General features: G+C 38.8%; 9 protein-coding genes across 27 annotated transcripts in view; 2 read left to right on the forward strand and 7 right to left on the reverse strand.

Moving 5' to 3' along the window:
• Positions 1–13,503: 13,503 nt before the first annotated feature.
• Positions 13,504–89,967, forward strand: LOC117432482 (nucleolar protein 4-like). 2 transcript variants are annotated; one of them, XM_058991045.1, is made up of 11 exons: positions 13,504–14,241; positions 26,584–26,739; positions 28,673–28,784; positions 32,170–32,279; positions 50,276–50,417; positions 77,946–78,247; positions 80,515–80,706; positions 81,042–81,230; positions 81,918–82,040; positions 82,438–82,630; positions 83,239–89,967. In XM_058991045.1, exons 1-11 carry the CDS (start codon positions 13,957–13,959, stop codon positions 83,439–83,441), a joined length of 2,007 nt encoding a protein of 668 aa, XP_058847028.1. In that variant the 5' UTR covers positions 13,504–13,956; the 3' UTR covers positions 83,442–89,967. The 2 variants fall into 2 exon arrangements, with proteins under 2 accessions (XP_058847028.1, XP_058847029.1); XM_058991046.1 differs by lacking the exons at positions 13,504–14,241; positions 26,584–26,739; positions 28,673–28,784; positions 32,170–32,279 and adding an exon at positions 36,491–36,673.
• A 3,012-nt stretch (positions 89,968–92,979) lies between these two features.
• LOC117420148 (polycomb group protein ASXL1-like) lies at positions 92,980–107,883 on the reverse strand. Of its 7 annotated transcripts, XM_058991043.1 has the most exons (13): positions 107,513–107,882; positions 102,975–103,057; positions 102,292–102,400; positions 101,217–101,337; positions 100,780–100,913; positions 100,297–100,381; positions 99,346–99,492; positions 98,962–99,125; positions 98,693–98,789; positions 98,406–98,511; positions 98,038–98,279; positions 97,613–97,926; positions 92,980–96,589 (listed from the first exon to the last, which is right to left on the reverse strand). In XM_058991043.1, the coding sequence occupies exons 1-13, from the start codon at positions 107,567–107,569 to the stop codon at positions 93,851–93,853; spliced, it is 4,398 nt and encodes a 1,465-aa protein (XP_058847026.1). In that variant the 5' UTR covers positions 107,570–107,882; the 3' UTR covers positions 92,980–93,850. The 7 variants fall into 7 exon arrangements, with proteins under 7 accessions (XP_058847026.1, XP_058847025.1, XP_058847023.1 ...); XM_058991042.1 differs by having other exon boundaries at positions 97,613–98,279; positions 100,780–100,871; positions 101,232–101,337; positions 107,513–107,883; XM_058991040.1 differs by having other exon boundaries at positions 97,613–98,279; positions 101,232–101,337; positions 107,513–107,883.
• Positions 107,884–109,077: 1,194 nt separating this feature from the next.
• Positions 109,078–117,610, reverse strand: LOC117420177 (kinesin-like protein KIF3B). 2 transcript variants are annotated; one of them, XM_034033752.2, is made up of 9 exons: positions 117,404–117,610; positions 114,095–115,548; positions 113,176–113,277; positions 112,647–112,769; positions 112,417–112,535; positions 112,080–112,196; positions 111,674–111,779; positions 111,242–111,420; positions 109,078–111,031 (listed from the first exon to the last, which is right to left on the reverse strand). In XM_034033752.2, the coding sequence occupies exons 2-9, from the start codon at positions 115,487–115,489 to the stop codon at positions 110,929–110,931; spliced, it is 2,244 nt and encodes a 747-aa protein (XP_033889643.1). In that variant the 5' UTR covers positions 115,490–115,548; positions 117,404–117,610; the 3' UTR covers positions 109,078–110,928. The 2 variants fall into 2 exon arrangements, with proteins under 2 accessions (XP_033889643.1, XP_033889644.1); XM_034033753.2 differs by lacking the exon at positions 117,404–117,610 and adding an exon at positions 117,218–117,371.
• A 2,853-nt stretch (positions 117,611–120,463) lies between these two features.
• On the reverse strand, positions 120,464–125,930 carry LOC131698600 (GDP-fucose protein O-fucosyltransferase 1-like). Of its 2 annotated transcripts, none has more exons than XM_058991047.1 (7): positions 125,740–125,928; positions 125,227–125,348; positions 124,664–124,846; positions 124,067–124,179; positions 123,587–123,779; positions 122,270–122,512; positions 120,464–121,600 (listed from the first exon to the last, which is right to left on the reverse strand). In XM_058991047.1, exons 1-7 carry the CDS (start codon positions 125,876–125,878, stop codon positions 121,412–121,414), a joined length of 1,182 nt encoding a protein of 393 aa, XP_058847030.1. In that variant the 5' UTR covers positions 125,879–125,928; the 3' UTR covers positions 120,464–121,411. The 2 variants fall into 2 exon arrangements, with proteins under 2 accessions (XP_058847030.1, XP_058847031.1); XM_058991048.1 differs by lacking the exon at positions 120,464–121,600 and adding an exon at positions 121,608–121,813 and having other exon boundaries at positions 125,740–125,930.
• A 10,444-nt stretch (positions 125,931–136,374) lies between these two features.
• LOC131696502 (zinc finger protein PLAGL2-like) lies at positions 136,375–172,411 on the forward strand. Its single transcript, XM_058991050.1, has 4 exons — positions 136,375–136,559; positions 164,122–164,227; positions 164,421–164,852; positions 165,235–172,411. The coding sequence occupies exons 3-4, from the start codon at positions 164,590–164,592 to the stop codon at positions 166,496–166,498; spliced, it is 1,527 nt and encodes a 508-aa protein (XP_058847033.1). The 5' UTR covers positions 136,375–136,559; positions 164,122–164,227; positions 164,421–164,589; the 3' UTR covers positions 166,499–172,411.
• Positions 172,412–172,698: 287 nt separating this feature from the next.
• On the reverse strand, positions 172,699–186,140 carry LOC131698601 (transmembrane 9 superfamily member 4-like). The gene is made up of 18 exons (XM_058991049.1): positions 186,042–186,140; positions 184,332–184,439; positions 183,716–183,815; positions 183,048–183,210; positions 181,860–181,998; positions 181,439–181,562; positions 180,888–181,006; positions 180,614–180,725; positions 180,339–180,409; positions 179,818–179,950; positions 179,064–179,145; positions 178,827–178,902; positions 178,465–178,548; positions 178,081–178,256; positions 177,909–177,972; positions 177,460–177,579; positions 175,893–175,982; positions 172,699–175,164 (listed from the first exon to the last, which is right to left on the reverse strand). The coding sequence occupies exons 1-18, from the start codon at positions 186,078–186,080 to the stop codon at positions 175,015–175,017; spliced, it is 1,950 nt and encodes a 649-aa protein (XP_058847032.1). The 5' UTR covers positions 186,081–186,140; the 3' UTR covers positions 172,699–175,014.
• Positions 186,141–186,871: 731 nt separating this feature from the next.
• LOC117963906 (tyrosine-protein kinase HCK-like) lies at positions 186,872–214,638 on the reverse strand. Of its 2 annotated transcripts, none has more exons than XM_034905583.2 (13): positions 214,473–214,638; positions 209,652–209,721; positions 207,795–207,834; positions 205,981–206,077; positions 204,341–204,439; positions 201,763–201,866; positions 201,088–201,237; positions 199,325–199,477; positions 198,902–199,084; positions 196,958–197,034; positions 192,647–192,800; positions 192,074–192,205; positions 186,872–190,441 (listed from the first exon to the last, which is right to left on the reverse strand). In XM_034905583.2, the coding sequence occupies exons 2-13, from the start codon at positions 209,715–209,717 to the stop codon at positions 190,239–190,241; spliced, it is 1,458 nt and encodes a 485-aa protein (XP_034761474.1). In that variant the 5' UTR covers positions 209,718–209,721; positions 214,473–214,638; the 3' UTR covers positions 186,872–190,238. The 2 variants fall into 2 exon arrangements, with proteins under 2 accessions (XP_034761474.1, XP_034761473.1); XM_034905582.2 differs by having other exon boundaries at positions 209,595–209,721.
• A 6,337-nt stretch (positions 214,639–220,975) lies between these two features.
• On the reverse strand, positions 220,976–243,581 carry rbbp8l (retinoblastoma binding protein 8-like). Of its 5 annotated transcripts, none has more exons than XM_058991056.1 (15): positions 243,367–243,581; positions 232,507–232,626; positions 232,192–232,234; positions 231,930–232,025; positions 231,616–231,728; positions 231,150–231,225; positions 230,012–230,157; positions 229,719–229,777; positions 229,256–229,291; positions 228,689–228,807; positions 227,720–228,467; positions 227,247–227,340; positions 226,988–227,046; positions 226,348–226,444; positions 220,976–222,918 (listed from the first exon to the last, which is right to left on the reverse strand). In XM_058991056.1, the coding sequence occupies exons 2-15, from the start codon at positions 232,571–232,573 to the stop codon at positions 222,908–222,910; spliced, it is 1,764 nt and encodes a 587-aa protein (XP_058847039.1). In that variant the 5' UTR covers positions 232,574–232,626; positions 243,367–243,581; the 3' UTR covers positions 220,976–222,907. The 5 variants fall into 5 exon arrangements, with proteins under 5 accessions (XP_058847039.1, XP_058847038.1, XP_058847040.1 ...); XM_058991055.1 differs by having other exon boundaries at positions 220,978–222,918; positions 226,352–226,444; positions 230,012–230,142; positions 243,367–243,579; XM_058991051.1 differs by having other exon boundaries at positions 220,979–222,918; positions 226,352–226,444; positions 243,367–243,578.
• A 30,124-nt stretch (positions 243,582–273,705) lies between these two features.
• The window catches only part of LOC117433823 (transcription factor GATA-5-like), a 10,538-nt gene continuing 244 nt past the window's right edge, over positions 273,706–283,999 (reverse strand). The window contains exons 1-7 of one of the 5 annotated variants that reach the window (XM_058991059.1): positions 282,007–282,073; positions 279,431–280,140; positions 276,543–276,712; positions 275,279–275,407; positions 275,051–275,138; positions 274,693–274,820; positions 273,706–274,483 (exon numbers count right to left, since the gene is read on the reverse strand). In XM_058991059.1, the coding sequence (XP_058847042.1) occupies positions 274,346–274,483; positions 274,693–274,820; positions 275,051–275,138; positions 275,279–275,407; positions 276,543–276,712; positions 279,431–279,932 (1,155 nt within the window). In that variant the 5' untranslated portion in view covers positions 279,933–280,140; positions 282,007–282,073 and the 3' untranslated portion in view covers positions 273,706–274,345. Of the gene's footprint in view, positions 274,518–274,692; positions 274,821–275,050; positions 275,139–275,278; positions 275,408–276,542; positions 276,713–279,430; positions 280,141–280,936; positions 281,165–282,006; positions 282,074–283,999 lie in introns of those variants that run through there. The other 4 variants (XM_034056254.3, XM_034056246.3, XM_058991060.1 and 1 more) reach the window with 4 other exon arrangements.

Raw genomic sequence — 283,999 nt, forward strand, 5'->3', positions numbered from 1 at the left:
CAGGGGTCTGTTTTAAGAATCTAAACAGTTGGGATGGGACTAAGACTCCCAGTGCATAGCAGTGTCACCCATTTCGGGTTTTAATACATGCTTGATTAGCCCCAGTGTATAGGTCACAAGCTCAGATGAGTCACATTCAACTCCTAGTAAAACTGTGAATGGATCAACTACTATATGTGGGTGTCACATTAACCTTTTAATTCTATATTAATCCTGCTTCCCCCAGGGTGATTTAATGACTCACTTAGTAACTCTATACAGTATATTATATATACCATGCATATTGTAAAGCACCCTGGATGCTCCACATGATGAGGTCTATATAAAAGTCATCTGAATGGTATTGTAATAAAAATGAAATCGAGACTTTTGGGGTGGGGGGGTTCAACAAAAACCTGGCTTGTTCATTGTCCCTGAGAACTTTAGGAACTGGAATTAGGAACCAGCAGCTCAGACACAGGTGTCTGATAAATGCACTTCTGGAAAGAAGTTTGTGTCAGTTGGCTTGTGACTAGAAGCAGGCAGGTTAAAACCTCCAGGTGTTTCATGAAGGCAGGTCAAGGAAAGCACTTGTTTCTGTAGGTGTTTTTACAAGGGTTATTGAACTGCATAATGCTGTGTTTTACTCATAAGGTTTTGGTGCCAGCTTTGCTTTCTATGTATTTTAAAGTATTGTTATCTTAAATGCTTAAGCTCCTCGAGTAATTGAATTTCCACTGAGCTTTTTGATGTATAATAATAATAATAATAACTGTTCATGTTATGTGTATTTTATAAATCATGTCACCAGCATCCCCTTAACAACCATAAACACAAATGTGCTCCAGTGATTGAACTGGTTTTATCTACTGTATATAACGCTGACAAAGGCGTCTGGCATGACGTTTGCCTGCGCTTTCCATGCTTTGGCCAGTTGCTATGGTGGCTGTCAGTGTTTTAGGTTTTTTAATAACCGCAATGCAGTTTAACAACATGAATCGCAAAGAAAACAGATCAGGTGGCAGACATTTTAATGAATTGCCATGTTCACTGTCTAAGATCAAAGCTTTGGCAGAACTGCTAAATAGTTTGGCTTTTTTTCAAAATGGGGCCTTACAGTATGTATCTAATGTGACCTCACTGCATCTGAAACACAGGATATATATATATATATATATATGGTAAAACGTGATGTGGGAAAGCCTGACTTCCCTAATGGTGTCTGTGATAAGACAGAACTGCTAGCCAGGGTACTCTATCCCAGCTATGTGGTTAGCAGCCCCTGCTCTCACTGTCAGGGTTATGTATGCTTTCCTGCCCCGTTCTGAGAACGTCTCACCCCGTATGCCTGGGTCGGCAGCGTAGACAGGAGGCCGGTGCTTCCTGTAGTATTTCAAATAGCGCAGGCCCCTGCCTAATCTTGGTGGGACAGGCGCCAACGGGAGGGGTAAGGCCTGAGTGGGGAAACAACTGTTAGGCCTTGTGGTTTGAAGCTGTGGAACAAGCCCTTGTCCTGAGCAGTGTTCAATTTGAGCTTCTCTCTCTCTCTCTCTCTCTCTCTCTCTCTCTCTCTCTCTCTCTCTCTCTCTCTCTCTCTCTCTCTCTCTCTCTCTCTCTCGTGTGTTTTTAAAAACCTAAATAACAGGACTTCAAAATAATTATCTATGTGAATGTTCTAGTTATACAAGTAATACTGGCCATAAATGTGTAAAGAATTCTTACAGAATACCATGCAATAAATCATTTTGGATATCATCATGTGGATTTTCAGCCAATATATATTTTAAGTGTAACCAAAATGTATAACAATGAACAGGCAAAATACTTGAATGTATAAAAAAATAATGTTAATATTAGAAAATGAAAAACAAAACACATTATGTGTCCTCAGGAGAACTTAGAATATATAACTTTGTTTTTTTTTTTGGTTCTATTTTTATAAAAGTACCTCATTCAAAAAAAATGAGTCAATTAAAGACTGCAGAAAATGCTTTGAAAGTATGGCCCACTGGGTTTTTCAAATGTTTTTCAAATCTTTTATAACCAGAAGCACCATTTTATAATTCAACTTTTATATCTAATTTACTTTCTGCAATTTGAAAAGTATTTGAACCCTTTCAGGTACAAGGGACATATATGTCCCACAAATAAAATGATGCAAACTTTTTTATATTTGCAACGAGGTGCACGAAACAGGGTTTCAAATTTACTGACAGGTTGGTTCTGGTCATCCAAATACAGCAGTCAGTTTGCTTGTGATACTCGTGTCACTCTCAAATGTATTTTAAGAAGAAACCATTTAAACAACCACTCAATTCCTTGTTACTTTAAAGGGTTAAGGTACAACATTATCTAGCGTGGTATCCATCTGATCCATGTTGCTTCTCTGAAACACTGCAATCTGTTTAACTGACCTCTCTCCTGACCTGTGCTACCTGTGAAGGAGCCTGCTCGCCCACACAGCATCACCAGGATCTCTCACTGGAAACAAACACCTCTTCTACATGCTATTAATAACTATCTGTCCTTGAAGCCACTGACACACAATCAAACCCTTCAATCAAATCACTGAAACTGCAATGGAATATGCACAAGAAAGGCAGACTGTATGTTCAGAATGCTGCATTATTGTAAAAGACTCTGCATTGATTGATTTATTTTTTTATCATGCTGTTGTGAATGTGGAATAGGGGGAAAAGTGCACTAAAAATCACCTAGAACTGTATAATCATTGAAATGTCATTAATACCAGTGCCCTACTGTTATCTATTCACATACCCCCTCAGCATTACCAGCAATGGCAACCAATATTGCACAGCAGCACAATGGTGTGGATATGGTACCATGGTACTGCAATGGATTTCCAGTTTGTATTGGTTCATACCTCTGTGTTACCATAGGTATATCAAAATATGAAAATGTTGTACTGTTAGCATTCCCATTTCCCTTTAGGACAAAGCCATGGCATTGTCATTGAAGATCATTTAGTTGCTACCTTAAAGGGTACATAAGGACCTTTTTATTTTATTGTGTTGCATGTTCCCATGTGTTGCTACAACTGTTTACGTAAGGTGTGTGTATTGTTTTAAATAATTTTTGTTATAATTTGACCACTTTTTTAAACTTTTAAATTGCTTTCCCTGCCTCAAGATGGCTTCCCATGTACCTGCATGGACCTCTCAGAACTACATTTCCCATCATCCTCCTGCTCACATATGTAACTGACCAGTGAGCAGGAGGATGATGGGAAATGTAGTTCTGTTGTGCTCCCCTTTGGGGTATAATTCATTACATTGGATTCTAATGGAGTGTTAATTTAAAGCACATGGAAATATGTCATCTGTAAAGTGGAATTCATATTTTCACTATCACCATAACACCTTGGATGTCGGGATCTGGTGTTTTTAGAACATTTCTAGATGATCTTTTTTATATATAATAGTTCCTAAATACGTTACTATATTAAGAAAGACTAACCATTAACAAAAAAATATTTTAACAGGTGGTGCAAAACAGGTTGTGGGCAAAATGAGATCCAGACAAAAGTTTGTGGGCAAAAATATAAATGTAGATTTTTGCTTTAATACAAACATTCAATGTAAAATTTAAACAGTTAGCAAACCTAAATGCAAGGTTTCCATCCAGAAGGTGTTAAGAAACACCCTCTTACATCAGTGGTTGACCACATGCCTTTGGGTTGCATGCTCCTTTCTGGCACAGAAACTGTTACCACCATAAATTGTCCCAGCTCAGTGTATACATTCATGGTGTACATTATTGGACCTGAGGTTCAGTCACCAAACACTGTGACCGCAAGCTTCTTATCTCTGCGTCCATACAGGGAGGGAGCCCTTACCATGGAAGTGGGGATGGGGGGTGCCTAGTACAGCCTGGCTTCCCTTGAGTATTTATGATTTAACAACACGTAGAGGGCTGCAGGAATTCCTCCATTTGTTCTTCAGTAAAGCTGGCTCTCATTTTAAAATAATCGCTTACTTTTAAAGACACAGTTTTATTCAAAGCTGTATACCCATGTTTTAAGTGTGTGTGTGTGTGTGTGTGTGTGTGTGTGTGGTCATATCATTAATCTGACCATAGATTTTATTTCCATACTGTTTTAGCAATGAGTCATAAACCATACACATAGTACTGAAATGGAAGACTTCTGAATTCATTACAGAACTCAGGAGCAGATTCAATGAAACAGCACACAGGCACCCGATGCTACTTTCTGGTGCTGTTCACCCAGCCCCCCTGGTATAGCACCTCTCTGAACTCATCATTGCAGCAGCAAGAATGTCAACAATGCTGTGAATGTTGCCAGACAAGGAATAAACATGGGTGGCGTACCCACCTGACCATTTGGATTTGGTTGGTCTTTAATTACATGCTGAACACACGAGAGAAGAAGACTATTCATCTTTCCTTTGGGAACGACCAGCACACAACCCAAAACCTTATGACAGCGCCCCCTACTGTACATTCATTCCACTGTGTAAGGCATCACTTTCCTCGGTGATAAAATCACACCTCTTACACTGCCTGGTAACACCAGCCGTCTGTTTATTCAGACCACATTACCGAATACTGGTTGTCATGATTGCATCGTTGAACACATCACATTGGTGGCAGGTTTCACTTATAAATACGTCGTTTCTTTTTGGTCCAGCTTTTCACAATTTTCCAAATGCAGGGGTTTATTAAGTATTTCAATGGCACTTTTTTGTATTTTGATCTCCTACAATGGTGTTCAATGTACATTCAAATTGAATTCCTTGCTTTATCCCTCCATTCTATGTTATTAGACTGCAACTCCGATACATTCTCCAAACAGCCAGCCACTTGCATCAGTAGGAGGTTATAGATTACAACGCTTAGGAAGAAAAACCTTAAGAGAATTGCTTCTAAAAGATTATCAGGGTAAACACATATCAGAGTTCTGTATTTAAAGCATAGTAACGCATAAACAATGTTGATAAAACACACAAAAAAACAAACACTTTTCTTTTTTTTCTTTTTTTTTTATTGCACCTAGACCCTGCAGGGTAGCTTCCAATTGTGTACAAAAGGCAGGCCTTTCTGCTGACTTTACAGCAGAGGGCGCCAGTTGACAAAAAGAAAAACAGTTCCTGAGTGGTGAGCAGCTCTTCACTGATTTTGACACAATATGTATTTTCCAGACAGCCCAGAATTAATCTGAATTTACAATGACAGACTAGAGAGACACAGAGGCTTCAGTTGACGCGTCACTCAGGTGAGCACAAGCAGACTAACACAAATAAAAGTGTAATGAAAATAATAAATACAAAAATGCCAAACAAAACACAGTAAAAACACACCTAACAAACCAAAAGCTGGCCTACAGGAGGCCAGGGGACTGCCTCCACTAAAAGGAGGGTCCCACTCCAGGAACCGCTGTGCTACACACACTCAAATTAACTTTGGTGCGGTTAGACTCCCCCAGCTAAATCCCTGTTTTACAGTTGTGGTTATCCAGCTCCTTTTTAAAGGCATGTGGCCAGGGTCTCTATTGTTTTAAAGGCTTACTTACTATTCCAGCCAAAAATGTCACCTCGGCCACTTCTAACAGCTGCATTTCAGAAATAAGGTCATTTTAGAAATGACCACTAGGGGCATGTAATTTCTGACCACTCTGCTACATCCCAGGTTGATACTAAGTGACAGGTAATTGAAAGCAGTGGTAGAAGGAGCTACAGGGAGCTATGAAGAGTGCTCCTTACTTTATGTGACCTTTACCTAACCGTGAAGCCCCTTTTGTTTGTTAACCACTTACTGTGCAGGCGCTCATGCAGGGTATTTAATATTAGATTCTGATGTTACCTTTGTGTGCTTATGGATGTACTGATGTACTCAAAGAGCATCCTGGCAAATCGAATTAAATAAGGTCACACTTCCAAATACGATCACGATGCAGGATGAAGCTGACTAACAGGTTAATATGAGTAAGTGTGGATGTGTCACAGATAGATATTTACTTCAATTCACTGAGTGATAATTTGTTCGGAACTGGATTTGAATTAATGCCACTTCTTAGAAATAGCTATCAGATTTGTTTCTCCCAGTTGGACTGCGATATTGTACACTAATCTTGTGTCCTTGGGCTGGCTTTAGCATAGAGACACACATGGCCAAGGCCACATATGAAATCTCTGTATTTTATTTATGACGTCACTACCTTTGTACAGCATATCTATGCATACAGATAATACATATACTATATACAAATAGAAGAGGGCAAATGTAGGAACATCTTTTCAATGTAATTTATCATTATGGCTGATTGTTTCCAGCTGGTTTACAATATTGGCAGCCTATATGTCTTTTTATATGTTGATTCCTAGAGCCGCAGTGCACAAATCACCGCAGTACCATTACTACAAGAAGTACAGTACAGTACCACACACAGTACCATAACATTGGATCAGTCACATGATAGTTAAGTGCCAAAGCTAGACTATTACTACACTAGTACTCTGTCATATGTGTCTCATAGTATTGATATGGTGCCACCCATATGACTGGGGCAGGCTTATCTATGGGGGATTGGTGTAGTTCAGATCCACGGCCGGATGATTCAGCTTCAACATGAGGACAGTAGTCCTTGGAGGCAGAGGGGCTGTCCTGCAAACCTTCATAAGGGTTACACATATTAAACCTTACTGAGAAACGAAGAATGTGTAACACAGTAACAGAGAACTGGGGAGAGACAACAGCACCGGAGACCCATTCGTTGTTTGTTATTCCAGTAATCGGCTGCAGTGTGTGAGCATGTGTCAGGCCTGCCCTGCGAGGTCAACCGGGGTCAGCCGGGGTCAAAGGGCAGGGTCATCTTTAGGAATGAACTGGGACATATTATGTGGTGGTGTTAGTGAAGTGGTGATAAGGGAAATCATGCATTACAGCTCTAAGGAAATGGATGGAAGAAGAGGACAAGGGGGTCTCTAGGGAGACACTTAGAACTAACCACGGTATTAATAAACTCCTCTTAGCAATGTATTTATATTGATAAAATCCCAATGAAATAATATTAACTCACACAATAGGAAAGTAAAGCCGAACCTCGACAGCAGCATCACCCATGCTGACCAGCTGGCCCCCAACCTTGCTTAGCATTTGAGTTGGAATGAGATCCCAATTCAAGGTGATAAGGCTCGGGGCTCACAGTGTATATAAATAGTGTAAAAGAGGACCTGGAGGTGCAGGTGACTTTGTAAACCTTCACTGCTTTTTAAAGTCAACATCCCAGATCTCCTTGCTCTAAAAATCTGATACATTTATATTCCCCAAAGCAGCTATTTAGTGCATTTTCTGCACCACTCAGCCACACTCTGTATAGTTGATACAGACATGTTTTAATGGCCCTCTAGCATTGCTAGACTACAAGACAAAGTATCCCTCAGTAGAGAGAGGGGTTATGAATAGAGCTGAATCTCAATACAATGTGTATTCTGAATTCCAGGTACAATACGTATACAGGTGATGGTTCTAGGTGATAAGTTACTTTGTATGATGTCTAATGAAAGGTATGAATATCACGTAAGGAAGAATGGAGATTCTTCAATACACTATATAGAAGTTCAGCCTTCTTATTTTAAAAGACTGCCACATCATGTCTTTTTACAGTGCAGCATTCTGATTGCTAACATGCTGGAGACTGTTGTGTATTTCTGGTCTCCTCGTGCAGCTTTTCTATTAATTCTTCAGATATTTCAATGGTTCAATGAGCTCTCCTGTGGCCCTATCTTCAAGTGTCAGCATGTCTTCTGGGAAGCAATGTTTTCTGGGGCTGTTGTTTTTTGTTCCTGATTTTGTTAATTTATGTATTTATGGAGAGTGAGCTGTAACAAATTAGAGAGTTGTATGAATTGACCATATTTAGCTATTCCAAAAACAGGAACAAAATATGGTTACAGATGTTTAAAGTATTTTTTTTTTAAATTGAGGTTCCTAAAACAATATTCTCCACCTGTTAAACCCAGTTTCAATTGTGTGATAGATAAACCGAACACTGTTGGAATTTACGCAGCCTGTTGTTTCTATGTATCTATGTCTTTGTGTGTCGTTGTGTGTGTGTGTGGGGGGGGGGGGGGGGGCTGGGAGAGTGTGTGTCCCAGAACAAGCCCAGCTGTGAAAGACAGGATGGATGCCTGCAATAATTAGCCAGCAACAAAACCCCTTCCAGCACACTGCAGCCATAGCAACAGAGAGATCTGCTGCCCCAGCATGGGCCTTCTGCAACACATTAGTGAGGGAACAGAATTAAACCAGGACTTGAGCACTGCTCCAGCACAGCCTGTCTATTACTGCTCTTAGCTTGTTGGCCAAATTACTGTCAATTAATGGATGTGCTAATATCGTTATCTGCTGGGGCTGCAGCTAGTAAAACAGAGCGGCATTGAGAAAAAGGCTGTTCAGGGTGAATTTTGTATAGTGCTTTTAAATGATTATTAGTGTTTTTTTCCAACAACATAATATTCAACAGTTAAGCTGTTAGCTTCGGGTGAAATGCTGTTTTGGGTGAGAAAGAAAAGGTGGAAAACATGTGTTGTTAATAATCTTCTGCTCTAATACTGCAAACATTTAGTTTGACTTGGGAATATGAAGCTCTGGCAATAAGCTTCCTAGCAGTTGCTATTTCAACAGCAAAATCACTTGTATACAGTGCAAGGAATACAAGGGGTTGACCGCAAATGGTTGACATCTTTTCACTTGGCTGATTTGTCGTTTTTCTAAAGGACTGGAGAACAAAGCTTTGTTGAGTTGATTTTGAAATTTAGTTTCACTTCCCATAATGCAGTGCTATTTTGGAATCGCTTCGCACTGTAAAAATACATTGAAGTCGTTATGTGGAGAATCTCTGTTTTTTCATGCTAAACGGCTATTACAACATTTGCGGTCCTGCAGATATGAAGGAGAAGCCACGAGTCTCCCAAAATATCTTTTACACTTTTAACACCACCAAACCCTTTCATTTCCACCTTGGGTCTTAGCTTGGGTATACAATTTGAAAAACATCCCTAAGAGCACAGCAAAGTGCAGTAAATCACATTAAATACAATTGACAGATTATTCCATTATCAGCCATCTTATTAGAAGACCCAGTACTGGGTAGGACCAACTTTGCATCAATCATAAACCTGGCATAAAACCCAAAAGATGCCTGAAGGCGCCCATTCCTGTGGAAGTACTGCCCTTACCTAGGTCACTGAGGTAAGCAGAGAGCAGTATCCATGAATTCAGTTTAACACACAGAAACTCTGGTGGACTGAGACCAGGGATTATTCTGACCAATGATAACTGAAATCTGTCCCATGATGCACCTCAAACCTGACATGAAAAAGCGCCTTTTACAATTCCAAAAACAACAAGAAACAACGTCAGACGATGCACAAGCCTCTGAATTAAAAGTCTGTGTGGTTTAGTTCTGGTTTGGCAATTTTATAAAGTGCATTTTTACCATCTGAAAAAATGTGCTAATTATGATTTTGAGTAAATAGCATTGAGAATCGAGCCCTAAGTATTTTGAAGTGTATTCTTTTACATGACCTAAGTCTGAATGAAATCTGTGTGCAGTAAATGCACATGTGTTGACACATAATACTGTTTAAGAGAAGCTGATGTGGCTGTACAAAGCACCATCATTGTTCCCATTGTATCAGCTCATTTTAACCAGTAGAATTTGAATGATTCAGGAAACAGAAGTCATGAGATTACTGAACTTTGTCAAAGTAGAAAAAAAAACTGTTCATTTTCCTCGGGTCAGGGAGTGAAAGCACAAGGAAGTGAAAATCTTAAACGAAACACATGGTGGGACAATTAGGGTGACTGGAAACCCAGCATTATTAAAAACAGTCAGGAATAATGTATCATGTTTTTCTGATAAACATTATTCATTCTTTCGGCACTAAGTAACTTCACAGAAAACTAACCCCTAGATAGAGAACGAATGACTTAATTCCAGTGTCTTTTACTGACAAAGAAACACGTGAACGTTTTTTTTTTATGTACACAAAAGGTTTTAATGATTAAACAAAAATTGAAATAAATGTATGCTTTCTGGTTTGTTGTTTTGAGTAGATAATTATTAGACTGTGAAAGCTAAATTGTTGAGTTGTTCTTTTAAAATATAAAGGTTTGAAATCTGTGCCCCCCCTAGAATCAATTCTTTGACCCTGATTTGTTCAGCTGTTACTTTCTGCTCAGAGTACCAGTACCGTTTTTTACAGTGTTTTTCAATAGTGATTACTGTCCCATTTTGAAAAGAACTCACCTTCAGTAATTGCCATCCTTACATGCATTTACAACCATCATGTTCTGTCTTCACCAATTATAGACACTTTTCTTCCATGCGACTCCTCATGTGTAGCAGCAAATTAATCCCACTTACAGCGTCGCCACGTTTATAATGAGAACTCTAAATGGGGTGTTTAAAATGCAGTAGATACAAAGAAATATTCTCAACCCTAACCCTGCACAAACCCCACCCTAACCCTAACCCTAACCCTAACCCTAACCTCACCCTAACCCTAACCCTAACCCTAACCCTAACCCTAACCCTAACCCTAACTACTGCTACTAAACTCACATAAGTGATCATTACTAAATAAAATCGGTTTAGGGTTACTAGTTGACAAAAGACTATTTTTTCATTTCATTTTACTTGTCTGAATTACAGTGAAATACTTAAATGGCTTGCATGTTTCTTCTGTTGTAATTTCTAAAGCTGTAATAAGTCCCATTCAGTGTTTTGTGCTCCTCGAGCCCTTTGCGTAGCCGGTGAAGCTGGGGAGCAATGCAGATGTTATTGAGGCCCCAGTAGAAACAAAGAACTCAGCTCAGCCCAGCTGGCTTCAGGCAGGCGCTGACATCCCTCTGCCAGGCAGCCGAACTCCACAACGCTGGCTGGAAGACGACCCATCCAGAGACCAGGAGAGGAAACACACATCCAAAATATATCTCAGGAATCACTGTCAAACAAGCACAGGGGCACGTGGGTTTGGGCATTTGTTGTCCATTTTACTCCCTCAGCTTACAAAATAGCCCTGAAAAGATAAACACCCCCTCTTTTAAAAACACGCAGAAGGTTTCAAGCAAGCTTTTCACAAATATCATGCATTTACATACATGGGAAGGATTTGGGTCTTTTTTATTTAATTTTTTTCTGCAATGGACTATAAAGACTGGTGTAAAATCATTTTTATCTTTCATAATACTTATTGGCGGATAGAGCAAAAGGTGACTATACGTAGCACAATATTACCATATTAAGCAAGGTTTAGAAGGCAAGATCAGGGCTGTTCAATCACAGTCCTGGAGGGTCATTCCACTCCAGGTTTAACAGGTAAAATAATATAATGAACTACTACAGGGTCTGGATGGAGGTTTAATTGGTTCAATTAAACCATTTAGAAAACGGTTGGAACAAAGACCAGGAGTGGAAGGTCCAACTTTGGACACCACTGGGCAGGACCATGGACAAACTGAAACTGCATCACATCTGTTAACTCATTTTGAAAAAGTGGCGCAGCTTTTGAAAAAAACCAAAAAAAAAACCCATACCAATCAGGACTGAATATATTAACCAGTGACCTCTGTTCCTGTTGCCATGACAACCTCCTCTTGCACCTGCTGTACCTAAGCGAAGTTGCCTACCAACCTGTGGCAGCGTAAAGGCCAGTACTGCATGCTCTGTGGGACCCCAGTCAAGATCAGCAACTCATCATTACTGGGATTTGAACCACGCTTGCATGACTGGAACAGCACTCTAGGTGGTAGCACTTTTACTAGGTGAACCTACTTTTTGATGGTTGGTTTTTGCAATTATTAGCGTTAAATTACTGTACTAGTGTTTTAGTTCAAGATTAAAAACCTTGCTTTTTTTGATGAAAATGTGAGCTCTCTCCTGTTGATTCTTTAAAACAATGTCTTACACAGTCTCCAGAGTGCTTGGCAATGCAAATTGGAATGCTGGGAGGCTCTGGACACCCTCTGGTAATGTCATTCTTAGACACACATTTCAATCCATCTCTGCAAGGAGATTAATGTGACATGTTTGTATTTCATATCCTAGACTACAGGCAATTAGGGAAAATTATATATATATATATATATATATATATATATATATATATATATATATATATATATATATATATATATAAAGAACCTGCAGAAGGCACAGGTGTTGTTGTCCATCAAGTTAAGGTTGTTATAATAGTAGAAAACACTAGTAGAGGCTTTGAGTAAATTATTGATGCTCATAATGCTCATAATGCATTTTTTGTTTGTTTTTTCTAACACACACGTGTGTGTGTGTGTGTGTGTGTGTGTGTGTGTGTGTGTGTGTGTTAGAAAAAACAAAGACAAACAAACAAACAAACAAAAAACATCTAGTTATTTTAGACATACTATTGATCCATGGTGGGGAAGGAGGCATTCCATGGAAAATTGATCCCAGGTGGGTCATTTTTAATCTATTTTCAAAATTGTTTCCTAACAACATTTAAAATGCTTCAGTTCCTGCATATTTTTATCAACGCACTTTCACTGCTGTTTGAACCCGTTTTCATTGCTGAGTGGTGGGTTAAGCTGCTTACCGTGTCAGCCTTTGTCTGTGGGACAGGGCCAGGATGCGTTCCCAGTTTCCACCCTCAGTGTCAGGTTAGCATGGGGGATGGGTAAATAAAAACCTGTCCACTTTCCTCGCGCCAGCTTGCCTTGAATAATTGATGTGTCCCGTGCAGGTGTTGCACACGCACGCCTCTTAACTCGTTCTGCAAATTAAAGCGCACACAAAATGGCCCATATGCATGTAAACCATAGAATGTTTCCTGGGAGCAACCGTTTGCAATATAGTCGGAAATATTTATTTCTCCAGTCGCCCCCAAAAAAGTAATACACAATTATAAAAAACATCTTCTTTTAAAATCTAAAAGTTTATTAAAGTGACTCACTTATATTATGCGTGCTCTCGTTTGGCATTTCTATTAATATTGCAGGCAGTTTAGAATGTACCTTTTCCCATAGCACCGTTTTTTGAGGGGGGTGTTCAGTTCAACAGTAGGCGAGATCATCAAAGAGTAATGATCCGTAGGCTCTTTTGCTCAAACAGCTCGTAGTTTAATTGGGTTGCTTGATCAAGGAAATGTACAAAGGAAGCCTGTTCACTTAATATGAGCGCATCCCTCATATCAGGGAACACGCAGACAGCAGGGTAGCGGGACAGCTCGCTTAAAAAAAAAAAAAATGAGTAGGTTGGAAATTTGGGTTTGCACTTCCTGTTGCAATGTATTTTTTTGGCTATTGTAATCATTTTGAATGATGTGGGCAGACGGAATATGACTTCTGCAGGATTTGAGCTGTTTTCTTATTCCCTTGGTCAATATTTAAAAAATAACGGAGTGCCTTATGCGAATCGGTGTTCAGTTGTACGGCTGGTACCTTTTTCACAGCTGTACTGTATGGTTTCATTCAAACAGGTGGGGCTGTGCGATTAATGCTGTTATACAACAAAGCGAAACTGGTTTTCTGTTGTATGGCATAGATCATATGATATTTTGGGGGGGCCGCAGAGTTGTAAATAACTAGTCCGTGGGTTAGTGAATAAAGGTTTGGTTTTGTTTTAAAAATTTGACATTTTGAATATTTCTCAGACCTTTTTTTTACATACAGGTGGGAGATAGGCGTCTTGTAGGACAGCCCACTTTTCCTACAGAGGAGGATGTGAGCGGCTGACATTTGTGTTGCGTTTTGGGACAGGAGGCTCGCTATTGCAAACAGGTGTGATAGAGGAACCAGAGCCGCTTCTTTTTTGGGGGTTATTTTGTTTTAGATTAGAATGGTGATTATATTGCAGGCACGGATATAAAGCAAACACACATACACATATATTTTAAATCCAATTCTAGGAAAATAACGTTGGATTTAATAAGAAGAAGTCCCGTCTCCGAGGGAGATATGTTTAGAGAATTTCAGGAGTGGTGTCTTAGGACTTATGGGGACTCGGGTAAAACAAAAACCGTCACCCGTCGAAAATACAACAAGATTCTGCAAACACTTCTCCAGGGCGAAGAATCCGGCGACAGCGGCTTCATTGAAAACAACCACGTCAACGCCAAATTTAAATTCTGGGTGAAATCTAAAGGCTTTCAGGTCGGATGCAGTGCTGCTGCCAGCAGTCACAGTGAACAGAAGAAAGGGGCATCTGGAAAGCCTATCCTGTATGTGCCTGTTAAATCAACGGTTAGTCTCCTCTTCATAATATCTGTCATGCATTTCTGTATACCCCTGTATACGTATTGTTGTGTTTGTGTTTATGGAGTTTGACTGTGCCTAGCTTCACCCTTCGTGGTTCACCATCTGTGTGTTATTGTAACTTTCTTCATATCCAAGAAGATTGCCGACTCGTCCCACTACCGCGTCCGTCACCCAAGACCTGCTTTTGTGTCTTGAGAAATCTACCCGCAGCTTTTCTGTAGCCAGAGCGTACATTTTTTTTCATTTTCAAGAGCGATCAGTAATAGGTCGGCAAACTGGTTGCACTTGAATTCTCTGCTTCCCGTAGTAATATAGTGTACTATATGTTTTTGCTGTAGGACCGTTGACAATGTGTATACACAGTACAACAGTATGTGGGTGTGTTGTGGGACCGAATTGCCTTGGTGAACGAAGATGAGAGATTAAAGCACCGTCGCCTTGCTTAGTCGATCGGTACTATGGAGGATTTTTAAAGGGGTCTTTTTCTGTTCTTATCTTTATTTGTGATCAGAAATAATATTGTAAAAAAAGGTCTGAGGATCACCTGGACTATTAACTTCTCAGGTTTGGGATTATAAAACCTAATACCAAATCTCAGGTCCAGACCACTGTTTCAAAGTTAAACGGCGAGTTTCACAGAACTCGATTTGCACTAATCTTGCATCTAATTGGGGTCCGAGAAACCAACCAAAAAGAGTTTAACTAGGTGACGAGTTATTTCTAATAGTCCTTTAAATGGACAAGTAGCTAGGCAGATGAAGAAGAATAACATTTCCTTTCCTTGTCAGGAGTTCTTGAGCAGTCAACGGGTAAATCCTGTAGTCAGATAGGTGACCAGTGCAAAGACACTTTTAAACTGTTCAACCGTAAAGTGTGGTCTCAACTGTTTTACAGTGCATTGCTTTCTGTGTGGAGCTGCAGTGTCCTTCAGAGTACATTCTAGGAATGAGGAATAGGCTGCAATAGGCTAACAGTACTTTCATTTTTAATCTTAAAGTTCTTTGGGTCATGGTGACCTGCATTTCCTAGACGAATGTTCAGCATACGTGCTCAGCTCCACAACACACAAGTAGTAAACAAGTTGTGCTTGCTGTTTGGGCAGGTCATAGTGCCTTCTTGTTTCTCCACAGTGCACCCAGCTGTAAAACAAGAGGTGGAATTTTGGTTGGGCTAGCCTGGGTTAGTTCTAACACAGATAAGATACTGATAATCTGGACATTGCCCGGTAGTTCTCATAGAGACACCCACTATCCTACTGTATAGTCATGCTTTATTCTCCCCTAGTGGAGCTCTCTCTGTGGAACCTGCGACAGTATTGCGGATCACATTTCATTTTTCCTCATGTAAGTGTTGCAACTGTCTCAATGAAAGTCTAATGGTGTAATCAAGTGCATGCTTCTAATGCAAATGAGCAAGTAGGACTACATTACCATGTGGTCCTTATGCTTTCTGAAAATTCAGCTCTGTACAAAAACGGACTGTCCTGCCAATCTGAGTGAGCGTCGTATCCTGGTGAAATAAATCCAGTAAAGCCTTCATTTCAGATTGTGATACATTTATTGTTTTATGATGGCATTCTATAGAATGGTAATTGAACCTTTAACGGATTGTGAAATGCCCTATTATAATTGGCTTCAATAGCAGATCCAAAACGCTCTTGGTGTGGGTTTGCTTGGCACATCCAGGCGTTGCTGTATATTGAATTGACTGGAAGGATGCAGTGATTCCTCAGCTGTTCATGCTCAATAGGGGGCACGGGTCTTAGTGTAGGGGGGGGGGGGGGGGGGAGCTGGATCCAGCCGGCTGAGCACCACTGAGCTGAGTGTTGCCTGCTGACATGGTGGGAGAGGGGACTGGATTGACAGGCACTGGCCGGGGGAGGGGGGCAGTGAACCAGTGGCAAAACACCACTGTTTTTTCTGTGCCACTACCTGAACCTTTGGGGGGGGGGGGGGGATATATCCCTTAAATAATTAATCTAGATTCCTCAGCTGGATATTGACTTTATACCAGTATTGAAAAAATTAAATCAAATAAAAAAAATGAGAGAGCTATAAAATCTGCGTCTATTTTATTAATTTTTCTTGGATAATGGATAATGGATAATGGATAATGCGTGTTGCTCCGAAACTAGCAGGGACCTCTATATTGAAATGCTTTACAGCAAAGTATATTTTATGTAGACAATAAAGCAACAATCTCCTCCTTTCCCAGGTAGGATCAAGCAGATTAGGCATCTGTTATGCTGACAGAATCCCCAATCTGTGACTCAGTACAAGTGTGATCAGCTGTCAAAGTAGAATACAGGTGCTTATTTACCTTCCTTCAGGTAGGTGAGGGGGTTGGATGGGAGTGTGTGAGTTGTTTATACAAAAACACTTACTATCATTACCAGGGCTTCTACCAATGATCACTAATGGGGAAGCTTTAGTTTGTATTTGTGTCACCTATAGGTTTAAGTTTGACGCATGCATAGTATAATATACTTGTGTCAATCCCAGGGTATTTATATAGTGCTTAAGATGTCGTTTGGGACCCATTAAGAAGCGTTTTCCCTTTTATTACGCCCCCAATTCGGAGGAACCGCACGTGTCCATGTAACAGGAGAGCTCATGTTGGGGTTTGTTTGTTCATTTAGAGTAACAGCATTTTTCTGCAGACACAAGGAGAAGCAACAGAAATGACAGCCTGGGGCAGCGCAAACAGCAGCACTGCCGACATCTTTCACCTCCTGCAAGCCGCCCGTGGGGCTGCTCTTATGTGTTTCTATACTATGAATCTCATTCCAAGAACAGCAGTGCTCCAGACAGCTGCAAGACGGACGTTATTTAATTATATTGGGATGTCCTGAAGATGGAGCGAGGGCGTCGGAGCTGGCTGAGTGCTGGAGATGCACAAGTGGCCCTACGTTTTTATTTTAGCAGCTTTGTCTGTTCCAAACTGTATCAAGAAATTTCAGGCTGCTTATTGAAACGCATGTGCTTTGACGATTACATAGCACTGTGTCCCTTTGCATTTAGCGTCAAACACATGGGTTGGGAAAATCAAACGTGTTCAGTTAAGTGTCTTTTGAGAATGGGTTAATAAAGTCTTTGTATTTTTTTTTTTTTTTTGCTTCTTCTGTAGTTTAAGTTTAAAAATGTTACTAGGTATTTACCCAACATGCTGTACTGTTTTGCATAGCGGCTGAGATACAGACCAGTTGCAGTTCAATGGCTGGCGTGGCACTTCACCAGACAACCTAATAAAATACTGACAGACTTTGCTTGCTTCTCATTCCTGGTTTTAAACGACCCCTGAAATGATACAGTGGGGAGTGTAACGGTAACATTCAGTAAAGCACACTAAGGCATCATTGAAAAGCACAGTTCAAAATGCTATAAGAATGATATTAGTCTAGATTGTATACTGATTAAAATACAATTTCAAAAACGAGACTGGGTTAACCCTGAACATTTAACCTAAGGGGAGAGAGGTCCTCCCATTTGAGTTCTGGGTATTATTCTGAATGGACAGTTTTCTCCATAGACTCCTATCTCAGGGAAGCTGTGAGTTTTTCAGACGATCCCATTCCAGGTTGCTGGTAATGGAAGTAATTGAAGGTGTGATGAATCACTAAGAGTAGAATGAGTATGATAAGCTTATTAGACACAGCTGGTTTGAGTGGTGAACCTTGATGGGCCTGTTCTTCATCGCAGTTCCTGTTCGTGTTCATCGCTGGCCGGGCCAGTGGAATTGCTCTTTTAGCCCGTCCGGTGGGGCTCCTTCTTTGACAACGGAAGGGCATGTTTTGCTGTGTCACTTAGATGCAGAGCTCCCCTGCAGGTGCCCCACTCCTGTAGTGACGGGTGGCGTTGCTGCATATTTGGCAGTTCGCATCTAAACCGTTACCTACAACTGAATAGATGGTAAAACACAATCTTCATTGTGAGAAAGAACAAGATCAGTCTATAGAATCGGTAGTGAGATTGGCAAATCGTCCTATGCAGAGCACCATGTTCAAAACTTCAGTGTCGCACAGGTTTATATCCACAGATTTATTAGAGTAGAAGATGGAATAGCACCAGTAGCTGGAGGACACTTTCTACTTGCCTGTCAGAGTAATGTTTTGGAGATGTATTTTCACTGTTGCTGTATCCCAGCTGTAGAATGCCTTGAGTTAATTCAGTAATCTAGAAGAGGTCCTTTGTCACTGCCAGGGTGCTAAATATATATATATATATATATATATATATATATATATATATATATATATATATATATATATATACACAGTATATTTATATACACAGTATATTTATATACACAGTATAATTAGATAGATAGATATATAGATACAATGGCACGCCAGCACCTTGACTTCAGCCATTTCCCAACTGCATTAGAGAATTAAAGTTCAAACCCACGCAACAAAATGGTGTCTAAGGTAGACTTCAGTCAATGGTTGCCGACAGGCCGTTCCTTTAATTTGCTTTGCAACAGAAAGGTCTTCCCATATTGAGTTGTAACTGTCGGGTAAATCAGCTTTGTGTGAGAGATGAGAGACTATTACAGAGGGGGAAGTCCCTTCAAACGATGATCCAACACCTTTGAACTATTGAGTTTTCATTGAAGCTGCCGTATTCCCAGGACGCACCAAGTGTGCCAGGGAGAGTTAGTGCTGGCATTATTTTAGAGTAGAGTTGTGAAACCCAGGGGGTCTCATTACACTTTATTAACCATCTGTTCTTGTCTGGACAGCCTGATTCTGTCCAACAGAACCTAGAGGAAATCAGGCAAAAGCTTCCTGACTTCTTAACACAGAGACACACACACTCACAACTGGGTTGGTTCTGCGACTCCTGATTAAAGTTACACTGCAGTCATGTTCATTTATAAGATTTAATTATGCTTCCCTGAACATGCTTTGCCAATTGCTCTTTGTACTTCATTAAGTTTTGATGTACTGTACAGCATCACTGAATGTTGAGACGGATGCAGTTGGGTTGCTGCCTTTTAACACAGAGCACAACACAGAGCGCAAGTATTGTTATGAAATATCAGGGTTATTCTTCCATTTGTTTAGATTCACTATTTTTTGTTGCAGTCATCACATCCTGTAGAACTCAGTAGTGCTTTCAGAGTCATGTCAAGCACAGCTAGTACACCAGAGTGTAACCAATACCCTTCCCCACTGCAACACTAACCTCGTTTTGTGATAAAGCGGTGAGACACGGGACAGGAAGCAATGTTTAAAGTGATCTGACCCACACACGTGAATGCGCGCAGTAAGCCTGAACTGGGGTTGTTAGTGTTGGGGTAGAAGGTCATTAAACCAAGATTTCTTTTAATGATAAAATATTTCTTTTAACAATAACCTATCTGATATGGTGCTGTCAGATGGAAACAGAAACTGTCACAGGCCATCAATAAACAGTTTCTTAGAGGCAGTAGCTTTGTCCAAAAGATAAGGCTGGTACTTTCCAAACCCAATCAAGCTTTGTCAGGGGCAAGGAAGTGGTATAGATCTATCAGGAAAGGGCTTCCTCTCAGCAGTAGAAAAAGCAGCATGCTGTTTTGTTATAAAGCCTGTAATCGCTGCTGGTTTCGTTATTAAAACTGAGAATGTTACTGAGGTGCTCATGCCTTTACATGTTGGCAGAATGGTATATTTAGACGGTCAGCATAGTAAATGCGAGCCTACAGCACAGTGCAGACAGGTGCTCTGTCAAATCAATTCATGTAGTCTATCCTTCCATGCTCCCCTGTTTAGTCTTGGGGCTTTCTTAAGCAGAGACTGTTGCACCAAATTCTGTGGTGGGTTTGTAATGTGAACCAGTGTGACTCACTGTACACATGAATTGAACTGGTATTTTTCCGCACAGTGGCTTGCACGGTGCATGCAGCTCTGGGATCGCTTTCCTTTCATTCCCGCTAGAGCAAACCTTCAGTGTCACCATGGCGATGGCATAGCCTTGTCTTTATTGGTTGAGAAATTAGTGAGGAGGGGTTTGCCCCCCCCCTGCCCTCCCCTCCCCTGCCCTCCCCTCCCCTGCCCAAATTAGCAGACTGAGAGTGCTGTATTGCACGACCTCATTAAAAATGGCAGCTTTCTCATGCATTCCAAATGGAAATTCACGTGTCTCAGTAAACGAAGCTGAAGGGACGGTAGAATCGTTCACATTGCACACTCCCAACACACGCACACACAAGCACACATGCACACGCACACACACATTGCAGAGCAATGATTCTTCTACTCTTGAAAGACCTGCCATTGATCTCATCTTGGTAAACTAAAGTGTTTACAAATCTGAACCCTGCTATAAACTCCTGCAGACCTCCATTTTCTAGTTTATAAGTGTGGGTCTACATTTTGCTACAGTTGTGCAATCTTATACCTGCATGGAGTGTATTGTTGTTGTTGTTGTTTTGTGCTTTGTCTCAAAGATACTGGGGCTTTCATAAAGGGTTGCTATTTGTCACAGCTTTTTTTACAAAGTGTGCTGCTGTTGTTTGTGGACTCAAGCTGCTTTTTTTTACAGTGGCTTTATTGGTCTGCAGCTTGACCACACTGTGAAACAAAGGAAACGTGGAGCCCCCGGTGTAACAAAGGAACCAAAACTGAGTGTCCAAGAGCGAAGGCGTCTGAAGTGTTCAGCATTAAAGCCTCACCTTCAGGCGCTAAACAGTATCTCAAAAATATTTGATTTGTCATTTTCAGGGAGTTATTATTGTTGTGACGCTTTCTTCAACCCTTTTAATCGGTTAATCACGTAGAGGTGCTCAATTAAATAATAAAAAAGAAAGAATGCAATTACTCATTTAGTCTTTTAATTGCTTTCAAAACCTAATGAGAGTTATCTACTCATTATCAGAAAAGCCCACCATTGAATAATGCAGCATGCAGAATTAATTACAGTGCACGGCTATGCTATGAAAACCACAGCAGGTTCAGTCTATGGCTCTTGACATGTTGATGGTACACATAGATATCTGAGCTAGACAGCGCACTTCAGTGTGCCAGAGCAGCTCCACTATACTAAGAAGCCTTAAAATATACTCCAAAATAAATGTTCTACTGCAGGTCTGTAAACTGTGGCAGTTACATACAGCACAGTTGAGTGTATTTGCCCAGACTCTGCCTGTGCCATTCACTTATTCACAAACAGACCTGGTAAAAGGAACAGGCTGTATTGGACCGAGGCATTAAGGGTTACCGCCACTGAAATTTGGGGATTTCTTTTGCTGAGTGTCCTGAGACTGGACACAACCCTGGTTTCCATCTGTAAATAACCATCTCCTGGCTTTGGAATAAGATTTTCAACTGAATTCTGAATTGAATGTTAAATGATTGCCACTGTGTCCTGCTGTAGAATACTCTCAAAATCCCGTTCAATAAGAGCCTGTTTGAGATTGTATTTATTAAGGGTTTAATTACCATACATTTGGAATGTGTCCCAAACAGATGACACCTTCACATCAATTCAATAGTCAATTACATTGTTTGCACATGAATTAATGACATTTATTGTAAAGCATCATGGAAAATAAAAACAAAATAATAACACAGAGAATAATGTCGCCAGCCCCATAAAAAGACTCTCCCACATTGCCATGCAAGCATTTTAACAACTCCTGTCCTAAAGCCTAGTGCTTGCAGATATCATAGAAAATTATTCCTTTTTCCATTAAGAACAGTAGCAAAGGCAATGTTCTTTCTGTATGGCAGTTCTTAAAAAAGGCAACCCATTTCCCAAAGGATTTATGCACCCTGTACCCCACCCCCACCTGAGGCAATGCCCCCTTTCTTGTCAAGACTCAAGCTGCCAACTGCATTGGTAATTAGTGGCGTGTTAGCGCTGTCCCTTTTTGACTAATTACAATGTGATGGGGAGAGCTTTCAGCAATCTCTTCACAGCTCAATATAATTAGATATATGGATAGACAGACGTACCCCCAGAGACATTAAAGAAGGAAAAAAAACACCACAAAGTCTTTCATTTCCTAATTCTACTAGCTAGATACCAAAAAACTGCTGTCATCCAATTGCTGCCCTTTGGAAAAGGTGCAGATTTGCTTGCTGTTTTGGCTGATAAGCGCAGTTTATTACACCTCAGAGATATATGCCAGGCATGTGCCTGTTTGGTCAGCAGCTGAGAGGTGTAGTGCTCTCGAATCAGCCATTGCACAGATCTCAAGATAATGAACAAGGGAGTGTGGCACGCATTGTCAACACAGAGGCTTCAGTGTTCAATGCCAGAAATACTCTAGTCCCGAAGAAACCAAGACACTTTAATTGGGGGTGATCACTCACTGACACCCACTCTCTGCAGGTTACATGGGCTCATGAAATGGTGCTGGAGGCCAATCCTAAGGCTTTTCAACCTTACCCTGGAGCGACCGTCTTCTTCGGGGCTAGAACTCAGCTCCTTGTCCATCCTATACAGGATGTGTGTGTTATACACTGACAGACGGGGAGAGACACAGGAAGACACAAAGGCCATGCAACGCTACCAACAATGGTAGGTCATGGGCGAGCATACAAGAAGTGTACAAAAAGCACAAAAAAAACCCTCAGAAAACAATCTATGTGGATGATCTTGATGAGGGATATAATAGGCCTGTAGTCAGGAGTCATTTACACCATCGGGATCCAGTGAAGACTGGGGTGATAGGGTGCGTTGTGCGCCTCAGTGCTTGCTTGTTAAAGCTTGGGCATAATGAAACATTCACCAGAAGAAAACAAGGAATGTTGGTCTAGAGAGAGGCCCCCATCCCCATCAACAGACAATTTGCTGATCTTCTAATGGCTTGAGGGCCCTGTCTCTCTTTCATGTGGTGTCCTACATTCATGTGAATAGAACTGCACCAGAGGTAAACGGATCCCTAATACGAAAAAAAATACGAGTTTTTAATGAAAAAAAGGTATTGCCATTAGGCTTTCATGTGCCACAGCTCTGAAACTTGCCTCCCCCCCTGTCTTTGTTATTTATATACAGTATCAGTATGACATTGTTCAGCCCTCACTGGCACCTGATACAGCTGTGACTCAGTGACCAGGGCCAGGCTGCCGTTTATCAAATGAACCCCACTGGTTTCCTAGCAACCAGGCTGCACCTCGGAGCTGGTTGCTCTGGGACCGGGAGGATTATAATAACACACAGGGAGGAAAGGGCCTCCGGTTCAGCGTGAACGATACAGTTTGAGCCTCCGAGGATGGGGGTGACACAGTGGATTAGCGAGCCGGCGTCATGTAGGAAGGGCTGTTGTGTGGAGGATCGAGGGGGTATTGCAGCCAGACGATGGAAAGCTGTGGGGTATGCGGATCAGACAGGTTCAGGAAGCGTATTCATTTCTTTTTATCCATTTTATTTTTTCAAGGCTGTTGGGGAGGTTGAGGATGGCATTAACTCCTTTCCCACTGGACGCCTCTAATTCAGATGCTGGTCATCACATGTGCAATCACAGCTGACGTGTGTCTTGTTGCTGAGATGTGCACTGTCCAATCATGGGACACTCCCAGCAGCCTTGGCTGAGTGCCTGGCTGTTCCTCCATGTATAGCGTCTCCCTGTAGAATTAACAGAAAGTTAAGAATAAACCAAGACTATACTGTAATATCAGTCAGTCTTTACAAACATTTAGGTGAGAGTGAGGATATTTTGTATGCGGATGCACTGGTTTGAAATGTAGTCTGTTTCTGGAAAGCATTCTTCCTGCTAATTCTCATAGGAAAAGCTGTCTGAAAAGGTATTTTCCCGCTTGGAAGAAAAGTTATTTAAGAAAAAAAAAGCCACTAGATAAACCGAAAGAATAGATTTATGTTAAGATGACCCTTGGCAAGCCAGGGTGTCTCAGCTGTGGGAGGCTGGATTAGCGTTTCCCTTCCAGAACTCTGGCTGTCCTGCACACTCTATAGCGTTGCTATGGAAACTCTCATTACCTGGCTTCTAGTGCAGAGAGAGCAGGCTGGGGGACTCGCTGCTCTTTCAACAGGCCCTTTCAGGTTTCCTCCTCTTCAGCTCATTTACTGCCTCCTTTTCACAGCAGTCTGTCCCATCGACTACTCTAATGTGCATTGGAAAAGGCAGAGACAGCACACTAATTACTCAAAAAAGACCACCATTTACCTGTGCTGCTATAAACTATAAACAAGTCTCTGTTCAATTCAATGGGCTCATTTGAATGAATTAGTGGTGATTTCTGATTTGTTTTAAATAACAGTGCAAATTAGCAGGTGTAAGTTACAAAACAGGGAGAAGGCAGACATGGAAAAGCATGAAGAACTGTACAACACACTGAAATAGCAGTCCTTTAATATGAAAAAAATACATCTCGTTACATTTTGTGAAAACTTTTACAGATGAAAAAAATAACACAATAAATAAAGTTGTTTTTTTTTACACAGCTGTAAGCTCTGTTAGCGAAAGTTACCATTTACAAAGCAAGTTCTGCTTGATGTTGTGATCTGGGAGCCAAGTGCACCGTGTCTTAGAGGTCAGTTTTCATTTCCATGGAAACAAGGTTAGGCTTGAGGTGAGCTGTTATATTTTAACAAGGTACTAACCTGAGCTAAAGTAAAAGCACACAGCTTAACTAGAAACACAGAACTTAAAATACGGATGTTTTTTTTTCTTCTACTAAAACAGAAAACATATTTTTGCTACTGTGAATATTCATCATATTTCCACAGGGTCCTATTATCATTATGGTTCAATTATCATTATGTTTCAGCGTAAGGTTTCTGGCACTAATACAGAATGAATGTGCCCTTTTGCGCTGAGCTGATTTACGGCAGGTTTCTAACAGGAAGAGCTGTGCGGTTCAACCCCAAGCTGCTCAGTTGATCCCTGGCACTGAGGAGCACTGCTGGTGAGATGCATGTGCAACAAACCAAGTCAATGCTTTAATTAAAGCTGCATGCATTGGTAAAACTGGGTTCCTGGCAGATTGCACAATTTTAAGACCATCTCTGAAATCTGTATTCAAAAATGTCAAAGGCTATCGGTTTTTACACAATCTATTGTATTGACCTAAATAAACAACTCTGTATTAATCCTGTGGGTGTATTGACCTCCTTATTACTGAATGTAATAGTAAATACAATGGAATAAGTTTTAGGGTGACAGTATTAAGGTCAGCCACTGTTATGATCATTAAAATACACTCCAATGACTGTATTTTTATGTTTGCGTTCTGTAAACCCCTTTTAGTTTTATTCGCCTGGCATTCATTTGATATAATCATTTCTGTAAGCGCTATAAAAGGGTGCTGATTACACAATTCGCGTTACACAATTCTACAGTTTCACTTTGTCCTGTATCGTTAAAATGGAGGGCGTATAATTTAGAAGCGATTTACAGCATGCAGTACCCTCCAGTACTTGTATTGTAACACTTGAAATGTATTTGCTTACGATTGTAAGTCGCCCTGGATAAGGGCGTCTGCTAAGAAATAAATAATAAAGTATCAGAGCAGGTGAATATAACAGGATGACTGGAAGCAGGGCAGACTCTTGAGTTATCGGTGCGCTGGCTTTCATTGTGTAGTTAAAGAACTGATTGCTCAGTTCTAGAACACCTTGGAAATGGGTATACTGAGCTCATTGAGATTGAGATTTTAAAAATATTGCATAGGCCTGGTTTCAACCAGTCAACAGATAAGTTGTGCTGTGGAATAAATCTCAATCTTACAATGCTGGTGTTATTCAATGTTCTTGTTAGAGCTTGTCTGCAGCAGCTGCCATTGAGGAGCTCAGTGCTGTTCTATTGCGGGTCTCTTTGTGGGCTTGTGAGGTTGATAGAGCCCTGCAGAAACAGGCAAAACTTTCCTAGTGACTCATGTGCAGCTGTGACAGTGGCGGAGCTGGTGGGAGTGACACCCAGCATGACAGGCAGGGGATTTACAAAGCCAAATCACTCAGAACAGTTTAGAAGTTACTGAAACGTGTCCACTCCTGTCTTTTCATAAACTCTTTTTTTTATATATATGTTTGTTATCCCATGGATTTGTGTTTTTACATGTTTAATAAAGTATAATATAGAATTTCTGTAGTGAGGCCAGTAGTATGATGACCAGTGTGTTTGGTGTTGCACTAGGGGTGTTCACCTCTTAATTTCTCCCCTCCTGAAACAGCGACTTTGTTAAAGATTTGCAATTGAACTGACATATTATGGCGTTGACATGTTAGTTTCTCTTTAAAAAAAATATATGAGAATAATAAACACTTCTATAGCCCCCAGTGTCCAAATATAGTGTGGTGTTTAATGTGTGTGAAGAAGGTATTCAATGGGGATGGCCCTGTAACTCCTGCTCGACGCCCCCTCACTGTGGCCTCTCTGTTGCAGATTTCGGAATGCGGGCCGGCCCAGGACAGCACCTCCCTGAAGCGGGTGGCTGTGGTGGAGGATTTCTTTGACATCATTTACTCCATGCATGTGGAAATGGGCTCTGACCCCGGCAAGGCACCCAAGCACGCCGGCCAGAAGAAAACATACAAAGCGGTAAGAGGAAGGCTGACGTTATTCCCCAACTCTTCCGGTTTTTACCTTTTCTTTGTACTCATCCTTTTTGTTTTTAACTTGATTTCATTTAGAAAGGAGTTATTTGTCAGTAGCAGTGCATCCCTGTATTGATTCTTTGATAATGCTAATTTGAAATGCATCTCTTCAGCACTAAGTTGAACCACATCACTGGGGCAACAGTGTCTTTGGCTTTTGGTCTGTCTACACTCTTCTGGAGAGAGTAAGTCCTGCACTCCTCACTTGTTATTACCAAGGGTCAGATTCTATCAGAGTAGGTGTCTAAAGGATTAATTGGGCTGGACAACTCACAGCAGCTTCTGCTAAAACTTGTGATACCAACACTCCCTTTGATATTATGTAGAGATTTAATAAATACAAAATGCTCTCAGTGTTCAATTACAGTGTACTGGAACAATCAATACTGTAATTAGTCCTCCAATGAAATCAAATAAGCACTGGTGAGGAATACTGATAAACTATTAAACTCTGCACAGCATGCGTTGCAGTTGGCAGAGTGGGCCCAGTTCCATTGCAATGGTTGAAACACGACAAGTATGCAGTATACAATATGCAGATTTGAATTTAGAAGAAGGAATAAGGCAGTCTTGAAAGATGTCTCTGAGGTTTTCCGAGCGAGACACTTCGATGGCAGGCACGCTTTGTGAGCCGAGACGAAGCCGGCGTGACTTTGTAGTGCAGGGTCGGGTTGAGGTCAAGCGGGGGTGGCGGCACGGGGTCGGAGGGAGGCTGCTGCTGGTGGAGATTGCACTGGACAACGTGCTGCTCAATGAATAAGAAAAGAATATCACCCCTGCTCTGTGTTCTTTGGTCTCTTCCACTGCTTCCCAATCCAGGTTCTCAAGTGATCTAAATACTCCAGCAGTGCACCACCATTATGAAAACCACCCTCACTAACAGTGCATGTACTGAAGGTCTCTTTAGAGTATTTTTTTTCGCTGTAAAAGTATTTAAAATGTCAGGGACGGCCCCATTTGAAATATGTAAACGGCAGGTATATTTAGACTTTAAATAAAACCACATGATTAACATTTTTATAATTAAATATGAACACATAATAATTAACTTAGACTAGTGGGGTTTTGCCTTGTAAACTAGCAGTGCAGGCTCCTGATAAATATTTAGATCCTGGTTTAAAAACCTGGACTGAAAAAAAACCTAACAAATTGAAATTCACTTTTATGCTAGTACAGTAGAGTCAGCCTGAAGCAGACATCGGCTGTGGCTGGCTGTGTAGTAATATGTAGCGTTGCACTGTCTGTAATATAAAGTAATAGCAGATCTTTCACTAGATCCTTTCGGCTGCTGTCTGGGTAGTAATCACAGCAACAGCAAAAAAACCCTTTGGAGTCTTATGGCTCATCACTGGGACTGTCCGCTCTGCAGAGCATCAAATCAGTTGAGAAATAGAGACACGAGGTGGAGGAAATGAGTAGCATGGGTTAGAGATGTGAGGAGGGCTCAGCTGTGTCAATCAAGGAGATTCAGATCTCGTTAGCTTACAATTTTCAACAGGAGATGAAAGTCACCAGCCCAATTCGAGCACGGGTGTGCTGCTGTTAGGGTTCAGTTGCTCTTTTTGGAGAACAATCTAGAAAATAAATGTGAGGTCAGTGAAGCACAGCCTCACAGGTCCTGGTCTGTGTATTTACATTTCTGTGGTTTATTTTGGGTTTGTGCATCACAATGAGGCACCAGATTTGTCCATTGTGGGCTTGCTCCAGGAGCCCTTTCCCTGAGTTTCTGACACTATTCATATTAAAATCTCAAGATGGTTTTCGTAGCAGCATCCAATGCTTTCCGCTTCCAAAGTTAAAAGCCAGCCGTATGTGAAGTGCTTGCTCACATTGTTAAAGCTGCAGCTGACAGACATGCTTTGTTTCTGTTGATGCAGATAGCGGAGACCTACGCGTTCCTGCCGCGCGAGGCTGTCACCCGCTTTCTGATGAGCTGCCATGAGTGTCAGAAGAGGATGCACATCAATCCCAGTGGAGCCGAGTCCAAAGGTATGAGAATGACTGACTTCACTGAGCCACTGCAGAGCAAGACACTCGCACACATTTTTTTTTTATCCTTCGCCATGCATGAAAGGGTTAAGCTAGCCATCACTCTTGTAGTTTATCTGTGGCCACGACTCAATCATATCTATTATTGACCTAAACACAAAGGATCAGATTGTAGCCCTGCTGTCAGTTGACTATACTGTATTTTGTCATGTGGTTAATTTCAGCTGCCTGTTTAGGCAGTGTGTCTGGGACTGTCAGGTACAGTACAGAATCCAACCACTGTCCACATATCAGTGCGAGATTGCCAAGTACCACTGCAGTAAACATTATATCTCAACCAGCTTATTACCCACAGAATTGTTAATATCCATTCCTGCATTTTCTGCATCTGTGAAAGTCAAGAAGGAATTGCACTGATTTATAGAAATAAAACGGGTAAGTAAGTATTTTATATGCAGACTAAGACATCAGCTTTAGGCCTTAGTTAGGATGCAATTCTAAACCAACAGCTATAGCACAAATACTGTGCAATGAAATTACAAATCAAAGAAACCAGGTTAATTGCTAATCTTCCAGACAGGGTCTCTCCATCTCTCAGGCTCAGCAAATTGTATTTAAAGTTCAAAAATGAATTATTAAACAGACCTAATTGCTGGATGGTGTGTCATTTTGTTTGAGTCAAACAAGACAAGTGCAGTTTTCAGTTCTCTTCTTCAGTAAATGGATGTCATGTTACCAGGATCTTCTTATGCTGTCGATGTTTTTAAAAGGTATATTGTAACAGAGATCAGAATAGGGGCTATTCAGGCTTGTAACTACAGTCAGTTGAAATGAAATCGCATAAGAATGCTTGCCTTGAAACTTCTAGTGAAAGGAAGTCAAATATCAATGGAATTTGGATTGCTGTATCTCAAAATCTGTAATACCAGAATGGAAGCAGAACATATTGATGGATTTACGCAGTTACTGCGTACAACACTTTTGTCTGAAATAACCCACTTATGATACACAATGATGCTCTACACAGTAGGCACTGTCCCTCATTTTGCTATAATGTCTATGAGATATTTTGCAAAATACACTCTGATTTAAAGTTAAATCTTTTTCCATTATTATCTCTGCTGGGGATGAAATCTCCTGTAAATTGCAATTTTTCCATACTGGAGGACCACTTATCCAGTTGTCATGAAACATTCAATTGCTCATTGTTATTCTATCAATTCTGTACATGCTGTTGATATTTTTGTTAGCATACCGATTGATCTATTTTTTAATTTACTGTTCCTGATATTTTGTGTTTCCTGCTCACTTTAATCTCGGCATGTAATTGTAACCATTTTTGCATCCAGTTGGAATGCAAAAATGTTATTGATGAATGCTTTATAAAACCTTTTTTTTAATATGAACCACTTGGAACTGGAGATGTCTGATACCTCCAGTTTGTCCCTGTGGATTGCCCTGTGATTCAATGCAATGTTATTGGACAGTGATACAAATGACATGAAACTTAATGTTTCCAATGTTTGTGAAAGAGATGCACGGTTAGCAGAACTCAAAAACCTCTGTTCTGGCACCCTTTCAAGCAACTTAAATCACAACAATGTAAAGATTGCTTATTTCTTAAAGAGTAAGGAGAGGGTTCAGAAATAATATAGCCTTACACGTTCTCATGTACTGCTACAACTGTTTAAATAACGCACCTGTCATTTTTATCTTTTCATTGTTAACATCCTGACAACGTTTTACACTTATAACTTTAAAGTCTGTTTTAAAGCTCTTTTCAAAATGTCCGCTCTAGTGCACTGATATAGGATTATTGCCCACATTGTCAAACAGGTAACACAGCAATAACGATCCATGATGTGGTACGGAACAGAAAAGCCAGAGCACCTTTTTTTTATCTCTTTTCCTGCAGTGATTTAGAGGACAGATCTCAAACCCCAGTGCACTAGAGCGGACATTTTGAAACAGACTTCAAAGTTCTAAGTGTAAAACGTTGTCAGGATGTTAACAATGAAAAGAGAAATTACAGGTGTGTTATTTAAACAGTTGTAGCAACACGTGGGGACGTACAACGCTATATTTTTTGTCATCTTTATTTTTAAATCGTCACCTATTATTTAATGTGTTATTTAATTATTTAGCAGATGCTTTTATCCAAAGTGACTTACAGAAATTAAACAAAATAAAAAATAATAAATTAAAAATTGTAAAATGTTTCTTGTAGAAGGAAAAATAAAATAGAAAAATAAGGATATGGAGAGAAATGGCATGTTGCGTCAAGCTTTCCTGAAAAAATAATTTAGTTTAGTTTTTAACATTGTACAAGTGAAGATTGTATGCAAATGAGAGACTTTACATGTTAATGAGGACTACTGTGGGACACTGCTTGTCACAAAAAGCAACAATAGGTTTGCAAAAGCAATGCTGCAGTACAAACTGAAAACACTTGCCCCCTAGTGGACAAAGATAAACACTACTCTTTACCATACCGTCGAAAACCAATTTCATTTATGTAGCGTCCTTCATGTGCAAGCACCCCATCTTTTTGTGGCTATCTGAGTGCACTGAGCAGTCCAACTGAATCAAATGATTCAGCAAATCAATAAAAAATAACTTAATGTGTAAATAGCATAGTGACAGCTCTGAATAATAACCTGAAACACACTGCCGTCATAGAGAACACACTTGCATTTTAAATAATATACATTTCCTTCTGTTTTTTGGGTACTGTGATCATGCTGTACACTTCTTAACAGATTTATTAGTTATCACTTTAAAAGAAAAAGAAGACAGTGTTGCCAAGGACACCATCAGCAGCTGTTTTGCTTTATTTGCTATCCAAATAAAAAAGGTCCTCTAAGACAGAACCACCTGTCTCTTTTAGAAAACCCCCTGCTGGAGATTTTCAATATAAAATCTATGACTTCTTCAAGGCGACTTACAGGAGTTACAGAGAAGTACAGGGTTACAATGCAAGATGAATATTTAAATACAGTAGAGTTTACAGTAAGTGCAAATAATCCTACTAAAATACAATATGAAATAAGATGCAACAAGTTAGGATTACAACAAGTTATAGCTACAGTGACATATTAGTAGTGCAAGGATTGTGCATTAGCTGAGGATCTAGTAACCTGGTGTGTAGGTCGGGCAATTCCAGTGCATAGCAGGAGGGGTAGATCACCTGCACAGCACCAAAACTCCTGATTTGACTTGTTCACTTTTTAATCTTGATAAAATTAAAACATATTTTGGTGAACAAATTCTGTGTGCAGGTACACTTTGTTGCAGGTGTATTTAATTGATCCAGCTGGATTCTAGTGAGTAGTGCAAGATACCTGGGCTTTACTGTATATAAAACCTCTGAAACGCTTCTTTGCAGAGAATGACCGCCCTGTCTCCTTAGTCCCAGGACTGATAGACTACAACATGCCAATCACCACGACATACCTGAAACAAATGAAGCTGTGCAGCATGGGAGCCAACGAGCAGGTAGGACAGGCACATCCTTGTGTTTCGGGGCACTGTGTGTGGGTATGCGTGGGGCTTAATGCCTATAGACAGTCATGCAGACCTGTTCCTAAGTGTACTCCCCATGGTTTAAAATCACGTTTCATTTCCACCACGTTTCCTTGACTTTGCGAACTCCTGGACAATAGAGCAGCCTGCTCCACAGTGTGTGCTGTGCAGAGGGCATTGTGGGGTGGAATACAAACCATGCATGCTGTGATACCAACACGCCCTCAGATATAAGCAGTACAGCTGGGAGTTGGTAATGTCGTGACGAGAATGAAGTGCACATTTTGGAGTGCAATGTTCTTTAGTTACCGACTCATCTATGTATTTAAAAGAATGCCAGACTTCAGAACTGTTATCCTATACGTCCGGGGATTCTATCAGATTCTAATAGAGGGATGAGAAGTGGGAATGGTAGGGAGTGCACCCCACTGGTACAATGTGGCCCCCTGCTGGTCATATGAGTGGTGTTTTTTTTTATCTTTGAAGGCAATTGAGCAGGTAGAGGCTGCACAGCCTCGCATCACATTTGGAGACGGCTAAAGGGGAAAAATAAAAATGACACCACAAAAAGGCCCATGTAATAAACAGAATTTGGACAGTAAGTAAATTACCTAAACACAGATTGGACGGTAGGATCTGAGCTGAAGAAATAGTCGCGGGGTGTCTTTATTACATATTTCATATTTTAGAAAAAAATGGATGTAGATGACACAATGTTTCTCATAAGCTGTTTAAACAGAGTGCTGAAAAGCAATTAAAACAGCATTTCAACAGGTTGTCCTGTTCCTGAAATAGCATGAAGGCTGTCTGAGCTGCTGCTTCTCTCCTTGGCATTCCTGGGCTCCAGTATGTTTTCATAACAGGCTTTCTATCAGTCTTTAACATTCTCCAGAGCCAAATTCAATAGAACCAGACAGGAAATGGCACACAATAACGTTATTCAGGGGGAGGAGGGTGGGGGTAGAGATACCCCACACAGATAGCAGAGCAGCCTGCAGTATATTAGGACTTGGTACTGGGGAGCTACAGAAACCTCACAGATAGACAGGGAGATAGGGCCTGTTTTGTACATTTAAGCAGTCACTGGGTTTAAATGTAAAGTAAAAAGAGGAAGCTGCAATACTCTGGGATCTGGGTCCAGTTCAATACAAGAACAGAGGAAATGACACATCTCCTTCCTTTTGATTTGTGCTGATGTGTAAAGGTTGCCTAGGGTAAAAATTAGCCAATATTCTCATCTTTATCTCTCTTGCACTGCCCTTTAATTAAAATTGAAAGCACCAGAACTAGCAAAAAAAAAGCACCTTTGATGTGTGTGTGTGTGTGTGTGTGTGTGTGTGTGCGTGTCTCGCTGTACACCCTAACTCAGTATGTAGTAAGACAGTATACAGCAATGGCCAAACGTTTTGCAACACCTAGATATTTTTATTTAAGACCATGTAATCAAAGCAACTACAAAATGATATTGCAAAAGTCTACCGGAAGCCATAATAGTAGTACAGTATTTCATGTTAGATTTTAAAACTTTTTTTTCAGCTTTTCGTAAGGTATATAGAAAACTACAAAGGAGGAACCTTAAAATGTGACATGAAAATGTTCTTTGTTTGAAGATGGTTTCGATGCACAAATAAGCCCCATGTCAAATGTACCTCCCCCTGGAAAATGAACTTGGTGAACATTAATCCTGTGATGTGCGATCTTTTCACTTAAAAAAAAAAAAAAAAAAGTAACGTCATTTTAATGTAAAGCTATGTGCAGCATTTTGAGAAGTTTTACACGAAGGCGCTATATCAAAATAAAATTGATTGATTGATTGATTTAGAGACCTGTCCTGGGACATGACCTGCTATGTGTCCACATTGCCTCTAGGTAGCGCTGTTTCACAATAAATGCTGAGCAGCAGCAATGGGAAGGGTACACAAAAAGGAAAAATAATTTCCACAGTTTGCTGGGATATAAGAATGAATTGATCACATTGTTTAATGCAATTAGGCAACTGTTTCTGTTTCAAGGAAGTTAATAAAAAGGTGTTGTCCTTGTGAAGGTCTATTGCTAGATCATTGCAATTATGTTGACCTACACATGCAAATGCTCATCAACCTATTCCCATTTTTATGACACATCCTTTATTGTGCAGTTGTTCACAGTGATCTGCTACAAAAACAAACTGGTATAAAACAAAGCAGAACCTTTTCCTGTTTATACTCTACATCACTCGAATGTCTCTATAGTGAGGAGTTCCTCAAGAGTGAATTATACAGCCTTGCATTATCCTCCTGTAAGGTAGACTTTAGTGTAATGCATATTTTACCTTTTTTCCACCGTTGCTATATGATTCCTGTGCCTCTCTCAAGCAGAGCTAACAGAGATCTCTACTTATGATATTCTATAAAGGGGTTTAGTTGAAACCAAAAATTAATTGAGGAGTGGTGTTGCCTGTGTGATTCGGTGAGATCCTCACAGATCACTGATCTCACCAATGACCTCAAATTAAACATTGCTTAGACCTTGTATTACACTCTGGGAGGTGTATTAGAAGGCTGACCTCAAAGGACAATAGCTGTTATCATTGTCCACCTCCCTGCTGCGGTCATTAAACTGCTGTGAAAATTAAACGCCTGAAAGAAAAGGCTCTGTTCTTAGCTAATGCACATTCTTAGAGAGGATACAATAACGGTATAAGCCAGGCAAGGAACTACTGTACTCAACTGAACTGCTCCTGGAATAGTTTTTTTTCTCTTGCTAGTTTTATACATTTTACAATTATTTTCTCAGATTTTTATTATTAAATAAATAAAAAAAATGTTAACAATAACATGCATTAGGTAAAACTTTACATTAAGTAGATGGAAATCGCATGCAGTTCTAACTGAATAATATTTTTGCTATTGAATGAAATGATCATCAGTTTGTTCTAAATTCCACACTTATATAACATCCCTTATTTGTGGGGACTGCCACTGTTTTAGAGTGTTACACAATGTTAAAATACAATGTATTTATTTAAAATGTATTTATTTCTTTCAAATTTAGCATGTCCAATTATTCTTTGCCCCTGTTTTTCTCCAGTCTGACATGTATGGGTCTGGCCAGTAGGGGGAGCACTAGCGCAGTGAGGTGAAGCAGTCCCTGACGGTTTTTTTTAAATCTCCCTAACCTGTTGAAGCGATAGGGCCAATGCAAGATAGCCAAGATCAAAAACCTATATAAAAATGAGTGCAATTAGATTTACTACTCCTCCTTGATCTTTCAATTTTCTCCCAGTAAAACACAAATATAAACTCTATTATATAAGAGTGTTTTAGATAGTACTGTAGCGCTGGATGAAATTGCTATCGGAAAAAGAAGGCAGAGCTGTATTGGTGATGTAGTTTATTTGCTAGGATATATATATATATATATATATATATATATATATATATATATATATATATATATATATATATATATATATACGTTGGTACCAATATAACCCCCTCTATTCATTTCAACAGCACGCAACACATTTTGATGAAATGTTTCAACACTGGGGTGCTACAAATGAGCATTGCTGCGTTGAAGAGGCTGTTGAAATTAAGACCGTCTTCAAGTATCTATTAAAACGGATCTGTTGAAAAGACTGGCAAAAGATATAACCACTGGAAGCTATAATGAAGTCAAAGAAGGTCCGATTTAATAAAGATTACAGCAAAATTGCAGAGTCAAAGAAATGTCTTCAGTTGTATATTTAGACCAGGGAAACAGCAAAGCGTTTTAAAAACGAGCCCTCCTGTAATTTATAAAGCTGCTGCAGAGAATTGGGGGTTACGAACCAGGCAAGCGCTTTGTACTTTTGATGACGAATGACTGCACCTGCCCGCGTGTTATTAAAACAAGCAACTTTCTTCTTCTTTTTGAATATTAATCTTCCCAATGAATTCTAAATTGAAACTCACCTGACAGATCAAAAACGTAAACTTAGTTAGAAAAAATTTACCACTGGTGTGAACAGCAGGCAAACTTCTCAGAAATACATAGGGCATGCATGCACTCACTCGCCTTGCCGTATTCTTGTGTATTTAATTAGACAGGAACGGCAAAAAGCTAAATAAAATAATGCAAACAAGGGGGGATATCACAATTAAAACACTGGTTACCATACTTCACAAGACTCTATAATGTTTGTGTCCTTTGGACGGGGTGTGACGTACCAGCACTGGTGCACGCGGAGCCCCGCCTCCATCTTCTGGGCTGGATGTCAGTTTTAGTCTCAGTGTGCTATCCTGTCTCTCAGAATAGCAGGATATTGTTTAAATATTAAAACGCGGAAAAGAAGGAGAAATCGTTATTGTGGTTGTTTGATACATCTAAACGGTCAGGCGTTGAAGGTAAGCCGTCATGTTGTTAATGCTGTATTTTTTGTGTAAAGGTTTATTTCTATTTTGAGAGCCTTGTGGAAAATAATGTTGGGCTGTGAAACTGACCAGCCCTCCCTCCCTATCTCTCTCTCTCTCTCCTCCTCCTCCTCCCCCTCTCTCTCGCTCCTCGCAGACGAGGCGTTTTTTTGGTAGATGTGCAGTTTTGGAAAATTGAATCGGTGTTAAGAAGCAGGTCCCCTTTTTTATTATGAAAATCTAAAATCGATCCAACGTGTTGTTTGGAGAATTGATACACTTCCTAAATTGTATTGTGTGTTTATTTATCAGGGGATGCGTAACGCGTACCATTTAGTATTTGCATCATTAAATTGTTGCGTGTTTTTTTCTTTCAGAGCTTTACATGTATTTCCTGCAAATGCATAGTACTGCAGTCAAAAAGCTTCAAATGTTATATTAACTTGTTACCTTACTGAAATAAAACAATGATCTGTATTGCTCGGTTCACATGCAGTGCTATATTTCAACTTTTTAGCTAAATCATTTCTTCATATTGACAAAACATATGATGTGTTGTATTCATTTTGAGATACAGAACATTACCTGTTTTGTGAGGGAATTGAAGCGCATTTAAAAACATAGAGCTTATTTTTGCATTTTTTCATTGTTAAATAGTTGAAATCTTCATTTCCTTATGGGATGAAGAGTGAAGGGCAGCTCAGCCTCCCATATACATTAGAACAATAGAGAATGTGCAATTAAGCATAATACAAATAAAACACATGTATGTGTGTGTGTATGTATTATTACTATTAGTCTCATTGTTCTTTTGAATGCTCTTTACACAGTACCGGTGTACAGTAAAACGCTCGGTATTACAAAAAATATTAAATATTAGGCATAAATCGGAGTAACCTATACCAAAGCGTACTGTATTATAGGTGAGTATTTATAACAACCTTATTTCTAAAAAGATTTCACGAATACGTTCTATAGCTTTTCAAAATTATGAACAACACTAGCTGCGTTCTAATTTCGTTAGGTTTCAGTTTAAAATTCCATTTAAACGCTATAGATAATGAGCTCGGATCAGAGACTGTTGAACAACAACACTACTATCTTTGTCCCAGCACGTATTCTTTAATATTAAATGTAATATACATGTTAATCTCTCTTTGAGGGTTGGTACTGAGGTTTAATGCAATCTTAAATTTCTTACATGCTTCATGTTTTGTTTCATATAGTGTTGTGCCCCCCCCCCCCCCCCCCCCCCCCCCACACACACACAGAGGCAAGGTACAAATCGATATACAAACTGAAGGTAAATCAATATAAGGCATTAATAAATAAAATAAAATAAAAATATTCTCCAGTTTTTTTAAAAGTTGTATTTCCATGTTTTTTTACTTGTCTGTGTAAGATACTAGTTCTGAGTTAAGCTCATGAGCTGGACATACAGTAGTAGAACGGCACACTGGTCAGGAAGCTCACAAACCATATGGCTACATGTTGTACACACGCAATTAGAAATACAAACCTAAACCAAAAATTGTAAAAATTTAAGCACCCTTTCATTTTCAGCACCAATTAGGTTTACATATGCCAGTTACTTTGAAAGCTGTAAAACCACATTTATGGCAGGTACAGTTATAAATCTTTTCCCCATTTTGCAATATCACTTCCCTGCTATCAGCCTCTTGAAACTATATATTTTTTTTAATGATTTAGTACTAAAAAAAAAAAAAAAAACTGGGACATTTGAAAACACTTTGTATATCAAGCCCTACAGAAAAGTTGACCATGGTAAAGTCATTTTTCCCCATGTGTTCTAGACCTTTGTGTGTATTACTGTATCATGCTTTTGCTATGCTTTACTGCACTTTGAGTTTTCACAATGGCAAGCTCAGCACTGGGCTTATAAAGTTCAATGTCATTTAAAATCATTTTCACCCAGCGTTGACAAAGGTATGTTGATAGTGTAAAGGCATATTTTACTTATTAAATGCAGCCTCGTTGTTTATGGTTCAAATTGTGGCAGTACATAATCAATGGGCTGGAGTGGGCAATAGGGACAATAAATGAGTATTACTGTACTGACTGAATACTACAATGTGGCTGCCAACATATTCATTGAGACGCTAAAACTGTTAACTCTTTCAAAACTGGAAAAAACACTCAGAACCACCTTGTGTATGCCAATTTATGCATACACAAGGGGTTTCTTTCCTTAAAGTGACTTGGTGCTGAAAGAAATGTGGAAAATGGCTGGAGGATGGTGGGTTAAAGACATGCAGTAATTGGGTATTGTTGTTACCTTTCATTTTAAATAGGTATAGAGCCCAATACAGTGTACTTTTAGTCATAAGTTAAATAAATAGCCCTATATGTATGATTCATGAATCATTTTGCAAGCATATCTAAAACACTGTTGGTTTACCTTTTCTACTTTGCTTCCCTGAGCTACAGTAGAGCTTGCACATGACAGCCATAACCTCCGACTGCTGCAGGTGCTGTCGTAGCAGGAAAATGCATGTTTATTTAACGGAGGGACAGCATGACAAGAAGGCTTCGTGGAGGGAGGGAGGGCAGCTTGTGTGCCGGACACTAAGACCACACTTAGGAAATGTAAAAAAAAAAAATGGATTGCCAATAGGGTCTTGAGTGTGAAGTACAAGTCACAGGAGTGTAAACTAGGTAAGAATATATTAAATGTTCTATTGAACAGGATAGTGGGGTACTGAAGCTTTAAGTAGAACTGAAAACATCCTACCTGTAGTATTCTATATTCTATCATTTATCATTTACTGGTGGGATAGTGACCCTGCGTGAACCACCTGATTGCCTCACTTGGTAGGAGCTGCCAGCTATGCCAGACCTCTTTCATAAATGATGAATAATGTGTAGTGTAATGCTTTTCAATCTCTCAGCCCTATAATGGTATAATTCCTGGGGGACGCAAGTGCAGAACTGGAGCACAATGGGACGATTTGTAGGCTTCAAATCCGACTCCAGAAAAAAGTCACAGGGCCCAAAATAAATTACCGTAAAACAAAATGAAACAAAAAAAAAAAAACAATCTTCCCTTCAAGTACAATAAATGGCCACAATAACTCAGTAGCACACTGTAACTGTGAGCCAAACTGTGGGTCTGACATTATAGTAAATCGAGACTCAAGTGGATTGATAGAACAGGAGCTGCCGGCATTAACCTCTTAACCACCAATCGGTTTTTGAGAGTTTTGATATCTGCAATCTGAAAAAGCTTCTGTTTGTACAGTAACGCACCTCATTTTGGACGCATTGACAGTTGTATCACCGTAGTTAAAAAGGGACAGGGTGGAGGATCAGAGCATTAGTTTTAGGTATTTAAAATGAGCAGACGTCATAATCTCAGATATTTAAATTTTTTTCTTTTTGCAGTCTGCTTGGCTGTTTCTGAATCTGCTGAGGAACTACAGTATTCCCCCGTTAGCCAGTCTCCAGTGCTGTGTGGCAGTGGTTTCCATCGTTTATGCCATGCCCCACTTGGTGCTTAATAGGGCTGTCATCAAGTGCCCTCAGCCCTCAAACGCATCACTGATGATGGGGGAGTTGTTCTTTGGAAGGCAGCCTTTGTGTGCGTTTAGGAATCAACAACAAAGAAACTAGGTTAGCTTCGTGACCCATTAAATATCCCTGTTATTTGTTGGGATCCCATGTACTGTAGTATAACAAAGCTTTATTTAAACACGTGTGCGTCCCTTCCTTATTGGTTGATGATTACCATTTCCACACCTTTACCTGGAATTGTCTGACATTGCCGACACTGCATTGCTCCTGTAGTCTCTTTACAACCTGGCTTGGAATATCTGACTTTGCATATAGTTATTTTATACATAGCTTGGATCTGGACAGATTTGAAAGCAAAAAATGGATCAATGAATGGGAAAGTAAATATTAACTAAATACAGTTTTAAATCAGTGGAAGACGGTAGTTATTGCTTCTCTGTAGCTGGAATAGGTGGGCAGCTGCAGCCAGCGCTTTACCAGGGCTGAACCTTAAAGTAAACCTGTGCCATTGTGATATTTTTTAAACGATCATTTTATTGATCCGATTCAGCTTTCACAGGGTGTTAAATGATACCATTTGAGCCTACAATGTGCAGAAGATTTGTATTTAAAATGTCTACAGAAATCAGCGCTTTCATAGCAGGTTCCATAGTTTTGGGGCTTTTCTTAGAGGTTTCTCAGACATCCGCAGTGAAATGCATACTGTACCCCTTATGTCCTGATTAATGTAGACAGATTAGGGTCTATTTTAATCCTAGCAACACCAGCACAAGCACTTCCATTAATGCGGATCGCTGTCTGTTAAAGCACAACAGCAGGCTGTAAATAACCTCACTTTGAAGCATTGTATTTGTGGGAGTCTTTGTAACAGTGTAAACAGGAATAACATTGTGGGGTATGGGAATTTTGTCAAGTTTGCCTGGTCCGTATACTGAACACACCACAACTCAAATACTCTACATAACGTTAGGGGTAGCCAAGTCATTCAGATGTATTTTCTGTTCTTTTTGCGTGTTTTATTTTCAATGTTTTTGAAAGCTGAGACACGGAAGGGCTCGCATTTCTGTAGTCTTGTTGCTTTATATCTTCTTTAATGTAGAGTCAGCAGTGTGTTGGCGACTCCCATGCAAGATGGGCGAGGTCAACACCATCAGTTAAATTCAATCAAATTTCCGTCTTCAACTGTCAAAGGAAATGTTTTTCATTTTCTCTACAATTCATATATATATACACTCTGTGCTGGCTTATATTTGAGTACTATTAAAGCAAACCCGATTTTTAATATCCTACACAGGATTATAGCAGTATAGTCAGCATCCCCTGGAAAGCACACACTGTGAGCTAAAAACAGAAAAAAAGTAATAAAACCCAGGGCAGCAAGGCCTGTGCAACATGTCATGCTTTTGTCCTAGGCTTATTTCAATAATAACATGAGGTACTTTGTTCATAAATATGAATTCTAAAACAGTTATTATTATTGTTATTATTATTATTATTATTATTATTATTATTATTATTATTATTATACATTTCTATATTTATTTTACAATAAGAAATAGAGAACAGTGTTTTTTTTCTTAATTTCTAATTCATCTTTCTAATGTAAAGCACATTCAGTAGTTAATAGCCTGTGTTGAAAACAAGCTTATTCAATATTTCCAGTTCTTATTGATAGTTTTCCTGTTCTAACAAGCCTAGATATAGACTACATCTCGCTGTAGACTCTGTAATATTGAGAACTACAGAGGTAATAGAAAAACTGAACCTGGTGGAATTCATCTGAGAGAAATTCTGAGCTGTGTAATTTACCTGCTGGGTAAAGACCAAACATCCATAGCAAAATGTTTTCCAAAGGGTCCTTAATACTGTATGCATTGTGTCTACATTGCTTTCCAATGTATATGTTACAGTGAAAGTGTGACATCAGTGACTGTAGAATCACTCAAATTGGCCAGTGGATGTGTGAAACATTGAGAAAACTCAAATGTCATACATTCACCAGGGATTGTATAGAATCACTGTGGTAAAAGAGATGCGTAGATGCCTTTTTATTTACGTTTTATAAATTATATGAACATTTTACATGCATTTATAATTATTACATTATAATTAGTTTGAAGATTAAGTTGTTCCCCATATGTTCATTTTGTTTAATAAATAATTGAATACTACAAGTCTCTATGTTTCTTGTATTTTGCCTATATTCTGACTGTACTAGCTTATAAGATTGGTCATTGGTTTGGACTAAATTATGTGTGCTGTAATACAGTACAGCAGCTCCTTTATTAATACAAATCTATTTTCGTTTTAATTGTGTTATTTTGTAGGATTGTGTACATTTCTCATACTTTCACTAACATGTGACAGTGAATGTGTACAATCACTTTTTACAACAGAGTTCAATTTCATACATTCACTAAACTGGCCAGTGATTGTATGGAATCACTAGGGATTCTATTCAATCACTGGATTTCACACTTTCACTGTAACATGTGTAAGTTCTAACAGGCCTTGGTGCTTCAGTAGTACTGTAGTAATTGCTCTGTACTATTCCCATTTAATGTAACCTAAAAATTTTACAGTAAATTATCCTTTTGGAGCAGGCTGATGTACTTCGAATCTGAGCCTAATTTGTGTAGGTTGATCACAAACGCCTCATTGAGCTTGGCCTCTTTGTTTATGAGAGGAATTGCTCTTGAGTGTGCCTGCTCTGTCCTCGGTACAGCTCAGTACAAGGCTGTCCTTCAGCTGGTCAGAAAAACTGAAGCAGCATCCCCGGCCACCAGGAACTTGAGCTTGTGCTTTGTATTAGCCGTGTTCTGTTTGACAGCATTGGCTTTCTTTGAGTCACACTGCACTCTGTTCCTGTTTAGACCTTGCTTTGCGGCGACACAGGAGGGAATCTCAGTTGTTGAAGTTATTTGAAGAACGATGGAGTGCACAGATGAGATTGAGTGCGTTAAAGCGTACTGTATACAAATACATCCATTAGCTTGTTACAGCCTCTCAAAGTCCATTTTTCTATTTGTAGTTTTAAAATGAAATCTCATTTGTATGTACAGTACAGAATAACAGAACAGGTTCATGTTCTGCAGGCTGGTGAGAGAAAGCCCAGAGCAGGCATTTTGATGTGCCCACTTTGAAGTTCCTTATTCAGTGCCTGCATGCTGTCTAGAGAATGCAAGGAACCTTAAAGTTGACAGGCCATCCCTGAGCTGGCCCAAGACATTTCTACTGAATCTAGTGCTGATACTGTACAGAGTGCACACTACAATTATACAGCAAGATCTACTGTTTTTATTTTAAGTTTGGGGCGTGCTGGGATTTGTAGTCCCTCATTTCAGTGCTGGTTGTAACTGACACAGAGCTTGTGAATACACTTTTCAGATCTGTTTTGCCAGTATGTGATTGGTTATTAACATTGTCTCCTTTCCTGTGATATAGATAGTCTTCAAAACAAACTTAACGCTTTTTTAATGCTCCTCTATTTTGTGTCCTTTCTGCTTGATCGGGGACTTTGCAACTGTCAGCTGAAATTCTTAGTGTTTTTTTTGTTTTCTTTTCAGAAATCCCATTCTATAAATTGGCCAAAGTGAAGTGTATAGTGTAAGGGTTTTCATTTCTCAGTGCATGCAATACATTTCTCAAGAGTATGGGTAGCTATTGACACCCCCCTTGTCAGATTATATGGTTCTCAATTGATTGACAACCTTTCACCGGGTGCAGATAACACCAACAATACCCTCTTGTGCTTTGTGCCTACATGTTGTACAGTATCTCTGATCACACACTGCAGTCCTGTCAATGACCATCCGCTTTGCACTTGTCAGCCCCAGTGTGACATTGCCCTGGTTTCATCCTGGAGATTGTGAGATCAAGGTGGTCCACAACCGAGGTGCATGTTACTGGAAACATGCCGTTGGCTCCTGGTGGTCAGTTAGCTTTAGTGCTTGCTGGAGTCAGCAATGAACAATGCATGCAAAGGTGACAAGGGTGAGGTAATAAAGCAACACTGGTTCAAAAGCGCAATCGCAGGCTATGATCTCCAACAGTCTCTCAGTAGACAAAGCCAGCTTTGAGAACACACCATTTTGGTGCTGTTTAAGGTTGTGTACCATCCTTGGTTATACTTTTTTGCTTTTTTTCTGTAATTGGTTTCACAAAATTATTGAAATGATTCCAAACTTGCCTATTCCTCTTGTACTGTACCGCACCTTCATATTTGTAGCTGCCAGCTGCATACTACATGTATGCCGTTAATTAATCCAAGGAGATCAAGCTCGTAAAATGTGGACCGCTGGCAATGCGCTCAAATACAGGTGCAATAAAAGATCGGGACAGCGCTGGTGCTCCGCTTGCATTTCCTGTTAATAACAATATGTTCCATTCATGCTGTGTTCCCAAGGTGGTAGGGTTTTAACAACATTTGGGAATTTGGAGAACAGGCAGAAATTGCAGTGTTATAAAGGTAGTGCTGCTTTACTTTTACACAAGTAGCATTGCCATTGGTACTGTAGAAGTGGGTTTGACGTAACCTCGATGACAGCTCTAAATTGAGGTGAATTGAAGTGAATATTCAGTTTAAAAGATGTACGAACTGCTTGATTTTTTTTGCGAAGCCACAGAAAAAGCTACAAACAGACAAACAGCAAGAACTCCTGTTCCAAGTTCAGTTCCATCCCCTAGAGCGGGGGTTTCCAACCCTGGTCCTGGAGGGCAGGTGTGCCTCCTGTTTTTTGTTCTAACTGTACACTAAATTAATTAATTAGACCAATTAAGATTATAATAAGCACTGAATTGGTCCAGTTAAGTGATTTAGAGTACAGTTGGAACAAAAACCAGGAGGCACCGTCTCTCCAGGACCAGGGTTGGAGACCCCTGCCCTAGAGAACCATTCCTCCAGTCGCTGCACTCCATTTCTTCCTTCTCTCTCCCTGTTTGGTGTGTTTCCGGTGCTGCTGGACATGCTGCTGGTTTAGATGGTGTAATTCATAGATCTGGACTCTGGGGACGTGCACATTATGGATTTCTTTTCATATTCCTGGTCTGTAAATGTGCTGCATGTACAAATCCTATATCATATTGAATACTAGCTATACAGTACTGTACTACCCCCATTAGGGTGCAGGAGAGTTGAATAATTTACACCATCAAAGAGGATCTTATCCTGGGCAGACTGGGAGTATCTTCCGGTAAGCCCAGGAGATCATATCGACACCTCATAGTCTCATGCTTTTTGAAATACAGAGGTTTTTTTTTTTTTTCCCAAAACCTGCTTCACCAAAATTCAAGCTCCAAAGATCCAGCATATAGCAAGTACTACAAAGTTGTATCAGCAATGTGTAGCACACACTTTTGTATGTGCTGTCCTGCAAATGATGAATTTACAATAAATACAGTACAAGCCCTGACCACCAGGGTAGCAGAATGTCCAAAATCTTCGGGACACCTTTATTTACCAGGTGGGAATGTTGGCTTTATCTTTATTATTGTAGCAAATCCTTCGGCGCACATTCAGCAGTCCTGCTGACCACATCTTCTGTATACAGAAATATGTATTGTTTAATATAAAAAATACAAGCTTTTCTACAATATGTTTTCACAGTGCACTCCACTGCTGTTTGGCTGTACAGTATAATGGTCTAATAGTGAGCAATAGACTGTAGTATTCAGAAGCTGTATGTTTGGCTCTCCATTCACTATATTGTAGTAAAGTTACATTAGCCAAACTTTTATCAGTGGCACTGTTCATGCATCTATGTACTGTGTACCAGTACTGTACCAATAATTTCCCTAAAACCTGTAAAAACTGTCACCACTTTACTTACTGGTACTCGTCATTTCTAAATAATATTGACCTGCTGCAGAATGTAGCTATTGATTGAACTAGGAAGTGCACTTGTAAGGTCTGTCTTTGGACTCTGGGCAAAGATAGTACAGGGATGTTGGATAATCTAAAGGGTATTTTCAGCATTAGATTGATCAATACTCTGCATTGAATGCTGCTGTTTTATTTCAGTTACAATTGCTGTAACATGCAAGGTAAGCAAACCTGGTAAGATCCTGACTAGGGGAACTGCTTCAGAACCAATAAGAGCTTCCAGTACCTACGGCACCATGTGAGTGAAGAATGAAGGATAAGTGTGGCACATACAGTAGTGTTTATATGTTTAGCTCTCTTCACATGCTGCATTTGTAGTAGATTCCAATGAATTACACTCTTATGGTCTGTAATGTTCTCAATGTGACCAAAAACTCATAATTCACAATCTGTAGTTGTTTATTCTACAGCATAGTACATTCCAGTCTTGACTTGACATTGGTGTGTATTGGGACAGTAACTATTTGTGATCCACCTCTGGGGAAGCACATACTTACAGTATAGGTCATGGTGGTGTGGCAAGGAGTGTCCTAACATACATGGATTATTTCCCAGTAAACAGGCATTAACATGAGCATCACACTCTCATATCGTACAGGACTGTCGGTCAATGCGTTACTCTAGTCAGCCAAACCGTTTGATTGGGATAGCAAATGCCTTAAAAGCAGTCTGTGTGGAAATGTTTATAATCCAAACCTTGATAAAATATTATTGCATTGAAAATGAGGCAACTGATCTAACCACACTTTTATTTTTGTATTTTTTTGTGTAGGATTTAAGAAGGCAGAGCTTTTGAATGAACTTTTACAATAGTCTGCACTCCTCCCTTGACTGTTTAAGCCCCTTTCACACTGATACTTCTACCTGGGTCCGGACCCGGGTTCTGGCTACCCGGGTCACAATCCTGCATAGTGTGAAACCACGTACCTGGGTCGACATGGATGTGGGTCAACACGCTTTGACCCAGATTGAACAAGACAAAATGAGCGATACAAAATGCATGACGGCCAACGAAATAACAAACAGCCACGCCTGCGTGAAGGTTTCACTTCTGCAAGGAACGTTTTTGTTTATTCTGTTTAACCATATTTTTGATACGTGTATTGTGTACTTGTGTCTGTCACCCAGGTCAACCCTGCTTTATCAAAAGCAGTGTGAAATCAGGGCTAGGCTGGGTAGAGCATGCCAGTGTGAATGGGGCTTTAGAATGTCCTCATGATGTTACAGTAATGTGACTGATCTTACAAGGGTTTGAGTGTACTGTAGTCTGGAAAAAGAAAAGTAAATGTCTCTCAGTCCATCCATCTGTACGTGCTTCTGTCTACAGAAAAAACTACAGTACAACTTTGGCATACATGCATGTGTTGTGTTACTGTATGTTACTAACTTGTCTTCCAACCAAAGCATGGCATTATTAAACACTGACTGGGCTTTCTCATTTGGCACAGGCAGCAATTCATCAGGAGATGATAACAGTATAATTTGCATATAGATGAGGGGAATACATTAGGGAGATCATTAATAAACAATACAAATCATAAAGGTCCCAGAATTGAGCCTTGGGGGATCACTGCCCTGAGATGAAAATATACTGTACATAGTGAATATCAGGTCAAAATTGAATTCTCCCAGAGATGTAAGATTTTCACCAACTAAGTGGAATATCATTGCATCCTAATTGAAAGGAAGTTTGGTACAACATTAGATGATGATCCTCAAGATGAAACGCTTTAAAATGCTAAACGGGCTATTCGACAAGTAAAGGCTATAATCTCTGTGTCTTTGAGAGACAACACAAGCCAGTAAAGTTTCTTTGATTTGGGCTAGATATATATTTGTATAGTCTCTCCGTACGACATGTATGTATACATTTAAACTTACTTTAATATGTCCTGGATGGAAGACAGGACAACACATTTGAATGAATACAAATATGTTTTTAAAGAAAGCAACTTTACAGCATATTCCAGAAGCTCGATTTACTGCCTTACTGTCTCAAGGCCGTGGGGGCCAATGATCTAAACAGTGATAGATCCTAATACCACCACCCTCAAAATCAGCCCATGGGGGACACCCCAGCTGGATCACAGTTAGAGTGCCATTATTTAGACCCACCACTGTTTAGATCATTAAAATAGACCCCAGTGTGGGAAAGAGCGCTGTTCAGTGCTCCAAGAGGCTGTAGTCAACCTACCTGCCTACAGTAAGTGGAACAGCAGATGAACTACATAGAGGGCAGTCTGGTCTTATGCTGAGAGCTGAGGACCAGGAGCCAGGGGACCCAGTTTCAACTGTAAGTCTGACAGCCACCAAAGAGTGGGCTGTCCTCGGATAAATTCGTTTTATGCTGACGTTAGTGGTGGTGTTTTTTAATATTTTATTTAAAACTTTCTGAGTTCATATATCGCCACGTCATGAAAAAAAAACAAAAAAAAAAACTAGACTTTGGATTCATAGTTTCAATATCAGCACAACATTTAAATAAGCAAAGTCACTTTCATGTGTGAGATTAGATGATGGTTATATGTGCCCATGAGGCTAAACTTATTTTAACCTACTATAGTTTTAAAAGGCTACTAAATCCCTAAACATTAGCACTCTTACTTTGTTATGAGGTATAATACCTACAATACCATAACAATGCCTCCTGTACTTCCTACCTATTGAAAATGTGTGTCTCTATTGAAAAAGTGTCTCAGCCAAATTCTGTAACGTGAATTCCTTCACACTGAGCCCTTGTTCCGTCATGCTGGAGACCGAGTAGGATGCATTAATAATGTAAAAGCCAATTTGCAAGTTAAACACGTTAACCAATTGGACTGCCTGCTGGGCTGGCAGCCCTGTCCCTTGGGTGACTGACAGTGTGTAAGCCTGATGGGCTGCACACTGCTGCTGCTGCCCCTGCGTGTCATTACCCAGCACTCCCATTGGTGAGGTGCCACTTAGCAATGAACTGAGCTGGGGGGGGTTCTAACTGATGTCCATCGAGTGATCCCCAAGTAGCTTTTAACTCAGCTGAAGTCATAAATCAACTGGATCTGATTACATTATTAATAAATATGTATATGTAATTTAATTTGGCCAGGGATACAGCAAAGGGATTCTTTCTCCTTATAATTTAATAACAGGTCAGAGAGATATTTTTATAGTTTTGGACTATCCTACCTATCCTGCTGATCGGGGTTGTGAAACCAGCTATGAAATTTAAACCAGCCCTCACGTCAATTCTGCAATATGCTGTGTCATATTCTCTTTATGTTTTTCAAATTGTTCTGTTTTTTCCTAAAAAAATAATAGTGGGGTTGCTTAGTTCACTTTGGCAGTTAATTTGAAACTCAACAATAGAGTTAAGATTAATTTACCCTTTGTTTCATTAGAAGATAGACAGGGTGTCATTTTGTTTTAAATTGCCTGCGGACTAAAGAGATTGGGAAAACATAAGTGCAGTTCTCTACCATGTACCACACAGTGGCTAGCTGCTGCTACAGTGTAGAGAATTTCAGCAGTGGGATATAGCATTGTGGATGCACAGGCTTAAAGAACAGATGAGAATGAAAATGTATTGTATACTGTAAAACTGTGGTCTTATACTGTATATTGCATATTATGGCTGTATTACATGAGAAAACAGCTTTATGCATAATAAGGGGTTATATTTATAAGTGGTTAGAGATATATGTATGCTGTTTCCAGTACATTTGTTTTCCATTTTGCTGTTTGTACTTATCTGCATCTATTTTCCATACCAAGTCACCTTTGTGCAATATCAGAAATGGATGATCCTGTTGTATGTATATGGGTATTGTAATAAACTATTAGAGGTAGAAGTTTGGCAAATAAACAATGCATGTAACCAGTCAAGAGATCATCATATAATCCTGGTGTCTGGGATCCAGAAAGAATAGCTGAAGCTTAAACCGCACAGTAGACCTGCATGCTGCATTTTTTACTTTTAAAATGTGATGCAGAGCTGACTGAATTGAAACGCAACACCATGCTCAGAATATTAAGTGCTGCTCAGTTCAACACCTGGCTGGCATTTCAGCAATAAGCAGGGTGGCCCAGGTGCTGTTCACCCTCAAGGGGTAGCACTCGTCTCCTCCGATAACTCGATGAGTTTTTTTTCATGACGTGGTGGTCTCCTCCATCACTGAATGATGACATGTACTTCCTTTCTCTGGCAGGATGAAAGTTCAGTGAGCAGCGAGGATTTTGATATGACCGACCCCACATGGATGTCAGCTGATCACGGCACCACGACTGACCTGAGCCCCAGCCAAGGAGAGAGAATGCACACACCCCCGAACAGGCACAAAGAGGAGGACGGTGAGCTCAATGCAATACACCATGCAAATGGCAGGGACTTTATTTATAGCTTGATTTGAAGATCAACTCGTTTGTGATGAACATTGGTATGGACATCAAAATTTAGGCCATTTATGAATAATGACAGCATGCATTAGTGTGCAGTATCACAGAAAAGATTCCTAACGCAGGGCGACTCACAGGAGGTAGTGTAAGCAATTTAGTGACAAACCCTTACTGTATTTTCAGAGGAGTGATGAATTAACAGTACGAGTTGAAACAGTACTGCTCATTTTATAAGATCACATAATTCTGCACAGTACAGAGCCTGTAGGCTGAAGCTAGGTAGTGACTGAGTGCCTCTCCATTGATTTGAATGAACTGGAAAGGGCAGAGTGGATTTGGGAGATGTTGGAATAGATTCCTATCAAATGGTCACTGCTGTTTTCTGGTTTCTGATTGGCTTGAGCTCTTGAGCCAGTAAGATCCTATCTCGGAGCCCAGAAGGGGCTGGCCTGGTGGGAGTGGGCAGTTGAGATGTTTGAGGACCAACCACTGATACTTCAAAGCAAATATATTGGATGCCTTGATGCTTTCAAATAAAAGCACTATTTGCATTTTAATTCTATTAAGAAAAATGTCATCAGAGTTCTGTAAAATGCAGAGTAGGTTACCAGCACTTGCCGTATGACTGCGGTAGCTTCCCTGTGTCTACTGCTCACATAGCTTATGTGGATGGTCTTTTCAAGCTAACACAATTATAAAAGCCATCCAAAGAATCTGTCAGATTCAGATTTGAGGTGCAGTGTGAAATGAGTGTTTGTTTGCTTGCTGAATCAAATGGAGCTTGGTGCATATGATTTTGTTATACTTTACAGCACAGCTAAACAGTACAGTAGTGCTAATAGGCTGTACACTCACTACAGATTCATATCCCGGTGACATGGATACAGTTGAGGGCTTACAATTTGGTAAATGTTTACAGCAAGTACCTTCATTAGTGTGAGTTGTTTTCTGTTGAGTTAACTTTGATTTTGGCTTGGGAATCTACTGTGTAAGAGGTCAACTGTGTTGTTGTAATGTCTAAAAAATGGCGGGAAACTGAGCAAGAGGTAAAATGGCAACATAAACAGTTCAAAGGAGAACAATTACTGAAAAATGTACTGGTCATTTGAAATGTCTTAGTTAACTAGTCTCAACACCACACATCACCCCTCTGTTTGTCCTTTCCGGCAGCCAAACCGTAAATCGTTCAGCGTGTGCTCCTAATTTTGAGGACGGTTGTCCGGAGCTGCACTCATGTAGTACAGAGTTGCTTTGTTTCCAAGTGATATAATTTTGAGTAGGAATCAGGTCCCTGGATACAGGGCATGTCATTAAAATCATGTTTAGAGACGATTTAATGTACTGTACAAAAAGTAATGAACAGCACGGTGAGCACGTTGAAGTTGTCATGTGTCATATGGCCTGAGAGTCTGGGTTATATATGTTAAGTGCCCTCATGGGTGCCACTTCAAATAAAAGATTAGCATTTGGTTTGTCATTTTGGTCAGCTATCTGTTCTCTGACAGCAGTAATATCATAAACAATACAATATGACCAATGGGTTAGCTTTATTCTTTGTGTGGTCTAGCAGTGTGCATGGCAAATCCAGCTGGGATCCTCAATGTAATGTAAAAATTGTTCAAACAGTTTTAAATGTTTATTTTCAATTTTGGCAATGAGGAACGAAAGGGAATTAAATATGTAGCGATACATAAAAGAAAAGCTGTTGCTTTTATTGGGGTTGCCATGCCATGCTGTGAAACAATGACACTTTTATAGGGGTGAAATTATTCACAGTTAGGATTGGGCATTTGAAAAAATATGGCAGGATGTAACTTAATGAAAATTTTATTAGAATTAACAATTCTAAAATATTATTAGAATGAACAAGTTCAGTGATTGTAATATATACTGTAAGTATACTATAGATATTGTATTTATTGGGATACTGTACTGTACAGGGGAGTGGTAGTGTCCTGAATGTGGTGTTTCAAATTGTGTTAACGTTCACGGAATCTGACAAAGGCCCTGCCTCTCACTGTAAAGTAATGGTGATTATTGTTCTCTGCAGTTGAATCTGAAGCAGTTTGAGAGTGGTTGGTGGGGGAATGCCATAGACCCACTATAACTTCACCAGGAATCTCTGATCCACCTCTGTGAATCCAAGCACAGGGAGTGCTGCAGACACTGGGATAAGCCTAACTGCTGCCTTTCTGTTTTATGATGGGGTTTGAGTGCTTTAGAGTAAAGGTTGCTTCATAAAGCTAAAAAAAACACTGAAATTTGTACCTCTTGGTATCAGCAGTACTCATGTTTACCCTCTTTAGTGGGAACACTTCAACTGGAATAGGGCTGCCATGATAAGATAAGGAACTTTCAGCACCGCTGGGCAGGTCTTTCAACTCTTGTTTGTTATTTTTTGTTGCTTTATTTTGGATGAGGCTGGCACGATTCTAACCTGTAATAGATTTAGATATAAAGTTGTTTTTTTTTGCTTTTTCGAGTAGGTTGAAACTGGAGTTTTACGACGTTAGCTGCTGGAAATATGGGAGGCTAGAGTAACTACAGTGTGTGGATATGAACCTTGTTTCATCTTCTTGAGAAGTATACTGAAAATCATTATGTGAAAATGTACTCCAAAATATGTCTGCTTTATGTGGAATTTTAATGTGTGATGGTGGGGGTTGATGTTAACCTGGACCATCGAATGACTGGACTTTGAAAATGAATACAAATGTAAAACAAGCTACACTACTGTTACACTACAATAATTCATTTATTTCTTTGCATAAGGTATTTCAGATGTGGATGTGCTGGTAACCGCCCATAGTATTCATTTTGACAAGCCTCTCTCTCAATGACCCCAATAGCAAGGTAAATAGGTATCTAGGTATTGACTAACACAATCAGTCTGGCCAGGAATGGGATGCACTTGATAGGTTGGTTTTATTAGCCAGCTCCTCCCTCTTAGTTGTGATTGGATACTTTCCAGAGGTCAAAAACAATTCAAAATTCAATACAATTGAATACACCCAGGAATAGGAATCCCAGAAGGTAATCCAGGTTTATACTGGACATGTAAATCAGAGAACATCGGCACGTAGTTGAACTGACCAGGGCTGAAAGCTGTACTGATATTAAGAATAAAGGATAGTCAATTTCAATATGGTAAGAATGAGGTTTGTTTGTAGTGTGTGTTGTGTCGAAACAGGTGAAACTGATACTTTGATTGTCTGAAAGACTCTCATTTATAATTTAAATAGAATAATACAGATGGATGCAGTAGCGTCTTCTGCTTACAGTAAATGTACATGCTATGATTTTGCACAGCGATTTTGGATATTCTGTAGTGCACAGTTTCCACCAGTTTACTTGCAACTGTGTCAAGTAAATGGGGAGCTTGGGCAAAATCTTTCTTTTAGTTTTAAAATAATAATTTGTGTATCCTTATTTGAACAGTACAGAACCACGTGACTCAGTACTGACCTTAGAAAGGTGTGCAGTAACATAGTTCAAGTGTGTAATCAGTGCTGTTGTAATGGGACATCATTTCAGTCCAGTGATTCTCAAGGTTCATTCACAGGGGCTTGCCTTGGTCCTTGTGCTTACGTCTGAACATCCTGTTGCTGGTGTGAAGGTGTGTGATTGCTGCTTGTACAGTGAGTGGCATTCAATAAAAAATAGAAGATGACGAATCATTGATGTTTAATACATTAAGATATACCAGCATGCACTGCTGCCCAAAGCACTAGAGACAACCAGAAACCCACCTGACCATTGGGATGCAGGGATGCAAGATCTAAAGCATGCTGTATTCCAGTTAAAATCTGGGACTGTGTTCCTCGAAAGCCTTCCAGTGCTTTTTTTCTACACTCTAATTCTTTTCTTGAACTCCCAATAGTATGTATTTATGTGCTCATGAAAAGCTAGATCTTCCTGCGCTACACAGAACTAAGGATTCGGATCACTGATTCATCACTCACTTGATGTTTAGTATATGTTCAAGCTAGTATACAGTAGCTGTACCCTTGATAATGGTATAAAGAATGCTCTTCAGCTACATGTATTTTAAAGATAAATTCTAAAAGACTTTGTAACATTTTTAACAAATATTTTGACATGATATTAAATATGCAATGTCTTAAATTTGCAAATTCATGAATATTAAAAGCGGACACCAATGATAGACAATAGATCTTTGCTCCTCATAAATCTTTAATATGCTCAATTCTGGAGAAGCAGTTTGGTTATGTTGGTGTACCTAGGGACCATAACAATTCCAGTGGTGTAACGTTAAAGATATTTGGGGTTATTTCTATTGAAGTGCAAATAGCCAACAGTATTCCACAGAGCTTTGATTGAAGCAGGCAGCCTCATGCAGACAAGTTCATTTAAAAAAATAGTCAGAAGCAAGTTTATTAATGTGTTCCTGCAGTGGTTTGATGTAAAAAGACACACATAAGAAAGCATTCATTAGATAGTTATTAGTCACTTTCACACAGAGCAAGACTGTCTTTCGACGGCAGTTAAACCAAATGGTAAATTACCCACACTTGCTATATTGTATTTACAGTGAATTTTGGCATTTGACTCAAACTGCAATCACAGTAACGATGTATCCGTTTATCAACCAGGATTAGATCTCAAACGTAATTTAAAGGGAAATGCGTGATTATGTATTTTAATGGAGTAAGCTGACATTGACAGCATGGCTCATTTGAGAGATAACACCCTCTACAGAAAGTATAGTAGTCCACCTTTTATGAAACGTGAGTAGAATTCTGCGCAGGTCATAGACAATTTAATTTGTGCCAGTAATACTGTAGAGCTAATTACATTTCAGTTCTGACTACCCCCATTAATACATTCAGGATGTTACTGTTTGTATGGATTGACACCTTTCAGAAAAGTCTCAGTGCTTGATTTCCTGGTGTATTCTCTTACTGGTCTGTCTCCACTACCATGCCTTTTACATTATATCTGTGAGCTTGTAAATGTGGATGAGATGTTCCTGTAAGTCATCTTGATATCAAAGTATATACCTAAATAACTAGGCATACTCTTACATAAATGTAACTGTTCAGTCCTGTAGAACGCCCAGGACATAGCTGCTGTAATCTTTAGATGTAAGAAAGGCATTTTAAATCTGGGATATTACAATGCATCTCTTTGTGTGGTGAAGACCAAGTTCACTAAAATGTCCTCGTTTTAGATTTTAATTGCATTAAAAAGAAACCTATCATTCCAGTCAGAAACTGTACAGAACACTTCTTCTGTACAGCTGAAAATAGGATGAGGGGGCGGGGGTCGTCTTCAGTCTTTTATGAATAGGAATCCTTGAGTTTATGAACAACAGAGATACGAGGAATGGCAGCCTTGGTACTGCTCAAGTCAATTAGTCTGTGGTGGAGGTAACAAATGGAATGCAGTCCCCATGAAGCTGAAAGTCTCTGAGTGGCTGGATCTGCCCCTGCCTTGTGTAAAGGAATTAATAAAAGAACAAAGGTCAGAGAGACACAGAGTGTAGGCTGTGCCACCAAGGGCGTGCTTCCATTAACTTGTGCCTACAAAATACAACACACAGACTGGATGGCTGAACTGCTGGTTCATGATCAAAGAGTATTTCAGATTTCCTAATAACAGTTGCTCATACTTTTGTATTCACTGATGCTGAGAGTTAAAGCATGATACAGGCTGCATATGATTTTTATATAGCTGGCAATAAAGAGTTTATAAGTGCTGTAGGAATGTTATAAAGTTATAAAGATCATTATCAGCCTGGGCATGTTAATGACGAGGAGAGAACTCACACAAATATTGGACAGAAGTGTTCTAATAGTACACAGCAATTATATGGATTTGAACCTGCTATATCCAGAGCCAAAGGCAAGCTGTAACACCTATTATACACAATCGTTATATTAAGAGTTGGCAGGTTGTATATTTAAATTTTTTGTTCCTAATGAAAAAACTCAGTCCTCAAAATAGCTGTTTTCGTTATCACTGCGTGAAGGGACAGCCTGTCTCTTGGGGGGGAGAGGGGGGAGGGGGAGGGAATTACCATAAGAATCTCAATAAGCCAATTGCCCTGTTACTTGATTTGAATTCACGGTTGTGAATCTTCATTCCAAAATGTGTGAATTTCATCTCTTAAAAAAAAAAAAAAAAAAAATATATATATATATATATATATATATATATATATATATATATATATATATATATATATATATATATATATATTTGTTTTTTAATATTGATTATTCATCCATAAATCTGCAGAGTAGTATAATCAGTAAAGACAAAGAGGTTGATGGTACTGTATATTGGGAAATGACATCTTCTTTTACTTGTACCAGCAGGTACAGGGAGCTTCTCTGTGCCTTGCTGTCAGTGAGGCGTTTCTGTGTACTGCAGACACCCTCATCAATGCATTAAATGCAGACAAACCCAAAATACCCATTAGGGTAGCTGCAAAGCGCTGCCTCCCTGACAGTGAATAGCCTGTTTTAAACTCCTCCTTCTGCACCATTATTGACAAACCACCACCGACCCATCCCCCCTTCCCTATTCCCCCTATCCCAACCCCACACCCAGTCACAGAGTGCTACTGAGATTAGTGACATACTGTACTGCACCAGTGTCACAACAAATACAAATTTGTATTGTTTTTCTTTTCGTTTCTCATGATTTCTAGAACAGTAAAATGATCTGTATGGCATACATCTGTGTCGAATGGAAGTTTAAGTGAACCTACCTTGTTTATTTTCCATGTCAGTGGTGTGCTTGTGGGAAGAAAATCTTGTCACAAACATCTTTCCGGCTAAGTGGAATTGCTCCTGTTTTTTGAACAGGCAAATCAAACCAAAACATTACAGCACCCAAGTCTAACATCTCTCTGGCTCAGTCTTTACAGTTTAAGCAGAAAGCTGGGGGTTTCAAACATACAGGTATTGATTGTTGAGAAGGGTAAACAGACAACATGACAGCCCTGCATGGCTATTTCAGAAAGAACCACAACAAACTTGTTTTTTCAACCCCCATGTATGCTCTGTCATTCCCTCTCCCTTCAAGTGTCACTGAACAGGATGTGCGGCTTAAAACACAACACATTACTGTCCCTCGCTTTCTGCTTTGTTGTAAGTATTCTTGCAATATCTTTTTCAATATAATTGCAATTGTGTTGATATTTTTATAAACACATATCTGGTCATAAATCAGTTCAGACTAGCTGTTTTTTTCCCTTCATAACATCGGCTGCTAAAATCCAACCTGTTCATTCAGAAACATTTCATTGGTTTCCGACTGCACAACAAAGCATAAAACTAGGGAAAGAAATGCATTGTGTTTTAAACCCTACAGCCTGGTCAGTAACACTTTTTAAGATGTGAGATGTAGAGAGCTACAGTACGTCAAGGTTATTTATTTATCTATAACTTCGCTTGATGTTTTAAACTGTAGACCCCGTGCAAACAGGATGTTGCCTCTTGAGGGGCAGTCCTCAAGGATAAAATCAAAATCAAGAATTCTAAAACAGAACCATCACTCTTCTTAGGTCAGGGTTTATTAACTTACTATAGATGTCTCAACTTTTGCAAAAATCTGTCTGTTGCACTGAATTGTGTCACATTGGTTGTGGAATGGTTCCCAGGGACAGGGACTCTTTATAGACAACTTATTTGCACTCAACACATCACAGTCTCTTATTATGCCTAGCCACATGCTGAACAATAAACACATTAATTACTGCATGATTTGGGAATTTCCCCGATTTATGTGTGAGACCACTGTCCATTTTACACTGGGGTCTTTGTGGGTTATTGTGGGGGTTTTCTAGCCCATACCCTCCTTTATCAACTTACCTTAGCCATCACGTCCTTTGTTCCCAATATAAACACCAGTCCTCCCCCCGCAGCGTGCTGCCCAGCACTTAAACTGTTGGCTTTAGCCCTCATCCTGTCTCTTAATCGCTGACCCACTTAAGATAGAGGCTACTCCACACAATCATCAAAAGCCATAACCTGTAAAGACAGATATTAGTGCTGTGGTTTGTTTCACTCAATAGCTCCCACATTAGTTGCTTAAAAATGGCCATTATTTTTGCTGAAGAGTGATTTTTCAGCTTGTTCAGCTCTGTTTATCGTTTTCTTGGAGCTGTTTTCAAATTCCATCGCCCATCATAAAAGACACCATTGTTCAAGGAGCCACCGTTTTCATGTGGAAAGAGGGTGTCAGTAACCCATTTCACTTTAAGCTGTGCCTTTTGTTGAAAACACCTTGACTACTTGTCAGACACTGTTCCGCCGCTGATGAAAAAGCTACAGCTTCTGGAGCTAGTTCCATTCAATTCCCAAGGCTGACCCTCCTAATCTCACAAGGACTAGAACATGCAGTTCAGACATTATCAAGAAGAGAGGCTGGCATTGGAAAGGCTGGGTGAGAGAGTGTCCCTTTCCAAGAATAAAAAGGAATTCTAGGGGTTACCACGTTCTCTCACTTTTGAACAAGGGCCTGGTTGTACAGTAACCCCTTAGCTACACATATGCAACTTCTTTGTGTCCTCTCCACAAGTGCCAGGAATTCATAGCATACTACCAATTTACCATATAACTTTATTAGAGAGACGTTTTAATAGCTGGAACACTTAAAGCACACCACAGGAAAGGAAAGAAACAGCAGTTCTGTAATGATGTTGGCGTCTAAGGTAGCATTATAATGAGGATGAATTCTTGCTGCTGATCATTTTATTTATTCATTTTCTATAAAGACATTTATTTTATTCTGTATCTGAAGAGTCTAAATTAGAAATTAATTTCAAACTGAACTAACTGCCTGGCTTGTAGCAAAATCACATATCCTCTCTTTAACGTGACTGAAAATAAAAATGACCAGTGGTCTTTATTGGGGCTGCAGATTAATTTGAAAAGGACTTTCCAAATGTAATTTCGCGGATGTCTCGCTGTGAACATATTTACAGCAACCAATGTGTCCGCATTTAAACTATACATGTACTGTATATAAACTGAATTGAGTAATTATGCTAATTTTGCAGCATTTATATTTTGTAGATTTTTAATAAAAGCGAAATGAGTGAATATTTCTTGCCAGCAAACATTTAATGTTTTACAGTATATATAATATAAATTAGAATATGTAGGTTTGGATGAATAGCTTGGTGTTGGAGAATGTATAATGTAATGAAAGTCAATGAGTTTAATTGTGGAAAACAATGCAACCAGAGGGCATGTTGTTCTAGCATTTGGATCGCTGGCACTGCCCTTCATTTTCCAGGCTCTTTTGCAGCTACTGTACTGTATGATATCATACACTGTGCATCTCAGAGACAGATTAAACAAGTTACTAGCCTTGGGAGAGGTCCTCATCATGTTTTCCATGTTAGAACAGAAGAATAGAGTGGAAGGAGTTCCTTATACTAACACTAAGAGAAAAATCATAATTGGTCCTGAAGGGGGAACCTGTGCCTTTAAGCGGTATCCTAAAATTAGGCTGGAAAGAGTAGAGGGAGAAGCTTAATAAGTGAAATTACTGCTAAATCACACTGCAGGCACAGTACACACAACCCCATGGATCAGAATGAGGGAGAGAGGCTGAATATTAAACATGATCAAATCCTAATGACATTCCTCGGAGGGGTGCAGACGCGAAATGTCAGTGACCTATATTGAGATTGGAGCGCCTTCCTGCTGAATCTTTTATGGGGAACCAAATTTGGAGCAAATTGAATTTACTGTAGCTAAGAGCTGAAATATTGGGGAGGGATGGTGCAAACCTGTTCCCATCTACATATGCAATAGTCTTTAAATAAAAATTTCAAGTGTGCTGTTTTTAGATGACTTCAATGAAAAAGACACCAGCTGCATCAAAGATGAGAAATATTTCTGCTAAAGATCGCTCTGTCCAGTACAAGAAGGGGCCATTTCCCATGCCTGTTGTTATTTTTCCATTTATATATGTTTTTATTTTGTTTGATAATTCACTGATGTTGAAAATAATGTCTTTAAAAGGTGGACATAAAATATTCTACAATTGAGCATTTACTGTTTTCCAGGTAGACATTTAAATATGTCGAAACATTTGTTGTGTAACTAGAGAAAACGATCAATTTTGAATGTGACAATGCAATTTTTTTCTGCTTTAATAAATATTTAATCGTGAAATATCTTGAAATACCTATTGTTAGACTGTGAAATGCCATGTTCCTCCCGTTTCTCAATACAGAATGATGGCATAGTGTTTGGTAAAAATGGCAAATTGAATGCTGAAAGAACGCCCAGTGCCACAACACGCTGTGCTGTTGGAGGCTATATTATTTTTAATGAGGCATCAAACTAAATGATATCCTTGATCAAACCCTGGCTTTAGTTTCCGTCTCAAATTTGGTGAGTCCTATTTGTGTCTCCAAGCAACTGCAGATCAAAATGTGACTGATGCAGATTTTGTAGGAATCCATTTCGCTGTAAATCCCTGTAATGAGGCAGGCTATTCTATACAGTATCTAGTCCAGCCAGTAGCGTTCTGTGGTATAAACCAACACATGATTTCCTATCCTATGTAAGTGATTGGGAAGGTGCCAGTTTGAAAGGGTTTACACAGATGCCATACAGACAGGAAGAGGGATGTTTTTTGTATAGTGAAGATTCTTGTGAAGAAGCTATTGTACCGCATGCTTTATCATGTGTTAATGCAGCTCACTTTAGTAGAGCATAACACCTACAGTATATTGTTGACCGCCTGTGTGGTATTGAAAACCCTGTGCTTTCATTTCATTCAGTGAAAGCAACTGGACGTGTTTCATTCAGACAAGAAATACACAGGATTAAATATTCCTAAACTCTCCTCAGCCAAAATCTGCTTTTGAAGAATTATTTGTGACGCAAATGAGTCAGTCTGAATAGTTTTTCATACAGTAGATCCTGGAAAACCGCTTATATAGAGGCAAGCGGGAACATTAGGATTGCAACCAAGCATAAAGTCATGCCTTAAACCTAATAGTAATCTTCAGAATGCCCTTGCTGTATTGATGGGATCTTCAGAGGAGCAGATCGATACTCTTCTACACAGAATCGGGGCATAGGCAGGCCCTGCTGTAGATGGTGGTTTGCAGGTTTTGCAGTCCTTTTGTAGACAAATGTTTTGTCATATAATTTAGACATGCTAATTTACAGACTGAAACAGTCCCTGTTTAATGTGACCACCTGCACCTGTACGGTTTTGAATATGCTTTTAATAATACTACCTGGACTGCTTCTCTTGCAAAGCAGGCGTTTCTCAAGTCAGTAACCAGCAGTGTTCGTTTTGGGAGGAGTGCAGGCTGCAGAGAAAGGATCCTATTAGCTCTGTGAAGATAAAAGTCAAGGTTTTCAGGCGAGCAGTAATTTGTAGCTTCTCTTATGGAACTTTTGCATGCAAGGAAGGAGGTGGGGATGGGGGGGGGGGTTGCGTTAAGGCACAAGGCCACACGGGACAGATCTAAGCTGGGAAGGAAAGCGAGTAATCAAAAGTGACAGGGCAAGATGATGAGCTGAGTGTGTTTAATTTCTGTCAGTGGGAGCAGCACGGCCAGAAATAGTTCTTCATCCTCCAGTTAGGGGCTTTGCAATCTGCCTCAGCCCCCACAGCACCGTCTGTCCCCTCGTGATTAGAAACACACTGAATAACAACATTGTTATTTAATTACAAGAGCAGCAGATGAGAACTGAAACGACGCTCATCCTCTTCTATTTAAAACAGTCTTGTTGATAGGTAGTAGGTAGTAGTTTTTTTTGGAAACTACTACAGTTTTGATTATGAACTACAGTATTACATTATAGTGACAACATTTTGTCTGCAGTATTTTATACAAGAAAAAGCAGGCATACTTTTTTTTTTTTTCAAGATCACCAAACCTGAATTCAGTGGGGAAGAGTTGTGGTTCAAGAGAACTAAATTGATGTCAACAGGTTCAATCCTAATGGGCAGCGACCATAAGCACTTCTGTCAGTGTTATCAAATTAGAAAGCACTTTGGAGCTGAACTTTTTAAGAAAGAATAAATAGTTGTGTTATTATAGTTTGAGAACATTTTGATAGATCTTAATAGGTGAGTACTGTGCACTTTTAGCACGGTGTTCCATGCAACACCTAGCATTAGAAGATAAAAGCTCTTAGTGGCAAAGTAATTTGTCTGCTGCAGAGAGGAGCCAGTGCTGCTTGTGTTAGCCATCGTGTGCAGCACTCTCCCTCCCTAATGGAGGGGAAGATGGTCCCTTTTAATGCAGCACGTGTGCCTGCCTCCCTTCCCCCTCACAGTGATGGTGACGGACTCCTCAACAGCGGCCCATTGTTACATTGGAGTGCTATCCAGCCAATGAATGAATGTGCTGCTCTGTGTGCCGGCTCAGCTGTTTCGTGACATTTCGGGGAGGTGGTGCAGTGTTCACTGAAAAGAATATTTGATGCCATGATCTATTCCGAGGGGGGGGGGGGGGGGGCAACTCTTTTTTAATTAACATTAACAAAAAATAGTAGGGAAGGCTGAGGAGGTGAATGTCTTTTAATTACAGTCCTGTTTGTCTCTTCCCCAGAGAGCCATTTCATATTCTAATGAATTATTGGAAATCGTTGGTAAATTGATACCAGAGATTACAAAAAACTGGAGGGGGTACAGCTAAATGGTATTGGCAGGGTTAGAAATTAACAATATTGTGCTACTAGTCAAAGGACTAGTACCTTTTTACATTTGCTAGTCCTGATGTAAACTTACTAGTCCTTATGTGAAGTGCCTAAGTTGGAATCATCAACAGTTGGGGTCCCTAAAAATGGCTTTGATTTTATTTTGCTAAAAAATAAACACTGTTATAAATTTAGATTTACATTTTTTAACAAAGCACCTTTGTAAACGCTCATACAGAACGATCAATCACCTGTTTGGACCTCGTTACTGAGCGACTACTGTACTGTGTGCTGAGAAACTGACACTGACAGCACCAGACGCGATGACAGAGGAAAAAATTCTCTCAGCTGTGTCACCTTGCCGACCACGAAGCTCCGTCTGAAATTGACACCGATGACACAAATAAAATGTTTATTTTATTGTACATTACATGTGTTGCTATTTACAAAAATGCTGGCTAGCTGGCTTATAAATTACTATCTACAATAATTAATAAACTCACGTACACATGCGGTCTTCACTAAAGTCCCAATTTAAAGACAGTTCGTTTCACTGTAGCCCTCGGGATGAAATTGTTAGCTGGGTGGCTTTTTTTTTTTTTTAATGGGAGAAAACCACTTCAGCAAGTACAGTAGAATCTGCCATAACTGACGGACGCTGTATCTACTAGGTTTAGATACTAATGAGAGCATGACAAATAAAAAAGATAAATGAGGGAAACAGATCTTTTCAAGAAAGCTTTTTTAAACGCTGCAGTTCTGTTTGTGAAGCATCCACACTATAATTTGACAGGTCATTTATTTGCACTCTGCAGGACCTTATTTTCCGACATTGGTGCTTGAGCCCTGGAGCGCTCACGGAATCGGACAGGGTCGTAACCCGGTATAAATCTCCACATTTTTGTAAAATTACTTTACACTTACTTCAAAAGATACAACTTGTTTCAGTAAATTCAAATGATATACTTCGCATCAAGCTGTGAAGAGTAATTACATGTTATTTTTTTATCTCTTCAATTTAGGGCACGTCAGAAAACACATAATCAGCAGCGTCCAGGTGTGAAACATTTTACAACAGTACTGTAATATGTACAGTTTGAGGATGCTGTTGTTGCATTCTGCAAGATCTATTCTTAGTCGTGTAATAGACAGCGGTTGGGTGTGAACAGTCCACCTCTGTATTCCCAAGCAGCTGTCTCAAGCACTGTACCTTTTTCAGCTCTTAAAACACAGTAACCCATCTCACCACCAGGGTCAGGATCATCGTTACAGAAGTGCAGCACACAGCACAACACTGTTATACTCGCTAGGCAATGTGATGTCAGTGGGGCTGCTGAAACTCTTAGTAAGTTCAGGATTTCAGTTAAACAAGCTATTCAAATGCCTGTTGCTTTGGGTTGCTTTTCAGAGTGTCTTAAAGAGCTGTTTATAAATGCGGGCAGCTTGTCGTTCTTCTTATAAACAGTATAGAGCAGGGGTCTCAAACTCAATTTACCTGGGGGCCAATGTCAATCTTGAAATCCTCCTGGGGGGCCAGTAACATCATGGGAGATGGAATTCAGAAAAAAAATCTTTCAAAAACAAAGTCCTGAATTAAATGAAATTCAACAGTCTTTACAATTTACTAAATCGAACTTTTTACAATGGTGGTTTTCCCAAAGGTTTTTAGCGTTTGCCAGACACTTGGCAACGCTTCAGCTCTGTAAGTCTGTTGATGTTTGGCCTCAGTGATTCAGCAGTGGAGACCTTCAGGATGGCAGCAAGGTGTGCATCTGTTAGCCTTGAACGGTACTTTGACTTGTTTGCATTCAAAGTGGAAAAAAGTTTCTCGCACATGTATGTGCTGCCAAACAGACACATTATTTTCTTGAACCTTTTGCAAAGCTCTGGGAAGGTAGGGGGTAGCTGCTTGAAGAACTGTGCAAGATCTCCCTGTGCTTCCTTGAATTTGTTCTTCAAAGGAGTGTTGCACTGCAAATCAATTAGCTCCATCTGCAGATCATTTGGAGCTGTTTCCACATCAACAGAAAATGGGTCAGCACACATTAAGAAGGTGTCTCTGTGCCTCCTGAAGTCTGCAAACCGCTGATCAAATTCCTCCAGGAGCAGGTCAAGGATAGCCGCATATTCAGGACCACTGAATCATATATCAGTGCTCTGCTCCTCCAAAAGAGACTTGCATGCTGGGAAATGAGTGAGGTTGTTTTGTGACATTTGACTTTTCCACAGCCTCAGCTTTGTTGTGAATGCCCTCACACTGTCAAACATTGCTGTTACAAGCTGTCCCGGACCTTGTAGCTTCAGATTTAGGATATTCAACTCCTGTGTGATGTCAACAAGGAAAGCAAGATCCATCAACCATTTTGTGTCATCAAATTCGAGCACTGGCATGTTAATCTCCTCCATGAATCTTTTCACCTCCGTTTTTAACTCAAAAAACCTCTTTAAAACGTTCCCTCTACTAAGCCACCGAACCTCTGTGAAGTACAGCAGATCGCCGTATTTTGACTCAACTTCGTCCAAAAATGCACGGAACTGCCGATGCTGCAAACCCCTGGAGCGAATGTAGTTGACGCATTTCACAACAACGGACATAACGTTTTCGAACTTCAAGCATTTGCTGCACAGTGCTTGCTGGTGAATAATGCAGTGCAATGCAACGGGTTGCTCTGCATTTTGCTCTTCCATCTTTCGTTGTACCAGCGCCACCAACCCATTCTTTTTCCCAATCATTGATGGGGCACCGTCTGTGGTAATGCCTGCTAATGCATGCCACGGCAGCCCAGCACGATCAATTGCATCTGAAAGCTGACGAAAGATTTAATTTGCTGTTGTCCGACCACACATTGTGTTCAAACTGAGCAGCTCCTCTGTGACATCAAAAGTATCGTTGACACCCCTGACAAATATCGCTAGTTGTGCACTGTCAACCAAATCGGTACTCTCATCGAGTGCTACAGAGTACGCACTGAATGCCTTGCCTTTCTCGCAGAGTTGTTCGTCAATGTCGTTAGCAAGCTCAACGATGCGTTCTACTACTGTGTTTGCGGAGAGGCTGATGTTACTGAATAGGCTTCTCTTTTCTGGGCACATAATCTCAGAAACCTTCAGGATGCAATCTTTAAGAAATTCACCATCAGTGAACGGCTTCCCAGCTTTAGCGATCATTTCACTCACCGCATAACTTGCCAAAACAGCGGCCTCTGATTCCTTTTTCCCCTTCTGAAAAAGATTTTGCTGTAATGTTAGCCCCTTTCTGAGCTGCAAAGCAGTCTTCTCTCGTTCATCTCCCCGATATTTGTCGTAATGATCTGCATGTTTTGTTGAATAGTGGCGCTTGAGATTATATTCTTTTAAAACAGCAACTTTCTCCTTGCAAATCAGACACGTTGCATTGCTGTTGAACTCAACGAAAAAATAATCAATGGTCCACTTCTCTTGAAATTGCCTATGTTCTTGATCGACTTTTCTCTTTGGCAGAGCCATTGTGCAGCCTTTTTGAATAGAAGAGATTAGATTGGGGTTTTTTGGTTAACGTTAATTCCTCGAAACGTTACCCTACCGTTGTTGTTTCCATGGTAATATTTGTATGGGGAGGCAGTCAGATGCTGAGTGGTTCTGAATAACTTTGACGTTGACTTGATTTGCATACACAATAGTAATATAAAAATCGAGGGCAATGTAGATAAGTCTATCATTGTTAATCGCTATATTCACTTCAGAGCGGTATTAGGTGATGCACAGAGGTTGTTTTGATAGATGATCCTTTACTTTGTATTTTGAAACTCTTGACAGAAAATGTAGGATCGAACAGTGCGGCTCTCTGCAGGCAAGTACAGCTGAATGTACAGCTTCATCAGCCAATCGGACAATGAGCAATGTCTGCGCTGCGCCTTTAGAACATTCTGATGTGGCGGGCCTGATGTAATGATATCAAGGACGATGCTTGGAGGGCCGGTAGGTGGCGCTAGGCGGGCCGGAAGTGGCCCGCGGGCCTTGAGTTTGAGACCCCTGGTATAGAGAGTGTTCAATGAGTGCTAGTACTGCTGGGTCATGGTGCAAGCAGGTTCCTAAAGCTCTTCTTCATTGGGGGTGCTTCTTATTATACAAACCTGCTATTTATGGTGTAATTCCTAAAACGTCCACAGCCTTTACCCTTTACGTCCATTTTTGGCAAGTCTGCAGCTGTTTTAAGGTTGAAAATGATGAAGGAACACCAGGGTACTGTACAGTTAACTAAACATATAGTGTTCTGATCTTTTGATCTGAATAATCCCTCACTTATCTTTTAGCCTGTGGCTTCGGAGCCTGTGATTTGTCGTACATTGCAGTGATTTGCGTATGCTGCCCACAACATCATCTTTTCAGCAAAACAAAAAAATTCTCATGTTTTTTGGGGGGGTTTTTGTAACTGAAAATGCAGGACAATAGCGTCTATTCATTTGAGAAAATTTGAATCGCCCAGTTCTGGACTGATTTTTAAACACACAAAACTACCAGCAAATAAACTGCAAATGGCACAGTGTCTGGTCAGTCTACGTTCTGTAGACATGTAGATTAATTTAGTAGAACCAGGAAAAATGAAAAGATGAATTGTCTGTGTTGATATTGCTTGCTTTATACCAACAAAAGTACTGTACTGTATATATTACAAATTGATTGATAAAAAGTAAAAGCCCAGTGCTTTCTTTTTTATGGTGGCATTTCGCTTGTGGATACTTAACATTGACCACCAGAATTTCCTATTTACTACTTGAATAGCTGCCCAATATGAACATCCCAGTATCAAGCTGAAAGGTGCAGTGTTTTATAAAGTGTAAAGCATAGTGTTTTCTGCTGTGCTCTGTTGTAAAGTCTGAAGGAATACACAGTGTAGAACAGCGTTGGAGCTGAGCCTTGAGGGGGTAAATGGGGGTAACCACTGAACTGAAGGAACATTCATATAGAGTAGTCCTGCTATCCTGGAACTCAACAGAGCAACAAGACTGCTAATAAATCAGTTTAGTGAACCTGGAAAGTAGTATGTCATGGTGCTGTGTGCACACCATGCCCCCCAGATTGTTCTGCTTTCTGAAATCACTGTAAGACCACGTAGGGTCGTCAACAACAGCTTGTTGCTTGCAAAGGCTGCTGGGAGAGACAGTTCTCAAGAACTCAATCTCCCAACAGCTTTTGCAATCATTCCAATCACTGTGTCTCTTAAGTAGACAAACCTTCCAGCAGTATAGTTTTACAATACATTGCAGGTTCATAGTGGATTGAGTTGTGAATGATAGCTCAAGTTGTATGCTGTAGGTAAGCAGTTGAAAGAAGAACGGCTATGCTACTCTACCAGATATGCTACTGTACCAGAGGACCCACAGATGCTGTTTCAAAGAGTTCTAGTAGAAATCTTGGTTTGAGGAAATACACGAGAAGATAATTAGACATTTTTCTTTATTACAATTCTCAGAGGGGGATTTCTTTGCTCTAATTATTTTCCTCCCTTTGAAAGATTTTTTTTTGAAAGTTCTATCTAAATGGGAGAACATGCATTTTAAATTGAATTCACTACAGGGCTTGTTCTGAAATTGCATATTAACTTATTGATCCAGTAGAGTTCAAACAACTTTGAAGTCTTTATTGGAAATATTTAAGTAGGTGTTCTGTATTCCTTTTTATAATTGAAGGTTCCAGTACCGTATTACCTTAAGTAAGTGATGCACAGCTTTGATTCAGCAATGTAGCTGTTCTAATGTTCCTCATATACACGTGCTAACAGTTTGTGCTTGATCAAATTGCTCAAAGTAAGTATATTATACAGCACATCCCTTGATTTAGAAAATGCATTTACTTATTTTTATGTATGTATAAAATCGATTTTGATTTAGCCATTTTAGCTCTACTGTTCAGGTCGAATTAGTGTGTGCTAATGCTCAAATAGCCTCAAGCCTACACTATGTAATAGTGTATTAGACATTCCTGTATCATAATGCATAGGAATGCAGTGCAAACAGCATTCTGTAGGGCATTAAAATGCTGATCTCAAAGAAGCCATTTACATTCACAATGTGAAGTGTCTTTTGTTCAGTGGTTTGGTTTTTGACTTTTAATCCAAATTTGCAATTAAACGGAAGTTTTATAAACAGGACAAATGGTTTGTCAAGACTACCGTATGTTCCAATTTACTGTACCAGTAGTGTATTTTCTGTTTCAATCAATTAATTTAGTAGTATACCATACAGTACATATTAATTTGACGGACAGACATATTTTATGATGTTATCTACTGTATCAAATACAGTATACCATAACTGTACAGTACATATTTGATGGATAGAAATATTCAATGATGCTATCTACTTTATTTGTATTTGATACAGTAGATAGCATCATAACAATCAAATTGACAGATTCAAAAACGTTTATTTTGAAGGAGATTATGTTCATGCTAGGATTTCCCCCCCTTCCTCAATGTGGACTGCACTGAGGGGCTGGAGGGGTTGGGGAGACGCTGGAGACTTGCAGGACTGTAGAGGACGAACACAAGAGGCAGCTACACTGTACGTAACCATCACCCAGGCAGGTCCTGAGGCCTGTCTCTCCACCATTAGTCAGGGCTAGCTGTCATTGGCCCACCTTGCAGGGCCTGGGATTGGCTGAGCAGCAGAAGGGGGAGAAGAAGCCTTGTTGCTATGGGGATGCCAGGCCTAGTGCAGGCATGGGGAGCAGCTCGTGCCGCTTCTTAGCAGGATAATCCATTGTAATCCCGCGGAGGGGAGTCAGCACAGGAAAAAAAAAACAAGGCAGCTCAGCCCCCAAGGGAGATTGTGGAAGTTGTAGTGAAGAAATTAGCATCTGTTACTGCTATCGCTCAGGTCAGGTAGGGGGAAAATCACTTCAAGCTGTCAGCATGTCTGAGCTACAATGAAAAATGACATCACTGAAAAATTACTCCCCTTACGATTTCATAGTAGTTTATTAACAAAATCTGCTATAGAATGTTCACCTCTGTTATAAACAAAATATAGAGTTGATATTTAAAATTTAAAAATAATTAAGGTCTTAGTTCCGATTCACAGATTAAAAAAACTTTCTGTAGTTATTTACATTTTTTTTAATAGTGTCCCACTATTTTACAGTCCATTATATTTTGTGACAAAAAAACAGTGTAGGTCACAGTGGCTAATACGGGTTGAATACAGGGCAAATGGAAGTGATGGTTGAAAGCGTGTAAATGAGTTTTGTTTTGACCCTGTCCAGCCCAGTCCTGTGTGCACCAAGGCCACAGCCATTAAGCACCTTTAATAACGTTTACCCTGCAAAGACTCCAGACCGTACCTGAGACGTTTAGTATATTTTGTTATTTATTTAGCAATGGATGATTGAGCCCCACATGGGACACTATAATCACTAAGGTCAAAGATCAAAACACCTTAGTTACCAAGCTTGCCCTGTGAATTTAACTGTGGGCCCCTGGGACACACACACAACATCAGTCTGGCCAGACAGTGACACCACACTGGAAACTTACTAGTGAATCAAATTAGAATGCTGATAGTATAATCTGGGCTTCGTAATGGAGTGTGCACTGCCACACACAGTACACAGCATCACTATGTTTTGAGACATGTCATTTACAGGTAGAAGCAGTGGGTTAGAGCAGGTATTCGGCTTACAGTAAGTGAGTGCAGTATAAAGTGATCCACCCAAGCAAATTGACAGTATTACAGTCTTTACTGTACAAAACTTACAAGAATCGTGCTCACTTAAAAGTTTTAGTTAAATAGCAACTGGCTGTTGCTTTCATTTCCAGCTCCACCATGATGCAAATGAAATAAATCCCTTATGCTGAATGCATTATTACTGATTTAAACCTAGCTGCTGTATTTCAGTAATGATACGCATCAGTTTAGGGAGAAATGTGATGCAATATGATACGATTCATCTATATGCCACTGTATGATACCATACATCTATACGCCACTGCCCAGCAGACTAAAGGCTTTCTCCCTTTTTGGAACAGATCCCGGTTACCTACACACATATACAAGCCCTTCGTTTTCTATGGCAGCTATTGGATATTCTGTGTTGTCATCACTACCGTCCATTGTTCTATTTGGCAGCTGTTAGTGGTGCTCCAGCATTGTTGCTGGTAACTACAGTGTGAGATATGAGACTTAACACAGTACCCTGGAGTACAGCCAAACCATTAACATTGTATTTTAACACTAAGATACCCTACTATATGTTTTTCGATTTATTTCCAGTTCACATGGCATCGCACAAGCAAGCTTCCATTGTTGTTACAAATGATTACATCTAGAGTTTGTATAAAAAAGATTTCTTCACTTCTATAAAACATTTTGAAAACGCTAAACAAAATCAATAATCTGGCTATCCCGGATGCAGGACGCTGTGTCTGTTAATGTAAATTGAGACATTGAAACTTGTACTCTGTAGCGCTGACAGTTTCCTCCAAAACCATTATCAAAATACAGTAATCAGTTCACACTAAATTAAAATAAAGTAACTGGATTGCTTTAGTAGAGCTGTGACAAGACAATAAGCACAGTATTACGGTTGCTTTTATTATGCAGAAGTATAATAAAGGTATCTGACATTTAAATATAAATAGAAATGATGCTTCACTGACAATAAAGATTATAACCTTAATAAGCTATGTTGCTCGGTCAGTGTAGCTGTAGCCACTGCTCTGTGGAATGTGTTTTCTGTTTTTTCCTGATGTGTTTGGCGAATTGTATTATAGCTGTGTGAATCCACTTGCGTACAAAGATGTTTTTGTTTTTAACGGTTATGCGCGGGCCATGAGGAATATTCTCATCACATAAAATGAACGGGAGAAATGTACAACACTACCCAGAGTTACTGTGTGATATCTCATATTCAATTGTTATAGCTGGCAGCTACTGGATTAGACAGGGCTTTGTGTGCCCTCTGGCAACCATTATATATCTTCTATTGTTCCCTATAGCAGGCAGTAGACCCCCTCTAGTGTACTAAATTGGCAAGCATTCTACCCCTGTCTAGTGTTCTAATTGGCAACCATTCAATATCCTCCACTCTTCTCCAGCCATTAGGTAATCTCCAGTCTCTGTGACAGTCCGTATGCATTCCCCTTTGTTGTTTGTACCTATGGTACGTGCCATTCACATTTTCTAAATAATTCAGGGGTAAATAATCCCTGATTATGAAATGCTTGCTTTTGCATTTCAAACAGACCTTTATTCGACATGAATCTTTACATCAATGTGTATGTGCATGAGCCTTTATTAACTGGGCTAGAATTACATTACATACAGTAAATTGACACTTACAATTGCTTTAGTCACATAAAAAGCTAAACTGTTTCTGCTCTCCATTAAGCTACATGTTATGTAGCATATAAATACGGTTCTGTAATACAAATACAATAAGCAGCTAGTAGCTTAGGAAATGTAGCAATTCATCAAAGCAGCTCTAGAACACAGTTGTTGGGTATTAGGCCAAAAACCTAGGCACGTTTTGTCTGTTTATTAAATTTAATAAACACATTTTATCAAAGAGAGAGGGAGAGAGAGAGCTAATAGGATAGCATGTCCTCCAGATATCTGTCTCTGTCTGTTTTAATGCTGTCGTTGAGTCCCTGAAGAAGCTAGGAAGAATATTGATTTACTGGATCATTCCTCCCTGGGTCCCATGAGCCTCTGCTCCCTGCTCTGGTGGTGTAGTTGTAGGTATTAGGCGTTTTTAGGATGTGACAGATTGTCTCTTTCAGTCCTGCTGATTTGCAGTGAGGAAGTGAACCCAACCCCAGCTCCACACTAGAACCCTCTCATACACTCCTAGCCTGCTAAAAACTCTCATACGTCAATGTGACATTTAAATTCCAGCGGAGCCTGGCTCGCATTGTCAGCTCAAGGGTTTTGGGAAGGCAGAAGGGAGGGGGTTCGGGGAACTCGGGAAGCGCGGCTTCTTCTTTTGGAAAGAGAAGCTTAAAAGAAAGCACATATTGAAGAGAAAATGCAGCAAGAGGCAGCAGCTGCTGCTGCAAATGAGTGAGAAAATAAGCCATTTCCCAATAGGGAGCTGGTTAATTTGAGGTCACTGTCATGAATTAAAAATCAGCCAATTACACATCTCTCTGTATGAAATTTGGTGATTGCAGTAAATAGAGGATCTCCTAATGGTAATGGTGTGTTAACAAGCTTCTCTCAGGAGAGGCTTGAAAACCCACGAGTGCTGTTGTGAGAAGCTGAGTTATAGCGCCTCCAGCAAACAGAAAGGCAGCATTGCTCCTGTACCCCTACAGACACACGCACACTGGCATTGCAGCTTCAATACAAAGAACCTGGCATTCCTCTCACTACCATCACTGTCTGTATGAGTGATCGCTTTCTGACACCGTGCAGTACATACTTCTCTGTGCATAGATCGATTTGCTTTCTCCAGTCTTTCTCCAGCTAGCCTCATCTACTCTGTGTACACAGCAGTTCTTTGTAACACATTTCTCCATTGCATTAAGGATTGTAGAAAATGTCATACAAGTGACACGTAAAGGAATGCTTTGTTATCCCCCCCGGGTGTATACATTGTAAAAGCTACATACATTATTGGAAATGACTGTAAAAGCTTTTTCTAAATCTGACATTGAGTGTGTAATTACTGGGCAAATTACACTGATTATTCGCTTCACTAAAATAATTGATTTAAGAATGTGAAAATAAATCACATGCTTTACTTAGATCTCAAAACAAATGAAATAAGGACAGGTTTGTTGATTTTCCTTAATAAGATTAGTGTCAAATAATGTTCATGGTACTGTCGTACTTACTACTGTAGCTATAGTGCTACTACTGTAGCTATAGTGCTACTACTGTAGCTATAGGTACAGTAGAAACACCCTTTTTTATATTGATCTATAAAACTGCTTTGTTTGACTTTAAGATGTCTATTTAATAGCAGTTTGAGCCATTCTTTATTGGCACATTGTCGTGAGGCACAACATACAATACACTGAGATTACAACACATGACAAAACGCAGGAAGAAAGGAGCCTACAGGTATTCAAACTGTGTTCTAGGGAATAAACAGAGTCCAGGAGTAAACTGTTATGTAATGTAACTTGATTGTTAATTTGCTTTGAATTATACACAGAGGACACAGTTTACTCATTTGACTCTAAACATTTCAGACAATCTACAGTAACCACCCTGTATTTTTACACATTAATTACCCTTTAGTCTTAGACTGATAGGTGTTCTTGTTTGTGATAGTGTCCACCCATTGCACAGATTTAAGGAATGCACCTCTCTGTTCCCTGGATACAGTACGAGCCAGTCACCTCGCCCCTCCTTGTTTGTTTTAAACAGTAACTCCATTGCCAGTGCCTGGAAAAGGAAACAAACAGACATGCCCAGAACAAGGCACCAGCACGGATCCCCATGTTTAAATCCACGTTAACTCCATGCCTGTCTGACTGGGATTTTACCCAGATACAGCCGGGTACCAGGCATAGCAACAGCCTGCTAGATTTCAGCACACATTCTGCAGCTTTTACTCCATCTGATAGTCATCCTTTTAGAGGCTAATAAAAAACAAACTCCCTCGAATATCTGTATGTTGGTTGATGGCATGTCAAGGAAGGGCTGTTGTGAGGGTTAGTCGTGGAACCAACTGCCTTTGTGATACACTTAATACAGTTGAAATAAATGTGTACTTTTACAAAGATGCCTAGAAAGAAGATAAGCTTCGTGAGTCTGATTTCATTCAGGTAAGGCATTGAGAGCTGGGCATAGAGAATATCCAAGCATATATACTGCCTCAAGTAGACAAGAGAAATGCAGTGATCAAGGCTGGAGAATACCTACCAAGACCCCCTAAGGAATTGGTGGCAATGAAAAAGTGATGAGACATTTCTGAACAGTGTTTAATGTTTTTCGCCTTGATTCTGAAATCATAAAAATGCAATGGATCGTTTTGAAGTTTCTTTTTGCAGCAGCTGGACCAAAACTTAACACTTGCTAGGAATGACTGCAGCAGCTCCCATTCTCAATGTACTGCCAAAGAGCACATCCCGGGACTTGTTCTGGTAACAGTGTTTGTTTTGGTCCCTGCTGTTTGACCAGAGCCATGGTAAAGCGGCCCTGTTCCTTTAAGAATCTGTGATAGGGTTGCTGATCCCCTGTAGACCGATGTGGGCTTCCTGAGAGGGATTTGTGTAAAAGCTGGCAGGAATTAGACTAGCTTTACTCCGTGCGCATGAATACTTTTTATACTCTAATAAATATGCTGCTGTTCCCAGATCGGGCTGTATCTCTAACCCACTCACTGCTTCATACATCTAACCCTAACCCTAACCCTAACCCTCACATCCAGCACCCTCAATTTGAAAACACACACACACAAACCCCACTCTGGGTTCTTTACCCTCCTAATCAAGAAGATTCAAGTCTTGAGTTGTATTCTGCCTTCAGGGTAATGTCCTGTGCTGCTGCAGTCCCTGTTTATTTCCAGGGCTTTGTCACTGTCCCCTTTCCAGTATATTGAAATCTCCATTTTGTAACCCTCTGATTGCATTGGCTCTGTGAGCGGCTGCAGAAACTGTTTTGCCGCAGTGAAATCTGGGCCTGACCAAAGTGATTAAAAAACGTTTTTTAATGTTATGCTCTGCAGACCCAATGACTTCAGAACAATCTATTAAAACAAAAGTCAACGCGACACCTCCACCCCCACCTGTACTTCAGGGAACAGTATCTTCTGACATTGATTTAAATGTAAGATATTTTCTTGTCAAAAAAACTGCAACTAAAATGATTAAAAATGTATAGAATTTGGGCAGGATTCACTCGGTGCAACCCAAGTTGCTTCTTCCCACTTACAGTCGTACCTCCCTAGCCTGATTAACAATAGCCTTATAAGAAATATTAGTGTGTGATATGCTTCATGATTTCCATGCAAACCCCAGCACCCTGATATATGGGTGTAATTCAGAGCTTCTGTTTAATCTTTAGAAAGGTGGACTTTGGGCTCTGTTGTAGGAGTGACTCCTTTTCAGGTACAACCTGTCTCAATAAATGAAGGTGGTTTAGGAATGAACCAGGGAAAGGACATTGTTTTTATTATAATGGGACTTCACTGTAGGTAATAGTCTGTATGTTCTTTTGTGCAGGTGTTTAAAGCTCTGTTAAGCAATTCAGATTTGATGTAATTGTGAGAGAGTGGTACCTCAGTTCAGAAGTGAGATCTACTGTACTTACCTATTTCCACAGGACAAGTCTCGCAGCACTGGGATCTCTTCACTGGTAAACATAGTAAAAACAACAGAATAGCCATAAAAAAAAAAAAAACCTCTTATCATCCATCACCTACAGCATAAGTCAAAGCCGTGTCGTAAGTGATCACTTATTTAATAGCTGCCTCTCGAGCTGAGGTCTGTACCGCAGTATTGATGGATGAAGATCAGAGTGCTCCATTAGCCTGCGGAGGAGACCCAGTTAAAAAATAGGGAAGAGAAAACTTGTCTGGTCAGCTGTTTCTTGAGTGGAGCTCTTATTCATATTGTGTGGTGTAGCCTTGCCCAAAGAAGTTCCAGTACTACAAACATGCTACTAGATTTTTGTCTTTTTAAAATACAATTGTACTGTGTTTTAATCTGCACGAAATAGTTGCTCAGAGGCTGGAGCCTATGTCTTTTATGTACACCAAAAAATGATTTCCTAGTCAGGAATTTATAAATGTTTTGCTACCTCTGCTGTACAGTGCAATACAGTACTGTACTAAAATGTGTTTGTTTCTTGACATACCTGAATGCAGATGTTTAAATGTCACTTTTAATTATCAGCCCTCTTGCTGACTTGTTACCCCTATGTTTCACCCCAGGGCATTTAACTCACAAAGTCTGTGATTAAAACACCCCGTCAAGTTCATCAGGTCTTGCTTAATTATCTTCTCTTCCAGTATGTAACCCTGGAATCACCAAACATTTATGAAATCCAGTAGCTTCTGAACCAAGCACAGACATGCCATCATTCTGCAAAGCATCCTGAATTAACTCCCAATGTTTTCTTCAGATTAATGACTGTTTACATTAATGACAGCGGTTTTAAAAACGATCACTTCACTAGTCTAAGGGATTCAGAAGGTGGGGAGACATTACTGCACAGGTTCTCATTTTGTCTAAATGTTTTAATTTTGTTTAATTGCTTCATTTTAACAGTTCCTTACGGATATGCTTTACAGGTCCCCGCTTTCATCACTGCCTAGTACTTTCTCTGTTGCAGAACACCTTGTTGTGTCTGTGTGTGCTGTTATCATTTTTCAACAATCGTCTGTGCACATACTCCAGTGTACTGTATGCTCTATTCAGCACAGCAGCTGCAGCATTAAAAACTTTGTGCATGCATGCATTTCTTTATTTATTTTTGCTTCACAACAGATGGCCTCGCTCCTTGATGAGTACTGGCTGACAGTTATTTACCTGATCTGTAACACTACAGCATGTGCTAATGAGTATACAGCACATTACTGACAACTAGATCTCCTCCAAAATGTGAACCCTTGGAAATGACGTTTGCAGTCTTTAAGTTGAAGCTTTTTTTGTGTATACATTTCCTTCTTTGTTTTATTGCCTCCGTTTTGATTTTAACTCTGATATACTCTTGCAAACTAGCTAGTCCAGTGTCTATCCAGTCTAGGGTTTAACTGATGCTTTATAAACGTTTGCTTTAAACAGTTTGGTATTTTCTTTTGTTTTACTATTCATAAGAAATGCAGTCGAGTACAATAAGGCCTTTTGAGCCCAGCCTGCCCCACCGATCCCTGTTCTAATGGCCTCCTCCCCCTCTTCTTTCAGATGACTCGTCCTCAGAGAGCGGCAGTGGGAACGGCCTGCCCACTCTCAACCCATCGGCCCCGGGCAGTGCCCAGGAGGACGGAGCCTACACGGTGAACGGGAACAGAGCTCCTGGCCCGCTGGACTTCAGCACCACCTCATCATCCTCCTCCTCCGAGGACCAGCCCATCAACCTGAGCGAGCGACTGCAGCCCCCCTTCCAACCAGACCCCCCGGATGGGCTGAGGAGCCGAGTGAAATACACGAGCAAGCCAGCCGCGGAGCTCAGGCTAGACCGGGAGATGAGAGACTATGTAAACAAGGTACCACGACAGAAAAAGAGAATTGAATAATTCCACAGTGGACATAAATATTCAATGAGTTTTTTAATGGAAAATAAAATTGCTTTTAATACACCACAATTGCTTCATTTATGCCAGTTAAAAAGCATGTTGGCTGAGTGGGGACTATCACTTAAGTATTATAATTACAGAAATATTGAAGGGAGGTGCATACATTTATTAATGGCATGACACATACAAGCAATGTTTTTGTTTAACGTCCATTTGCCTTTTGGATTTTAAACCGCACACAGAACCGGAGGCAGCCCCAATCTGATAACAAGATGAGATTTTTACAGGCTGATTCCGTGGTGCAGATGGAAGTGTGGCTTTAAATAGTTCTTCCTTGCCAGTGATCACGTCAGGGCACAGATGCAACATGGTTTACCTAAATCCAAGGCTGTTGGAGCTTTATCATCTTCCAACCATAAAGGAGAGAATATCTTAGTTTCAACAAAATGATCACATTTAAAATACTACTGAAGGTTAGATTTCAGTAGAGCTATGTAATGCTGTAATGGCATGCATGTTGCATTAGCAGTACTTGTGAGTTGTGGAGCTTGTCCAGGGTATTTGGTATTCAGGACCACTGGGACAGGAGGAAAGTGAGCGACACTAGTGTGAGGTGGTTGGTCCAGCCTCTTGCTCTCAGTATGAATAGCCGAGGTCGAGATTGTTGTTTTGGAGGAGCCCTGCCCAGTATTAGTTAATGTTTGACATTCAAGGTTACAGCAGTGCTGCTATGGGAGAGGCACAGGATCCCCCAGCCACCCTGGGAGGAGAGCATAGCTTTTACAATCCCAGACTTTGAAATCCGCAAGGGTAGAAAGGGTTTTCTTTACTTTTTAAGGTGCAATATATTTATTTATTTACAGCAGTATCAAAAAATGGATAGAAAAGGTAACCTGTAGAAGTTACTACTTATACATCTACCGCATCAGTGAATTCTTATTTTGCAAAGATTGTTGAGTAGATGATGCATATATATATTTCCTCTAAGTGTATGTCTTTTACTATGCAGCAGAGGGTTTAGGTCTAGGATGGGCAGATCCAGCCTCCAGGGGGGTGTGTGTCTGGGTTTCTCCCTGCAGACCAAATATCAAGAGAGCTGTTCTCCACCCTGCCTCCCTCTGGTGACTCAATTAGATATTAGCAGCTCCAAAAAGCAAGGCATGTAACTTGGTGCCTGTTTTGCCTTAGCTCAGGGTGGCCAATCACAGTCCTGGAGGGCCATTCCACTCCAGCTTTAACAGGTAAAATGAAATAGTGAACCACTTCAGGGTCTGAATGGAGGTCTAATTGGTTCAATTAAACAATTTAGAACAGGGTTAGAACAAAGACCATGAGTGGCCAACTTTGGACACATGTGCCTTAAGACACTTGCAAATTACATATTTTTAGGGATTTTTTAATTATTATTTATTTTTTTTTTTTTTTTTTAAGTAAACAGCAGAAACAAAACATCAGTGAAGCAATAGAAAGATCAGTAAACATGCAAAATATTAATCAAAAGGACTCGGTGCAAGCCTTTATTCAGCATAGACAGCTGGGACTAAATCAATTTTAGTACCTGTGCTTCCATCAGTAGAAAGTAACTGAAAACATGACTCAATTCCAGGTGGGTCCGATACAGAACAGGTAGCTGGATTAGTCCATGTTTTTCCAGCCAGTATCAGTGTTGTAGAGTAATGTAATGTGCAGCTGCAGAGAGCACAGATTAGCTGGAAAGAGGAGATGTACAGATAATAAACATCCTTTCCAGCACAGCCATGAAAAGCTGGTTATGTGGACGGCTTCATTAGACAAATAATAAAAAACAAAACATGAGTAAGAAAATTAAGTGCCGCAGCATCAATATTAATTCTACCTTGTAAAACCATATGTTCATTCCTCGTGCGTGATGTAAAACTAATGCAGAGAAAAGGTTTCATGTAGTAACCTCAGTATCTGTTCCTGTGAACTTTGTGGTCGTGGGTAGGAATAATTTCTCTACCACAGGCATTTGCAAACTTGCACATAACAACGAATGCAATCCTGAAGCACATGAGACACGTACAATAATCTGTTCACTGGGAGAAAAGCAAAGAACAAGCTGTGTCCTTGTAAGTCTCTTTTCTTCTCTTCAGCTCTTATTGGGGGTTCCATGGAATATATTTATCTGTATGAATAAAAACAAATCACAATTGTAATGTCAGTCTCTTTGTTCTGAATGAAGAGTAAGCCCCTAACCTCACTCTTTCTCTCTGCAGTCTCCGCAGTACAGCTCAGGGAGTTACGACTCGGTCAAGACGGAGGTCAGCCTCTGTCCGGAGGACCTCTCAGTCAGCCGGGCGCCCATTGCGGACGATGATGATGACGACCACGATCATGATGACCACGAGGACAACGACAAGATCAACGACTCTGAGGGAATGGACCCTGAGCGGCTAAAGGCTTTTAACGTAAGAACTCAGAGCTGGATGTCCATTTCTTAAATTCAGGGCTTGTGAAAGGTGCTCAACAGGTACAAAGTCCCCACCACTGTGCCTCAATTACCCTTCCTTTCTGTGAGTGGGCCGAGAAGGTGCCCCCCAATCTCTGGCCTCTCGGGAACCCCATTTCGAAATGCCCAGCAGGTTTGATATGTCTGGAACAGAGCACATGCCTACAGCGTTCTTCTCGCCCAAGATTGCCTGTACTGTTTAGTTCTCTACTCCATTCAACTAATAATCTGAGCTGTATTATAATGCGAGTTGTTTCCTCCAGTAAAAGCCCTGCTGTGCTTCCCCTTCACTAGATGTTCGTCCGCCTGTTTGTGGATGAGAACCTGGACCGCATGGTGCCCATTTCTAAGCAGCCCAAAGAGAAGATCCAGGCCATCATCGAGTCCTGCAGCAGGCAGTTCCCAGAGTTCCAGGAACGCGCCCGCAAGCGCATCCGCACGTACCTCAAATCCTGCCGGAGGATGAAGAAGAATGGCATGGAGGTAACTGGAGGAGAGGCAGTCACAGGCAGTCACAGGGACTGGGGATGTTGTGCCTGTCCGCTTCAGTACAGATTTCATTAAATAGTCAAATTCATGGAATCAACATAAGGATATAGTGGTTGATGTAAGCAAAATGTCCATAGGACAGTGCCTTTTAACAAAATGTACAAAATAAAGCATAGAAATATCATATTATAGCCAAGTCAATTCAGAGGTTGGTAAGAGTTCATTTTTAAACAATTATGAAACTGGAGGCCTTTGAATGTCAGTGGGAGGAATTCAGCCAGCTCACCACTGCCCTCCAGTGGATTTGTGAGTAATCACACTTGAAGTGGTACTGACTAGCAGTTTAAATAAAGGCATTGGTAAACCCGGTCCCAAGAGGAAACATTATTTTGGTCTCCTGTCTTGTTCATTTTAATCAGAAGTTTTTGGTATAAAAGTAACAATCAGAGTCTCTAACAGTGGGACCCAAAAGCTGTGGGATAGAATGCTGTGCTGGTTTACAGAAATTCAAGGTCTAGAAAACTTGCACTGCGTAGTCACAAGCCGTATGCTGCTGTAGAATCTAGTATGTCACATAGACGTAACAGTGATGTGATTATTTAAAGAAACAATGAGGTTTTGCAATGGTTGCGTATGACAATCTGATCCAAACCTCTCTTCACTGTCCTGACCCTGTTGCAGACACGCCCCACTCCTCCTCATCTAACCTCCGCCATGGCCGAGAACATCCTGGCAGCTGCCTGCGAGAGCGAGACCCGGAAAGCAGCCAAGAGGATGCGTCTGGACGTGTATCAGGCTCCTCTCGTGAGTTTGCTGTCCAGCACTTTCACAGCTCCAGCTGAGAGGGATTACAAGGCTGTGTCAAAATAGATGTTTTTTTCAGTTTCTGGCAGGAATTCGTTATGCAATTCCATCTTAACTAAAAAGTTCACAAATGAAATCCAGTTAAGGATTCTGCATTCATACAGTCATATATCAATCCTTTAACCATTGCCACCTATTGCAAGTAGCAAAGCCAGTAGTTAATGGAACCTGTATTTACCTTGTAAGCTATAAGCATTTAAAAGTAGTTTCCTGTTGGTATGCTTTGGGTATAGTAGGTATTTCCATGGTGGTTAAGGGTTTACAATCCTGTTGTTCAGCTCAGAATTGTGGACACTTGCTCTAGCCCTAACATTGTGACCCTGTGCTGCTCTCCCAGGATGAACAGATTTCACTAGAGAAGCCGAGCGGCCGGGAGCCACACTCCGCCTTCACACTGGCAGCCTCGGCTTACTCACAGGATCAGATCTACATCAACGGAGGCCTCAACTACAGTTACCGTGGATACGGGGGGCTGGGAACCAGTCTGCAGCCTCCTGTCTCCCTAACAACAGGGACCACTCTGAGCAATGGTACAATTCATGTGATCTTAAACCAAGTTAAAAAGGGTTTTCAGCAGATGCTGATACATGCTCACACTGCCTTGAGATCTGTTCAGTCGCTCTAAATAGTCTCGTAACAGGATTATGCAAGTCACATGTTCTTTAGTCTGGTTGACCAAAGATGTTGTATGACTTGCACATGGGAGTACCAAGTAAGATGGAATTCAAACCCAGAATACTAGCTGTGACTGCAGTGAGAACCTGCACAGCCAGAGCAAGGTAAACAATCTTACCTCTGTATGTGTTGACAGTTCAAATGGAAACAGCTCCACCCACAAGGCAGAAGTTTGCAACTTCCATGGGACATTACATGAAGTTAAGTCTTTATGCAAAGAGATTTACTGACACGAGTTAACATTGTTCTTTTAAAACAGACATCATGCACTTTATAATTGATCCTCCAAACTACATTTTATTTGGATTGCAGCCAGTGCATTTAAAAAAAGAAACAGCACATTGTGAAGATCTTTAAAATCCCCTCCACATTCCTGTAGTGGGATGTCTAACTTGAACTTCATGTTTTCACCCTTGGGAAGGTGTAACTCCTGCTAAATGGCTCTGTTGTTTGTGTGTTGCAGGTCCAACTGATCTCAGCATGAAGGCACTGGCTTCGAACTCCTCTTCAGCCTCCAGTACAAACAGCAGGGGTGTCCCGACAGCCCAGCTGAGCCCCACGGAAATCAACGCAGTGCGGCAGCTCATCGCCGGCTACAGAGAGTCTGCTGCTTTCCTCCTGCGCTCGGCCGACGAACTGGAAAACCTCATTTTACAACAGAATTGAATTCAGCACCTCCGTCCCCTCCCCCAAAATGAAAAGATATTAAACTTACCCCCCGGCCCGGCCCGCCCCGCCCCGTCCTCTGCATGGTCTGGTCTCCCCTCAGGACCCCCATCCTCAATCTTCGCACTGCCAGGGGAGGCTTGTGTGCAGAGTAAGAGTGAGCGAGTTGCTTTAAATTGCGTTGTACCGTCGCTCAGCCCTCCTAAAGGAGGAAACAACCCAGTCTTGAAAAGGTAGCTATCCTCTTTAGCACCCATTACTGTAAAATGAAAACACCTAGCACCACCCTAGAAGCACTTACAATTATTACAGGTCTCCGAGTCATGGCTAATAGTTTTGATCAGCTAAAGACCATTTCAAATGTAATGGCCAGTGTTTCACACAGCGCCACCTGTCATTTGGTGCTGGTACTACAGGTATCTTAATGCTATAAGACAAAAAAAGAAACAATTGACTACTATTGTAACGAGCTGTAAATATGTGCTATGTGTTATTTAAGCACTTTCCTCTCACAGCCCCCATGGAAAAGGCAAAAGAAGGTACTGAACATAAATATGCAGATGGCACGTGGAAATACCTCAATATATTTCATTATATTTACATTTATATTGATTTTGTATCTCTTGGTATCTTGGGGGAGGTGGGGGAGGTGGTTGCATCAATATTGGAGTTTGGATCTTTTAAACTGTAGAAATACCTGACTTCAGAAAAACAGACCACTAAAACAGTTCTAAAAGACTTTGGCACTAGAGATTATTTGTAAACTACATATTTGAAGATAGTGTTGTGAAAGTAAGATGTCTCTTTTACTACAAGGTTAGATACCGTCAACCAGGAAAATGTAACGAAACCTCCAAACATCCCCAATACAAGTCAAAGTGCAATCCCACTATTGAGAGGGTTGGGGGTGCACACTGCCACCTATATATAAAAGGGGGGACAGTTTTCCGGTTTCCTCCCAACTACCCATCTTGTAGTTAAAGCCTGGTTGTGGACATTGGGGGAAGACTTTCCGTTCTTGTTCTAAGATGGCCATTAACCCATTTGCTGCTATGGACCCAATATTTGCCACAGACCTGTAACCTCAAGAGGAGTCTTCAGCCTCCACCAAACGAGAGGACCTCAGCGACACTGCTCTCCTGTCTGTGAAAAACAAACAAAACACACCCATAAAACACAAAGAGGATCTCAAAGCAGTTACTACACCGCTTTGCACTGCGGATCTCTCAGTTAATAGTTTGAACTTACAGCCGAATGTCAAACCTCCAAAAGCAAAAACACACAAAGGGACCAAGAGCCCAAGACCTCCCACCGTACAGCAGTGTGACTTCCAGGGAATGCTGTGCTGCTTCAAGAACTCTTGCTTTCTTCCTTCGAGCTGCTACACCCACATCGGTTGCCATTAAAAAAAGAAAGAGTAAGACCACCCCTAAGCATTCAGTTTCGAGGTGCAATATTGAACAGTGTAGACCAGGGTCTTCCTTCACTGCCCAGCTGCTGGCTTTCTTTCTCCATTTGCTTTTTCCACACGCGGTTCATTGTGTGTGGTTTACAGTATCGGGCTATTTTCTGTGAATCAACTAAAGCCAGATCTATCGAAATTGCAGTTTTTTTTTAATGTGCGTGCCCATTGTTGAGATAATGTCATAGAAATTGACACAAAGGGCATAACCTTTTCAAACATCAGGTGATGGCTTTGAATTCTCCCTACAGAAGTTCCCCTTGATCAGCCTGTTTCATTAGTTCGAAGAACTGTGTTTCCAGGACTATCAGATTTGAGCTTACATTTTGCACTAATGAAAAGTCGTGCATTCGATAATCATTAACTTCTGTAGTGTAAATACTGTAGTCTGAATGCCCTTAATATTAGTCCTTTGATTTTGTTTGAAACTTTCTATTAAAGTGTGAAAGCAGCCCGATGCTTTAGTTAGGAAAGCATTTCTTTAAACCTCAACAGAAGAGACCCAATTGCAAGGCAAGGCTTTAACCCATCCGGACTGACCTACTTCCATCATGTCTAATACTGACAAACATCCACATGGCAAAGCTGATGGAGTTGCTCCATATCAGAATGACCACAACTGCTTTATAATCCGCTGTGGTTTACTCATTGCCATGGACACGCTCATTAGCAATACAAGAACCAAGCTCATGTTAATAAGATGTACTAATTGAATGCACACATGGATTGATTCTAGCCGTGGCCATGAATATGGCCTCATCCCACATTTCAGTAATCTGAAACAATTTATATTTTAATTAACGATTCACTGGGAAAAAGCAAGGAGACAGATTGTTTTGGGTATAACATCACAGACTGGGAACAAGGCAAATGCTTTGTATTGCTTGAAAATAAATGGTCCAGGATCATTTGTGTTGTATTTAATACACCTTAACAATTCTAAAAACATAACTATGCTAATGATTCAAAATGTCAAGTGATGCATATTACAGGCCGCCATAGATGTACGAGTGAATCTGCTGGGCTCCTGATCAACAGAAAATAACCAAAAGCAAGATGCTTCTTCTAATATCAGTTAGCTGTGGATTCTGTCAAGGTGGTTCTACTCTGAAGAAAACCCTGGTAATAGCCATAGTTTCAGAAAGAAGGATTTACTACTTCAGTGACTCCATCCTTATTACCTCTGTTCTACAGGTTTCCTTCTGTCCTGATGGCTTTGCAGCAATGAATTGGGTTCTTTCAGATGACCCATATTCACATGGCAGGAATAGCGAGTGAACCCTACTGTACAACCTGGTCATCACCCAGAGCCAGATTGCTATTTCAAGAAGAATTCATTTTATTCAGATCAAATGCAAATGCATGAAAGTTCTGTGATGCAGTGGTTAATAATGATCTGAACGTTATGCATCTTCACATGTGGTGTGGTACAAACTACTCTTAAAATGGAGTTATTAATGACAGCTGAACACACTTTTTATTTTAGAAATATAGCTTTCATGTTACTGAAAGCTTTTTTTTTTTTTTTACTTCTGAAATGTACAATCATTACTTTAAAAATATCTCTTATTCAGAATTAGCAGGTTCTAATAAAGGGAGATTACCTGCTGAGAAAACAGAGTAGGCCTGGGAACATGGTCAGAATTCAAGGGAGAAAGAATGCAGCATAGTTTAAAAACGCTTGGAAATGCATTACATTTCATTATTAACTGCAAAACATCTTACAAATCCAAACTGACTTACACTTGTTTACAGCAGAACATTTTGACTGCTAGCCGGGTAAAATAACTACTCAGTCGCAGGAGAGGCTTGTGGTACAACAGAACCCTCTAGCACATTATGATATGGTAACTAGAAAAATATAAATTTATCTCAAAAGCAACCACCAATACTGAGAGTCACAATTCTCTTGCTATGTGTTGCCAAGTTATTCTATGTCTATACCCCACCTTGTGCCAAAACTGTTCCTGTGGCTCAGAACTGAGGACATATCTACCATTCATTGCTGCTCAAGCCCATCCTTGACAGAAGAAAGCCTTACCTTGTTGCAAATTCTCTGAAGTGCACTGCTGAACTTTAGCCTCAAACCTGAAGTAACCGTCCTCCGTGGCAAGATTTAGCTTATTAGTCTAGAAAGCGCTATGCATATGTAACAGACATAACTGTTTCTGTGGAAGGAATAAAGAGATTATATGGTGTACAGGCTGTTGCAGAATATCCTCCCCTGTGATTGTTTATTTTCCCCCTTAGCGGTTTTAGAAGATATACTGTAAAGAAAGAAAAAAAAAATGTAGGCAAAAGACAATCTTATCCCCTTCATTGTTTGATTTCCATGTCTTTTTGTGTGCAGCTATTGTATACAGTGCGTCTTGGGGACCACAAAGTATTTTATCCATAATCAAAGCATTCTTACTGTATTACTGTGCTTACATAAGAGTTGTGATGCACACATGTGGCTCACCATTTGATCAGTCTCTTTTTTTATGCAATTACTTTTTTTTTTCAGACATTTTTTAAAAAAAAGACTATCTTGAGTGTAAACATTCCAAAACAAGCAAGAACAGAAAAGAAAAAAATGGTTTTAGCAACAAACCTTACCAGCTTCCACTACGACCCTGAGGATTAGAGTACCTTCCAGAACACGGGTCACTGTGACCCTGGGGATTAGAGTACCTTCCAGAACACGGCTCACTGTGACCCTGGGGATTAGAGTACCTTCCAGAACACGGCTCACTGTGACCCTGGGGATTAGAGTACCTTCCAGAACACGGGTCACTGTGACCCTGGGGATTAGAGTACCTTCCAGAACACGGGTCACTGTGACCCTGGGGATTAGAGTACCTTCCAGAACACGGCTCACTGTGACCCTGGGGATTAGAGTACCTTCCAGAACACGGGTCACTGTGACCCTGGGGATTAGAGTACCTTCCAGAACACGGCTCACTGTGACCCTGGGGATTAGAGTACCTTCCAGAACACGGGTCACTGCGACCCTGGGGATTAGAGTACCTTCCAGAACACGTGTAGCCATGGTTCTTAATTCAGAACTACTGCAAGGTAAAAGAAAGTTAGGGTGTCAGTGTTGAAAAGATACAGTGTAGTGTAAATAATTTAATTTAAAAAATCAATGAGGGGGCATCGAGCATATAAATACGACCGTGTATGTTATTAGGCGTTTATTTAACAAATATTCATGTTTAATTACAGTACTGCTTTTTAACCTTTTGCCACCCAACATTTCTGTTCTGGAAGCTTGTCCTTTTTTCAGCCCTCAAGTTCCATTACTACTGTATGGTAATACTGTCACTGCTAGAAACAACAAACACTAGATTGAGAAATAGAATACTGATCGTCTGGGCCACATTTTCAGATGAACTGGTTAAAAAGAAAATAGCTACTTTCATTCGCACAGGGAGATAAAAGTGTACTGCGTTTTAGTCCTAAAATGGTTTTGGACAATTTCATGAAAATGTATCTCTTGGACCTTGCTGTGTGTATTCACGGATTAGAGATATATTTTAATACTGACGTGTGTCTTTAAAATGACATCACATGTAATTAAATATACCAATTCAAAATGTCCTAATAATTAAATTACAGATAATAATGTGTTCTTGACTGAAGCCTCCCAAAGGGTGCTTTACTGTGGTTACGCTTGTAAGGTTCATTGCTATCAGACACAAAAATATCTTCAGGCAGATATTTTTGCAGCAAAAAAATAAATAAATAAAAAAAACTGTCTTTTTATTTTTCTAAAAGGGGTAGTGTATGTAGTCAATAAAAATCAATATGGTCTTTTTTCTATATATAATTTGGTGGTGCTTTAGATTAGTTTGTTCTGTTGTACAGGGAGCTGGGGGGTCTCCACTCCTTACCTATTTGTACCTAATACCAATGTGAAACTTTGTATTTTACTCCTGATTTTGGACTCAGTGGAAGTGTGATGTTTACATGTACAGATTTTGCAATTTTTTTCCCCCTAGTGTTATATGTTTTTCTGATACTCTGTACTTGAGAGGGGAAAAAAATCAAAACAAATTAACCATTGTAAAACTGTTTTTAAAGAGTGAATCGGTTTTTGTTTTGGTTTCAAGCCATTAACATTATTTTCAGCAACCAAACAACTGAAAAACCAAATCTGGCATCGGTTTTATACCAAGGCCTGAAATACATGATATTTATTAATTTATTCAAGTACAGCAAGTGAAAGTCTTAGCCAACTGTTACCATGAGTAGCGCACGCATGATAAATATGCAGTAACTACAATCTGTTCATTTAAAAGTGGGCTTATTACAAAAACAACAAAGCATAGTGAGTTATCTGTTAAAAAACAAACAAAAAAAAAACAACTTTATTTGGAACACTATACAGTAATTTGAGGTACTGTTAATTTGAGATAAAACGTACTGAAACCAATTCAACGTTCTAGCAAATGCAACTGTTTAATAAACAATTGTCATTGTTCAATATAAAGTAAACTATTAGAACTCTAATCTTTAATTCATAGATCAATTCTGATACAAACTTGTCTCCGATTAAGCCATGTGGCCCCACCATCTAGTTTGGGGATGCAGTCAGAATTGTCCTGCTACTGTTTAAAAAAAACAACAAGAACACGCAAACCTCAATGTGCCCTTTTTAGAAACAGGTCTGTTTTAAAATGGTTGATTTCCCTCTGATATTAAAGTATATCAAATTATTATTATTATTTTTTTTATATATTTATTGTGTTATCTAACAGTGAATAATTTTTTGAGTACATGTGGCTAAATATTTTAATTCTTTAGAAGTGTTGATAAATATATATGTGAAAAAACTAAAATATGAAAAAAAATCTGTTATTTCTGTTTGTTCAATGCAAAATAGCATGGGCAGTTCTTTTACTTTACATATCAGTTTTATTAATGAAATACCAATGAGTTTAAATTGAGCATTTCTCAGTGTAATGTTATTACTAGGTAAATACACTGGTTTCAAAACAATTGTGGAACTTTGTTTTCTGTATATCACAATGCTGAATATACTAATAAAAACAGTATGCTATATATCAAACAGAACTAAAATACATGGTCTGTCTTTATGTCGTGGTATGATGCAGCATGCATTAAATTCACTAACAAAAATGATAGGGATGACAAATGGTAAATACAAAAATCTTAGTATACAGTACAATGCTGGACGCCAGAGGGAGACTTATTGTAAGAACAGTCACTAGTGACTTGCCTTCTTCAGGGTCATGTGCGAATGAAGCTGGAACCTTGTTTAACTTTCTAAAATATCAAAATGAAGAGGTATGAAATGACTTATTAAGTTCAAGTGCTTACCTTAAATGTCCATACGAAATGCCAGGCTGTTGAACCTAATAGAAATGAAGGGATTCTGCCATGAGTAATACCAAGTTACATAATGGAAATTAACATTTATTGTAGCAAAATTACAGGCTGCCTTTTAAGCTATAAATTATTTAATATAAATGAGCCACCTGTTATGTACTAGTATTGTACCTGTCAAAATACATAAATTCAATTACAAACACCTATTATTACATTTCAGCTTGAAAATGAAAATATTAATAAAACTTGTAAGAGGTGACAGGATTTTAAAAGCAAGCTGCTTTTCATCTGAATCAGGAAATTAATAGTTTAAAAAAGACAGATAAATAGATTAACAGAGAAGACAAAAATAGAATATTATGCAGAAGTTATTTTACTTCACACGCAAAAAAAGATGTATACATTGAAAAGAACAAAGGTAATGCATAGCACACATCACCATTACCAACATTCATGAGAAAGGTATGTTTCAAAAGAGAATATAAAATAAAGTTTGGAGGAAGGGGTTAATAATTTAAGACCCTGAGAATAAGCAAAGGGATTTAATGAGAAGGGGGAAATCTTTGGTAGTTTAGAGAACTCGAAAATTTGTCAAAAAGCAGAAACGCAAAGTAACGTTTTAGACAACCAGCTTACCACAGAAAAAACATTGCTCACTGTAACCGGATTTGAATATCTAGTATAGCATTGGGCAACCTGTAACCCCTTAATCAACCTGTCAATTCTACAGGTAACATTAACTGCCCATTTCATTACATTATCGGCATGATTTGCTTCCTTTAATGCCAGTCTACTCACTTGAAAAACGGTGATCAGTGGAGTTTCAATCAATTCATATAATCCAGATTTACACTAGTTATGTTATGAAACAATTGCCATTAACATTGGATGCTGCACTGCGCCAAGCAGTCTGGGTTTGCACTCCAAATACAAAATCAAATTTAAATTACCACCTGTAATATAAATCAGGTAGTCCAGCAAGTTGAAAGTCAAAGCATTCTTTATCATCAGTCTTGAATTACTGCATTATTAAACTTACTTTATGCTAGTAAATATCTCTTACAAGGAAAGCGATTTTTTCTTATTTGTTCACATCCATTATCTTGATATATAAATGGGTCGTTTTAAACCTAAAAAGGTACGACAAACTTAAAAAATACCAAACATCAAATATGGAAGAGGACACATACTGTATTAAAAAGTGTATTGTAACACTGAAGTCCTACTTAAATAAATGGGAAGAGTTTGGCCTAAGGCTGGGGTGGGAAGTTCTTTTGCTGTTGTAAAAGATGGAGAAGAATTATACAATGTATTGTCAGATTAGGAAAACAAAATAAAAAAATAAAAAGTTCACAACTAACAAAAGCCAGGCACAGACAATGGAACATAACCATCTTTCTGCAGCACCATCAAACATACAGCATTCAATGGTGAACTGAGGAGCATTCTCTACCCTTTCCATTAGGTTTAACCACAGGAAGGCGTTGACTAGCTTTTTTTTCTTAAAAAGTAGTTCACAAAACCTGTTCTTATATATTACTAAACTATATTAAAACCCTTTGATGAATATAACGAGAATTCAAGGCTTTACATTCATGTTATCACACACATATAGGCTGCAGATACTGCATGCCTGTACAGTGTCCGAGTCAGTGATATTTAAATACTTTTATACAGGTTTGCCCTTTATTAAAAGCCACTATTAGTATGTTATTTCTTAATTTTTTATTTTTTATTTTTAACATGAATGCAATAAGCATGCAGGCCATCAAATGTCTGGAAAAGTTGACCAACCTTGATATATGCAGATGCCTCCGTCAAGAGTAAAATTGCTTCATACTGTATGGTTGTCCATTTACAGCACTGCAAACCTATCCAATCTAAATATAACCCAGTTTTGTAAGAGTACCAGGAAAAAGCAAGTCTAAAACACACACCACATACCCCTTGAATATTTGACTGAAATGGGGTGAAACCCAACACCATTTTACAAAATCAATGCAGTTCAAAGCATCTTTTTTTCTTCTCTTAGTAGAATGAAATTGTGACACAGCAGCATAACCTGCAGGTGGCAGTGTGCATCACAGAAACAAGGGCCTGCATGAAAAAAAAACACAAAAGAAACACCCACAGCAGGCTAAGGAACTCCTTGCCCATACTCTTATGTGGGAGCTGCAAATCAAGATAGAATGTCAATGTAAACAGGTCCACTTACAGAAATCCCTTTGCATACAATGCTTGTTACATGGCCAAGTGTTGTTTTACTAGTAATATTGCCTTAATATCTGTACATTAGGGTTAGACACATTCTGAGCAAATAAAGATGCATGGGTTAGATGAAGAACTCTCTGCAGTGTGTGGGTGTTGTGCGGAGTATGTCAATTCAGCTGGCTCATTAGGCCCGAAATTCTGATTTGCTTCACTGGGGAAGAGTCAAATCGGTCACAGGTATGTAACATTTTGTTCAGCCTCCAATACAAATATAGACAAATATTTACAAATTTCCAGTCCATTACTTTCCTTTATAAGTAGGGCATCTGATTTTCAGGTGAAATTTTTTTCCAAATTCGGGTGAATGCTTTTTTTAAAAAATCAGGTAGAATTATTTAATGAAAAATCAGAGAAATCGGATAAAACCCGAAAATCAGACGCCCTATTTATAAGAGACAGCTAGACAGTTTTAGTAAAAAGTATATTTTAACGCATGTTTCATCCATTTAAAGAATACAGAATATAACGGGACCGCATCTATCCCAGTTTATTTAAGAACCAATAAATACATAATCCCTGAATTCAGCAGCATATGAACAACTTGGCATGCAATGCTTTCCTTAATGTCAACTTGATTATGGATACAAAATGCCTTGGAAGGATTTGAACACACTTGGTTTACTGGAACCAGCTGTTCTCTGATGTGTGCTTATCACTGTGGGCTTTCCAATTACTCAAATGTGTTATTTCTACCCTTCAAGATCTTTTGAAAGATGTCAATTGCATATCAACAGTATAACCAGGGTGCACCCCTCCATTGCTGTCCTCTTAACTGTGTTCCACTTGCAGTGGCTGGGGTTTTGAATTGACAGATTGTGGCTACATATCCCATTTCCCTTCACAGGAGTATAGAGTTTTGGGGTGCGCTACACTATTTACTGCTAGGTGGGTCATTTACAACAGAAGGCTCTATTTCAGACTTCTTACAAGTTCACATTCCCTAGAGAAAGCAAAGCTTTGAGAATGAATACTGTACAATCACAACGTACATTTTATTTAACACATTTAAATCAATTCAGTCTGGTTTAATGTTTATTTTAATACTCTGCTTAACAGCTGAACATAAGATACAAAAAAAAAAACATAACTGGGAACCTGAATAAGAATAGGAAATGCAATTCCCATATTCAGTAATTAAAAATAATTCAAGACATGTGGTGTCCCGTCCCCCACCCCTTGAATGACACAACTTATGCCATAACTGTGTAATGGAACAGGATAGAGGTAAAAGATAAATGGAACCATGCCCAGTCTTGCAATTCACTTAACATTAGAAAAAATTGTATGCCACAAAAAAATACAGCACAATTCTATGTACACCACGCTCGAAGATCACTGTTCGCTATCTTACAACAAGACAGGACACACAAAGCTTAGAGGGACCTATACAGTCATCGTGGCAAAAAGCACCACAGCCTTGACACATGATCATGGCTTTCAGTCTGCATGAGCACTTGAGCGCCATTTCCTCAACACTGTGCTCTGCAAAGGTCTTCTGCTGCAGCTGCATCACACTGTTAGCAATGTTCTTCGAGAAGCCGCTAAGAGCGCGGTCTGAAATTGGCATGTTGGTGGTATAATTAAAGACTGAGCTGCTGTTATAATGCAGTTTGGGGAGCTTCCCGTAAAACTGTTGCTGGATATTAAGCTGGAAAGGAATATAGGAAGGCTCCAAAGGGTGCTGGAAGGGCTTTCCAGACTCTCTTGTCAATCGGACAAGAGACATTCCTACATTTAACAGTGTCCCTGGGAAATGTTCCTTGGATTCAAAAGAACTTGCCAAGTCTTTTTTACCGGTTGCAAGAACGTTTTTGGAAGGACTTTGACATGATGGGTTCTCATTTTTGACACCAGGTTGCTGTTTTGGGTGCCAGTCTATTTTAACAGTGGGCACAACTTCCCTGGAGATAAAATTATGTTGTGGGGACACCTGCCTGTTTTGGTCCATGTCTGTATTGCACTGCATGTCACCTGCTTTGCACTCCTGAGCTGCACCTTTCTGCCCTGGAACTCCTGGGTATCCTTTATCCACAATTAAACCGAAGGCAGAGTTTTGTCCAAAAGCAGAGTTCGAAGGGTTATTATTTGACAATGCAGGAGTGTTTACTTGGGATCGTCCTCCAGCAATATTCGCCACTTCTTCAAAACAACAAGAGGCGCTCCCCTGCTCATTGACTCTGCTATCTTCATGTGTGTTTGGAGTCACAACTGTATTCCCCTGTTCCTGGGAACCACAGATTTGCTCCCCACATGGGGAAATTTCATTTGAGGAAACCCGAGATTGAACCCAAACTTCATTGTGAGCCAGTGAAGACTTTAAATGTCTTTGCCCGGCTTTTGGAGGAAGATCTTGATGTGTTTTGGAGTTCGATGTACAAGAGTCCTCTCCTCTGCCTATACTACTCTGCACACTTTTAACGGACTGGTTTTCCTGTGGCATCTGAGGAGGTACAGGCAGCCGATGGATTTCAAGCTTGCTTGTAGAATTAGGCTGTGGCAACACCTTTTCAAGAGGAAGACTGCCTTGAAGCAGCTGTGTAACTAGTGGGTTGTTAGCTTCTACTAAAGACACGTGCCTGCTTGAGCTCCCAGCCTTTCTTGGAGCCTCTGCATTTTTCTGCACAGCCGGAAGGGGATTATGAGCTTCAGTTTGAGAGCCGTCCTTATTTTCTTTCTTCCTCCCGTCATCAATATTATCTCCGTTACTACTTGCTTGGCAAGCCTCAGATCCCGGATTCCAGCCGTTTGATTTTGCTGCTGCAACAGGATGGGAAGGGACAATTGTACTTGCAGTGTCTGGACTGTAGTTTTGGTTCTCTATTTCAGCATGCCAGCTGTGCTCATCGCCCATTTCGTTTTCAAAGTCAGAGGCAGTCTCTGTTGAGTCGCTATGCATACCCGCCTCGCTATACAAACACGTTGACATGAGATCTAAATCAACGAGGAGTGTCTGATTTGATGCATGTCTTTCCACATCTACACATGGAATACTAGAAGAAAAATCTTCCGAGATACAAGCTACACCCTTAATGTGAAGCAGTTGTGCACATGGTTTTGTTTTTTCTGGGCTCTGGGTTTTATTTAATTGTTCACAATTCTTTAAGGATATTTCTGTACCGTGACCATTTCTCTCTTCCTTGTGGTTTGGCAATCTTGGCGATATGCATTCTTCATCTTCTACCTCTTTGGTCTTGTATTTATTTACCTTTATTTCTTTATACACACTGTGAACACCCTCTAAAGGCTGTAAAGAAACTAAAGTCCTGAGGGCATCAATGCCTTCTGCTCCAAACCTTGGCAGTGTGTCAGGTATAGATGTGGGAACCAGCACTGTTACCACATCACTCTTTACTTCAAAATACTGGCATTCAATCTCTTCAGAGCTGGTTTCAGTCTCTAAGTGATCTTCCAAACCAACAGGTTCACACATCATTTCCACAACTTGTTCTTGGGTTTCTAGAACCTGGACGGGTTTATCTTCTTCACTCACAGGCTCCACCTCTTCAGTGTAGATCATATGTTCTGTGTAATTCGGGTCAATCTGTTGAGAAGCACTCGTATGATCTATACCAGCTGGATCTGCGTACCTTGCACTGCCTACAGAAGGATGAGAGATATTGGGCAGAACTCTAATTTTGCAATCTTTTTCCAAAGATATTTCAGTTTGAATAATTTCAGATTTAACATTCTGCAAGAGCTCAGTCTCTGACACCATCTCGTCCTCTGTGCTGGCTACAGTGTTCTGCTGTAGCTGTGCTCCTTCGAGATGATTTGACAAAGCCTCTGTAAGCGCTCCTTTGCTTCCTCCAGGCTCTGCTGGTTCGTAGCAGTCCCTTCTTCCTCCACCCCCTCCTGGTCCTCCTCCTCTTTCCGGCCCTCCACCTCCCCCGACGGCCGCGACAGCAGCTGCTGCCTCCCTCTGTGCCCGGGCCTGCTGGGCACGGGCTTTAATGTCAGCAAGTGTCCGGGCTCCGGTCCTGCCTCGGCTGTCTGTCTCTTGCTTAGGGATAATCCGAGGGCATATCTGGTATGTGGGCGGTCCTTTAACCACCCAGGGTGGTTTGATCCGGGAAAGCTGGATCTGATGGAAGAAAATTAAAATAAAAACACGCTGTATTTAAAAGTACATTGCATTGCAATAAATTATGATGAGGTTAGTGGTCCTTGCACAAAACATGTTTCTTATTCCAGATGAAATTCACTGGAAGGAATGAGTTCATTATAGCAAAAACTGGTACAATATGGCAAGCTATTTCTGAACCATGTTCCACAGGGAAAAAGCCTTAAAATATACTGAGCATCAAAAGAAACTTATCACTTATATGAGTATCAAAAGAAACGTATCACTTATATGACAAATGACAAACTCTGCTTTAGAGCAGGTGCAGTGACTTTTTATTGTGCTGATTAACTACTGACATCACGAAGATACTGCAAAATGATCGGTCGATCTTGGGCAGGTGTTGTGATTCTTGGTCTCCCAGTTCGTGGCCTGTCATTGACAGAGTGTGTCTGGTTATATCATCTCGCCAGGTTTGAAATTGCTGGCTGTGAGCACCCAACAAAGCGAGCCACAGTACGCTGCCCTAGTCCAGGCTCCAACATGCCGATTGCATGAAGGCGCTGCTCTCTTGACAGACGTGGCATATTGTTTTTTTTCTGTGATTTTCTTTATTGCTTTTATTCAGCTTGCAATTCAAAAGCTGACATCAGTCCATATCCATTGTCCAATCAACTGGATCACTAATTAAGTGATTAAGTGCATATTCTTCAGTCACAGTCACTCAAGCGTGTCATGGTCAAGGATGAATGATCGAGTGATTCAAAAGAAACCAAAAACATTTCGTCAATGTCCATCATTTATATACCTTCTTTTTTTTTTGAAAATAAATGTTATAATAGTGATAAGTTTCTTTTGATGCTCTGTATATATCTGCAAAAAGAAATGGGTAAAGTTTCTAACTAGAAAGAACTCACCCATTACTAAGTGAAAAATACTTTCAGGAGATTAAATGTTAATAAGGGGGGTTATTACTCTCATTATTAAAAAATCTCCAACCATGCACAGAAAGCAATAGAGAATTTAAGCAACAAAACTTCATACTCGGATAGGTGGCACTTTTGGTTCCTCTTTGGTGCGGTGTGGCTTTTCTGAGTGAACACAGTCAATTGTGTTCCGAAAGGACTGGCGATCATCAAGACGTGGCTTTTTCTCGGGGAAGGAGGTGGAGGCTGTGGGCTCGCCGAATTTCCTCTTCTGGTCCTTCACCTCCTCAGAGTTGTTCTTGTCGCTGGCATCAGCGCTAAGGTAGGCTCTCTGGTCAGGGGAAGCAGAAGCAGCGCCAAGGTCTCTCTGATTATCGTATGAACTACAGGAGTCCACAGAACACAAGCCAGCAGGCGTCTCCAACTGACCCCCTACAAGTGAAACAGCAGCAACAGATATTGCATGAGTTGCCTGGGCTTCAGTCCCAGCTTCCTCCAAGTCTGTCTGTATTTTATGTTCTCCCTGTGAAGTGGCTTCAATACCTGAAGCAGCAGCAGCTTCAGAATGATCTTCGGCTTCCTCCAGCTTGGGTTGTCTGCAAAGAGCCCGTCTAGCTCTGGTCCTGAGGTCTGACCTGGAGCGTCTCCTCAGGCGCCCGTCCTTTCGTCTGCGACCAGCAGCTCGCTTCTTGGCGGGTCCAGTCGGAATGGCAGCGGCAGTCAGATTTCCTGAGTCTTCTTGCACCAAGGTCTGCTTTAGTGATTCCTCTTTGGTTAAGCCCAACCTGTAATGCAATAAAACAAAAAAATGTCAGGCAACCTTTCTAACTGCATAAAACTTACAAGTACGTTTTCAGAGAGAATTAAGTTCTTAATAAAATGCATTCGTTCTCAAGTGTGAATGGACTTGCCTCTGCCCATAGTAATCCTCAAAGAACTTCTCCTTCCACAATTCCACCTTCTTTTCTTTTTCCATTTCCTGGCGGATTCTCACCTGCATCTCATGTGTGAATTCTCCTGCAACGCACAAATTTACAAGCATCAACAACTGGAAAGGTAACCATTTGTAAGTTTGATATTATTTCTTATTTTTCATGCAAGTTTAAGTCAACATCTTGGATACAAACTATTTTAATAATAAAACTGCTGTTACAGTGGCATAACTTCTTTAACCAGTTTTCTGCTGCAAAATACCTACCATCTGCAAGCCTCTCCTTCCAGCACAGTGATGCATGTGTAAAGAATTCATTATTCAGTGCAGAACTGCTGAGACGTGCCAGCCCATCAGCACCAACCTAAGAAAAGAAAGTGTCAAAAACACTGCAGTTTTTTTGGGGGATTTTTTTTTTAATCATCGGAAACCCCTGAAGAGTTCTTACTGAAATGGCGGTTCAAGAAAACACGGCAAGTTAGTGAAATAAGCAATATTAAAAGATTTTGGAAAGAAAAGCAGATTTTATTGCTTACCGGTCGATCAACCTCTGGAAGCAGGAGCAGCAGCTGCTGCTGGAGATGGGGAGGCAAAGTCGCAAGTGTCCGTGTGTTGATCAGTGCTCGGATATTGGTATTGACCAAGATAGAGCCTGGCGTTTCAAAATCAACCTCTTCCCCTTTGTTTCTCTTCATTTGTCCTAAAAATACATGTTTAGAAATGTTTGCTCTACACTGCAGTCAAATAAGCACTGAACTACTAATCTTTAACAGATTTATGATGTAGACAACTTGGACTGTCAACATGGTTTGGGATTTTGGAAAAAACAAACATAAAACACAAAACATAAAAAAGGAGCATTTCTTTGTGTGTGTGTGTGTGTGTGTAAAATGTCACACTGTTGGGCACCACGTCGTTACCTGTCCGTGACTTGTGCAGGTTTTTGAAGCGCTGCCCATGTTTCCTGCTCAGTTCTGCCCTGCTTCTCAACGAGCTGCTGCAGGCGATTGCGGAGCTGCTGCTACAGGTGCTGCTCAACTCTGCTTCTCTGCGCTTGCCTGGAAAACCTACAGCACAAAACAATGAAGAAAAAATACACACCTTAAGAGAACAAGATTAAACTGAATCGCTTACATTTCATTGTTCAACACTTAAAGCACTGTTCGTGTAATCCGCCGACCAATTTCAATAATCATGCTTAAAAACCCTGTAAGGCAGGGGTGTCACACTCCAGTTCTGGTTTTCATTCCCGCTTAAGCTCTCAATTAACTTAACTGATCTAATTATTTGTTCAATTGGACATATTTTAAGGTATTTTACATTTGATAGTTTAAAAAAATGCACTTGATTCAAGGTACACTACCTATGGTACATTTTGAGGCCTGGAGAGAAATGTTAAATTTTGTCCAGTTAATCAAATAATTAGACCAGTTATGCAACAGAGAGCTCGGGTGGAACGAAAGCCAGAAGACACGGCAGCCCTGTTTGACACCCCTGTTTTAAAGTAAGTTGACTTTTAAATAAACATGTTTTATCTGGTCTTTTTCATGTTGAGCCAGAAGCTGTTCATTTAACAGACACTTGCCACAGCTTTTCAGTACTACATTTTTAACTATATTATGCTTCTGTAGCAATAGTGCAGATGTAGCAACAGGGCAGATGTTTTTCTTTATGCTGCTTGGAGATAAAGTATACCTTAGGACATGCAAGTCAAGAAAATAAAATATGGAAAAGCTTTATGCTTTGCTCCCCAAGCCACTCAGAATCCTTGTCTAAATTAAATGCTAAAAAAACATTGTCCAAGCAATTTCTTTAAAACATGTTCAAATGATGTGAAGCAAATGAACTCAAACACCCCACATTGTCCTTACCTGAGGGTACGTGCTCTCCGTTTACTTTCAGAGGGGTCAGTACAACACGAGGCATCATGACACCTTTCTTTCTCTGCCTTCCAGACTGCATTGTTAAAAACAAATGAATAACAGCTTTTAATGGTGGTCTGGAAGTCTCTAAAACAGGCTAATAAATCAAGACTTTAGGTAGATCAATTCAATGCCAATGACATCTTTTGAACCCAGAAGTCAGATATGGGGGGGGGGGGGGGGGGCAAATACAGCAATCCAAAGTGTATTCATCAACATTACTATGGTTTTGCCTATAGGGAATAAGACTACAAGTCTTGATTATATCCAGAGAGCATATTACTGTTATCTTTCTAAGCATGAATAAAACCACTATACAGTACCAAACCAACAACCATGGCTGCGGCATATATACAGAATGACTGGACAACATCACATTTTAATAAAAATCAGAGGGGATTTTTTGCAGCACAAGGTAAAGAGGATCCATACTTCTCTCTCAGAGCAGGCACTGGCTGCCCTCCCCTGCTGTGCTGCTCTGAGGCTGCTCTGTCTGGCCTGAGGGGTCTGCTTGCTTTGCGTTTCTGTGGAACATGAAGCACTAGATGAGGTCTCTTCCAAGGACACTTGTGGGAAAATACACAAAAAGTAGAATAAAATCAAGAAGGGATAGAATATAGATGAAAGTCACTAAACTAAAGTGTAACCCTCGTCAGCAAGAAGACAAAAATGTTCTGGGTTTAAAATGGTCTCCGAGATACGAGGCTTTGACAGTGTGGCAGGGGCATTTTTGTAAAGCCGCTGCATTGTAAAATTAAATGTGGATGTATACACACAAGAGTGAGGATTGCTCCAAATGGGAAGAATACTGTAGGTTCCAAATTGATGGGGGTGGGGGATTAAGAGGACTGCTGCTTCAACACACATACTATCGCTTTCCCCACTTGCACTGCTCGTTTCATTGGAATCACAGCTTTCCACGTCTGCAGAGTCTTCTAAACCATCTGCCTCTGGCACTGCCATGCTTTTGGACCACTGCAGGGCATCTTTCTGGAAAAAATAAAAATAAAAATAAAAAAAATCTGTAAATACGCACCTTTGGAAAGCAAGGGGAATGTAACAGTCAGCATCTTTATTTCACTTGTGATATTGAAGTTCAGTTTTACTTTTGATACAGTATTATAACAAATATTTTACAGCTGCATAGGGATCCAATTAAACACAGTGCACACTGATAACCCTACTTTGTAGCACAGCACCACTAGCACGGTCCCTTCACTAAGATTCTCAATTACAGATTCTTTTCTAAAGGCGCCACAGCCAGTAAACCACATAAAAGTCCCCCCATCTTCCACAGGCAGGTTTAGAAATGTGTCAGAGCCTGCAATGGTCAAATAGGGGTCCATTGTTCACACCTACTGAGTTTCTCAAAAAAAAAAAGGCACTATTTCAAAAAAGTGGTAAAAAACAAAAAAAAGGCACTATTCAAGAAAAGGATTTTATACAAGGGGTCAGGGGTTCAAACTGAGAAACAGAAAACATGATTTAAAAAGTAGGTTTATTTGCAGACAACCTTAGCTTTCTTCAGTAGTCCCCACCTTTTTCACGATGCATTAGAAATAACTGTCACACTGCTATTCAGTGAAACACAATTATACTCATTCTAATTAGTTGTCATTGTGAAAACAGCGTTTCATTACATGCTTTAGTTTTTGCTTTCTTTGTTTTACAGGGGAAGTACTGGGGAATGTAATACAAAAGATTAGTGTGAAACAACCATCACACATTCAAACAAACAGTACACTGCTTCCTCACATCAAATCTGGCATTCTAGCATATCCTGGGGGCAAATAACAATAATTAAGCCCTTAGATGAATTAAATTTTAGGATAAAACATGAAAATGACAATCCGCAGATTTAACTTCTTTTGCGTGTACGGTAGCGTTTACTTTCCACTTGTCCTGGGTCTATTAAACAGCTACAGTGAAGAAAGGTGCCATTACCTTCAGAGTGAAAAGACTCAATCTGCCAGGAAGCTTGAAAAAGATCCCATCGTCTCCTCTGCACTGTGAATGCAGCATTGTGTTCAGGCATGCCAAAGGTGAAGTCCCGCTGCAAAAAACCAAGGAACCCAAGAACTTAGGAGTGAGTTTGGAGAATCTGTCCTTTTTACATTTCTACACAGGTTACAAATGTTCCCATCTTTCTCAAGAATTTACAATACTAATCTCTGCAGACAATTTCAAATACTGAATTTCCTCCCCTTCCCCTTACGATTATAAATTCATGCATGGAAAAAACACACACACATTTTATTGTGTAGTATAGCTTTCAGTTTGGCTTACCTTCTATTACCAGTAAAAGAGCACCAGTGTTGCAGAAAGAAAGAGAAAAACAACAAGTTACATGCTATTCAGAAACTGCATGTTTAAAATCGCAAAGAAAGCTACCAATGGAGTTGCTGTACAGCTTAATTACAGCAAAAAACAGGTTTGAATTTGGATCAGACATTTCTAATAAAAACACCAGACACTGTACATTTCCCCAGCAGTATTCAAATCGTTTTTTTAAATGCCTATATGGTATTTGCTTCTGAATTGGTAATTGATGGCTGCACTCATCCACATTATTATTATTCTATTTTTTTTTTACAAAACTAAAACGAAATTGTTCATGTTGACCTGACCTCATCTCTTTGAGTCCCTTTGTCTCGATGACGTGCAGGATCTGTTTCGGTGTCATGGGAGCATCAGAAAAATTCTCCAACACCTGAAGAAAAGGGGGGAAGAAGGCTCAAGATGATTCTCAACCACATTACAATTTTATGACTATCCAAGTGAACCACGCATTTCATGCCCAATAACTGTTCCTAGATTATTATATAAAAGAAAAAAAGCCCTTCCTTTGATTGTGTTTTATCACCCTCTCTCACTCCCCCTTGTTCCTGCTTCAAATCGAATCTTTTCATCCTTATCTTCTTGTTTTCCTGTGCAACATACAGGACATGGTGTATAGATGCCACTATTTACTGAGGTACATTTGACAGACAGATAGAAAATAAGATAAAATCAGAACTTTTTTTATTATTAATCTCATGCTGGGGGCATTTTTATTAATTCAAAACATTTAGCAATTCACTATATGTTCAAACTAAAAAAATTAAGATACATCATAATTCATTTAGTATGTAATAAATCCACATGTCACTTTTTCCTGTACCAGGATTAGTGTTTATAAGCATAAATATAATATTTTTTCTTCATAGACAATATGTAGCAGTACTGGGTTAAAAAAACAAAACAGGGTCTCTTGTACTCCATGTTACTACAGAAACTTTGCAAACAGAAGAGTAGCAAGTCTTTCCCCAAGGGTGGACACTTATGACAAAAGGCTGGTGTTGCGTATTTTATAGGCTAGTGGATGGGTAAAGTGCTAATCAGGACAAGCAGGCATTCATTTTCCAATGCACAGGCCTCTGCACAGTGAGCTGCAGCGTGCATGCACAGACTGAGATATCAGTCGACTCCTTTATCATGCAAATAGCAAGGCAGGCTTCTTTCATAACATCAGAGTATCCCAGAACTTAAAAACGTCGCTCATTGCGAGCAGCTTATTTTTTATTGCACAAAAAACATCCCATTTGTATTTTAGTGGTTGTTTTTACATACATGTAGGAGAGAAACCCATATGGTGCTACTATAGTATTCTGTTCAATTAATCACCGCGTTTCAAATGTTAAGACAGAACTCATTTAAATCTTGTCAAACCCACCCCCCCCCAGAATAATGAATGACTGGTTCACAGTAGAGATACTGATCCACATTGTGAGGCTACTTCTTTTATCAAGACAGCTTCCTTTAAACCTGACAATGCCTTCTGAAATTTCACTCCACAAGTGGCCCACTGCGGCCAAATAACTGGAACATGGTTCATTGTACAGCCTCCATTTTGGATTTAAACTACACTCAAACCTGTATTAAAGACCACCTGTACAGAAGGACCACCAAGTTTCTTTCATTAACACTACTGTAGAGATTCACTAGAAACACCTATGAAACTTTTGTCAAATACTAGGTTTTACAGACCCTTGAACATGAATCTTGGGCAAACTCACTGTACCTAGGGTAACTTAGGTAGCTCCAAGTTTTAGCTGGAAACAGCCCCCGTTTGTCAAACATGTCACTTAAGTTTCAGTCATGATGGGCGAAACAGATTTTTGATAGCAGAATATTGCTCCACATAAGAAAACAACTGTTTTATTTATTTATTTATTTTTAGTTTAATATGCACCATACTTGAAAGTTGTTTAATAAAGCAAATCTGTCAACTGAAGTTTTGCCGAGTGCTTCAGTGGCTGGTTTCATAGTTGTTCGAGAGCAAGTATATAGAAGTAATAGACTGGCATCTTAAACAGTGAATTCTGAATCAGTTTCATGTTTTCATATATGTACCTTTAAGCTACTGCTTATTTCCTGTTACTTTAAATCGACAAGGGAAATTCCTCTGTCTTAATGAGATGGAGGGATTTTTATTTTGTAATGGGGTTTTCCCCTTCCACACTGTGTGGCAGCATCTCTGACTATGCTAGTCCTGTCAAAGCACGGAATACAACTTGAAAGGAGAAATGAAGTATATTGCAGAGTCTATGCGTGTCGAGAACGATGGCCTTTACCCATTTTCAAGTGTTAAAGTTCAGAACTTTACCTCAGTAAACATGCAGGCTATATATGCATGCATCTTTCATCTTCTGTTAATATAGTGCTTATACTGTAATAAGTGTAGAGTGCAAAGTCATTTTTGTTATTTATTTCATTTAGTTATTTTCTTTTTACATTGCATTATTTATGTAGAAAACTTTATGATAAATAAATAAATACACGCCATTATCTGGGGTTTTCAAACATTAAGAATATTATAACACGCATTATTTTTAAATGATTACAAGCATTTCCTTATTTCAAGGAGAACCGATTTTCAGCAGATATTCTACGGCAATGTAAAAAAGGAAAAATGCAGAATCATACATAAAATAAACAAGACACGACACAGTTTCTGGCTGTTGTGGTTTCCAGTAAAGGTATTGATCACATACGTGAGGTATGGTTAACTTCAGAAAAAAAAGCAAACAAGTTACCAAAACCACTTCCTATACTAAACCACTAATAAAAATACTAAATAAAATAAGGATGAAACATGCAAAGTGCAGGTCTGTGAACCTACAGAAAAATAGTTTTATGTTAAATGTTGTCAAACAATACAAGCTGCTCTCTAGCCCATAAGAATAAGATAAGGGCAAATAGGTTTACCAGGGATACCAGAAAACAACCACAATTATAGACAACTTCCTTGTTAATGCTGTAATATTTTTCCACTTCGTTTTCTAGGGACCAGCTTGGATCCCTTTTACCAAATCAAGTGTAGTCCGCCAGACTTTCACACTGGGCCAGTATGTAAAAAATGTGACGCAACAGTTTATAAATTCACACACTGCATCCAAATACTGGCCCACAGTAAAGTTATTTTTGGTTTTGTAAGACACCGTACTGTGAAAAAAAACCTCTGTACTAACCCTTGCTAGTTTTTTAGCATTACCTGTCAAAGTGGCACATTGTTATGGTGCAAGAGCTGGCAAAACAAGGCAAGAAAACACATTAATCCTGCAAATAAACCGCCATCTGAACTTAACCAAGACAGCATGTAAATGTGCACACAATTATGATACCAGAGATCATATTCACTTCTTTAAAATAAATGAGAAACCTACTTCATTGACAAACAGGGAACGATTTCAGGGGCCGTTTCATAAATTCAGGTGAGCCTGATACACATGAGCCAGCAGATCACTGGATGATTAATTAGCTTTGTACTGGGGTCTGCTAATCTATGCATGCCTTCTCTTAAACTGTGCTTCCCCACTTACTCTGCCAATCACTTCATTAGCACCCTTGACACTGATGCGTTCTAAATTCATGAGCACTGCCATCACTGAAGCATATGTAATGTAAATTAAATGAGGGGTTAAAGTTCCCTTATTTCTATCATGCACTCACTAACAGTATGCCACGGTCAATATATACGATGTAAAAATTATAAATTAATACTAAACTTGACACATGCCACAATAACTTGGATGCAAAATACAAAAAACACCTAAATGATTGTGTTTAATTACCAGTACTTTCCACATATGCAAATGAAAAAGACTGCACACCAGTACTAGAATTGTTACTACTGTATTCCTTGACATCTACCACTCACCCCACCGCCACTCCACCCCCAAAAAATTCAATGGTCAATACATTTTTGTCACTAGTTTTTGGATGCAGCTACACAACACACTGCTGGACTACCACAACAGCATAATATAAACATCACTGGATTATAACAGTGGGAAAATCTGACTTGCTAATATAGATGTGTTCTTCACATCAGGATAGGTGTAGCGCTGCAGCTGTAAAAAGGTACACACTGTACAACTGTGACAGGAGCTCTTTAGATACTGTGACAAACAAATATTTTGCATTACAGTGACTGCACACACATTCACATTTTCTCTCCCCTCCCCCTCTTGGAGGATTGCGTTATAGTAACCTACAGGGGGTCAGAATTGTATTTTGAACAGTTTGCAGCACAGTATTGGGGACATTATACTGCAGCTGTTTTTTTTTAATAGCAAGCCATACAGAACCTCATCTTCTGGTGCTTTAAATTCACATTTTTCTCATAGCAAACCCGCCATGCTAGTTTTACTACAACCATACACATTTGTTATATAATGAAATGAATATCGTCAGAATATGAGTTGCATTTGTTATCACAAACAGTATCACTGCAAACCCCAAATAACTGCTCTTTAAAAGACAAAAACGATAAACAGTATTAATAACCAAGTACAGCACTTACTTACACAACACAGGCTAACCAACTGCATCAAAACGGAAGGATGACACATAAACGTGTCCTGTATCTTATATGGGACCAAAAAAGATGAACATTTTTCGTTTTTAGAGCAAATGAAACAGCAAACCAGGCGTTTTCCCTCAATACTGACTGCCGCATATATTTTAAACGCCCTGCATTCTCCCTTTAAAATCCCGCCCAGCAGTATTGGGACGACATGATTGCGCCCCACAACCCTCTCAAGCCACCGTTATATTATATCAAATGCCGCTAATTACAGTGCGAGTTGGCATTCATTATTTTATCATATTTATCATTTATTACCATGCGGGCAGCCTCAGCCCACGTGCGCTCCTTCTTTTTCTTCTGTTTGTCCTTCATTTCTTCGGGAGGGTTCGTCTTTTGCTTTTAAGCGTAGATGTCGTTTTTTTTTTGGGGGGGGGGGGGGGGGGGTATTTTTACAGGCTATTTTTTTTCGTCAATTCAAAACCAAAGCGCGTTTCCTTTTCGTTGTTGTTGTTGTTGTTGTTGTTGTTGTTGTCGGCTCTTCGTTGTAAACACACACAGAAGGCGAGTCCGCACGCTACTACGACTACTGCAGGAAATCCTCTTACTCAGGAATGCAGGGGGGAACATAACAACGGGGTTAAAGGGCACACACTGCAGGAATGCAAAATAACACACCGCCCCTCCCCCCGACCAGTATGCGCCATTTTGACTCTGCAGCCGCTGCAATGCAGTGCAGTGTACTGCACGCTGCAGTCTCTGACTCAGAGCCCCAATGGCGTGCGTTTCATTCGGTCGTTTAATCAACAAACTCCACTTCAAACATAGTTTTTGTATGTTTTGTTTTTATTTTAACAATTGAATAAATTATCAATCTCTTATTTAATTTAGCATTATTTCGCATGACGTGGAACCGATGTGTTCTGGGAATTGTAGTTGTGTTAATGATCAGCTTCATAATACCAAATGTTTAAATATAATTTAATATTTTCCTGAATAATAAGTACCCACGTTTTCCAAGTCTAGATATTGTAAATAATAGTTTCCCTATGAAACATCCATTAAAATGTGTAAGGGCTCTTAACACTTCCAGGATGTTTACAGACTCGACTACCCAGGCTGCACTACGAGCCTTCAAAAAAATGATTCTACAGCGCTACTTACCGTCAAAAACGCAGTACTGACAAATATTCCATTATTAAATGTGTGTGTTTCCCCAAATTAATATTAGCTTTTGCAAAAAAGTGTTTTTTAAATGTATTTATAATTAAATAAACAAGAATGCGCGTTGTCTCCCACTTGCAATGCAATATGTGGATTTCATTTTTGTTTTTTTTGGGCAATGTAGTTATTGTATGCTTGTGCTGTTTTTCCTTTCTTTTTTTTCTTTGGCCTCCTTGTGCTGTGCATGGATTTTTCTTTCAGTTGTTGGCGATGATGAGGCCTCATACTTACTGACCAGATTGTGTTCAAGCCTTTAACAGTGACATATACGTAAACCATGCTTATGTTTTTCTGTGGTAAACCCAGTAATGACATTTGCAAGATAACTGACTTTATTGTTTAGCCCACATTCACTGCGCTAAGTAAAGACAACATTACCAAATGCAAAGACAGTCTTTCAGTGCCTCTATGAATACATTTGTAATTACCACAGATGTAAATATTACATATGAGGCTTCAGTATGTTGACACATACAGTACCTTTTTGAGAATTGTAAGAATACATGCAGGTACCAGCTTTTGACCTGGGGCTGTGTCAGTATGCTTTACTTTTATAGTACTTTACTGTTCTATGGTATTTAAGATACTCAAAATAATTTATAACACATTCTTTATCGTCTAAGAGACATTATTGCACAGAAAGGATTCAGTCTCAGACACTTTTGTTTTGCTTTTGTTTTTAATAAAAATTAACCAAGGATAGTAAATTCAAAGACAGAAGGGGATCAGCAGTTCCATCATACAGTTGGATCAGCTGGAAACAGACTTATTGAATTTTTGTACCAGGGACATGGTTAATGTGTGATTCAAACAAACATTTATGCTTACGTGACATTTTTCACAGGATATGCAAAAGGACTCTAGTTTCAGTGTAAGTGACTAATTTGAAAAGTTGATGTTTTTATAGTATTTGAACATTAAAATAAGAACTGCAAGTAGTGTCCCATTTCCCCCCCCCCCCCCCACTATTATGCTGACAAGCCCAAAATATTTGTAGACTCATGCTTTAAATGTACAAAACAGTGAATTGAGAGAAGTTAGTTGAGGATGGGGATAAGTAAGCATCTGTAAGAATCACAGTTCTTTGTCCAGATTTTAATATTACTATTATTTTACAAAATTAAAATCTACCGATGCTGGACTTGAGTTTTCCAGACTGCTACTGTACCTACATGTATATACAAGAGACTGAGGAAACAAACCTGGAAGAACAACTGGAATTGATAAAGTATAATGGTGCGGTAACTAGAAACCTATATAGGCTCATTAACATAGTGAAACATGTAGTTCAGTGTATTGCAACATAACCCACTTGCGTATTTCTTTCCAAGTACAGTTTGGTACACAGTCAAATGTAAAGCTATCCAAAAGGTTTTTTTTTTTTTTAGTGCACTTATGTAGAGTTCATCTCGAAAAATTCACATAAAAAAGGATACACAAAAATGTATACATAACCTTTAAACGATACATTCCTCAAAAATGCTATCTGTGCAGTAAACAAAAAAACAAACAAAACACAAAATTCAGTTTATCTACATTCATCTTTAAAAAAAAAAACTCAAATTAGAGCCTATAAATCTGCAATGTTGTCTAAGTTTTTTTTTTTTTTTTAATACAATATATCTCCTCAGTTTATATGAGGTATCCATTCCATATATACATATACTGTACGTATGTAAGAATAGGGGTAATGTCATCTAATAATAATAGCAGCAAGCACTGGCACTATCCAAGGGTAAAAGACATAGAATTTTCTGCACAACTTCACCCCTGTACCCACTTACAGATCAGGGAGCCACTTCTGTTTCTGCCTTCCAGCCAATCACCTTTTTCACTTGTTGAACCGAAGCAATGGTTGTTATGAAGCTACTGGACCCGTAATGCAAGCACCAAGCTTGGGAAGTCAACACCAGACCAGTAGGAGTTACTAAAGCGAAATGAGGCAACCCATCACCAGCTAATTTCACTCCTTAACCCTGTGGAAGCGCAAAGGCAAATGCAGCACTCCCTGTGGGTCCCAGCAAAGCCGAACTACTCTTCTGAATACTGCTTCCAAGCTGAGAACAAGGGCAGCCCCATTTACAAGAAACATCAGGGGCAGTGTAAGAGGATCCGAAATTTTGTCTACCACTTGCAAGCTTGATGTGGCTTTAGAATAAAATAAATGCTAGGCTTCAGTGCATTTCTGTGTTGACCCTGGACATTTTATAGTAGGTATCAACTCCACAGTTTATATGTTTTTATAAATGATTTTTCACCGTGCAGGTAAAGTCTCTATGTTTAGAATTATTTCACTGCACTGATATCAGGAGTTACTACTTAAGAAAACAGGTTTTTAGAGACGTTTATGATATAAATGTATATACTATACACACACCGCAAACTCAATTTGGGCGAGTTATTCAGTTTACAAAATAAGAAAAAACAACATCAGTGCTTTTCTGTATGCCCTGCTATTGTTGTGAAAAGTTTCAGCCCCCTCCCTCCCCCACACAAAGAAAAATATGCGTTTACTTCGGAACAAGGCCACGAGATTGTGGGTAAAGTAGAGATCCTGAGCTCCCTGGGGATGAAGAGGAAGTGGGGGTGCCAGCCTTCTTTCCAGTTTTTGGCCTGATAATTAAAATAATAATAATAATAATAATAATAATAATAATAATAATAATAATAATAATAATAAATAAACTAAATAATTACTACAATGAAATGCACATTATGTAGGTAAGTCCCATGATTGGCCATTCTGGTTGTGACAGATATTTAGTAAGCAAGTAAGTAAGCAAGCCAATGAACACAAGGAAATAATATATATTCATGTCTCACCTGGACTTCGATTTTTTGCTGCCAAAACTTTCAAAAGTTGAGGCATCAACATGAATTTCATCTTCATCCTGCAGAGCGGCTTCCAGCGCCGCGGCCACTTTCGGGGCAATTGCCGGCTCTTCATACTCCCTGGTGGTCCGGCTGGGCATATCCAGCTCTAACAGCAGGATATTTTCTGCCTGAGAGAGAAACGCCAAAAGATTACACAGATGGACTGTATTTTTATCATGGCTTACGTCTCCTTTATTATTGTAGAAAGAAAAAAAGACTGATTACATTGGAAGGCTGGGTCAGCACAATCGAGTATTTAAGAATTTTTTATTTAAACACCTTTTGACTCAGAAGTGCCAGAATTATTAGAGCCCACAGCTTTTTGTACATTAAGATTCCAATTCAGACATTCTAAGACCATGAATATCAACTCATCCTTACCCTATATCTAGCCTCAGGTCTCATCATCATTGACATTCTGGCATGCTGGCTCAGGGGCCTTTTGTAGCCCACAGCAGAGACAGGTCTCGTCATCATCTGCTGATTGCTAAGAGAAAGTTCAGGTTATAATCATTATAAGACACATAATCATTTTATACTGAGCTATGAAATAATTGCAAACTACTGTAGACTGATATTACAACCAGCATCGCTCAATGGCAGAGCACACAAGAAGCGTGTGCCTTGGTAAAAAAAAAAAAAAACTCAACACAATGGTATAAAGGTAATTAGTGACTTAGGTCAGTTTCAGTGCTGTGTTTTCCCAGGTACAGGTGCATAGATATATTTGCAAAACTGCTTCGTCATCTAACTATTAAGCAATGAAGGGACTTCTTTTCAAACTTACTCCTCAATGCGAGTTATGGGGTGCAATTTCCATCGATCCTCCTCCTCATCAAAAAACGCCCTGTTTGTGATCTTACTCTTCTCTTCCATTGGGATGAAGTTCTCGATTATAAGGTGCCTGAAATACACAGGGTTATTAACATTAAACTGTTCCTCGTCCCAGTTTATGTTTCCTCATTATTTTAAAACAAGTTACTAACCAAACAGAATATTTCATGGATGTGGTCAATAACTTCGATTGCATTTTAAATTTCAGACCCCCCCCCCCTACCCCATTTCATTTTCTGTCTAGGCATTATTAAAACAATGATAATTAACCCATCTTTCCAGTTACATACTTCAGTTTGAGTTCCCTGGTGAGCTCATTCTGCGTTTGTTCCAGTTCTTGTCTCTCTTTAATGTGTTCTTCCTGTAGATCATGGATCTCTGCTTTTACTGCCTGCAGCTTAGCAAACAGCTATGAGAAGAAGCAGAAAAACTACTGTAAGCAATAAAAATATAAACCACGCTATTGTCCTACTGATAGTTTAACATGTTAACATGTTTTCCAATCACTTGGCAGCCATACCTTTTTTAGCTTCTTGGTTTTTATGTCCACTTCTTGTTGTAGAGAACTGTAGGTCTCTTTCAGTTCCAGGGTCTCTTCATCACGACAATCCATCTGCTGTTGCATCTCCCTCTCTCGTCGTTTCTGTTCACAAACATGGGAACAAAGTTCTGTGAATTCACTTTAAGAGCATATTACTCTCTATCACTTAATTTCAAGTGAAGAAAAATGTATGCATCTCTGACAAAACACACTTGTTCAATTTGAAATTGAGTGGTTTAAGCACAAAATATTTTGCAATGGCGAATACATTGCAAAATAGCAACGTCATCAGAATTCAAAATTAGATGAGTGCCCAGATGAAAAACAAATATGATCAATATGCATATGGATGAAATGGGCCCTGTAACATGGGCCATTAATAACACCAATTAGGATTCCGTAGTACTGTGCAAATACATTTCTAATTAACTACATTAAAACAGCAAAGGAACCTTTTCTGACAAATGTTGATCTAGAGATTAACAGATTTTTTTTTTTTTTTTTTTACCTGCTCTGCAATTTCTTGTCGTTTCTGCTCCAGTACTTTTTGTTGTTCATTTGTATGATCAACAATATTTTTACCTCCAACAAGTAACTTACTCTCCATAGCCTAAAGAAAATATAAAAAGACAGATCAATGGAAACATTCTGATAATATTGTTTTTTCATAGAAGCTTATAAGTTTGATCTGCTACAGTACCTGTTTACTATTCTAATTGATATGTACAATGAGTACCAATTCATAATTTATATATATATATAACACAAAAATAGTTTTAGTGTATGTACTGTATATTTAGGCCTATATCAAGTGTAATAAAATACAGACTATGTTACAGAAGAAGCACAAAGGATTTTTGTGCAATTATTAGCTTAAGAATAGAACTCACCAACATCGATGCTACTAAAAAGTAATGTGTTGCTATTTTAGCTGTCTGGAAACATACAAAATGATCCACACAACTTTATATAACTTCTAATGAAGGTTAAAAAAAAAAAAAAAAGGTACAACCAGGGAATTAGGAACATTTATGCTTTGAAACGGCCTACATTTAAATCAGGGTAGAGAGTGCCTCAAGTCATGAAATGCATATTCTCTTACTAAATAAAATCACCACCAAATAATGCATCAAGTGACTCGATGCTTCCAACCTATTACGGTGGCACTTGACTACATTTCTAATTCAACGCATCCATGAAAGGAGGTTACTTTAGATACACACTCCGCTCAGAGTTCCTCAGCAACATGGTATACTAGCTATTAACCAACAAAAAAAACCTGAAGATACAAGATAAGACTGCAAAACACAAATTCCCCAGGATTCCCAATTTTATTTGCCTTGACAACTGAATGCTTAAAAAAAAAACAAAAAAAAAAAAACACACACAACACATTCTAAAACAATATACTTCTCTCCCTCCCTCACCTTCACTTTGGATGACAGCATCTCACTGGCTTCCTTTTCTCTTTTCAAGTCTTCCATCTTTCTCTCCTTCTCCTTCAGCAGCTTCAGTTTCTCCTCTGCCACCAAGCTGTGGTCCTCCTGGATGGCCTTCCTCTCCTTTTCAAGCTTTTCTTGCTGCTCTCGCCAGTAATCCGAGTCATCCTTGTCATCTACTTCCACCTCATCCTCATCCTCTTCGTCCAGCTCCTCTCCTCCCTCTCCCACATGCCTCCGCTGGCTCTTCTTACTCCTCTTCCCCGATCTCTTCTCCAGCTGAGCCTTCAAGCGAGCTATCTCTTCCTGAAACTCCCGCAGCAGGGCGTCTTTGGGGTCCTCATTCACTTTGGGTTTGTTCTTGATGTTTTTAGCCCGGTTGGCATAGCGCAATGTTGTTAGGGTCTCTTCGACATTGTAAGAGGCTGGGCCAACATTGGCAACCATGACTGTCCTGGCATTGCCTCCCAAGGAGTCCTGAAGCAAACGGGTGAGTTTGGAATCGCGGTAAGGGATGTGGGTGCTCTTGCCATCCACAAGGGCAGATATCACGTTTCCCAAAGCTGAAAGGGACAAGTTGATCTTCGTTGCTTCCTTTAACCTTTCCCCCTGGGCTCCTGTTTTGGTTTGACGTTCACTGCCCGCGAGGTCTACCAGGTTCAGTTTTCCTACTCTAATGTGATTCTCCCCATCAAGTCCCAATTCGCTGCACTCAATGGTTATCAAAAAAATAGCATGTGATCGAGAACTGTGCTCGTTCATGTTGGTGGCTCCCACTGACCGGTTCTGATTGCCAACATTCATGACATGTTCTATTTCTTTAACGCTTTTGGTAACGAAGGACGACAAGTCTTTTACATAAACACCGGTATCAGGTCTTTCTTTTAGCTCCAGTCTTTTGGCTTGGTCTTTTGATAACAAATCTCTGATCTCCTCTTGATAAATTTCCAAATACGAAGCTCTAACAAGATACTGTTGGTTCTGGGACCTGGAAATGTGTGTGAATATATGCTCAAAGGAATTAGGGATGACTCCTTTCCTCTCTGGATCATTGCGCACCCCCTCCATTGTGTATGTTTTCCCAGTACCCGTCTGGCCATATGCAAATATAGTGCCATTAAAACCCAGTAGGACGGAATCTACCAGAGGCCGGAATGTCTCATCATACAGTTCCAACTGCTTAGAATTCCAGTCATACACAGAATCAAACGTGAAGGTCTTGGGCAGCTCATTGGGCATCCCCCTAGGATTCTTCACGGAGATCTGTCCCAATTTCACATCAACAGAAACTACTCTATCAAATCTAGCAGAAGTCTCTTTCTCATTCATCGGCCGGCATCTGACAACCACCTTCACTGTCTCTGCGCTTTTCATTTTGGACATTTTGCCGAATAATGCTTCTTGGATTTTATTTCACAGTGACTGTTGTCCGATTTCAAAACCTAAAAAAAAAAAAAAAAAAAAATCATAAAACAAATGGTTAGTTTATCCTGCATGAGCAACATCTACACGAAAAAAGAAAATAAACCATAAAATCATTGCCTTCAGTATAGTATGCAGCTTTCAGAATTGGAATACCAACAGGAGCCTTGGTTGACGCAACCTGCATAAGAATTTATTAGACCATGACCTTTTGATGCTAGCCAATTTAATTTAAAAAAGCCTTCTGGTAATGAACTGGGGAGCAAAGATTGACTGATGGTTTGTACTAACAGATTCTCTCTCTCTCTCTCTCTCTCTCTCTCTCTCTCTCTCTATATATATATATTGCTTTAAAAGCAAATAAATGAAAAATGTGCCATCTATTACTGATAAAAGATAATTTCAGGTTGCAGATATTAAATGCACTACCATAAGCAATAATAAAATTAAAGCTAAATACCCTGGGGTGAAACTGCAGGGTAAACATGTCATATGTCTGATATCAATGCATCCATCTGTTCTTGTCTGCACTTTTAGATACAGCAGTGCAAAGATAGATTTATCTAACAGTTTTATTAGAATCATCCTTTATTGATGGGTTAAGGAATGCAGTGAAATTGCCTCAACAAGAAACCATTAGCTTGCATCATCAATAATACATAGTTTTCTTACTTATGGTTGTCACATAAAAAGGACTACAGGAAAGAAAACATCTTCACAAAAAATCCAAAAGGGCTTTTCAAACACCAACTGTCTCTATTGAACAAGAACTCTCTAATGCCCAATGACCCCAATGATAAATAATAGTAGCCTGCAAGTCAAACATGATCTTGGTTACAGTATTTTGGAAAAAGAAATTTTTAAATCATCAACCACGGGAATAAATGTATCAATGATTACAATTAAAAATAAATAATAAATAAATAAATAAATAAATAAATAAATAAATGATATACTAAAGCAATGCCAAGAAACTGAGCATTTGTTTCAGCATTTGTTTGCCCACAACACCTTTAGAATGTATACTGGTGTAAATTGGTTGGTCAGTCGATTGAATGGCTGTTTGATTACCTCTGGTGTATTGACTTTGAGTACATAGTTCAGTGGTAAGCTTTGCAATTAAACATAACAGAGACCCTTCATTCTTAAATTCTCATTTAAGGTTTCAGCAGCGTATTGGTGATAACAAATCGTAACCCTGCATAGACACAATAAAAGTTTTATTAATTTAACAAGTGTATGTGTGTGTGTGTGTGTGCGTGTAAAAACAATACAGCACAGACTGACTACTCACATTGTTATCGGCTAAATGTTGGTATACCTTCGAGAATACTGAACACGAACAACAAATACATTTGTCGTATACTATTCGATACTTTATATATGATCAAAAGCGATCAAAATCAATAAAAAGGAATTTGTGTTGAGCATGTAATTATTGTACGGTAACGCATAAGTGACTAAATAAAAAAAATATGGTCAGCCAAGATTCACAATTATTTGTTGACCATTGTCAAAATGTAATAAATAGGTAGAAGGTTAAAGACCCCCACAAAATATATACATATATATTCGAGACTTCATAAACATTACGTCGTTCTACAATAACAATAATATTATTTTACGGAAGCATCCCCAATGTTAGCGAGATGACCGCACAAGAGACAAAAATGAATCAGAAAAATTTACCTCAGCAACCTACCCAAGCGGCCTAGCAACGGCAAAACAAATTCATTTTATGAAAAAACAAAACAGGGCCAAGCCCGGCTATCCCTCTCAAAACTGTCAACGAGCTTATAACCCAATGACATTTTGTTTTTAAAAAACGTCAACCAACGATAAAGCAGAGATAGTTAAGTTTTGATTTGGCGTTACCTGCTGTTACAACTCTCTCTGCCGTCAGCCATTACTGAACACACTGCCTCTACTGTCCCGGATTGAAACCATCAACTTCCTTAGAGACCAACTGATTTGAACTGATCTTACTAAATTTATAACGCGCAGATCTAATACAGTACAACATGCCTGCCAATAAACCTCCTTTGGAGGTCAACTGAAGCTGTTGGTACAGTAGGCTACACTACAAACCTACTTACAGAGCAGTCGTGCCGATGTGTTAATCAAAGCAAAAGTTACACACGCCAACCACCAACTAGTGAAAACAATTCCAATAGATTTTTTTTTTTTTTTTTTTGGTTGTTCAATTTTGGCATTGGATTGCTTTGTGAAAAAGTCAAATTATGGCTTTTGTATTGTGTAACTTAAGTCGTATTATTGGCGTGTAGCTGAAAATCATTACAGAATTCACGTTGCAGGATATTATGGATGCCTGGAAGGAAGTTATCTAATGAAGAATCTAAACCACATTTAAACTAAAGACAGATGCATATATCTGTTTTTAGAATATCTTACAATATTGATTACGTTTAATATTAATTTATCGGATTTGTTTTTCTTCCAGGTTCTGTTTATCCACAAATTAAATCATTTGGAATGTGTATGGCGTCAGTTTTTTTTTTCTGTATTATAATTGCATGCCATTATTGTTGTTACATATTTTACTAATTTGTTGTGTTATTATAAGCCATGCCCACACTGTATTATGGGTGCCTGTGTTTCCAAGTTTGTCTGAGTTACTACTAAAAATGATACAAACAAAACAAAATTAAATCAAAATATATATCCCTCATATAAAAAAATATATATTATTGTCAACAACCTTGCATTTTTCCCCACAGTATTTACTGTGGTATGCTACAGGAAACAGTAGTGTTGTTTTTTTTACAGTATTATTAGAGTTAGGTTAAAACTTACTGTAATTTCTGTAGTAAATACAAAATTCTGATCAACACCTACCTATTGATTACACTGAAACAAACAAGGTTTCAAAACACACACACACACACACATATATATATATATACAGACGTGCTCAAATTTGTTGGTACCCTTACAGCTCATTGAAATAATGCTTCATTCCTCCTGAAAAGTGATGAAATTAAAAGCTATTTTATCATGTATACTTGCATGCCTTTGGTATGTCATAGAATAAAGCAAAGAAGCTGTGAAAAGAGATGAATTATTGCTTATTCTACAAAGATATTCTAAAATGGTCTGGACACATTTGTTGGTACCCCTTAGAAAAGATAATAAATAATTGGATTATAGTGATATTTCAAACTAATTAGTTTCTTTAATTAGTATCACACATGTCTCCAATCTTGTAATCAGTCATTCAGCCTATTTAAATGGAGAAAAGTAGTCACTGTGCTGTTTGGTATCATTGTGTGCACCACACTGAACATGGACCAGAGAAAGCAAAGGAGAGAGTTGTCTGAGGAGATCAGAAAGAAAATAATAGACAAGCATAGTAAAGGTAAAGGCTACAAGACCATCTCCAAGCAGCTTGATGTTCCTGTGACAACAGTTGCAAATATTATTAAGAAGTTTAAGGTCCATGGAACTGTAGCCAACCTCCCTGGGCGCGGCCGCAAGAGGAAAATTGACCCCAGATTGAACAGAAGGATAGTGCGAATGGTAGAAAAAGAACCAAGGATAACTGCCAAAGAGATACAAGCTGAACTCCAAGGTGAAGGTACGTCAGTTTCTGATCGCACCATCCGTTGCTTTTTGAGCGAAAGTGGGCTCCATGGAAGAAGACCCAGGAGGACTCCACTTTTGAAACAAAAACATAAAAAAGCCAGACTGGAATTTGCTAAAATGCATATTGACAAGCCACAATCCTTCTGGGAGAATGTCCTTTGGACAGATGAGTCAAAACTGGAGCTTTTTGGCAAGTCACATCAGCTCTATGTTCACAGACGAAAAAATGAAGCTTTCAAAGAAAAGAACACCATACCTACAGTGAAACATGGAGGAGGCTCGGTTATGTTTTGGGGCTGCTTTGCTGCGCCTGGCACAGGGTGCCTTGAATCTGTGCAGGGCACAATGAAATCTCAAGACTATCAAGGCATTCTGGAGCGAAACGTACTGCCCAGTGTCAGAAAGCTCTGTCTCAGTCGCAGGTCATGGGTCCTCCAACAGGATAATGACCCAAAACACACAGCTAAAAGCACCCAAGAATGGATAAGAACAAAACATTGGACTATTCTGAAGTGGCCTTCTATGAGTCCTGATCTGAATCCTATCGAACATCTATGGAAAGAGCTGAAACTTGCAGTCTGGAGAAGGCACCCATCAAACCTGAGACAGCTGGAGCAGTTTGCTCAGGAAGAGTGGGCCAAATTACCTGTTAACAGGTGCAGAAGTCTCATTGAGAGCTACAGAAATTAGGTTAGCGGTCCCATCATTTTTGTCCATGCCATTTTCATTTGTTTTATTATTTACAATATTATGTTGAATAAAAAATCAAAAGCAAAGTCTGATTTCTATTAAATATGGAATAAACAATGGTGGATGCCAATTACTTTTGTCAGTTTCAAGTTATTTCAGAGAAAATTGTGCATTCTTCGTTTTTTGTGGAGGGGTACCAACAAATTTGAGCACGTCTGTATATATATATATAAGAATTAAGACTGATGAAAATGTAGTTAATGAAAAAACAGCACAAAACAAGGATTTCAAAATGATCTTTTTTCATTTATTTAAATTACAAAATATATGTTTCCAAACCAAAGTATGGATTTTCCTTATTTAGACCAATCATACCTAAACCGTACTTACATGAAAATTAATTAATAGCATGTGAAACCATACAGAAACAGTGAGGTTGAGAAAATAACAAAAAATAGTTCAATATCTGTATTTCTTACTGTGAGAAGTATTTTTGACTTTAATGACTTTAACAACTATAATTGTGAAACACAGTACACATCAAAAGTAAAAAAAAAATAGTTATTTATTCCTTAATATTTATTCAATAATTGAATTGAATAAAAAGCAGTTGTAGTGTTCTGTTTGTTCTGATTATATATATATATATATATATATATATATATATATATATATATATATATATATATCCAAACATGTGCCCTATCCATTAGGACCATTTACTCAGTCCCTTGGTGCGATCACAACGCATTACACTGCATTTGCATCCTCTTTGTGGAAATTATCATATTTCGACCTAAATAAGACATAACCATTTCTGTGAAAAACTACGCCCTTTCTGCTACCCATAGTGCAAACACATTGGGGCACACTACACTGAGGATTTAACAGCTGAATGTTGCTTTTATTTGGACAGACTAAAGGAGAGTGTCGTGCAAATCATTCACAAAGTGGGGTAAACATGACAAGTGCAACTATTATTAGCAGGAAGAAGATTGGTTTTCATACATTGATACGTCTGTCAGCTTACACCTCTCAGAAAGGTTTCCAGCTCCATTGAAAAGTGCTATCTCCTCAAATTGTTTGCTGTGAACCCTTTAAAGCACAGCTGTAGGATATATAAAAAATACTTTAAATAAAATGTAGCTGCTTCAGAATAAAAAGTCTGAAAAATTCACTGTTAAACAATGCACCTACCCCCTCAGCTTTTCTTCTCTGTGGTGAAGATCAGATAAAGTTCACAATGAAACCTAGAATGGCACAAACTGCTACGCATGTGACGGATGGGATGTCATTTATACACCAGGAACACTTCTATATGTTTTATGTTCTTGTGAAAATAAAAAATCCCATGAGATGCAAGATAATGTTACTCTTTACAGACTGCAAACGTGTTTTCTAGTCTTTTATATATATATATATATATATATAAAAAAAAAAAAAGCCATCTACTGGAAATTAGTACATTTATTTTTCTTCGAAAAAATCTTGACTACGAATTCATTCTACTTTAGACTGATGGTTACATGTTTTGTCCTTCCCTGTTAATACTTCCTTTTAATTGACCGGCCCTGTCGCAGGTTAAAAGTTCTAAAGTTCATCTTTTTTCTTTGCAGGGTAATCCATTCCAAAGAAGGAAGACGGCTTGCTGTGAACGTCCCGCTCTCGCTTCACAAAGGCAGTGAAGGAGGAGGCGCAGTTCCCAATAAAGTGATCAGCCTGCCCCAGGATGTACAGGTCCACGTGGGCCACCTCTGGCTGCAAACTTACAACTTTAACCTGAGAAAACAGAACAGAACCTAGGTTAGACAAAGCATGAGGACCTCTTGAAGAGTAATGCATTGAAGCCATGTAGGTTAGAGTTTTATTCCTGCCTTCTGATGAAGTTGAGGGCGAGCACATTGTTTCACCAACGCCTTCAAATGTTTATACAGGTTGGTTCATCCAGATTGCATATCTTGTTCACAAGAACCTCCCGTTGGCTTCCCTGCTCTGAATTCATAAGATTTAAAACAGGGATCAAATGTGAATTCAAATAAACCTGCAACCTTTACACAGAGATAAACAATCAGAGCTAAAGTAAATGTCTATAGCAAAAAGAACATGCAAATCAGAGGGATACACACACACACTCCCAATGCCTCATCAATGCATTTCCTGTCTCATGCTGTAAAACACAAGACCTTTCAACTTTAGGGCTACTTCCTTTTCACCGCAGCTTTTATTTTGAACGTCCACTGCAGAAACATGTCACAATACTGTATAGCTGGACACCTGAAACAAAACATCATCAGCCTCCGTTGGCTTTCTTTTGTGGGGTCATCATTATTTAGGTACATAATGTTTTAACGCCCAGACTGCCAGCAATCTAATTTTGCAGCATAAACATCCTAATAGTTTCTGGAAGCCAGGTATTTGAAAACCTAGCTACTACTGAGATGAACTCACGTTTCCCTTGAACAGTTGCTCGATCTCCTTGCTGTGGGATTCGGAGTCGGTTGCGATGTAGACAGACTTGCCGTTGATCTTCTTTACCCAGAGTTTGAGGGCTCGCTGGATCTCCTTCAGGTCTGGCAGGCACATGTTTTTGGTGAGAGGGATGGCGGTGTTCCGGTTATACCCGACACACTGCGGCGATGCCATGAAGTGAGGCCCTGTTTTGTCATCCTTCAACAGCTCACAGGCCTTTTGCTGTCAGAAAGAAAAACCTATTCACAACTCCTGTATCCAGTAATCTCCTGTGGTCTACCCTCTTCCACCTCACTGCTCAAATCTCATTAAAAGCGACAGCTATTTCAAAATTACTCACAAGCCTCTGTAAGTCGGTAAACTTCTGTTCTCTGATGCATTTGTTCTTCTGTCTTTACAGAAAACAGCTCACTCACATTTTTTTTGCTATTTTAGAGGTCACCCGTTTATATGCTCGCTCGCTCAGCTATCTCATTTGCTGACCTACATAGCTACACGTAAATGCTGCGTGCATACGCAACCAAACAATTTACAGATCATCGCAGATTTGTATTTTCAGTGCATGACACACTGCATTTTAAGGAAATAAAGGAAGTGCCTAATTGCCAAGATTTCACTGACTATTCAAATTCATGATTTTCATGACCTCTGTGACAAAATCATAGCCTTAATCATGTCAGATGTTCACACAGATTTACATACTACAAACTTGAAAGCATCACCAGAAAGTGCTACTGGCATTAACCCTATGTTGCATAGGTTCAGAAATGGTCAAATATGATTAAATCATACCTGAAAGTTGAGGAGTGTGCTGTATACTGGATTATGCACCATCTGGACCACCAAATTGAATGTCCCATATGTGTTCGTACTAGCTGTGTAATTTTTGTCATAATCTATCTAGTATACAGGACAGGAGCATTCAACTGTCTTACTCCACAATTCAAATGTTACCAGCTCCTGGGTAAACAGAAACTGTAACTTAGTGTTTCAATACATTTATCTATGTAGCTGAGTAAATGTTTTTTTTTGGAATTTGATTAATTTGCTTGTATTGGTTGTGTTCATTTGAATGTGTGTGTTTGTTTGTAGAACATGCCTCCTTCTTGACCAGGTCTCCCTTGAAAAAGAGATTTTAATCTCAATAGGACTTTCCTGGGTACATTACTTTGTTTTTATATTAGTATTGTGTATAATTCCATACTTGTTTTATTAAAAACTGCAATTTCCCACTGCATCCCACCATAGCACAACCATTTCCCACTGGAACCCCACAGTCTCTGCCAGGGTGCTTACCCAATCAGAGCCGATCCTCAGATGGATCCCCACGTATGGCCGGATGAGCAGTGAGTCGATATAGCCCTCTCCTTCCTGAACCATGTGGTCAGCCCACACCACGTAGCTCTGCAGGGGCACATGCTCCTCCAGGACTGGGAACTGAGCCGGGGCTCCAGGCAGAGCTAGGACTGGGTGCTCTGAAGGGGGAAACCTGGATGTGGAGAGAGGTTTTTTACACAGTCTGCAAGAGGTTCTGGAACCTTCCAAGGGTTAAACTGTAGACAAGAGCAGCCCTGATAGTTAGATGTTATATCATCAGGTAACACCGTGGCTTTTAATACTGTCCCAGGCCAACCAAAAAATAAAAGAACCCCCAAATAGAATATAACAACAATGCATATCAAGACTTGTACCCCACATCATGGAGTCTTGTGTTCCTGTGAGCTTGGACGATGGGAGTAGGAGGTAAAAGGCAGCCAGAGTTAGTGATATACTTGCTTTTTAGTCCACTGTTGCTTGTAGTAAGAAGAAAAGGAAATGCCTGGAAAGAGCACAGACTTGTCAAAGTCCACACCAAACTGGTGCCAGAATGGACCAAATGGATTCCCCTCCTGCAACAAGAAAATAACAATTTAAAACATCATATAATAATTCTAATTAGCTTTATACCCTGTGGATATTTTTTTAACAAAAGTACATTGCAAAGCATTACTACATGTTACAAGTATTACAAGATAGAGGTGCAGTACCACCAAATATCCTCTAGGTGACAGTCTTATGCTACTACCTTACTTGGACTCTTGCTTTTAAATAATGAAATACAGTAAAGAGACTTTCTGTTAGAGATTTGGTTTTTCATACTTTTACAATACAATATACAATATTTTCAAGAGGCTGTATTTTGATCCCTGGTTGTTTGTGTCAATTTAATAGAACAGGACGTGCTTCTGCTGATTGGATCTTCAACACATACCATCAGTGTTGAAATATCATATACTGGATATAACCACGTGGGTATGAATTGCACAGAGCTTCTGTAGCGTACACTGGAGAGCAGGCAGATCAGTTTGATATGCTCTTTGCTATTTTCTTTACCTTCATGGGGCAGCTCTTTTTGTCAGGGCTTCTTTTGGCTGCTGCATCGTAACAGTAGGCTACTCGCTTGCCTGGGGGCCAGTGAGTGGGGGCCAGCTTCTCCATGAACTCCTCCATACTAATGACCCGGTGGTACTGAAGCAGGGGCTCCAGCTGGAAGAACTCGCTGTAAGGAACGTGCATCTGTTGGCAAAAAAAAAAAAAAAAGTGTATGTGGACTGATCGCACCACGCATGGAGACAGACAGCTAATGCACCTTCTGGTGTTACACTGTCAACAGCATCCAAACTTAAGGCAGTTTTGAAGATTCCTAAACACAGCATTCAGAACTGAGACATGTTAGTTTTTTGTTTTTTTTTTCATGTGTGGGTAGGTATGCAAATACTATGCATATTATTTGAGTTCTCAACATACTGAATATGATGAAATTACACGAAATAGTGTCGCCTCCTCGTATTCTTCATTTTGATACTACTACTCAAAATTGTAAGTGATATCATTTATCATATACAAACAAATAAAACGGCTCTGAATACGCACGAAGTTTAGACAAAATACCTTACATTAGTGAAAGGCGGCGTGTGGTGTCTGTATATAATCCACGGCGGGACAGCCAGTGTCCGGTTCAGCATCTTTGCAAACGCCAAGGAACCCAAGAAATGATCCGCCTGATTTCCAAATCGCCCTGTAAGAAATCAAAAAAAGAAATAGGAGATCTGAGTGTGTGGACTTTGCAACGGTATAACAGTAGCACAATGCAATAAATCATAGCCCAGGCAAATATGTCAAATCCCATAGAAAACATAAAAGCATCCCAACATTATTACACAAACGATAAGAATAATACATGCCTATTGATGTTAGTCCACTGTGCAAAACATAACATATAGCACAAAAAATACACATACCGTAAATATAAAGAGCAGTTAACTATTATTTGTTTATAAATGTTTGCACTGGAGTCAAAGCTTAGTAAATCTATCCCAGTAATTTACCGTCATCTGCCTGTAAGTGCACAAACTCAAAACTATCGGAACAATATTAAAACATTAAAAATAAAATAAATAAATACTCACCCATGCACGGGCAGTACAGAACGTATCCGTTCTCATCCCAGACAACTCCAGTAGCAGAAATGAATGGCAATTGTAATAAACTTGACATGTACAAAACAATCTTAGCTAAAAGTTTCATTGTCGTTCTGTCAGCGGCCATTGCTAACCTCCCACAATACTGTGCGCGAGTCAGAGTTTAACTGTTAGGGCGCCAGTCTTCTGCAATAACGCTCCAGTTTAGACATTGTATTTGTTTATTTATTTATTTGCTTATGACAAATATTTTTAAAATAATGTTTATTTTTTCGCCTTTCACACTTTTTGAAGGCGAGGTTTCATATATATATATATATATATATATATATATATATATATATATATATATATATATATATATATATATATATATATATATATATTTTGTCTATATTTTGGTTATACCCTTTATAACAACACCCGTTTTTCCAAATGCAATTAAAGCTAACAACCGGTTTCCTATGGAGTTGATACTGTATAAGTAAACATCAGAATTCATTCCAGTCCTCACACTAGATTTGCTTGTACAATGCATGGCTGCATTTGCAAAAAAAAAGGTGAATATTTTTGAGAAACAGCACTTTGAGTTATAGTTCTGAAACACTAGTAGAAGTATTCCAATAAACACATAATGCAATACACATCAGATACATTTAAAGATTTTAAGAATGACGTGAAGTTTTTTTAATATGTTTTAAATATAGTCGGTTTGGATGAAAATGTTCTGGACTATTGTTATAGAAACCAGTAACAGTCTAGGACTGTTTTGTGAATATCAAACTTTATTTAAACCATTAAAACAGTTTTGCGTTAAAGCTCATAGATATCTAAAAGATAACTTTGAAGAAAACTTTACAATATTCTTGATGTAACCAACCGAATACAATTTTCTGAAAACTGCGATGGATTTTGTGTCTTTTCCAACAGCTTTTCCGGAACTCAATACTCTCTCATAATCGTTCATTTAAGTGCCCATTTCCCATGTGTTTTTAAACTGCTGTAACCGGTTCCTTGGTGACAAACTAAAGTAGGAGCTATGTCATCAGTATTTATAGCTGCTACAGAAGGAACGGCATGTTGTATTTGTTGGTAGTAACCAGCTCTTCATCCTTCTCTAACAGGCGCTCTCCAAGGTTCATTGTTGTCATAAAACCCTACTTTTCCCCCCACCATTTACCTGGCAGCCAGTACTTGTTAGCAAGCATGTGCTGGGTGTTTTCTGTCCTGCCTATGTCTGAATGGTATTACTCACAGGAAAACAACCAAAACGACGTGCTATTGAAAGGATACTCTGATTATTTTACTTGCATAATGTGCAAGCAATCTTGTTGAAATGATAATTGTAACTCAAGGAATGCTGGTGTTCTTTTTGTGTTTGTTATTTGTACAGAAGTGATTAATTTGAGGTATTAATTGCTCGGAATTGATTTCACATGTTTGGACTACACTACAAAATTGCAAGTGAAACGATAAAATAAGGCAGATGGAAAATGTGCCATTGCTATTTAATAAATACACAGAACACTAAACGAGTGTGAAAGTAAATTTGACAAGCAATTATATATTTTTTTCTGAGAAATATGCTGATTCTAACAAATAAAACATCTGTAACACTTTGCAATGGCCCTCACGTTTTTTTGTTTTTTTTGTATTTAAACGTCTTATACATATCTAACCAAAACACAACTATGGGTTGGCAATCAGTTTGTCTTACACATTCTTGTAGAACTTCAAAGGGTTTGCGTTAATCAAACATAATTTTTTATATTAGTTCATCCGAAACATGTGCATGTGTAGAATAAGTGGGGGTTTATAGGGTTTAATATGAACAAAGGAGTGTTTGCAATTAGCTATGCTCAAAATTAACACTAGTATTCTAGAAACACTAAGTATAGGTTTTGGGTCTTTCCTTGTATTTTGATGTATTTTCTTTGCAGGTACACAGATACACACTTGCGTATCCTGGCTATCTTTCAAACTCTGACCCCTTTTGCTTCTAGCCCATATTTCTTGCACGCATACATAATGAATAAAACAGGAGCCGCGTGTGGGGAGGAGGACACTGACGGAGCTGTTACAGATCATTATCAACCACAAACGCAGTTATCTGTACAGACGGGATCGGAAAGCAGGATCCTTTCATAAGTAAAATCAGCTTGGATCTGTCCTGCTTATTGACAATCTATTATTATTATTATTATTATTATTATTATTATTATTATTATTATTATTATTATTATTACGTGACCATGTGAGGCGTGTGCTAGCTGTATGTGATGTTTCTAGCAGGTTTGCCCTCCATTCATCTTTGCTGCACAAAATTGACGTTTCTTCCTTTTTCTTCTTCTTTTCCTTATCCTACGAGTAAATCAGGAAAATGGTGCAAATGTGGAATGGAAACCCATTTTCAACACACTAAATGACTCAAAAGATGCCAAACCCTTTAGTTGGCTCAGAATTCAATTTTTTTTAAAATTACATTACACATTGATGACCTGCATTATGCACAGAGTTAATAATATCCTTTTTTCATTTCCAGTCTTATTGTTTTCATCATGTTGCTCCAGATCAATCTCAGTCACCCAGCTATTAGCTCAAGAAATACTTTATGGTATATGCTAATTCCACTCTGAATGAAGGTTGGTGGTCACTGGTCAATTGTTACCAGGTTTCTGGTGCTGGAAATCTGTTATGTACTCAGACTTGTCTACGCGAGGAAACAAGGCTCTGCTTCAGGGACTGGAGCCCATTGATTCACAATCCCCACTAAGTAACATTTGGTTATGATTTTATCATATCAGCAGTTGTTGTAAATCAAGGGGTTTTGGGACGCCCCCAAGATGGGAGAGAAAAACGAATGCTCTGAATCTAATTATCACCACCCTCACCACACTGGTTGTAAATCATAACCTAATATTTTTTTTTATCAATATCCTATGTTTTGCGCACACAGTTATTACACAATGAACTGAAGGCATGCTAGCAATTTCTCTCACTCTTCTTCTCCTTATTTATGTTATTTGTTAAAAAAAAAAAACAGTTTTCATATTTTCTAAGAAGCACATGATCAAAATATAATCTGTAGGAGTTTCCTGAAATTATCTCCAGTATCACCAGTATCTTCTTGAGCAGCGGTTGAAAATGTAATTTATAACATTGTTCCTGCTGATATAGCAGCAAGAACTGGATTTGTAGGCTCACATATTTTAAGCAAGGTGTCTTTAAGAGGGAAAGAACCTGGATATTTTAAGAAACTACCTATGTAAGAGGGTAGTGTTATACTACTGCTAAATTACAGAGTTATTAGAAAAAGTAATAATATATACATTGTGACATTCATGACACTGTACTAGACTGTTGGTGAATAACCAAGACTCCAGAACCAAGAACTACTGGGGGGTCTGGTATGTCTGCTGGATCAATGCCATGTACAATCCTGTAAGTTAAAAGACATTTTTAAACCCATCTGTTAATACAGGAAGCCAGTGAAGTTTAAATAAACTGTAGGTAATTTATCTACCAACGATCACTCACAAATTGTAAGGTAAAGCATGTAATCAGTGTAAACTGACGAAGGCACTGGCCGAATCGTTTGTCTACTCATAGAATAGATTTTACTTTGAAGGTTTAATAAAACTGGAGTTGTGGGTACGGATTCAGGAAAACTCAGGCATTACAAACTGCTGCCTGCAATTTCAGAAATGCTTGTTGCGCGAGATAATGAGATGCGATTAACAAAGACCCAGATTCTGCTGTATGGAAGTAGAATCCCACACAAACAAGAAAGAGATACCCCTAATGGCAAACAAACAGGGGAGGAAGGGCAGTAAGTACAAACCTGAGAATTGCTTGATTGGCTTTTTATTCAGATCCCTGTTAGATGAAGCATTAACCAGTTTGGAGGGGTCACTTCAATCTTGATAAGATGACAAAGAGGGAATAGACAAAATAAACTGCTGATGTGGCAATCACAGGAGTTAACAAATAGTAGATGTACGGATTAGTGTGCATTTATCATGTACAGTAATGGGGGTTCATTTCTAGTACCTTATCAGCATTATACTATATTTACCAGAATAGCCTTCGTAAATGTTGTGGTTCAGTATGGACACTGAAGACAGATTGCCTTTTACATGGTCCCTGATATGCTCTGAGATCCCTAGCTATCCCACAGATCGTGCAGTGGTAACACTATCCTTGCTATGATGCTGGGCTCCATTCATGCCATGCACCATTGTATATCTATTAGTTTTTCAGTGCAATACAGCTGCTTCTCCGATACTGTAGGTTTGTATTGCTAAACTTCCTGGAAGCCATGCCAGTCATGAGTCAAGGCTTTGAACATGATGTAATGGCACAGTGGTAACTTTTCAGCATTTGGTCTTTGTAGCTGCCTCATGCAATCTTGGGCATGATCCAAACTGGCTCCTATTTCACATTAGGCATTTGAATATGCTGGGTCACTGCGTCACAAGTATTAGCCAATGTTTACTTTATTGACATCTGTTACACCGCTATGGATTAGTTGATGCATTAGGTCACATGGTTTGATTGCACAAAGACCATTGGAGGGAGTTTAAACTGCTACACCAGGAAACAGAAAACAGCCGCAACTGTTCATCGTTTGCATTGTCTTGAAATATCTGCTTATTTCAAATGTAAACATTTCAGAGAAAAAAATCAAAAGGTCTTCAACAAAAGTAAAGGGGGCCGTTGATATAGCATTGCCAGTGCTAATAAGAGTTACAACTATGGATTCTCAAAACACTTTTCACACATGTGTTGTTTATTTTTTAAACCATGTTTTTGATATTGGAAAATATAGTCTATACTAAAAAGAAAAAATGATTTATTTTATATTGAAATTGTATATTGAAATAATTATTTTATATTGAAACACTTGTTAAACACACTCACCCATATGTGTTCATATACATAAACCCCTAATCAACAACAGTGTGGCTAGTCATAGAGAACTGGAAGAAGAAGCTGCACTAACTTTGATTCACTTTGAATTGTGTTCCTCTAATTCCAATCTTTAAAGAAGGATATTATTATTGCTGTTATTATGCAGTCCTTCGTTGAGTGGAGTGCAGTCATTTTACTGCAGTAGACAAAGCAGGAAGGACCCTAAGCACTTGGTCCTTCAGGATTCCACACCCTCTGCTTACCATGGTAACCTGAGAGTTCCACCCAGGCTCTTATCGGCAGGCAGCAGACACACCATACTGCAGGCTGCAGAGATCCAATACAGGTCAAAGCACACCCTGGTATTGCAGAGCCTATATGTTATCTTGCAATAAAGTATATTAAAAAATAGATGTCTTGGGTGATATGGTACAGTATTCATTTACTTTTAAACTAGAATTACATACTGTGAACCATGATTTTTTTAACTTCTGTTCCTTATATAAAAATATATATTTTTTAAATAATGGTTTATCTGTTTTTGTTCTAATTGATTATGTTCAGATTCAAGTGTAACAGACTCAAAAATAAATAATTAGTTAAACAAAAAAATGAGACTGTTGTTACATTTATGTTACCCTGGAAGAAAATGCTTATTTTTAATTAAAATCAATCACTTAAACTGTCACTGTGAGGACTCAAAAGTGTTTACCACTGCGCAACCAGTCTGTGTTTCCTTGCAGGAAAATAAAAAGCAGCACCAATTCTGAACTGGAGAAAAAGCAAATCTGGTGTCATTGACATAACACAACATGACAACAACAAATGTTTTGTTTCTTTTTAATTACAAAATTATTGTTCTTGGGGTACTTACCATGACTATAAGCCCACTGGCTTATAGTCATGGTAAAAAAAAACACACTTCCTCCTCAGAACAGAGAGAGGCAACAAGAAAAGCAAAAACACTGCCATGCACTTTCTGTGGGCAGTTTGGATTCCCACCCTAAAACTGCTCTTCTGATATTCTGGGCTGGGCTTTCGCTCCTGTACAAACATTAACAATTTGAATGCTGTAAAATGAAAGACATTGAAAAAGACTGTAGTCAAAAAGTTTGTCGTTGAATGTATTAATGCTCTTTTTAGTATTTATGAATGTGAAACACCAAAATGCACAGTAAAAGAACCAGTCAAAGTTGCAACCTATTTTGCTAGTTTTTATAACTTGATGTTTTCCATATCAAAGCAACTAGCAATAACCAACTTATCTCACGTGAGTGGGAATTTGAAGTGATCCTATGTGCCCCTAAGTTGTTGATTTAGTAAAACTGTGTTAATTTTGCACTGGAGCGAATCTGCCTACATCAAATTTGAATCTTCTTTTATCATTCACAGTATATTCTTTGTATTCTCTCTGCAAGATATTTGTAATTTCTGGATTCATTTCACAATCACAATTAAATAGTTTACAAGGAACATTAATTTAGCAAAAATACATTTAGATTGAAAGCAGATTCTTTTTACTAAAGTAATCTAGAACGAATGCTTTTCGAATCTAAACAACTTTGACTTGGGTTACAAAATCCGGAAAATAAATCGCTTTGTGCTAATTTCATCTATTTATTTATGTAGGGTAAGATTGGAGTAAAAAGCTTGTTAGGTTACATTACGTGCACGGTCAGCAATGGGATGTTGGTGGGAATCAAACAAACAGAGAAGACACTAAAGGTCGCTGTCATTAACCACCAGCAATCAATCTATCAACAACTACAGTGGCAACAAAATACATTCAGTGTGTGTAATCTGTATTTGTTTATGGCAAGTTTAAACAAGAATCATTGTTACAATGTGGTATACTGCACTGTGTATAAATGAAAGCAGCAGCATTCACTGTTGCAAGCAATGTCACTTAACCCATTTCATGTATTTTTGTGATATTGGTTATTCTATCACAGATCCCACATTCAGTACAAAAGTAAATCAAATAAAAAAAAGAGAATATATTTGTGTCTGTTTTCTTTCCATTTTCGTTTTCTTCTTTCCATTTTATTAATTGTATCAACTGCCAGGTCTAGTTCTCATTAGAATAAGGTAACCAGTAACAACATAAGTTATTAATTAATTATTTCCCGCTTATTGACAACCAAGAAAATTTGCTCAGAAAGTGTCACAAGCTGTTAATGTAACAGAAACAGCAACAAACAACTTCAGCACAATTTTGAGTCTTTACACCAACCTTCAGAGCTTGCTATAACTTCTGTTCTTCCTGACTCAAGGAGCTGCACTCATATACGTCACAGACACTAACCATGCTTTTGCTTGCTTCTGCTTTGTATTGTATTGAATTATTCATGTGTTTATTTTCAAATGCTTGCATTTTAAATGTTACAGAACTACAGTAGTAGTCCTTATTTACAATTCTGATTTTTATTTTTCTGTTTTTTTAAGGAAAAAAATACTTTAAAATAAAGGTCTGGAAAAGTTTGTTCCTAATAAATATATGTTTGACAAAGCTGTTAATTAATTTCAATATTTTTAAATAACAGTTCAAATGAAACAGACAAACAGTGACAGTTATTTGCAAATTCCACAAATGGTACAATGATTGTTTGGAGCCAAATTGTATCCATTTAAAACCCATTAAGATCCATTAGCTATTTTCTACCCAAAAGGACTAGAAACACTGATTATGTTTCAAAACTAAAAATAAACATGGCTTAGTTTCTAACAATGTTTTACATTCTGCAGTGTTTAAATGTTTATATGACCTTAAGTTTGTTCTTAGTAGGTTTGTAACAATTTCCTTTGAGAAAAAGAAGCAAATAACTCAGTGTAATTTATCCTAAATAAATTGAGCCGTAGTTTGTTTCTTAGCAAATACTGTATACTAATATCACTTTATACAAATGAATACAGGAGTTGGATTGATTATAAAAATAATATTTTTAATAGAGTCAAACAACAAAGACGGTCCTTTATAAAGCACAAATAAGAAACATGATGTCTGTATAATTTATATGTAATATGGCATTTGAAAAGTAAAAAACAAAACAAAAAACAATACAATCTGTTAAATCCATGTACTGTCCACAAAACTCTTTCTGTTAATTTGAGGTAAAATCTCAAGCTATGCAGGAATACTCTATAAAGTATTCATTTTATTTCAATTACAATAACAGTAAGTTAACAAGAAATCAAATTCATAATAAACTATTTTTGTTGTAACCTTAAACTGAACTGATTTTGCACTGCAAACCTATTAAAATAAAATCATTTTTGTAATGCAGGTTTACTAAAAACGGTTACTTAGAAGTTGCCATACTTATTATTGTAAATTGCATACAAGAAAACTGTGAATGTTTTCTCTCATGTATACCTGTGTAGTTTCTTACAAGTCTTACAACAGCAACAGTACATTTTATTTTAGCATTTAATTTTACACTGGATGTACATGCTTATAGTAAATATGTGAGTTAAACAAACAAATAAAAAATAACCTCTTAAAATGTGTTTGTTAAATTAATGTTATGTTTGTTTATGTCCTTCAAAAAGGAAAACTCTATGTGAATCAGCTTTGAATATCTGTAAAAGTACACCAATAGTGATACAATAAGTCACTAAAGTTAAAAGAACAAAGCTTAGAGATAAGAAAGGATTTCCTATGCAGTTGCTCACACACTAAAACATTACAAAATACACCCAGGTATACAGGAATAGGAAATAATGATATTATGCAATCCGAGTGAAGAAAAGCCGTACATTATATTTCATCCTTTTTATGTGTTTAAAACACATTTTCAGTGTTAATAATATAACAGAACATATGCTTCCATTTCTTACAAACGAAACAATACAACTTATGAAAAGCACAGTTTACTGAATAAGAACACAAAACTCTTAAGCATCAGACGGTGTTTGGCTTTTCTTGTGTCAGATAGCATACATGTAATATTATCGAATACCTGCATACTGTTCAGGTGCTGGTGATTGTTTGAATAGTAACACACAATACCTTCATAGAAACTGCTGGCTGCTGTTTTAAAAAAAGCACCGACCTCTAAAATCCATAAAGTAAATTCAATATATTTTGATATAAAAACATAAACACAATTAAGCTGTAACAGAATACTCGTTCTAAACCAAATGTAAAAACTTTTAAACCATCAAGATTGTGATTTAAATAAGTTGAACATTGATGGTTTTTTTTTTCTAAACTGGAAAATAAACTGTAATTGTCATTTTAAAGTTATTTAAAGTATTTTTTTTTATGAATTATGAATGGTTTTTCCTTTGAGAAAGAACTAATGCAATCTTCTCTAAGCAAAAGCCCAGTTAACATGCTAGCAAAAAGTGTTTATCTGACATATGTGTGCAGAAAGTTACTGGCAACAAATAAAATAAACATATTTGTTAACATGTTAAAACTTTTCTGTGAAAGGTAAATTAGACTCAACTGGTAAACCCAGCTATCTTTATGGAACCCACTTTCCTGAGTTGACCACACAATTATGATTGTGATTTAAATGTATTGAACAATGGTGAGGAGTGAGGAAAGGAGCTGGAAGTAATTCTTTACAGCCCTAAGGACAAAAATACTGTGCAGACCACCTCACAGAAGCAACCCCCAAGGGCCTAACCTTATTGCAACTAAATGTTATTTATTTACTAGTGGAATTGTCATTTTGAACAGAAAAAACATACATAATAATTACACATATTGGAATGGTAAATGTGTCAGCAAATATTTTTTTTTGTTCCAGAAATATATTCCTTGCTTCTTTTTACCACTGCCTGTGGCCTGTTCATGTAAAAGGTGAATGTAATTTGTTACATTTTTATTTAAACGTTGTAAGGTTCAAGCACCCCCCTGACACACGCTTAAAAGGATTCATGTTTATCTTATTGATGTTATTAAATGCGTGCAAAATTCGTTGTAAATGTATTGTTGTTATTATTATTATTATTATTTTTTTAAAAACGACAATAACAACAACAATAATAATAATAATCATAATAATTTTGAATTATAACGAATAAAAGCATATTTCAGTCGAGCTGTTGACGTCAGACAGTCAGGTGTAAGTGAAACCATGAAACAAAACAAAGCAATCAAACCAACCAGAAACACGTTGCAGACTAATATGGTAAAATAAGAGAACAAACCACCCCTGAACTATTGTGATCTCCATCACACATTTGAAATATGTAACCATTTCTTGACTAAAAGGCATACGTTAATGACTATAATTTATAATATATCTGGTATACAATTAAAATGTATTACAATGCATATTATACATGACTTGACGTAAAATTAAAACGTATTTGAACCGCCAATATCTTCAACCTGACATTTATACTCATAAGCAGACCTTTTCCGGCGATTTATACATGTTGCACCGCTGTTGCGTGCTACGATTCAAAATTAATGTGCTTTACTATGGTTCCATACATTAAAAGCATATTAGGAACCGCTCAGTAACTTGTTTACATTATTGTTTGATTTATAGCTACGTTATGACGACTAAGATGTTTAAAATTCAGTGTTGCTAGATTGTAACATTGTGGTTATTTTTGTTTCAAGTAAGGTATTTAACACAGGCGATTGTTAATTATTTTTTTCAAAAAAAACGTTTTGCTTATTTTTTGTTATTTATTTATTATTTAGAAGTACATTCAACGCCACCAAAAAGTTTACCAGCCCTGTAAAAAAAAGTTTGTGAAAGTTCCTGACGTCACTCCCACAATGCTCCCGCTCCATAGCTGTAGTGCAGCAGCCTGGGGGAGAAGAGACTTTCAGGGCCTGAAAAAAGAAAAAATACTGAAAAAAATTGGAAAAAATAATAAAATCACATATCGAGGAGAGAAAGACTCAGAAAGGCGACGTGGGAGATCCCACGGTAGGTTTGCGTTTGGTCTGGGTTAAAATGGTGCAGGGGTTCCCTGTGAAATTGACCAGTGAAGTGCTGGAAACTTTTTGTTGGGCAACTGTGCTCTTTTTGTAAGTCTTCCTAATGTGGCTTCAGTTAGGCTAAGGTTTTATTATGGGGTCTGGAGATCTGTTTTTCGCGGGGGATCGGATGGTAATCCCCATCTATTAAATTGCTTAAAATGTTTTGGCCGATTTAAAAAAAAAAAAAATAAGTGTAGCTTCAGGTGGAAAGAAAGGTATTTAAAATTATTATTTCGCTTAACCGTGGACGAGCATCTGGGGTATTTAATTGTTAATTACGTGATCGAGTTTTCTGTTTGTCGGAAAATGTGCAGTTTTACTGTTTCTCGGCATTAGTCAGAATACTTATCTTTTGCAATTCAATATGTTGTTCAAGTATTTGTAAAGGGTGTCAACTTTGATCAGATAATACATTTTTAAGCATTTAATATGTATTTACCTTACTGAGGACCATGCCTCTGCAGTCAGATAGAGATTCTAGGGCGGTTGTGCTTCATTTTATTTAATCACAGTTATTTTTAAACCGTGCAAAATAGCGAACTGGCTTGGCTAAATTGTTTTTGTTATTGTTCAAGTGTGCTATTTTTATCCCGATACTTTTAACGATACATCGAAAAAGTAGCGTTTTCTTTAAACAAACAAACAAACAAATTTTTTTTTAAAACAAATTCCGATTAAACATTTTTTTGGTGTAATAAAACGATTATCTGTTCGGTGTTTAGAACATAATTTGGTGGTTTTGGTTTCAATTTGCTGATTTAAGATATTGATTTTTTTTAAATTCTTTTATTCTGTTCTGTTTCTGTAAACGCAGGGAGGGAGGTGTTGCTTGCTGTTTTGAAGAGAAACATGATTTTAGTAACATTGTAAACGTCTGTGTAAATCTCTCATGCATCTAATACATTTTTTTCTTCAGCACGCTTTTTAAATCATGTTTTCTTTTAAGATTTAGCAGTTGACGCGGCTTTGAAATTAATTGTGCTACTTCTCAGGGGGTTTTCCAGTAAATGTTACCATAAGGTCGAGCAATAAGCAGTTCATTTTATTCTTAAATAAAAAAGGAACAAAAGGTCTCCTTCGGTGCAATGCAACCTTTTCTTACGTGTGGCGGTGTTCAGCAGTTTCTCTTTATAGTAGAAGATCAATCGTGATCTTATTGCAAATTAAATTATTCCTTTGTCGAACTGAAATACCCATGTAAAAGAATGTTCAGCGTTTGAAAAGGACAGGCATATCTGATACAAATACCACGGTGCTGGCACTGGTGCTGTGCAGAATCTTACAGGACTTCATTAACGAAGTGTTACATAAACAGATGGTGTATTGGATAGAGCTTAGTGGTACTGGTCAATAAGCAATATTAAATATTGGATTCTTGTTTGGTGTTTTTAAACGTTGTAAATGGGTGTTTTTTACTTGTTCCAAAAGAAGCTAAATTATTAGCTCCTAAAAGTAATTTTATAAGAAATGTTTAAAGCCAATCGTAATTGTAACAATGCTTTTAAAATAGTCCTCAGTCCATCTCCCCTAACACTTTTATAGTTTGCGTAGGGAATAGTAAAGCTGAGATGAAGCATAACAAATATACAAAACACTTAATGTCTCTTTTGAGAAAGCATTTAAAGCAAGGCCGTCTGGATATGTTGAACTGTGACAGAAGGAAGCCAAACAAACCTATTCCAGAGCCCCAGGCTACTCAACAAGGACATGGAAATGGGATTGTATTAAAACAATGGCTTTCCTATTGACACTGCAATGCCAGTTGAAACAGATAGTAAGATGTATTCTTTTACTTGAAAAGAATTGACTGTGCCTTGCTGAGCACACCATTAGATCCTTAACTGAAAAAAAGGAAATATGTTAATTGTGAAGAAATTACATTGAGTTGTTGATTAGTAATTGGATTTAGCAGTTTTTGTACAGTTCTATTTAAAAATAAGTTATATGGATTTTGCACTTTTGTAAAAACTGTAAGTAAATGCAAAATAAAAAAAATACCCACAAAGGTATAGCCCATTTTCTTAAAAAATAAAAAAAAAAATCCATTTCAGTATCGAGTCATTTCAGGAAAAAAAACCTGTGGTAATGGGGGATTTTCTGGCGTTTACAAATCCAATAAGTAGAAGATTGAAGCATGTGTTGTTAGACTACTGTGGGATTAGAATTGGGAAGTATGTTTCAGATTGGGTTTCCAGTGAGTTTACCTAGCCAGGAAGAAATAGTCTCATCTCTGATTTTACTGTTTACAGAATTGTTTTGAATACACAACCACAAAACAAGCTATTGGTAGTTTTAAGTTTGTCCTTGTTGTTCTTGCTACTTTTTAAAGGGCTAAATCCCTACAAATATATTCCTGAAATAAGCCACTTCAAACGTCCACAGCATCCTTTTCTGCCCCCCCCCCCCCCTCAAACAGCCATTGCAGTAAAGTTAGGTGTACAGTAGGTTATGTCTTTAGGTAATGCAGTGGAATTGTCAGGATTAAAATGTGTTTTGAAAGTACAGCTTGGAAGATCTCTCCCTTCCCAGCAGCGTGTTAGTTCTGGTCTTCTTGTTTTGAGATTTCAAACTGATCCTCTTTAAAATATCTTTTTCTGTAGTGGTGTGTTGCTGGAACATGCACCTGTCACATGCTTTTCTATTTGATATGTTATCTTATGGGAGGGAACTATGTCCTGCTGTCAATCTGTTTGGGTGTTTATTCTGTAGAGGGAGAGGGGTCTTTTAAACCCTCCTGTAATTTCAAGTACAAGTGATCTAGTCTTCTGTGGACTGTTTGTAACCACCAATCCTTTTGTACGTTGGCTTAACGAGAGAAGAGTCCAGGTTATTATAAAACTGGTACAGTCTTGTACGTGAAGTGATTCTTTCACTTTTATTCTGTAAAATGGGGAAATAAATTAATTAGAAATTGTCATTTTAAAAGCTCCTTCGTGCCCTAATTGGGTTGTCAGTTGTAATGCACTAATTGCACTGGAGCAACAATTTTAGTAAGTAAATCTGCCCTTTTTTAAAATATTTTTTTTAGTTTCACAAATATTAAAACAGTACGTCTGAGTTGTTTAATGGAATTTGGCTTGTGCTCAGAGCCACAGCCTCGGCTTGTATATTAGTGTTTGTTCTCAATCTCTTTTGTGTACACCATCGACATTCTAACTGTACTTATAGTATTCAACGTCTAAAATAGTAAGAGGAAGATGTTAGATGTTTGAGCCACGTACTGTAACAGCAAATGAAGGGATCATTCACTTGATAAGTCTTTGAAGCATAATATATTATTTGTGTGCACAGCAGGTGTCGTCAAGATTAATTCTTACTTATATAGGATTTTAATGAAGCGGTGCAGTGGGTTTGAGTATTTGAAGACCATGTACAGCAGTACCCACAAATCAAAACCAGATCAATCCTTCTGTACCTGTCATTTTTATTGCCTAGATACAAGAACAGAACGAATAAAAACAAGACGAATAACAGCATTTTTTGTGTTGTTTTCAATAGATGTTGAGCAAATAAGAGCTGTTAAATTTATATTTCTGTTTTGAAAAGACGACCAAAATGCTGAAACCTCAGGGGTCTCTTCAGGGTTTTAGTTTTTTTCCTTGTGTTTTATCTTATTTTGGTGTTTATGTTGTTGACCAGTATTTGATTAGAAAAGCCACAGCATCTTACTCCTAATCAGCGTGCTTCTATTTCACAATGATTTGATGAGCATGGCCCTCTGAATATCTAACACTGTACATTTGCATTGAAATATTTCCCCAGTTTTCTTAAAGCATAAACAAACTGTTGCTAGTGCAAATAATACAGGAAGAAACCAACTTGGGTGCAAATAGAATATTACAGGTCGCATTTTGAATCCTGTACATGTCCCAGTGTATGAAATGAGTGAAACAAAACAAATGAAAACTATGATAATTTGCTATCAGGTTGTGTCCAAGAAACCTAGCCAGCTGCAAAATTAAGAACATGTGTAATTTCCACAAAGCTTTGCCATACATTTTTTGTGTGTTTATTGCAGTGTATTTTTTTTTTTTTAAATACCGTTTTAAAAAACAAAACAACATTTTTGAAAGGTTAATAGTAATAGGAGACTATATGTATACACAATCTGAAGGTCACAGTGTAATATGCATCCCAATACATGTAACGTCCAGGTGGGGTACTTTGTATGCTGTGTAAAAAGATAAGGCATGATGTAGGTGTTCACATTAACTATACAAAACTACAAGTTGCCCTGTATCTTAAATTGCACCCCTTTACTAAGATACTCTCTTTCATGCAATCATTTCCCCCGGAGGGCTAAGCTTATTATTGCTTGCCTCCCTTTGAATTTGCAGTCTTTAGATTTTTTCAGAATATGCAAATGATTCTAATACTATGTAAACTGCATCCTGGTACTTTTTGCTGCAAGTCACATGGCCAGATTGCAGCTTGACCACAGGAGTGAGTTTGAGCCTCCACACATGAAGTGAATAGGTACTGGGACGCAGTCACAGCTTGTCATTATAATGTTTAGAGGAGCTGCATGCTTCAGGTGTAAAACACAGGCAAAGAATCAACACTGAACATGAGAAGGGGGACTGATAACATAACATAGTTCTAAGAACTAATTTAACACCTTAGTTGATGAAGTGGCTGTACATGTTACTTTACTGCGCCCTTGTATAGATCTATAAAGGGGCAGATATCAATCTCATTGTAAAGCTGTATTTTTTAAATGTATTTTAATAAAGGGGTCAATATCTGCACGATTAATATGATCATATGCTTATGTACTTGAAGGTCACAATTTGAAATTGATAATAATCAGTATTTATGTTGAAACAGGCTTTGCAGAGACTTTAAACCTAGCAGATCTTTAGTTTATCAGGGAAACTCGTTAAGGTTTGACACACGTACAAGGTTAAGAAAATTGTTTTAATTCGTGTTAATATTATGAAAGGAGTAAATATTATTTAAGTTCAAAGTTAAAGCTGATATGCTGTTTATTTCACAACAAACAGATTACATAAAAAACGATGGTAGCTGTTACAACTCCTCTGTCTTCAACATGTGTACCATGTGCATCTGGTGTAAACCTGCAGAACAGTTTTTGAAATGCATGCAATCTGCAGCAACAGCAGCAGTTCAATAGCAGTGACAGTAATCGCTGACGTGCTGTGAGTTTAAATGGCTGTGCATGAAGAATCCCAATGCAGAGGCATTTTCTTCAAGCATGCAACGCCACTGTATTCTGTATGGTGAAATAACTTGCATTAATATCTGGGTTGTCCACTTTCAGTGCAATCTTCAGTATCTGGTTTGGGTTTGGATGCACTTTCAAGATTAAAATAAATTCCACACAGATATTGGTGCAATGCCATTTAAATCACTTTTAAATCTAAATACTGCAACAAATGTTTTATTTTTTCTTACATGCTTCAATTGCTGTAATTTTTCGTACCAATTAAAAGTACTTCAGGCATCCCGTCTTGCACTGCATTTCTAGACCGCCCTAATTTAAAATTACATTAAACCTTTGGTTTTTGAATTGGTCTTTTTTTCCAGCAGTGTTATGTCATTCTTGCTTTTTCTCAAAGGCATTTTTCTGTGTGATCCAGGAAACTCTCCTTTGCCCCTTGACCCCAGTGGTGACCTACATATTTATACTGTGCATTTAGATTGCTGCAGTAACCAGAGACGGTGTATGAATCGCAGCTTTTTAGAGGTGTTATTTTCTTAGTCTATTTTGGGTTAAATACTTTTTTCCTTTACAGTAAGATTTTACACACAAGTAGTTATTGAAAGCTGTGTTTAAAACCAGTCCATGACATAGACTGACGGCACCAAAAAATGATTTAGTTTTTCGTTTTCTTCAGGAAAGCAGTTCTCCAAATGTACATTTTTTGTATCTTTATATGGCAGCAACAAATACAAAACTAACCATGTTTTGTGACAAGGGTATGTCTAAAATAAGTCGTTTTTGTGCTATTGTGGGCTTCATTTGAGTTATTTTTTTCATTTGGGTTTTAAATACCTGATTACTTGTTTCCACCAGCCATTGTCAACGCAGTCAGGTGTTAAAAGAACTAGATTTAAAAGGCGTCTGATCTGGAACGAAAATAAATCTGCTTTCAAATCGTACAGATACGCAGAACTGCAAATGGAACTTCAATTTATTTATTTATTTTTTAATCCCACTGAAAAAGTGCTTGTGTTTCTGTGTTTCACATTTTTCACACATCCAGGCAGATAGTCAGTCAGTGTGGTTAGCAAGTGTGTACAGTACTGATTCTACATGGATAACAGATTAATTTAGGAGATGTGCAGAAAACACAATGCTTCAAACTGAAGGAGTCTTGGTTCTTCCCCACAGGGATTGGGTGGTTGGTATGAAACAAGGAAAATATTTCTCCCATGTGAGAAATCATCCAGAGAGCAACACAACATGCCCAAAACCCAGATACATCACACACGCACAGCTATATGGCAAGCCAAATTATCATTTAGAGATATCTCAAATTCATTTATAGATATCTCTAAATATTTGAAAATATCTCTAAATATTTGAAGATATCTCTAAATATTTGAAGATATCTTCAAATATTTAAAGATATCTCTAAATCATTTAAAGATATCTAAAATACATTTAGAGATATCTCAAAATGATTTACAGATATATTTAAATTGAGCTTTAAATGAGATATCTAAAATGCATTTTTAGATATCTTTAAATCATTTTAAGATATCTCTAAATGTTTGAGATATCTTGAAATACTTTTCAGATATCTGTAAATCATTTAGAGATATCTCTAAATAATGTCCTGTTCATTTAAAGATATCTCTAAATCATTTAAAGATATCTCTAAATCATTTGAAGATATCTTCAAATAACTTCCTGTTCATTTAGAGATATCTCTAAATCATTTAGAGATATCTCAAAATAACTTCCTGTTCGTTTAGAGATATCTCTAAATCATTTGAAGATATCTTCAAATGAACAGGAAGCTATTTCGAGATATCTGGAAATGACTTCCTGTGAAAATGCTCTATGTTTTTAATGGACTTCCTGTCTATTTAAAGATATCTTCAAATGAACAGGAAGTTATTTAGAGATATCTCCTAAATGATTTAGAGATATCTCTAAATGAACAGGAAGTTATTTAAAGATATCTTCAAATGATTTGCAGATATCTTTAAATGAACAGGACGTTATTTTAAGATATCTTCAAATGATTTACAGATATCTTTAAATGAACAGGACGTTATTTTAAGATATCTTCAAATGATTTACAGATATCTTTAAATAATATGTGGATTTGGCTAGCATGGTGCACCAAACTGTCATTTAGAGATATCTTAAAATGAGGGTTTTAAAGATATCTGTAAATTATTTGAAGATATCTTGAAATAACTTCCTGTTCATTTAGAGATATCTCTAAAACATTTGAAGATATCTTCAAATGAACAGGAAGCTATTTCGAGATATCTGGAAATGACTTCCTGTGAAAATGCTTTATGTCTTCAATTGACTTCCTGTCTATTTAAAGATATCTTCAAATGAACAGGAAGTTATTTAGAGATATCTAAATGATTTAGAGATATCTCTAAATGAACAGGAAGTTATTTGAAGATATCTTCAAATGATTTACAGATATCTTTAAATGAACAGGACGTTATTTGAAGATATCTTTAAATGATTTACAGATATCTTTAAATGAACAGGAAGTTATTTAGAGATGTCTTTAAATGATTTAGAGATATCTTTAAAACCCTCATTTTAAGATATCTCTAAATGACAGTTTGGCGTGCCATGCTAGCACAATCCACACGGTTTCCATAGTATTTAAAGATATCTGTAAATCAATTTGAGATATCTTTATTTCATTTTTAGATATCTCAAATTGATTTACAGATATCTTTAAATTAATTTGAGATATCTTAAAAACTACACAATTAAAGATATCTGGAATTCAATTTAAGATATCTGGAAATGTTTTACAGATATCTCTAAATATTTCAAGATATCTTAAAATGCAATTTGAGATATCTCTAAATGATAATTTGGCTTGCCATAGCCATACAGCTACGAACATAGCATAATGCGCATGGTTTGAAAAAAGTATCATTCTATTGGTCAATGTGGGCCCAATGGAGCCTGCCATGTGGGTATCTATAGCAACGCTTCCATTTGGAATGGAATGCTTTGCAGGGCTGCCATTTTCCATCCTGTTCCAAGCCTGAATTGTTGCATAAAGGTTTACAAACATAAACATTTTGAACAGTCGGTACGGTCTCTACAGCATGTCCAATTCCTCCTGTGTGTCCCCTTGCATCATTAATTGGCAGTGTCCAATCCAGCACACTGGTTATGTTAAAATGTCTGTTACCAAGACTAGTGCTGGGACAACTAGTCAGGTTTGTTTGTATTCGTTCATATAACAGAATTTATAAATAACTGTATCAAAGATATCGTACAAAGAAAATGCCTTAACAACATCTTAATAACCCAGAGTCTACTGGACATTAGTATTTACTTTCCTTAGTAGGTAACTTTGATAGAGTACCAAAGAGTAATACAGTACAAATTATCTTTTTTTTCCAGGTCCTGAAACCAGGTTTAAGAGGAAATTTAAATTTGGTTGTGAAATGTGTTATTTGCTTTACGTGAGACCACACAGACCAATATTTGAGACCCTGAAATATTGAATGGTCAGTATTCTGTACCCGAGAGCTCTCTGGCTGACAATAGTGCGGGCAATTTTCAAATGAAAAATGTTAGTTATACTGAACAAAAGGAGCGGTGAGTATAAGTAAGGTAGCCCAAGATTAGTGGTAACCAGGGTTTGTAGATGCAGTACTTTGGCTTTCCAGGTTGATGGCGTTCTATTGTTGTTGCTTGGTTGTGGACTGACAGCTATGTTAAAAATGTTTGGAGGTTACGGGGTTAAGCCTTATATAAAGAGTTTGCTGGGTATTGAGTTGCCACAAACAGATCAGCAACCTATCTTTTATATTCCACTGAAACTCGGTTGTGTTTTCATGTTTGTTTTAACTTCATTTCTGCCACTGGCCTTTTTTGTACCGTACATCCGTTTCAGATTATACATATTATAAAGAGCACATGTTTGGTTGCTCGTGGATAATGCACATCTTTCAAAATAACAAGCAAAGTAGCAGTACACAATTTTAAGCTAGTTGCTACTGCATGCAAATAGGAGTAGAGGATTGGGATTTATAGCTGTGCTTCTGACACGCTCCTCAAAGAATCTGCCACATACCTTTCCATCAAAGCCCTTTTTACAGGAAACCCTGCCTCAGTTTGTGGGGAGCAGAACATTGAAAAATTGGCTTTGTAACCAGACACTTGGATCTAAAATAGCAAGCCCTGTCTGCAAAGGGTTAACATGTGTGCTAGAAATTGACTTCAGAACTTCTGATTAGAAAAGGTGTTCTTTAGTCAATGAATTAGCTGAAAAAATTTGAGGTAAACAAAAATGTTAGGAGTGTAGTTTGAGGAAAGTAATGAACCCTGAAGTGGTACACAGTGCTGGATCTGAGGTGGTTAACAGGGAGCAATGCATTTATTTGCCACTTACTATAGCCAGATATCTTTGAAGGAATGTTTGAAGCAATAGTCCATGGGTTTACCCACAATGTACTGGTCCTACACAATGGTTTGGATGTGCTTTTTCCAATATTACGCTGTATGGTTGCTCTGGGAAGTTGGTAAACCTGACATTTATACAGGTAGTGACATAGGGACCTCTTGTGAGTATCACATGGAAGGAAACAAGACTCCCATTGCATACTATAGCAATTTGATCCATTCCTGTTTTTACAGCGAGACACACCTGAGCTTGTTACCTGTACATTGTGGCTAATGAAGCTCGTAGTAAATCCTGAAATGGGTGAAACTGCTATGCAATAGGAGTGTTATTTTCATCCCTGTATCAATCAATGTTTAGTTGAAGATTTCACGAAAGCGTGTGATTGGGTATTTGTCCACCATTGATTAGTTAAAGCTGCATGTTTACTGCCACAGCACTGTTACAGTGAATATCCTTGAGGTCTCGGTGAGAATAAGAAGAGCTCCCAATTCAGGTACAATTAATGCCATGCAGCAAACAATAGTATAATCAGGACTGCGCGGTGAAAGATCTTCGACTTCTGGCTCATCAATAGCACTTATAAAGCAAGTTAAATACAGATCTTCATGCAGTTGGAAAATATTAAAGTGCACGGTTCTTACTAAGAACATGTCGGAGCATGTCAACGGTGGGCAGTGGAAACATGCAAGCTGTATGTAAAGTCTTGTTTGTAGTGGGCCCCTGGTTTGACTGAGAGGGTACAGTGACTCGCTTATGGTCGCTGAGTCAGTCGCTGAGCTATAAGCCCAGGATATCCTGACTTGTATTACCGCTGCTTATTTATATACAGTATTACTTTAGGAAACGTTTAACTTTGGCATTACGTGACTCACTCCTCTATTTGAAGGGCTTTAATGTTTTTGATATGACACATGTGTAGTTTTTAGGCCTAAAGAAATGAGTCGGTTTTCCACTTCCCCAGAATGCGGTCCACTTCAGCGGTAATGACTCGTATTGATCATTATCTCTCTGCTTTTGTTTCCTGTGATCTGTAACATCCCAATCCGTTCCAGAACTTGGCAAAAATATTTGGTATCTTCTACAATGTAATTGGCAAATGTGTGGTTAGCTTTAGACCGCTTTTAACATTGGAAGCCTTTCAGGTCATTTTGCTTCAAATAATAAAGTACTATTTCGAAATAGTTAACCCTACACATGTCTTTCTAAGTGTTCAATTTTAATGAATTTGTTACCAAGCCTGCAGAAGCTCTCTAATGTAATCATTTGTTGCTGCTATTTGCTAATTGATGCATTTTTACTGGCAACTGTTATGAGTTATTTCTATTCTTGGTAGGGGATGTATGTTGTATGTTCCTGCCCGTATTCTGAAAGGTCATTGATAGACTGATACTGAAATTTTTCCCTCCTGTGTAAGAGTCCCCTCAGAAGGTTTGAGTCACACTGGTTAAATGCATTGTACACTTGGTTTATGCATTGTAAAGTACCTGCTGTCTCTCAAACTGTCGAACCAGCATTTCCATTGCCTCAGTAGGCTGAAGCAGAAGCAGGTGATGGATTCAGGGCTGAGTAAGCTACTCTAATGTATTGTTTCTCATCCCGAATCAATGTGGATTGAGGGGAGGTTATCCTAAAGGGGACTAAAGGCAGATCCCAATCCCAGCCCCCTTGCTGTACTGTACCATTAATTGGACCTGTGTTGCAGCGTTCTCCAGCACAAACTGTAGAGCACGATTGCTAGGTTTTCTCCTTTAGAGAGGAAAAAGAGAGACACCAAATGTTAACAAACTGTGCTCTCTTCTACTCAAATACCAGGACAAAAAAAATGAAACTGGACTGACGACTAGGAGTCCTTTTTCAACCTCTCCAGCGTCGGTGTGAAGCTTTTAGTTTGATTGAAGGTCCTTTTCTGCGGTCTGCAGTGTGAAAGCTGTCCTAATTGAATGATAAAGTGCCAGGAGAAGGAGCCTGGTGAATGGCTAACAATGCCATGCCTGTGTGTGGTAGAGGGATTTTGGTACACGTCCAGCCTTCCGCTCTCCACTCCCAAGAGGGGTCTATTATTATCCTCTCTGCTGGACTCTGTCATGTGGCCCCGGCCTGGCCAATCGGTGACCACGCTTGCACTGCCCATGCGGCTTCAATGGCCTTGGTTTCAAGGAATTGATTTTTAGTGGTTTCTCCACTGCTGTGCAAATTTATAATCCGTGGCCGCATAATTTTCTACTTTGGGAAAGGCAGTTTTCGTCTAGTTTCCAGGGTCTGTAGAGCAGGTATAGCCAGTGAACATACTGTAAGTGTGATGTACAGTATACAGCACCATAAAAATTCCAGGCAGAACAGTAAACATGGATGGAAATCAGACTCCTATTGCAAGGCAGTTTTTCCCATTCCAAGTTAATAGTTTTAATAGCTAGATTACCTGCAGTGCATTAGTCACACACTCAGGCAGGTCCAGATTAACCCATCACTGGGCCCTAGGCAAGCATACACTTGCAGGCCCCCTACCCCTGAACAAACAGACACATATGCACACACCTCTGTATATATATTATCACCTTTATAACTAGTCCTCCACCCTTTTACAACAGTTATAAGTCTCAGTTTTAAGTTATTATGAACGACTGAATGAATCTGACGGAATTAAACTGCGTTAAATCCTCTAGCACAGCTCGACCAATGACTTCTCCTGTTACTGAATAAAAAGGCAACAGTTCAAACAAACCAGGAACACCATGAAGTTGAAAAAAGGTAATATATAGAAGGGTGCTCAAACTTTAGTTCATGAACAGTAGCTCCACAATAGTCCATGAAAATAAGTAGTAAAAAACAAACCTACCTGTGCATTGTTGTGCAGTTAAATACGTTGCTGTTTACTGCACGCAAAATCGTCAATGTTTCCTTGTGTTTTTTTTTTGTTCATTGGGTGGGGGTTGACTCGCTTCATTAAAGAAAATACCCTTTTCTCCAATGTTTTGGCATAGATGTAAGTTCAGGTATCACATATGGTAGATTTCTGTACCCTATAGATTTCTGTACTCTTGAGGATTCCACGTCGACACGGCTGCATTTTTCCAAAGATCGCTGGACGTGAACGCTTGATGTTTCAGAACAGTATTTGCATGTAATAAAATGAAAATGTGTTTTAAAAGAACGTTTATAAGGTTACTTTAATCAAGGGTTTTGTGTATTGAGCAACGCAGGAGGCTGAACGTACTGTAGATCTAGAAAATCAGTGGGGGTTAAATGGGTTATTTTATTTTGCCACAGAATTAGTTTTGTCTTGTTTACAATGTTTGTTGCAAGCTGCAGCAGAACTCAATAACCATTTTGGGGCCCCCCTTGAGTTCGGGCCCTAGGCACATGCCTAGTTTGCCTATGCATTACTCTGCCCCTGCACTCAGGTGTGTCTTATTAAACTAGGAATGGCTCTTATTTCCATCCCTGGTAAACCTAACCTTTTGTTATACATTTTGAGGAAACAAAATGTTTCGCTTCATAGGAGCCCAGTTGAAAAACAGCAGATCAAGCCGGCTGTCGTGGGAAATTGCAGCAACGGACTGGGTCAGTGGAGCAGGCTTATTTATTACGTGTTTTCTGTCCAGCACATCGTTTAGCCAGCTACTAACTGTAGATAATAACACTGACTGTCACAGGTTACATTAAACCAAAGTCGCTTTGCTTTTGGAGGTATTTTGGGCTCTTTCACCAGTCCCTTCTAAAGTCCAGCAATCAATTTCCTCCTTGACTTGCCTGTTTTTGTGGTATGTTTGTACACCTTGTTCTACAGAGGGAAGGAGTACCCCTTACTGAGCCACCAGAAACCCTTTCATACATGAATCCAAGTAGAGACCAGGCCTGACTCTGTATACAGTAGCACCGGAGATGTGACGACAGAGCAGATGAGCCATGCTACAAATGTACTTACTTGGGGCAGAGAGTTTAATATAGAGTAGATCTTATTTGGCTATGATGAATGTCAGTAAGAACATTGTTTAGCACAAGTTATTAAGAGTATCATAATCTTGGGATACATATACAATAGGTAGGTCACTTACATGTCACTTACATTTTGTCATGGCTCGGGGGTGGAAATCAGACTCCTATTGCATAGCAGTTTCACCCATTCCAGCTTTTAATACAAGCTTGATCACCACAGTGTATAGGTACTGCAACAAGCTAAGGTGTGTCTTATTAAAGTCATATCAAAACCAGGATTGGCTCAAACTGCTATACAATGGGAGTCTTACCTGCGTTCTCATGCTCCTGGTATTATAATAGCTCTAATTGTGTATTTACAACCATGGCAGGGTACATACAGTGGGCTATTAACTTGCTTTTCAATTTAGCTAAAGCTGTTTATTCTGATCGCTATACAGTTGTAGTCGGATTTAGATCTGGACTTTGACTAGGCCATTCCAGAACCATGATTTTATTCTTCTTTATCCATTCTGAAGTAGATTTTGATGTGTGCTTTGGATCATTGTTGTGTTGGAATGTCCATTTGCGCTTTAAACAAAGTTTTGTAGTGGAGGGTTTCAGATGATTGGCCAATATCTTTTGGTATCTTTTGGTATGGAATCCATTTTACCATGTATTGGAACTAAATTTCCTGTGCCATTAGAGGAAATATAGTCCCATAGAAGGATATTACCACCTCCATGCTTGACAGTAGGTATGGTGTTCTTTTCTTTGTAGGCCTCACCAGACTTTCTCCAAACGTAACGACTATCAGCGTGACCAAATAACTTGATTTTTGTTTCATCACTCCACAAAAACTTTGACCAGAACACCTATCCATCATTCATATGTCGTTTTGCTAACTTTAAGCGATTGTCCTTGTGACGTTTTCCTAAGAGTGGCTTTTTCCTTGGCCAGACCTTCACCATGCAATACTCGACCTACGGTTGAAATGGAAACCCCAGTCCCACTTGTAGCCAATTCACTTTGAATATCTTTGGCAGATTGTTATTAACCTTCCTTACAATTTTTCTACTTATTCTTGATGAAAGAACCTTCTTTCTTCCAGATCGAGTGAGCGTTGTGACAGTACCATGAGTCTTGTACTTCTTGATAATAGAAACAATAGTTGAAATTAGGATACTCAGATGCTTGGACATCTTCTTGTACCCTTCTCCAGCTTTATGACAATAAATCATTTTCTGCCTAAGGTCTTCAGATAGCTCTTTACTTTTTCCCATATTGACTTATTGGTAATGACAGCCTATGCTTAACCATTTTATACTTTAATAATGTTCACCTACAATCCAGCATTTTATAATCTTTTCTAGAATTAGGTTTTGCATTATCATATTGAAATTTCTAGCACCTTGTAGACAATGCTATCATAGCAGCAAGGGGTATCAATACTTTTGAATTAGCATTTTTGGAGTTTTGCAAAAAAAATGCTTAAATAAATAATTGTACACATCCATTTCTTGTAACTTTGTTTTTTTTCCCTCATCCACAAAAGCAAAACGTTTACTAATATTCTTTGTTTTCGAGAAATTATAAATTTCCATTAGCGTATGTAAACTTTTGACTACAACTGTATGAACAGTGGATCTAGACACAGCGTGAACATGCAACCACCCTATACTGAGCTAGGAGGGCGATGTGTGTTTTTTCTTGTACAAACTGTGTTAGCGATTGTTTGCAGTGTTTTGGTTTGGCCTCAGTTATTGTAAGGATAAGAGCCTTCTGAAGTCATTCCACTCGGGGCCTGCACAGCTGCTGGCTCCAGACGTTTTGTTTTGCTCATTGATGTAAAGTCGGTTCCAAATGCAAAGTTCTTTTGGAGGGCCTTTGCAGGCTGACAGATTAAGCGTTTGAGATGATTGGTCTCCATTCCATAACAGAGCAGGGTGTACAATTGCTATCTGGAGCTACAGCATTAGCGCTACTGTACCGTATCCATTGAGGAACGCAAGATTTTACCTTCAGCCATTCTTTGAACTCCACATTCATTCCTGTATTTTGTAAGGATGCTTTTATTATAGCACTGGTAATAAAGGTACATTTGCAACATATTTACACTTTTGTTACAATATTTAGTATTTGTATGTAAAATATATATATGTAATTTTAGAAAGAAAAAAAGCAACCTTAAATGCATGTTAATGTATGGATTTCCATCTTCACAATCAAAGAATTGTGTGCAGAGTGCAAGTAAATGGTAACTGGTGTAAATTATTGACATAATTGGTCTATATGACTCTTGCTTGTTAAACCTTTAGCACTGAAACGGTCCAAACTGTGTGCATTATATGGGCTACAAGTGTTACACAATATTTGTACATTTCCCTGATTACTGGTAATTCATAAATCAGGCTTTTGTGAGCAATGGAGTTGCTGATTTGGCATTTAACTGATACCTCTGTTCAAATGACATTTCTAAACCACTCTTTTCCTAGTCACTCCAACTTAAATTGGGCATATTTAAAAAGCACCGAATCGGTGCCCAATCTAATAGGTCTGTCATGCATTTAATGTTTTATCTGAGGTTTGAATGAAGTAACAGCAAGACTTGTTCCAGCCTGTAATATTTGAAAATCTCCTGTGCGCACACGCACTGTAGTCCAGATACTCGCATGTACGCACATACAGCAATAGAACACAAACAGACCAACAAAATGTTGTGTTTGTGTGCGTGTGTGCGCAGGGCTTCCCCCTTTGTGCAGCGTTGGACTGAGGCTGCCGCTGCTGGCGTCCTGCCTGTTGGCAGACTGCCCAAAGCGTGTGCTACTCCTGCGATTTCTCTGTCACTACCAGGACTCTCTGCCAGGAGGGGTTCCCTTGTTTACCTTGTTATCACAGCCACGGAGCCAGGGAATCGTGGGCTCTACCTGCATGCCAGAAGAGTACTGGACTTTATAGGGAGTTTGGAGCAACTTTAGAAAGCGCCACGAGGACTACAAACCTTCTCCCTATGGAATGTAACCTGAAGTCATTTTTGCGTGAATAGGAACATGCATTTTCTAGCATGTGAAGTGGGAGTACAGCTTTTTATATGCACATGCAAGCAATATTTTATAGTTAGGTGGGTGAAAACCTGGACAAACTCTGAAGGGCTAAGAATCTGGATCAACTGCCGCCACCACCACCACAAACTGCTAGCAGCCATACCCATCAAAATGCAGAAGTGACTATGTGTACCACCATGTTAGCTGGCAAGACTGCGCAGTTTTAATACAGAGTTCAGCACCTCCCTTGATTCCTCTGCAAACCCTTTCAGAACAAATCACCAGGACCAGCACAGCATAACCTTGCAGTGTTTCCCACCCCCGCTGCTTCAGCCCTAAGAGCAGTTTGTTACCGCTGCATGAGAAACTTCAATTGAATGTTTCCTGCATAACCGCTAGCACTCAGCTTGTAGGTGCAAAATAACTTGACATTTCCCAGGCTACCTTTTCTTCCTTTGTTTTTGCAAATGACCAGGGAATGAATGGTAGTTAATTTACTGTCATAGTGGAGCCTGTTTATTGCTAATCAGCTATAAAACTGTAGGGCACAGATGTCTTGCCAGATATTGAAAGCAATATCTGTGTTCGAGCATAACACAGCCATTGTGTAGCCATAGCAGCAGGGCTTCTGGAGCAAAGACAACTTTCTCTTGTGTAGCATTTCTGTTTACATGAGGATAATTCTGAACTATTGAATTCTGTGGCACAAAAAACACAGCTACAGAGTTTACTGCTGTCGTTTAACTTCCTTATACACCTATGCCTGCGAGATTCTTTTTTTTTTTTCTTCTTTAAAACATGTAATATATAAAACCGGCCTACTCTTCTCTTGAAGCTTGTCTCCTACATCCTGTAAAAAAAAAAAAAACTCGCAAGTTTCACTACTGGTATACAGATAAAGATCTACAGGAAAGCTCGTACTGTGTATGAGTGAGTGTGTTGCATCTAACTGCTAAGTTTCAGTTGAAATTAAAGAACATTTTTCTATAGTGTTAAAAACAGAAGTTTTCCTTCAAGAGAGGCACATTAGGGTTTTCATCTCTGTTTTCAGTCTGACCAGGGAACAGAGTTATTTCAGCCTGGCTCCAATTGAGGAGACTTCGAGTTGCAACAAACATTTCAAATCACAAATCGTTCATTAATCTAAACCTGAAAGTGAGAATCTCTAAGTGTGCGTGTGTGTGTGTGTGTGTGTGTGTGTACGTGTGTTTAGTAATGCATACTCGCTCAGGACTAACACAGATTTTTCTCATCACGTAGGATAATCTGCACAAATTCTAACTGCTATTCGGTTATTTCAACTAGACTGGTGATTAGTCCAATTACCACTAATCCATTAGAATTCAGCACTTTTCAACTTGCTTTCTTCCCAGTATTTAACAGATAACTCCCACGTGGTCTGCTGCCTAGTCCTACAGGTTGCACAGCCTTGAATTGGGGGAGGCTGTGCTAGTTTGGGGAGCACATGTTGTATGAGGCTTGTCAATGTACAAAGTTGGCTCAGCAATGTGTTATTGTTATGTAGTGTTATTTACCACATCTTTCTCATAAAAATGGGATCTAGATATATAGAGTACCATTTCAGCATACTCTGAACTCAATTGAACAGGAACATTAGTATATTGCACTTTGTGCTGGGCAGAATTTTCAGGTATTTCATTAATAATTACCTTTTATTTGGGGGGAAATAAATAGGTATGAGGAACAGCTGCACTATACCGGCAACTACAAACGATGCAGCGAACAGGCTGGCTGGTGTTTATGGTTCATGGTTAATTTCTACTTTTGTTTTTAAAGAAAGAAAATAAGAAAACCAGGATTTTTTTTTTTTCTCCTTTTGAAACGAAGCAAGCAGATGCTGTGGTGCCGGCACAGCTGGGTGCAAGGTGAGGGTTGGAAAGCAGATGTGGCGGCGAGTCCTTTCTGTGCCACTTTAATCTAGTTTGTTTATTTTGTTATTGTTGAAACACGACTCTGACTGGCGAGGGATATCTGATGCGTCATGGCTACGAGAACCGGCGGAAGATTAAAAAAAGATTGTAACGAGCCTGCTGATTTTTGAGGTGTTTTGTTTGGCGCTGGAGGCAAAGGGCTTTTTTTTGCGTGCACTGTAATTATAATTAACATGCCATCTACCATCCACTGTGTAGCTGCTGTTGATGTTTGAACTGCGTAGCTAGTGTGCCAGCTTCCCCAGCTTAATCACAGTTTAGATTTGTTCTATTGGTAGCAGTTGGTGACCCCACGGCAGACTTCTCTGAAAGAAAACGCTATTTTCCGTATTACAAATGGGTTTTTAATACACATTTTGAAACATGCATTGCTTTTCAGCACGAATACAGTAAGAGGTTCCTCATTTCTAGTTCTTGCTACACTCATACCTGTGCTGGCCTGATATAGGACACATCCTTCCATACCAACTTGCACACATTTGTAAGCTACCAGCAAATGAAGGTGGTCCAGAACTGGACTCGGTTTGCATGCGGTAGAACACATTGATGCGTCTGCCATGTATTAGAATGCCAGTTACTCGATTCAGCAGCAATCCCTCCTATAACGCTGTACTGTGTTAATTTTTTTTAAATGAATTACATTTTTTTAATCTAAGGCTGATTTAGCTTTGATATATCGTGGCAGCACAGAACAACCCAAGTTTGTACTATAAAATTAGCTGGAGGGTAAAATTGAGGGAAATGATCAATCCATGCATTTTACAAAGCAGATATGGAGCAAAATTCAGTATGTGCGAAAAAAAAAACCCACTTCCTTATGGCTAGGTGACAATTTGTAGTCGCTACCAATCTGCCTGCTTTGAAATTATGTAATAAATATTCCAATGCGAATACTAAAAACAGAATGAAAACGTACACTAAATGCCGTGGTATCTAGAGACGATCTCTTTCGAAGTGTCTCGGTATATTCACACAATGGCCTGGCAGCTGACCCTGGGCTCTCGTTTCAAATCTCTTAGCAGCTGCATTTGGTTGCGAGTTCCCCGTCTCATGAAAATAGAGAGCAATTTTTTCAGTCTGCTACTGCATGACATTGTGGTTCTGTGGTTCAACAGACTAGTATGTGGTGTGTTTCAATACTGTGACCCTTTGCTTTGAAATGTTTGAGCACGGACTCGAGTACAGCAGGTTCAGTTTAACTCCTTTACCACTGATGTCCTCTTACTGTAATATTCTCATGGTAACCGTTGAGCCATGAAAGGTACTATAAGCAATAGTAAGCCATAGACCAGTGAATTGTATTTTAAATGGATAAGCGATAGTCTGATAGCATACGGGGATCAATGAGCATTAGCCATTAACTACCGTAATGAATGTTATAAATCTCTATTTAATTACCAGTGTTTATACTGTACAGACCCCACTATGCCCCAAACAAAATGTATTTAAAAGAACAGCGGTATATAGGAAATGCTCAATCCTAACAATATACATTTTTATTGTATTTTATTTTACTTTTTATACAGTAAACTACAGTTAGATGCAAACGTGCACAGGCCCCCTGTCTGAAGAAATAATTATATGCTGGCCTGAATAAGTGAAGCCCCAACGAAATGGTATATAGTCTATACAGTAATGTATTTTGTTACGGGTACAGTAATTTATAGTAAGACTTGAAATCGCAGATCACCAAAAAGCTGAAGCGTATACTCCATTTAAGTGTATAAATATTAAAGAAAAATAGGTTCTACTCTTCAGCAGGTTAGACTGTACCATATTAATGATGCAGAGTAGGAGGATAAAACAAACAATAGCTTGAAACAATCGTACTGCCTATGTGATGTCCTGACGTGCGTTTCAGGTTTGCCTTCAGTCCCGGAGATCTTGAAGACAGAGCTGAAGCCTGGCAGAGACCACATTCTCCAATTGGCTCAGCTGTGGATCGTTAATTTCTGTTTTTAATTAGACAGAATAAATGGCAAGTGCTTAACGTATCCCACACTCAAACCTTTTGGCAACATGAAGAACAATTTAGGGTTGCCTGACTTAAATGTTTGTTATTAAGGCAAAAGCCATTGAAAGAATACAGCGCATCACAAAGCTAGTCTTGCACGATGCAATCAAGTTGTTGGAAGTTTAAGGGCTGCTTGATGGGACTCTGTAAACGTTTCTTTGTTTATTTCATCAGACTTTAGATCAGTAGATGACTTTTTTATACAGCGCTTCAAAAAAAGAGCTCCTTGAGCTTCATTTCCAGCTGGGACTAGCTAAAGAAATTGACTTTGTTTGAGAGGCTTCCAATGTTACGCTTGAGTTGCAGCTAACGTAATCTTGTCCAGTCCTAAGATTAATTTGTAGAGCAAGCAAGGGCAACTCTGGCCATTCTGCCAAAGGATGAACAGGTATCATGAACAAATGATCTGCTTTTGGAGCTGATTGGAAGTTTAATCAGTTCAAATGAACAATTAGGATGGAACATGTTGGAATAAATACCTGGTCATGAAGGATCAGGCGCTAGTCATCATGTACGTCAAAAGTGTCATGTTTTCTGATACAAAGGAATACTTTGTGTAACAGCAATGCATGCACCCATGTTCAGTCACAGGGTTTTTGGACAGGGCTCCATATTGGAGTAACAGCAACCTATAGCTATGGCAGCCCCTTGTGTCGACAACTGAGAGGTTTGTAGCCCATGGAAATGCTTTCACATCCTTTGTTTCCCATATTAGTTGTGTGTAAACAATCCCACATCCCCCCTTGTGTGTAAACAAACCCACATTCCCCCTTGCCCTTCTCCTGCTTGGCTAAATATGTTCTCAATAACTGAGCTTTTCACTAGAAGTTTGCTTTCTTTAAACTGTCTGATGCCAGCAATGCCAGTCATGACCATCCTGCAGTCAGTAAATCTTGTGTGGCCAGTCCTGGTTACAGTATGTGAGGGTGTCCTTCCTTCCTTCCAACTTGTGCTTGGTATTTTTTGCAGTGTTAACCTCTACAGGAAATGATGCACAGCCTCTTAAGCTAAATTTTGTAAGACAGTGCCATTGTTAGTACAAAGTGACATGAACTAGATTGGACCAGAAAAGAGAGACCCCAACACCGAAACGTGATCTGATCAAATTCTGTTTTACTAATAGCTTTTGGTTCACAAACATGCTGCCGATTTTTATGCCACTGGTACATTTAAAAAAAAAAAAAAAAAAAGAAAAAAAAAAAAACCTTGGGCAAGGTCACAGGTCATTTTTATTTGTGAAATTGAAGATTTCAGTTTAGTACCTGAAATGAATAACCTCATTATGTTTTTTTTTTTCTTTGGTAATTTAAGATGCAACGTGCCAATGGTAAAAGCCCAAACTTTAAACAGTCTTTTTAAAAAAAAAAAAAAAAAAAATGTATATAAAATTGCTTTTATTTATAGACAGTATTTATTTTTGTTTAAGAAATAAAACCCTGAACTTAATTCAGTTTCTCTCACATTTGTTTGGAAGTTAAGAGTTTAGGTAAGGTAGCAGAAGCTATTCAAACCCTCGGCAATTATCAGTTTATTCTGTAATGTAGTAGAAAAGTGGACTTACAAAACTGAACCAGAATGCTTTTTTATTACAGGTCGCACTGTCATTCAATATAAAAAGGTCCACAATGGCCTCACATTTTAAGGTTTTGCAGTGACCAGCTCCAACGTATGACCTAAACTGGATTCGAGCGGATTGCTCGGGTGAACTGTGTTTTAATTTCAGTCCTGTGGTGGTGATCTCAGTTGAATCAAGATGGTTTGTATTTGAAATCTGTTAATATTGAAGTCTATTTTTAAATAGATGTAGTTTCCTCTTCAAAGTGCATCTGTCCGTTTATTTTTTTCTCCATCTCTGAATGTGTAGTTCTCCTTAATATCGAACATGGTAAACCGGTCAGGGGTTGAAACCAAAGGCAGACCTCAGTGTGCCTGTTTCCTGTGTACAGGACAGATTAAGAACAATTCTGGGCAGATGTTCAAAATTCTAGACAGTGATGGAGGTCTGGTGAGCCGACTCTGCACTCTGGCATTGCAGTCCACCATTCACGGCCTGTTATTTGTTTTGGAAATTATGATTACACTTCAGAAGGGTTTGCCGAAACATTTGTGTACTTGACTTGCTGTGGACTCGCCAGGATTTTTATTTAAGAAACGCAAGGCATCTGTACCTTACTCACCAAAGGCTATGCTAGGACTTAGAGTAAGTAGCGGGGATCAGAAAAATATAACGTTACATGTCCCCATGTGTTGCTACAACTGTTTAAATAACGTACCTGTCATTTTTCTTTTCCTGACAACTTTTTACACTTTTTTTTTATAACTTTTTAAAGTCTGTTTTTAAAGCTCTTTTCAAAATGGCTCTAGTGCACTGATAGTGTAAGGATTATCACCCACATCGTTAAACAGGTAACACAGCAATAACGATCCATGATGTAGTACGGAACAAAAAAGCCAGAGCACTTATGTTTTTCTTTTTGTTTTGTTTATCGCCAAGTGCACTAGAGCGGACATTTTGAAAAGAGCTTTGAAACAGACTTTAAAGTTTTAGAAGTGTACAAAGTTGTCAGGATGTTAACAATGAATAGAAAAGTTACAGGTACATTATTTAAACAGTTGTAGCAACATGTAGGGACGTACAACACAGTATTTCGGAACCCCACTACTTACTCTTTTAATATGAGTCTAATCATGTCCAGGGAAAATAATTACCCTGATGAGCCACAACACTGGTCTGTACGAGGCATTGTCACCTTGTCAGGAAATACATTTGGCATTGCAAAGCATTTCTTGTGATGTGCTTTAATAACATAAAATACCTACTGTACATACGTACTTTACGGGAGGGTGTTGACTTGGATAAAAAGGAATCTGCTGTAATTTAAATCAAAGCCACCTCAGATTGAAGCTAATTTTGAGAGCCTGATTGAAATGAACTCCCTGGTCTGATCTGGTTTGGGTTTTTAAATCTTGCCACAATACTGCGTGTGCAATGCTGAGCCACATGGCTGAAATGATGCGTTGATGAAAGAAAAACAAACTTGTTTTACTTTCAGAAAACTATCTGAGAACAATATTGATTCTGAGGGCTGCATATTTTCTATGGGGATGAGCACAGCTAATTCATTCTTCACCTCCTTAACAAGAGCCAACAAAAAGAAGAGCTCCTCAGTCATTAGTGGTGGCTTGGTTTACGATGGATTACAGTTGGGGACTGCCATATAAAATAGGGGTTATCAAGATACCAGCCCCCAACCTGTCATCTATAATCCCCACGCTTCTGAAATCGGCCCCTTCTAGTCCCTCTTGACTCATCTGGTTTCCTATGCTGTTTCGAGAGAGGTTATCAGGAGCAGCAGATTTTCTGTACAGTATGTTATGTCGAAGGAGGAATTTGTGTACGATCTTTATTGGGAATCCATTAAAACTACTGCACCTGAGCCAGCCAGATGCCATTTTGTTGTATGTTTTTGTGCTATGTCAAAGTTTAAAGATGAACGTGGTAACTACTGTATGTCCTTCAATTTTGCAAATGACGTCAGAGGATCTCGTATCCTTTTATAGTCCTTTCTCAAACCCGTGATCTGGTGATTCCCAGTGTTGATGTGTGCTGAAATTGTAGTGTGGAAACAGCATGAAAAGTCTTTCCTTGAATATACAGTGAGCTGGAAAAATCAAGACCTCTCGAGTGCTCGTTTCCACCACAGATTTCAGTTTCAGGGCTAAAATCCCCAAATTGTCTGTAATTGAATTCTTGTAAACCTCAGCATGTTCACTTCAAGGTATTCCAACACCCCCGTGACCACCATTGCACTATAATTGTTGTGCAGAGTTTTTAAAAAGTCTGTTGGCTCCTTGTCTAAAAGAAATCCTGAATCCACTCTACCCATTTCCTCACCAGCCAGTAAAATTCAATGTCTTTAGCCAAAGTCCTTTGAGCTAAAGCTAGTGAAAGAAGCAAGCACACTGCTCAGCGGAAAGGAACAGATAACCCCCAACCCCCTCCCCCTCCTCAGATCTGCCTGTAACAGCCGTTTCCCTTCCTGTCCTGTCATTGTGTATCAATATGGTCACCAAAGCATGACTTGACATCCTGTTCAGTGGAGTCACTGAACTATCACTAAAGGCAGGCTGTAGAGTGGGGTGTCCTGCACCCCGATCCCCCCCCTCTCTCTCTCTCTGTCTCTCCCTCCTCTTTCTTTCTTTCTTTCTCACTCTCTCTGTCTTCCGCTCACTCTGTCTCTCCTCTCTCTGTCGCTCGCTCACTCTTGCTCTCTGTCTCTCTCTCTCCCCCTCCTTTCTTTCTGTCTTCCCCTCCTTTCTTTTTCTCACTCACACTCTCGCTCTGTCTCTCTCTGTCTTCCCTTCCTCTCTCTTGCTCCTTCTCTGTCGCTCTCGCTCTCTTCCCCTCCTCTCTCCCTTAATTTTTCTTTTTCTCTTGCTCGCTCTCTTGCTCTCTGTCTCTCTCTGTCTTCCCTTCCTCTCTCTTCCTCCTTTCTTTCTCTCCTCTCTCTCTCTCTCTCTCTCTCTCTCTCCCTCCCCAGTGGTTGGCTTCCAGCTTTCTCATCTTCTCATGCTGTTGCTTTGACCTAGCTGGTGCATGATGGGGATTGTAGTGGTAGCATTCATTCATGGTCACTACCCCCTTGCCTGTGCACTTGCTCAAACGCCTGTTATCAACAACAATGTTTACTTTATTGGAGTAGCAAGTAGCATTGGTGTGAGTGGGTTGGGGTTACTAACCAGTCCAGTGGCTTCTCTCAACTTTTTTTTTTTGGGGGGGTTTAAGGATCACCAGCAGTAGTGCATTTTAAAACACATAAGCCATTTCTGTATACCAGTTTAGTTGGATCTTCTCTGTTTTGAAGACCTCAATCCCCCCCAATAGCACAGTAAAAAGCAGCCGAACCGCAGCTAGCTGTAGCTGTCTTGAATTACAATGCCTGAGGCTTGGCAGATTGATGCCATTATCTTTGCTTGGTTCTGGATAGACAACTACAGCGTGTCAAAAAGGTTTGGTGGTTAATGGGTTAAGTGTCAGGCTTGGCTTTAGCAAAGTTATTGCCATCTTGAAAGTTTGTTTTATCTGGTGTCAAAATCAAAGGCAATTTTATTTCAAAATAGGCAATTAACGCATGTCTGAAGATAATTTTTCTTGACCCTTTGGTGGTCTTATAGAAGAGTACTACTGTACCTGGAGTTTTTGCCATCTAGGGGAGTCTTGGTGGTATTGCAATAACACGATTTCTTCCTTGTTCAGCGCTCCACAGGTTTGCTATTGGCCATTCATGAAATGGCTTGGGTAAAAGCGCTCTGATTGACTGAATAGAATTCCAAACCATACAAATATGTCTGAAGCACACAATGTAAACCGTGTAAAAACAAAAGCGCTTTTAATTTCAAAAACCAACAATGAGCCATTATAGAAGCACAGCATAGCTCACTCAAAAGTAATAACCTCTCTTCTAAGGTAGCTGAAGACACTTGGCCTATGGTCTCTCACAAACCTGAGGGGTGTGAATATCTCTGTACAACCGCATGCCTTTTCATGTTATTGCTTACTGTACATCTAGTCATACTTTAAAACCACAAAAAACCCATTTGAGGAAGCACGTAACACAAAGTTCATATAACATTAACAGGACCCCCGCTCTTACTGTACAAATATGCATTTCTGTAATTATGCAGGACTCTACATTATACTACAGTAAGTGCAGTATTTCAGACACTGTCATTTTGTAATGCAATACAATGTGGTAACCTCACAATATAATACATGTAGTCTCTCTGCAGTACTACTGCAAATGTGCTGTTCCTGAACTGTGTTACAGCAGTATGTGTTTGTGTTGAGCCCTTCTATAGTAGCAGTGCTACAGTGTTGACTGGCTTGGCGTGAGAAGGTGGCCTGGTTGAATTTAGTCAGGCGCCAGGAGCTATAGATAGTCATTCTCATGCTTGATAATCTGAACAACATGTATGTAACAGTAGATATGACTTCCCAGTAACAGTGAGTGGGGGGCATGTCATTTTGTTTTGCAGGGCAAGGGGTATTCCAGCTGTCGACTAAATATCAACTAAATATCTCTGGTGATCTGCAGGGATGGAAGCGTGGGTGTCATTATGACTGAAGCATTCATCAGATTCAGTCATTATTAGACCACCTTGTGGAAATGTGGTCGCAAATAGGGACTGACATCGGGTTTGAAAACTTGCATAAGACTTCCAGTGGTTGATTTTCATTCTGAAATGTATTTGCTGGTTGTGTGCTGGTCTTGAACAGATTAGTTAATATGAAACCGGGGGCTGAATTCAGTACTTCTCTGAATCTGTTATGTAAAGTTTTTAAGCATTTCATTAATTGTATATCTTTTACTAACTAGGCTACTAATTATTATTATTATTATTATTATTATTATTATTATTATTATTATTACCCATATTGATTAACATTTATTTTAATGTTTTTATTTGGAATCAGAATTTATATGAGACCATGCGTTCAAAGAGGTCATGACCTTGCTTTAGAACGCCATGCAATTTCCCAGCCTTCTTGACAATACAAGGCCTTCACACTACAGGTGGTTTTGTCTGACCTGGGAATCATTTTTGTCAGCACTGAATCAGCAGCCCAGTGTGTAGAGCCACCATGTTGGTGGGAGCTTTACTCCAACCACTTTTCAGTATTATAGGAGAAAATATAACTATGGACTTGTACTTTGGTGCCACCTAGTGATGACAAATAGACTTTACAATGCAAAAATTAAAGTGCTTGTCAAGTACTGGAGCAGACACCTCTGTGAACCCTAAAATAATGTAGAATTGTTCTGGTAGATTTCATAACTAGCCTTTCTGTGTCCACAGACCATAACCATCCAGTAGACCTTAAGCCAAATGTACTCTACCTGCATTCCCCTGAAGCCACTGTGGCTCTTCCCACAGGTTATAGTGTTAATATCTGATTTGCTCTTCTAAACCTGTTTACTTCCTCCCCCTACAGGAAGGTGAAGATGTGCAGCAGTACTTCTTGGTCACCCCCAACTGTCAGTGTTGGGACTGGGTGAGTGGGCTACCGTGGACGAGCTTTGGGACGCCTGTTAGTGAAGGTACAAGCTTTCTCTCCTCTGTGTGTGTGTGTGTGTGTGTGTGTGTGTGTGTGAATTTAGTACTAGAGCTTGGATTTATGGTGCTTTTAAATGGCTTTCCCACAATATGCCAACCTTGTAGCAATCGCGTATGGGATCGCGAGTAGTTTGTAGTAGCTTGGCCTCTGTGAAACCCCTCTCTTTTTTAATTTAGATTCGGGTGACTTGCTACTTTCCTTGAACTGGATCAGACCCAGCCCCGGAGCCTCCTTGCGTGATTCAGTCTAATCCAGTCTGATCACACAGCACAGCAGCCAAAAGAGAGCCTGGAAGGCAGGGGTGTAGCGTCCGGCTTTTCATGGCACCAGCCCCTTAAGGCTGCCATGGCAGCAGCTGCCGCCGATGCCCAAGGTCAGATTACCACACTAACGCAGGAGGAAGAGGACCCTCGCTCCGCCGGGAAGGCGCTGCGAGCAGAGAGGGAAGCCAGGACCCCCAGGACTAGCGAGTGTGAGGTGTGTGGGGTGCTGTTTAGCTCTCGGGACAAGCTCCGAATTCACACCTACAGCCACACCGGAGAGAAGCCCTTCCGCTGCTCCCAGGCCCAGTGTGCCAAGGCCTTTGTCTCCAAGTATAAACTCTTCAGGTAAATATACAGGGATGCAGTAGAGACACTGGGTAAGCATGTGTACCATTGCCGCACCACCGCTTAAACAACAAGTACGATTCATTGAAAGGATTTGCCACTTGTTCTTGTGCGGCTACATTTCTCATTCTGAATATGTTTTTAGAATTAAAAATAAATTACATTGATTATTTCTTGTTTCACAGAGTTTGCAACAGCTACGATTTGTATTTGTTTCTTTTTTATTTTGACTGTGTATTAAAACCTTCCTCCCACCATCTTAAGTTCTTTGGGGGGGGGGGGTTAAAAAATTTAAAGAAGCCAAAAGCAAGCTGACATGCATTAAAACTAAAAACCACCAAATCATTGATCTCTTCTTGTTAACACACGTTTGCATCCGCAGGCATATGGCCACACATTCTCCTCAGAAGACACACCAGTGCACGTTTTGTGAGAAAATGTTCCACCGGAAAGACCACTTGAAGAACCACCTGCAGACCCACGACCCAAACAAGGAGGCCTTCAAGTGCGAGGAGTGCGGGAAGAACTACAACACCAAGCTGGGCTACAAGCGCCACGTGGCCATGCACGCTGCCACCAGCGGAGACCTGACCTGCAAGGTGTGCCTGCAGAGCTACGAGAGTACGCCCGTGCTGCTGGAGCACCTCAAGAGCCACTCGGGCAAGTCTTCAGGCGGCGTGAAGGAGAAGAAGCACCCCTGTGACCACTGCGACCGCCGCTTCTACACTCGGAAGGACGTGCGCCGCCACATGGTGGTCCACACGGGCCGCAAGGACTTCCTGTGCCAGTACTGCGCCCAGCGCTTCGGCCGCAAGGACCACCTGACCAGGCACGTCAAGAAGAGCCACTCCCAGGAGCTGCTAAAGATCAAGACGGAGCCGTCCGACATGCTGGGGCTGCTACACTCCAGCTCGCCCATCTCCGTGAAGGAGGAGCTCAGCCCCATGATGTGCATGCCTCCTTGCAAAGACTCCATGATGGGCAAGCCCTTCGCCAGCTCTTTCCCCATGAGCATGTACAACCAGCACCTGCAGGCCATGTCCAACTCGGGGGTCTCGCACACCTTGGTGCCCAGTTCGCTGGCCACCATGGGGATGGGCTGCCCCATGGAGTCTCCTTCCCCTATCCACCACCACTCCCCGCCTCCGCAGCAGCCCCCACCACACAAGTACCAGCTTGGATCTACCTCATGCCTGCAGGAGAAGCCCATCAAAGTGGAGATGGAGAGCTTCCTCATGGATCTGCAGAGCGGCCTGTCTGTAGAGCCCCACCCGTCTCCGCCCAAGGTCGGGCTGGAACATCACCAGTCCCTGGACGACCTTTCCGGGGAGCACCTCCTGTCCAAAAGCCCGGCCATCATTGCCGAATCTTTCTGTGCTGCTAACATGGACTTCTCACACCTGCTCAGCTTCCTGCCGCTGAACCTCCCTCCTTACAACCCCCCGATGTCCACAGGGGGGTTAGTCATGGGCTACTCTTCCCAAGGGGAGCACCAGTCTCCCCTAACCTCTTTGCAACCTCAACTTCAAGAGTCCCAGGGATCTGGGAGTGGCTTAAGCCTGGGGCCTCTCCACACCCTCCCTCCCGTCTTCACTACCAGCCTCAGCACAACCACCTTGCCTCGTTTTCACCAGGCGTTTCAATAGGGCTCCACTACGAGGGGGGAGCTGTTTAAAATCCCCCTCACCATGTTGAAGACTTAATAAGGAGCCTTACTAAAACGCATAAAGCTTTCTTTAGCCGGAGGAAGCTAAATCTTTTATATTAAGAAGCTTTTATAAGGCTTTGTTTGTTTTTCTATAACTAGATAGAATGGATTCCTGAGGTACAGTGCTATAAACTTATCAAAGACTAGTAATAGTATATTTTATGATCTTTCTTTCCTCTTATAAGACGCTCCCTATAGCTTCTTGAAGTGGCAGTTCATCAGCTGCGTGTTATTGTTCTGCAGTTTTTTTTTCCCTACAGGATACATCATGAAGAATTAGTGAAGGAATGATAACTACATGAACTGGTTGAAATCTAACCTCTTCGGCTCAGTTTCTTAGTCCGCTACCGTGCTTTCAACACGCAGGGTATCAAATAACATGACAAAAACCAGACCTACAGACAAACAATTCAAATACTTTACATCATCTAAGATGGGGATGTATACTTTATATATAAAAAAAGCACTTTTTCCTTCATCAGCCAATGCACGCAAACATGTGCATTCAATGTTTTTTCACTAGCAGTATAGAAATACACATATCTGGCCTTCATCTAAACTGCTATTGTGGAAACAAGCACAGTACTGCCAAGGAGAAAACTGGAATGCACATGGTGGTAAAAACATAAAAGTATATTTCACAACTACAGATGGTAAAAATAAATATTTCAGGTGAATATCATTGTCAGGAAATTAATGCTAGCAATAAACATTAATGAATGTTGTAAGATTGCTAGCATCATATTGCAACTTCACTCCAGATCCATTTTAAACTCTCACCTCATTTGCAGGGTCAACAGTGCTGCTTTGCCAGATATAATATTATACCGGTAAGCCCTGGTTTAATGAAGGACATTTCTGCTTTTTTAAAATACACACATCAAATAGATATATTGGCACTTAGTTTGTGCTGTGGAATATTGATCTAGTAGATTTTCCTCAGTGGGTTCAGCACAATGGATAGTCTCTCCTCTGAGCGCTACAGATTGGATCTCTGTTGCATTTCCCCAATGCTTGATTGGTGATGACTGGAGTAAAGCTTGCAATACAGAGTCAGTCACTCGCTGACCATTACTGAGAGCGCTCCTGTTGGAAAAGGATAGGGTTCTGTCCGTGAGTTTAATTTGCTATAAAAGTTACAGTACACTTATTTAAAAGCTGCTAAAATACATTTTTTTTTTCTTTTGCAGAAAATGGCACTAAAAGTATCCACACATACATAGTCTTCTAATTATACAAATAGTATACATGCCAGCTATAAAAGCAGGGTGCAAATTGTGTGATAAAAACATAAATCCTTGCTGCTGAACTACCCACAATGGCTAGAGGTAACGTTGGCCTCATAGTGGTGGCCAGTTCACTTGCTTCTGAAAGCTCCGAACAATGAACAGCTCTAAGCAAAAAATCTGATCTGCAACCAGATATTACACAAAGGTCAAAGGTTGCTTGTTTGTTACGTTATGTTTGTAGAATTGTCAAATTTACTCATCTACCTCCAATATTTAATAGTAAAATGAATTGACGGCCATCTACTTACATGCATGTTTGTTTTAGTTCAGAAGTCTGAGGTTTAGCATTCACCCCTAGCATCCTTTGCATTAGCTGCTCAAAGTTGTAGAGACAGATTTATGCCAGCAAACCACAGCCGTAACTGGGACTGACGGCGTGCTAGTTTGAAGTGGTTTGATCTCAGCCTGCTAAAAATGGAAATGAACAGGACTGATTTGAGACACCCCATTATTGCAAAAAGCAGAACTGAACCAGGTTAGTATTACCGTCGACAACAAACTTGAATATTTTTAAATTGTAGAGCAACGCAGTTAAAGAACAATGAATAAGGTTGCCTCAGAAATTGTGAAAACCCAACATTCATGACATGTACTTAGTTGAACCACTATAATACCACATCTCAAGCGGGGGTCATTTAATAAGGCAGTTTTTGACAATTTGAGAAACAGTCCGCCCAGCCCATGATCAGTCACATCTGGGTTACTCTCAATTACCCATTTTTATACTTGTCCCAATATATCTATTGCAGATAAATAAGTCTTCCTCCCAACATTCATTTTTCAAATCTGTTCAAGTCACAGTTGGCCCAGTTTTGAAATTGTTTGTTGTTATTGCTATTATTATAATATTTCTTTTTCTAGTCGGTTTTAGACATTCAGTATAATAACCCTGACATATGTGAATAGTAAACAATAAAATGTGTTTTAAGAATTTCTTTGCAGTGTACGAAAAAATATATTGCTTTTTTTTTTCATTGAAATTAAGTCTAGATAGTTGTATAAAGTACTGACATTTTGAATTGGTGTCCATACAGTTGTATGACTTGCAGTTTATTGATCTGAATTTAGATTAAGTATTGGTTTTCAGTATATTTGAGCTGTTGTAGAAAAAAAAAAAACAGGGTTTGTGATTTTAGGTCTACAGTAATAACCAAGACTTTACATTGTACTAAACTAAGAAAACAACACCCTTTGGATTATAAGTGCTTTTACTTCAAATGTCTTGCTATCTGAAGCCTGCAAGAGACTGAAACAATAGCTCCAATTAGTGAGCCTGGTAATCTTATATGGTTAAAGGAGTGCTGTCCAAGGTTTAAAACCCAGTTTAGCACTAGAAATACTGCAGTGGTCCCCTTTTTATTCTGTAGCAAAGACCTTGTTCAAAGGTACAACAGAAAGCACTGTATTTGAATTAAGATCAAAATAAAAAGTTAACTAGAAGTTTTCTGCACAAGAGGGACAAACACGATTTCTAGCACGAAATGTTTTTGAGAGGCAAGTTGGATTTTAAAGCATTGGTTTGTACTCCTAAAGGCAGGCATGTATCTCAGATAAAAGCCATGAGCAGGTTAAACCCTTGCCTGTTTTTGTATAATATTGCTCATTCCTGGAATAATGCACTTACCCATCTTTGATCCTTTTGACCTCCCTGCTGTTTTTGCCATGTGCCCCACTACATCAAATCATAACTAGATTACCAGGTAAGGGATCGGATGTGAAAGAAGTGATGGCTTTTACAAACATAACCTGATTTCAAGTGTAAGATAAACCAGTCCATTGCCATTGAAACTTTTTTTTTAAGAATAGGAGAAGCCAATGAAAATAAATAGTTGTTGGACATTTAGCCTCATTACAATGGACATGCGTGGATCCTAATAACGCTGTATTCATGTTGGTAAAGCATGTGCCATTTCATTTGTTTTCCTACATATTTTGTAACTATATCTTATGTATTTATAAGTCTTTCTAATATAAACTGCTTTTTTTTTATAAACGAAATAAGCATCTATTACCTTTTGTTTCTGAACATATTACAGATAAAGTATTTTTATTGTTGTTTTTTTTTAAAGCTGAAAAGTATCCTGAGAGAATAAATCTACATTCTTCTTTCTTGGTATCAAACTTCCTGTGATGACGACTTCTCTTCCGAAGTTTAAAATTGCTCACAATTCAAATGGTCTGCCAGTTATCAGTACAACTGGGTTGTGTGTGTGTGTGTGTATACACATTGCCTTCAGCATTATGTTATTCATCTGGCTTCTTCCTAGATTCAGCAAAAATAGTTGAATGGAATGGCAAACTGTACTATCATTTGTTATAAGCAGACCCTTCTGTTGGATCGAAGTATAAACAACTAATTGGGGCTTTTGTTTCTTTTTAATATTTGTGCTGTTTTAAACAGGACCTCATAATAACACAACACATCACCTCATGTATATTTCCAAGTCCTGGGAGGAAAAACTAAATTAATAATAATACTGTTATTATTTTAAAATGATACACATATATGTCATCAACACCAGCTAAATAATTGAGTTGATACACTTGTTTCTCTTGGATGAAGTGGTTTTCCCATGTTAGTTTAATGACTATCTGATCTGACTGCTCCAGTATAGTGGCTGATGACTTTTTTTTCCTCCCATGGCTTGTTTAAATCTATTTGTTTTCTAGCACTTTCAAAACCTGTAAACAGGAGTGTCTTTTACGTACAACCTGTTAATTTTTAATGTGTACAATTAAGTGCCATTAGAAACCATGTATAGATAAATATATATATATTTTTTTTTGTAGAATAAGAACAGTATTTTTGATAAACAAAATGTGCCGCTGCTCTGGTTTTGTTTTGTTTTTTTTTCTTCTTTTGAGTGTCAGCTGTGTGGGAGATAAATATAGGAAGTACCAGCCCAACAGCTTGACAGCCTAAAGCAAAGAAATGCCTATAATAGAAAGCCAGATTTCTGTGTATCTTGGAGGAAACATGTACAAATATGGGTTTGGAAAACCAGTATGTGGGTAGTAACCTCGGCATGGTATAGTATGCAGCTCAAGACAGAAATACCATGTGGTGTCTCACTGTTATAGTGTTTTAAAACACACCTGTTTTGTTTGGCCAAAAAAGCTGTCTGTTGCTGCTTTAGGCCGTCAACTTATCATATGGAATCAAGAACTAGAACTACTAGAAACCAAACATGGTTCCATTTGCTTAACTTTTTCCATTTTAGAACTTTGTGAAGCTTGTGCAGGTGTGAGTTCCATTGTCTTCAGTGTATTGTTGCCAAGTTTGAGTTTCCAAAGACCAAACTGTCTGAATCCTTTTTGTATTAAGTAAATGCCCTCACCAAAAAGTGCCACTTTTCATAACTTAAGCTACAGATTAATTTGAAGAGTATTATTTACCTGGAAATGATGATGCATTCCAGTGTTTTAAACATTGAGGATTCACAAGTTGAATGTGTTGATTTTCAGAAATACCTGTCCACACCAGCAACATCTGCATAAAGCGCTTCCAACAAATGAAATCCACATCTGCTTTTAAAGATAACCTAAGAAATAGAAAGGATATATTGCAATATATTTAACAACTGGAACACATGCAATGGAAAATGTCCACACGTATTAAATCATTAGTAATACTAACAGCATTTATTTATAAATCCAAAACCAAAAAAGCTTACCTTAATACTTTACAATTGGCATTTAGGTGCTAATACGTTTTTATGCCTTGTACTATCATCATGCTTTTCTTTCCTGTTTATTAATACATGCCCTGTATGTATGGACAATACCCTAGACTGGTATCTGCGCTTTTTGTAGGCTCTGTCTGTTTGTATTAGTACTGACCTGGTCTCTGGATCTCAGTGTATACCTGCTAGTATTACCTTACATTAGTACACTCTCTGCTGGTTAGGCTGTATTAGTACTGCACTTACCCTCAACCCATATTTGTACTAGTAGGTACAGAACACATTGGGAGTGGAATAAATAACTAACTGCAGGATGAAACTCTTCAGACAGTGCATTGATATTTACAAATCCCATACAATTGTTTTGGCTATATTATGAGAAATGAAGGTGTTTGTCTGTTAAGCAGAAATACCTAGTGTCTTTTTTTTTTTTAGCTTAAGTCCTGCATTCCAAGTTCTTTGTGTATCTATTGTGTAGTATGTAGAAGTTGTTTTACCTTTTGTATTCTTTATTACTGCCTCGTTTAAAAAGAAAAGATGGGATGTTTGCATTCATTATTCACTATATTTTTATATAGCATTGTATTTACATACTACTGGGAAATGTACAAAAGGATTTCAGAGAAACAAATCTAATCTTTTTTGTTTTAAAAAAGATAGGATTTCAGAGAAACAAATCTAATCTTTTTTGTTTTAAAAAAGATGAGGTTTCTTAAAGGATTCATATGCAATCATTGCTGCAGTGTAAGATGACAGATTTTTATATTGGGTGATCCAAAGAAAAGTTAACGCAAACATATTTACTTATTGTACAGTATGTTGTACTTTTGACTTTTATTGTGTTATCTTTAAATGATTAAAATACAAACCTATGGTTTAGTTTGTTGTCTGATTTTTTTGAAAAATGTTTTACCGCATTTAATCTCATTTTTTTCTTTCTCAAGCCCTTTGCATAGTCTTAACCACAACCATGAGAGCCAATTTACAACATTGTAGTTTGTTTAAAGTTTACTTTCCTCATGAATACATTTTAAAGAATTTCTCAGCTTACAAACCAGCGTATCTGTAAAGTTACTTCTTCTGCGACAATACCTTCCCAACATTGAAATTAGCCCGTGTAAAGTTAGTAAATGATACTTTAAACCTGAAGTGAAGCTGATCCAAAGTGGAAATATTAAGCATGTTTTATTTTATACATTATATAACTTCACATTCTTATATAAAGGAAAAAAAACATGCAGTCTGAAAACAATGACATGATCGGTACATACAGCACCTGAGAAGAGTGAACGTCATAATACAAAGCATCATTTATTTAGGATTACACCAAAGACATCTTGAAACAAATCATGCTCAGGTTGTCAACTATACCATTCCCTACCGCACGATCGGTCACTCCCTGTATTGTTCTAACTACACATGCTTCCCCTCCCCCTGCATATCTATGACCAGCTTGAGGGGCTTTAAAAAAGCAAACGAAAAAACTTAAAAAAACATTACAGGTTTGATGCTATGAAATTACCAATGGTGTGCTTTTACGATCAGTGCAACAGTGTAAAGGGACAGTCCATCTAAAATTAATAAAAACAAGCCTTGATGTTTAACCCTCTGAATGGTGGATGGTATCAGTGCTGTATTCTAATTGGAGGCACATAAAATGGCTCCATCGGTGTAAGATATAATTAATTTATTTAGCAATGGTTAAGAAAGGAAAAAACCCTACAGGCTCAGTGTGCGTTTCTTGAGTTGACTGATAGGATTCACCAGCACGTAGGTCTCCAGCAGGCATTCAACTGAATCCATTTACTTAAAAAAAAAAATCACAAGAAAAACAATCCTTTTTTTTAAACCGGTTTAAGCAGAAGAATACCAATAACAGACATGTTGAGCCAACCACACATTCAGGAATGTAGGGACGAGAGCAGGTACACACTAAATAACTTAGCTGAAACATGATTACTGGCAGTTAGCCAACAACTGTATCCCATTTACACATTTTTTTTAGGGTACAGCAAGCTGGTGTGGCTGTTGACATACACGTGCCTATTTCTACATTCCTTTTGAAATCTGTGAACTGTGTGCTGTAGGTAGAAAACACCCGGGCCTCGCACTCGTTGACAGGTTTTTACAGAAAGACTTGGAGATATTCAGAACCAAGCCTGAAAGCCACATATGGTAACAAACTTTATTATATTGTACAAAAAGAAATGCAGAAGCTAAACCAATAAATGCTTACACCACTGTTTACAGACATAGTGCTAATCCTGTTCCATGTGTTTGGGAATGATTTAAAATATTTATATATATATATATATATATATATATATATATATATATATATATAATGACTTGTAACATCGGTTAGCTCAGATTCATGTATACCAGAAAAAAAATAAAATAAAAGGTAAAACATCTATTAAAATACATGCGCATGACACACACAAAAAAAACCTTAGATTCCCCTTTAACCACTCAGGTGCTTCTGTCAATATACATGGCAAGACTACATGACGCTACTACCTCTTATGAATGATATTGAACTAGTTTTACATTTCAGATGTATGTTATGTACAAGCATTCCTTGGTCACATGTCCCCCCCACACCCCTAAAATGTAATCTGAATAGCTCCCAACTTTAGAACCTACATACTGTTTTTGGCAGCATTTGGTGCTTAAAAATGTATTCATGAACTTTAAAACAGCAGGTCTCTCGTACAGCGAAACCAATGTTTATAACACGTACTGAATTTGATTTTAGTTTTAGCGGGAACAATGGCACTGAAGCTTTAGAAAATCGTAAGAGAGGCAAGACTGCTTTTAGGGGGTGGATTCAGAACAGGCACAAGTAAACTTTGTAAATATTCTATATGTAAATTCTAATTAAAAACCTATATTAATTTGTATTTGCTACCACTGGAACAGCAGTATTAAAGTAAAAACATTCAACTGATGTATAGTGTCACAACATTTGTATTAGATATACTCGGTAAGGGTTGTCTGCATTGCCTTCTGGTTAAATGTCTGTTTGGATTGAAACATGTACAGCAGACAATATGACAAACCTTACATCATCTGTCCCCTTTTTACACCCTGCATGCTAGTCTAACAGTTGAACAACCATGTGAGCCTCTGTACAGATCAACTGCAAAAGATCACCGGACCAGAAACCTGGAATAAACAGGCACTCAAGGTTACCTCTGATCAGAATTAGAAAAACAAAGTAGAAGACAGAGTAGCTTCAACACAACCCATGTGTAGTATTTTTTGTAAAGGGTAAATTGTTTACTCAAAACAGTCATAAAACAAAATAGATTTAAAATGATATCTTCTGCCAACTTGAAACCCCCTTATCCCACGTGGCCCATGATCTGTGCAATAAAAGAAAATTAAACTTTGAATTTGCATTTTAATTGAGAGGTCCTGTCTGGCTGTCCTCCCCTCACACGCAAGTATAAGCACAGGTTTGTGCTCGGGTTATGCGCTCAGTCTATTTTGACAGCAGCGTAGATTCTCCTTATGAACATATATGCAGCGTAAAAACCAATCGTTCCTGTTAACAGCCAGAAGGAGAGGACCATCAGGGCTGTGTATCCAAAATAAAGCAGTGATGGAATAAACTCTACAATATCCAGCTGAAACAAGAAGAAAAAATTAATAAATCAATCAGTGAGAATAATTGTTACTGATCCATTTTAATACGGGGCTAGTCTGTCAAAAGCACAAAAGGTGAAAGTGTCAACAAGTCCACAGGTGTTAGATTAGGTATAATTTCTTAAAATCCATGAACATCAGCTCTCTAATAGTCACGTTACTTTTTCATAGAGTACTGCAACATTTATGTGTATTAGACAATTTGTGTGTACAGGGGAAATAATTGTAAAATAATCAGTTTTCACAATTACTAGCTTAATTTAGATTTTAAATAAATATATTCAAGGCTCACTTTTTTTTTTTTTTTTTTTAATTTAGTCGTTGCCAATTCTTTTTTTATTATTTTCTCCCAATTTGGAATCGCCAATTATTTTTAGGCTCAGCTCACCGCTACCAACCCTGTGCTGACTTGGGAGGGCGAAGACGAACACACACTGTTTTCCGAAGCGTGTGCCGTCAGCCAACCACTTTTTTTCACAATGCGGACTCGCCATGCAGCCACCCAAGAGCTACAGCGTCGGAGGACAACGCAGCTCTCGGGCAGCTTACAGGCAAGCCCGCAGGCGCCTGGCCAGACTACAGGGGTCGCTGGTTTCAGCAGCCCAGGGCACAATGAAGGCTGCAAATGGCATTTTCCTGTCTTGAACAATAAGCACAAGGGTGTGGGTTAACTAACACCATCTAAATGAAATTCTGAAAGGCGACGTACCTTATTCACAAAATAAAATATAGCGTAGATAAGAACATAGAAAGCTGATCCTCCAGAGACTAAGAATGTTCTCCACCACCATCTATAATCCTAGAAAAAGAGAGAGGTTAAAACATGTAGCAATTCCCATGCTACATAATGTGGGTGTAAGTCTCACCCACCTGTCCCTTTAATTAGGGTCAGTAGCCTGGCCAGGTCAAAACTTCATTTCCCATAGTTCCTTGCAACCACCCTCTGTTCATCCTCTCTCCCCATTGGCTCATTCAGATTTCCACCCCTCCAATCTCAGAGCTCCTTAGTAGCCAGCAGTTGTATTAAAGCTGGCTAATCAGGCCTGAGAGAGACTCCCTTTCTCAGAGGAATCCATTAAACTACAGCATTTTCTCTACTTAAATTTCAGTGAATCCATTACCATCTTTAGATAATTCCAGTGCATCCGTTTATTTTCTTTTGTCGCTGCGCTTTGTCTAAACTGCTCTTTTTGTTTTCACTGTTACTTGTTTAAGTTTAGCTGTTTTTTCTAGGTCTGTTTAGTGTTTGTTCTTTTATGTGTGACAGCCTCCATTTTTTCCTGATCCTCCTGATTTTTTCCAAACAACTGTTCACCATTCAACTCAACACTACTGGACAGTCTCAACAATTTCAACGTACTCAATGTTTTCAACCTTCTACAATCACCATCATTTCGGGACACTTTGCTGGACTGCCTTATTTGTGGGTGAGATCATTTCTTTTTTGTTTGGATTTTTTCTACTTTAATTTGATACTTTGTTTCCTGTATTTTTTGTTATTTTGTTACTTTGTATGGATTTCAATTACCCTGCTTTACTGGACTTGTTGGGCCTACCTGTCATTTTCCCACCATTGCCATAGAGTTTTTCGTCTGTATCTATTTATTTATCCTTGGTCTTTATCTGTGTGTGTTGTGTTTGTGAGTGTGGGTTTATTGGAGACCCTCCGGACACCATTCATTTTCTACTTTGTGAATCTGTTTAGCCTTCTGTTTGTCCCTACATCTGTACCATCTTATTTCTTACCTGTTACCTGCAATTATTTGAATTACTTTCTTATCATTATTCATTTCATTCATTTGTTCATTTTTTCATTTGTTGACATTATTGTTCACAATAATAAACCGATTGTTCTTGAAATTGACACCTCTGACGTCCCTGCTTTTGCTGTCTGTCACTCTTGCTGACTTATTTAGCTATAGGAATAGGGCCAGTAGTCTCTCCTTAGGGAGGACAGTGCAACTGCTTCTCAGTTGTGCAGAGTGATCGTTACAAACAGACAAAGACAAGAGTATTTTTAAAGTAGCAAACTTCTCCTCAAAGAGACAAACCAATTCATAAACATTTCACATATAATTTATGAATGAAATAACCATAAATCTTGAGAAGAACTGTAACACACGTTCATAATTATATACTAAGCTTGCAAAAGTGTTACAGACAGGCAGACCCCACTATAAAATCACAAAATAATTTAAAAAATCAATTTAAATGGAAACTTTTGTATTAATACTTTATTATTACAAAGCTAGTTATTAGAGCATATTCTTGCTTACCTCTGCACAGAGTTGGAAATAAACCATCACAATGCTGATCTGAGAGCAGGAAACAACAAGGATGATGAACACTAGGAACAGGAATCCAAATAGGTAATAAAATTGATTCTCCCAAATAGCCTAAAAGGAGTGAAAGAAGAAAATTGCTTATATTGTGCAATCAAATCCTGTAGGATACAGCAACTACAACAACAATCACAAATTATCTACAAAAGAATCGACAGGGAAACACATGGAACAATGTTTCAAAAGCTATGGGCAGTTTAACAGCCCGAGATTAAACACTAAACTTGGACATCCCAATATTAGTGCTAACAGGGGTACACTGTTCTAAATAGATACAGAAAAGAAAGCCAATCCGACATGTCATTGTAGACACGCTTTCATACAGGATACATTGTAGATTATTTTTGTCTCACACACACACACTGACTATTTTATAAACTTACACTGAAAATGAAGAAAAGTTCTATAAACATTGCACCAAAGGGCAGGATACCAGCCATAAGAATTCTAAAGAAAAAAGCAGGGTTAGATCTTTATCAAATATAAAAATAATAATAATAATTTACACACAACATATACCGTAAGAGAGTAAAGTTCGAAATGTATGTAACTTACCCAACAAACTTGTTCATGTACCATCTCTGTTCTGGGATCTGCCGGGGAATTTGATTGGTGCGGACTGGGTTATCATAAGGCTGTTTGCGGAAACCAAAATAGTAGCCAAAGTAGACCAGGGGCATGGAGATACCGAACCACATGCACAGGAGGGCAACCATGGTAGCAAAAGGCACCTTTAAGAGAAAACGAAACGGTTATCAAACTGTGTACTATGGCACTAGCCTAAAAAAAGGAATCTCCACCACAAGAGGTTGCTACAACGTTCATATTTATGATGTAGTATTAAAGAAAAAAAAAAAAAGTAGCTTGTGCAATGGTTTTAGTTTAACACGAGTTTTATGAGGCAAGGTCCCATTAGCATATGCTGGAACATAATCTTACCGCTCCAGATGAGTGCTCTCCCCAGATGAAGCAGTTCAGAACAAAACAGATGCTAATCACGACTGCAGGGTACAGGGTGGCGGTCTGGAAGCATAAAGTGAGAAAGAAAATTAGACACAGCCTTCGAGGAACAGGACCATGTACTGATGCACATGAATAGGTTTAGAGTGAGGCCTACATGATTTAAAAAGATCTTCCATGTGCAATGTCATGATATTTACTTAAAAATGAAGGGCTAGAATAAAAATAAAATAAAAAGGGTACTATCCTGTATTTAACATCCATCAGTAGTGGCTGTGAGAATCTGTAGTTTATGCTTTTGCGCTTACATAAATATTAATGAGTATTAAAAACCATCTTACACAGAACGCTCCTTTCTTCCATCTGTGGCCCTTCAGAGAACGATACAGACGGCCAGCAAAATAACCTCCGAACACACTGGAGAGAAAATAAAATAAAAAGAGAAACATACATCAGCAGGTTTTTTTTATTTGTTGAAGTTGCTTTACCTTATATTCACATTGCATTAAAGTATTCAAAGAAAGGCAGTTCAGAGCAAATGACATTGAGTTCATTTCACAAAGCACTTTACCGCATACCCCATGAACATGAAGAGGAAGCAGGAGGTTGTCATCAAGGCTCCTCTGCTGGATGGTGACAGCATGCCCAACATGGCAACAACTGGCAATAGCAGGAAAAAAGAAATGTATATAACATATGAATTGGGTGGCACAGTGGATGGGCAGTGGGCCTATGACGCTTTTCACATTTGTAGTTTGAATCCAGTCAAGGTCAGCAGTGAGAATTAATGTAACACAGTCTCATTTTTAGACTTATCTGTTCGGTCTCGCATTTGGTTAAGAGAAGTGCGTCTCTCGTTGTCCTCTGCTATCCATTTGCTTTTAAAGTAAAATTTGCTTTGTGTTTATGTCCTGATTTTATCACTGGTTTGTTTACTTCTCTTTGATATAGTATTTTTTTTTTTTTATTGTGTAAAGCGCCTTGAGATCTGCAAAGTTGTTGTGACGAGGACTTGTCAAAGGTATTGATAAACAAAGGGCTACAAAAAAATACATGTGGTCTCTCTTATATATTTAAAAAAACACACTTTTCATCTCACTGAAAAGCTCTTAATTTTGTGAGAGGTCTTGTGAAACAGTGGGTTTAAAACCCAGATTCCCAAGGAAACTGCAACGGCTTATTTGAGTAAACTACTTGATAGATTATGCAAAATTAACATTTTTACCATGGCAGAGCAGAAGCACCAACATTCTTAATGTGTGTCAGTTAAAGGTTAATAGATACTGTTCCCCATGACTCTTAGGAAGGAAACACATTACAATAAATACTTACAGATTACTATCAGTATCATGCAGAAGAGCTGAATGCCAGATCCCAACAGAGAACTGAGAATCATGGGATAGCGAGGTGGACGGAACACGTCACCATGGACGTTCTTCCACCCAGACTCTTCCATTGTGTCTTCCTGTTCAGTAAACACATACAATCAACCACCACACACAGACTAGTCCGACAGACAATCCATTGTTCATCTGAAGAACCTGAAACCTGTCCATATCTAGCTCTCTGGGCTGTGTAGCAGCACAACTATTTACAAACAGTATGCAAAACACACAGGTCCATGTATACTGCGGATGTCTAGAAAAGAAACTATGTGTGTGTAATTATATATACACACACACACACTATATTACATGCTTTTAATATTTTATTTTTAAAACTACTAATATATTCTTGACAGTGACTATGTAATCTTCAACACTTTAAAACACAGGACCACAGGTAGACTGTTAGTTGGATAGCAAATGTATATGTAAAAACTCAGTAAAACTAGAAGAGAACATGTCACTTACAATATCGTCTTCTCTGTTGTAGTTAGCAATGTCCTTTCTTAGGGTTCGAATGATGATCATACTCAAAATGCCTGAAAGAAAATAACTTGTTTTAAATGGAGGAACACTGAATGCTTCATCAGCCCACCTGATGCCTCTGAATTTGAAAATAAAATGTTATCACTTACAAACACAAGTTTACTTTTTAAAATTCCTAGTCATATTTCAGCACACTTACAGTAAGCAAATACAGGAAGCCGACAAAGAATGGAAAGTGCACTAAAAATCCCTCTTACCGGAAAGAAAGAAGACGACTACCACGGAGTTGATGATGGAAAACCAGTGAATCTGTACGTCACTCATAGTCAGGTATGTATCCCAACGGGACGCCCATTTGACAAGACTCTCCTACAGATTAAAATTCAAAGTGTTCATTTTTCTGTTTCTGCATCGCCTATCCATGTTTAAACTGGCATTGGATACATCACAATAACCAAACAACTTTCTAAAATATTTCGGTTTCTTCATAATTTTTACTGATGCTAGGCAGATTTCCAGCAGTGCACTAACCTCCCAGTGAACAGAGTAGGTGAAGAGAACCTGGTTTTCTTTGGTGGGGTCTATTTCTTGAGGAGCAGAGCCACTGGCTTCAGGCAACGTACACAAACCTTTATTATCAGCTTTTAGATCTGGGGGGAAAACAGTTGTGCAGTGTGGGTAAAATTAAAAAGTCTGCTGGGTAAACCGTCTATGGCTGCTTATTCAAGTTTGCCGTATTTGCTGGCCTTGAAAAAACATCTGTTTTAAGATTTATTGGATGGTACAAGCTGGTAACCACATATACAGGCTTTAATGCATTAGCTACGACTTACTAGCCCTGCATGGAAGGCTGATCCTGAATGCTGCTTACAATTTTCTTCATCAGTTTCCATTGCAGCTGCCATTGCCAAAATAGAAAATGCTGAACTAGCATTACTGACTAATCTACCAAAATAATGCAAGTGGATTTCACACAAATCTACAGTACAACTTAAATACAGCATGCAAAATCATAACAGTATCCGCACAGGGCCACAAAAAGTGAACTCTCGATAATGCTGCAGATAACAGCTAGATTTTACCTTCCCACTTGACACTCTGTGGCACAACCTCAAAGCGCACTACCCTGAAGGTGGGCTCCTCTCCCTGCTCTACTTTCTCCTTGTGGTAAAAGATTATAAACGACAGATGGTTGTGCAGATAGAACTGGGGAAGAAAAAAATAAAATAATGAATTCAGCACAGTATTAACGATCACAATGCTTAATAGCTATAAATTGGCTAAACCAACGGAGCATCCTGACTACTGCATTCCTACTGCAACAATTCTCCTACGGCAGTAGTAAAGTAAAAGAGGTTGCTTTATATTGTGCACTGTGCCACATTAATGTATTTATACCAAGTATTCTGGTGCAAACAATGGTTTTACATTTCTTTCTCCATGGAATGCTGATTTTATACTCCCACACAAAATATTTGAGTCTATGTCTCACAGATCACTTGCCTTCTTGTTGTCTGTGAAGCCCAGTCTATACCCGTGTTCAAACTGCACATCCTTCTGAATATCTTTTTTCTGCTCTTCCTCACCATCCCGATTTGGGAAGAACTCCAGCCGTGTAGCAACAGGGAGATTGTCAGCAATTCTATTAGGATAGAGCAAGAATCAAAATGTATGAGCATGGAACTCTGCTGAACCATCATTAATACAGCTATTCTGTTTGTTTTCTAAATATAAAGCTGCAGTTTTGTAACTCAACTTGGCCATTCTTCACTGGTATTTCTCATAATTAATTGCTCTCTCAATATGTGATTTAGGGTATTCAAAGCAAAACATTTATGAAATCAACTAGAGGTGCAACCGGCACCCTATTTTCATATTCGATAACTGTATAGACATTTATCAACGATAATCGATGCATTGATGTTTTATTTTTCAAAATAAACAAAAGATCTAATAACTAAAAACACAGTTGTGCATAATAGTTAAACAAAAAGGCACGACTTGCATTCAAATTAGAACACTTCCGATTATAAAAAATGAAATACAAAAGACTTACATTTAACAACTGAAAAGATTAACTTTGTAATTATAATAAAAAGTAGTATATTTTAACAGAAGTAATTTCTGAACTACGGTTGTTCAATACTGTTTACAATGTCCAAAAGCAAAGCATGTGAATTACTCACAAACCCTGACAAATGTAACTATCGTACTAAATTCAGCTTCTTTTTCTATAATATTGTCATATAATCCAAACACAACATGCTTTGAAACAAAAGGTATTTGGTAGATTTAATAGATTAAAAAACAAAACTAAAAAAATGTGTTGCCTTAATTTTTAAATAAAAAACAATGTGAATACTTGGCCTACTTCTGATTTGTCTTATCCAACGTTTAATGTAGGCTTGAAGTGTGTATCCTAGCAAGGTGCTAATCTACCGTACTAGCACTAGAAGGAGCGGACTCACACTCAAGGTTTTAATGCAAACCCGGAAACAGGAGACTTAAAACTGGGTACTAATTCGATGCATCGATTCACCAAAATGTAATTAAAGCTTGGTAGAATTTAAGGACAGATGATCAATAAATTGATTATTGTTGCACCCCTAAAATCAACACAACAGTGCGCAAACCTGAAACCCCAAACCTGAACCAACAGGTATTCAGGAATAATCTGGTGTTATCACTTACAGGTGGACGTAATACTCCTCTTTGATGCGCTCCGCAATCAGCTTACTCTTCTCCACCGAAAGTTTCTCGTTCGATTGGTCACAGAGAACCTCACATTTCTTATCACTGTTCATGAGCATCTTGAATGGAGTGTTGACAATCCTATCTCCTCTCAACACCTCACCTGCAAAACACAACTATGCTAATCAACATGAGGTTTGTACTACTCATTTTCTGCATTTTGTTATAAAATCAGATTAGTCTTTACAAAATCACAACTTAAAACTTCTTTCACTTCACATAAAACAAAACAATATTCAAAGTTAATTTACTGGAACTGCAAGTTTATATGTACTGTGTATCCTGTCTCTTAAGATACCAACCAGTCTTCTTGTTCCACTTTGGAAGACAAAACTGCTCAGATGGCACTTACCCACTTTGCTTACAGTGTCTTTATCAATACATGTCCACCTGCAACCCTACCTACAGCTGCACCTTTAAGATCACAATGGGTTTTCTCTCATAATAATCAATTTAAAGGAAATCAGGATATACATTCTCTTGTAATGGCTAGTAAAGGAAATGTAGCACACCTGGTCCCTGGACCTGAAGACACATTTGATTTCAATACAACTCGCACAAAAACAAACTTACAACTGACCTTGAGAAAGACACAACTCTGAACTTACCCAGGTTTTCTGCTTTGTAAACGATTTTATCTGGCCGGCAGAACGGCAGCGAGTAATACTCATAGGGAAGCTGTGTCCGTGAGCTAGTCAGTTTAACAGCCTGCAGAAATAAGACAGCATGGGTTAGACAAATTCCATCAGTGTTCACTACAGAGATACGATCCTGGACTATTTTGTGCATGTGCATTTTCGTCCTTTAACCAATCACTAACGCTGTGTGAATCGATTACTCAATTATTTTCATAGAGCTTTCTACTGAAAGCTGGTGAGGACACCCAGATGAGGGTCACTAGTGTTAATTCAGCTAGTTTACCATTTGAAAGCTGCTTGAGTAAGCTCAAGAAGCTGGTTTTGTAAAAAAAATAAAAAAAAATAAAAATGTAATTAACCAAACGATAAAATAGCCCAATCAACACCAAAGCCCTTCACCTGAGTGTCTAGGAGAGCACAATACCAATAATGGGAATGTGGCACTCTACAAATCACTCCTGTATTCCATAAAAATATTCACTAAAGATGTTTCTTAGCTATTAGTTTTCATTAGACAATTTACAAGCCCAACATGAGTTAGCCACTTTGCTGCCTGTTTAACTATGATTGTATATTAATTTCCTACCTTGATTTCCACAGGATCATTTTGGTGGAAGTTTATCGGTGCAACTCCTGGCACATAAAAGGCATTGGCAGAATGAAGAAGGGACAACACCATCAATGTCCACGTTTCCTGAAAATAAAAAAGTCATGTTTGCCAGCATACAGTCTTCAAAAGACAAATAACACCATATAAATACTTAAACATTTTTTGTACTATCGTCCAGAAAAAGGGTATTTTGGCAGTATGAACAAGACAAACTCAGTTAACAACTGGAGACACACGAGTGATAGCACAGACAGCGCCAACGATGACTTGCCAGAGATGTGTACTAAAAGCATATCCTGCAAAGACTACTAGTGTTCATTACAAGTAACAGACTGAGACCAATAGAGATATGCAGGCAGTGTTTTACAAGCAGAGAGCCAAGCTAATGCTTAGTTACTAACATTGAATTGCTTTTGTAAGACATTCTTCCCCTGCCATTACTACAAATAAAAGCCACCAATGCAATGATAAAAGCAGACCACCATGACCTATATTCACTTGCTCTTGTAAAAATGTAACTGACATATAAACAGGCCAAATGTCTTCATCTCTTGGCTACTGGTTTGTCCAGATAAAATGTAACCTCTCTTTAGAAATATGTAAATGACATAATCACAGAGACAGACTGACCAACAGGCTGTACATCTATATACCCAGATTCTGATCGACTTAAACTTGCGCTAAAGAATGCCTTTTTCAAGTTTCATCATAATTGCGTAAAGTTTTCTCTAGAAATATGAAAAATGTAAGTGTGACATACAGGCAGGCAGGCGTACAAAGCCACCGTATACCCAAGATTACACTCAATAATATCTTCAGCAAGTTTAACCAGAATTTGACATGCTTTTTTCTCTCTCCCTCTAGGAGTTGCCAGTGGTAAAGATGCAATTTAACATACAATATGCGTACTGGAATGTGTCAATGAGTACATAATAATGTATCAATCAAATCTGTATATTAAAAGCAAATCTGGGTCCAGGTGTTGGGGTATTGCAAGAAAGCCTTCTGCTGGCTGCTAACTGGCATTGCCAGTTCCAAATTATGTTAGGACATACCTGTGCTTCAGGTAACGAATGGCCCACACTGTACAGTAGATTATAAGTTCAATACCGGCTTGCACTGTTAAAAACCAACAATCGTAATTTTCCGTATCGGGGAACTCGGAAGTCCGTAATGGCATTAGTACTGGTATACGATATAAAATACAACTTACGAAATGCTGTTCATTCTATGATTACTTTTGTTACTGTTTTATTTAGGCATGCCAGCTTTATAAAAAGACGTTGGTATTTTCACGAGTAAAACAAATGTAGACAAAAATAACAACCAGGCTAGATACACAGAGTTGTATATTAATTACCGGTATTCTAAACCGCGAATTCTCATTCACAGGCTAATAATAAAATGTACCGATGCATATCTGCAATATACATCAGAGAAAATATATTATTATTACCTTGCTATTATTATAATAATATTATTTACGTGCTTGCTGGTCAATCGACCATTTATTTTTTACACAGGAAACAGAGACTGGTCGGCCTTTTGCGTCAAATAATCAAGACTAATAATACATATCATCGTTTTCTTTTATGTAATGGCGAGGCTATTTTTACTCATAACTATTAGAAACAGTATACAGGAAGAACAATTACAAAAAACATTAATAAAACAATTTGTGCTCACCATCACTACCGCCACCGCCATCTTGGATACACGTGTCATTCGTGACGTCGACGGAAGTAGTGATAACAAATGAAGCGAGCTTCTCGCTGAACTTCAGGGGATGAGTCATGGTCACTTTCATAAAAAGGAATTAACGATTAATCTCCTCTTGTTTTAGGTATTGAAATAAGTGCAGTGCCCAGTTGTTGCGGTGTTTAAACAGAATACAAACCTAATAATTACTATAATCTCCCTCACCCACTGGCTACTAATGTGCATATGTATTGGTGCCTTTATTAAGAAAAACGATTTAAATTATATATAATGTTTTGTTTGGTATATAGCCCAATACGTTGGTTTAGGAAACAGTAATCTCAATTATAATTATTACATTAATGGATCTCCGACCTACACAGTCTTGATGTACTGCTGGACGTGTCAGTCTTGCTCAGTTACAATTGCAGAAACGCGTAAAAATAAGAATATGCCACAGAAATCACCAAACACATATTTTATCATAGGTGGAGAATAAGGGGCTAAGCAATTGAGCTTGCTTGCTGGTCTCCTCGAGCAATACCGCTCTATCAAAATAATAATAATAATAATAATAATAATAATAATAATAATAATAATAATAATAATAATAATACTGATGATGATGATAATAATAATGATCAATATTTGTTTTCTATTCAACAGTTGGATCCACTTTCACATATAGTGTATATCAATTTCTGCCTAGTTTTTCAGTGGAACTGGTACAGGTTCTGCATTGCCCTTTACGTTTTGTTCCCTTAAAGAGAATGCATGTAAATTCCATTTAAACACACATCACGATCACACCACTGAAGTCATGTTTTTCATTTTTTTAATAAGCAAATCTGCAAAATCAATTAAGCATTGTTACACAGAAAAGTACAATTCGTCAATGGCTGAAACTGTTAAATACAACATTTACAAAATAATCAAAACATTACATTATGTTTAAAAAAGTACCATAAAAATTCAAAATTTAAAAAGGATCATAACACACACACAATCTATACACCATCTTTTTGGGGGGTTCAATGAATGTACAGGTGTTGGACGCACACACACACACACACACACACACACACATATATATATATATATATATATATATATATATATATATATATATATATATATAGTGTGTGTGTGTGTGTGCGTGCATGTAGCAAACACTACATCACTGTTTATCTTTCACCTGACATATTAGTTTGCTATTGAATATGCATCCCTGATATAAATTCTGTAATATTTTAAAGATACATTTTCCTGTATTTCCACATCCCGTGCTGCACAATTTCCGATTCCCGAAGTCTCCTGAGTGATGACTTTATGCCAGTGGTCCTCAACGTTTTTTTGGCCATGGGCACATTTGTGGTTTTCTCATAAGGTGGAGGGCATGCTAATTTTTCTCTGTCAATATTTAACTAATGGCTTATTCCAAAATGTGAAATAAAAAGGAAACTAAAACACAGATTTATCAAATGGCACAGAAGCAGACACGAAGAGCACAGGGCAGTAGATTGTAATGACATTGGCTCTGTCCCAGATTTTATATGGCTAATCAATGCAGCTCAAAAATAAGCTATCTCGGTATGCTTTTAAATTTGATTTGAGCTGCCAGCATTCCTGATATGATTTGATATGACTATCACGTGATTCCTCAAGAAGACGTGAACCAAAGAACGCAAGCAAGACAGCAGCCAGCTGGATTGAGCAACAGAAAAATGATACAAATCCAGGTATCTGAGCGTCAAAACACAGCTATTGAAGACATCATAAAAGGGAAGAGTGGGGGTAAGACTGACAATCTCAAAGGCATGTGTTGCTATATGTGATGGTATTCCATTACAAGTGCTTGTCCTGGCTGTCCATGGTACCTCCTCTTGACTATAGGAAGGGTTTAAAATTTCACCAAACCTAGTACTGTAGTATAATCTGTCAAATAGAATAAATAAATAATGAAAAAAAATAAAAAAATAAGGCACAATAAACGTTAACCACTGCCCGGTTTGCAGCAAAATATTGCAGCTCTGCGTCCCATAGCCTAATTATAGCTGCAGTAAAGAACAGGCTGGTGCTGCTTGCAGAACACATGCACAGCATAGTATTAGTCTGCTAAAAGAACCTCTAGAGCTGATGGGTAACAGCATTGTAGAAGTCAAGAGCAACAGGGTGCAAGGTATTTTCAATTAATGTATGTATAACAATTCTAACAACAATAACTATAATAATAACTATAACAATAATACAACGATAGAGGTGCACAGTAAACTTCGTTCATAGGGAATTCACGTAAAATGTAAAAATCTTCATTTGGCATTATTTATGTATAAGGGCCACGCACTATACAGTATTTTATAATCTTATTTACTTTGTTGATTTATTAAGTTATATTATAATACAAATTGACAGCTTTTAAATCATAAAAAAACATACAAACTTCACATTCATATATGGATTGGCAATCATCATTTTCCTGTTACCAAGACACTCCCCCTGGTGGCTGATGGATGTTATGACCGATGAAGAAGGCCATCCCCATGGCCTTCAACCATGAGGGCTCTGGCTTACACCGAGACCAGCAACGAGATGTGACATCATCACTGACATCATGTAAAAGAGAGGTTTTAACTCAGGTACCCAAGCTTGGCTCAGTTCTCTTAATCCACATTTTAAAGAAGCACCTTGGCCTAATATAGGCCATACTTAGGAACAAGAGGTTACAAAGATCTAGTCACATTCCTACAACCTAGCCCTTGATACACATACCGGTGAATAGCTCAGTAACCAGCTGCTATTTAAGAATGCTGAATACTTGAGCTACAATAACATTCAAAATGGAAACTAAAAAATAAACGCCATTAAAATTAAGCATATGGTAAGCCCTGGTGTCCAGAATGCTGTATTTTCTATATCCAGGTGAACCACAATTTGGCTACCATGTGTATTGAATTGATTCCCTTGACATTACGTTTCTTCCTCGAGTTACTGCTTGACTCAGCACAATGTACAGTAAAATGAAAACAAAGCTTGGTGTAGCCCCAGTCCATTGGGGGCTGGACAATTCTGATATCATTGTACCGAATTGAATCTGCAGGGGGCTGTCCTGGTAAAATTACTTGAAATGAATAAATACATACATTTGAACTGAGATAGATATTTACAGAGCTGTCTTTAAGCGAAGCACAAATGGAACAGCTTTACTAAATGTTTGCTCCAAGATTCAGGGTTTATGTTTTCACTTTTCAGAAGCGACTTACTAAATCTATTCCAATAATTCCCCTAATCTCAGAATTTTCATTCATAGTAAAAACTGCCGGCACTATGATCCGACACACCTGTCTCTCTCTCACACACACACACACACACAGTTAGGACTTTCCCTGAGAGGATTAGTGCTTAAGCAGTTTGAATGCAGGTTTGTAGACAGGTTTAACTGTGCACCTCTTAAGTAAAAGAAATATATATATATATTAAACAACGATGGTCTAGCTTCTCAAAGTTATATACTGCAAATTGCCATTAGCACACATCTGATCTGCAAGGCAAAAACAGCAATTACAGCACCATAGCAAATGGATTGTTAACTTTACTGGGTGCATTTTTTTCTTCCTGAAATTGTGCTTATGGTGATTTGGAGCAAATGGCTTTGGGGATCTAACCCTGTATCATTTAATGGGTTACTTGCCGGTGTTTATGTTTGATTGATTTAATTATTATTATTTTTTTTTATCTCAGACAAGAAACAAGAAACAGAAGGTCCTGATTAACCTTTCTCCAGTGCAAAGTTTGTGCCACTGTCTTTTTCTAAACTGAAAACAAAACAAAACAAAACAAAAAAAACTACACAAAATATCCCTTCAGGTAACTTGTTTTTCCAGTTAGGCCCTGTTCACAAAGCTTTAACTAATATTTTCAGGGATAAAATATAATGTGTTAGTCATTTTTAGCAATAGTTTACAACAAATGATTTTCAATAAAACTAACAAAGAATAAATATTTGTTAAAAAAAAAAAAAACTTCCTAAAGCTAGGAACGTTAGACTTGCACATTTTCTCTTATTTGTATTGAATCTCTCTTATTAGAACGTGGTGCACACTGTGTGCTGGAGTTATCAGTTAGTTACTGTGGCCCTCCCCTCCCACCAGTAAGTATTCCTTTCCGTTCGGTGTCCTGCTCTCCCCCTCAAGGCTGCTGCTGGTACTGGCTCTCAGTGGCAGTGTAGAAGTCCTCCAGCACACTCTGCTGGTACTCGAAGGTGGGCCGGTCTTCAGGTCTGTTCTTCCAGCACTTGAGCATGATCTCGTAGAGCTCCTCGGGGCAGGCTTCTGGCCGTGGCATGCGGTACCCGCGCTCCAGGGACCGGATCACCTCAGGGTTCGACATCCCTGAGAGAGGAAAAAACACCTGGCTCAGGGACTGACTGGAACAATCAAGCATAGTGAACACATGGTAAGCAGAGGTAGCAAAGAATAGCGAGTGAAAGCATGGTATTGAAAGCATGGTAGAGCATACATAAGCACTGTAAAGAATAGCGAGGTAAAGGATATTAATAAACATAGCAAGCCAGGGTAAACTATAGTAAATGCATAGTATAACCACAGGAAAAGCAGAGGAAAACTACACAAATACAGTGGCCTTTATAAGGAAATAAGGGAACCAGCAAGACAACAACACTCTGAATCAGCGAGCTAGTGTTTGTGATGTGCTGTTCTTTCCAATAACAGTTGAATGTATTTGAAAAACCCACACCCATAGAATGAATCATGTTAATATTGTAATACAGAGATATACAGCCCCTCTCGCCCCCTCCGCTCCTCCACCACCGTCAGATTAGCTGTAACCCCCCTCCGCTCCCCTGCTTCCAGAGCCCGCTCCTTCTCCACCCTTGACCCTCAGTGGTGGAACGACCTGCCCACGGATATCAGGACTGTTCAAGACACACCTGTTCAGACAGCATCTGTAAACACCACACCTCTCGACCATACTGGACTATATGGCACCCAATTGTACCAGTACTTGCATCAGCTTGTATTTGCACTGAACTGCTCCATACCTTGCAGTATTCTGCTACTGCTCTTAATTATAACTACTTCCTGTATCTTGTCTTTGACTTTATTCTTATAGGTATCCGTGTTCCCGTTTTTTGTAATTGCTCTTATTTGAAATCATTCTCATCCAGTAGTAGTACTTACTACAAACTTATATTGGATTTAATCATATAAGAAAATATTTTTAATATAAGTTAACTCTTAGTCGAACCCAATCTTACATGTAATTATTTACTGTATTCTCTATTTTTTGCTCTTATTTGATTTTTAACTTTTGCTACTGATTTTATTGTACTTTACAACTGCTCTTATCTGTAATGTGATATTCTGAACTGTGGTACTTTACAATGCGATATTTTGTAATGTGATAATTTGTACTGTGATATTTTGTAACAATTCTAAGTAGCCCTGGATAAGGGTGTCTGCTAAAAAATAAATAAATAAATTAAATTAAATGAAGTAAGTACTACATAAGCCTATGGGATTTAAAAAAAATGGAAATTAAAGATTCAAATCAATACCATTAATGAATAATATCAAAAAGTGTATTTGCATGCAGTTACTTTAACTACCATGATTGCTATCGTAATCCGCACAAGTAGAAGTTCTAAAAAGTCTATCGAGTTCTAAAAGGTCTGTTCAGAAACAGGCTTAATTCAACAACATTGGTACAAAACCAGGACGCACACTGCTACTACAAAGCTATTTGTTCCACAGTGCACTTTCACTAACACCATCCTGCAGTACACCACACTTTTTACAGTTATAAATCAAACCACAAAACATCACTGTGCAACCTTAATACTGTATAGCACAAGAAATAACCCCAATCAACCTGTCCCTAAATGATATGTGCATCCTGGGTGAAGGCTGAAGGTGCAATACTATGTAGGCTGTTGCCACTGACAGTTCATTAATGGTGATACAGCAACACTGGTGTTTAATGCATTAACTCTGTGATGTACAGACCTGGATAAGGAGTGCGTCCGTACGTGATGATTTCTGTTAGGAGGATGCCAAAGGACCAGACATCGGATTTGATCGTGAAAGAGCCGTAGTTAATGGCTTCAGGAGCTGTCCATTTGATAGGAAACTTGGCACCTGAAACATGAAAGCATTGACGTTACACAGCTGGCTCAGTCAGGAAAACTCATGTGATAGAGGACAAGATTTATTAAAGCTTAGATAACAAATACAACGTTATACATATTTTCATTACATCTTTGGCCTCGCCCTTCGAGGTACCCCTGCCCATAATTTAGTTTGCTGATAGTGGAGAGGCTGGCTGTAGGGAAGCCATGGGCAGGGGGGCAGGATAGCTGCCCTCCCCTTTAGACAAGGCCAAAAAAACTGGTGGAGGATGGGGAGGAGGAGGCAAAGTCTGACGTACAGCGGGGACGAATGGATTGAGGTAAGATATAAAGCCCTTTCTAGATGATCATTGGATGTGCTGTTTATCGAATGATGAATTAAATACTAGCCATTTGACTGACGAAACGAGTTCTGGTAAGTTGTTTTTATGGTCCAGCTCTCCTAACTTACCTTCTCTGGCTGTGTACTCGTTGTCTTCGATGATTCGGGCCAGTCCGAAGTCAGCGATCTTGCACACCAGCGACTTGGACACCAGAATATTGGCAGCTCTCAGATCCCGATGGATGTAGTTCTTCTGCTCAATATAAGCCATCCCCTCTGCAATCTGAACAGGTGCAACAGGACGTTAGGGGTCAGTGTCCTGCATGTATTTGGAAGTAGGCGGGGAGTGCTAATATTAGAAACATAAAACTGAATTCATTCTCTTCACTGTCGCATTGTTGTCTGAGCTTTCATTAGAAATAATAATCAATTGAATTTACAAAGTTTCTTTGAGAATGTTGTTCAGTATTTCTAAATGTACTCCTATTGAGTGCTTCATAGGTATGATACTGATACTTTAAGCTGCTACATCAGATAATTGTTTTCTTTACATTATTATTATTATTATTTTGAATCCTTCTTCAACCCTTATAAAAGTGTTCCATGATAAAAGCATAGACATGTGTAATAAAGCACAGTGAAAGCATGGCGAAGCATTAGGTGAGCATTGTAAAGCACAGAGAGGTATGCTAAAGCATATTAAAAAACAAACCAGAGTTTAACCATGGGAAAAGCATTTGAAAAGTGCACCAATACCATACCAAAATGCAATGGGAAACATTTATAAGGGAACAGACAACCAAACCGACACTATCAGTCATGGTTAGTGTGGGCGTGGCTGTTCTCTACAGCAACACGCTACCCAAATCAGCCCCCCCCCGGGGGCTTCAGCCTCATCTGGTAGATCTCAGTTCTATCAGTAAAGGAAATCTGAGGGCTGTTTTTTTGTAAAATGCAACTCTCTGGAGACAAAAACCTCCAATTTAAAACTACTCAACTAAATTATGAATTGAGTACTGCCGAACATGCAGTATCGTTTTTCTTTCTTGTGATCTGTCTTTTCCTGAGTTTCAATTGGCAATCCATATTGTTTCCTTATGAATTTTAAAGATACGGTATACTGGTAACATGTTCTAGTAAGTAATATGATTGATTTTGGTGATGCAGAGGGACTGTGAATACACACTGTAGTTCAATGTGCTGTGCCTAGACATTCATTTCATGTAAACCCTGTCCTCTTATCTTTTCACTGCGCAGGACCCTGTGAGAGAGAGATTCCTATCTCAAATGTTTCCGACCCTGAGAATCTCCAGTTCACAAATTGCAAACGGAAATGGGTGAAGCACCACTCTTCCAAATAACATTTGCAAACAGAAAATATGTACTGAAAATGGAGAAGATAAATTACTGGCAGCTGAGCGCTATGTTCCACATTCTTAACAGATAACGAACTTCCCCTCCTCTTTCAGCAACAGACTGAACTCAAGAATCACCTCTCTGTACAGACACTTCCCTATTTCTCTTTATACCACAGCCAAACCTGCTTAATACTGACCCTGTTAATGTCACCCACTGCTTATTATAACTGCACTGAAATGTCTGTGCTCGAATATAATGGGATGCAATCCCATTGATCAGTCCTACCACTGGTTCCCACCCCACTTAATAACACTTTGAGAAAAAAGCGTATGACTGTATGAATGTATAACCAAATAGCAAACAGGACACTGCAATGGTTACAGCTTTCTGTTTTTAATTATTACAATGTGATGTACATGCACAGTATAGTAGACTGTATAATGATAAGACAATACTATAAATAAACACTATTGTAAATGTACTTCCTAGTACTGCTCTTCAAGTTCCTCATTAAAACAGGCATCCTCATTCAACTCTGCTTAGTGTCGCCATTTTGAGTAATATTAAGATGACATGAATGAGTCTTGCTGAGGCCAGGTGTGTTTCTCATCTGACAGGCACCTTCCAGTTATCACACGACCACCAGACGCAAAAAGTTGCTCATCAGTTTCTATTTGACTACATGGAATAAACAGAGTCACCAATGTCCAAGATGAGACCCTGAAGGAGTCCAGGGAATGCCAAGGAGCGGATGGCAAGCTAAAATTGAAGTGTGACACACAGATGGGTGTGTATCCCAGTGTGTATTCTTGCAAAGTTTACTCCAGGGGCTATAATTGCTTCAAATACATTTAAAGCAGTTAGAGGAAGTCTATTTATATTAAAAAGTGAACTCCCCCCCACCCCCACCCTTATGGTAGAAACTTCAGAGAACAGGTGCTTGCTGAAGCCATTCCCTGTAAAGGCTTCACAAATCTAATCACAAAAAAGTTCTGCTTTTATAACTTCCTCTTCTCCTTTCTCATTAGGGAATAAAAAAAATGTTTTGCATACCTGTTCTTTAATTTTTATAATTAGCTTTATTTAAGCTTAAAAGCAGTCGCCATTTCAGAGAGGCACAGTTGGAACTGCATGGGCAATACAGGCTACTCTATCAACACATCACCCTAACTTACAACTTGCGATACCGATCGACAGGACTCATCACAAAGGAAAACTCACTACTAACACTGGATTCCACATAGTCCACAACGTGTTAAAACTGAGGGTGGGTTCCCCTGGTAGAGTCTTGTCTTCAGGATCATTCAATAATCTGGCAAGAGACCAGGACCTGGCATTCTAAAGGAACTGTAAGCATGTTGCTGAACCAATGAAAGGGTGTGCCTAAGTGTCATTAGTTAGCTAAACTAGCAAGGCTTTGTTAAAAAAATCGCTTTTAAAGGTAACACATTAAAGGGGCTATTCCCATAGATTACCATGATCTCTAAGAGCAGTGTGACGGAAGTGTTCACAGCATGTGAAAAAGAATTCTTGTGACGAATGTCTATGCAAAGTTTAATCTAATTTGGCAATCAGAGACCAAATGTCATGTGAAAGTAGAGAGTGAAGAAAGGTGGGAATGTATGTGCACAGGCACCTCCACTGGTGGATACATCACTACAGAATACATTTAATTTCCACTCCCACCTGGGACCTGCTGTCTAGCTGAACTAGGATTTTAAAAGTATTATGTTTGGACATGTCTAAAATAATTTGTCCAAGGGCTCTGCAATAGCAAAAGCCAGAGATTTCCCTTCATAGATTAGATCGGACTACAAAGGAGCACAGACTCCAGTGCTTCAGGCAGTGCTCTGTGTGGGTGATCTTTAGAAGAAAAGGAAGCAGACTTTGTTCCCCAGAAGCATGCAAACGGAGACCTTAGAGATGCACAAAGCACCTTAGATGTGGAGTCTGAAGCCAATATAAAGCCGAGCTCTCGTTCATGCATGCTTGCTGAACGGCTCCCCTGAAAATCACACGGTTATTTTTTTTTTTAGCAATGATTCTCACATCATAGAACTGTGTGGCCTTTAAGCCACAGCATAACTGAAGCTGAATGATCCGGCTCAACTCAGCCTCTAGAGATTTGAATATTCAAATGCAGCCTGACGCAGGACACAGGTGCTTATTGTTTTTAATGAACACTGTGTGTATTGTATCAATGCAGACTCATTTTCTTGTCAGCTTTTGTTGTTGCAGCAGATACCATGCGGCTGTGTTCTATTAAACGGAAACACAAGTGTGGTGAAACTGAAGGTCAAAGCAACATAATTAGCTATGTTTACAGGGTAGCCCCAGTGCGACTGATCTGCACTGACAGAGAAGTAAAAAGCCCTTTTAACAGTTGATGGAAAATTGAAGCAAGATCAGAGCCATCTGTGTTATGGCGTGAGGGTGTTGGGCTGTGTGTGGGTAAGTGTGCGTGGGTGTGTGTGTGTGGTTGTTCCGCTGTGTGCGTAGGGTTGTGATCCTTCTTATTGGGGCCTTTAATACTGAATGTTTTTTGTTGAAGAGACCAAAAACTCATATGTGCCACAGAGTGGACTTAGATGTGTTAATTAGCTTGGATCTATTTAATGCATCAAGATTATAGCACGAATAAAGCCATATTGCCTTAAATGGCATCAAAGCTTTGCTATAGCAGTATCTACCAGGTACTTTTATTAAGAGGGAACTACTGTACATTCTGCCCTTTGGTGATGTCTTATCTGACATTAATAGCAGAGAATCAAACACGTGATACAGATCTAAACCTAGGATTAATACACAGGTATCCTCATGGCAGCCAATAACAAAAACGATGACAACCGTGTGCAATTATTTATTGAATCCAGAGTGCAGAGTGCTGTTGTGTGATGTGATGTTGTGTTCCACCCCAGAGTTATCTTCTCTTCAGTGGATCAGCTTGACAGTGTGTGTAAAGAGCTTTGAATTCCAAACCATTCCATAACACCTATGCTACCTGAGACCAACAAAAGATCACCCCTAAAAACATGACATCCTGCCCTATTTACACAGCGCATAACAATCCATATGTCTTACCTGGGCAGAGAAATCAATCAGTTTAGGGAGCTGCACCCGGTTTCCCTCATCGCTTTTCAGGAAATCCAGCAAACTGCCTGCAGGGACATGACACAGGTTTTATACAATCGGAAAAAGCAACAAACTATAATGTAGCAAGCTTTAACAAATGTAGCAAGTTGCCCTTTTTTTTTTTTGATTTTCAGTTGCAAAAAAAAAATCAAACGTTGGTAAAAAAAAAAACATTTGCAAACTTATTTACCAAGCCATTGTTCCCATTTGCAAAATCAAACTGCTGGAGCAGCGATTCTCATTACACGACCCCATTATTCAGAGGGAAGCGAATTTTACCCCAATCCCACTTCCTTTCTCCAAGTAAACTGCCTCCAGTCTGCCAGAGCAGCATGCACTTTACCAGTCTAAAAAGCGTTTGTGATTCAGTGACTTTGTAAGCTCAACAAACATTTGGGAAAATAAAGGTGATAATACAGTATAGCCCTGTGGCATAAACGTTTAATAAACTTTCACAGTGATTTTAAGGTTTCCCATGCATTTCTCATGCTGCACCATGCATCGGGCTTGTAACCAGGAGGTCCCCGGTTCAAATCCCACCTCAGCCACTGACTCTTTGTGTGACCCTGAGCAAGTCACTTAACCTCCTTGTGCTCCGTCTTTCGGGTGAGACATAGTTGTAAGTGACTCTGCAGCTGATGCAGAGTTCACACACCCTTGTCTCTGCAAGACTCCTTGGATAAAGGCGTCTGCTAAATAAACAAATAATAATAATGCATCCTTTACAATGCTTTTAGTATTGTATGCTACACTTTTCTAAGCCTTTACTATGCTACAGCATAACGCGATAGCTCAATAAATCAAGTCAATTAGGCCCAATACCCAATGTGTACTGCTTTATGTTATTTATAAGTAAAAAATATGCTACTTTTGTCTTGCAACGTATTTTCTATGTGATGTTTAGAGATACAAAAAAAACTGCTATGTGCTATTTTCTTCCTGTTGGTCAGACTAGAGTGAGGCTTTTTCTGTATGTGGTTTACAGACTTGCTATATAAGTATCACACAATTACACAGAACGGAAGACACTAGCCAACTTGGCTGTCAAAAATCTACCCAGTAAAATTACTAAATGAAAAACAAACAAGTCAGACAAGCAGTCTTAAGTTTTGTATTATTTTATGAGTTCGAATTATTTTATCTTCTAGAAAAAAATGTGCAAATGTCAATGTCTTCAGTATTCGTGTGTATGTAAAATGCATGTTGTCTTTTTTAAGTCATACGAACTGTAATGAAAGCCGACCCTCTTTCATACATGAACCAATGTACTCTTCAAAGGAGTGATAACCCAGGCTTTAAAATTGCCCTGTATCACTGGTACCCCGTTTAGCATTCTAAACATCCATTAACTAAACTTGGTTTATCACTACATTAGGTTGTGTGCTACCACACACATATTTAGGTTAGGACCCTGTTCATTATTTGTAAAATTGGCACAGAATGTACCCAGTAGCCATAGGCACACTGACGGGTTAATACAATCAGGAAAATTTAACTTCAGCAGTTCAGTAAAAAGCAGTTGTGCAATGGTGGCCATGAACAATGAGTAACCTTGTATGACGGCAGCCATTCTTAACATATTTGTGTCTGTTTTTTTATCACCAGAATAGAAAGAAAAGAAAAACACAGAACACTTGTGTGGCCTACTATGAAGCATGTCCAAAGGCACATTTTCTGAAAGGAGAATAAAACCATTTTAAACACTTAAACCTAGCAAGAAACAACTGCTTTAAAAGTTGGAGAAGTTATGATAGGGCACAGGAACTGTGGAAGTAAATTTGTTCAGGACATTTCAGAAATAATGAATGGAAATGAGAAGTCTGTAAAGAGTTCATCCAGATTTCAATGCAATTATCTTAGCCAGACAGACGCATGCTGGAGCGATGCACCCACCTTTTTCCATGAACTCAGTGATGATGTAGATAGGCTCCTCCTTAGTGACTACCGCGTTGAGTTTCACCAGCTTGTCGTGCTGCAGCATCTTCATCAGGTTGGCCTCGTCTAGGAACGCCTCCACTGACATGGTCCCCGGCTTCATCGTCTTCACTGCTACCTTCGTGTGCTTGTTGTACGTGGCTGGAGGCAAAGGGTCAGAAGAGGAGGAGTCAGAAAGTGCAGTCAAGCCAGCGCTAGAGACCGGTCTCAAAGAACAACCTGCCTGGACCTTATATGAGAGTTCAGAGAATTATAGTAAAACTTGTAGGAGGTTCATCCTCTTATCTTAGAGACACCTTGTCTTTTCAGTGCTTCTATAAAAATAATTTACACAGGAAGTCAATGTGTGAATATAAGCTTTTTTTTCAAAGCCTGACCTACCCATCCACACCTCCCCAAACTGGCCTGCCCCCAGCCTCTTTTCCAGCTTCAGAGACTCCCTCGGGATCTCCCAGGCGTCCTTCTCCCATGGCTTCTGAGGTTTCAGGTTGATACACGCCACCGTCAGGGCCTGACACAGACCATCCCCCTGTCCTAAACACCCAAACAACACCCACAAAGATAAAGACTGCGAGTGTGACAGCTGAACAAGCCAAACAACAGAACATACACAAAACAAGAGCTCACATAAACACTAGATGGGAAACTCTAAGCATGACACAAGTACACCTTAAATTCATATGAAGAAGTGGAACACATGTAATTGAACAGATGTTTACTGCGTATGAATTCAATAAGAAATGTGTGAATTATTTATACACAATTTTATTTGCATATGACGATTTTTAAGACAGTGAACAGCACACTCCAAAGGCAGAGCGATAGTTTGCATGCAGCGTTATAAACATGTAGATAAACATCCGAGGCAACTTTTATGGTTAATAAACGAATCAGCCAGCCAATACAAGACACAGGCTCTGGAACCAGTGTGAGGTCACTGAAGAGTGTAAGTTACCCAGCTGATAGCCCTCATTTACCAGCCACAACCTTATTGAATTCATAGACAGCATCCTAGAGAGTGAACATGCATTTTTATCTGGGCTCCTAGATAGTGAATTATCAACCTGAAACATAAACGTTTGTTTTCTTTTGCTTGGTTAAAGGTAGGGAAGCTCATTAGTGTCACAGATACAAAATCTTTATTCTGTTATTACCAGTTAATATTGCGTTATTTCACAACAATGATTGCGTTATTACGAGATAATATTGCGTTATTTTACAATAACTAGATAGTTTGGGTAATTCACAGCACTCTTGTCACTATTCACTTCATTTGGTTTTAAAATGGGTGTATTTAATGATAAAGCAGTACAAAGTATTTATTGTATAGGTAAGGCACAGTCCTTGCTTCTACTTTTTTGTCTCTAGGGGTCCGGACACACAAAAGTTTGAAAACCCCTGGCCTAATCTATGTGATCATGAAATGGGCTGAATGAAAATGTGCATTAATTTACTGCAGTAACACTATTTTTTCAAAATGTTATAGAAAACTGACACCAATGCAAACACATTGTTTCACATTTAGGGAACTGGAATAGAGATACTTCACAGCTTCTCACTGTTCAGCTGCACTTCTGCACAACTGCTGCACTATGACATCTTTATCACTGATGAAAACTATCTCGGAATAATGCAATATCGTTGCAAAATCACGCAATATTATCTCGTAAGAAGAGCAATAAATATTATTTTAACTATGGCGCTAATGAGCTTAGGTATAAAGGTGTGATAAACAAATTCTAAAATCTTTTTTTTTTTTTATTAACTCTGATTAGCTCCAGGAACGTCATCACTTGTTCCTCTACTATTTTATTAAGCAGAAGATCTCTTCTTTTTTTGCTGCTGCTGCTTCCTGTTACCTAATCACTTCCTGTGCACTGGGCCAGCTTGACTAAAACAATCATGTGGTGTCTATTTAGTGGCATACCTCAGTGTTGTCTCCTTTGAGTTTATAAACCTGCTTTTCTGCTGACCTCATTTGACTATTGTATGTAGTAATGAGAATTAGATGGTCAATAAATGACCTCTGGAGGAAAATACCAGTAGGATTAATATCCAGCTGAAGGCTGGATGTGTTCACATCATTACAATGTGGATCTGCAGCTCCAAGCCCCATTCAGCTTAGTGGCAGTGCCAGTACTCACTCTTGTAGTGGTTGATGAGATCCTGTAAGGTGAGGAATGTGATTCTCGGGGAGATGTAAAAGCCTCCATTATCCAGCGTTCGGATCTTGTAATGCTTCACAGTGTCCCCAGACTGGGTGTCACTGTCTCTGACTGACAGAGAATAGCTTCCTGCCAGTGAAAAATTAAAACAAGATACAGATCAGGATAAAAACAGGACTGACACACCACTGTACTGTAACAAAGAAACTGATAAAACAGCATGGGACATCATGAGACTGGCAATATTTCAGATTTGGTTAAGAAAACACTTAGGGCGTCTAGACGGAAAGATCAAGATCATTTTGTCACACAATTACCAGTGTTGCCATTACATATGATAAAGGGAGGCAAACCTTGGACATACAGGGGATTCCTTTGAAAAAGTCACTTTCTTTAGGCACAAAAACATTCAAGCCACCTTGGCTCTTCCTAAGACTGATAAGAAAGCATCTAACAATATCTAATACATGTCTGAAACCGTCCTCTATAGATACTGCACTTCAGTGATAATTACAGGGCTCATGAAGTTTACCAGGTGATAACAGTTTCCCGAGAACTCCTTATGACATTCCCTAATCAAAAGTGTGCCATTTTTTTTGAATCCCAATGGAAGTCAACGGCAGAGAGAATGATAGGTAATGCCATTGAACTCACCTTTGGTTGTCTCGCTGTCTCGGATCATGAAGGAACCGGTTTTATTTCCAGGTGCAAGAAGCTGTCTTTCAGCGTCTTTACGGCTAACACCTTTAAAGAACCATCTGAAGGAAGTAAATATGCAGTTAGTTATTATTAAAATGATACAAATTCATAATGCATTTGAACTGCCCTTCGTTGCACCAGAGTAACCCTCTGGATCACATCGTGCCCAAGTCATTCTGTTTCAATACTTTTTTTGGCAACAAGTTTTGTGTCTGTATATATATATATATATATATATATATATATATATATACAGACGTGCTCAAATTTGTTGGTACCCCTCCACAAAAAACGAAGAATGCACAATTTTCTCTGAAATAACTTGAAAATGACAAAAGTAATTAGCATCCACCATTGTTTATTCCATATTTAATAGAAATCAGACTTTGCTTTTGATTTTTTATTCAACATAATATTGTAAATAATAAAACAAACGAAAATGGCATGGACAAAAATGATGGGACCGCTAACCTAATATTTTGTTGCACAACCTTTAGAGGCAATCACTGCAATCAAACATTTTCTGTAGCTCTCAATGAGACTTCTGCACCTGTTAACAGGTAGTTTTTTCCTGAGCAAACTGCTCCAGCTGTCTCAGGTTTGATGGGTGCCTTCTCCAGACTGCAAGTTTCAGCTCTTTCCATATATGTTCGATAGGATTCAGATCAGGACTCATAGAAGGCCACTTCAGAATAGTCCGATGTTTTGTTCTTATCCATTCTTGGGTGCTTTTAGCTGCGTGTTTTGGGTCATTATCCTGTTGGAGGACCCGTGACCTGCGACTGAGACAGAGCTTTCTGACACTGGGCAGTACGTTTCGCTCCAGAATGCCTTGAGTCTTGAGATTTAATTGTGCACTGCACAGATTCAAGGCACCCTGTGTCAGGCGCAGCAAATTAGCCCCAAAACATTACCGAGCCTCCTCCATGTTTCACTGTAGGTATGGTGTTCTTTTCTTTGGAAGCTTCATTTTTTCGTCTGTGAACATAGAGCTGATGTGACTTGCCAAAAAGCTCCAGTTTTGACTCATCTGTCCAAAGGACATTCTTCCAGAAGCATTGTGGCTTGTCAATATGCATTTTAGCAAATTCCAGTCTGGCTTTTATATGTTTTTCTGTCAAAAGTGGAGTCCTCCTGGGTCTTCTTCCATGGAGCCCACTTTCGCTCAAAAAGCGATGGATGGTGTGATCAGAAACTGACGTACCTTCACCTTGGAGTTCAGCTTGTATCTCTTTGGCAGTTATCCTTGGTTCTTTTTCTACCATTCGCACTATCCTTCTGTTCAATCTGGGGTAGATTTTCCTCTTGCGACCGCGCCCAGGGAGGTTGGCTACAGTTCCATGGACCTTAAACTTCTTAATAATATTTGCAACTGTTGTCACAGGAACATCGAGCTGCTTGGAGATGGTCTTGTAGCCTTTACCTTTCTGATCTCCTCAGACAACTCTCTCCTTTGCTTTCTCTGGTCCATGTTCAGTGTGGTGCACACAATGATACCAAACAGCACAGTGACTACTTTTCTCCATTTAAATAGGCTGAATGACTGATTACAAGATTGGAGACATGTGTGATACTAATTAAAGAAACTAATTAGTTTGAAATATCACTATAATCCAATTATTTATTATCTTTTCTAAGGGGTACCAACAAATGTGTCCAGGCCATTTTAGAATATCTTTGTAGAATAAGCAATAATTCATCTCTTTTCACAGCTTCTTTGCTTTATTCTATGACATACCAAAGGCATGCAAGTATACATGATAAAATAGCTTTTAATTTCATCACTTTTCAGGAGGAATGAAGCATTATTTCAATGAGCTGTAAGGGTACCAACAAATTTGAGCACGTCTGTATATAGATTGATTTCTTCAATGATAAGTCATATGGGGCGGAAAAGGGTCTGACGTTTTTATGTAAGGAGTAGATTAATATCAGCCATCTAATTTGCAAACGCTTCCTGTAGTCACACAGCAGATACAGTAATTACCAACAAGTCCATATATTCTTAGCACTCCTTGTGAACCCTTGACTGCACACGTTCACCACTGACACCACTAGGCTCTTGTAAAACATCTACAGGTTTAATTCCGAATGCAGGCTGTAATTAAGACAGTAACTCAAACTAGTCAGTCAGCTTCTTCTTAATTGTTCAAGATCACTCTGTTAAACTGAAACAAACCTGATCTGCAGTCCATATTATTAAACGACTGCGCTAGATTCTCTACTTGGCCACCCCTTAAACTTGCATATTGAGTGACATGGATTTGCGTTGGGGGGTAACCTGAAGTCATGATACCAAGCAGGTTGGTTGCAATATTACTTGCAATCAGTACTTTCTTTGTATGACAAGTAATATGATTAAGTGGGGTAGATAATTGAACACTGGAGTACATGCTTTGAAAACATGCCTCATTTGATCTTAATATCATGTGATCTTCATACTGTATGCTATACAAAGAATAGTATGATGATACGTATAGCTGGGTATTGTGACAGGACTTGGGTACAGTCCATTAGCAGGGGTGACACCTACTCCTCGCTCTCCAGTGAGTTGACCTTGGCACAATAGTTACTGGGAATATAGCCCTCCTGCCCAGTGATCATAGACTTGGCACTCCACCATTCCCCCGACCTGCAATACAAAGGGAAGAGTTACTTGAGCACTCTATAAAGAGCAATGTGGGTTATGCAGGGAGGCCAACCTTCCACACACAGGACAAAGGGGCAAATGAGACACATTCAATCTACTGTAATACTAAACAGGATGTCACAATGGTGGTCGGTCTTATATTGTCCACATGTTAAATAGCTGTTGCTGTGATGGGACAACAGATCAAAAAAGGGCAGTCCCACAAAAACAGAGACAACTTCCGCTGTTATGATATTTTTCTTCACATGACCTGGTTCATTAATCAACTGGGAGCTTGCTATCAGAGTAATTTCCCTCCCCATCACTCGTGCTTTTCTCAGAATTCAGACTACAGTATTGGCAGGATGCTTCTGTTTAGCAGTCACTCTCAGCCTTGTTGCATGTTTTCACTGTGTTACTAAAACCGGAGGTGGAGAAGCAGTGATATGACTGTTGTAAAATGTGTTTTACAACATTGGAGGCAGCAACAGTACTGTGCTGAGAATGCAATAAAAGGGTTACCGGTTAAGAATTGACTCAATCATTGTTGCCAGTTGCCAGTAGCGCCAGTTGCCATGGTCACTTTTACAAACACGTCTTTGCATCTTGCTTCGGCATATCTAACGTTACGTTCCTTGTAGCTCAGATCTCTGATGCAGTGAATATTAATACTGACATTGTCTGGGCAACATTTTTGCAGCTAAGTATTATTGGTAAGGGAAACGTTGAGAAACAACCAGCATCATCAGAAAGGGTGAAAGTGTCAAATGATTCCACTGTGGAGGAGTGTGGCCCTTTTGAAAGAGTACACTTACTGACTGTAGTGTCTCATTTGAACAGTTACACAACCACCAAAAAAAAAAAGTTGTGGTAAGAAAAGGAAGTGCATGTTTGCATTTCATTCCTGAGGTGGTGTGACGTGGTTTACAGTTCTGGTTTGTGCTCGCTCTTAAATCTGATGACTACTCCCCAGGGCTTCATTTGTACTGTATTGCACCAGATCTCAAATCTGGTACTTTTATGTCTGACAGGCAAGAATTCTATAGTTTGCTAATGATGAACCGTAAGAGAAAAAAAGCTCTTATTTTCTTCTTGCAAAAAACACGCTTTCTTTTTCCTTGAATTGAATGATGAAAGTTTACTGTAACAATATATTTTAAGAAGTACACCCCAGAAATTTCCCCAGAAATTACACCCCAGACGCTGACAGCACTCTTAGCTACAACAGTGTCGTCGCTCCTGTTCATCTGATTAGTCAGCCTGCCACTGGTACTTTTAACACATGGCTGTGAAGACTATAGTATGGCAATGAGTCTTGACCTGCCAAACTCAAACCACAAAACTCACAGGGAAAAGGCCATTAAATGCAATACGCTCAGTAAGTCAATTAAATCAACCACACACAGCACAGTCCCTGTATAAGGAATTCTGTGCTGTGTAATAAATAAATATATATATCACTGACTGACCCATCGTCAGATAGTAATATCCGATTTCAAACCCAACAGACAGAAATCCTCCAAGAGACAAAAAGCAGTACTCACTTTTGTAAGACTTTTAATTTCTCTCCCTTCTTAAAACTCAGGTCCCCATCATGTATGCCTTCATAGTCGTACAGTGTGATGACCACCTCTTCAGGACCTGAGGAACAAGAGAAAGAAGACCCATTTCCAGGTGGAATAGTTCCTTCTTGACAAGCGGTACCCTAATGGTAGGCAAAGGTGAGACCATGCCTAGCATTGTCAATGGTAAAAAGATTGGAACTTGTGTTCCAATGGTATAGAATAAAATACCATTTAACAATAATGGCTAGACCAGCAAATTGTATGGTATTGCATGTACTAAATAGCATTTTATTTAATAGCAAGCATTGAGAGCAGTAATTTACAGTTAATTCATGAAGCAGTTTAAGTGTTAGTATCATAATTCTTCCATGTAGTCACACATTTACTGTCACACAACTACAGTGTATTTGAAAAACTGTTTTTATTATTAGTAGTACAGTACAAGTCAGGGTAAAGTTGAGAATTGAGAATGAGCTGAAAAAAGTGTGAGATTTTTGACTCACGATGGCACCCGCCACTTCCTATCAGCTTCCCCTTTTTATCAGCTAGACGTTTTGAAATACATATTTTGCCAAAACAGATGTTTTCATTCTGCTAACAGGACGGCTGTCCAAATCACAAACGAGATCACAGCAAACTTGCACATACTGTGTGAGGGTCAGTATCTCGCGAAGGCATTCTGTGATAATACACTGTTGATATAAGCCATGTAAAAGAGCAGGGACGTATCTCTGTATAAGATAAACAAACTGCACATGATACGTCAATGGCCAGGAATGCACTGAGGGGTTTAGTCATGCGTGTGGACTGTCTAAATAAAAACATTTTATTTTGACTTAGCTTGGATTTACTTTTTTATGCTGTTACTGTATGCAGCCTGGTTCTTCAGTGTGCTGTCTTTAATGTTCTGCCTATTTATGTAAAGAAGTAAATTAGCAGACGATAACAGATGGGGTTTGTGTTTTGGACAGCACATTTTACCCAGCCTCGCCATCCTACTGCTTTTCAATAAGGACCTGGACATTTTCTCTATCTGGCTTTCTACCATGCTGCAATTGCGGTCATCTGTGGTAAAGGCCGACACACTGACTATATGGACACTGGTGTGAGTAGCCATACATAGGTGAAGAAGCCAAATCTGGATAGCAATACAAAGTAACAAGCAACAAACACATGAAGGATGTGGGAGTGAGAGGGTAGTAAAAATCAAACCAGCTATATAACAAGCCTTGAATGCCAATTTAAACCACAAACACATGTTTGCTAGGAGTTGTGCCACCTGCCCCCATCGTATTCAAACTACCTGTAGGAACTGATACCACAGCTTGATACATGGCCTTCAAAACAACTTGACTGTATCTTTGTCTCCTGTTTTACATAAATGAGCCCAGAAAAAAAAAAAAAAACATTCAGTATCTTCTTTTAGTGTATTCATGTAGGAATGTAAATTCATACATAGCAGAACCAGTTTCTAACTAAAATGGAACGCCTTCTTACTGTATATGGTTAGGGAGGTGAAGTGACATCCTCTCATGTTCCAGTAGGGAAACAGATGTGGGCTAAATGAATGATAAAACTCTGCTGATCCTTCACTAACCTCTTAAACTTTAACCACTGTCTGTTCATAACAGTGCAACAGCCACATCCGATAAGATACAAGGGTTGCTACACTGCATGTCTAGTGAATAAGAAACAAAGTCAAGTAGACAAACATTTTGGCCAGTCCTTTTTCAGTGTGCGTTTAGTGGAGTGTTTTGAGTGTTATGGATGTACTGTGTGTCAGCAAAACTTACCATCTGTTGTACATGGCAGATTTGATGAGCTGTTTCTGTTCTATTAAAAAAAGAGAAAAGAACCATTACAATTGGACTTGTTTTACTAGCAAACCTTTCTTATTTCATTTGGGTGTTATGAATCTATTGTCTGTGCATGTAGCCAAGCTGAATTGTAATGTCAGTGCAGTCCTGTCGTGTTAGTCACTGTGATCGTTCATCAGGTGTTAGTAAAAAAGAGAATTTTATGAACGTGGCAATTATATTACATCTTCAGTTGTACACTGTTAAAATCTCAAATCTCAAATCATAATGTCCAGTTCAATCAATGTATTAACTGTCCACAGAGTAACACTTATTTAAAGTGAACTAACTTATTCTTTTTTTTTTTTTTTTTTAAATAAATTTAGTCGTCGCCAATTATTTTTACCCCGGTTTTTCACCCCAATTTAGCATGCCCAATTATTATCTGTATCCCCGGCTCACCGCTCGCAACCCCCCCGCCGACTCAGGAAACGGAGGCTGGAACACGCGTCCTCCGAAACGTGCTCCTTCCAAGCCGTCATTTTTCGCACTGCAGATCCACAGCAACGCCACCAGACCTATAGTGCCAGAGGACAACACAGATCTGGCGGCTCTGCTGCAGAGCCACAGGCGCCCTATCGGCCACAGGGGTCGCTGATGCGCGGTGAGCCGTGGATTCCACTGCTGACCTAAGCCCTCCCTACCCGGGCAGCGCTCAGCCAATTGTGCGCCGCCCCCTAGGAACTCTCGGTCACGGTCAGCTGTGACATAGCCTGGATTCGAACCTGCGATCTCCAGGCTATAGGGCACATCCTGCAAGAAGCACCTTTACTGGATGCGCCACTCGGGAGCCCATGAACTAACTTATTCAGTGATGTCTTAATGAAGAATGAATGCTATATAAAAAAACTACCACATTACCTAAATAAGATGCGATCAACACTCATTGAAACCATGTGCTTCAGTCCTCATTTTTAAAGAAGTGGTTATCGCGCTTATTATTTAGGCAGTGCCTTATTTCAGTTTAGTGGGATGAATGTTTAAACTTATGGATGACATGTCTCCATATTAGCTTTGTTCATTGCATGAAGTTCTCAAAGGTAGTTTTCAAGCTACCAAAATCCCAAACCCTGTGGCATTAACGAAATTCTGGCTGGCCTCACCAAAACCTGCTTTGCATAATGAAAAAGCTATTCACTTCCTTGTTGCTGCTGTTCACATGGCTCTTTCTTAAAAGTCAAGTTAATTTTCCAGTCAACTGCAATTGCAACGTGCTTCTATTTATAGAACAGCAGATAATTTAAGAATACGTAAAATCCGTTTCTTATAACATATGGAAGACCTTAAAACTAAATGGCAGATTTTCGGAATACGTCCAAACAAAGATACCAAACTCTGTCTCATAATGCTTCTGTAAAAGAAGTACAGGTTTAGCTCATCCATAAATGTTAACACTTATCCTAAAACCTGAGTCTCGTGGACCCACCTGTAGACAATGAAAACAACACTTCAGTCAGTGGATACTGGCTTTGAAGGTCTTTGCAAAGCTCAATGAAAGAGATCATTTTCTGAATACGGCACAAAATGCATGAAATGTGAATTATTTGTTTGTGATGCATTTTTACCAATTCAGATTTTCAGCTGAATGACATAAAATGATTAAAGCCCCTCGGTGATTGCTGTTGCTGACAGACGGAGAGCCCAGAAGATGCAGCACATTACCCTCCCTCTCCCTCATCAACTCATCCCTCCCCCCCACCCCCACCCCTGCGTCCCTACTCCCAGATTCCTACTTACAGTCTTAATACCAGACGTGGGATCTTTCACATAATGAGCTTGTTGGGATTTACGTACTGAATCTGTTTTCATGACCTTCTCATTGCCAGGCGCATTCTCCTCCTTTGATTTTGCACACCCCATCGTCCTGCAAAATAAAACAAGCCAAAAGATTAAGCCCATTGAAAAGATCCTTGTAGTTGAGATCGAGGGATGTGCAGGAACCAATGTCTCATTGTCAGTCAGGGTGACACTGATTATATTTTGAACATTAAAACATCTTGAAAATGTACTTTCTTTCTGTGTGGACAGACAACAGTCTTGAAGCTACAGTATCCTAGCCAAGACTATTCTAAAGACATTTACAAGAGAATCAGCTAAAAACAAACTTCAATAAAAAACTAAATACCAACACATACTGCAAACATGTATGCAGCTATTATTATTACTAATTCTAAAAGAAGAAGGAAAGGCATTCTAGGTGGTTTCTAGGTGGTATATAATGTTACCAATATTATTCTAGAAGCTATCCACCCAACCCAAACAATGCACATTTAAACCACATGATTACTATTCACAATCACGTTTTCAAATTGTGATGATCGTGTGAACAGGGTATTAGCAGCTTTACATACCAGTCTTTGTATGTATTTTTTTTTTTTTACTGGAGCAGAAAACTACCAAGTCTCAAAAAACATACTCAACATACATATGAAATATAAGCTCCAATGGCAGTCTAATGATAGATACACACATGCATGGCATGTCTATTGACTGTTTATTAACATGTAACTACACTTCAGCAAAGGGTTAACTGCACATTAATTAAAAACGTATTTATGACACTCAAAATAATGCGCAACCATATATTGTGTATTGAAGTGTATTGTATTGTGTATTGAGCAAAAACGCACACAGATTTAGCATCGTGCCCATCAACTATCACTTAATAGAGAGGAAGAAATACAACACAATATAAACCCTGTAAGAGTATGTTTTGTGATGAAATATTGCTGATTTGAGGGTTAAGCTCTTAACATGCTATTTTGTTTCCTGTGTGGTAACATAAGTTGGTATGACATTTAAGTTTATTTAAAAACAGAGTTTTTTTTCCTAATTTAAGAAAATTATAATAAATGTTCCTTTCATTATTGTATCCCGCCAAACTCCGCAATCACTAACAACTCAACCAATAAAAAGTAAAAACTGTCATAAATCCAGTGCTGCCGTGACTGTTACACTGAACCTCAACCTTCTAATGCAGATTATACTGAACTTACGTGACATGAGAAGCCACTTGTAAATTTAGTCATCTCTGTTGTTTGCGTTTTAACTTTTATAACGCTGAAGAAAACACATAGAGAGGAGGCTCATAATCACACAATAACTGCACCTGTACCAGAAAGGCTCAAACTATATCTATCAAATCAGTTTATCAGAACATAGCAAAATGCAATCCGAAACATCTATAGAAGGCTATGCATTATGAAAGTTTTCTGAAGATTTGATACAAAAAGACAAACAAATGGATGGACGGACGAACAAGATCTGTGGATAATAGTCCCTATTTTTTGACCCTATTAAGCACCATAGAAAAAAAAACCCGGCTCAGCTAAATTGCCATTGCGCTGACTCTATGACAGTAAGGGTGTGCAGTGTGGGGTGTGAGTGGCTCCTGTTGTGTGGGAACAGGAGTTCAGAGCTCCACAGCACAGACCATTCAGACACTCGGATCTTCCTAATTGCATTGCTTGCATATTTTTTAAAACCTTTTTTTTTTTTTTAAGCTTGCAGGCACCACAAAAAATTTAATGTGTTGTGTTGTATTGCAAGTTTAGCACTGAGGCTGGGGAACTTAGATAACTCATTTTGAGATTGTTTAGTTCTCTTTTGAGGTTCAGATGTGTTTAGGTTGAAAGATATCATGTATTGCAGGCCATGGTTTTAGTAGAAGAACATACTGTATCTCAGAAATATATGTGGAATAAGCCCAGTTATCATGTCCAGTACCCTAGAAACCATGTTATTTTTTTTAGGATTTTAGGTTTGAGACATCATTTAAATGAGTGTGAGTGTGAGTGTGCGTGTGAAGCGTTTAGTGAAGGCAAAGGCCCAGCCTAAACAACAGTGTTTATGTCCAGAGTTATTTTGTTTGAACTGTTTATGTTGGGCCTCGTGTTTCTTTGTGTTCGTTCTGTTTTGTGTTAAATAAAAGTGCACAAAGCGCTTAAACTGCAGCGTGTGTCTCTGGGTCTGCTTTCCTGCCACTGACCAGCCTTGACTGAACATTGTGTCTAGATTACAGTAGATGAAACAACTTCAAGATAATAAAAACCACACAGAGGACACAGATCATTTAATTTGAGCTATCTCTCAATGAAAAGGTCAGGCCTGCTCTTCTGAGTGGAGACTGCACTAACCGTCTGCAGTTTTGAGTGGAGTCACAGTGTTTTTCCTACACCTCTCTCGCTCTTTGAAGTGCTGAAAGAGTAAAATGGGAGTGACTCTGACAGTAAATGAAATTAATTTAACGAGGCTGACACTTTCAAAACAAATGAGTCACATTTTATTAAATGTGCAAAGTTTTAGCAACGCTTATTGTCACTTGTGATGAACAGAAACAACCACAAATGATAAATGCACAGTAGAATGTATCGGACCTTCTCAGTCCAGCGTGACCAGGAAATGAGCTGATGATCAAACAGTGGAACTTGCAGCTCACTCCACCTCCCTTATAAAAGTCTCTCATGGTAGTTTTGCACAGTAATTGTGTAGTTGTACTATGCTTCTGCCGTGGTTATACAAAGCATTTACCATAAATTACCCCGGTTTGATATGTTTATCATTATGCTTTAGCATACCTTGCTGGTCTTTGCAATGCTTACCTATGCTTTACCATGCTTTCCATATGCTTTATTATAGTGTGCTGTGCTTTTACTGTGGTAAACCTTTATAAGGACTTTAACTGTACTTACTGGCTGAGGTGGCAGGAACAAGGTGCTTGTTTTATAGCTCGAGTGGACAACATTTTTCAAAAAAGAATTTCCACAAAATAAAATATTTTTAGTGTTTAGAAAGTGTGGCTGATTCTGGCTGTAAGAAGTACTCATTTTTTTGCATCAGCATTTTAGGATGCTTTAACCCAGTCCCAGAATGATAGAACCAGTCAAAGCCCGGTTAAATAAATATACAAAACAATAAAGAACAGAAACACAGCACTATATATACCAGCATAAAAAAACTAAACAAAAGACAATACAGGTTAAGAGTGTTTGAAAGTGTGTATTCACTGCAGAGAGTATTGCAAGGAAGCAGAAATGAAACTTCATTCGAGGTCAAAATGAAACTTAGTTAATTATAATTCTTTGGTAAAAGGTATTAGCAAGGACAGCACTGTGTCATGTCTACCACTCTCCAGTCTAAATCAAGCAAGACTGATCTTGAACGTCATTAAAAATAGATATATAAATCAGACTACATTATAAAGTTGTAAAAAAAAGTATTTCTAATAACTAGAAAAATTTGGAAACGGTATTGTATTAGACAGCTGGTCCTTGAACCTGCCCTTTATATGCCAACAGACAAAACCACCCCACATACTGCATGGTTCATGTTGTCTTCATTTTGAGACAATGCCAGAATTCTCATTAGTTTAGCCTGAAGCTGCTACATACTGTATACAATAAAAACGTATGTCAAATATTTGACTTATTTTCCGGTTAATGTAATAAGGGATAAACTAATAAATGTTTCCCTGTATTTGTCTGTATTAATCCTGCACCGATTTTTGAATTAAACTTGTTGAATTGGATCCCAAAATGTTAATTATAGACATATTGGGCACTAGTCACAAAACTTCAAGGGCTGTTTCAAGGAACGCTTTCTCAAACCCCTTTTTATTAAAGCTTGCCGTTCATGAAAAAGATTAATGACAATGTGCAATTGTTAAGATTCTGGGGTTTGGGGAACGTGCAGTGGCAGTCAGAAACAGGGGCCTCACTTAAGGGAGCTCTCAAGGACAGAATGGTACGCTGACTATCGGTACCTCCAAAGGGTTAAACACGCGTCAGCAATGTTTTATCGGGTTGGACGAAACAGGAATACAGCAAGGGAAAGTGAGCTCTATAAAGGTGCCTCTGTCTATCACTTCCTCATTTACAATCAGTACATAATCAAATAGCATTCCATAATAAAAAGTACAGGACACCAAAAAGACGATATACAGCCAAGTCTGTACCCCCTAACTACCAGCGCCCCTTCATTTATAGCGACTTTTAAAATGTAGCAAGTAACAAACAACGTTATCTTAGTTTTTGCCACTTTTTAAGTGCTTTATTAATGCGTAAAACCATTAATTAGGCACACTTAAGCGTTTGTCGCCTGCTGTAGAATACAGTACAGTATATTACAGAAAAAGGCGTAAACTATATACTGTATCTAATCACTCTAGACATAAGGATGGAATAAGATTTATCAAAAGACTTAACCCGCTAACAACATTACACCACGTTTCAGTAAAGTATAATACTAACCCACTGTCGTTTTTTAATAATACTGTTATAATACTGTTATAATTATTTTGTAAAGAAATCTAATAAATATATAGCGTTTGTTAAGCAAACAAAGGTAAGTTGTTGCTTCCTCTTTTCTCTCGCATAGGATACTCTACTGAACAGAATAAAATATACTTTGAAACCAGATCACAACACATACTAACTTTTTTTTTTTTTTTTTTTTAATTATTATAATTGTGTAATTGTTATATGCTAATTTCTGTTTATGTACCTTCGGGGCTGAAGGCTGTTTCCTATAATACACTATACTGTAGCGTTACCTGCAAGTAACGGCTCTTTAATTTATATTAGCATCCTGTCAATAGAAGAAAAGCGCAACACTTACCTTTTTTAAAGTAATAGAACTCAGGCACTTGTAAACACAGACAAATCCGAGCAAGGTGCGTGCGATAAATGTTCTCATATAAAAGTAAACATTTCCATTCTTTAATTATAAAACACAGCTAAAAGCAAGCGACCGACGATGTCAGCTACAGTCATGCATAAGGAAGTCCAACTAAGAAAATGGCAAATTGGGTAACGCTTCAGGCTTGACTGAAACTCAGTCGGCACCGCCCTGTTATGTTTACAATACTGTAATTTCACTTAGATTTGATACCCTGCTTTTTTTTTTAATTCGCGTTTACATTTTCCAACAATACAGTTTGCAAGTTAAAAAAAAATATATAATACAAATAAATACATAAAAATAATAACAATAGTCCGCCCCCCCCCCCAAATCGATATTATTTATTTATTTATTTGGGGGGGGGGGGAGAAGGGTATTATGGGGTATATTTTATTATTATTTGTTTATTTATCAGACGCCTTTATCCAAGGCGACTTACAGAGACTAGGGTGTGTGAACTATGCATCAGCTGCAGAGTCACTTACAACTACGTCTCACCCGAAAGACGGAGCACAAGGAGGTGAAGTGACTTGCTCAGGGTCACACAATGAGTCAGTGGCTGAGGTGGGATTTGAACAGGAGACCTCCTGGTTACAAGCCCTTTTCTTTAACCACTGGACCACACAGCCTCCTATATATTATTCTGGTCACAACTAGAGCAGTTTTAATGACAACATTTTTGTTTGTTAGTTAACGAATATGTAGTTTCAAATGACATTTTTGTAGTTTTTGTGATGCTTGCAACTATTCTGAGTGGGATTACTATTGTAATTACTATATATTAGCAAGCATCAGCGCCATCTAGTGAACACCTACTCTCTATTACCAGCAATACAAAAGAAAACTTTATCTAGTTTGTGTTCACTAGATAGTGCGGGCACTTACCAACATAAATAAACAATATGCAGCATTGTCTATGGCTGGCATCTAGAACTGAAGAACAGAAAGGTACTTTCCATCTTTAGGGAACTGGCCTCAATCATAATAAAATGGGCACTATTTTCTGTTTAGTATCAGGTTGAGCAGGCATGACACCTGCAGCCTGCTGGACTTTGCTGCATCCTTCCCACCTCATGCACTCCACAGGAACCAGCTCTGGATCTACACTGGTTAACATGGTTTATCATGTTGATTAGTTATTAGATATATATATATATATATATATATATATATATATATATATATATATATATATATATATATATATATATATATATATTGTGAGTCTCTCAGGGCACAGGTGTGAGAGGCACAGCACAGGACGTACTTTCCTTCTATGTCCTTGGAACCTCAGCCCTACACTGCTTAGCCACAAACAAGAGGCCTTTCCACTGTACACTATTTAGCTAGCGAAGGCCAACTCGTTTTGTAAGTTTTGCAATGCAGACATTAACTTGATTGATAATTTCTAATGTGCAACAGTGATATGAATGGTTGTAGGTCTGTTACATGCATTGTAATTTCCCACACCTAGGCGGCATGATCCATTGGTTGGCTGAGTGGACTGCAGTGCTCCCTTGTTAATTCATCATTAGATCATTCATTAATCTAGTTCATTCATTGTTAGGCAATGGTGACAGTACATTGTAAAAGTCCTTTAATTTGCTGTATGAGTGGCATTAAGTGATTCACTATTTTCAGTATTTCATGCTTTTATTGTGTTTGGTGATGATAGCAAAATAAAGAGAAAGCACAGTATTGAAAATGGTGTATTAGTGAAGGCCATTGTACAGTAGTAAAGAATAATGCATGTGCAGTTCTATCATGCATTAACTCGATTTATGAATTATCGCATTTTGAAATAAGGCCAGTACTGCAATCCAGCATACTCAAGATCAGTTGAGGTATGTTTGGCTTGCCAGTCTTACTGTCCTTGTAGAGGACTGCAGCTCTCACTGGCCTATGATGCAAACACAAGGTTAACAGCAGAGAAGTCTCCCCTGTAGAATGAGGAAGTCTCATACTGCACGTTTACAGGAATACGTGACATGAATTATAGAAGTGCTGACATTTGTAAAGGCATACACAACAATGATATGGAAAAGCATACTGATGAAAGCACTAAAACTAATCAAAAACACATATTTTAATACCATTCATGCAAATTAAGTAACCCTCATTATTATATTTTTTTTAAGTTGGAGATGTTATCAAAGGGAAGCCCTATAAGGATCTATGCCATTTTCATTTCAGAATGTAGCATAAGGACACAAGGATTTCTTAATGGTGCAACAGTGCGATTTTAGAATTATTTCTTAACAACTTTTCTCCTAACTTGACGTTGAAAACCAAATGTCATTTGCTGTTCCTTGATCTTTCAAATCTACTGAAGTCACTTCCCTTGTACACCGTCTCTACTGATAGCAGTCTGCTGCGCTGTGCAACACTGCTTCTTGGAAACTTCTGAAATGCAAAACGTGTGTAATTCATTTTAGAAAAAAGTGGAAGAAACTTGTATTTTGGTCTCCACTAATTGTTGCTAATTTTTTGGTTTGGGATACCTGTCCATAATATCATTCTATATTGTAATTTCTGATTAGTTCAATATTACATCGATATTTGCCAATATTTAAAAAGCTGAATTTATGAAGTGTGCAACTAAATATTGTGGAAAGGAAAAATCCCAAAACAAAAAAAATGACTGCATTGAAACTAGTGTCAGACTCACATAGGGAGTCTGTCTCACCACTAAGATATATACTGTAAAATGGATAGCTAATGTTTTTATATTAATAATAAAAAAGTGGGAGAATACATCTTGTATCTTGTAATGATTATTTCTTAGAAGTTTCAACAGCAGTTATGTCTTTATAACACTTTATAACACTTTCTTTTTCTTGGTGAATAGAGAAGTTTCAATCTCAGATTAAGATCCACTTGTGTAAAACAGGGGACCAGTTACAAAAGAGTCCGTGGTCAAAAGAGAAAGAGAAAGAAAAGAACAGGGTACGGTCTTCCTCTGCTGTTTATCTATCAATCTAGTAAAATAGGCAGAACACATATAGAAGAGTCGGAGGAATTAATCTGCAATGGAAATTATTACCAGGTTCTTCAAGCAGAATAAGCTCACACAGTTAAGTAACTCTGATGCTATATTTATAAAGATTGTAAACATTTTCAAGAAATGGGAGCTGGTATTTATATGTGAAAACACTTGATTAAAAGATAAGTCTATAAGCAAGTTTATATCTGAAAAAAAGCAGCTGAAGTATTTAATATTCATAAGTGCAGAATATGTAAGTAACATTTTACATAATGCAAACGGACGCAATAGGAGCTGATGCACATTCCAGTAGACTGGGATAACCTAAATACAAAGTTAGATCCATCAGTAACATAAGAAAGAAGACCAATGACTTACCCCCTCTGCATTCATGCACATACAACAGTGTGCACATTTATTACAACACCTTAACATTTGTCATTTATAGCCCTTATATACCTACCTGCATGAAAACCTCAGGGTGTGAGAATTTCAATTTGTGCTCAGTAATCAGTGATATAGAAACAATAGGCACTCATGTGAAAATGTCAGACCACTTTGTGCTTAAACAACGTCTAAAAAACCTGCATTTTACCATTTGTGTACTATTTTTAATTTATTGCATGTGGAGCCTATTAAAGTCATGAATTAAATGAGACAATCACTAATGTGCCTATTTTGACAATTTCCCAAGATTTTCAGTTCCCATGGTTTGATTTCATATGCACAGCAAGTCAAAACAACAGAATCAATGGGGTGTTGTAATAAACGTGCACACTGCTGTATTATATACAGAAGCAATGGGGTGTTCTAATAAATGTGCACACTGCTGTATTATATACAGAAGCAATGGGGTGTTCTAATAAATGTGCACACTGCTGTATTATATACAGAAGCAATGGGGTGTTCTAATAAATGTGCACACTGCTGTATTATATACAGAAGCAATGGGGTGTTCTAATACATGTGCACACTGCTGTATTATATACAGAAGCAATGGGGTGTTCTAATACATGTGCACACTGCTGTATTATATACAGAATCAATGGGGTGTTCTAATACATGTGCACACTGCTGTATTATATACAGAAGCAATGGGGTGTTCTAATAAATGTGCACACTGCTGTATTATATACAGAAGCAATGGGGTGTTCTAATAAATGTGCACACTGCTGTATTATATACAGAAGCAATGGGGTGTTCTAATAAATGTGCACACTGCTGTATTATATACAGAAGCAATGGGGTGTTCTAATACATGTGCACACTGCTGTATTATATACAGAAGCAATGGGGTGTTCTAATACATGTGCACACTGCTGTATTATATACAGAATCAATGGGGTGTTCTAATACATGTGCTCACTGCTGTATTATATACAGAAGCAATGGGGTGTTCTAATAAATGTGCACACTGCTGTATTATATACAGAAGCAATGGGGTGTTCTAATAAATGTGCACACTGCTGTATTATATACAGAAGCAATGGGGTGTTCTAATAAATGTGCACACTGCTGTATTATATACAGAAGCAATGGGGTGTTCTAATAAATGTGCACACTGCTGTATTATATACAGAAGCAATGGGGTGTTGTAATAAACGTGCACACTGCTGTATTATATACAGAAGCAATGGGGTGTTCTAATACATGTGCTCACTACTGTATTATATACAGAATCAATGGGGTGTTCTAATAAATGTGCTCACTACTGTATAAAGATTGAGCTTGACATACACACATTTGAGTGTGTCTTAAGGACAGATAGACAGGACTTTACAGGTCACCATATTTTGATATCCTCAATGATTTGTTCTAAAGAATGTCCCTAGAAAAACCCTAAAGTGTGCCATAAATATGGCTATCGTTAATCTAGGAGATTACAAAATACAGTTGTACAAAAAAATGGTAAAGACCAACACAACACATTCATAACATTGTGAATCCAGTGTAAGGCCAGCATTGGTGGGGGGTGGGCAAGGCAGCACTTATTTGAAGCGATATGTCTTTAAGGGTTTGAATTGTCCAGGAAAGATGTTTGCCCATTCCTGCATGGTTACATTTATAATGATGTATTCATGGAAGGAGGGCTGCCTGTATTAACACATTGTGTGTATTAACTATATAAGAAATGTTAACTCATGCAATACCATTATGCAGGATAAAACGTAAGTTAGAGAAATGTGTAACAAGAAATAGAAGGGTTCAGTCTTTATTGTTTATAATATATAGTTTTTTTTTCTGTACAGTGGTGATGTATGGCAAGTGATACATATCCCAAAACACTCCCAGCAATAACTGGTGCGATTGCAGTTCTGCTTATAGTCCCAGAACAATGAAGTCTGTATGAAATGGAAATGGAGAGGAACCACATTCAAAGCTGCTGATCTGGTAGTGCATTAGCAAAGCAGGGGTAATGAGGAACAGCATTTGATTGTCTTGCTGTATATAAGCAGCGTACCTCTATTTGCAGACTGTACATATTGTTGTATGTATAATAGCACAAGCAGTGGTGTATTAATATTATTTGCGGCTGTGGGCGGCTCTCACAAGTTGCTTTTGCACTTGCAGTACTGTAATGCAGCTCGCTAAGTTATTAAAAGACATGAAATGTTGCTACCCCCCCCCCCCCCCCCACCCCCAAGTGAGAACGTTCTGACACGTTGGTTTAACACATGCTACAACTTCTATTACTACAGCCCTATCAAAGGGAAATGTGCCTTCAAATCAAAATAATAAAAAAAGTGTTAAACTTCTATACGAGTCTAGTACATTTACAATTACAGGGGAGACGTTTAAAGAGGGCAGAGATGTTTTAAACTCCTGTAAGTCGACTGGGTGATTGCAGGCCACAGCAAATCCCAGGTAATAGGCTTTTCCAGTGCCGTTTCAGGTTTAACAGCATTAATACTTCAATACAGTAATACAGGTATGGTTGTCATACGCTTAGACCTTAGGCTAGCTATGCAAAAAGCTAAAGCACCCACAGCTTAATCCTAAAACATTCAATATATCACTCTCCAAAGCTAAAATAGAATTGCTATAGCAATGCATCAATATAAATGAAATATAAATTCAAAATGGTTCTTACCTTCCAATATATGGACATGTAGTTGTAAAAACAAGAGCTGTCTTCAAAAGGCAGAGACTTCTGAACACAGTCAAACAGCAATCAGCTTTTCAGAGCTCTTCAGAGCATGGATCATGTCAGCTTGTTGTACCAAGTCGAGTGACACTTGACTAGGATTTGACCTCTGCTTTTATAGTTTTATTCAGTCATTTAAAGATAGGGGAAGCCCTGTTTTTAAGTCTGACCAGCTTCCAAGAGTGTATATGCACTAATAACAAAGGCACTCAGCAAGCTTTTTTTTCTAACATTAACATTTGTTCAGTTTTCTTAATTCAGATTCTGTTATCCTGCTGATAATTTGCTTCAATAGTATTTCTACTGGTTGTATATGCTTTAAAACACAGTACAGTTATTACAATATTGTGACATTGTCAGTTAGTACTGAACTTAATTTTATTTGTATAACAGTTTAACTTTAAATGATTTTATAACATGTATTTCTAATTCAGATACTTCAATATAGCAGTCTCTGTTATAAATTGTCATTTTATTTTACTCCATTGATATACACAGAAGGCAAGAGATTAATTTTAATTAGGCACCTAGCATCCTCATTCATTTACTTAAGGTTATTATATTAGGTTTCTTATTTATTTAAATACTTTTTTTTTCTTACTATAGTAGAACCACAAACCTATTTTAGTTCAATTGTTTCTGGCATATTAACTGTGCTCCATAGAGTTTGTCATTCTGTTCTCGCTAGATCGGAATGTTTGAGGTTCTGAGTCAAATTAAAAAGATGCTTTTGCCTCATAAGGGAAGTTTGGAACTTTCAGTAGGTCAGCCTGACCTTTTGATACCAGGAGCTCTCTTTTCAGACCTTACACATTCACTAATAATATTTTTCTACTGTTATACTAGAATTAACAGGAATATAGAATCCTACAATATTCTCATAAACTAATACAGAGTACATTATAACATTTATTTCTGAATAGTGTGTTTTAACAATTTATTTAATATTTCTGCTGACTTTATATTCTTTAAAATACATTACAGTCATTACAACATTTGTTGCAGTTTCACAAATGTTCAATTTGTATCCCAAAGATCAGCCTGCTACCAGTAGCAGTGACAGACAGTCTTGGTTCAGTTTCTGCTCTCAGTGAGTCTGTCAAAGCCACCACAGTTGTGTCTTTAAAAGCCTGATACCTGCAAAAAACTAATAAATTAAGCTGTTTCTATCGAAGAGCCATCCATCTCTGCAGCATACACCTTTCACTCAAAAAAGGGAAGACAGGTTTTAGGGTCACTCGTGACTATATATATATATATATACTGTATATATATAATTCTGTTTATTTCATGTCTGTTCTTTTGTGTTCTCTAATGCATTGTATCTTTGACAATGCTTGTTATGCCAATAAAGTATTTGAACTTAAGCGAGCCAGAGAGAGAGAGAGAGAGAGAGAGAGAGAGAGAGAGAGAGAGAGAGAGAGAGAGAGAGGGGACTAAATTCCTATTTAATTATGAATCAGGAAGTATTATGTGAAACAATAGAGGAGACCTGTGCTTTCAAAGAAGTTTTGTAAAACAAAATGTGTTTGCATTTGGAAATGCAGTATGAATATCTTCCTTTTTATTATTTACATATAGAAATATTGGGCCCTATTCACAAAATGATTGTTTTGAGGAATTATATTTGAATAGTGTTTATGAACACGCTCTGACGTTAAATAGTGCTTAGGAAAAAGAGAATGGACTTCTAATCCTTTTTAAAGTTTAATAAATACGACCCATTGTGTCTACATTTACTTTAGAGGAAATTCCTTTATGTTTTCTCACATGAAGCAGGTAACACATCACCACAGACTCTTTGGACAAACAGTCGATGAAACAACTTCCTGCAAAGATTTTCAACGCATAGCATATAAAACACATTGATGTACATTTTAACTAGAATAATTAGTAAACTCATTTATGACACTTTTGAGGCAAGCAAATTCATTGGACCAATCAGTCTGGAGACTGAATTTATGCTATGGCAGGCATACTGTGAGTCTGGCTTTTGGCCCCTCAAGAACACATTCTATTGTATCCATGGTGATGTCCAGACACAGCATATCCAAGTCCAATGGTTGCAAGTGCTTTCAATGGGCGTGGCACTGGGAACAGATGATTCCTTTTGCAGAGATAAACACAGGGGGTATTGGAAATGGAGTTAAAAGGCTAAAAAGACTGTAGCTCCACGGGGAAGAATGAAGGCAGCTTTCATTTCCGAGGGCAAACTTTCTTTACTGGCGTAGAGAATGTGTTTCCTCAGTCCAAAGCTGTAAAATATTAAGATATTTTAGCAATTGGAATACAACTTAATTCACCAAGGATACAAAATAGATGAATGTCTCGAAAGCATTCCTATTTTCAGTTGTACAGTATAGAATGTTTTTTTTTTATCCTTCCCAAGAATAATGAAATGCACTAGACTAGAGGAATCTGTTTGCTCTGTTAAAACTGTAATTTTTAGCCAGTCCACTAGATGGTAGTGTTACAAAAGAAAAGCTTTGCCAATTGTTTCCAATAATACTCTACTCAAGTTTGAGTTTAGGGTTAGAATTCACTTCGATTTAAGCAACAAGGTAATATAATTAATTGGAATGTTTAACGCAGGGGCTAAACAAATACAGAATAAGCCCGTCCTTGAAGTCTTATACCTACAAGTGGACAAAAAACATATCAGGAAAGATCCTAAGGGAAACAGCAGTATGATTGTGATACATAGCAAGTTTTTCTTTTTCTATAAATGACATCATTTACTAGTTTCCTCTCATTGCTCGCCATGTCACCAAACCTGCCTTGATAGAATTCCAGCTTGATTAATACAGTTGGGTTTACGTAATTGTTTTATATAAGCGGTCACAATGGATTGTATGAGACACCTGTCACATTGCAGTACAGAGTAGCTGTTACAAGTATAACCAGATTCGCAGGTTCAATGCTGATAATACTAGGAAAGGGTGAACACTGGGACTGTACAGGGTTTAGGTTTCAGTTAACGTTCCTGAAATGACTACACAAACATAGAGTTAATTGTATTAGGAACCGGATTTGACAGGAATGGCGGTGACGGTCTTTTCCACCAACATGTCTGCACGCAAATTACCTCTAATAACTGGGGCCAGCTTTAAAGGAACTAAAGTGGCAGATTTCTTTCACCTATCATGGTAACTGCAGATATCATTTCTTAATGAAATTGCATGTTTGCTGTTGCTTCTTTCCAGAATGCACACGTGAGGCCTGCGCATATGCCCGTATGGGTTCTGAAGTTGTCAGGTATTTTCTCCACTGGCACATCTGCCCCGTGTGGGCTCGGTACGGTACTGGTACAGGTGGGTCTCCACTGGCTATTTGTGGAACCGAGCGAGAATCAAACAATGAAACTCTGACCACACAAGACATCTGAATCCGGCTGTGAGCTGAGCCAGGGGCGGGGGCGAGGTTAAGGATTTTTGTCATTACATTTCATCAGTCAAAGAAAAACAACAAACATGGCAGGCAGCGAGTGTGATGAGAGAAAAGCACAGCCTTCAACGTGGAGAGAGTGCAGGCTCTAGTTTCTCTGTTGGCAGACAGAAGTGTTCAGGAAGATCAGTGCAGTAAACAGTGTTTATGACCGAGTTTCTGACAATTTGAAGCAAATCGACATAAAAACCGTGGGTACGGTACACTTATGTAACACACAATAAAAACACAATATTCTACCAAATTTCTCTTTATTATATTTATATAAAGAAAAAAGAGAAAATAAAACAATTCTAAATTATTTACAAAAATAGTCAAACTAAATACTGTACAGGTGTACCATACATACAACTACGGCCCTCGTTGCGCTGCGCAACTTATTTTTTTAAGCACCCAAACAAAAGACAACTAGAAAAAACAACAACTGTCCTTAAACGGGATAACTTTGGCAAATCAAAAACTTTCTTTTTACCCCCTCAACAGAACTAACTGAACTTTAGTAAGTCGAAATAATCAGTAACATTGGTGGATTATAAATAAATTCCTAAATATATTTACAAAATATAGCGATGCAAGATACAGCCGCACCGTTGCTCTATTAGTTTTTGAACACCAAACACTTTTGGCAAACTGGCTCGGCTCTGCATACTGAGAGCTGCAGGAAGTGGTGCTGGTAGCTCAGCAGGAGGAGCTCTTCCTTGCACAAAATCCTTCTGATGGTTTGGTTATTATTAATGCATGTATTAATTAACGACTGAGTCACCACTGATATGAAGCGTTGTATTTATGAGCTTGAGAGAATGTGATTACAGTGTTTGACTTTGTTCTAAGATGAACGCAATGCTATTCACTGGGTGTCACTGTCTTTCATATCAGGTTATTCCGATTGTAGAACACATTCTTCATTAAGATTCTAAAACCCCCAAGAACATTTGCTAAAGTATACGCATTCATATGAGGTCATTCCACAGTGAGGATTGGGGGTGGAAATCTGAAAATCTGGGAAAATGAGTGCTGACTAAGGGAGAGAAGGGTGGCTTCTAGCTGCAGCCTGTTACGTATCACATAAATAAGGTCACTGTGACCTTCAGTCATGGTTTTAGGATGAACTTGTCAATGTCATTGCATAAGTGAAACCTGGGAGGTTCTTAAGATAATAGCCTCCATTAGCCCAACCAATCAGAGACCAGAAGCAGCAGCAGCCCAATGGTTCATTTGGCATTTATTGCCCTTGACAAAAAAGCCAAGTGCCCTTCAGCAGCTTTTCTTTTAGTGAACAAATGTTATCTCTGCATGAGAGAATGTGCACACAAAGTACTTCAACAGTGGACCTTATCAGGGCCGATTTCCAGTATTTTGTAACCTGTAGGAAATCCCTGTTCAGCAATCCAAACACGAATGTCAAACAATGTTTGAATGAAACTCTACTCCCTATATCAGATACTTGCTATTCATAATGGGGCATACGTTGTCAGTCAGTGGTCGTTATGATTGCCTGTGCAAGCATTCAGAGTGCTGTTATGTTTGACCAAACAGGTGTTAAAAATGCATTTCTCTGGCACTAGGCCCTCACTCAGTGGAACAATTCATGTTCTTCCCTGTTTTTTTTTTTTAAATGACTTGTATTATCAAAAGTTATCGAGATTCAACTGCATCACCTTAGGCAAACAAATGGGCACTGTTTACACCACTTAGTGATGGTAAATACCCTTTCTGTTTGACGGGTTGTAATTCCTTCATTTGTATCGTGTCCTCGTGTTTTTAAATACCCATTAATCAAATAAATGTGACAGGTGTGTTGGTTCACTCTAGGACTTCCAGAAAACGGACAAGGCATGTTTGCACACGCCTGCATTGGTACAAAGCAAGCTGGGTCTTCTTTTAAGTATTTTTAAGTGAGAAGGTAAGTGATTGGGCGTCACTGACTGCAGGGGTCAAAACTGGATTTCAACATTCATTTAACTGGACACATGCGGTTGAAGAACAACCAAACCAACTCATGTTGCAAACGTCATGAAGGTTGCCAGTGTTGTAACTGGCCCCTTGATTTATAGGGGAAGATTGGCACGATTGGTGTCTACAGTGACACTAAAATGTACTTCAGTTTCTACAGTTTATATAATCAAAGCTGTGCCCAAGAGCTATAGCATGCAATAGTTCAGACTATTATCATACAGGGTTGTTTTCTCCCTTGAAAATAAGGAGGAACAATCAGTGGTACTTTGTAACATCTTTTTTACCTACATTGCCCTGCCCCTCGCCTCTTTTCCTTTTCTTTCTTTCCTTCCCGTTCCCTTCGGAGCAATTTGGCTCTTCAGACTCATCAGCAGCACCCCTCTGTTTATAGAAAGGAAATAGGGTTACACTTCATAATAGACATTGTAAGAAACGTTTTTAAAAGATGTCTGAAGTCTGTTTCTCATTTGGGTTTATGTGAACCAGGCATCAATTCAGGATACATTCATTACTTACTCATATTGGTGATCATTCAAAATGAAAATGCTTATTAATTAATTAATGATAGGCTTAAGTATGAATGATTGCTTATTTCATTTCAAGCCTACACTCTGTGTCATGGAAAGTTGTTTCATTTTGGTTTTGAAATGCTGGGCACAACTTTCACTACAGACTTCCAGAAGTACTAAAATAAAACTGGTTTTTAAAAAACGTGTAGATGACAAAGACATTTATAAATCTATCAATGCTATTTTCAAATTTTATTTTCATAAATAACTTCAGAATCAGATTATGGAAATTATAGATATCCCTACTTGCTGATAGCAGAAAACAGCACCGCTTATCTCTTTTGCCATCTCTTGACGTTGACTACTAGAGATTGGGAGCAACTTTACTGAAAGCAGACAGCATTCAAATACCAACCTTGCTGTCCGATGACTCTGGAGCCTCTGTTTCTGTCTTCAGCATTTTCAAGACGACGACTGAAAAGGACATTTTTCATGATCAGTAATCACCATCTTAATACCAGTACAAATCCGCAATGTCTTTTTTATACTAATGGTACATTCATGCTTGTGTCAGACACATACAGAGGTTTCATCTTTAGAATCTTTTAGTATTGATTCACTTAGCCCATAATGTACCTGGGTAAATTAACTGTAACCCTTAGACCATACTGTACCTGGGTAAAGTGCTTTTCCTAAACTCTGCTTCATTTCTTCATTTTCCTTTCTTGACTGTTTTGAAATTCCGATGTCCTTTTCTTCATTTTGATCCTGAAAGTACAATTTCAGGTTTAAGCCAGATTAAGCAAAACAATTTAAAAATAAAATAACCCATGCTCTTCAAGGAAGTAAATGAACTTGTGCAATGAACCACTCTTTCGCCTAGGTAGCTCCTCCACTGCTGTCTTATTATAAACACAGGTGTTATAAACAACAGTGACAAGCATAAGAATTAAAAGCATTCTAGCCCTATAATTACTTTAACAAGATCCACAACTTTCCATTGGTAGTTTGTAAGAAAAATAACACTCCAATAATCATATATTAATAATTGTCTTTATTAAGATGTTATCAGATGGCATTACTTGATCCTTAATCCATGGCCCTAGTTTCTGCTCAACCAGCCTTCACACAAAGAGGAGACACTTACTGAGCTGTCCTCGTTGTCTCCATCGTTTGCTTGATGGAAGTGGTGACTGGCGACTGAGTGAGAAGACACTGGCGATTGGTCTGGATCCACACTGGACGATGTGTCACTATAGGACCGCTTGACTGCTCTAAGATGAGACGAGTTGTTGGACTCAGCTCCCTGTAGTTCCCCTGACTCTAATGTGGATCTTGGGCTTTCTGCGCCGGCCTCAGCCTTCATGCTGGGGTGGCCCTGATCTTTGGATCTTCTGTAATCGGATAGATCTAAAGGTGCTTCGGCCGTTTCTGTCTTCTGATCACTTCCGTTGTGATTTAAAGGCCGGCTTCTCTCTTCCCGTGTCAGAATTCCATCAGTTCTATTATTTTCACCCTTGTGGGTTTTGCTGAGACCACTGGGTGCCGGCTGGTAAAACTTATTTTCATGCCAGAAATGTTCTGGACTTGCGTTGTTGATCGTTCCTTTCTTTGGGTCCACGTCGGCATGGAAGTGTTGTGGTACAGTCCACTCCTCACTACGGCCCTTCATGTAGTAAACACTTTCATAACAATCCACTGCCGACTTGTGATCTCCAAGCTTTTCTTGACGTCTGCTACCCCAGTCTAGCTTGAGTCGGAGTGCTTGTTCGCTGTGAGCACGGTATGCCAGTTGTGCATTGAGGATGTGGGGTTTTTCTTCTGTTGGGATCCTGATTCTAACTGCTGGTGGGGAAACCACTTCATGTCTCTTAGGCTTCTCTGAACCCTTAACTCTGGGAATCAGAGAGAATGCCTCATTAAGTCACTTACAATTTCCATGGTCAAATACTCAACAAAGCAGGCATAATTTGAAGAAACAAGTGTCCCAAGCAATAAACGAGAAAGTAAATTACAGAACAGGTTGTCCTAATTTTAATGATATAGGAAAACACACAATGTGTCACCAGTTTGCAACATAAGTCATCTTGGTGTTGGAAGGGCAGTAAAGACATACCCTGCCTTGCTTTCATTCCTGTTCTCTGCCCCTGGGCTTGCTCTGGCACTTTCTGTTCTCATGCAAGATGCCATCATTGCAATGGTTCGGTGGAGTTGATTTGAAACCAGCTGGGTGTTCTGAAGACAAAGAGCAGATGAGAGCAGCCCCATTATAGACTGTCTGCAGACATTCACAGGTAGAACATACTTAAAAGGACCATATTCACAAAGCATTCAGCCCACTGCAAAGTTCAAATGCTTCTGAACTAGCAAATAACAACAAGGATGCACATAGCAGCTCTTTAACGAACCTCCTGTCTTGGTGTAAAAAAAAGATGCCGTCAAATGCTTGTATATGTCCCATAATGTAAAGGGTTAAGAATTTGAAGTGCTAGACCATTGAGGTTGAGATATTATAAAGCAACAGGCTACGAGGCTCTAAGTGGACCCCCTGGACCCTCTTGTAAACAAGGCCTTGGTCTCAGTGAATAAATATCCGGGTTCAATAAATAAATAGATGAAAAGTGATACAAGAGCTGAAATCCTTGCTATCATATTTATGTATATATGTATTTATTTATTTTACCTTACTGTCAGTTTCTTGATCGGTTTTCTGATCAACCTGAACAAAAACAAAAACAGACAAGAAAATTGTAATGTGTTTGAAATCAAACAGAAACTTAATCAGGTCACTTTTAGTTATAGCAAATCTGAAAGTGGTATAAGCTTGAGTGATAAAAAGCAAAAACCCAAAAGCTATGTTTTGTATATTTTGTGCCCAGCAGGCATAAGGTGTTGAAATAAATGCAACAGACCTTTACACATCCTAGTCACAGAATTATAATATTATAATACTGACAAAACCATGCAATAACTGACTACTTTTACTGCATGCGCTGTACTTTTCCGCAGTTATCAAAATCCACCAATGGCTGTAAGCCATTAATCTTACTTCAGACTGCATGACTATAATAATAATAATAATAATAATAATAATAATAATAATAATAATAATAATTTTGTATGCTGAAAATTAATACATTAATTACAGTTACTTGAGTTTCATGTCCGCTCCAACTTGTTGGCTTTCCATATCCAGACATCCCTCCTGAAAAACAAAAGACAGCCCAGTATGGAACCACTGTCCATAGATCACGTATACAGATAGCTTTACAGAACTGCATGTACCTTTAAAACCAATACAGTTCAGACATGTTCAGACCAGACACTGTATTCTGCAATTACACTCTTGTATTTTTAAAAACCCCATTTCCCTTTTGACAAGGTAGAACATGTCCCCACATCTATCCTGACCCAGAACTGCAACACATCACAACCATACCCTCTGATAGTTGCTGGTGGCATCTTTTCTCAAGACTGTTGTGGAACTGCAGCCTCACAGCCCTTTCCTCTAACGTCTGTTTGGCTACGTCTGTCTGTGAGCTGCATCCTGGGATTGGTGCTTTGGGATGTCTGCCATTCATTTCACTGTGAGCAAAATAAGTTAAAAAGACAATTTACTTTTTTTTACCATAAGTAGTGGACAATGTGTACATGTTTAAACAAAGTCACTGCATGCGTTGAACAGTACGGCTCATGCTTCTTTCTGTGACAATCTGAAAGTGCACTTCACATTAATGCAGACAACATCTCAAATAACGTATTCTCAGATAGTCATACTGCTTCAATTTGAAAGCTGTTTTAGGAAATGACTTGAATATCTCTGTGGTGGCTGGCCAGCACAGCAAACCCAGACTCAGATCATGCAGTTTTAATGCTTCCTTGCACACTTTTGTTAACAACAAAACAAAATAAAACAGGAACAAACTAAATAATTTAAACAAAACACATCTACACACCCAAGCTTCAGCTATCGCAATGTTTCTTCCTGTCCCTGTCCCTATCCCTGACCCTGTCATGGCTGGACAAAGTGTCTTCACTGAACCATCTCCTTATAGGGTGTGACCAGGGGTAATTGACATCAATAAACCAATCACCACCTGGCCACATTCCACACTTTCTCAATTAACTTATTAAAACAACTAAACAAACCAATTAAACCATTACTGTGCAAAGGTGGCCATCTTGGCCCCAGGCTGTTCCTCTGCTGTTACTTTTATTTAAGCTCATGTAATCAAAGAAACTGCAAAATGATATCGCAAAAGTCTATTGGAAGCCACGATTTTAGTACCACATTTCATGTTAGATTTCGAAATGTCACATTTTTCAATTTTTGTCAGTTATTCATTAAGTATATGGAAAACTACAAAGAGGTACATAATTCAATATGTTAACATAACATTATTCAGCAGGTTTCATTCAACTTTGTATAGCAAAATGAGTTAATTCTATAGGGTGATGTAAAACGTTGGGCCAGAGCTATAGAATCATGAATGCACTGGTTGACCCAGTGTGCTTCCCAGCTGGACTAGCGTTAGCGTTGCCTCTGAGGGGAACAAACACAACAACACAGCACTTACTCCAACATGCTTCTGAGGTTCTTGACCTCTTCCAGAAGCTTTTTGTTTTCCTTTTTCAACACGTTCATCTCGTTGACTGTAGAAACAGCAAACAAACGTGGAGCAGTGAATAAGTTAATATTTCACAGTTTATTATTGTAGGTTACAGTTAGCAGTAGAAGCAGGTGCAGTGTAAACTCACTGAGTTCAGGGCCAATTCATGCACATCTTACAAACGGTCAGCAAAATGTTAAAAAGGTAAAAAGAGGGTCTGTCTTAAGAGGCCCCTCATCAAATACAATCCTTTAACATGTGCCGAATAGGACTGACACTTATTCATTATCTTTAGCATTATAATAGAGTGACTAGGAAACACAAATTCAAGAAGACATCCCTATTTCATATCTGGTATATTAGGTTGGCATATGTATGTGGGAGCTAAATGTAATGATACTAAAGTCACAAATCAGTTCAAACAAAGTCATACCCAGAATGGTAATGTGCTGGAGACTGTGTAGTTGAGAAGTCTCATAGTCCTGCTGCTTCTTCTTAGCCACATCTTGAGTGACAGTACACCTGTCGCACAGACCAGCTCGTAACCTGTCAGAAACGCATCAGAGAACTCAGGGTCATTTCACTTGGTACCCTGGTGCCCCCTCTTCATCAACGTAAATTCACACTGAACAAGAACTGGTGTATCGTCAATGGGATCCACTCTTCTCCTCACAGTTAGAGAGGTTTGTATTGTTGTTTAAAACCAGCGTGACTGATACTTGCAGAAGAAAAGGGGAGAAAACTGACCTGTTTTCCAACAGCTTGACATTCTCATGAAGCATCTTCTGGTGTTCTCGTAGCTGCTGGTTTTTCTTGAATAAATCCTCTATCCTCTGTGAGTCACTGTTTAGTAAAATATATTATTATTATTATTATTATTATTATTATTATTATTATTATTATTATTATTATTCATATGTATGTTTTCTCATTGGGTCAACCCCTGTTTCAAGAGCAGGATAAGCCATTAATGGCATTTTGTAGATATATAAAGAAGGTGTGCACTCACCAGCATTTTTCCATGGTCAGCTCTGTAACCTTTGCTTGCAAACCTAGAGAGCATTGACCAAAATAAAAAAAAGAAAACGTGCGTTGGAATGTATGTTTCTAATATAATAATTCTGGGGAAGTTTGATACTTGTCCTCTCATTGGAGTTGATGTCACAGACCTACCCAGCCTCACTTCTACACAAGGATTACTCTGGGTCAAAGGGGGACCCCCACGCTAAATGAAAACTGTGTTTGAACTCCTGACACGTATTGTATTGTGCCTCCCATCTCTCTAGCAGAGCAATGCAATATCAAATGAAATAAAACAGCATACTGTGTATCTCCTTCTCGTGGAGCTCCCGGAGCTTGTTATGCAGCTCCTCAAAGCTGTCCATAGGCATGGCAAAACCAAGGCTGTCTGTCACTGTACTGGAGCACCGGAAATCCTGTATCCCTGAATCACAACAGCAAACACATACATAGATATGATTAGAGACATGTTCAAAGCTATTTCAATCATGAATCTCCTCCTTAACAGTGTGATCACATGCCAGCATGCAGTAATATATAGACATACCATTCTTATGAAATGTTATGGAAACATGTATGTCAAAAATGTATTGTAATAGAGTGTTATTATCTAAAATCATCATCTTAAACTGGTAATAACATGATAATAACACTGTGATGAGTCAAAGGGGTTTCGGTCTGTAATTCAGCCTCCCGACAGTAGAAGGCAGCAAACCAACTCGGGACTTCCCTTACCAAGGTCTCGTGACTATGACGAAAGTCATCTTTATGAGGGGCGGAAGTACGAGTATGTAAATTCCAGCCATTGGAGTCAAGTGAGTTATAAGGACACTTGTCAGTTGGGGATTGGTGTTCCACTGACTACAGAGGCGGGGCGTTGCATACTAAAGGGAACGTACTACTGTGTTCGGGGTTGGTCCGAAGGGAAAATAGGCGGGGTAACGAGGCAGAGGGAGAGACGAAAGTTTAGCTGTGGTTTTTGAATACTGGAGAACTGTACTAATATTTTCTTTTCTGTTTTATCCCCTTTTGTTTTATGTCCGGGGACTCCGTGAAGACAACTAAGGACGTTTTCACTTCTCTTCTTTTGAATTCTTACTCCAGCACCCCCTCCCTCACACCGTTTTGTTTTCTTTGTTGATTACTTTTTTTTGTGTAGAGAGTAATCATAATAAACCTGTTTATTCTTCTACACATAAATTACTGTCTGGACATTCCATTTGTACTCACACGCCTCACACGTGGTGTCATTGTGGGAGATGGATCCAGCTACAGTTTTTGCGATGTTTAGGGAGCAGGAGGAGAAGCGAGAGGAAAGAGAGACACGGCGCCAGGAACAGCTCGCCCAGTTCTTTGGACAGCTGGTGGAGAAGCTATCAATACCTCCATCAACATCAGAGACGGCGGTTGCCCGGATGTTTGCAGCACAACCGAAGCGGCAGAAGATGACTCCGGAAGATGATCCCGAGGCTTTCTTGATCACCTTTGAGAGAGTGGCGGAGGCTGCAGAATGGCCTAGGGAACATTGGGCCATGAAATTGGCACCTTGCCTGACAGGAGAAGCCCAGGCAGCTTATAGAGCCTTGACGGCCACGGAAGCATTAAATTACGATAAAATAAAAGAAGCCATTCTCTCACGCCTCGGGATCACGGAGGAAACATACCAGCGCCGTTTTCGGGAATACCAGCTGTCCAAGGGGACGCGGCCCCGGGTTGCAGGACAGTATCTCATGGATCAGTGCACCCGGTGGCTGCGGCCGGAAGAACACACACCCCAAGAACTGGTGCAAAAGATCGTCATAGAGCAGTTCGCGTCTGTACTACCGCCAGGACATCGAGAGTGGATTAAGAAAAATCGACCTACCACTCTCGAGGATGCCATCATCCTGGCAGAGGCATATGAAGACGCGAACGAAGGCGCCGGCTCAGACCCCACTCCTGCCCCTAAACTGACTCGGACCAACCAGCCAAGGAAGCCCAGAGAGGGTAGCCAGACCATCAGACCGTGGAGGCCGAGGTTAGCCCCATCCTGGGCGAGAGAAAAATCCCCTAACCTGCCGGTCATTGACTCGCAGGACAGATCAACTCCGTTGGTGCCTCCTACCCTAGTGTGTTACCGTTGTAATGAGCCCGGACACATTGCCAGGAATTGTCCAGTAATGGAGGTGGACCTGGCAAAAAGATCTTGGTCAGCAGTAACAGGTAAGAGCACTGGGGAATGTCGGGAGGGCCCTTATATTGAGGGGAAGGATATGCAGGAAGGACAACCGGTGGTATTTCCGCATTTTTCTGTATCTGGGCACTTATTATATAGAATAACCCGGGCTCCCGGGACGGGACAGCTCATAAAACAGTTATTGGTTCCTGGGCCTTTTCAGTCGGAAGTCATGAGACTGGCGCACGATATCCCATTTTCAGGTCATTTAGGAACTGAAAAGACCCAGGAACGAACTCTGGCCCGGTTTTATTGGCCTGGGGTTTATGGTCTTGTGCGGAAGTATGTATCCGAGTGTCCTGAATGTCAATTAGTTGCCCCTAAGTCAGTTCACCCCGCACCTCTGGTTCCACTGCCAATTATTGGGGTACCGTTTGAGAGGATTGGTGTAGATTTAGAAGGCCCTCTGGAGGGAGCAGAGTCAGGATATCGGTATATTTTGGTAGTAGTGGACTATGCAACACGATATCCAGAAGCTGTTCCCTTACGCTCTATGAACGCAGAAGTTGTAGCAAACGAATTGGTAAAAATATTCTCTAGGGTGGGAATCCCGAAAGAAATTCTCACTGATCAGGGCACTAATTTTATGTCAGGCCGTATTCAGCAACTATACAAATTATTGAAAATCCGTTCAATTAGAACCTCAGTTTTTCATCCTCAAACGGATGGGCTTGTTGAACGATTTAATCAGACTTTGAAAAGTATGTTGCGCCGCTTTGTAGATCAAGAAAAATGCAATTGGGCCAAACTGCTTCCCTACTTGCTCTTTGCAGTTCGTGAGGTACCACAATCCTCAACGGGATTTTCCCTGTTTGAGCTCTTGTACGGTCGGCAGCCGCTGGGTATCTTGGATCTCATAAGAGAAGGCTGGGAAGAACAGTCAAAAAATGTAGTAAAATATGTGTTGCAGTTACGCGATCGCTTAGAATTAGTCGGTCGATTGGCACATGATAATCTCAAAGCGGCACAGCAGAAGCAGCAGCAAAGCTACAATAAAAATGCAAGAATTAGGAACTTTCGACCTGGAGACAAAGTGTTGTTGTTGCTGCCCTCATCGGAATCTAAGTTGTTTGCTAAATGGCAGGGTCCCTTTGAGGTTATTCGAGCAATTGGTAAAGTCAATTATGAGATCCGACAGCCTGGGCGTCGGAAAGAAAATCAAATTTATCATGTTAATCTCCTCAAACCGTGGAAAGAACGGGAGGTCCATTTTATATCTCCTGCACAGGAGGGAGAGGACTTTGGACCCTCAGTTGAGCCAGAGTCAGCAATTGAGGTCCCTATGGGGGAACAATTAACTCCTGATCAACGCAAAGAGGTAAGCAATCTAATTAATATGTTCGGTGATGTGTTTTCTAACGTGCCTGGAAGAACGCATTTGATTGAACATGCTATTATCACTCCGCCAGGTCTGAGAGTTAGACAGAGACCGTATCGCATTCCAGAAAGTCGGAGAGATTCTGTTCGGAGGGAGGTGGAGTGTATGTTGAAACTTGGGGTAATTTAACCTTCCCGAAGCGAGTGGTGTAGCCCAATTGTACCAATAGACAAGCCAGACGGGTCACTACGGTTATGAATCGATTTTAGGAGGGTGAATGCTATCGCCAAGTTTGATGCATATCCCATGCCTCGAGTAGATGAACTCTTAGACAAGCTGGGGTGAGCTCGGTTTATTTCAACTCTGGATCTGACGAAAGGATATTGGCAGATTCCATTAACGAAAGCCTCTCATGAGAAAATGGCATTTTCAACCCCAGAGGGTCTTTTTCAATTTTGTACTATGCCGTTCGGACTTCATGGAGCTCCTGCTACTTTTCAGAGACTGATGGACAGGGTATTACAACCTCATCGAGAGTACGCAGCTGCGTATATCGATGATGTAGTCATTTATAGTTCTTCCTGGAGAGAACATTTGAATAGATTAGAAGCCGTCTTACAGTCTCTGAGGAAGGCGGGGCTCACAGCGAACATGGCAAAGTACGCTATTCGAAAAGAAGAAACTAAATATTTAGGTTTCATAATGGGTAAGGGTAGAGTGAAACCGTTGGTTTCAAAAGTCCAGGCTTTGTTGGATTCACCGGTACCTACCATGAAAACCCAGGTGAGATCATTGTTAGGGTTGGCTGGTTATTACCGCAGCTTTATTCCACACTTTTCCACTATAGCCGCCCCTCTCACTGATCTCACTAAAAAGAACGCTCCAAATAAAATTAAGTGGAGTGCAGAGTGTCAGACGGCCTTTGAATCTATTAAAACTAATTTGAGTCAGGCCCCAGCATTAGTAAGCCCGGATTTCAGCCGAGAGTTCATCCTTCAGACAGATGCATCGCAGACTGGTCTGGGGGCGGTTATTATTATTTTATTATTATTATTTATTTCTTAGCAGACGCCCTTATCCAGGGCGACTTACAATCGCAAGCAAATACAAATACATTCAAGTGTTACAATACAAGTCATACAATAAGAGCAAGAAATACAATAATTTTTTCAAGTGTGACAAACCACAATTCAATAATACAGCAGATAATAGTGAGAGTTACATCAGGATATGATTAGATAGTGATAGTTACATCAAGATATGATTAAGTGCAAAATACTACAGGTTAAACACTTGGCAGATTACAATATTCTGAAGTACAGGATTAAATGTAGTAAAATAGGGGGCAGATAAGAGCAAAATAAAGCATATTTAAAATGAAGGGTGATAGTGTCCCAGGATACAACAGAGAAGTTCTACAGGTGCTGTTTGAAGAGGTGAGTCTTAAGGAGGCGCCGGAATGTGGTCAGGGACTGGGCAGTCCTGACATCTGTAGGAAGGTCATTCCACCACTGCGGAGCAAGGGTGGAGAAGGAGCGGGCTTGGGAGGCAGGGGAGCGTAGCGGAGGTAGAGCCAGTCTTCTAGTGTAGGCGGAGCGGAGAGGTCGAGTGGGGGTGTAGGGAGAGATGAGGGTCTGGAGGTAGCTGGGTGCAGTCTGGTCAAGGCATCTGTAGGCTAGTACAAGAGTCTTGAACTGGATGCGAGCGGTGATCGGGAGCCAGTGGAGCGAGCGGAGTAGTGGAGTAGCGTGGGCGAAGCGAGGCAGAGAGAACACCAGGCGGGCAGCAGAGTTCTGGATGAGCTGGAGCGGACAGGTGGCGGACGCAGGGAGGCCAGCCAGGAGGGAGTTGCAGTAGTCTAGGCGGGAGAGTACCAGGGCCTGGACCAGGAGCTGGGTAGCATAGTTGGTGAGGAAGGGTCGGATTCTTCGGATGTTGCTCAGGAAGAATCGGCAAGTGCGTGCCAGAGTGGAGATGTGCTGGGAATAAGAGAGGCAGGGGTCCAGGGTGACTCCAAGGTTCTTAGCAGAGGAAGAGGGAGAGAGTGTGGTAGATTCCAGAGGAACAGAGATAGAGAGATCAGAGGAGGGGGAGGAGGAGGGAAAGAAAAGGAGGTCAGATTTAGAGAGGTTGAGTTTGAGGTGATGCGAGTGCATCCAGGAGGAAATAGCAGACAGACAGGTAGAGATACGGGAGGAGATGGTGGAGTCAGAGGTGGGGAAGGAGAGGAAAATCTGAGCATCATCAGCATAGAAATGGTATGAGAAACCATAGGATGCGATGAGGGGGCCCAGGGAGCGGGTGTAGAGAGAGAACAGGAGAGGACCCAAGACTGACCCTTGGGGGACTCCAGTTAAGAGAGGGTGAGGTGCGGAGGTTGCTCCACGCCAGGTTACCTGGTAAGTGCGGTTGGAGAGGTAGGAGGAGAACCAGGCCAGAGCAGTGCCAGAGATCCCCAGGTCAGCAAGAGATGATAGTAGAATAGAGTGATCAACAGTGTCAAAGGCAGCAGAGAGGTCGAGGAGAATTAGGACAGAGGAGAGAGAGGCAGCTCGGGCACACTTAAGTGAGTTGGTGACAGACAGGAGGGCGGTTTCAGTGGAGTGAGCAGAGCGGAAGCCAGATTGGAGAGGGTCAAGCAGAGAGTGGTTGGACAGGAAAGCAGAGAGCTGGCGGTGTACAGTCCGCTCGAGGGTTTTGGAGAGGAAGGGTAGGAGGGAGACAGGACGGTAGCTCTGGAGGGAGGTGGGGTCGAGGGTGGGTTTTTTGAGGAGGGGAGTGATAGAGGCTTTTTTGAAGGCAGAGGGAAAGATGCCAGAAAGTAGAGAGGTGTTGAGGAGTGAGGAGATGAAGGGGAGTAGAGCAGGAGCAGCAGCTTGAAAGAGGTGAGTGGGGAGGGGGTCCAAGGCACACGTGGTGGGTTTGTGACCCTGGAGCAGGGAGGAGAGGTCAGAGTCTGAGAGGGGCAAGAAGGTGGAGAGGGAGGGCGAGTTAGTAGGGGATGTAGTAGGTGTAAGGGTTGGAGCAGGAGGGGGTGCGGGGGAGGGAGAGGTGTTAAAGAGTTTGCGGATATCTGAGATTTTAGAAGAGAAGAAGGAGGCAAAGTCGTCAGGGGAGATAGAGGAGGGAGGAGGAGGGGGGGAGGGTTTAGGAGGGAGGAGAAGGTAGAGAATAGTTTACGTGGGTTGTTAGTGGAGGCTTCGATTACAGATTGGAAATAAGCACATTTAGCAGAGGAGAGAGTAGAGGAGAAGGAGGAGAGGAGAGTGCGGTAAAGGTCTAGGGCAGCAGGGAGTTTGGTTCTCTTCCATTTCTTTTCAGCAGATCGCAGTGTGATTCTTGCCGAGCGGAGCACAGAGGAGAGCCAGGGATGGGGAGGGGAGGGGCGAGCAGGTCGGCAGGTGAGGGGACAGAGGGAGTCGAGGGAGGAGGTGAGTGAGGAGAAGAGGGTGGAGGTAGCAGAGTCTACGGAGAGTTGTGAAAAGGAGTCGATAGGAGGGAGGTGAGAGAGAGCAGTGGAGGCAAGGACAGAGGGGGAGAGAGAGCGAAGGTTACGGCGAGAGGTGACAGTGGGGGTAGGAGGAGCAGGGAGAGGGGGGAGAGACAGAGAAAAAGAGATGAAATAGTGATCAGAGAGGTCCAGGGGGGTGACAGAGAGGTTGGAGGGGCAGCAGGCCCTGGAGAAGGTGAGGTCCAGTTGACGGCCAGCTTTGTGGGTAGGAGGGGACGGAGAGAGACAGAAGTCGAAGGAGTGAAGGAGAGGGAGGAATCCAGCAGTTGGAGAGATGGATGTTGAAGTCACCCAACAGGACAGTCGGGGTAGACAGAGAGGGGAGGGAGGAGAGTAGATAGTCGAGTTCTGTCCCAGGAGAGAGATGGTATAGAACACCCGATATTATACATCAGTCGGAAGTTACTGCCCAGAGAACAGAGGTATTCGGTAGTGGAGAAAGAATGCCTGGCAGTAAAATGGGTGGTGGAGTCTTTAAAATACTATCTTCTGGGACGACCCTTTGTACTCATCACAGATCATGCCTCTTTAAAGTGGTTAGACACAATGGAGGATTCAAATGATAGGATTACGCGGTGGTACCTGGCGCTCCAACCCTTCGCCTTTTAAATAAGGCATCGTGCGGGTAAGTTACATCAAAACGCTGATTTTTTTTTCCCAGGAGGGAGGGAAAAAGGAGGGGTTAGAGGTTTCCGAGTGTTCCTTCGGCTCCACTCTGAGGAGTGGGATATGTGATGAGTCAAAGGGGTTTCGGTCTGTAATTCAGCCTCCCGACAGTAGAAGGCAGCAAACCAACTCGGGACTTCCCTTACCAAGGTCTCGTGACCATGACGAAAGTCATCTTTGTGAGGGGCGGAAGTACGAGTATGTAAATTCCAGCCATTGGAGTCAAGTGAGTTATAAGGACACTTGTCAGTTGGGGATTGGTGTTCCACTGACTACAGAGGCGGGGCGTTGCATACTAAAGGGAACGTACTACTGTGTTCGGGGTTGGTCCGAAGGGAAAATAGGCGGGGTAACGAGGCAGAGGGAGAGACGAAAGTTTAGCTGTGGTTTTTGAATACTGGAGAACTGTACTAATATTTTCTTTTCTGTTTTATCCCCTTTTGTTTTATGTCCGGGGACTCCGTGAAGACAACTAAGGACGTTTTCACTTCTCTTCTTTTGAATTCTTACTCCAGCACCCCCTCCCTCACACCGTTTTGTTTTCTTTGTTGATTACTTTTTTTTGTGTAGAGAGTAATCATAATAAACCTGTTTATTCTTCTACACATAAATTACTGTCTGGACATTCCATTTGTACTCACACGCCTCACAAACACCTTTTTAGATTGTATATTTACAAAATGAAATGTTCATAAATGAGTACTTCACATGAACAGAATAGTCTGTAAATAAGGTTGAATTCCACCCTAGAACATGGTAATAACAGGACACAAAGCATCTCTGTTTCTTTTTCTTGTCGACTCCTTCCTTGAAAACTATTAAACTTTGTAAGGTTAAAAGTGAGCGCATGTTGATGGAAACATTCAAGACTGCACATGCAAAGTCAAGTGTTGGTAGAAAGAATGCATTGTGTCTTCTAGGTGCGTACACAATACTGTTTAAACTAACACACATCTAACTGTGCAGATGAATCACCACTGCCACCATGCAAGCACAAACATCGAGAAGAACACTAAAACACTTCTTTTAACCAGCGTCGGACACACTATATTTTTGTTTGTGCACATAAAGTATTTTGTTATGCACTGTCTATATCATTAGACAGGATGTTTGTAAAGCCTCATACTCAAGAAGGCGAGTCATTTCATATAATGTACAGAACAACATTCAAAGCTCTTTGAATAAACCGGAATGCTCACAGCTCGCCTTTCTGGTTGTTGTGTTTAGAAGCCCAAGGCTTCCTTTTTGCTGCAGTCAGAAGGGAGTGGCTTACCGTTTGCCTCTTGACTAAAATGTCAGTAAAAATGTCAGCACTTCAGATGAGAGGAAGATTCAGTTCCAAGCGGCTTTTAAAACACAACATGGAAGTTAATTGCCATTGATCGGTACTCAGTTGTAAAGCGGAAGGAAGGACAGCTTTTCTTGTTTTGAAATCAATACTTTAATGAATGGATTTATTGAATGCCTGCTGATAAATACTTATTAAATGCAATTATGAGTATGAGTTTCTGCACAGCCCTAAATCCATTGCAACTTATCATTGGCACTTTATATACTTATTTAATGCAAAAGGGAGAAGCCCGTTTTAATATAACCGGACTGGCATTGTGCAGAACAATGGAGAAAACATATTCATACAGTTCCTAATTTGTATCATAAATCACATACAAGACATTAACAGTGATGAGTGTGTCAGAAATCCAGATGTTATCCTGGGCATGGAACACAACAGAACAATTTGAAAGCTGAGCTGAGCTTTGCGGGTCTGTCAAATGCCTGAGATGACATTTACTGTTCAAGAAGAGAAACATACTGCACAAAACTAATAACATTCACATTTGACTAAAATAACTATTTCAGATGATGTATTTCAATTTATGGTAATACAGCCTATTTCAAAAAAGAAGGCAAAACTGTTAAAATGAAAAAAAAGATTTTGTTCGGTTAAGGACAACATGAGCCGTGAAGCAATGCAACATGTTTGTGTTAAATGTAACACAAATCAGAGATTTAACACAAAATGTGTGCTTTTCCTGTTTCAAACACACACTCTGTATTTTTTTAGCGTGCATTGCCAATTTTAATATTTCGCTTGAAGGCAAAGTCTATTTTTCTTTTTACCAGATAGAGCAGATATGGGTGTGGTCCCTGTACGACAGCCTCATATTTCTATAGCTTTTTTTTCCAATTTAGATTAAGATACCAAACATCTTACAAGTTAAGATACGTTAAATATTTTGATCAAAGACATAACAAGAAGCTACATGTTCTCCAATGCACTGTCATGTGATCTAGACGCATGTCTGCACAGAAGTGGTTGTACTTTACACACCATAGCTTAAATAACCTTCTACAAGTGGCTGTGGAGCTGGACTGACAGAACTGCACATCCACAGAGCAGGGATAGCACAGGCAGAGACAGTGAGTGAGCATCCCACACGGCACTGAATTTCATTGAAATAATGTTCCTTGAAATTTTACCACAGTAAATTTGCACAGTAATTTTGTAATGATTTCCCCATGGTTATACTACGTATTTACTATAGGTTCCCATCTATACTAGGAGATTGCAATCAGCACCACTGTACTCTCTATGAAACGTTAGGGTGGCTCAGTCTGGAGAAAAGGCGGCTTTAATTTTTGGGGTTTAGTCCATAAGGTATACTGGAAATGTTCCAAGTTTCCTTACATCTCTGTTAGAGACATGTTACTACCTATGCACTAAGACCAGATGATGTGCCTACTTAAAAAAATCCTACATTTTGATCTAATATGGGCTAACATGCCTTGGTATATCAGGCATCTCATCTTTGGAATTCATGGCCTCTTTGCAATACCTTTTTAAATCACTCATAAATATTTATTATAAATCTGACCAGGGTTGCAAAGCCTGTAAATATTGACAATGACCAGGATCATGTATTGAAATTGTTTGACTTTTTTATGCTTTTATTTGTATTCATGTTTTTATGATTGTTTGAACTGTTTTTGTCCTGTATGAATGATTTATAGATTTTATAAAGCTATTTCTTGCCAGGACCCCCTTGAAATGTCCTAATGAATTCATGTGTTACCTTCCATTGAGACCTTTCTGTACAGTGCATTATAGAAGGCAAAATAAATACCATAAGCACCTAATGTGTCAAAGGGACACATTATAATATTTAAGTTTCTTGCGCTTTCCAAATATCGTTTGAAGTTTAATGTACAAATAGTTATACAACCCATCCACCTTCACTCTGCAACCTATCCCTAAAAACAAAGCTTATCTGTCTTCTGACAGAAACTGCAGGCTTGTATCCATGAGAGATATTTGTATCGGCCAGCAATTATTGAGTGTTTCATAAAAGCTACCATCACAGCTTAATGCAGCACATAGCTCCCTGGCTGCCAGCTAACCACATTGATCACATTCCATTGGAGAGAACGAAGTGGAAGCGACTGCAGTGCTTACCTTATACTTCTTTCTTCCTAGTTTCAAAGTTCACACTCCCAGTTCTCCATTCCTTAAGATGCTATGTGGAAAGAGAAATGCCCAGGAGAATTTTGCTAGAGCCTCGCACAAGAGCCCAACACACAGGGGAATGAGCTTCAGCTCCCTGTGAGAAACTTGCCCAAGCAGTTTGCCTTTGTTAGACACAGATGCAGAGCTCAAGCAGAGCCTGTTGGAAGTTGTAGAACTGGCTCTGCAGTAACCCTACAAACTGGTAGAACCAGATCGGTAGAGTGAAGTCTAAAGAAGTCATTTTACTTTAACGGCTGCATTTTAACAAAAAGACAAACACAAAATAATCAGCCTTTTCCCTCTGGAGACATGGGCTCGAATCCAGTCAGTGAGATTGGTTTTTATAATTCTCAACTTGCTTTGACTTTTGTGGACAGGATCATATTCCACATGTAACTAAACCACCATGCAGTTTGACACAATTGCAGGAGGTTTGAATGGGCATGCATTGAATGAGCTCTGAACTGCTTCCTTAGCCCTCTTAAACACGAGGTGTGCTCACAGGGGCAATGCTATGATATGGTAATAGTTGCACCATCATGAGAAATTCCAATTAGCTATTCAATTTGAACTCGTAAGGATTTTTAAATATATATATATATATATATATATATATATATATATATATATATATATATATATATATATATCTCAGTTCTTAATGAAAAGGAGTTTGAGTAATTGTGATGCAACATACGTGTTTTTGGTGGTGTTGCATGTTTTTAATTTTTAGTTGAAACAGCACCTAATTACAGGGTGGCAACCACGAGTCAACCGTCATTGCATTAGGATTGCTGCTTCTGAGATTTCCTGATTCTTAAACTTGAAAAGCAGGGTTCAAAACTATGTTGTTTGCACAAGTGCATTGTTGAGCAATGCAACAGGGGAGATGTGTACAAAACTGAAATATTCCTACATCACTATTAGATGTTATCTGCAGCTAGCGTATATATGTTGACAATATCTGGTTAGATCTTATCAAATATACTTGTCCCAATATTATTTGAATTTTGATTATTCAAGAAGCATATCATTCTGTTTTACAAACAACTGCATTTTAACAAACATCCTCCATTTTCAAATGCAACAGCAGCTTGAAATGCAATTATAATAACACAAATAAACACAGCTATTATGAAAGTGTCATGTGCGTCTGCTTGACAGCTATGGGAACTTGTATTATGACAATGAATGACAGTTTTGTACTGACTAGTTTCAGGCACTGACAACTGGAACATCCAGTTCCACAGAATTACAGGACTGTCCAGACACACTGCCATATGGTTGTCAAGGTCTAAACAAGGACATGTCAGGGGCTGTGATTGTGGTTTAAGCTGTAGCAACCCCACTTTCTGCCCTAAACCTATCCCTATCCATTTCCATATTTCTATCCCTAACACTATCCCCCCGTCCAAATAAACCAGTTTGATACTATGCAATGTTGTGATCCAAAATTAGGTTGTAGAGTAACAATCTTCTTAAGTATGTCAGCAATATACAAAAAACATACTGTATGGTGCAGCACACCTCTCAGTTCTGGGAAAGCCTTCCTCGACGATAAAAACAGGTTTTGAAAACATGTGACAAGGTGGACTGAGAGCAAGGGAGATAAAGAACAATACTTGGCCAGGGCTGTGGGCTGCGCTGCTCGGGACTGTCCACATCAATAAACCAACCTAAAACAGGAAGTGAAACCACAGCTACCACCTGTAGCACATACTGGATTTAAAGCAGTATATGAAAAACTGTAATGCAGACAGACACACTTATTTAACATACTGTAGCACGGCCGCCACTCAAGGTCATCCGTTGCCCCTTTAAAAATGATCCAGCACACAGAAATTGGAAGTTCTACAGCGCTGACGCGCTATTTATAATAAACAAAACACCTAGATCCATTTTGGAGTGCCGACTACCCAAGTCAGGAACCTTTTCCAACGAGCCAGACAGCTAAGCTCTTTACTGGCTAAAAACAAAAACACACCGCTACCTTTAGTAAAAGGATTGAAAACACCATCAACCGGGCCCTCCACACAGGAGCAGCCCTGAGCAGACTGGCTGCTTCCTTTTAACACCCTGCACCTGGCTCTGCTTAACAATGACAGCCAGGTGCAGGTGATAATTAACAATAAAACAATTAACAAATAATAATTAAACAAAAGCAATTCGTTTGGCAGGGAGGCTTTTGACCCTGCCACAAAACAAACATTTTTACATTTGTGAGGCTCCTGTCTTGCCGCAATACATATTTAAACCTAAACCCACCATCTATAGGTGATCATTATTGCAAAATAAAAACTATTAATATTAATGTGCAGATAGTATAGTATTTCAAAAATATTTTATATAAGTTACAATAGTGACCTTGTTTTGCAATTTATTAATCATTAAGAAGTTTCCCTTTGTCTGTCTGGTACAGCCTCTCTGGCTGCAATATGTAGCTCTGGATGTTTCCAGTCTCTGAAAGTGGGCTGTTTCTCTTTTCCAATCTAAGAAGAATGTTAATATCTCTTCTATTAAATGGTATGGCACAAGATATTACTCCTGCTGGGGATCACTGTGTGCTTTCCTTTGCAGACATCAGAAATGTATTCTGGTGGCATCATTATCCAATACAGACAGGAAGTCCTGGTGCACATTTTGTTATGTTCCCTTCGCACTCCACTAGAGGGGGCTGTCCCATCAATCATACTGAATTTACTTCTATATTATTATTATTATTATTATTATTATTATTATTATTATTATTATTAATAATAATAATAATAATAATAATAATAATAATAATAATAATAATAATAATAATAATAATATGACCAACTGGAGATAACAAGCACTTCATTAATGCTAAGTTCAGTGGAACATAGTTATTTCCTACTTAAATCATAACAGGCTGTGTGGTCCAGTGGTTAAAGAAAAAGGACTTGTAACCAGGAGGTCCCCGGTTCAAATCTCACCTCACCCACTGACTCATTGTGTGACCCTGAGCAAGTCACTTAACCTCCTTGTGCTCCGTCTTTCGGGTGAGATGTAATTGTAAGTGATTCTGCAGCTGATGCATAGTTCACACACTCTAGTCTCTGTAAGCTGCCTTGGATAAAGGCGTCTGCTAAATAAACAAATAATAACAATGTATCATAAGTACAGCATGATGGATCAAAAGGAAAATAATGATGTTTTTACACGCGCTTTTTTTTTTTTTTTACATACACCTCTGTGTTTGGTTTCTCTCAAACAGTCTTCTCGTTGTGCCAGCTTGTGCTTTGTTTCCCTTGTTACCCGTGTGGGATTTGAACCCACACTTCCTGTGTGAAAGGCAGATTGCTTGGCTGCCCCTGTTTTGCTCTTCCCCTGCCCTGTTTGATTGTGCTGTGCTATGTTGTGTCTGACAGTGCCAGACACTTCCCAGCTCTTAGCAGACTGGCGGATCAACAGCGGCCGTGGTAAGCTCTGAGGTACAAGTTTCTCCCCACAAAGTTGGCTTCCTGTGTTTGTTCCCAGCTTCCTGGTGGTATTCCATGGGTATATTCAATTCAGGCTACATGCCTGGACCAATAGGGGTTCAACCTAGATGAAGTGGGGGCATTATTGAGAATTCAGACAATACTTTTGCATAACGAGGCAATGTGATGCAAAAGTTTTGCCCACAGTTTACAATTTACACAAAAAGAGGGATTTATCATTTCAGTTCCAGGGAGTGACGTATTTCTTACCTGAAACTGTACCGAGACACATGCTTAAGTGTAATGTAACCTGGGTGTGACGAGTCACAAGGTAAAAGCTGATTACAAAGGGCCCGGAGAGTAAGGTGGCTCCCATTAAAGGAAAGTGCAAAACTCAAAAATAGCATGAGCAAACAAATTATACAATGGGCATATCAGGGTACTGTACTGTACAGTAAGTGTAGCTGACACATGCATTGGACCTCCCTAATGAAGGGGGAATTCATGACCGCTTAAGCATACTCTCCCTATCTCATTTCATTTTAGTTTTATAACAGAATGGTCCATCATTAAATTACTATATGATCTTATTACACATCATACAAACAACCAATAAGGACAATCATATGCATTGAGATACATATTGTATCACAACCTGCATATTCTGATACGTATCGTGAGATTAGAGTAGCGTTTCACCCCTAGAGACTGCATTAAACTTTCTCTGGCTGTTACTTTGATTTGAAGAAGTACTTCACCACTACAAAAGGGATCTCAGTCTGATAATTGTGTGATCTGCTGAAACAATGGAAGATGCATGCTGTCTTAGTATTCCCTCTGTGCCTGTCTGCTTGTTCTGAATATAAAACTTGTAATTGCACAGCCTTAGTTTTTACAAAACTATAGAAACCTGGCTTATGTCTGCTTACTTAAAAGCTCCCTACTAACCTCAAAAAGATAAGACTTCTAAGGGCAGCTAGATTTATAATTGACTGCAAAAAAGCTTTTTAAAATATTGCTGTATAAATGTTTATGTAATGTTATTGATGCAGATAGGAAAGAGAATGCAAGCCCGTTCTTCCACCGATTCGAATAGCAGATTAATAGGTGACTTATGTACATAATAACTGGCTTGTTAGAGCTCAAAAGAGATCATTTTTGAGTTTATTGCACCAAAGGTCTGAAGCTATAAATCATTTTGTAAAACAAGTTGCCAGTCTATATCTTTGTTGGAACAGTTTAAGCCCTGATTAGCAATCTATGAACATAATAAGTTATTATTAACCTGATATACTGAAAGCACTGGGTTTGATTTAAAGCTAGTGTTTAGTGACAGACAGCCAGGAACTGCTAGCTATGTGTAGAAAACTAGACAATATACAGGACAACATATGTGATGTGAACATTTCACAAGGAACTACATTGATATACCAGTGACAGATAATATTTTTTTTATATGACTTCAAAAAAGTCTTCATTAATTTAGTAGTCGCCAATTGATTTTACCCCATTTTTCTCCCAATTTGAAATGGCCAATTATATTTAGGCTCAGCTCACCGCTACCACACCTGCGCTAACTTGACCGCTTCTTTTCACTCTGCAGGCTCGCCATGCAGCCAACCCAGAGCTACAGCGTCAGGGGACACCGCAGCTCTGGGCAGCTTACAGGCAAGCCCGCAGGCGCCCAGCCAGTCTACAGGGGTCGCTGGTACGCGGTGAGCCGAGGACACCCTGGCTGTCCTAAGCCCTCCCCCCCCGAGCGGCGCTCAGCCAATTGTGCGCCGCCCCCCTGGGATCTCCCATCCATGGTGGACAGTGGAATAGCCTGGACTCGAACCGGCGACCTCCAGGCTATAGGGCACATTCCAGCACTCGAGATGGAGCGCCTTTATTAGATGCACCACTCGGAGCCCCCAGACTTCATTCTTTTTAAAAAAAAAAAAGCATATTCATTGAATTGTATTAATATCTGCTGCTGCGTTTCTACTGTATTTATTATATCTATCATTATGAACCAGGACCTGAGATGGTTTGCGTTTTTGTAAGGCCAAATCTCAGACTGAAGTGACTGACTCTCAGCAAATGGAACTGGCTGACCTTCTTCCATGTAGGCTGGGGAAGCTGACCCTGCCAGAACACAATTTGCAGGCACATTCCACAAGATAATAATGTGGGTGATTACATCTCCATTTCAATTTGATGCTCCTAATTCCAAAAACCTCCTCCTCAAGGTCAAGCTGCTTGGCCCACTGCCAAATGAAAACATGTTCAGTCAGTGAAGTAAAGAGCTGCATGAAAAAAACACTGATCAATTATTCAGCTAATTGACCCTGAGGGGAGGGGTGAGAGGCTGGAGGGAGCAGTTTGATGATACCCTATTCTTACTCTTCGTGTTTATCTCAACAAATTAATTCATTCACGAAGTTCCCAGAAACTGTCCGTTGAACAATAACTATAATGCCACTTCAGCCATTGTCAGTACTGTAAACCACTTCCCTTTACATGTTGATATTATGATAAGATCACTCCAAGCAGGCATTGCTTTATATGTAGTTGTGTTAGGGATACCATTTATTATTATACTAACCTTCACGTTTCAATTAGTCCACAGGTAATGTTTACATTCTGTTTGCTGCAGTGACAATGTGTTGTTTGACGAAGCCATAGCAGGCCTTCCCCTTATCTCCACAATGACAGGACAGTCCATCAACTAATACCCACTAGTGTAAATGACTAGGTAACAGGGAACTGTGGTCTCAAGCAAGCAAAAGAACTAAGAAGGGGGAAGAACGTCTGGGAATTCTGCTGCTAATTCTGTTGTTCCATCCCAGTTAATCAATACTGTTCATGCACATCTCAGATAATCAACCAGTCTTTTTTTTTTATTTAACCTGCAGTAGTAAATCCTTGAGAACTAGCTTGTATTTAAAATGGAGGCTTGGCCAGGGGAGCTCATGGGTGGTAACACATTTTTGGGGGCTCTAAGCTGGCCCCAGTATACAGATGCTCAAAGCCTACAACCTTCTCTCAATCCCAGTGGACAGAACTCTTTCTGAGCTTTTTACCCCTTTGAAAGGCCCAGAATATTGTCTTCACCTGCTGGTTGTAATTTTCATGACAACCAACCCCATTATTACTGTAGAGTCCATCAAGCCAGGAAACAATTGAAAATATGTACTGTAAATACAATATTAACGGTTTGCTGACAACACCCTTGAGTGATATTTGTAAGAAGTAAACACAAATATAAAAAATCTACAGTAGTAAATATAGGAATTAGGGCAGTCAATTAATCGCAGTTAATTTCTTTGGGTTTTTTTTTTAACGTACATTTCAGTAGTTCGGAACAAACACCAATCACACGTGCTTTAGATACAAATATTTATTATGAATGCGGAGTATGCAAGGGCTGACAATACAGAATAACATTGATTATAAACATAATCTGGCATCAAACCTGATTTAATTTGACGACTCACTGCCTGGCCGCATGGACAAGACAGAGACCCCCAACACAATACCTACATTTTATTTTATTGTATTTAATTATTTTTTTTAAAGGTGGAGAAAGGCAGATGGTGAGTTACAATGAACTCGACATGCACATTACATTTAAGTGAAGAGGGTATATATAGTGCTAGCAATCTTGATTAGCTAACTTGCGAATTGAATGATTGGAATTAGTATATATATATATATATATACAGTCAAAGTGAGTTTCAGTATGACAAACGTAGGCTATATCTAATCTGAAGCACCACCTACGTGCTAAACTTTGGAGCAACACATCGACAAATGAAACCCGTCAGTTTTGACAGAGTATCTATATATAGGCCTAGTATTTACACGTAAGGAGAATATAACCGTTACTCAATGCATGCTTTGTTTTATTTAGACCATTAAGTTATTAATAAAAGATCGTACTTTTTTTAAACAGTAATGAAAAACATCAGTAAAGAAAGGATACCATTTTAAAGGAAACTGATAATATATATATATATATATATATATATATATATATATATATATATATATATATATATATATATATATACAGTGTAATCTGAAAGTCGGTTCAAACAATTTAACAGCAAATGCTGGAGTTTCTCTGTATAATTCAGAGTAAATAAATACAATAAATATAAAGAAGAGACAATAATATTAATCCAGAAATAGGACAACAGGTTTTTTTATGCTGGGTTGTTTTTTGGACTATAATAATAATAATAATAATAATAATAATAATAATAATAATAATAATAATAATAATAATAATAATAATGCGACGACAATACAATACAAATTTCACTTATAGTGCTCTTCATGCAATAATTAAAAAAAAGCCTGTGTCTAACAATCCAGCTACAAATAAATAGACCCAAACAAATACGTTTTCAAACAGGATTTGAAAGATTCAGTTGTGCAAGCATTACTCATATGAATAGGGAGCAAGTTCCGAATAGGAGGGGCATTATAACTAAATTCAAACGAATTTTAGGGACTGTCAGAAGATTAGCATTTACCGATCTCAGGGAACGACCAGTAACATATGTGATCAGCAGATCTTCAAAGAAGGTCCAAGACCAAGGCCAAGGCCTTATAGGTAATAAGAAGAAGAACTTTAAAATACTACTACTACTACTACTACTACTACTACTACTACTACTACTACTACTACTACTAATAGCTTCAGTAATAAAACAAACGCGATGGATGCAGTAATTGGATCAATTAAATATGCGATTGAAACCAAGATTAACAAAGATTAAAATCTGTAATCGCGACATTAATCGCGATTAATTTTTTGAATCGCTTGACAGCCTTAGTAGGAATATTTACAATAGAAACTACTTAAAATGTTGGAAGACATTAAATAAGACTTCTCGTCTTAGTTTGTTTTAGTATTACTAAATACATCAATTGGATTGTTCCGATTTTCCAGATTTTCTGATTTTAGCTGAGAAAAAAAGCCACATAACCACTTGTGGTGGTGAAAATGTTGTTTAAAAGTAACATTATTACAACAAAAAAAGCCATTAAAGCTAACTAGAATACACTTAAGTACTGTTCAGTGCAATAACCACACGCACATTAGAATAATGCACTCTTCAGATAGGCATGCTCCAACAGACCACAAACTCACTGGAGAAAGTAGAGCATTGCAGACCACCCACAACCCTAAATAAACTGTACTGTCAGAACACTGGCTAGCTATGATTTATGCCACTTGGACTGGAGCTCAGCTCTATAATGACATTGCTACCATCAGTCATGTTGCAAAGGGGAAACTGGAAGTGTATAGCCTGCTGTGTACAATAAGATGTTGGCAAGTGCAAGGGGGAGTGGGGATTTCTTTTTTTCTATGCTCAGTATTGTTCCTGTTGCATTTGTTTACCTAAAACCCAGTGTTTTAACCTTCAGGGGTTTATTTATACTCACATGTGCTTGAACAGCAGAGTGACACCCTGGAAATATAACCTAGGATTCTACTCCACGGCCATTAAGGCTAAGAGGTTTCCAAATATAAAAATAAGTGTATTCATAAAACAGCACACTGTGTGCTGGCTGGAGGTGGCCTTGGTTTGAACACACAATTGTTTGCACTATACTTTAATAATGGCACTTCCCTGTTCCAGCTCTAGATTAAATAATGGCATTTGAAATGTAAAGGTCATTGATTACTGAAAGCTGCGTTTCTTCTTTTTTGTATGTCCTTCACTATTTACCTAGTGATTTTTTAAAGCTTGTTTTCTGTTCTGATCTGTATTTTGTGTATTGTTTTCATCTTATGTGGGCGTGCTTAACCTTCCAAACGCATCTAATTTGTTCCTGAAATAATGCTGTTGGGGTCTGGAATGCAGTTCCCATCACATTAAAATAACATTTGCCTTTTCATGTTTAAAAAATCGAAGTGCTAACTTAGCTTTGTTTAACAAAAATTCTTCATTATTCAAAAGGCTGTCATGTCACCAGTAGCTGAGCAAAATAAATAAACTCAATGGCAAAACGTGTCTGTTCACTAAAAAAAAAAAAAAAAAAAAAAAAAACTATCAAAACCCAAGAACTGATTACCGGTTCAGTGAGCTGTCATCATGATCTTTGTACACTTTACATTTTTTGTAAAAACATTTTGAAACAGTAAAGTAAAACTGGAATGACATCGTCTCTGAAGGAAAACCTGAAACTACAGGGCAGCAGTGCGGAGTAGTGGTTAGGGCTCAGGGCTCAGGGCTCTGGGCTCTGGGCTCTGGGCTCTTGATTCTTGACCGGAGGGTTGTTGGTTCAATCCCCAGTGGGGGACACTGCTGTTGTACCCTTGAGCAAGGTATTTTACCTAGATTGCTCCAGTAAAAACCCGACTGTATAAATGGGTAATTGTATGTAAAAACAATGTGATATCTGTATAATCTGAAATAATGTATAATGTGATATCTTGTAACAATTGTAAGTCGCCCTGGATAAGGGCATCTGCTAAGAAATAAATAAATAAATACGCGCTGTAAGAATGGATCACACTGCTGACAAAAAGAAACACGATAATAATAATACAAAAAGCATTACGACAAATCAAAGCCAAAAAAGGGAATTTTTAATTGCTGTTTGAAGAAGAGCGGGATAACCTTGTCAACTTCCCTGGCCTCATCCTGGGTACACTTCTCCGGATCCCGTGAGTTACAATCACGCTCGTATAAATAACGCTGACGTCAGTCGCGCACATGAAAGCGGGACTCGCCAATGAATTACCGCAGCAGCAAAGAGCACGGTATCCATCTTCATTTGCAATAATGGTTCTGGACTCGAGCTGGGCAAAAGCATTAGGGTAACATATATCACAGGGAATTTGTAGGCAGGGATCAGGGAGGAAAAAAAAACCTTCAAGATCCCCTGCCTTTAAGTGGGGCAGCTGCTAACCCCTCCCCATTCCCCTTCCCTCCTTGAGGAAGATTTAGTGGCCCAGAGCTAAAAGCTCTTTCACCCCGACTGTGACCTGCTGTAAGTGAGGCATTTATAAACGATCGTACACTTTGTGCTCTGGAGACTAAATGTCTTGCATGAAACAGAGGAGTAAACCAACTTCTTAAATCACACCCCCAGCTCATAGCTACTGATTTATAAGCAGCGTCTGAATCCAGCAACTGCAGTCAGGCACAGTCAGTAACAACAGGACCGTTCACATTCTCAGACCGCATCGAAAACAACAGCAACAGCTCTCTTTGAAATTTATTTTTGGCCAAAGTGCACCGCAATTAAGCAGTAACACATCACTACAAAATATACCTGATGTATAACAAAACAGACACCTGAATTCCAATAAAGACAACTTTAAAAAGTAATAGCGGAATTGAAACTGCATCTGTTTTTCAATTTAAACCAAAGTTATTAAATTAACACCAGAATTAACTGAAGAATCAAGTTGCCAATGCTGCTGAACAGAGCCCTCTTCTTAACACTTTCAGCAAGCAGTGACATCTCTAAAAACTCAAGCGGGCCCTTAGACTGCACTCACTTTGGTCAATAAACCAAGTAAACAATACTTGTTAGTATATTTTTAATGGATATTTTTTTCTTTATTTAAAGTAAATGATCCAACTCACACTTTCACTCCTTACTATCTGGGTGTTTGAGTCAAAAACGTGCCACAATGAAGACTAAATGGCCAGGTTTTAACTTCATTTCCAATGGAAACACTTTGCTGTTGGGGCTGCAGCTTCAGTTGTCCTGGTGATTGTTCTACGGTTCCATGTACTACTATAGAACCACCAGCAGGTGGGGATAGAAACATTAAAGGTGTTTAAGTGTGTGTGTGTTTGTGTTTATCGGGAGAGAGGAGTCAAGCTATGCTAATAGGTCTACAGCCACCTGTTGGTCACTAAACACATTACACCTAAACCACTTGATTACTATTATTGCATTCTGAATACTCAGCACCTTACACCCGCATTCTGTAATACTGATCATCCTTACACAGTTTTTTTTTTAAATTAGTATTATTATAACGTCACTGTCTCTAACTTTGGGGTCGTCAGTAATTCATGTGGCGGTTACTGGAGACTCTATATCCTTTCCAATTTGTTCAAACAAAGATGTCCAGCAGCTACCTCAAAACATTGCCAAAAAAATGTGAATGCAAGTCTGTTTTCTTTCGTTTTTCTCCCTTTTTCTTTTGATTTACCAGACTAGACCGCACAAGGAGGGTTACGCTGAGGTTTAACTTAGAATCCCGAAGTAGGGGCTCAGTTTATTAGTGGAGTAAAAGGAAGTCGTTTAGTTTTGCTTTTAAATGAAAAGAACATTGATGTAAACACTGAGGAGAGACGAAAGAGATGGCTTCCATCCCAGAGGAGCCCTCTGGTTATCATGTCATGCAGCCTCCGATGATCAGAGGGAATTAATAAGCCTCTTAGCGATGATTGCAGAGCACTGCCAGTTAGTGAGTCCATCTATTCTGCAGCAGGCTTGGATAGGAAAAGATCATTTAGAAGCTAAAGGAAGGGCACACTGCACTGTAACGTAATGTTTACAGCTCTGAGTACAGTGATATTAAGCAGATTGTAAGAATGTAATTATCCAGCTGTATTTTAATGTATTACAAGTGTGGGCTGTGTTTTCTTACCCTCTACAAACAGATAAGAAAAATAAAACAGTCTGAAAATAGTGCACAGAAACTACGTAATTGAAGAAAGTGAATTAAGTTCACAGCAAAACCTTATGCAAAGGGACTGTCTTCTTGCTCTTACCAGGTCCTTAATGTGCATTTTAAATCTGCTTTGCATTTAAGGCACTGACCGTAGCCTTCAGTAGTGTGTAGGGATTACTGTGCGCAGATTAAGCTACGATAAATCAAGCTTTTTACTTTTAAATAACCTTTTCCTAGTCCTATAGCTGCAGGGTATCAGTTTGGTAGTTAACACACAGGCGTGTCCCTCAAGGGTGCTTTCATTAGTGAAAGACCTAAACAATCACTGCAGCCAGGAGCCTGATTCCTTTCACTCTCCATGCTGGATGTGCGGCACAGGCAGCTCTCTGCCCTGTCCGCAGCCCACATTCAACCCTCTGCTCCGATGAAGCCTTAACTTCCCATCTCCATGCTTATCACTACAACCAATCCTAGACCACCCACATACGTGTTACCTCCAATACGAAACCAAATTAGCAGAGGCCCCTCCCAGATATGACTATTTCCAAGCCGATTCACCCCACTCTGGCTGATCGGGTCTTATAGTGCAGCTGGAAGAATAGTGCTGGAATACACAGACAAGTGGAACCTAACAAAGCATCATCATGGGGCTGTACCCCACTGATATAAAAAAAGGTCTTCACATTGGTTGGCACAATATATTGTATTGGAATGGCCATGGGTTACAGTTGAGAAATTCGGTCAAGGGTGAAATGAGCTTGGTGCATATTAATCACAAAAGCAACGTTTGTCACAATCATAATTTTTGGTTCAAGAGAGACCCAGGACTGAATGGCCGGGGTGGCTGTTGAGGAAAGGTCAAATGGCATTTACCTGCTGCACAGTGCGTGGCTATAGACATGCTAATATTCTAGTTCTTTACTTTTTTCTTTACTATTCGATTTACAGTTCTGGATCATTTAGCATTGCTGACAACTGTGTTGATCAAGAATAGCTGACTTGAATTGCTGACTGCCCTTTATAGATTTATAAATGTCAATAAGACAGGAACAATGAATGGAATTTACTCTCCCCCCCCCCCCCCAAAAAAAAAAACAAACTCCCAGGGGACATGCTCTGAAAATAGAGTCACAAAAATAAAATAAATGAACCCACTCACTTTCTCATCTGTAATGGAAAAAGGAATCTGACTTTTTAGTATTATGACAAGGCAGATACTTTACAAATCAAGTTACTGTATAATCTGGTTGCCAATTAGAGCGAATTAAAGAGAATCCCGCCCCATCTCCCCATTTTAATTAGTCTATAACTTAGGCCATGGGTTCAAAGAGCAATCCCTTTTGTAGGTCATGCCAAACTGTCCATCAATCAAATTAAATTTACTAAACACCTTATAAATCAATTACAATAATGGAGTCTGTGTGGTCCTTTTTGTGTTAAATTTAATGTTAAGTTGCCAAACATGCACTCTTAAATAAACCGTGATAAAAAGCCATAAACATTTTCTTTTCTCGGCGTTTTGAATGTTTGACATCAATTCCAGCTATTTCCAAACTAATAAACAATTGTCACTGAAATGAGGGAGACTAAGCAGAAGCCGGTCGGCTTTTAAGGCTCATGAAAGACCGAATAAATACCTTTTAGATATCTTTTGTTCTTTAAAACATGCAGACTTTCAGACAGAGGAGCCAATGTGCTTCAGGGCTGGTGCACTACTTTGCAAGAAGCTGGTGATTGAAAAATTCTATGAACCACTTCAAGATACTCTTAAGAAACTCCAGAGAAGTGTGTTTTACTCGACAGTACCATACCACTAAATGAAAAGCCACAAATTCCAGTTGGCAATTGTCTTTAAACAATACAATAAGGCTGCTTTCGTGTGCGGTTGTAAGTGAAACTTTCATCCCCACAATTTTTGTTTGTTATAATCACTATTCTAATACTATTAAGCATCAAAGTGTTTAGGTTTTTTTCCCGCTTGGAACTATATATTGCTGCAGACCAAAAAAATGTTTGGACAAATATTGCTTTTTTTCTTTTGCGATAGGGCCAAATGATAAGCTTTCAAATGACGTAAATACAAGAAAAAAAAATCAGCCTAACTTCAGTGTTTTAATCACACCAGAAGACCTAGTGAGCTGTGTAGTGTATTTTGGATGCAGCTAGGTATCAGTGTCTATGTGTTGAGAGACTTCTTGGATGTTAAACTAAAAGTCTATAGCTACAGTATTGTTTCCACAGGAGACTAGAGCAGTAATTATCTGAAACCCTGATACAGTAAATAGTTATTAGTGTGTCCATGTTCTGTGGGCACAAATGCTTAATCAAAGACAGTACACGTTTAAAAGATGACATGTCAGTCTGAAGTGAACCAACTGTGATGAACATTGTACATCACACCCCCAGCTTGTTTCCTCCCCATCGCAATGTCTTTTTTCCGAAACACCCTTGTATATTCTGCAGGGTGGCAACGGTGTGCATCCAGATCCCTCTTTCTTTCTCCCCCTCTCTGTCTGTCGTCTGTAGCAGGAAAAAGCTGGTGGGCTGCAGAGGAGACAGCCTGACTGCGACAGGGTGAGCCAGTCACTGAAGGGGGGGAGCGAGGAGAAGGGGGGAGATAAGTGCGCTCTGAGCTCTGACATAAATTACCTCAGACCTTGACAGCAGGACACTGACCAGGGCCGCTGATAAGGAAAGGAGAAAACCTTGCATGTCTCTCCCTCCCTCCCTCCCTCCCTCCCTCCCCCTCTCTCTCTTTGGCTCAATTATTTCACAAAAACACCACACTTAGAAACAAAAATGGCCCAGCTCGCTGTTCACCTTGAAACAAGAAGGGATGTATTGTTCGAACTGGCTAAACTCTTACGAGGCCAGCTGTTCATCTCAGTCTTTTTTTTACCTTCTCTAGCAGTAGAGTCTATCCATTCCTGTTTTATTGAACACAGCAGTCAGTTTTCAACTCTGGAATTACATGGGCCTGGTGTAAACAAATAACTTAGAATTACAGTCTTATTGTCTGCTCTAACTTCTAGAATTCAACCACAGCATTCAAGTGCCACTCATTCTGAGGGTGATGCGCCAGGCCCTTAAAATTTTGCTAAAGGGTCTTTGTGTGTACCAAGGTTGTGGAAACACCTTACAGTCTAAATTAGTGTGTTTCTGTATGCAGAGCAAGCGGATCTACCATTGATCATTAGAATAGAGCTTTTGTATATTTATCTGAAATAATGTGAGACTCTTTATAAGGTACTGTGCATTTTTCCCTTCTGTATCTGACAGAAAGAAGGTGGCTTTCCACACTACTTTAGCTTTAGCTTTATTGTACATGTGTGTGAAAATCAATACAGATGCCCAGGTCATTTAACCTTGAGCAAACATATTGAACCTTTGCTGTGCTCCTGACAGGTGTGCACACTGACATCTGTAGGAGGGGTTTGTGAACTCATCAGAAAATGATTATGTAGCCACCTAGCCCTGTGCACAGAATGAACTGTGTGTCAAAAAGATATTTGCTTTTCATAATAGTTTTGTTTATTTCATTTTGGATTTTAGGAAACTGTTCTGTTCCATATTTAAATGAGGCATGTCATTTAGCGCTTTGGGCTTTTTAAAAAGGGGGCTGTTTCATTTTGAATTGCTTGTCAATAAGTATATTGATGCCCTTCCCTTCCCAGCTTCCTGGCTGCACTGGAGGTTCCCATGTTAAGTGCACATTGTCCATGCTGAGTAATGAGGGAAGCTTTCCTCACATTTTCTGCTGAATGAATTCTCAAAGTTCTGTATGACTATACATTTTCAGATTCCACTAGAGGAAGTAAGCTTCAAAACAATTTTCTACGTTTTTTTTTCACGGTTCCATTACGTTTTTATCAGTGGATCTCATTGCAATTGAATATTGTGTCGTCTTTATTGGGGTTCTTTGACTATGAGGCCAGGAGTGGCTCTTCAGATCTAGTTGCCTGTCATATACATATGTAATGTAGGCTAGACCAGCCAGAGTGTCTTTATAGTAGTGCCTGCACTTCATAAAACAAATGTCATGTACTGTACACGTATACAGTTATATGCTGTTTTATACAAAGACTTAATGGGCAATTGAATCCTGATGAGTGCAGGCTTATTTTTGGAGAAATACCAGAAAAGTCATGCCTTGGTTTTGCGAGGGGAGGAGAAGATTTACTGAGGTTTATAAAACCCAGTTTTAGATTAATCTACAGTACTGGTATGCAACCTGTCCCTGGTTATGTTGCAAAAGTGGAAATAAACAACTGAGAATGTTAGAGTTAGGGCTCGTCTATGCATCCAAGTTTTTCATATCAGTCCTGCTGAAGTATAGCAGCCTAACATTGCACTGGTACGAAAGCTTAGTAAATGTGTCCCGAGTAAGGGGATTTACAGCTTACTATCACGATGGCACTGAATTGAAGAGAGATGCATTAGTGAGTCACAGTTTGGTGCATGTTGCTGGAATGGAGAGAGGGCTACAGAATCCAGCGTTGTCTGGAGATAATTTAGTATGGATTTTGATATCCCTGATAGTTGTCTTGTTAGGGTCGGGGGATCTGATGGTTCACATCCAGCTGTTGAGTACCAGCTTGTAAATATGCAGGCTTGTAAATCACTTTTAAATGAGAGATACAGAAAATCCAATAGATTCCAATTTGTGTGTGATTTTTTACATTACATTTTAAGACCAGGGTAACGGATCAATGCATTTTCAAATGCATTCCCTTTCAGAATATCCCATATCTTTTTTTTTACTAAATGGTTCAGACAGCATCAGTTTACACCTGGTGACATTTGTAATCTTGTGCTAAATAATCCCATAGCATTGGTTTAAATGAGTACTCAAGGTATCTATAAATAGGAGACCTGTATGCTGTATGTTGTTGGCATGTTATTGTATTGTAGTGTAATTGATAGAGATGTTATATGTTTAGATTCAGGGCAAATACCATAAGTAACATTTTCACCATTAACATGGTTTTGAGTGATAGAGTAAAGTTATCACTGAATATTAATACTCACAAATAGTTGACTTGTTTACTAAAGGGGTAGCAGATCTTGTGCATTTTCTGTGATTGAATAAAGTTAATTTAGGGGAAAACAAATGTACAATCTCCTCTTTGTGTTTATATATTTTTTTAAGTAATTTACCAGGGTTCATCTCTGAATAATGAAGGTCTGGATTCCATACTCTACAAGAGAAGACTATCTTTGAGATAAATTCATTAAACCCAATAAGCCTTTAAAGCTGTGACATGATGTTTGACCCTGTTCAAATTAAATGCCTCTTAGTCTGAGCAAACACTTGGAATTGCTTATCATTATCACCCATGGAGATCATTTAAACAAGACAGCCAAGCAGCATGAGGGAGGACCCAGCCGATCCCATGTGGACAGATCGGCAGAGCAAAACTAGGAGAAATCTATACAGATGTTACAAGCAGTCAGATTTTATTCCCAGGGCAATTAAATCTCTTTAAAATGAATCTGGAAAACAAGCAGAGTAGGGTGGATTCATTAGGATTTTGCCGCATTTTATCCCAAAACTAAAAAAATAGCACAAACAAGGCAGATTTTTTTGCAGTGCAATGTTAATGTAACAGGCAGAAGCTTAGTGGAAACAAGTCGTGAGACTACGTCCAGGCCTCCAAGCGATCTATTTTCACTGTTGATTAATAGCGTTTATCTGCCATTACCTCGTTCCACCAACAGGGGTCTCTATTATCAGCGACAGAAGTGTGTGACGTGACACTGCACAACCGGTTGAATTTACACCTTTCTATCTATCTATCTATCTATATCTATATCTATATCTATATCTATATATATCTATCTATCTATATATATATATATATATATATATATATATATATATATATCTATCTATATATATATATATATATATATATATATATATATATATGTACATTTTTCAGCTATTGGTTTTATTTTATAACAGTGTAATTTATTTCCAAAATATTTGGGTTTTGAATTTTTTAAAACCTAACAGTATGCTCTGTGTGAAAAAGCACAGCACCTCTTTATACAACACGTTATACTGTTTCTTGTAGATAATGAATTGCAGGTTGTAAACTGTTTGACAGTGTAACCTTTCTGTCACTGGATATTCAGTTTATTTGACTGTCTAAACTAAATGTCTGATTGTATACTTATTAATTACTGTACTGTATACACATGCAGACTGCCCCCCCCCCCCAGGGTTACTCTATTCCGCTCTTAAGGAATTATAACATTCTGTAATTTTCCTTAGAGAAACTTACAAAGAGTTTTGGCTGCAAGCTTCCATATATTTGGATCATGTTTAAAAATACTCAGAGTTAACTACATGGTTGGGTTTTTAACATGGCCTGTAATTACCACAGGACTGTGACAATTGTTTCAGCTATATATTGCTGTCACTCCTTTAAAAGTTAATTAACGGTATACCTGTTGTATGAAACCGTTGTCAATTTCAGTGATCAGTGACCCCAAAGGCTTATGGGAGCTACGTATAGTTTTCAGATAACGGTCATGGGGCAGGAGAGTAGTCCTTAACCTGAACATGTCTGGATGTCTTTAACCTTTACTTCTTCTTAATAACTCTTTAATTCGTGAAGGCACTTTATATGAGAGTGACTGTTTATTGAGCTAGCTGGACAAGGGAGATATTTTGCAGGGTAGTGATTTATCATAACTGCACTTGTGAAACCATTTTGGTAAATGTAAAACTGTTCAAGTAACAAAGCTACATGTAATCTGTGTCCAATATATAATAACAATACTATGCATTCACAGATGCTGAGCACTAATGTGCACAAGATCTGCTTCTAGAATACTAACATAGATACAGAAATAGAATTATTGTGAATAAAATATACCGGCTATAACTTACACAGATTTGTTTTAGCTGTATTTCTCCACAGAAAAGTGTGTACAGGGAATATCCCTCTACACAGCACAAAGACACATTCATTTATATAGTACACTTATCACTGATTCTGCTCAATGGAATGGACTGTACAAATGGAAAAAGTTTGTGAAATCATGAAAGCAAATAAAGACTTGTTTTCTGGCTAGACACACAGTCTTTCTTTTGCAGATAGTGGCTACAGCTAATAGGACCATTAAGCAGACCCCCCCCCCCCCCCCTCCACACACACACACACACACACACACACACACACACACACACACACAATCCTTCTTTGCTGCCAGTCAAAGAGGTGCCACCCTCCTTCTCAACTCAGCCCTGGCGTCTACCAGTTCTCCTCTGAATAAAAAGTGCCCTCCCAATTTATCACAGCTTGAGAGCTGTCCTGCCCAAGCCAGTGGAGCCTGCTGGCTGTCAACAGGGGGACCTTATCTTCTCAAAACATTTACTTAACCCTTTGTCTAACAGAGACTAGAACAATAAGAACCATGCCTGTGAAATAACAAGCCCTCAAAGGACTCCGTTCAACTCCCTGCACCCCGACAAGCCCCTGTTTAATAGTCAACCTGCAGGACATAAGGATCATTTTACAATTATGGTGCACAGTCTGCAAGGTGTGTGGCTGCTTGATACAGAGAGCATCCTAATCAGCATGATATTGCCTGCGATCCCTGACACCCTATATATATATATTTTTTTTTTTGTAAAGGAAAAATAAATGTATTAATGTTATGTAACTATTAGCAATCAACCTCATCTCCCCTATTTGTCGTTGTTTGGTACTAGTTTTGTTAAAAAAAAAATCATTAATTAAGTTTCACAAAGAATGGTGCAAATAGCATTTGGTGTAAACTCATTGATAATCCTGGCCCTATCTTTGCAATGAAGCAAGAACTTAGCAAAGAACTTGGATTTACAAAAGAACAATCTCATTTTCAATTTAAGAAATGCACTTTCTTGAAAACAACCTTTTGTATTTTATTACTATTATCATAACATCATAACTAGAAATTAACCAGTTCTGTATAATATATATATATATATATATATATATATATATATATATATATATATATATATATATATATATATATATACATAGATAGATAGATAGATAGATAGATAGATAGATAGATAGATAGATAGATAGATAGACAGACAGACAGACAGAGTGAGCTACGGGGCAGGTTATGTCTTGTTTAAATGGCTACTGCACTGTACGTATGACCTCTCACTGAACAGTGAGGATCCCCCACAGGAAAATGAAACCAATCACAATTAAAAGTTGCGGGACATACAAAAACCAGGCCTGTCTATAAATCTGTAAACCAACTCCCAACGTAACATCACCCGTACAGAGATTGAGCGTCTTAGCTCCTTTTATTTAATTATTATTAATAGTTCCAATTAATCTAAAGTGAGTAAACTGGCTTGACCGAGGTTATACAAAGGGCATCAGTTGGGGGAAAAAAATGTAGCTCAGCCCCTTTAATTTAGAACAAGAGTTTAACTCCTAAAATTACAGAGGATAAAGTATCAGCTGGTACTAGGTAGATAAATCAGACTGATATTTCTGAACAGTGCTGAGTAAATGATACTGTATATTGCAACAGGGCCAGTAGTGATAAGCTGTATGATTCGCTGCAATAAAACACCCTTTAAAGGACTGCTAGACAGTATATTTTCTTACCCCTTATTAGCTTCATTAACATTATTTCTGCCCCCACCTTTATTGTGCTGAGAATCTCCTGGATGAATATTTCAAACTCTACTGCATCCTGGTGTAGGTCACATGGTCTGATTGGGTACCAGGAAGCTGCGGCAACTTTTCATTGAAATATCTGTTGACAAAACAAAAGCAAAGGACCAAAAGATCTTTAACACAACACAGTGGGAGATCTGTGATAATGTAGCTAATGCTAATAAGAGGTAAGAAAATGCATCTGTGCTTTTAATGTGGGAGAAAAAAGGGAAAAAACTGCTGTGTTACTGTAGTTATGAATATAATGCAAGCAAGATAATGGATAAGATTAGTTAAAATCTAGACCTAATTCATTAGCTTCTCCTGCAGTTCAGTCCTGGATGTGCATCAGGCCACAGCTGAATGTGTAAAAGCATTTTGACATACTGTAGTAAAACACAGTGGATTGGTTTTGCTTAACTACAAGTACATCATTGAAGACTCATGTGAAGTATTTGCACAATAAATCAAGAAATAAAAGGCTTGACAAGACTTGTTGCAGGTTAATAGAGAAGGATTACATCTGATTGATTACAGTAGTTGCCCGTTTTTAGATTGCAAGTGCTGCTCGTGAAAGGTGTTGGAAATAACAAATAACTGAATGGGTTAACAGGGCTGCAGCTACCCAAAGACACTGCTGGGAACACAGTGTAAAAGTTTCCAAAGGCGTGGCCATGGAAAAGTTGTACAAGCTTCGGCAATGCCATCAGTGTACGTGGTAATGATCACTCAGCACTGCACTCCCCACCCCCTCCATCAGCGCTACTAATGTTCACAAGATAAACCCGCACTGTCACACACAACCTTGCCATTGCAATGCAAAATAAATGATGCAAATGAACTACAGCAAGCATTCCCCTTTGGAAACAGAGTGCAGAAAGAAGGCATTGGTAATCGTTATTAAGTTATGATATATGAATAAAATGGGTGATTGTGGTCTTTGTATTCTTCAACACTGACTAGGAGTGCAAGCAGATGGGATATGCAAGGAATGCAGTTATTAATACGATCAGTAATAAAACAAGTGCTGGTGAAATGAGGTCTTTGAATATAGATATGTTAGAAGCCTTTCCCTGTCCAGCTCAGTAATGATATGATGACGCCTGTCTGATCTGCAGGGGACAGAATAACGGCTTTACTGTAGCTATAGCTGCTGTTTGCATCTGCAGTCTCCAGCTGAATCAATTAAAACATGGATTCCTTTCCTTTGTGGAGTTCAGTCATAACCACTTATGCAATAACAGAGCTGACATCAGAAGGGAGGCTTGAAATGTCTTTCACCTTCTGGTTTATGGTGGCGTACAATACTGATTTAAACTGACAGACATAATTTCCTGGACATCAAGCAAAGCTGGTCGTAATGTTGATAAGCTAATTAAGGGGACGTGCTGAAGTACAGTGTCCTTCACTGTTCCTCAGTAGACATACTACTTATTGCATTATAGCAACCTGGTTTCTACGACAACCAGTGACATTTTCATTATATCCCTCAGTTTGAGTTTGATTTAACAGAGACTGCGAACCTGTTTGAAAATGCAACCGGCAGCACTAAATGGCAATTTAACTCCCCAGTCTGGAAAACTGAAAGCATAAACATTTGATAAGTGTGCCCTAGAGATCAAGCACTTCCAGAGTCGTTCATTGTGAGTTTGCAACAAGCATCCGATAGACTTTTCCTGCCTGCAACTGTTTACACAATTAGCTTTACTCTTTAATCAAATTTGTTTTTAACTATATACTGTATTATAAAAAATATAGTGTAGCGTGCTGTACGATCCGAGGTGATTTTCAATGTGTGAGCAGCTGGGCTGACCTCTCCTGGGCTGGGTATCAGCCTGTGTTATATTATTCTACACTGTATTGCTATAGCCACTGTGTCTGAACTGAGCACCTTAACTGCTTGGAAGACTTTTTCACTCGACTCTTTTTTGGGTGACATTATTCATTTAATGATTTTGTTGCTCATGCAGTAAGAAGTATGTCTCGTGCAATAGGACTTTTCTTTAATAATCCATTTTCAATTAAACCTATAGGGTGGTTGTAAAACAAAACAAAGCTTTAAAAGCATTTCCTTACCAGTCTGATTGTTTAGGGTTTCCCAGAATAGTTTTTGTATTTACATTTGACTTTTTTTCAACTTGGTATGCTAATGGAAGACTACCCTGATGAATGGAATTCATTGTGAAATGATGATGTTATTTTATGCTTTGGTTCCTACAGACTGCATGCATGCAGTACAGGTGATGAAAACGAGGAGAAGCATGCTGAGCAGTCGGACGAGACAGCCTGGACTTGACCTCTGGGGACTCGGCTCCAGTCTTCCTGAGTCCGTGAGCAGAAGGAGCCTGTGTAAGCAACTGTGACGGACGGGTCAGGGGGAGCGAGGGAGAAGAGAGGCCTCGGAGCTGACACTGCACACACAAACACCATGACAGCTACATAGAAAAAAAACACTTTCCATTCCTTGAGATATTTATAAAATGCATATTATTATAGAATAGTCTCATGAGCACTCATGGGGGAAAATAATAAATGCAATTTCATCGGTTATTGCACTGGTTATTCATTCTCTAGAAAAGAGTGAGAGATCCTGAAACAAACACTGAACTCAAGTAAAACAGTTAGAAATGTTTGTTACATAAGACCGTTTATTACAGCAACCTTGGTCCTTGGCATTTCCAGCAGTATTAATAACCAACTCTCTCAACTAGTTGTTGAGTCCCAGAAATTCCCTGAACCTTGATCGCTGTTGCTTGAATAATGCCTGATTTATGACATTAGCTGCAGTAATTACCCCAGATTAATTTGATATCCGTTGCCTCCATTTTGTGCGCATTTTAAGAAACATAAAGTTTGGCAGCACCAATTTTAACGTTAAAGGACAAAAAGTAGCAATTTAAGTTAGCTATTTAAAGGACTCTGTAAATCTATTTCATATTAATTGCACAGCAGGCCATTTCATAAATATTGTGTAAGACAGCCCCTATAATTCCTAGTTAAGTTGTCTGTTGAGTAATACCTAAAGCTAGGATACAGTTCCATGTTCTGAAATAAGGAATTTCTTCTGGTGCCCCACAGCTTGTTTAAAAATATTAACAGCTTCCTCATTTTATCATGTTTGTTTCCTTGGCACTCTTTTTCCACAAAAAGGAAAAAATAAAAGAAAGAATAGCTTGACCTGACACATGCACTAATAATAACTGTGCAATGCATCATTTTCAACAGGAAATCTTACACAAAGGTCAAGGAAAATGCTAAAACATTTTCAAGGAGCATTGACTCAATATAGGGTGTACTGAAGACAGTGTTTACAGAATAACGCAGAATGCGATTGATGTATTAATGACACTGGAATGATGGTATGATGGTCTAATTGGACAACGCTGCAATAAAAAAATCCTTCTATAAAGGATAAAATGCTTAATAAAAAAGCGTCTTCTGTCGACTTGTGTTTTACTGAAAGCCTAAATAGAGACACACATTTGTCCACAACAATTTGAGCTGCTTTACAATGGGACATAACATCATCCTCAAACCTCATCACAAAAGCTGTGAAAATGTATATTTGTCATGTCTTATATTATGTATTTCCCAGAAGTAAATGAAGTAAAAAGTTATTAATACACTGTACTTGCCCAATGAGCATGTTAACATAAGCCCAGCTAATCTCCTATTATTGCCTTTTTTCACAACTATTGACATGAACTTTGGTTTATTGTGTGCCATTTGCATGGAATCCTTTGCACAGAGCCCTAGTCCTGTGACCTTTGAGAAGTCTTTACGTATATATATCATATATATATTTATATAACAGCCCCCATGTACAAGCATCCCAGGATGCTTTGCAAAGTAGCGAGTCTCGACCCGTAACTGCTCAACTCTGCACAGGAGAGGCTCAGCTCAGGATTGAGGCACAGCTAAGAGAACAAACTTGCAGTCATGCCTGGCTACAGCCAGTGTCATTTTTATACTGATAAGACATGACTTATTTCATTTGATGAGGTAAAAAAAGGATGCTCTAATCTCCTGTTTTACATTTTCCTTTTGCTCTTAAATTACTCTTAACTTTATTACCTTATTGCATTTGCCTTAAACTGCGATATATACAACAAACCGTGTCTATTAAGCCGAGCAACTTCAGCTAACTTTCCATTCATAATAATAATAAAAACACTGTCAATGGAATGCACATAAAAGGGCTTTTGTTTTAGATAAGATGCTTTTGCAAACACTGCCTGAGACAGCATATAGCCTGCTCCAGCTTTTCAAGTCCTAAATGGACTTTATCAAGATACAGTATGTTTCATATCTTGCTTAAAGTTCTGAAGTGTCTGACCAGGCAGGCACCCCTACTTATTGTGCCAAATCACACTTTCTTACTTATCAAGAGAAGAATTTGAGAACAAATGTTTATTCAATACCACTTACACATTAAAGTTATAATGTGACCAAGGGACTTAATCGTTTGAGTTCTCTGAATAACATCCTAACAACCTTTATATGCCACAACTAAAAGAAGGTAATATAAAGTAATGTGTTGGATCGTTACAAATGATTGTATTATTTTATTATCTTTATAAATTTCAAGACACAACAAATACCAAGAAAGCAATCATTTAGGTATCGTCAAGTCACTTTCTAATATTTTCAGACAAAACCAATTAAGTAGATATTAAAGTGAACTTTTAACTATTAAAACTGTTCAATTTTTGTTAGGATATTTCTTTTTTAATATCTTTGCCACCTTCAAGCCAAGGGTGTATTTTGATGTGTGGAACCTTAGCAAAGCATGTGACCAAGATACTGAACCCTGGAGCTAAGGGTCTTTCCTCGTAGGATCACAACGGCAATCCAAAACTAGGATTCGAACCAGCAAGCTCCTGGTGGTGTGACTCACCCTGCAATCATGTGGCAGTGCCTTCCCTGAAGAAACCATTGGGGACCACCACTAAATAATATTTTATATTCTTTAGACCTGGAGTAAAACTCTGCAGGTACAGTATGTATTAATACATATTTGTTGATATTCATGAAACTGTTCTAGATTGAAACAACATCATCTTAATAACTCATGGGTTGGAAAAGGGTCAACTATTACATATTCTTCTGCTGTGTAAGTGCATGTGGCAGATAAAGATACATAACTAAATTAAAGGACAACAACTTATTTTGTTTTCCCCCTGGTCACTTCCTGTTTTCCGACCAGAGATATCGAGGTGCTCAGCGTTAAGGAAGACCAGGCCGATTTGTCGAAATGTGATGGAACTAGGATCTCCTCGTACATGACAGCACCCCAGAGTACAGTGGAGATTCTGATTCCATGCAGATTGAAGAGCTTGTTTGTTGTGTTAAGCACCAGGGTCACTGGGTATGAACCGGCATGATGTGCTGCAGCTCGCGACAGGGATCATCTGCTGTTTGACAAAAGACAGGTTGACTGTAAAGCTCCATTAGCTCTTTAATTGAATTTGATAATAATCTGCATTATCTGGGTGGTAACTCAACAGAGGTTAAATAGGTTACATTACCTGAAATTATTTAACTGTTGATATATTTAAAGTGGGTGCACAGTAATGCTGAATTAATGCCATTCATGCAGAAATGTTCATACAGAATTACATTTTAGTTACTCCCACTTATTATAAAATCTTGGCAGCTAACATAACAGTAAACTGAAAACCATTAAAGGACCTGAGAGGAAAACTACACTATGTATGGCTTAGTACAGTCTATGATTTGAGAAAATTGTGTTCAAACTTACCTGGTTTTAAATCTACTTATGCTTCTATCAAACACGTGTGATCCTCTTTTCTAACCTCAAACCCTTTCCCTAACTCTAACCACGCTTCAGAATCAGAGTAGGCTTTTTGAAAAGCAGTGTTATGCTGCAAGCAGCTTGCTAACATTAAGAGTGATGTGTAATGCAGATTCTGAAACAGTCTGAGGCAGCAGAATTGGGCACATCTGTTACATGTTTACCAGGCTAAGATGTTCTATTACGGGCAGTTCCCTGTATGTGAGCCAAGGTATTTTTAGAGACTATTGTTTGATGCAGCATCATCGTTTCACATAGCGATGCTAAACCAGTTGTTTCCCAGGATGAAAAAAACAAAAAACTATATATATGTAGTCCACACATGCAAGTCATTAAAAATAAGAGAAAGGAACACACAGCCACAAATGGTAAAATTCATGACACTTTTTAGAAGTTGTTTAAGATGCCTAATTATAGCACAAAATGATCATTTTCACACATTAGTGCGTATTGTTTCTATAGCACTGATTACTGACCTGAAATTGAAATTCTCACACCCAGAGGTTTTCATGTAGGTATAAATGACAAATGTTGAGGTGTTCTCATAAATGTGCACACTGCTGTATATATATACTGCATATATATATATATATATATATATATATATATATATATGGACAGAGAGAGAGAGAGAGAGAGAGAGAGAGAGAGAGAGAGAGAGAGAGAGAGAGAGAGAGAGAGAGAGAGAGAGAGAGAGATCCTGATACAGGGGAAACTAATTCCAATTCCAGTATTGAAGCAATACCACTCAGAATGACTGTGAACATCATGCAACAGGAACGGTAAAGGAAAATAAAACCGCCATCTGAAGCAGCTGCCTCTTTAGCTTGTTCTGATTCATGTAACAAAAAAAACATACCAATACATTTCAGAATAAACACACCACTAAACTGTTTCTGATATCAGTGACTGCTATATATTAATGTAACACTAGACGTATGTGCTTATAAGTTAGTGGTACCTAGCACTCACTGGCATCGCACCAAAGTCTTGCTATTGACAGCACCTTTGGGAGTACGTGGCTGACATTGCAAAATAAAATATATCTTATTTTAAGTTCAAAACTGTATCCTGTTTTCTACACAGATACAAAATGAATGTGATGGATAAATTACCAGCACAAAGAGCATGACCTAGGGAAATAGTTCTATTTCAATAACCCCGGTGCAGGACAGTTTGGAGCCCACAGTTTTATTTACGTTTTTTTTAATTGAAGACTATTAAATCCATCAACAGCAGATCCTGTAGGAAGCTAGGAATTTAAACGAGCAGTCCTGGCTTCAGACGGCTCGGAAAGGCTCCCATCATTTTTTTTTTTTTAAAAGGAAGACAAACATTAATCATTGAAAGCACAGCATAGGCAGCTGAACAAAAGCCATTTGCTGTAGCTATCGTATGGGGTAACAGCTAACTGTCAGAAACTGATGCAATTCATAATTTGAGAAACAGACAAATTACAGTGCCATATTACTTACCTAGGACTTTTAAAAGACATTTGCAATGTTGAGATCACAAGTACCACCATTAATCCTGTAATACCCAAGCACATATGATACAATATTTTGCTTTGCCATCCTCATATGCTGACAGCCTCAAAAGCCAACATTTCCTTTTGCAATACATGATGTGTGTCTGTCATCCCTATCTACGATTTTGGGTTTGGTATCAGAAATAGGGCCTAGTTTCAGAATGAGCCTAGAGACTGTAGAGTTTGTATTAAATGTACAAATCCCTATAGTAGATACAAGAGGTGCTGCAAACTGGGTATTTGACAGAAAATGAGTGGAGATTAAGCAGCATCCCACCAACTCAAGGCCTGGTTTAATCAGTGCACAGGTTCTCATTAAATAAGCAAGACTGCCTGTACTTATTTAGCAGAGGGGTCTGCCAGCTGCTAGTCAGGGCTGTTCATTTTTTGAACGTACAGGTATGAAAGCATAGGACCGACAGCTTTTATGCAAAATGTGAATCTAATGTATTTTTACGATGCTTACACTGTATTGATCCACTTAAACACAGGCAATTCTATGTAAATGTGCATGGAGATAAAACCACCCCAGACGGAGTTAGAAAGAGTGTTTAGCATTTGAAGTGGTGACTTTGAAAGCAATGCTTTTGTTGGAACAATAGTATTTATCTACTTCAGTGGACTGGGGGAGATTGATCTCTGCATACAGTCACTAACTTTTCAATCTGGGCTAACTAATCTGTGTATTGACAGGCACTTCACTTTGATTAAAAACACTAGAGTAATAATAATGTGGATCGACAGCAGAATAGGGAAAGGAATTTTTAGGTACAAAATGAAAAAAAAATGAAAAGTGCATAAAACAGTGCAGTGAAATTGTTCTTTTTCTTGAAATCTTTACACCTTATCCTGTAAATAATAATAATAATAATAATAATAATAATAATAATAATAATAATAATAATAATAATAATAATAAGACGGTTTCCAGTGGAAGCAGTTCAGAAATATGTGCATCATGTTTTTTTTAGCTGAGATATTTTTTGGTTTATTTGTGGGATGTGAGGGTTGGTTATTTTATGGTCTTTTATTGAGATGATCCAAGCTCCAGCAGTTCAGTGTGATTCAGAAGATTAGGAGCCTGTGATGACAGGGACACATTATTTACCAGCAGTATAAAGTGCAGCCTAGCTCCACAATATTAGCGTGCTACTGTTATAAAATGATCTTGGTGCACGACCTTTGCCCAGATATTACTTCAGGTAGAATCAGCTTCCCTAGACAGGGAGGCAGGCACAGGTGGGTGACCTGTGTGGGAGACACTGCTTACATTGATCGTCCTTTAAACAAGATGTAAACATGCAGTATAGTTAATCAGTAGATTAGGTAGATAGGTACTATTTAAGTTATTATGGTGACTCACCCCAGTTCGTAGTAAGCAAGTAGTTTTTCCTATGCGTGCTCCATTCTTGTCAGTTGTTTAGGTCAGCAATTGGTGGATGTACATGATGAGACTGTTGTTGCACTGCTGGTAGTCCTTTCTAAGCAGTGTTTCGGTACATCATGTCTCACATCAAACCTCCTTTAGAAAGGCAGTCTAGAAGTGCCTGTCCAGGGCAGTTGGTCTTGACATGAGTTTTAATTGAAAAACGTATGGCGATACCTCATTGAATAAGCACACCTCGTCCTTTTATATTCAGATTTTATGTGTTTGATGTTATGAATAAATAATGTAGTCCAACAATCCCTTTGACATGTGGGGTGTACATTTTTTCTTTACAATCATATACCAGTGGACTTTTACTATTAAAAATGAACTGTATTCTGGCCCAGTAACTTGGTATGATGAACAATGAAGATTAGCCAGTTCTAGGGTAGCTATGGAGTCATGGAGATGAATAGGTGGGTTCTTAAACCTTATTACAGGTCATCTGAAAATACAAGATGCTACCTGGATTTGTTGTTGAATCAATGCCAGTTTATTGCATATAGGTATGTTGTGAGCGGCACCCCTCCCTAATTTTTTGAGAGCAATAATATTGAAGTGAGCTATAATTCATTTAACAATGTTTGAGTCTGAGTCCTTATTTCACTGTAGCTTTTTGTTTGCAAGGTCTTATGGGCGACTGTAAAATTCTGAACAGGTGGGGTCTACTTGGATAGTAAACAGGAGATGAAATACATAGAAATAAGGATTTCAAGTGGTCCAAATTAGCACAACAATTAAGAAAAAAAAATCTACAAGCTTTACAAGCTTAAGAAATATTTTTATTATGCACATTTACCCCTTTTTCAACAACTTTTACCATGAAAAGCTTGTGTTGATGTTGTTTTCATTTTTGAAACACTCCCCGTGATTTTTTAAACAGAACTGGAAGAGCGCCCAAAACTGAACTCCAAATATAATAAAATAACATAAAACAACTTAAAATACAGCAGATAATTATATGTTTACAAATTCATACATTTAAAAATTAGTAGTATTCCCTTTTCAGTATTTTTTTTTTAAAGTGAAAGTCATTGCACTTAAAGATTGTCATACAGAAATGAAAATCACTGGAAGCCAAATAGTTAATCATTTATTAGTTTAATTAAAAGTGTTCTTTTGGTTTAGAAAAATGCTTCTCTTATACTTTAACTGAGTTTTCAGATTTCTATAGAAACCAAGTACCACATAGAGGTCATAGTAATGTTTTAAGTATTTCCAAAAAATAAACTGTGTTTTTAGTCACGCGTGATCTGACGCAATCAAATTGAAAAGTTAAAAACTACATTTAAATCAACAACTAAGTCGTCATCTCAAGTCCATAGGTAGTTCTTAAATGGTGTCCATCAATAAAGCATGTTGAAAAGTTGGTCCAAAATCATACATTGGAAGGTCAGAGTTTATGCCAGTGCCAAAGTGCACCATGAATCCTGTCGTACAGGAACAGATAGTCCGGTCTGTTGGGCGATGGAGGATGGTGTGAAGTGGTAATCCTCATACTTCAGCTCTGAATGTCCGTGGTCTGTGTGAGCTGTTGCCTGGGGGAAGCAATAAATAAACCCAATAAGCTTACTGTAACACAAGAGACAGAAGAGACGCACATTTTAAATACAAGCCATTGTATTAACACATTACACAGCTCAGCCTCTAATTTAATTCAGTAATTCCAAGACCATGTTGCCATAATTAACAGAAGCAAGTTGCTAGTTTTGCAAATCAGCTTTCTAAAGTCACCAGAGAAACGTACCTGAGTAACAGATGCCACCGTTTGGCCTGCAAAGGGGGAGGCAGACATGTTGGGTTCACTTTTTATAGTGGAGGCGCTCTCAGAGGTAGTTATTGAAGAGGGTGAGTTTGTACTGGAAGCCGAGGAACCTGCAGAAAAAGAATGAAGATTTATTTTTTATTCAAGTAAAAAAAAACAGAAGCAAAACTGAATGCGGATTCAAAAGTCACCAATATTTATAAACTGAATTAATAACACCCATCTCTACTGGACATTGTTGATTAAGCTTTGTGATGAAATAAATAGGCTACCTTTAACTATTATTTTTTTTTAGGTAACCCTATAGTATACAGTATTTAGTGCCAGTAACAAAGCGTACCTGTGGAGTTTTTACATTTGTTCAGATTCTTTGGTTTTCTCTTTCTTGTTTGAATGCTCTCTTTCTTCATAGCCAGTGGTCTTGCAACCTGAAAAAGAAACATGGCAACATTAAACCTCTGCAGCTCGACCCAAATTAAAAAAATCTGTTTTTTATAATAATCATAAGAGTTACAGTGTTGTTAATAATATAATGAATATTATATGGTGGTGAAAATGCACAACATACCCCATGAAGTTTCATGTAAAGCCCGCAAGCGTTGCACACCGGCTCCCCTTCAGCGTTCCGTCTCCACAGCGTTGTGGTGGTGGTGTGGCAATTCGTGCAACACAGACCCGCGCGCCGGGAAGAGGACTGCTGGAACGAAAGCAACAGAACAGGTTAGGACGCAGGTTCAGTGAAACCACAGTGAGCTGACTGCACGGCTTTCAAAACCAGCGCTATAAAACGTGGTTATTGGTCAACACAACAGCAAATGCATAACACGCACACTAGAAATGGAATTTGTGGGCAAATAACCGTTTCAATTAAACAATATCAACCAGTGACGAGTGTCACCTGTTCATTTTTTTAAATGTGTTTTTGTTTGTTTGTTATATATGAAACGGGATTTTTTGAAAAATAAATTGTTCGGAATAATGGTATCGTTGTATTTTTATTATATTTGATCGAGTATGGATTATTTAGGTCTCCCTATTAGTGCTCGCACAATTGAGATGTTTGCCTACCTGTGCTGGCTCTGCGGGTACAAAAACTGAACCAAACTAAATTAAACGCCTGTAATATTTTGGTTTTGATATAAATTGTTTATTAAATAAATCTCAGAACCGTTTGCCACAGTAATTCCTTTTAGATTCCGATTGCTCAATTAGATTTCATTTCAGAAAAAAGATAAACGGTACGGTTGCATTTTAAACCAAACGGGTGGCATTGTTTTTAATTATTATTATTATTATTTTACAGGCTCTTCAGGAGTATACGGTTATTGTATAGTCTTAATATAACAACCTTTCAAGGACAAGGTATTTTAAGGACAAAAGCTAAAATAATGTATTGCTAATTCTCAAGTAGGTTATTACTCAGCAAGGCAGTCTCAGTATTCTTTTGATACCAATCTGACCCACAAAGGAAGTCGTTGACCCTGGTTTGTGTATTGGATTTCCTATCGTCACCTTTTCCTCGTCATAGACCGTGTTTTTATTATTATTATTATTGAAAAATAGTTTCCCTAATATTGTAAATGAAATGTGTTACTGTATAAATAAACCAAACCTCGCTCAATTTATTAAGGGTGTGTTTAAATTAATTCACTGACTTTTTTTTATATATGTATTTTCAGACACGTCTCGAAATTCATATTTGCCTACAGTTGCATCTTATTTGTTTATATTCTATATACTGTCACTGATTTATTATTATTATTATTATTATTATTATTATTATTATTATTATTATTACGCGAAAATATAATGAGAAATGTCCCGTATCTTACCAGTCTTTTCTGTGGTTTGATAAGAGGCCTGTTGATGCCGTTCATCTTGTGGTAGAGCCCACAGGCGTTGCAGAGATAGTGGCCCGTGCCATCCCTCCTCCAGAGCGGCGTGGAGATGGAGCCGCAGTTAACACATTCTCGACCCTCGCCCGGAAATTCTTCCATGAGATCTAAAATATGGAGAAGACAAAATATGTATTGTTATGTAATCTTTTTTGTCTAATTGCAAAACCTTAAATAATAATAATAATAATAATAATAATAATAATAATAATAATAATAATAATAATAATAATATATTAATATACCAGTTGACATTATTTTCTGTTAGTTATTAAACTGAGCAAATACTGTACAGGAGGGGAAAATAAAGTGTTTGTCGTATTATGTAGTATAGACTACAACTTAAAGGGAATCCAGTTGTAGCAGAAAAATCAAATACCTCCTCGCTTTTCTTTCTACTCAAATTATAGCGCACGTGTTTGAGGATGATTTTTAATGTTAGTAGTATTATTTTATTTTGCGTTATCAGCTAATATACACAAGTCTGGAACAAAAACAAAGTTGATATTTATTGTAATTTCAGTTTTGGGTATAGACAGTTTTTCATGTTTATTTTCAGAAAATTGAATGTTGCCCAAAACTAAACAATTTATTATTTATTTATTTATTTATTAAACTTGCAAGCACTTTTATCATGATGGAAATATGACTTGCAATTAAATAACTGTTTTTAACAAATATATATATTTATCAGATATACTGCAGCTTATACAACCCACATATCTAACTGTATGCAGACCCACAGCGAAATTAATAATGTAAAGGCTGCAGGAAGCAACGGTTCGACAGGGATGACGCATGCAGAGCGAGGTCTCTCTCGCAAAAACAGATCCTCGGTGTTTTTGTTATTGTATGCTGATAGTAGCAAATGAAGAACTGTGGAGGCTTTCCTGATTTCAATCAAAGCGGGTTCGGGATGCTGGCCGGTGGCGACAGGCAGACTGGGGCAAGAGACTGATGGAATGTCTTTTGGTGATTTAAATGTCTTTGTGATCCAGTGCTTCCAGTATCAATCACACCTTGAAGCGACGCAACACTGACAAACGACAGACTACCAATTCCCTGTAAGGAGAATGGATGGGGTCAGCTCTTCTGCACTTTGCTTTGAAAAGTTTAGAGAGCGTAATCCACTATATACAGCTGTACAGAGCACATAAAAAAGAAAAGAAAAAGATCCCCAATAAAATAACGTCTCTTTAAACAAACTCCAATGGCTGAACATTTAGCCTATTGTTCAGCGCGAATTTCAATTGTGTGAGGCACGTTTTGCATATAAAGGTGTATAGTTAAATGTGAGGTTAAACTTTCTTTATAACTTTCTAAATAACAAATACTAGTATTATATTAGTAGGCCTGGTCAGAGTATTATATATATATATATATATATATATATATATATATATATATATATATATATATATATATATATATATATATATATTCAGTTATTGATCATACAGGCCTAATGATTAGATTCTTATAAAGCGTTTAAAAAAGATTAAAAAAATACATTGTTGCACTTAAAACATTGTAAATCCTGTAAAACTTAATTAGCGGTAGTTAAATTACAATTACATAATTACGACAAGTGTTATATTGAAACCACATAAAAACAGTAGACGGTGTGTAGCAAACGTAAAAAGGTACAGGATACGGGTATATCACCTGTAATTTACCTGATAATTAGCGTAGGCTATATAAATATGTTACCCTAACCTCTACTCCCCCAAGAAACCGAAAAAAACCTCTGAAACTCTTTTAAAAAAACCTCTGTGGGTGCTTTTCCGTCTCACTTTACTCTCCATTACTACAAAGATAAGGCAATTTTATTCACAGCAATAAATCTGATGGCGACGCCATTTTGCTTTTTCTGTTTAATTTCCAAAGCAGCAGCAATATAATACATACATAAATAAATAAAAGTGATCTAATCAGTGGGATCAGTGGGATTACTGTTGAACGCTTGATCAGATTTCACTGTCTCTTGAAAGACTCGCCGATTGATGTTATTTGGGAATTGTTTGGGCAAAATGGAATTAGGAGACCGCGAGTCTGTTCTCCGCGAGGCTTTCAGATTTACTTCAATAACTAACTTAAAAGACGCGCAGCTATAAAACTGCTGTCTGTTTTAAACAAAGTAATTTATGTAGAAGCACACAGGTCCTGATCCACAGAACACTTAGGGTTCACTTTTCAGCCGAGCTGATTTTGTGAATTGTATTTATTTATATATTTGCAAGCTTCAGGTTTTGCAATTTGTAGCCCATATTAAACACGGGGTAAAATATTGTAAACAGTTCGTACTTTGTGCTACTGATGAATTAAAGGGATTTTAAAAATACATAAACCTACTATTGTGTTTACATGCTTGTCTCAGTTGTACCATATCCTTGCTTTACGTCGATGTATCTGCGTGCCTATGTACCCATGTCCTACAACTATTTATCAACAGCTCTCTCTACAGAAATATGTATCATGGTAAAGAATATTCATATATAGATGCACTACCCTTAAATTAAAGTGCTCTGGAATTATTAAATGCATCTATCTTGCCACTACGCACGGTATACTTCTCAGGCATAGATGTATGCAGTGCTACGTTCCTATGTCTGAAACAACCCAAACACACTGTCATTTTTATAAATGTAAAAAATGCACAACCTATCAACAATTCAAGGAATGTCTAGCAATGCAATTTGCCAGTAAAGTGGCCTAGTTGAGCACACCTATTTTTTTTTTAATACTCTAAATAATATAGATGTAGACACGACCGCTAGTTCAATAAAATACTACTACGACTACTACTACTACTAATAATAATTTACCTAAACTGGACCGCCTGTTCTGAAGACTCTGGATCATGGTGGTTTCGAAGTGTGTTGGTGCCCATGACGATGCCACCTCCGGGCTCATGTAGGTCGGGTAAGGGCTAGAATAGGATCCACTGACCGAGCGCACTAAAGCGTTACCATATTGCTCCGCTCTGCCGCTGTTGCTGATCACCAATGGGTTCTGGTATGCTCCTTCCCTGGTGCTGCTGCTGACTGCGGTGCTGTGCGAGTAGGAGAACCCGGACGGAGCGTGTGGACTTCCCGGGTTAAAGGTAGTATCTGTACCAGCCTGCGCCCAGCCGTGGTGGCTGCCCAGATGGTGAGTCTGATGTGCCGAGTCGCAGCTCTGGAGATACGGCAGCGTCTGGAGCATGGAAGGCACCCTGGTTGTGGGTACGTACACAGGTGAGCTCGCGGAGGAGTGGAGGTAGTTCCCCGAGTCGTGCGGGTAAGCAGACTGTCCATGGTTGGTTGCTAACGCCAAGCTCGGATACATTCTGCTGTCGCCGGGCTAACTTAGATCCTTCTGTTGTCCTGGTATCCTTTTGAGTAACTGATTCCAGCGGCGGTAAAGTACTTCCACCCCACTCAGGTGCGTGTCTCGATTTAAAATGGAACCGGTCTGGGCACCTGAGACAAGGGATCCCTTTAAATTCAAGCCGCAATAAACAACTCTCTCCCAGTGATTATAATCTCATTAATACCTGAAACGAAACAGACAATGGATGTTAAATCTAATCAGCTTCTTTCGGAGCACATTCTTGTGACTTCTAAGGGCAGAATGCATATTATTATATTGCTCGTGTTCAAAAGCAGTGCTAAAGGGTGTGACGGCTTGTTTTGTATGAGCAGTATAGGCTACTGATAATAATGCACGAGCCGCAAGCAGTAGCACATAAACGGATCTTATTATTATTAACAATGTATAGGCAACAGGCTACAATAATCTTTGACAACAGTTTTCAGTTCATTTATAAATCTGGTAATACACACAGTATGCCATCTAACCCCCAAAATAAAAAAAACAAACAAAACAAAACCAAAAAAAAAGATATTGTATTTAACAAGTAAGGTGCAGCTTTAAATGTGGAAAAAAAACACCGAATGGATTCTATTTTTAACATTTCGCTTTGTACTGCTGTCATTTGAACATCTAGTTGTGTTTTATCACAACACCTGTTCTAAAAAATCCTATATTCCAATTAGTTCAATACGACATGCCTCCTCCTGTTTTCGATATGGCAAAGGAGAATATGGCCTGGCGAAACAAAATGAGTTATACCTGCCTTCATCATCAACAGATAACATTACATTCATGTCATATCACGTACATATATTATTTTATCACATCACACACATAACATAATGTATTGATAATATACTCGCACAAATACAATTTCATCCAAAACCGATCACTGCATTATCTTAGCAGATAAGGGCATCTGAAAGATAAGCAATTCACTTCATAAAAAAACGAAAAGAAAACTCGCAGATACTTACAGTCAGACCACGATCAGAAACGCTGAAGATATATCTACTAAACTGTTTTAAATCCTCAACCCCAAAACAAAAAAGAGAACAGGGCAGTTGTCCGGTTAAAGTAAATCGGGATGAACAGGTACAGTATACGATCCTCTTTGTAAAACTCCTATATCTGTAAGCAAACAACTGTTGCCTTCTCTGATAATCTCGGATTTTAAGTGGGTTCTCCAGGCTTTGCCTCCAGCACCTTTACAGCCAGTTATTTGTATGGGCAGGGCCACGTGACCCCTCCTACGTAGAACATTGAGTTCTGGGGGAAAAATGGGTGTCTACCTGAAATTGACTCTCATCTGGAGGGACTGTTACAGGATTGATAAAAATCAATTATTACCGACTTTTCTTTTCTTTTTTTTTTGTAATACTGTAGCCAATTGCACACTGCCACCTCGGTGTTCCGTATGCTGTGCTCACGGATATGCATTAAGAAAGCGTAGCCTGTTTTTATTGGAATTCATATTCAGAATAAACACGTTTGACCTCTATTGCGCCTTTTAACATCAATTTGAGCACACTTGCAAGTAAACACATAACTTATCAAAGTAAAAATAAAAGCTAATTTAACTGTTCCTGTTGTTTTTGACTCTTTCAGAGAATAATTACATCTGTAGCATATGTCTGCGCTTTAAGAAATACCTTGTCAATTTTGTTCTTGTTATAAAACGCATGCATTTAGTTATATATATTTTTGTTACATATTTGTTTATAATGTTTTTATTTAATAGAATTTAAATGATTTAAAGATAGTTAATTATTTGTATATTTATATTTTTCAGACCTCTTATAACCGATATCATATTCAGCTATAATTCTTATTTTAATTTTATATCATATAATAATTTTATAAAATCAGAATAAACAGCACATTAAAACAAAAAAAAGAGCAATTAGGCCGCTTAGATGCAGAAATAAAGACTTTGAAAAAAAAAACGTTCTTTTACATTCACCTGTAGTAAAACGAGCTTTTCCTTTTAATAAAGTTTAATTTGTTTTATATATTTGAATAAAGCACATTTCAGTTGACCACTTACCTTTCTTTCTTTCTTTCTTTCTTTCTTTCTTTCTTTCTTTCTTTCTTTCTTTCGCAGTGCAAATCCAGCTGAAAATCATTTTTAAATATTTACCGTACACAAAAAAAGTAATCCAATTTTTTGTGAGACAAAAAGATATATTCGGATTGTTTGAAGTCATCCTTAGGACTTCTGACTGTCCGCTTTCTACAGTTTAGGGAAAGTTATAGTCATCTGCTTTATGGGCTGATACATTTTAGTAGCTTCTTAATCAACAATGAAAGCGAAATGATAAGAAATTACTGCATCATAAGAGGACATGGCGATAGTAGATTTTTGATTTAGAGTGGCGGGCCGAAGGGTAAGCATAAATGAATGTTGCAATACCTCGACCGAATGATAAAAAGATGATATGCAACTAACGAGAACAAATATAGTTTGCAAAGATTTAATGTTAGAGTAATATAATAAATATTTCAAATAGATATTTCTTCTTAGAAAGGCATGAGAATATATATATAATCCAGACGGCTAATATTTTACAACGTTGTAACAGCCAGTGTATACAATACGCATGACTGTGATATAACGAATATGTGCTTCAGAATTTTAATATATTGAAAATGGCGTTATGGTTTAGGTTTAGTATGGGCCTATCGCAACACCGCTGGTGGCTTACCTTTCAAAGGGATGAGAGCAATAATGTGAAGCCATTATTCATGGCACTGCGCCAAGTTGTAAATGATATTTACCCGCTATTGAGTTGAAATGACCCAAGCAAGAATACAAACTTGAGAAGGAATTATTGAAACACTTCAGCAATTTAACAAACCGAATAAGGACAAATTCACAACCATTCACCGTGCCAAGTTAACACCACCTGTTTTTTTGTTCGAAAAAGAAAACAAAACGTTATTCAAAAAGAACAACAACTAAATAAAAATTGATACAACATTCCTTAACATAATGCTGGATATAATGATGGTTACCATGTAACGTGACGGAGAAGCGAAAACGCAGTTAATACCTTGTGGTTTACCTGTTAGTCCTGCTTGCATACAGAGGAAAACAAGGACAACATATATAGGCCAAGAAGCAACCGAATCAAAGTGTGGCTGCAGGTAGCGCAGTTCTTTTTAATAATTAAGAACACGCCTGTCTGCACGATTCATTATTAGGCCTACTTTTTTCTTTACTTTTTCTCGATCAGAGACAAGTTCGTCATCAATTTGTCTGTCACACTATTTCCCTTCAAACCCGCAAAATCACCGAATATATTTACAGCAAGGCCGGGGCAACATCAATAGAAAACAACAACAACAAAAAAACAAGTGTCATTTAAAATAATAATAATAATAATAATAATAATAATAATAATAATAATAATAATAATAATAATAATAATAATATAGATGTGTTGTATTTGTTATCATTTAAAACAAATGCATTGATCAAACGCCAGATTCAATTAACTTAATTTCATTAGAATACACGGACGTCAGTGACTTCATCGGATTGTGTTAATTTGCGTCTTTTAAAAAGGATTCTGCTAATTTAATTATATAGTTTTATGCCGGTATTTTTCTTTTTGGATGTTTTTTTTTTAATAATGAAAATATTAAGCCTATGATAATATAGGCTAATGTTCTTATTAGCCTATATTATCATAGGCTTAATATTTTCATTATTTCATATAATGCGTTGGCCTAAATGTGATGGTTTTTATCTTTACTTTTATTTTAACTTTAAACAATACATTGAAAGATATTTAACATAAGCGTTTTATAAATCATAATTTTAAATGTGTCGAGTTCCGTAAGTGTACTGGTGTTAAATTTGTGACAGATAGCCTGCACGGAAAAACGAAACACATGCCCTGAAAGATTACACATATTATAGGACTATATAAGGTCAAATATACAAGAAAGTCAAGTGATCTATCTGTTGCCTATCATCTAACCAATAGATGCAAGCCTTTATTTTTGGTGGCCGTCTTTTTAAAAGTGTACCTGGT

The sequence above is a fragment of the Acipenser ruthenus genome, chromosome 18 (genome assembly GCF_902713425.1).
Source record: "Acipenser ruthenus chromosome 18, fAciRut3.2 maternal haplotype, whole genome shotgun sequence".
Lineage (NCBI taxonomy): Eukaryota > Metazoa > Chordata > Actinopteri > Acipenseriformes > Acipenseridae > Acipenser > Acipenser ruthenus.

Bases quoted from the DNA above. Each gene is read 5' to 3' on its own strand.
- LOC117432482 (XM_058991045.1), top strand. From the start codon at position 13,957: ATGTTTAGAGAATTTCAGGAGTGGTGTCTTAGGACTTATGGGGACTCG. The intron at 14,242-26,583 runs GTTAGTCTCCTC...TCTCTGTTGCAG, and splicing joins ATGTGCCTGTTAAATCAACG to ATTTCGGAATGCGGGCCGGC. The intron at 78,248-80,514 runs GTACCACGACAG...TTCTCTCTGCAG, and splicing joins TGAGAGACTATGTAAACAAG to TCTCCGCAGTACAGCTCAGG.
- LOC117420148 (XM_058991038.1), bottom strand. From the start codon at position 107,569: ATGAAGGACAAACAGAAGAAAAAGAAGGAGCGCACGTGGGCTGAGGCT. The intron at 100,914-101,216 runs GTATGTGTGTTG...TTTTCCCACAAG, and splicing joins TGCAAGTGGGGAAAGCGATA to TGTCCTTGGAAGAGACCTCA. The intron at 96,590-97,612 runs GTATGAAGTTTT...TTCTTCCATCAG, and splicing joins CAAAAGTGCCACCTATCCGA to ATCCAGCTTTCCCGGATCAA.
- LOC117420177 (XM_034033752.2), bottom strand. From the start codon at position 115,489: ATGTCCAAAATGAAAAGCGCAGAGACAGTGAAGGTGGTTGTCAGATGC. The intron at 111,780-112,079 runs GTAAGTTTGAAA...ACTTTCTCTTAG, and splicing joins CCCATAACTCGCATTGAGGA to CAATCAGCAGATGATGACGA. The intron at 111,032-111,241 runs GTGAGACATGAA...TTTAATTATCAG, and splicing joins AGCAAAAAATCGAAGTCCAG to GCCAAAAACTGGAAAGAAGG.
- LOC131698600 (XM_058991047.1), bottom strand. From the start codon at position 125,878: ATGGCCGCTGACAGAACGACAATGAAACTTTTAGCTAAGATTGTTTTG. The intron at 124,180-124,663 runs GTAAAGAAAATA...TTCTTGTTGCAG, and splicing joins AAAAGAGCTGCCCCATGAAG to GAGGGGAATCCATTTGGTCC. The intron at 121,601-122,269 runs GTGAGTTCATCT...CTGTTTTCTCAG, and splicing joins AGCAACTGTTCAAGGGAAAC to GTTAAAGTTGTAAGTTTGCA.
- LOC131696502 (XM_058991050.1), top strand. From the start codon at position 164,590: ATGGCAGCAGCTGCCGCCGATGCCCAAGGTCAGATTACCACACTAACG. The intron at 164,853-165,234 runs GTAAATATACAG...TTGCATCCGCAG, and splicing joins TCCAAGTATAAACTCTTCAG to GCATATGGCCACACATTCTC.
- LOC131698601 (XM_058991049.1), bottom strand. From the start codon at position 186,080: ATGACACGTGTATCCAAGATGGCGGTGGCGGTAGTGATG. The intron at 183,816-184,331 runs GTAGGAAATTAA...TTATTTCTGCAG, and splicing joins ATGATCCTGTGGAAATCAAG to GCTGTTAAACTGACTAGCTC. The intron at 178,903-179,063 runs GTATGCGGTAAA...TTTTCTCTCCAG, and splicing joins TTCCTCTTCATGTTCATGGG to TGTGTTCGGAGGTTATTTTG.
- LOC117963906 (XM_034905582.2), bottom strand. From the start codon at position 209,717: ATGGGGTGTGCAAAATCAAAGGAGGAGAATGCGCCTGGCAATGAGAAG. The intron at 207,835-209,594 runs GTAAGTAGGAAT...TTTTTTTAATAG, and splicing joins CCACGTCTGGTATTAAGACT to AACAGAAACAGCTCATCAAA. The intron at 199,478-201,087 runs GTGAGTACTGGC...TTGGGTGTTTAG, and splicing joins TCTCATCAACCACTACAAGA to GACAGGGGGATGGTCTGTGT.
- rbbp8l (XM_058991051.1), bottom strand. From the start codon at position 232,573: ATGCCTATGGACAGCTTTGAGGAGCTGCATAACAAGCTCCGGGAGCTC. The intron at 232,026-232,191 runs GTGAGTGCACAC...TTTACTAAACAG, and splicing joins CTGACCATGGAAAAATGCTG to TGACTCACAGAGGATAGAGG. The intron at 222,919-226,351 runs GTAGGTAAAAAA...AATATTTTACAG, and splicing joins GAGGCGAGGGGCAGGGCAAT to CTTTGGACTGAGGAAACACA.